The sequence below is a fragment of the Amia ocellicauda genome, chromosome 14 (genome assembly GCF_036373705.1).
Source record: "Amia ocellicauda isolate fAmiCal2 chromosome 14, fAmiCal2.hap1, whole genome shotgun sequence".
NCBI lineage: Eukaryota > Metazoa > Chordata > Actinopteri > Amiiformes > Amiidae > Amia > Amia ocellicauda.
Genome location: NC_089863.1, coordinates 5,917,897 through 6,148,324, shown reverse-complemented (window position 1 = coordinate 6,148,324; position 230,428 = coordinate 5,917,897). Strand labels below are relative to the sequence as shown.

General features: G+C 45.4%; 14 protein-coding genes, 2 long non-coding RNA genes and 12 other non-coding genes across 37 annotated transcripts; 10 read left to right on the top strand and 18 right to left on the bottom strand.

Annotated features, from left to right (window-relative positions):
* Nucleotides 1-11,818: 11,818 nt before the first annotated feature.
* Nucleotides 11,819-12,702, bottom strand: LOC136768171 (uncharacterized). The gene is made up of 3 exons (XR_010821950.1): nt 12,569-12,702; nt 12,196-12,267; nt 11,819-11,972 (listed from the first exon to the last, which is right to left on the bottom strand). It is a non-coding gene; the product is annotated as an uncharacterized LOC136768171 (long non-coding RNA).
* A 12,462-nt stretch (nt 12,703-25,164) lies between these two features.
* Nucleotides 25,165-48,337, bottom strand: LOC136768458 (mucin-2). The gene is made up of 11 exons (XM_066722684.1): nt 48,211-48,337; nt 33,296-36,601; nt 32,901-33,016; nt 32,141-32,202; nt 29,441-29,571; nt 29,211-29,282; nt 27,994-28,153; nt 27,578-27,739; nt 27,079-27,188; nt 26,554-26,750; nt 25,165-26,132 (listed from the first exon to the last, which is right to left on the bottom strand). The coding sequence occupies exons 1-11, from the start codon at nt 48,269-48,271 to the stop codon at nt 26,088-26,090; spliced, it is 4,422 nt and encodes a 1,473-aa protein (XP_066578781.1). The 5' UTR covers nt 48,272-48,337; the 3' UTR covers nt 25,165-26,087.
* Nucleotides 48,338-56,618: 8,281 nt separating this feature from the next.
* LOC136768153 (uncharacterized) lies at nt 56,619-62,238 on the top strand. The gene is made up of 3 exons (XR_010821943.1): nt 56,619-56,872; nt 61,922-62,054; nt 62,170-62,238. It is a non-coding gene; the product is annotated as an uncharacterized LOC136768153 (long non-coding RNA).
* A 12,676-nt stretch (nt 62,239-74,914) lies between these two features.
* Nucleotides 74,915-85,350, top strand: ache (acetylcholinesterase (Yt blood group)). Its single transcript, XM_066722683.1, has 5 exons — nt 74,915-75,289; nt 79,820-81,359; nt 81,661-81,853; nt 82,026-82,204; nt 82,619-85,350. Exons 2-5 carry the CDS (start codon nt 79,883-79,885, stop codon nt 82,738-82,740), a joined length of 1,971 nt encoding a protein of 656 aa, XP_066578780.1. The 5' UTR covers nt 74,915-75,289; nt 79,820-79,882; the 3' UTR covers nt 82,741-85,350.
* A 2,998-nt stretch (nt 85,351-88,348) lies between these two features.
* LOC136768456 (schwannomin-interacting protein 1) lies at nt 88,349-92,220 on the top strand. Of its 3 annotated transcripts, XM_066722682.1 has the most exons (8): nt 88,349-88,661; nt 88,844-88,923; nt 89,714-89,990; nt 90,094-90,218; nt 90,318-90,417; nt 90,559-90,726; nt 90,956-91,076; nt 91,195-92,220. In XM_066722682.1, the coding sequence occupies exons 3-8, from the start codon at nt 89,751-89,753 to the stop codon at nt 91,293-91,295; spliced, it is 855 nt and encodes a 284-aa protein (XP_066578779.1). In that variant the 5' UTR covers nt 88,349-88,661; nt 88,844-88,923; nt 89,714-89,750; the 3' UTR covers nt 91,296-92,220. The 3 variants fall into 3 exon arrangements, with proteins under 3 accessions (XP_066578779.1, XP_066578776.1, XP_066578778.1); XM_066722679.1 differs by lacking the exon at nt 88,844-88,923 and having other exon boundaries at nt 88,352-88,661; XM_066722681.1 differs by lacking the exons at nt 88,349-88,661; nt 88,844-88,923 and adding an exon at nt 88,940-89,445.
* A 20,694-nt stretch (nt 92,221-112,914) lies between these two features.
* LOC136768455 (P2Y purinoceptor 3-like) lies at nt 112,915-117,920 on the top strand. The gene is made up of 2 exons (XM_066722678.1): nt 112,915-113,179; nt 114,478-117,920. Exon 2 carries the CDS (start codon nt 114,610-114,612, stop codon nt 115,855-115,857), a length of 1,248 nt encoding a protein of 415 aa, XP_066578775.1. The 5' UTR covers nt 112,915-113,179; nt 114,478-114,609; the 3' UTR covers nt 115,858-117,920.
* A 2,377-nt stretch (nt 117,921-120,297) lies between these two features.
* On the top strand, nt 120,298-126,621 carry LOC136768454 (P2R1A-PPP2R2A-interacting phosphatase regulator 1). The gene is made up of 9 exons (XM_066722677.1): nt 120,298-121,223; nt 121,331-121,415; nt 121,573-121,629; nt 121,827-121,873; nt 122,451-122,499; nt 122,713-122,780; nt 122,963-123,021; nt 123,154-123,238; nt 123,760-126,621. The coding sequence occupies exons 1-9, from the start codon at nt 121,123-121,125 to the stop codon at nt 123,911-123,913; spliced, it is 705 nt and encodes a 234-aa protein (XP_066578774.1). The 5' UTR covers nt 120,298-121,122; the 3' UTR covers nt 123,914-126,621.
* An 18,057-nt stretch (nt 126,622-144,678) lies between these two features.
* On the bottom strand, nt 144,679-153,154 carry LOC136768452 (chromatin complexes subunit BAP18). 7 transcript variants are annotated; one of them, XM_066722670.1, is made up of 6 exons: nt 152,506-153,154; nt 151,198-151,292; nt 149,992-150,093; nt 147,183-147,400; nt 146,596-146,703; nt 144,679-146,430 (listed from the first exon to the last, which is right to left on the bottom strand). In XM_066722670.1, the coding sequence occupies exons 1-6, from the start codon at nt 152,524-152,526 to the stop codon at nt 146,366-146,368; spliced, it is 609 nt and encodes a 202-aa protein (XP_066578767.1). In that variant the 5' UTR covers nt 152,527-153,154; the 3' UTR covers nt 144,679-146,365. The 7 variants fall into 7 exon arrangements, with proteins under 7 accessions (XP_066578767.1, XP_066578769.1, XP_066578768.1 ...); XM_066722672.1 differs by having other exon boundaries at nt 146,596-146,700; XM_066722671.1 differs by having other exon boundaries at nt 147,183-147,397.
* A 1,443-nt stretch (nt 153,155-154,597) lies between these two features.
* LOC136768451 (ribonuclease kappa-B) lies at nt 154,598-158,167 on the top strand. Its single transcript, XM_066722669.1, has 3 exons — nt 154,598-154,842; nt 156,511-156,593; nt 156,704-158,167. Exons 1-3 carry the CDS (start codon nt 154,765-154,767, stop codon nt 156,846-156,848), a joined length of 306 nt encoding a protein of 101 aa, XP_066578766.1. The 5' UTR covers nt 154,598-154,764; the 3' UTR covers nt 156,849-158,167.
* A 408-nt stretch (nt 158,168-158,575) lies between these two features.
* alox12 (arachidonate 12-lipoxygenase) lies at nt 158,576-171,996 on the bottom strand. Of its 2 annotated transcripts, none has more exons than XM_066722666.1 (15): nt 171,566-171,996; nt 165,881-166,027; nt 163,794-163,995; nt 163,590-163,671; nt 163,284-163,406; nt 163,052-163,158; nt 162,775-162,947; nt 162,518-162,661; nt 161,755-161,958; nt 161,310-161,396; nt 160,891-161,060; nt 160,553-160,674; nt 160,317-160,417; nt 159,908-160,078; nt 158,576-159,094 (listed from the first exon to the last, which is right to left on the bottom strand). In XM_066722666.1, the coding sequence occupies exons 2-15, from the start codon at nt 166,025-166,027 to the stop codon at nt 158,915-158,917; spliced, it is 2,013 nt and encodes a 670-aa protein (XP_066578763.1). In that variant the 5' UTR covers nt 171,566-171,996; the 3' UTR covers nt 158,576-158,914. The 2 variants fall into 2 exon arrangements, with proteins under 2 accessions (XP_066578763.1, XP_066578765.1); XM_066722668.1 differs by lacking the exon at nt 171,566-171,996 and adding an exon at nt 166,166-166,600.
* Nucleotides 171,997-175,237: 3,241 nt separating this feature from the next.
* pelp1 (proline, glutamate and leucine rich protein 1) lies at nt 175,238-186,952 on the bottom strand. The gene is made up of 17 exons (XM_066722664.1): nt 186,774-186,952; nt 186,334-186,398; nt 186,090-186,195; nt 185,549-185,698; nt 185,390-185,461; nt 185,177-185,236; nt 184,329-184,482; nt 183,973-184,105; nt 181,744-181,831; nt 181,304-181,392; nt 180,840-180,953; nt 180,593-180,743; nt 178,905-179,073; nt 178,375-178,430; nt 178,079-178,282; nt 175,663-177,699; nt 175,238-175,566 (listed from the first exon to the last, which is right to left on the bottom strand). Exons 1-17 carry the CDS (start codon nt 186,912-186,914, stop codon nt 175,441-175,443), a joined length of 3,915 nt encoding a protein of 1,304 aa, XP_066578761.1. The 5' UTR covers nt 186,915-186,952; the 3' UTR covers nt 175,238-175,440.
* A 1,054-nt stretch (nt 186,953-188,006) lies between these two features.
* trnal-aag (transfer RNA leucine (anticodon AAG)) lies at nt 188,007-188,088 on the bottom strand. Its single transcript has one exon. It is a non-coding gene; the product is annotated as a tRNA-Leu (tRNA).
* A 342-nt stretch (nt 188,089-188,430) lies between these two features.
* Nucleotides 188,431-190,342, top strand: LOC136768449 (female protein). Its single transcript, XM_066722665.1, has 2 exons — nt 188,431-188,792; nt 189,457-190,342. The coding sequence occupies exons 1-2, from the start codon at nt 188,735-188,737 to the stop codon at nt 190,152-190,154; spliced, it is 756 nt and encodes a 251-aa protein (XP_066578762.1). The 5' UTR covers nt 188,431-188,734; the 3' UTR covers nt 190,155-190,342.
* Nucleotides 190,343-191,295: 953 nt separating this feature from the next.
* On the bottom strand, nt 191,296-191,377 carry trnal-aag (transfer RNA leucine (anticodon AAG)). The gene has a single exon. It is a non-coding gene; the product is annotated as a tRNA-Leu (tRNA).
* A 1,751-nt stretch (nt 191,378-193,128) lies between these two features.
* trnat-agu (transfer RNA threonine (anticodon AGU)) lies at nt 193,129-193,202 on the bottom strand. The gene has a single exon. It is a non-coding gene; the product is annotated as a tRNA-Thr (tRNA).
* Nucleotides 193,203-193,528: 326 nt separating this feature from the next.
* trnal-aag (transfer RNA leucine (anticodon AAG)) lies at nt 193,529-193,610 on the bottom strand. The gene has a single exon. It is a non-coding gene; the product is annotated as a tRNA-Leu (tRNA).
* Nucleotides 193,611-194,759: 1,149 nt separating this feature from the next.
* On the bottom strand, nt 194,760-198,061 carry LOC136768446 (serum amyloid P-component). The gene is made up of 2 exons (XM_066722662.1): nt 197,247-198,061; nt 194,760-196,723 (listed from the first exon to the last, which is right to left on the bottom strand). The coding sequence occupies exons 1-2, from the start codon at nt 197,332-197,334 to the stop codon at nt 195,993-195,995; spliced, it is 819 nt and encodes a 272-aa protein (XP_066578759.1). The 5' UTR covers nt 197,335-198,061; the 3' UTR covers nt 194,760-195,992.
* Nucleotides 198,062-198,200: 139 nt separating this feature from the next.
* On the bottom strand, nt 198,201-199,641 carry LOC136768447 (female protein-like). Its single transcript, XM_066722663.1, has 2 exons — nt 199,323-199,641; nt 198,201-198,658 (listed from the first exon to the last, which is right to left on the bottom strand). Exons 1-2 carry the CDS (start codon nt 199,378-199,380, stop codon nt 198,372-198,374), a joined length of 345 nt encoding a protein of 114 aa, XP_066578760.1. The 5' UTR covers nt 199,381-199,641; the 3' UTR covers nt 198,201-198,371.
* trnan-guu (transfer RNA asparagine (anticodon GUU)) lies at nt 198,337-198,411 on the bottom strand. The gene has a single exon. It is a non-coding gene; the product is annotated as a tRNA-Asn (tRNA).
* A 328-nt stretch (nt 199,642-199,969) lies between the features above and the next one.
* On the bottom strand, nt 199,970-200,044 carry trnan-guu (transfer RNA asparagine (anticodon GUU)). Its single transcript has one exon. It is a non-coding gene; the product is annotated as a tRNA-Asn (tRNA).
* A 212-nt stretch (nt 200,045-200,256) lies between these two features.
* Nucleotides 200,257-200,330, top strand: trnat-agu (transfer RNA threonine (anticodon AGU)). The gene has a single exon. It is a non-coding gene; the product is annotated as a tRNA-Thr (tRNA).
* A 955-nt stretch (nt 200,331-201,285) lies between these two features.
* On the bottom strand, nt 201,286-201,378 carry trnai-uau (transfer RNA isoleucine (anticodon UAU)). The gene is given in 2 exon segments: nt 201,286-201,321; nt 201,341-201,378. It is a non-coding gene; the product is annotated as a tRNA-Ile (tRNA).
* Nucleotides 201,379-203,033: 1,655 nt separating this feature from the next.
* trnan-guu (transfer RNA asparagine (anticodon GUU)) lies at nt 203,034-203,108 on the bottom strand. Its single transcript has one exon. It is a non-coding gene; the product is annotated as a tRNA-Asn (tRNA).
* A 212-nt stretch (nt 203,109-203,320) lies between these two features.
* On the top strand, nt 203,321-203,394 carry trnat-agu (transfer RNA threonine (anticodon AGU)). Its single transcript has one exon. It is a non-coding gene; the product is annotated as a tRNA-Thr (tRNA).
* A 955-nt stretch (nt 203,395-204,349) lies between these two features.
* Nucleotides 204,350-204,442, bottom strand: trnai-uau (transfer RNA isoleucine (anticodon UAU)). The gene is given in 2 exon segments: nt 204,350-204,385; nt 204,405-204,442. It is a non-coding gene; the product is annotated as a tRNA-Ile (tRNA).
* An 881-nt stretch (nt 204,443-205,323) lies between these two features.
* Nucleotides 205,324-208,774, bottom strand: her8a (hairy-related 8a). The gene is made up of 4 exons (XM_066722064.1): nt 208,526-208,774; nt 207,536-207,631; nt 206,899-206,977; nt 205,324-206,750 (listed from the first exon to the last, which is right to left on the bottom strand). Exons 1-4 carry the CDS (start codon nt 208,586-208,588, stop codon nt 206,254-206,256), a joined length of 735 nt encoding a protein of 244 aa, XP_066578161.1. The 5' UTR covers nt 208,589-208,774; the 3' UTR covers nt 205,324-206,253.
* On the top strand, nt 207,059-207,131 carry trnav-uac (transfer RNA valine (anticodon UAC)). Its single transcript has one exon. It is a non-coding gene; the product is annotated as a tRNA-Val (tRNA).
* A 12,208-nt stretch (nt 208,775-220,982) lies between the features above and the next one.
* Nucleotides 220,983-229,996, bottom strand: LOC136768445 (lysophosphatidic acid receptor 4). The gene is made up of 2 exons (XM_066722661.1): nt 229,754-229,996; nt 220,983-223,530 (listed from the first exon to the last, which is right to left on the bottom strand). The coding sequence occupies exon 2, from the start codon at nt 223,455-223,457 to the stop codon at nt 222,516-222,518; it is 942 nt and encodes a 313-aa protein (XP_066578758.1). The 5' UTR covers nt 223,458-223,530; nt 229,754-229,996; the 3' UTR covers nt 220,983-222,515.
* Between the last annotated feature and the right edge of the window lie 432 nt (nt 229,997-230,428).

Genomic DNA, 230,428 nt, shown 5'->3' with positions numbered 1-230,428 from the left:
AAATGTATTGCAACGACCGCCGCCCCCCCCCCCCCCCCCCCTGTATAACCAGTGACACACTGCTTTGGCAACGCTAACTGCAATACAATGTATTGGTAGAGCTTATTAATTTATATAGACTCCAGCCCTGGTCCTCCAAAGACACATTCCAGCCCAGCAGGGTCTCAGCCCTGGTCCTGCAGAGAGACAGTCCAGTCCAGCAGGGTCTCAGCCCTGGTCCTGCAGAGAGACAGTCCAGTCCAGCAGGGTCTCAGCCCTGGTCCTGCAGAGAGACAGTCCAGTCCAGCAGGGTCTCAGCCCTGGTCCTGCAGAGAGACAGTCCAGTCCAGCAGGGTCTCAGCCCTGGTCCTGCAGAGAGACAGTCCAGTCCAGCAAGGTCTCAGCCCTGGTCCTGCAGAGAGACAGTCCAGTCCAGCAGGGTCTCAGCCCTGGTCCTGCAGAGAGACAGTCCAGTCCTGTACAGCAGGGTCTCCAGCCCTGGTCCACTATAGCCAGTATAGTGTTTTTCTTTTTCTTCCATAAAATTAGTTAAAAAAAAAAAATCAGGTATGAAAACCCGTTGGCGATATCAGACAATGTGAAACGGCGTGGCCAAGGGGGTCCAGTACTTATTCTTGGGGTGGTACAGCGTTGTGGGGGGGCGATGACGAAGTGCCGGCTGAGGGAATATTGTGCCCCCCTTAGTCATTTCTGATGCCCCCCTGCCCAGTTCATCCTGCCGCCGGGACTGAGCTTAATCAGATTAGTGACAGTTAAGCCCATTTGTTGTTAGACCGTTTAAAAAAAATGGATTCCTCCCATCAGGACATTGACTGGTGTAAACCACTGGCGTTCAATGTCAGATTCATAATTATGCATCACTATAATGCACGTTAAACAATCCAATTAGATTAATAATAATGGATACAATATTACTTTGAATGTATTTCATTATTATTAATAATAATAATAATAATAATAATAATAATTATTAATTTGTTAATATGCAGACATTAATCATTTAACGTAATGTACTTTGTTTGTTAATACTATATTAAATTGACATAACATGCAATTTCTCTCTAGTCAGTAACTTTGCTCAGCGGCTCAGAGACAGGATCATCACAATGACTTGTTTATTACACAGTCATTCAGCAACCGGATTCATTTCAGCAAAGGTGTAGGGATAATTAACACGTGTATTTATTTCAATGTACCAGCTAATTTTAATTCCCGTTCTGGCTCACAATGTCCCGGATTGCGGCTCAGGTGCAGCCCTGCAAAGCAGCGCATCACAGAGCCGCGGGATTTACACCTATTTTCTGTCAATTTCCTACGAGCATAACTTTGGCTTGCTACGGGTGAAAAATACAGGATCACTTTTCAATATAGCCTAATTGTGTAGCTTTCCTTTGTAAGTTTAGAATCGGTCTTTAAAACACACCGTCAGTATTCATCAGTTGGTTTGATTTTAACCGCAAGCATATGCCAAGGAAATTAAATAAAATTTGCATGTATAGTTAGGAATGTAAGAATGTTCATATTTTATTACAGATTAAATCAATGGCCCTAGACCCAGCACTGTCCGCTTGCTAATGTCACTTGTCATGAAAAGTCAGATGCTGCTGTTGCTACTGTTGTAACTGAGTGGTCAAGCAGCCACTCTGGTCCGTTCTGGTCACGACCGTCACGCGTGTATCTCTCCCGGTACTATGGCAACAAGGTGCGTGGCATCCTCACCGAATGCGAGTCAGGCCGCGTCACGGAAATAAATGGTCCTCCATCTGTCGGTCCGATTGTGTCTTTGTGCGTCTGACGAGGAAAGGTCGTGCATCCCCGGCACCGAAAGCCACGCAGATGCCACCTTTTCCTGCCCCACTGTGCTCTCCACCCTTGTCCACATCCATTCAAGACTGTGCTCTACATGAGTACATGATAGGTACTCTGGCTTTTAACTAAAATGAGTCATATGAATTATATTTAAAAACAAACAAACGAATAGGTTCCAGAGCAAAATATTTGTAAACCGATAGTGGAAATTATTCCATAAATCCATCTACCACCCGACTTAGAAAGGGTAAAACAGTCTGAATGTCGTGCCCCATGAGTCTCTCCAAACATGTCCCATTCACGGCATCAATCTGACTTAATACATTTTATAATCATCATCATCATCTAAAGAAAAAGACCTGCACGCATGGCATATGTTTAAAACAAATTCAATCACAGTCCACAACTCATTGAGTGTCCTTGCTTGATTGTTACAAAGATTTTATTCCTCAAGAAAAACACAATAGAAATATAAGGCAGAGACACTTGAAGAAAAATCAGGCAGTTTGAGAAAGAACATTCAGCATATCAATCATCCAGAGCAGAGGTATTAAGGTACAAAGAATATCCGTAATCATAATAATGGCAATATTAATAATAATGATGATTATCACAAATATGATAATAATTGCACAGTGAGTGTTTCATTTTTCTGAGAAGCACCAGTGTCCTAGTCTATACAGCACCAGCACTTGGGGAGGCCTTACCTGCCGAAGTCCATAGGACCAGACAGCACCAACACAGGGCCAGGGTCTTGGAAGATGCCATGGTCTGGGTGGCAGGCGCTTGGCATCACTATTAGCACAGGTCTGGGCTCCGCATTGGGAAGGGTAGCGGCTTTGAATGCAGCTGCGTTAAACATTAACCCCCAGCCCAGAGCTGCTGTCGGTGACATAGCCTCCCTGTGTTTATGGGCACTGTATATATATTTGAATACCTTGGTAATGACTGACTGCCTGGATACCTGCTTTGTGTCCCAATATATACAGGGCTGATGGAGACAGGGAGAGTGGGACAGACCGAGGGAGAGAGACAGACAGACAGGGACTGAGAAAGACAGGGAGACAGGGAAAGAGAGACAGACATGGACTGGGATAGACAGGGAAAGAGAGAGAGAGAGATCAAGGGAGAGACAAGGAAATGAGAATTAAAGACTGAGGGAGACAGTGAGAGAGAGAGACAGACAGGGACTGAGAAAGACAGGGAGCGAGACTGAGAAAGACAGGGACAGAGAGACAGGGAGAGGAAGACAGCGAGAGAGAGATCCTAACACACCTTGACCCTGACACACACACTGCACCCAACACACATGAACACCCTGACCCTGACACAACCCACAAACATGCAGCAGACTGAACACAACACTGATCAGACCCCCCTAAGCAGGAAGGCATCAAGGCACAAAAACATGGAGGTAGCCCTGCTGATAGATTCAAATGACAAACTCATCAATGAGAAGCGGTTCTTCCCAGATGCCAAGGTACGTACCTGGCACACCACTCCACCCTTGGGGTCCACAGCCACTTTAATCACGTCCATCTCAACAAGCAAGGAGAGAACATCTTCACATAGACCCTCAGTGACATTGCCCTGGGCTGAAACCCAGCCAGCCCCCTCTCACGGCAACAGAAGGGTCCCCAGCATCCACATCACCTAGCTCAGCCCCCAAGCCAATCAGGAGAGCTGCCCCTGGGAGACCCTGCCTTCCACCTGCACCCCACCTTCCCCAGTCTGGAAACTGCAGACCCCAGCCTGGATTCCACAGACCCTGGCCCAGACACTGGGGAACTGCAGGAGATCTGCACCCGAGTGATGAGATGAGATGTGTTTGTTTTTAAGTGGAGAAACCTCCGTTAGGGAATACTTGATATCCCCCACAGGGCAGGAAAGAGCTGGGAGACATAGGGCCCTGACAAGTCTGTGAAAAGAAGCAAGTAGGAGACTACGTGGGGACTTGATTCAAGTCTTCAAAATCATGAAGGGCATTGACCACATCAAACCAGAGGAGCTTTTCCAGATCAGCAGGGACACACGCACCTGGGGACACAAGTGGAAATTGGGCCTCAAGGCATTCAAGACAGAAATCGGGAGGCACATCTTCACACAGAGAGGCGTCACAATCTGGAACAAACTCCCCAGCGATGTGGTTGAAGCTGAACAATTGTGAACATTTAAAAATAGACTGGATAGGATCCTTGCAATCACTCCGTTATTAATGGACACCAAACAAGCACGATGGGTCGAATGGCCTCCTCTCTTTTGTAAACTTTTTTATGTTCTTATGTTCTTACTACCGCATGTAAATCCAGGACAGCCAATGAATATTATCTGTGAGGATGCAAACAAATTCATAGCTTGTTATAGTCTTACTCTCAGAAATATTTGGATTGTGGTGTCAAGTACACAAGCACCTGCAATAATAGTCAAATTACACCCTGCTTTATAGATAAGCAATGTACGAAAAAGGGAAGAATGTTAAGTAATCACTTTTAAAAAGATGCCAGAGAAGCATATAGATGACAAAAGTAGAACAAGTGTCATAAATTAATATTACATTAGATTAGAGGAGAAAGCGAGATCTAGAAATGAGTGAACAGAAGAAAAATCTACATCAAATCCATATTTGGTGTGACCACCCTTTGCCTCAAAAAAATCTTCTAGTTACACTTGCACACAGTCAGGGATTTTGTAGGCATACAGTCAGCTGTATGATTAAACAGTTATACCAAACAGGTGCTAATGATCATCAATTCAATATGTAGGTTGAAACACAATCGTTAACTGAAACAGAAATGTGTAGGAGGAATAAAACTGAGTGAGGAACAGCCAAACTCAGCTAACAAGGTGAGATTGCTGAATACAATTTACTGTCAAAAGTCATACACCATGGCAAGACTGAGCACAACAAAAAGATACAAGGTAGTTATACTGCATCAGCAAGGTCTCTCCCAGGCAGACATTTCAAGGCAGACAGAGGTTTCCAGATGTGCTGGTCAAGCTCTTTTGGAGAAGCACAAAGAAATGGGCAACGTTGAGCACAGTAGATGCAGTGGTCGGCCAAGGAAACTTACTGTAGCAGATGAAAGACACATCATGCTTACTTCCACAATCGGAAGATGTCCAGCAGTGCCATGAGCTCAGAATTGGTCCACAGAAGTCTGGTCAGAAGTGGCCTTCATGGAAGACTTGTGGGCAAAAAGCCATACCTCCAATGTGGCAACAAAACCAAGCGACTCAATTATGCATGAATACACAGGAACTGGGGTGCAGAAAATGGCAGCAGGTGCTCTGGACTGATGAGTGAAACTTTGAAATTATGAAATATTTGGCTGTAGAAGGCAGTTTGTTTTCCGAAGGGCTGGAGAGTGGTACACGAATGAGTGGTGTCTGCAGGCAACCGTGAAGCATGGTAGAGGTTCCTTGCAAGTTTGGGGCTGCATTTCTGCAAATGGAGTTTGGGATTTGGTCAGAATGAATGGCCTCCTCAATGCTGAGAAGTACAGGCAGATACTTATCCATCATGGAATACCATCAGGGAGGCATCTGATTGGCCCCAAATTTATTCTGCAGTGCGACAATGACCCCAAACATACAGTGACAGTCATTAAGAACTATCTTCAGTGTAAAGAAGAACAAGGAGTCCTGGAAGTGATGGTATGCCCCCCACAGAGCCCTGATCTCAACATCATCGAGTCTGTCTGGGATTACATGAAGAGAGAGAAGCAGCTGAGGCTGCCTAAATCCAAAGAAGAACTGTGGTTAGTTCTCCAAGATGTTTGGGCCAACCTACCTGCCGAGTTCCTTCAAAAACTGTGTGCAAGTGTACCTAGAAGAATTGATGCTGTTTTGAAGGCAAAGGGTGGTCACACCAAATATTGATTTGATGTAGATTTTTCTTCTGTTCACTCACTTTGCATTTTGTTAATTGGTAAATATATTCTATTAACATTTTTGAAAGCATTCTTACTTTACAGCATTTTTTTACACCTGCCTAAAGCTTTTGCACAGTACTGTGTGTGTGTATATATACACTCACCTAAAGGATTATTAGGAACACCTGTTCAATTTCTCATTGATGCAATTATCTAACCAACCAATCACATGGCAGTTGCTTCAATGCATTTAGGGGTGCGGTCCTGGTCAAGACAATCTCCTGAACTCCAAACTGAATGTCTGAATGGGAAAGAAAGGTGATTTAAGCAATTTTGAGCGTGGCATGGTTGTTGGTGCCAGACGGGCCGGTCTGAGTATTTCACAATCTGCTCAGTTACTGGGATTTTCACGCACAACCATTTCTAGGGTTTACAAAGAATGGTGTGAAAAGGGAAAAACATCCAGTATGCGGCAGTCCTGTGGGCGAAAATGCCTTGTTGATGCTAGAGGTCAGAGGAGAATGGGCCGACTGATTCAAGCTGATAGAAGAGCAACTTTGACTGAAATAACCACTCGTTACAACCGAGGTATACAGCAAAGCATTTGTGAAGCCACAACACGTACAACCTTGAGGCGGATGGGCTACAACAGCAGAAGACCCCACCGGGTACCACTCATCTCCACTACAAATAGGAAAAAGAGGCTACAATTTGCACAAGCTCACCAAAATTGGACAGTTGAAGACTGGAAAAATGTTGCCTGGTCTGATGAGTCTCGATTTCTGTTGAGACATTCAGATGGTAGAGTCAGAATTTGGCGTAAACAGATTGAGAACATGGATCCATCATGCCTTGTTACCACTGTGCAGGCTGCTGGTGGTGGTGTAATGGTGTGGGGGATGTTTTCTTGGCACACTTTAGGCCCCTTAGTGCCAATTGGGCATCGTTTAAATGCCACGGCCTACCTGAGCATTGTTTCTGACCATGTCCATCCCTTTATGACCACCATGTACCCATCCTCTGATGGCTACTTCCAGCAGGATAATGCACCATGTCACAAAGGTCGAATCATTTCAAATTGGTTTCTTGAACATGACAATGAGTTCACTGTACTAAACTGGCCCCCACAGTCACCAGATCTCAACCCAATAGAGCATCTTTGGGATGTGGTGGAACGGGAGCTTCGTGCCCTGGATGTGCATCCCACAAATCTCCATCAACTGCAAGATGCTATCCTATCAATATGGGCCATCATTTCTAAAGAATGCTTTCAGCACCTTGTTGAATCAATGCCACGTAGAATTAAGGCAGTTCTGAAGGCGAAAGGGGGTCAAACACAGTATTAGTATGGTGTTCCTAATAATCCTTTAGGTGAGTGTATGTATGGTAAGATATAGTTTCCAAAGAGAAAGAGCAATAACAATTAAGAAATTTGTATAATTAGACTATGTAACATTATAAGTAAAATTATAAAAAAGTGATATTATGTAGGGTATAGGTCACCAATTTGTCCAGATCTGTTTGGAACTAATACTTAATAAATAATGTATTAAATAGAGTTACCCCCAGTCAATGATTTTCTAATATAATTACATACACAATCATTCACTATTAAAATAGCCTGCACAACTCTGATTTCCTATCCACTTGCTAATCAGTACGTCATAAAAAATACTGGCCCCTTTCAACACTCTTAATTTCTCTGTTTGCACATCTAGGCCTTGGCCACCAAGTCTCCTCCCTGTATTTATGCATGGGCAGTGGGTGTCATCTTCTATACCTGTTACATAAAGATTTATCTGTTTGCTGAGGATTGTTTGAAGAGGTTAGAGATTACTCCCTCCCTGGAAACACAAAGCTTGTGTAATATATATATATATATATATATATATATATATATATATATATATATATATATATATATATATATATTTGTGTTTTTATCATAAAAGTGTGATACTGCATTCCAGGTCAATGATGAAATATTTTATTTGTCAAAAGCGTTTTCCATATTTAGCAACTCCAGTCCTGCTCATAAAGTGACTCCTCCCATAGTAGCACTAACTGCTCTCCAATCAACCCCATTTTGACTCTCTATACCTTATGATCCTCTTGGTCAGATTGGTACCGTGATGCATGATGCATTTCACTTAGGAAAATCAAAAATCCTCACGGCATTCTGTGTTGGAATCCTTAGTAACAGCATCGTTTGCCATATCGTGACTTCACATTTAAGTGGAGATTACTTTTGCCAAAGTGTTGATTGCAGGTCTGCTAACTTGAAGACACTTGAAGGACTATAAATCCAGGCTGATTTATTAATTATGTCTTTGAAAAAACCTTCAGGCGTAAAACGTGGCATGATTCCAGGAACCAGGCGGAAATACTCTCCAAGGTGCTTGGAAACTGTGGGTCAGAGTTTTGCCCTGTCATTCCAAATGAGCCTTCAAGAACAATGGGCTCTTGTAGCAGTCAATAATGTAATATCTACCGTTAATGTAATAACTGCCAATAATGTAATATATGTTCCATTCTTAATGTAATAAAAGTCGATAATGCAATAACTTACCAATAATGTAATAACATTTCTGAACCAATAACGTAATAAGTTCTTACATTATTGGCTGGCTATTATATTTTTGGCTGAGTTAATAAGAGTAATTAAAAATGTAATAATTGGAGCCGATAATGTAATAATATACGTATATCACTGTGTTTAAGTTTTATTTATTAAGTGTCAGACTTCCATAGCACTTACCCTTACTGTTGCTTCTTTGAAATAGATGCTCAAAAACATGGCCAATTCTGACCCCTGAATCTTAGTCCTAACTCTGAGAAAACACACACACACATTCTCTCTCTCCAATTATTACAATTTTTTATTAACCCAGCCAATAATTGACACCCTCTGCTTCCTATACATCAACCAGTTCATAATCCATCTACTTACATCACCCTGAATGCCTACAGCTTCCAATTTGAGGATCAGTCTTTTGTGTGGAACCGTATCAAAAGCTTTTTGGAAATCTAAGTATATCATATCATATGCTTTCACATGATCTACAGCTGCAGTTGCATGTTCAAAAAATTCTAATAAATTAGTAAGACATGACCTGCCTCGTCTAAACCCATGTTGACTATCTCCAAGAATATGGTTTTCATTAAGATGCTCCTCTATTTTCTGTCTAATAATTTTTTCCATCATTAGATTTCAAAGGGCTTACTGTAGCAGAGAGCTCCGTTATACTTTAGGTAGTGTGCTGCATCTACATCAACTAATAAAAGTGGAAAACATCGCCACCCACTGTTGGAGGGGGAGGAGGACTGTCAGGGTTTCAGTCTTTCAGCGCACAGGAGGAAGGTCGGTTTGCAAATGAAAGGAAAGGAATGTAGAGTTGGTAACTTGACAATAACCGATTCTTATTTACATTTGTTTGACTTTGTGTTAACTATCCCTTTACTAGATCAGTGACGTGATTATATAAAACGGAATGAGATTTGCTATAGGAATTTGTCATGGTTTCCTTGTGGCTGTGCCCTAGTGTTACAGTGCTTGCATATGGGCTAAACATGCCTTCACTGTGCGTTCAGGACCGGGCTGGAGAGGACTGTACAACATGGATTTCGTTTTTTCCCGGGTTTATGGTGAGGACTAAGTTATTTTTTACAGTAGGTGTTTGATGTCCAAAAGTCCCTAATCAGGATATATCTGCAAACGATTTCTAATTCCTGCAGTTGTGACTTATTTGCATACTTAACTGTCCCCAAGAAAACCCCCCCCACACCCCCAACACACACACTTTTCCAGACAAAACACACAAAAAAGACTGTTTGCAAAGTAATAATAATATTAATTAACATTTATTTGTTCTTATACATTACACATTACACAACACTTAAATTATAAAATTATAAATTAAGTAACCAACCGAGCTCTCAATTACTTATACAATTTTATAACCAAAAGTATAACAAGCCAATTAAGTGATTTGGTGATAAGAGTTTATCTTGGTGCCAGGGGTCACCTCTGCCATGGGGGGGGGGCACTGTCTTCCTTCTCCATTTTCTGATTTTGTTTAATTGCGTTCCATTACAGCTCCTGATTCACACATTACTTTTTAGTTCAAAAAGACAGGGGGTGGAGGGTGAGTTGAAGGGGTAGGTTAGATCTCAAACGATGTTCTGATCTGGGGTCGGTTGATCCTGGACTGCAGAGAGAGACAGATAGACAGACAGGATGAGTCCACAAACTTTAATTTCGAGCTCAGCCTCCATTTCAGTTTACCGATACATAGCTTTAATGGGACTTGCCGATACTTAAAGCCTGTGTGACCAAGAGGCTAAAAATGCCACCGAAACTGAAGGCCAGTAGACACAATTCAGTGTCAGCTCTTCCGCTGTGGGATACAACAGTTCCCAGCATGCTAAAGGTTGACTTCTGGTTGTATTATATTTATTAAAATGAAAATGGGCTGATATCCATGTTGGCTGTGTGAATCCAGCTCTTCTTTATCTCTACCTGTAAAATGAAGGTGGTGGAAGTGTCTGAATGACGGCAAACACGCTCTCATCTGTTAACCATATTCAGATCTTCCTAAATCGACTATCTGGCAGTTGTTGATGACATCACTGTTGAGCTTGAGGTAAAGTGACTTTAAGAACTTGACATAATTTTTTACAGAGTTGTTCGGTATTCATCTTGTTAGATGACACCCCAGTCAACTGTGTGAAATTAGTCTTAATTAAAATGAAACCGGAAGTCAACCTGGGAAGTTTTATACACTGTGAACTATTGTATCCTGCACTGCCTCCCCCTGTTCTTGAATGGCAGTGCCCTCTGCTGGGAGACCTGTTAAAACAGCAATGTGTGGGAACAATGTAAAATGAAAAAATGAATTAAGAATTGATAGTTAGTTTCTTGCTCTGCTTTTCTCTTTTTGCTTACATCCAAAGGCACCTGTGTACCTCAGGCTGATGTTGTAGATACTGCAGGGGGCGTGTTGTACTCTTGTAACCTAATGAATACGCACTGAATTAACACATGCAGGAAGTGCAGAACAGTGGACAGGAAGTGGTCTGAACAGGGCTACATCGTGGTGGGGAAGCACTCACTGGAAAGTTATTGAGCTGGAGCTGCTGCTGGGAGGGCTGGCTCAGGTCCTTGTAGTAGCTGGAGTCTTGGGGGGCATAGTGGGCATAGGGAGGGGGCACGAGCGATCCATTAGTACTGCTGCCTGCAAACACAAAATGTTATAAAAGAATTACAGTGGTTATCATTGATCGGTTTTCAATACCTGCTTCGTCAGGTACAGGGTGAGCCCAATGGGCACCAAACGCATGATGGGGACACCCTGGATACCAGGCCATTTGCAGGGCAGCTCTATCATACACACCCACAAACGCATACTCACACACACACATGACTACAGGACAATTTAGAGTAGCCAATCAACCTAAGTATGGGATGTGACGGGGATTATTATTATTGCTATAAATCGACAATGTAATGAACTGCATACAATATACAAAACAGTTGTTGTACAAAACAATGATATTTTTCAAAAACATCACATTTTCAAAAAGATCATGTTGTAATGGGTTTCTTTATTATTATTGTGTGTACCAGCCATCATATTTCCCTTTCCCAGGCTGGACCTTCTCTTGTTGGTGTCGGGCCACTCAAAGTCGTCCTCCAGCCACGTGTTGACCAGCGCGTTCTTGTTGTCCCAGCTTCTGTCACTGCTGGAAGGACGGGGATAGGTCAAGACAGGGGGCACAGGACAGGCACAGACAAAAGACAGACACAGAGACGCACACAGAGGAACAGAAACAGACAGACACACACCTCTCACTGTGCTTCTTCCACAGCAGGTAGGTAGTCAGCCCCACCACAGTGACCAGCAGGGTGGCGCTCAGCACCCCCAGACCCGCAAACAACCCAGCTTTACTGACATTGCCAGTGCAGTCGCTGCCCATGAACCAGGTGCTGTCAGAGTGCGGGCAGCTGCAAATGGGGGGGACAGAACTGGGCGTCAGTGGGTCGGGGGCAGCACATTTCCTTGCTTCTGATCATAAGTGGGTGAGAATTAAATGTCTTCAAGTCAATTGAAGGCTCATAAAGGGTGTCTTACAGGCAATTGGGTCCGGCCCTGGTGACCTGGCACTGACCCCGGTTGCAGTTCTTGCTATCCGAGTGTCGGGCGTCACAGCGGGAGATGCAGTTGATCCGAGAATCAATGTAGACTATGAAGTGCTGCCTGTAGTCCTGGGGCACCTGGCTGTTACACACAGCTGTGGGGTCAAGCAGGAACAGTGTTGTTTCGGGATGGGGTGTCAAGCGTTCTCTCCCTCTGACTCTCTCTCTCTCCCTCCAAGTATTTCATACCTAACACATACATCACACAGCTTCTCTCTCTCTCCATTTCTTTGTCTCTCCCTCACTCCCCCCTCTCTCTCTCAGCACTAACCCCTGGCTGCCACCTGCCTCCCCACCTCTTCACCCCTGCATACAAACCATCTGCTTTAAAAGTGTCTGTGTCCTTCTTGACTTCAATAAATGTCACATTGAAATTGAGACAATTTTTATCTGAAACACAAAGAAACAATAATATGCATCATACAGGTGCATTACACAGTGGCAGTTTAGTTTAGCACAGTACTATTAAATTAATTGTAAAGACACATCAACTAGAGTCAGTACAGTAGAGTACCGTCATTTGTGTTCTATATACAGTCCGGTGAAATGGTACAGCACATTTCTGTAAGACTACCTGGTACAGACGCAGTGCCTAGTGTCAGTACAGTGCAATACAGTCCGTTAATAAGACTGCTTACAGTTGCATCAGCCCCAGTCTCTCTGTAGCGCAGGATCTAACAGAAGGTGTCACCTGTGCTGTCGACAGAGCAACTCTTGGTCTGGTTCAGGACCTCTGTGATGTTCACGACAGTCTTGTCATACACCTGGGCAGCATCCTCCTGGTTCTTGATGTTCAGTATGACTTCATGGTCCACTACGATACTGCCAGGCCTATGGGCGCACATACAGACATGGGGCATTGAGTGGGTCTTCTAGGGCTGGTGCCACCCACTGAGCACCCTATAAAATGAGAAAACCGTTAAATAGAACAATCACAAAAGCTCTGTGTTATTGTTGGGGTTGGGGGGGACTGGGGTGCCCAGCAGAAACAGTTTACCTAGGGCACTGAAAACCCATGCACTGGTCCTGGGTATAGTAGGATGAGAGGCACAATGCAGAACTGGGGATCCCCAAGACACACATAAAGCTGCAGGGTTCATAGTCACTGTCCTGCCGTGGCACTGTGTAGTGCTGAGTGGGAGGTATAATTGACTGAAGACGGCAGTGCTTTTGAAGGATCAGTAGGTGACCAGTTAGTGGAAACCAAGTTTTGTAGCAGAAGGGGCAGTATAGTAGTAGCACTGTGTTGTTACACCAATGGCCTGCCTTTGTGTGGAGACCAGCAGTACTGACATAAATATGACACTCTCATTGTACATACAGAAAGCCAGGGAAAGCCAGGCTTCTGTAAGGGTGGGTGCCTGTGAAGTGGGACATGTACTTGTGTCTGTTTGGCTGTGCTCTGTGTGGGGAAGGGAACACGGGGAGATACTGTACCTGAGCTGCAACACTTTCACTCCACGGTAACCTGAGATGTTGCAGTACACTTTACACATCTGCAAGAGACAAAGCAGTTTAAGCTCTATATGGGTTATAGTACAGGGCCCAGACTGTACCATAGGACCAAAGTTGATCCGAATCCAACATTTTATTAACCTTCTGTATAGTAGAGATAGAGCTGATTTTAACATGAATGTGTGTTTCCATCACTTGTGCTTTTTAAATCAAGTTTGAATTACCTTGGGCTCTATTTTGCAACTCAGCCTGAGGATTTGTGACACTGCTGTAATGTATTGACTATTGCAGAACCACTCTACAATTTTTTTTAAATGTGTAAAGGTGAATTTTGGGCCATGTCCTCTTCTACGAGTGATAATAGCGAGAGCAATCTGAGTCCAGTTTGTTCCAAGGAACCATTGAAAAGTTAAAGATAAAAGCAAACTGCCACAGTAATCCATTTATATACAGGCTTAACCCACACTGAGATGTTGGACTTTCCTAAAAGCACACTGTAATCTGTAAAATGTACAGTAATTTATTGTCAGCAGAGTTGACTTACAATACTACTCTACTGTACAGTTATTGAACTCTTAGTTTTGTTTGCATACAGGACTAGCTCTGGGCTAGCTTTGGGTGTTTTGTGAATAATTTCTGACTCCTTCTCCTTCTCTGAGTTAGAGGGTGTCAATTCCTTACCTCGGTACTGAACATGTTTGTAAAATCTTTGTATTGAGTCGATTTGGTGTTACTCAGTTCAGCAGTGAAATTGCTTTCAATCGTCAAATTCACTGATACCGTTCTGTTGTAGCTTTCTAGATGGAGGGGAAAACACATCGGTTTGGGGTCAGACAGCATTGTCAGAGTAAACACAGCACCCACAAAAAGCCTCTATAAAATTAGTCTGCCATTTACAGCAGATGGTTGAAAAGCCATGCACTGTAGAGGAATGGAGATGGGTACACATACACACAGGATTACGGGGGGATGGTGTTCCCAAGGACAGGAACAGCAAGTGCCAAATGGGCTTTGCAAGTGGGACTGCCATTTGTGTCCATAAAGGGTAGTATGGATGGAAGGACACCATACACAGCTCCAATAGGCTGTTCAGTGTTCAACATGGAATCATGGGATACAATGGAAATCGGATCCCAGATTAGCGATACGGGCTACTTTCAAACTGATACTGGACTTGAATAAAATGTGAAGTTTGGAGCAAAGAAATAATACATAGTTCAAAGGGCACCACTACCCCTGAGCTAATAATAATAGGGAGTACTGGCTAGTGCTTAATATGGCAGGTTTGGAACAATCATTATGTCATGACTGGAGGAAATCAAAAGGAACATGAAGCTCAAAAGGGAGCCTTCTCACTCACCAATAACAACAGACTCCATGACAGAGTCGCAGAACCTCCCCTGGAAATTGAGGGGACAGAGGCAATGATCCCCGTTTGGAGTCCCGCTATTTTCACAGAAGATAGCAGGAGTGGTAGTAGTTGCAGTGGAGTTCGGTGGGGTTTGGGTACTAGCAATTGGAGTGTCTGTATTTGTAGCTAATGATTCACTTGGAAGAGCTGTGGGTTCAGTTGTGGACTCAGAGGGAGGAGCTGGGGGTTCAGTTGTGGACTCTGCAGGAGGAGCTGTTGGTTCAGTTGTAGACTCTGCAGGAGGAGCTGCGGGTTCAGTTGTGGACTCAGAGGGAGGAGCTGGGGTTTCAGTTGTGGACTCTGCAGGAGGAGCTGTGGGTTCAGTTGTAGACTCTGCAGGAGGAGCTGCGGGTTCAGTTGTGGACTCAGAGGGAGGAGCTGGGGTTTCAGTTGTGGACTCTGCAGGAGGAGCTGTGGGTTCAGTTGTAGACTCTGCAGGAGGAGCTGCGGGTTCAGTTGTAGACTCAAAAGGAGGGGCTGTGGGTTCAGTTGTGGACTCTGCAGAAGGAGCTGGGGGTTCAGTTGTAGACTCTGCAGGAGGAGCTGCGGGTTCAGTTGTAGACTCAAAAGGAGGGGCTGTGGGTTCAGTTGTAGACCCTGCAGGAGGAGCTGGGGGTTCAGTTGTAGACTCTGCAGGAGGAACTACGGGTTCAGTTGTGGACTCAGAGGGAGGAGCTGGGGGTTCAGTTGTAGACTCAGTCGGAGGACCTGGGGGTTCAGATGTGGACTGAGAGGGAGGAGTTGGGGGTTCAGTTGAGGACTCAGAGGGAGGAGCTGGGGGTTCAGTTGTGGACTCTGCAGGAGGAGCTGCGGGTTCAGTTGTAGACTCAAAAGGAGGGGCTGTGGGTTCAGTTGTGGACTCTGCAGGAGGAGCTGTGGGTTCAGTTGTGGACTCTGCAGGAGGAGCTGGGGGTTCAGTTGTAGACTCTGCAGGAGGAGCTGCGGGTTCAGTTGTAGACTCAAAAGGAGGGGCTGTGGGTTCAGTTGTAGACTCTGCAGGAGGAGCTGGGGGTTCAGTTGTAGACTCTGCAGGAGGAACTACGGGTTCAGTTGTGGACTCAGAGGGAGGAGCTGGGGGTTCAGTTGTGGACTCTGCAGGAGGGACTGTGGGTTCAGTTGTAGACTCTGCAGGAGGAGCTGGGGGTTCAGTTGTGGACTCAGAGTGAGGAGCTGGGGGTTCAGTTGTGGACTCAGTGGGAGGACCTGGGGGTTCAGTTGTGGACTCAGAGGGAGGAGCTATGGGTTCAGTTGTGGACTCTGCAGGAGGGGCTGTGGATTCAGTTGTAGACTCTGCAGGAAGAGATGCAGGTCCAGTTGTAGACTCAGAGGGAGAAGCTGGGGGTTCAGTTGTCGACTCAGAGGGAGGAGCTGGAGGTTCAGTTGTAGACTCAGAGGGAGGAGCTGGGGGTTCAATTGTGGACTCAGAGGGAGGTGCTGGGGGTTCAGTTGTGGACTCAGAGGGAGGAGCTGGGGGTTCAGTTGTGGACTCAGAGGAAGGAGCTGGGGGTTCAGTTGTGGACTCAGAGGGAGGAGCTGGGGGTTCAGTTGTGGACTCAGTGGGAGGAGCTGGGGGTTCAGTTGTGGACTCAGAGGGAGCAGCTGGGGGTTCAGTTGTTGACTCAGAAGGAGCAGCTGGGGGTTCAGTTGTAGACTCAAAAGGAGGAGCTGGGGGTTCAGTTGTAGACTCTGCAGGAGGAGCTGGGGGTTCAGTTGTAGACTCTGCAGGAGGAACTACGGGTTCAGTTGTGGACTCAGAGGGAGGAGCTGGGGGTTCAGTTGTGGACTCTGCAGGAGGGACTGTGGGTTCAGTTGTAGACTCTGCAGGAGGAGCTGGGGGTTCAGTTGTGGACTCAGAGGGAGGAGCTGGGGGTTCAGTTGTGGACTCAGTGGGAGGACCTGGGGGTTCAGTTGTGGACTCAGAGGGAGGAGCTATGGGTTCAGTTGTGGACTCTGCAGGAAGAGATGCAGGTCCAGTTGTAGACTCAGAGGGAGAAGCTGGGGGTTCAGTTGTCGACTCAGAGGGAGGAGCTGGAGGTTCAGTTGTAGACTCAGAGGGAGGAGCTGGGGGTTCAATTGTGGACTCAGAGGGAGGTGCTGGGGTTTCAGTTGTGGACTCTGCAGGAGGAGCTGGGGGTTCAGTTGTAGACTCTGCAGGAGGAGCTGCGGGTTCAGTTGTAGACTCAAAAGGAGGAGCTGGGGGTTCAGTTGTGGACTCAGAGGGAGGAGCTGGGGGTTCAGTTGTGGACTCAGTGGGAGGACCTGGGGGTTCAGTTGTGGACTCAGAGGGAGGAGCTATGGGTTCAGTTGTGGACTCTGCAGGAAGAGATGCAGGTCCAGTTGTAGACTCAGAGGGAGAAGCTGGGGGTTCAGTTGTCGACTCAGAGGGAGGAGCTGGAGGTTCAGTTGTAGACTCAGAGGGAGGAGCTGGGGGTTCAATTGTGGACTCAGAGGGAGGTGCTGGGGGTTCAGATGTGGACTGAGAGGGAGGAGTTGGGGGTTCAGTTGAGGACTCAGAGGGAGGAGCTGGGGTTTCAGTTGTGGACTCTGCAGGAGGAGCTGTGGGTTCAGTTGTAGACTCTGCAGGAGGAGCTGCGGGTTCAGTTGTAGACTCAAAAGGAGGGGCTGTGGGTTCAGTTGTGGACTCTGCAGGAGGAGCTGGGGGTTCAGTTGTAGACTCTGCAGGAGGAGCTGCGGGTTCAGTTGTAGACTCAAAAGGAGGGGCTGTGGGTTCAGTTGTAGACCCTGCAGGAGGAGCTGGGGGTTCAGTTGTAGACTCTGCAGGAGGAACTACGGGTTCAGTTGTGGACTCAGAGGGAGGAGCTGGGGGTTCAGTTGTGGACTCTACAGGAGGGACTGTGGGTTCAGTTGTAGACTCTGCAGGAGGAGCTGTGGGTTCAGTTGTAGACTCAAAAGGACAAGCTGGGGGTTCAGTTGTGGACTCAGTCGGAGGACCTGGGGGTTCAGATGTGGACTGAGAGGGAGGAGTTGGGGGTTCAGTTGAGGACTCAGAGGGAGGAGCTGGGGGTTCAGTTGTGGACTCTGCAGGAGGAGCTGCGGGTTCAGTTGTAGACTCAAAAGGAGGGGCTGTGGGTTCAGTTGTGGACTCTGCAGGAGGAGCTGTGGGTTCAGTTGTGGACTCTGCAGGAGGAGCTGGGGGTTCAGTTGTAGACTCTGCAGGAGGAGCTGCGGGTTCAGTTGTAGACTCAAAAGGAGGGGCTGTGGGTTCAGTTGTAGACTCTGCAGGAGGAGCTGGGGGTTCAGTTGTAGACTCTGCAGGAGGAACTACGGGTTCAGTTGTGGACTCAGAGGGAGGAGCTGGGGGTTCAGTTGTGGACTCTGCAGGAGGGACTGTGGGTTCAGTTGTAGACTCTGCAGGAGGAGCTGGGGGTTCAGTTGTGGACTCAGAGGGAGGAGCTGGGGGTTCAGTTGTGGACTCAGAGGGAGGACCTGGGGGTTCAGATGTGGACTGAGAGGGAGGAGTTGGGGGTTCAGTTGAGGACTCAGAGGGAGGAGCTGGGGGTTCAGTTGTAGACTCAGAGGGAGGAGCTGGAGGTTCAGTTGTGGACTCAGAGGAAGGAGCTGGGGGTTCAGTTGTGGACTCAGAGGGAGGACCTGGGGGTTCAGATGTGGACTGAGAGGGAGGAGTTGGGGGTTCAGTTGAGGACTCAGAGGGAGGAGCTGGGGGTTCAGTTGTGGACTCTGCAGGAGGAGCTGCGGGTTCAGTTGTAGACTCAAAAGGAGGGGCTGTGGGTTCAGTTGTGGACTCTGCAGGAGGAGCTGGGGGTTCAGTTGTTGACTCAGAGGGAGCAGCTGGGGGTTCAGTTGTAGACTCTGCAGGAGGAGCTGCAGGTTCAGTTGTAGACTCAAAAGGAGGGGCTGTGGGTTCAGTTGTAGACTCTGCAGGAGGAGCTGGGGGTTCAGTTGTAGACTCTGCAGGAGGAACTACGGGTTCAGTTGTGGACTCAGAGGGAGGAGCTGGGGGTTCAGTTGTGGACTCTGCAGGAGCGACTGTGGGTTCAGTTGTAGACTCTGCAGAAGGAGCTGGGGGTTCAGTTGTGGACTCAGAGGGAGGAGCTGGGGGTTCAGTTGTGGACTCTGCAGGAGGGGCTGTGGATTCAGTTGTAGACTCTGCAGGAAGAGATGCAGGTCCAGTTGTAGACTCAGAGGGAGAAGCTGGGGGTTCAGTTGTCGACTCAGAGGGAGGAGCTGGAGGTTCAGTTGTAGACTCAGAGGGAGGAGCTGGGGGTTCAATTGTGGACTCAGAGGGAGGTGCTGGGGGTTCAGTTGTGGACTCAGAGGGAGGAGCTGGGGGTTCTGTTGTGGACTCAGAGGAAGGAGCTGGGGGTTCAGTTGTGGACTCAGAGGGAGGAGCTGGGGGTTCAGTTGTGGACTCAGTGGGAGGAGCTGGGGGTTCAGTTGTGGACTCTGCAGGAGGAGCTGGGGGTTCAGTTGTTGACTCAGAGGGAGCAGCTGGGGGTTCAGTTGTTGACTCAGAAGGAGCAGCTGGGGGTTCAGTTGTCCACTCAGAGGGAGGAGCTGGGGGTTCAGTTGTGGACTCTACAGGAGGGACTGTGGGTTCAGTTGTAGACTCAAAAGGAGGGGCTGTGGGTTCAGTTGAAGACTCAGAGGGAGGAGCTGGGGGTTCAATTGTGGACTCAGAGGGAGGTGCTGGGGGTTCAGTTGTGGACTCAGAGGGAGGAGCTGGGGGTTCAATTGTGGACTCTGCAGGAGGAGCTGTGGGTTCAGTTATGGACTCAGAGGGAGGAGCTTGGGATACAGTTGTGGACTCAGAGGGAGGAGCTGGGGGTTCAGTTGTGGACTCAGAGGGAGGAGCTGGGGGTTCAGTTGTGGACTCAGTGGGAGGAGCTGGGGGTTCAGTTGTGGACTCTGCAGGAGGAGCTGGGGGTTCAGTTGTTGACTCAGAGGGAGCAGCTGGGGGTTCAGTTGTTGACTCAGAAGGAGCAGCTGGGGGTTCAGTTGTCCACTCAGAAGGAGGAGCTGGGGGTTCAGTTGTAGACTCTGCAGGAGAAGCAGCTGGTTCAATTGTAGACTCAAAAGGAGGAGCTTGGGGTTCTGTTGTGGACTCTGCAGGAGGGGCTATGAGTTCAGTTGTGGACTCTGCAGGAGGAGCTGCAGGTCCAGTTGTAGACTCAACAGGAGGAGCTGGGGGTTCAGTTGTGGACTCAGAGGGAGGAGCTGGGGGTTCAATTGTGGACTCTGCAGGAGGAGCTGTGGGTTCAGTTATGGACTCAGAGGGAGGAGCTTGGGATACAGTTGTGGACTCAGAGGGAGGAGCTGGGGGTTCAGTTATCGATTTAGAGGGAGGAGCTGGGGATTCAGTTGTAGAATCTGCAGGAGGAGCTGGGGGTTCAGTTGAGGACTCAGAGGGAGGAGCTGGGGGTTCAGTTGTGGACTCTGCAGGAGGAGCTGCGGGTTCAGTTGTGGACTCAAAGGGAGGAGCTGGGGATTCAGTTGAAGACTCAGAGGGAGGAGCTCGGGATACAGTTGTGAACTCTGCAGGAGAAGCTGGGGATTAAATGGGCAATGGGGTTAAAATGAAAGTAGGGGAACTTTTATTTAGTAATTTGAAAAAATACTCTGTAGCCCAAAATTAAAATCAAAAGTTTGAAATATTAATCCTAGCTGTAAATCGTAACTCCTCAGGTTTTACTGCTACTTTTGTCAATTCCATATTTTCTTCTATCAGTGCCATTCTACTGGGCTTGAGTTTCATTCACATCGACATTTACTTTTTGCTATCAGTTGTAAAGAATCAGTGCCCTTTTAATGCACACTTGTAATTCTTTCTTAATTTACTTCTGTGTGCTGATATGGTAACAATAGATCAGCATGCAGATAAATAACTGCAGAAACCAAAACTCTAGAGAATCATATGTTTTCCGAAACAGTAACATTTTCATTCAATTTTGTTCTTAGTAGTACTAGTAGTATTAGTAGAAATGATTACGCAAGGACATACATACAATCACCATGATACAGTTGTGAAATCCAGTTTAACTGCAAACCATGGGAGTTCATGATTGATTAAACTAAAAGGGCTGTTAGCAACTCCTGGAGACTCTTATTTGGTCATGTTACTGTAGTATGTGTGGAGAGTCATAAACAAGTTAATAAAACACATTTAAATGATTAAAATAACCCCCAAATTATTGATTCATAATCTGAAGGTAATATAAGCCAATATTAATCATTTGATATTAATGAGCTCTGCATACTGGAGGAAACAAAAGATGTACTGTGTACTGAACTCTACCGAATCATATTCTTCCTGTTTTAGATCTAAATTGGGATCCCCGGTGCTTCTCCTTCGCCATATATATTATAGAAGGGATGAGCACTGCGAACCAAATTCAGTGAGAGGATTAAAGATACCACAGCGATCACGACACATCAGGCTGCATTTCAGGTTACCTCCAGCAGAGTCTTGCCATATGGTTAGGAATATGGCAGTGCAGTGTAGAGATTTGCTGTTGGTTTCTGTGAGGCAGTTTGAAATTGTGAGATTTCTAAACTTCGTGTATTACATTTTTAGTTGGGTTAGATTTCCTTTTTGCTGTTGTTGTTGTAAGATGCTTTTATGAGACTGACATATTGCTCTGTATTCAAGAATACAAAAGGTTTGGGTTCCTGAAGACAGAATTAAAGGATATATCACCAAGAAGTGTTTAAGCTTAAGTTTTGATTGTGTAGGAACATTTAATGTCTTGGGCTCTCTGCCAAAAGATAGCAGAGTGGCCCTGACCTTGGAAATGAGGCAATGAAACATGAACATTATTTGCACCCTTCCCTCTATCTTACAGGAAGATAAGATCCAAAACATACAGTTAGAATAATTTCAATTCATTTGCAAAAGAAAGAAGAAGATGGAGTCCTCAAAGTGGCCACCTCAAAGCCCAGTTCTCAGATTATTGAATCTGTATGGAAATATTGGGACCGAGAAAAGAATCAGAGCAAATTACATGATCAGTGGAAGGTCCTGGAAGAAGTGTGGAGATATTCGGTGTTCTTATCCAAAGTATTCTCCCACTTCAGAGTCATTCAAATGCTGTTCAATAATAATTACTGTCAATTATTTGCATTCCAGTAACGACCATGCCTCAGGCGCAACTCCAGTGTCCTCACACTGTGGTGTAATGCTCTGTCCCTGTCTGTCCATCCATCTGTGTCTCTAGTTTCTCTGTTTGCCTGTCAGTCTGTATTTGTAGGGCAAACAGTGAAGGAAATCCACTATTTGCAGCCCAGCACCAGGAACTGCTGTCATCTCTCCCGCAGCTCCCCCAGTTCCTATCAGCAGGGCCAATGGTGGCAAGGTAGGCATATGCAAAGATTTCAACTACTTTCCATGTATTATGAAGTAAATAATAAACTAATCAGTTCCCCCTGTTTAACATTTTCTTGGCTGCAGACCAAAATAATCTGAAATGCAACATGGTACACTAAAATGAAGCAAACATGAGTGTTTTGGGGGATCATGCTCTGAAAGCCATTAGAAACATGTCCCATTCTCAAAATAATAGTCCCAACAAAGTTCATTATTTACTATTATTAATGTGAATGATAATACATACATGCATGCATATACATTTGGCTAAATATATAGGCTACATTAACCTCTACAAGTGTTTAAAATGGAAGTGCTTCTCAATGCCAGGGCAAGCAGGGATTTTGAAAATAATAATACTGACACTAAATCCATCAATAGGACTCATTTCCGCAGTAATCGCTTGCTCCCTACCATCACCACTGCCTCTGCACACTATTAGTAGTGTTAGTATTTATTAGCAGTCACAAAATACACACAGTTGAAGAAATGTTCAACATATCACTTCAGTCCAAATGAGTGTTATATTGTCTAAGAAGCCCTGGTGTCCTAGTCTCTACAGCACCAGCACTTGGGGAGACCTTACCTGCTGAAGCCCATAGCACCAGACAGCACAGGGCCAGGCTGGGGACCAGGGTCTCGGAAGATGCCATCGTCTGGGAGGCAGCTGTTCGGCATCAGGGTTGGCACAGGACTGGGCTCTGCAGTGAGCAGAATGGTGGCTTTAATACTTTGGGGTTAAACATTAATCCCCAGCCCAGAGCTGCCACTGTCATTACTTGCTTGTGATTATGGCCATAGACATTGAAACACCTGGGTTATGGACTACCTGCATACCTCCTTTGCACATATATAGATAGATAAAGAGAGTGATAAACAGACAATTATTTACCTTCTCAGGTCCACTCTTCAAAAAACCAAGCTGTTTGTAGAGCAGGGTGGGTTAGACTCCAATCCTGGGAAGGGGAGCTCCTGGTTTTGGATCCAACAGGAGTTCTCAATCACTCAATTAATGTCACTATTCTCCCAGTTTAGGCTCAGTTATTTAGGATTTGCACATTTCAAGTTACGAATCTGAGAACTGGACCTGGTACAGAAATCAAGAAGACCCTAACCTCCCCCCCAGACTCAAGGGACGGGGCAGCGTAGTTGCCAAGCGGGGGTGTGTGTGCGAGGAGTTCTTGAGCAGGGGGGATGCCTCCTCATCATTCATATCGATGCTATCAATAGTCGGGGGATGCATCCACTATGCCTATGGAGCCAGGCATACATTATTGCAGGGGACAATTTCACATTCTCCTAATGATGATGGGTGGTACAGAACCCTTAAAGGGAAATCGAGCAAAAGAAGGCATACTCCTCTTTGACCACCAGATACTGATCTTTTTTGTTACATACAAATTTTGCACATTTTGCGTACTTTATTTCACAGCATTGTTACTGACAGTAACCAGTTCAAAGATAAACTTTTTTCTGCAGCATGCAAGATGTAACTATCACCTTTGCCCCTGCCTAACTGTGCACCAAGAGACTGCACACCCAAGACTCTGTTATTGATGGCTTTTTACATCCAGTGCGTAAAAACTTTAACACAGGACAGAGGGGCACTGCCTGAAAAGTAGCAGGCAAGCAGGGTGAATGTGTAACTAGGGTCAAAATAGACAGACACACGTAACAGAAAAGTTTGAGACACAAAAGGCAGCACGGCATGAGCCCATGAGCCCTTTCAAAATAAATGCAATTCCAGGCTCATCGTCACTGTGCTTAAAGTGGAGGTCCAGATCTCCAGAACTTCTTGACTGGACTGTGTCTCTGCAGGGCCAGGGTTGGTGACCCCAGTATTTTATGGTTTTATTCATTTCAACAGGAGCAATCTGATAGTGTTTCTGGTAAGCATAACAGTTTTATGGTTTGATAAACACATTTCAGAAAATGTAATAATGCTGTAAAACAATAAAGTGACTTTTGATCATATAAGCACTGACCAATTCAGGCACACACACAATGACACAGAGAGAGAGGAATAATCCTGTAAACGTTCATTGCCCCTGTATTGCTTTTGCAGCAGTTCTCCCAGCGCAATGCCAATAAAACACCTCTGAAGCTGAAGTGAACTGAACTAAGTTAGACTACAGTGCCCTGGAGGGTGGTACGGTGGTGCAGAGGTTGCTGCCACCCTGTGCTGGATGAAGCTGCCATTGAGAATTGGATCGATTGACCGGCGCCACCCTGTGCTGGATGAAGCCGCCATTGAGAATTGGATGGATTGACCCGAGAGAGGATGCCCTGCCGGTCTCATTAAACTCTCCTCAGGAACAGACACTGCGGCGCTGTACTGCTTGAAGACAGCAGGTCCCATCTTCATAGCAGAGCACAAGTACTGAGTACTGTCCCAGTTGCTAAGCAATGAAGGGCGAGATAGAAACACGTCTCCTTCAGCCCCAGGTATGGGAGGAAACCCTGAAATGGTGCCAAGTATCCCACAGCGAGGGAGGGAAACAATAATTGTGTAAATGTTCATTGCCCCTGTATTGCTCTTGCAACACTTCTAACAGTGCAATGCCAATAAAACACCTCCGAAGCTGAAGTGAAATGAACTGAACTGGATAAGACTGCAATGCACTGGTTGGTTGCAGTGGTTGGTGCCACCCCAGGCACCAGGTTTTGTTTCAGAACTGGGGGACACACCCCCAAGCACTCTTATTGGCTAATCCAGTACATTGTGTAGTTGCGGTTCCTGTGGGGTTCAGTTGTTTCTGTAGACGATTACAAAATTGAGTAACTGATGTGTATATATTGCAAATAACAGTACATTCTTTGACTCTTTCTTTCTTTCCAGTCAAACTCAGTCAAGCCATACTACACACGGTGTACTGGATTAGCCAATAAGCGCACTGGATACTGCCCACTAGCTGTGATTGACAGAAGGGGTTTTGTCACATAGGAAATAGAGAAGATGCTTTGAAATGTAAAAGCACACTGAAAATGTAAATGCAATCCCCCCCACATACACACACTTTTCCAGACAAAGTGAAAAAGATTATGGGATACAAAACACACATAGCTGTAGTTTGCAAAATAATAATAATAATAATAATTAACATTTATTTGTTCTTATTGCACATTAAAAAACACTTCCTATAACAATAGGGTTTGAAATTGGTCTTGCATACATTTCTTAACATTGCACTTCCATAAATACAGCATACAATTGTCATTAATTACATCTTAAATAGTAGTAATAATAATAAACAATAACATCAGAGACGTATGCATATGCAGTGATAAGTGCACTGTGGATTAAAACTGCAGACAGCCATTCTAGAGCCGGCAATGGCTTAGGTGATGCAGTCCTCTGGCTTGAATAGTGACAAGTGTGTTCTAGGTCAATGGTTCCCAATACTTCTCCCGGCATGCCTGGGACCCTTCTGTCACTGACACGTCTGCCCGTTCACACCCAAGTATCCTGAAAAACACAGATATCCCCTCACAAGGCCAGATTGGGGGCTTTATATGCGTGTCTGTTTGTTTGTTTTTACACACGGTTTATGTGGTACAATTACAATGTTGTCTGATCATGCTAAGAAAAGAAAGAAAACACACCCTTTGAACAGCGTAAAAAGAAACCAAAACACTCCAGATTTGTGTCTAAAACCTCTGAGGTGAGGAGGGTTGTCCAATTTCTGTAGAAAAACAGGACCGAACACTCCTAAAGCTACAGGAAAAACCTCTGATCTGGCAACACTGTAACCATTCTGTGTCACTGACTGTAGCAGAACGCCCTCTAGTGAATAAATGGCAGATGAGAATCATATAATGTGTTGAAAAGGGGGTTTGCCTGGTTTGCGATTCGGTGTTAACGATTCATATTGGTGCCGGGGGCCACTTTTGCCAAGGGGGGGCATTGTCTTCCATCTCTGTTTCTGATCTCATCAAATTTGCTCCATTGCGGCTCCTGATTCGCACATGAATTTTCAGTTCTAAAATCGAGGGGTGGGGGGGTTAGATCTCAAATGATGTTCTGATCTGGGGCCGGGTGATCCTTGACTGCAGAGACAGAGACAGAGAGACAGACATTAAGTCCACAAGCTTTCATTTCGAGCTCAGCCAGTTTCAATTTACCAGTGTGTCACTTTCAGTCCAGTGCTTGAATGGGACTTGCCGATACTTAAAGCCAAGAGGCTAAAAATGCCACAGATACTAAACCCCAGCAGACAGAATTTATCTCTTCTTATTCTGAGCCACCATGGCTGTTTCCCCCACATCTTAAATGGCAGCGCCCTCTGCTGGGGGACCCTTTTAAACAGGGGTGACACTTTACAATGTGTCTATTGACTTACTAACTAATATGTTACTTACCATGAACAAGTCAGTAACTAATGCATCAATAAGGCGAAGGGGTGAGCAGTTGGAGCAGGATAATGGTGTGAGTGTGCGTGTTTGTTTTGGGGAAGGGAGGGAAACTCACTGGGAACTGCGAAGGGAAGTTGTGGAGCCGGAGGTCCTGCTGCGGGTGCTGGTTGCGCTCCGGCCTGTAGAGATTGGAGGGGGGGGCGGCCCAGTGCGCAGAGCTGCTGCTTGTGTACGCAGGGGCTGGGTCCCTGTAGTAGCTGGAGGCTGGGGGGGCGTAGGTGGGGAGCTCCATCATTACATTAGTGTTGCCGCCTGTAAACAACCCACAGAGCAATCACGAATCACAGAAATGTCCACTGCTTTCTGTTGTCAGCATTAAGAGCAGAAGTAGTAATAGTAATAGAATAGAAATAATATTAGTAGACAAGTGTTAGTAGAAGAGGAGGTAGCACTAATAGTAAGTAGATGCATTATTTTTAGTAGTGGTTGTTTAAGAAGTATTAATATCAGAGAGAGTAGTGACAGTAAAGGTATTGGTGGTATTGTGCTAGTAATAGTTTAAGCGGAGAGTGAGGGAGTGAAAGGGGAGACAGAGTGGCATCAGTGACCGTGCCAGGCAGGGGGCACCAAGAGTCAGTACCTGCTAGCGTCGCGCCCTGGCTCAGGTTGGCAGCTCTTCTCTCGGGGGACGGCCACTCAAAGTCGTCGTCCAGCCACTCGTTCACCAGCTCCTGCTTGCAGTCCTTGTTGCTGGGCGGACAGAGAATAGCCGGGTGGGCCAGGTTAGCGCTGGGAGATGAGAGACCCTCCACACCCCGCCGCCAACGCAGCCCCAGTCTCTCGGCAGTCGGGAAAGCTTTCCCCCTTGTCTCTTACCGGTAGTCTCTAGGCCGACCCATCTTCCCTGTCTCTCTCTCTCTCTCTCTCTCTCTCTCTCACACACACACATCCATCCCACCTGCCATCCCTTACTCTTTATCCTTCTGCTTCAGTCTCCCTCACTCCTAATACTCCACACGCACCTCACACTCTTTCCCTCAGTTCGATATCTCCTACTCCCCCACTTTCTCGGCCACCTCTCCCTCCCTCTCTCCCATTCCCTCTCTCCCCCTCCCCCGAGTCAGACACACAGCAGATACCTGTTCTCTTTCTTCTTGTACTGCAGTAGGAAGGCACACAGGACGGTGAACCCGATCACCACCAGCATGCTGACAATACCGACCCCAGCATAGAAGCCGTCCTTGTTGACAGATAGGCTGCAGTCGCTGCCCAGGTACCACACAGAGTCACTGTGCTGGCAGCTGCGATGAGAAATTGGGAGAAAGAAGAGAGGAGAGAATCGGAGAGTGGCAGGGGAGAGAGGTCAGCGTTAATCAGTTTTACTTGGATACATCACCCTTCATAACAAGTTGTCTCCCTGTCCTAGACTGAAGATGCACCAGGACAGTTTACAACACAGCCGCTGTACCATACGAGTCACTGATTGAATCTTTCAGTCAGTGGGACTGTGGGACCAAGGATCCTCACATCTGAATTACACCCAAGAGCCACTTACTAACAGGTTGGTCCACTTTTCAGCAGTTGACAGGTGCCATAGTTACAGTTCTTGGAGTCTTCATGACGGCTGTCACACATCGACAAACACTGGATTTTAGAATCAGTTTTGAAAGCCGTGTAGTACTTCTTATATTCACTTGGCAAGCTGTTACAAACGCCTGAAGATGACAGAGGATACATGGTGTTAGACAGGCCTATGATCACAGGGCAGGGAAGCAGTTACAGTTAAGGCAGTTACTCCCCGGGTCTAATAAAAGTTAAAACTACACAACAGAAATTACATGCTCACATCACTTCTCCCAGGTATAAGCTAGCAGTCTTAAACATCCGCTCACTATCTAGCAAAACAGCCTTAATAACAGCCTTAATAAATGGCACCATAACTGACACACACATAGATGTGCTCACCTTGACTGAGACCTGGTTAAGACCAGATGACACTATGCCAGAAGGCCCATACAACAGGCTGTGGGGGGATGGGCTAAATTAATTACTAAAATGAAAACGACAACCTGCACACTAGACCCTATACCCACTAAACTACTAAAACAATCTTTGCCATAAATTATTCACCTAATATACAATATTATTAATGCCACCGGTTATTACTCGTTCGCCATACTTGGGCAGCGAGCACCAGGTTCTCAATGTAGGTGTGATGTTTAAAACCTCTCTTAACATCACAACATCCCTCCTTGTCTCTCTCATTTTTTCCTTTCCTCTCCTTCTCACTTTCTCCCTCGCCATTCTCTCTGCCTATTTCCCACTGTTCTGACCTGTCCCTCCGCACCTCCCAGCCTCTCTAAGTGCTGTGATCATTAGGTGCCACCGGGTCTATTAGTCTTTCTGAAACAGAGCCTTAGCTGTGTCTCTCAATCCCAGTAAAATCCCTCTGTGTCTTAAAGTTTCTGCATGGGTTACAATATCTAATATAAATATAGTAAACACCTCACTAAAGCAAGAGGAGAATTGTATAAATAACAACTGATGTAATTGAGGTAGTAAGCTGCTACTCCCCATTCTTCAAACTCATAAACCCATTTGACATTCAGAGATAGAATAATTCAAAACCTCAATTCAATATTTGAGAATACAGTGAATCCTCCCACTGTATAAACAAAAAAACAATAACCCCACCATGTATTACTACAGTAATACAGTATTACTCTCTCTCTCTCTCTCTCTCTCTCTCAATTTCTGTCACTGGGAGCTTACCTGTCATAAATGTATCAGAGTCGTTTTTCACTTCTAACAGAGACAATCCATAATCCGTGCAGGGTTTTATTCCTGAAAGAAAAAAATTATATATATATATATATATATATATATATATATATATATATATATATATATATATTATAGTAAATTGACAAGTCTATTTCACTGCTGCTGTGACTGAGTGTGGTTGCATTACTGCTGTTCTAACCCATGTTGTGCAGTGCTACCTGTTTCACAGTCCGTTTCCTCTTCCAAAACCATTGTGATGTTGACCAGAGATTGGTCGTACAGTTGCGAGCCATTCACATTATTTTTGATCTTCAGAATGGTCTCATGTTTCACCACAATACTTCCATTGCTGTGTGAGAGACAGAGGAGGTCAGTTCCATGGCTGAGAATTTGCTCCTCTGCTTCCGGGATGGTAATGGAAAGTGTTGCTTTAAAGCAGTGGTTCTCAGCACTGGTGTTGGAGGAACCCCTGTCCTGAGCTCTCAATTACTTAATTGAACCAGTAGCTCTTTACACTCCACCCCATTGTTTTCAACCTGCTGGTGGTTTGAGATATATCTATTAATAATGCTGGCATTTGTATAGCCAAACTAGAGACTTATGGCTTTCAATTGATACCAAGATTATTAAGATCAGATGTTGCTGTGTGGAGATATTGAGATGTAGGGGAAACATTTACTTGGGTTCTAGAATTCCTATTTTTTAATACATGAAATATAAATTATCATTACTCCTTCAGTTGTTATCAATTTGTCACCCAGTTTGTTTTAAAAGTTGTATTTTGACTGGTACTTTAAGGGAAAATTGTAAGAAAAATAAGTTTACATTGACCTTTTTTCATAATTATGCTATTATTTATCTTGGACAAAAGGTGGTAGTGTTGCAATATAGTGTTTCTAATCATGATCAACAAATGCATAAACTGATTCTGTAATTTGTGTGCTTTCATTTGAGTGGCCCCACTTGCTTGTGGCCCTTATAATAGAGAAATGGCCCTTTTGCAAGTATTTTGTGTTACAAATGTTCTTTAAACCTAGACTAGTTTTTTTTCCAAATTTACATTATTATTTAATTTCTTATGGTATTTTCACCCAGCAACTTCAACATATTTCAATAGGAGTGGTATTTCAACAAACAAAAATCACAAAAATATTTCCCATAGACTTTAATGAAGGAAAAGGTCAAAAATGTCAAAAGTTCAAAAAACACATTTGGTAGTACTGTAATATAGTTTGTCTAATAGTTTTGATACTAAAATAGGTGGCTCAGCAGATACAATCTCGGCAGCACAGGCTATTCAAAGGGACTTTGATAACAGATAACATTCAGTTGTGGGCCGACACCTGGCAGATGAAATTCAATGTGGACAAGTGCAAGGTATTAAATGCAGGTAACAAAAATGTCCACTATAATTACACTATGGGAGGAATAGAACTAGATGAAGTAACACATGAGAAAGACCTAGGAGTTTATGTGGACTCCTCACTTTCTCTATCCACACAATGTGGGGAAGCAATAAAAAAGGCAAAAAGAGTGTTAGGGTATATTGTCAAAAGTGTAGAATTGAGAACAAGGGCAGTGATGTTCAGACTGTACAATGCACTAGTTAGAGCTCATCTGGATACTGTGGACAGTTCTGGGTTCCACACTTCAAGAAGGATATCGCTACTCGACAATTTGGGAACATTAAAAATAGACTGGATAGGATCATTGATCAATTAGTTATTAATGGACACCAAACGAGCACGATGGGGCGAATTACCTCCTCTTGTTTGTACACTTTCTTATGTTCTTATGTTCTTAATCATGATCAACTATGCAGAATATTATAGTACAGGCTGTCTGGTTTCATTTCATAGGTGTCACATACCTGTACTCCTTATAATGTCCATATTACACACTTGCGCATCTAAGAAGTCCAATCAGACGAAAATGTAGAGAGTTACATTTGACTTTTTAAATTGTGAAACTGATTAAATTAGTTCCTTATTAAGATAATACATTCCGTTTATACAAATGTAATACTTGTTTAAAATAATGAAAACAAGCTCTGATTTAGAAACTTAAATTAAGGTTCAATAAAGTAATTGAGAGCTCAGCTGGAACAATAACCAGCAGGGTAGGGGCTCCTCCAGGACCAGGGGTCAGAACCACTGCTTTAAATAATCCAGGGAGGGGAATACAATGTTGAAAGAAAAGTATGGAATAAATATATATATTTGAATATGTGTTAGAAATCTGTTATCCTTAAATTTTCCCTATTACAGAATGCACCCCTTTCTGTATATTTTAAATACATTGGATGTATTTCAGTCTGCAATCCATATGTTTATTTTGTAGATTGACAATATGGTGTGAGTACAATTTTATAATATATTTTACAGACATTACAGACTAAATTCCCCTTCAAACTAAAATATATTTAAAGTTAATCTTTTAATTATACAAATTACAAATTAGGGGCCAATTTTGGTATATCATAAATATAAGGATGACATATTTCTAACAGATACTAAAAGTGCACATTTAGTCAATATGGGTATCTTAGTGCAAATAGGGAAATAAATGATTTCTTAATGATTGGCTATGTGAATACATTCACCTAAAAATGTGGGTTGAGCATCTAAAATAGTGAAAAGTATCAATCTGGAGCAGGTCTTCCTGTGTAACAAGCTGAATTTGTGATGCATGTTTAATTTTCCTTTGATTTACGCAACCTATTATACAGTGTCAATTTTTCTACAATTTCAGAATGTAACACAACAAAATGTGTAAAAGTCCCAGGGAGTGAATACTTCCTATAGTACAAACACACATATTTATACATACAGACACACAAAATCTCACACACACATACATAGATACGCACAGACACATACATATATACAAAAAAAAACATAATTCTTGTAATTCCGTACCTGAGATTTAAAACCTTCACCTCCTTAAAATTATTAACTGCAGTCTTGTATAATGGTGTCATCTGCAAGGCACAACAAAGCAACATTCGTAACAAAGACCAGACTGTGGGTGCACTACAGCCAGTGCGGCGCAGGGAGGTCCCACTCAATTCTGGGGAGGGGGGGGATACTTTCAGTGACTTGAGGATTGCCCTACAGTCTGGCAAATGTCAAGAAAATTAACAAAATGTATGACATAATTTAGGGATGCAAGTAAGCAAAGTATTTAACACTGTATTGCTAGGTTCATATCAACCCTTTAGTGCACCATCTCATCCTTACCCCTATTCAAAACCAGACTAAGGACTATGTCATTTGACAAGGCCTATAATTAGTGTAAAGCACTTTGAGACATTTTATTTGCCATATAAGGCACTTTATAGGTTTCAATCACTTGATTGGCTCTCGGCCCTGGCTGGGGGGGCCACACTGTCCGCTGGTTGTTGCTCAATCCAGCTACTCAATGACATCCATCGACCCCTTCACTGAACTCATCATTGTGCTTATCATGAATAGTTTTCAACAGTTGGAGGTTTCAAGTTAGGATCTAATGTTTTTGTCAGAAAAGGTCCAAATAAAACATTAAATGAAGGTACCAACTAAGTAATTGAGAGCTCAGCTACAACAACAACTAGCAGGTCGTGGGGGGGGGCTGAGTAGCACTGATGTAGAATGTGTGGTCAGCTGACAGGAAGTGAGAGCTCCCAGCACACCTCCTCACCTTATTCACAAACTCATTGACAAATTCTGTGTATTGCTTCGAAGTTGGGTCCTTCATCTCATCTGTGAAAACTTTATCTATCTTCACGGTCACGTCTACTTTCCTTTCATATGTTTCTGCAGGAAATAAGCAAGAAGACATAGTCACATGTTATTTTGTTGTTACACAAGTAAACACATTTGACTCAACGCTGCTCTGTTCACAAGCAAGTAGATCAGGAGAAATCCAAGGTGGCCTGAGGAAATTCTGTAATGTTTGATCATTACCATTCAACACAATTGTGGGGGGATTCTCAACTTGAAGAACAGCCTCGAATACAATCATGTACATGAAGTACGTGTTCAAATGCAGTTTTTATACACTATTCTGGAGAAGACTTGGATGTGAGGACTCACCGATCACGACAGTCTCCACCATTGACTCACAGAACCGGCCTTGGAAGTTGGGCCTGCAAACACAGGCGCCGTTCAAGTAGGTGCTGTTGTTCAGACAGGTGATGGGAGTAGTCGTGGGGGTCATGGTAGTTGTAGCTGTAGTTGTAGTTGTAGTCGTAGAGGAGGTGGTGGGAGTGCGAGCTGTAGTGACAGTGGTGGGAGTGGTGGGAGTGCGAGCTGTAGTACTGGTGGCACTAGTGGGAACTGTAGTGCTAGTGGTAGTAGAGGGATCTGTAGTACTGGTGGTGGTAGTGGGATCTGTAGTGCTGGTGGTAGTGGTAGAATCTGTAGTACTGGTGGTAGAATTAAAATCTGTAGTGCTGGTGGTAGAAGTAAAATCTGTAGTGCTGGTGGTAGTATCAGAATCTGTAGTACTGGTGGTGGTGGGAACTGTAGTGCTGGTGGTAGTGGTAGAATCTGTAGTACTGGTGGTGGTAGAATCTGTAGTGCTGGTGATAGTAGTGGGATCTGTAGTGCTGGTGGTAGTGGTAGAATCTGTAGTAATGGTGGTGGTGGTGGGAACTGTAGTACTAGTGGTGGTAGTGGGATCTGTAGTGCTGGTGGTAGTGGTAGAATCTGTAGTACTGGTGGTAGAATTAAAATCTGTAGTGCTGGTGGTAGAAGTAAAATCTGTAGTGCTGGTGGTAGTATCAGAATCTGTAGTACTGGTGGTGGTGGGAACTGTAGTGCTGGTGGTAGTGGTAGAATCTGTAGTACTGGTGGTGGTAGAATCTGTAGTGCTGGTGATAGTAGTGGGATCTGTAGTGCTGGTGGTAGTGGTAGAATCTGTAGTAATGGTGGTGGTGGTGGGAACTGTAGTGCTGGTGATAGTAGTGGGATCTGTAGTACTGATGGTAGTGGTAGAATCTGTAGTACTGGTGGTGGTGGGAACTGTAGTGCTGGTGATAGTGGTAGAATCTGTAGTACTGGTGGTAGAATTAAAATCTGTAGTGCTGGTGGTAGAAGTAAAATCTGTAGTGCTGGTGCTAGTATCAGAATCTGTAGTACTGGTGGTGGTGGGAACTGTAGTGCTGGTGGTAGTGGTAGAATCTGTAGTACTGGTGGTGGTAGAATCTGTAGTGCTGGTGATAGTAGTGGGATCTGTAGTGCTGGTGGTAGTGGTAGAATCTGTAGTAATGGTGGTGGTCGTGGGAACTGTAGTGCTGGTGATAGTAGTGGGATCTGTAGTACTGATGGTAGTGGTAGAATCTGTAGTACTGGTGGTGGTGGGAACTGTAGTGCTGGTGATAGTGGTAGAATCTGTAGTACTGGTGGTAGAATTAAAATCTGTAGTGCTGGTGGTAGAAGTAAAATCTGTAGTGCTGGTGGTAGTATCAGAATCTGTAGTACTGGTGGTGGTGGGAACTGTAGTGCTGGTGGTAGTGGTAGAATCTGTAGTACTGGTGGTGGTAGAATCTGTAGTGCTGGTGATAGTAGTGGGATCTGTAGTACTGATGGTAGTGGTAGAATCTGTAGTACTGGTGGTGGTGGGAACTGTAGTGCTGGTGATAGTAGTGGGATCTGTAGTACTGGTGGTGGTGGTGGGAACTGTAGTGCTGGTGGTAGTGGTAGAATCTGTAGTACTGGTGGTGGTGGGAACTGTAGTGCTGGTGGTAGTGGTAGAATCTGTAGTACTGATGGTAGTGGTAGAATCTGTAGTAATGGTGGTGGTGGTGGGATCTGTAGTGCTGGTGGTAGTAGTGGGATCTGTAGTACTGATGGTAGTGGTAGATTCTGTAGTACTGGTGGTGTTGGTGGGATCTGTAGTGCTGGTGGTAGTGGTAGAATCTGTAGTACTGGTGGTGGTGGGAACTGTAGTGCTGGTGGTAGTGGTAGAATCTGTAGTACTGATGGTAGTGGTAGAATCTGTAGTACTGGTGGTGGTGGTGGGAACTGTAGTGCTGGTGGTAGTGGTAGAATCTGTAGTACTGATGGTAGTGGTAGAATCTGTAGTACTGGTGGTGGTGGTGGGAACTGTAGTGCTGATGGTAGTGGTAGAATCTGTAGTACTGGTGGTGGTGGGAACTGTAGTGCTGGTGGTAGTGGTAGAATCTGTAGTACTGATGGTAGTGGTAGAATCTGTAGTACTGGTGGTGGTGGTGGGAACTGTAGTGCTGGTGATAGTAGTGGGATCTGTAGTACTGATGGTAGTGGTAGAATCTGTAGTACTGGTGGTGGTGGGAACTGTAGTGCTGGTGATAGTAGTGGGATCTGTAGTACTGGTGGTGGTGGGAACTGTAGTGCTGGTGGTAGTGGTAGAATCTGTAGTACTGGTGGTGGTGGGAACTGTAGTGCTGGTGGTAGTGGTAGAATCTGTAGTACTGATGGTAGTGGTAGAATCTGTAGTACTGGTGGTGGTGGTGGGAACTGTAGTGCTGGTGATAGTAGTGGGATCTGTAGTACTGATGGTAGTGGTAGAATCTGTAGTACTGGTGGTGGTGGGAACTGTAGTGCTGGTGATAGTAGTGGGATCTGTAGTACTGGTGGTGGTGGGAACTGTAGTGCTGGTGGTAGTGGTAGAATCTGTAGTACTGGTGGTGGTGGGAACTGTAGTGCTGGTGGTAGTGGTAGAATCTGTAGTACTGATGGTAGTGGTAGAATCTGTAGTACTGGTGGTGGTGGTGGGAACTGTAGTGCTGGTGGTAGTGGTAGAATCTGTAGTACTGGTGGTGGTGGGAACTGTAGTGCTGGTGGTAGTGGTAGAATCTGTAGTACTGATGGTGGTGGTGGGAACTGTAGTGCTGGTGATAGTAATGGGATCTGTAGTGCTGGTGGTGGTGGTTGGATATGTAGTACTGGTGGTAGTGGTGGGATCTTTAATGCTGGTGGTAGTAGTGGGATCTGTAGTACTGGTGGTGGTGGGAACTGTAGTGCTGGTGGTAGTGGTAGAATCTGTAGTACTGGTGGTGGTGGGAACTGTAGTGCTGGTGGTAGTGGTAGAATCTGTAGTACTGATGGTAGTGGTAGAATCTGTAGTACTGGTGGTGGTGGTGGGAACTGTAGTGCTGGTGGTAGTGGTAGAATCTGTAGTACTGGTGGTGGTGGGAACTGTAGTGCTGGTGGTAGTGGTAGAATCTGTAGTACTGATGGTAGTGGTAGAATCTGTAGTACTGGTGGTGGTGGTGGGAACTGTAGTGCTGGTGATAGTAATGGGATCTGTAGTGCTGGTGGTGGTGGTTGGATATGTAGTACTGGTGGTAGTGGTGGGATCTTTAATGCTGGTGGTAGTAGTGGGATCTGTAGTACTCGTGGTGGTGGTGGTAGTAGCTGAAAGAGGAAACAGAACACATATAAAATGGTAAGAGCAGGAACTTACTTTATGCACCATATTATGATTCTCTTGACCTAATTTAAACCACACCCTCTACTGTGCCTGGATTATACATGATGGCATCAAACATATTATACAACTAATTGCCAGTTACAGTTTTCTGAGAGATGGATATTCATTTACATAGTACTTTTCCTTCAGGCTGAAATTAGTACCTTTGTTATCCTAGAAATAGTCTCAGATGTTCCCCAATGTATGATTATTGTATAATTATAATCTACGTCCCAAAGAAAATTCTTCTATGTTATAAAAACACAAGACAACAATTTTTTTTAAATACTTTGTTCCTAACTATGTGTTTCAGTGTTATATTTGTACAGCTCTCTGATAGTGAAAAACTTAATGATAAAGTGAGGAAAAATAATTACTCTGGCTGCTTTGGCAAAAGGTGAACACTTTTATTTAGACGCATAGGAATAACCCACAATAGCGACACTTACTCACCAGCAGGTAAAGCCTTCAGAGGTCATTCCCCCCAATATCACCTGCAATGACTTTGTGGATCATTTCAATAGCAAAGTCAACGGCATTAGAAAACATAGAACTGGAAACACACACAAATACTACAGCCGGTGCATGTCGTCCTTAACAGACGACACACAATTATAATTGTCACCAAATCCTAACATTACCATGACACGAAACACGAATCTGCTGTCTGTCCGAGATTAAAACTTGAATGACAAGTAATGTTCTTATGCTTAATTCTGATAAGACAGAAGTCATCATTTTAGGGGACAAAAATCTAACTGTTGATACTACAATGACAATATTGAGTAATGATAACTTTAATTTCTCCCATAAGGAGATGGCACGAAACCTGGGTGTCATCTGTGATCATAATCTATCTTTTGAATCACACATTCAGAATGTGTCGAGATCTTCCTTCCTCCAGCTTAGAAACATTGCTAGACTAAGACAATTCCTCTTGTTACAGGACACAGAGAAATTGATACACGCATTTGTTACATCTAGATTGAATTACTGCAATGCCATTCTGTCAGGCAGCACAAACAGAGCTATTTCTGCACTTCAGTTAGTCCAAAATGCTGCTGCAAGAATCCTAACAAAAACAAAAAAACATGAACACATAACTCCAGTATTGGCTTCTCTTCACTGGCTGCCCGTGCGCTACAGGATAGATTTCAAATTTCTCTTACTAACATTTAAAGCACTAAAGAGACTGGCACCTCCCTACTAAAAGATCTCCTTATTGAATCCAGGTTGACTGCTGAGATCCCATGAAGCCAGATATTTCCTAAAATACACAAGAAAACCGCAGGTGGTAGAGCATTCAGTTATAGGGCCCCGAAACCGTGGAACGATCTTCCAGCCAACATAAGAGATTCCCCCCTCTGTCTTAACCTTTAAATCATAGCAGAAGACTCATCTTTTTAGTCTCTGATTTTCTAGCCCATAGTGCCGCCGGTGTGCCATGGACATGCAATGCATAATTGTTGTTGGAGATGTCCTGCATTGCATGACCAGTACCTGAGCACAATTTTTATTGTCTTCCAGCAATAGCCCCCTCTGAGGGTCCGATGAGGCACGTCGTCCCCCGCCGTGGAAGCCCGACGAAACACAACCCTCCTCAGAGGCACCCCACCACGGAAGGCTAAGGAGGCACCCACACCCCAAGGTCTGACAAGCCATCACCACCCAAGAGCTGTTGATGGTCCAACCCCCCCACCCCCGATGGCTGGCGAGAGGCCTCCTCCAGAGGGAAGACCACAGCCAGCAGCACCGATCAAGAACTTTCTGATCTCCTTGCTGCTGTAACAACTATACTTCCTGGAGGGAAGGCAACCATTAGGCCTGGGTCTTAAGCCATTGACCCTGTGGAAGTAAAGTTAGAAATTCCCCTCACAAATGGTTTACTTCATGTATACTTAAGAAAGATAAGGTCAAGTCAACAGCCAGGCCAGAAGGTAGTTCGACCCCTGTTTGTTATTTTCGATGAGCATCTTGGAGAAGATGACAAACAGTATGATTTCAGTGTCTGCTCCTTAATCCTTGTATTGACCCATGGACTCTGTCCTTTAATAATATATTCTGCTTAGCAAGCTTGTAAGATAACATAGTAATTACTTATTAATTGTATCCAAATCTTTGTTTTCTGTCTATAAAAAGCTCTGACTTTTTACATGAAAGCAGAGCAGCTTTGGGATCTTCTTGATTCACTGGTGTTCTCCATGTCACGTGTAATAAAGGCATTGCAACGAACGTTCCAACCTGATTGAAGATGATTGTTCTTCCACATTACATGGCGACGAGGATCGGGACCGCTAACCCTGACGGAGAGGACCGGAGTGGCCAGACCAGTGACTAGCAAAGCCACCCCGGCAAAATAATAAGGTAAGGGAACCTTTTAAATTCCCTACTGCGGTGCTTTGCTTTCACTTGTCTGCTCGTCTGGCCCTCTGACGATCAGGTAACGCGATCTATATTTTAATTAAACATTGTTGTTTGCCTTAAATCAAGTACTTGAGGCAGGAATTGTTTTCCTGTTTTATTTTTCCAAGCTTGACTGAGTTTTCTCGCTTGTAAAGATATAAGGTCTTTTTTTTAAGTTTTATAACTCCTAGAAATGAAAAAACTATAGAAGGGTCTTTTTTAGTAAAAGTTTTTTTATATCTCCTTTAAATGAAAAAAAAAAACTTAGGCCTGAAGAAATAGGACTGTGTTTTCCTATTTAACCTAGGTTGTCACAAACAGGACTGTGTTTTCCTGTTTGGGGTTCCCTCAGACAAAAGTGTGTTTGTAAAACTGCAGCGTAGGTTCGACCTACTATTAGAAAAAAAAAAAAAAAAAAAAGCACTAAATAATTGTTCAATATCTGATACACCGGTGATAATATAAAAGCACATGTTTATAGAACTATTAATACTATGGTAAATGAAGAAAAGTAATTAAGTTATATAGAAGTTATATAAATGCAAACATATTGAAAAACATGTTTGTTATTTATCCTATATAGGATTTATTATTTGTGGGGTTTTTTGTTTGTTTTTTTAGAGTTTTTTTCCCCCCTGTTGTTTTATTGTTATTATTTTTATGGGCTTGCACGCTTTGGTTGTTGTGCACAAAACGATAATAGTAAGACTAGTTAGACAGGCGACCCACCACCTAAAGGTACAAATATAAGGTAAATGTATGATTATTATGGAAGTGAAGCGGTGCGCGATGTGCACAAGTGATTTAAGTGGACAATAGGTAAGGAAAGTTAAGGTTTCCAGTAGATGGGACTTTGATTCAGATAGACTTGAGCACCTAAAAATGGTTTTGCAAAATAGGGATACAAAGCCAGGAAAAGTATACTAGAAAGTGTTTATGATGTGGAATGATGAAAGTAAATGAAGAAATGAGAAATCAAAACTTGCTAGCTTAAAACATTTGTTAGAAATGGAAAAAGACAAAGGCAAAATTCAATCTAGCTTAAGTCGAATGCCCCAAAAACAAATACATATAAAAAATGAAGTTTTCAGTATTAGTAAAAGTCCTCAAGATACTGAAGGAAAACTAATAGATAAGTAATAATACATAATGCTAGTTTGAGACAATGCAGGTCAATACAACATGCCAACCAAAAACATGGTATCCGAATTTACTTTGGATATACATTAGTATATATCTCTTTGTATGTTTGTAAGTTTAGAATTTGTGCATGGTAAATGTCTGTATTTTGTTTGTATTTTTCATTTACTGTATAGCCAGAATATGACTCAGAATATGAAAAGAGTCACAAGTAACAAATAGTTACAGAATGATACCTAAAAATGCTATACTATGTTAACACATAACAGACCTACAAGAAAGTAAGCATTCAGAATTCTATTATAAAAAAGAAATAATATAAAATACAGCTATTTAAAATAGGTCTTTATGAATACAGACATTTAAGTAACATGTTAGAAATTGCATTAGAGCAAAATGTGGTGAAGGTTTCCTAGATATGGATAAATAGATAACCAGATACTCCAGGAAATTAAAAATGTGGTCATTTGGTAGCTATGAGTTCCACAATGAACAGGAATCATTACTAAGCTCAAGGAGAGAGAGAGAGAGAGAGAGAGAGAGAGAGAGAGAGAGAGAGAGAGAGAGAGATGTGTAAGGGTTCAACACTTACTACAAACAGAGCAAGAGTGCAAGTAATTTACACTGCTTGTATTAATAATGCTAATAATATTGATGTTGATACAGAAGAATAAGGCACATACTAGATGAAAATCACTTAGTTTTTTTAGTTTTTTGTTTATTTCAATCTGAGTTGCACTGTAAAAGCTCCAGGAAATTGCAACTAGCCACTGCACCTTCCATAAGAGAGCTCAAATATTTGTTAAAGCATTGGTTGCCTCACAGGCACCCCTTCCCTTGTTTGCCCATCATGGGCAAAGGGGGGATGTGTGCATCAGTCTTTTAAATTGGTTTGCCCCAGGTTTTGAAGTAACAGTTCAGCAATATTGTAGAACTTGCCACATCTGTCAAGCTCATAATCCTGGGAAGGGAGCTAAACTCACAAAATCATGCCTTAAGATGCAAATAGATTCTGTTCAAATGCCTAAATGTTGTGGTTATGAATATATACTTGTAATAATGTATAGGTTTTCTAAATGGGTTGAAGCCTATCCCTGTAGGGAGGCTGAAGTAGTAGCAGATTTGGCATTCCAGGGAACTTTCCAGTGACAGGGGCACTCACTTCACTGGGAAAATAGTACAGGAACTATGCAAAGCCCTGCAAGTTAAGCAACATTTTCACTGCCCCATCACTCTCAGTCAGCTGGAGCAGTGGAGAGACAAAATGGGATATTCAAGAATAAGCTGACTAAAATATGTGAACAAACAGGGCTCAAACGTTCAGATGCCCTTCCTATAGCCAGCAAATCGAAAACACTGGTCTTTCTCCGCATGAGATTATTATGGGATGACTTATGAGACTCTCCGTCACTCCTCAAATGTTTGTAAGGGAGAAAGCCATCCAGTTGACGGATGATGCTATGTTGTCTTTTGTATGGGTCTAACACATGCATTCGAAGCTGTCCATTCACAGCCCAACAGGACTGTCATCCATTTCAACCAGGTACATCAAAGCACACAAGAGAAAGTCCTCCCAGCAGCCCAGGTGGACAGGGCCCTACCAGGTGCTCCAGACCGCCCACACCGCTGTGAAGTGCCAAGAGAAACGACATGGATCCACTTGCCAATCAAAGCAATCAAAACAACACTGGTGGAGACCAGAGAGATGCTCCCCCTTCGACTAGATCCTCTTCCTCATTGCCTGTGGGACCATCTTCTGCACCATAACAGCCAGGGAAAGAGAGCGCTTCAGTGCCTAGCCAATGGGATCATCACTGATTGAGACAATCAGTCCAGAAGCAGCTGACATCATCATCCACCTCCAGCTAATGAGGCCAGCACAGGGCCAGACGCATGGGTCCACAAATACCGGGTGATGTGCTAGTAACCTCTCACCTTTTGCATATTGACACACAGACACTATCACATTACACTGATCAAAAACGACTGAGGATTCGACAATGACGACAAAGCCACCTGATGAGAGAGAACACCCATCTCCAACTGTCCTACCAGTTTACTAAAAGACTTGAATATATCAGGGTGCTGAGTGTGCTCACATGTGCCCCACAGTGCTCTGTGAGGAATTCCCATGATCCCCATCCCTCTCACAGTTTGAAGACGTCTGTGCTGACCGGAACAGATACAATAGAAACATGATAAAACTGCTGATGTTGATAACGTAACAGCTGAAATGGTTCCCATATGGTGTTACAGAATTGCCAAGCCCTAGTTTTCTCTCTTGCAGCAAAAGGAGGGTGTGCACTCATTGGTAAAGAATGTTGTACCTATATACCTTATAACCTGAACAGATTCATGATCTTACAGATCACATTTGGAAAAAATTCACCAGACCCTGGAGTGGTCTCTGGGGAGCTGGATAAGTGGATTCCTAGGAAACCTTGGTGCTCTTATAAGCCCAAGAATTGACTTTTATTCTTGGAATATTCATATTTCTCTGTTTTGTGTTGTTTCAGTGTTGTTGTGTTTGCACTGCCAAAGAAATGCAGATAAGCCTCACTCCTTCTGAAATGAAAGAGTATGTTAAAATAATGAATGAAGAAATGCATGGTGGACAATATGTAACTTTACTGCTAGATGATATACACATGAATATATATGAATATGAATGTTATGTATGTGCTGCTGTTCCCCATTCTGCAGACTCCCCATGGCACTTAATTCCTAAGCCAGTGCAGGGGACCTCGCTTATATGTGCCTTGCTAGCGCTCCAGCAGCAACCTGGGGGCTTGAAATCCAACTAGGCCAGTCAGTGTTCAACAGTCCTCCCCATAACAGAAGCGGGTCTTAATGAGAGCAGCAATGTTCGGGAACGAAACCAGTTTCCTGACTTATTGTCTGCTGGAGCATTTAGTATTCACAACCACGTTAAGGAGTGTGGTCCCTGGTGTCACTCACAGACACGCCCAATGATTGTTTCTGCTCTGACTCCTTATGGCCATTACTGATTGTGTGGAGACCAAGCTTTTACTTACTTGCCCCGGAACTGGAATGGTTGTTGTGTTCTGGTGACTTTAAATGCATCTATGACTATTATAACCCAGTCTCCTCATTCCCCTCGAGCAGCCCAGACCCATTCTGTCCATAGGACAAAAAGGGAGCAGAAACCTCAAGAGGTTCCTATTGAATTTCACAGGTCCATGGAGCTATAAAATTTGGGGCTGCCATTCTCCCCATGTATGGTGTAGTTAAGACCTAATTGATGAAGTTGCTTTTGAATTTGAAACATTGATAAACACAAGTATCAAAGGTTTTGCAGCTTTCGGACCCACAGGTAAGGCTAATAGGTTAGTCACCCTCCAGAACCAAGCAGCTTTAGATTATCAATTAGCTAAAGAGGGTGGTGTTTGCACCCTTATTGTTGAAAATTGATTTATTTACCAGACACCAGCTCCAACATAACTCATGCCATTAGCCACCTCCATGATTTACAAACTAGAATAAATAAACAATATGTATCTGATAACTCAGCCGGATGGGACCCATTCGAATGGCTAAAATTTCTATTTGTTGCACAAAATGCTTGGATTTTGAATTGTCTTTTTATGGCTTGGTTATTAGACACATCTTATACCTACAAATGCAGTGAAAACTACATGGTGCCACAATCGAAATTGTGAAATGATACAAAAATCTTCTTCTCCAAAACCAACGGACATATGCATATGCCACTTCATACACATGCATACCTTATGGCCTACTGTTACGCTTGTTCATCAGAAGTTGCTCGGTCTCACGCTTTGTCCACCAGGCTGCATTATCTGAATCAAGCTTTGGTGCCTTCTACTCCAAGACACTTATTCCCACTGTGCCACAAATTGGTATGCATGACAGTACTACAGAGTACTACCAAGGTTGTTAAAGGCGAGTTGTCCCAGTAAAAAACATGGGTGCTGTGGGCCAATGAAAAAAGACGTACGCGCCGCTTCAGACAAGTTACACATTTCCTGGACACTGGAATGCAGTACGCACATGAAACTCAGCACCTGTGTTTATGTCCTGCATTGAACATAAAACTTGATAATTAAGATTGGATTTAACATGTGTCCGCGTGCAAAAATGACAACAGCTAGTACTCCTGAACCCTAAAGCCCAGTGCCCTGAAACTTTGCATGTATTACATAGACACTGCTATCTATCACGTCTGCAAGAGACAAGTGACTGTGTTCAACAACATGGCAGCCACAAGAAAATGACTGTGCATGAATCCAAAATACACATATTAACAAAAGCAGGATATTGACCCCAGAATAACCTATCAGCAAAATCCCAAAACTCACCAAATTCTGTTACATTATGTCACTTATGACAGCAAATATCTTCAGAACTATAGCCTAATGTACTTAAATTGTCAGTGATTGAACTAGTAGAAAGATATGTCAAAGTTGATGAAGCCAAGTTGATAGGACAGAAAATCTGGCTGCTGTACACCAACCAAAATGACAGCTTTACATGATAGCCACATGACATTCCTTATGTAGACCTCTACCTCCATCTTGTGGCCAAACATGGGAATTGCATTCTGCATCTTGAATGACTCAATGAAAACTTCACATAAATGCTAGAATTATGTGAAAAATACAATGGTACCTTACATAATTGATGCATGCACTCAATAAATTAATATTATATCTCACTGACATTGAAATACACACTTCAAGTGACAAAAGATTGAAAACCTCAAATCTATACTACATTGGATTAGAATTGAGAACTACACATTTAATAACACATGCATTAAAACTACATATGCCTGCTCAAATCTGAAACCTACTGATACAACATGGAAGCCTTAAAAGTTGCATGCAACGTCTAGTTATTTGTGTTATTATACTCTCTGTGCATTGTTTAAAGCACTTATGTACTACAGCAACTGCTGCCATTTTTATGCATGCTCCCATTAACCCTATTGAAGATGTGTTTTTAAAGGAACTTTTATTTGCTGCTGATAGTGCTAATATGTAATAGATTTTTCCTCCCAGCCTATTTCCCGATATTGATGGTTGCAGGAATCCAGGGCTCGACAGTAGCAGTGTACACACTGGGTAACATGGGAAATAGGGAATAGTTGTCACGTTGTGACAAAAGGAGGGAATGTGGAGGAAAAATATAGAAATCCTATTCTGCCTTTGTACTTGGTGTGCTGTTACTCCTCACTTGGTTATCAGCAGCTCACATTCCTTTCTTGCAACGTATTAACTACAAAGTACATTCTAATGCAATTGGCAATGTAGAGGTTAATGATTATTATTCATGAGTAATAATCATAATATTGATGAGATGGGAAGGCGTAGTTTAGAATGCCAATGAAATCACTGCTAGTTATTAGAAATGACCATTCAGGCACTGATTGTAAAATGTTAAGGCCCTTTGGACGTATGTCCCAGAGGGGGTATAAAAGCTTTGTTCTGTCTCAAAACTTTTGGGGAACAGTGTCATGCAAGCATAAAATCCGTTGAGTTCTGTGTTGTGCTGTTTCTCCCGTGCATGTAATAAATTCTGACTAGAACTCCCGACTCCAAATCTTTCTTCCACCACAAAAGCAAATCATTTAAGTTATGATAAGCAAAAGTCATACAGATCAAATTATAATATAAAAAAATAATGTAGTCAAGTACATGCTATAAAGTGATTTTTCCAAACTGTAATTTAAAGTAATTAAAAGTAGAAAATAGATGTTAAAAACATGAATTAAATGCTATTAAGTTAAAAATAGTTAATTGCACAAGAGAAAATTGTAGTTTTGAATGAGAATGTAAATAAAATGTTGTCAAAGAGAGTCTACTTAGTGAATATTTCAGTTTAATGGTCAGTTGTTTTAGATGTTGCTTATGCTAGGGCAGGGGTCGACAACTCCCAACAGCAATCTATTTTTTTGCCAGAATACATTTAGTTAGTAATTGTTGGGGTTATTTTTGTAGGGATTTTAATGTCTTTTCATGTGGACCTTTAATCAGGTCTAAAACTGCATCTGATTACAGGTCAAAATGAAAAGACAAAACACAAACAAAAACAAAAAATTTACTAACTAAATGTATTCTGGGAAAGAAATAGAACCACCAACATTTCAAATTAGACTGCCTAGTACAAGCACTAAAACCAGTCAAATATATTAAATATGTTAATTTTAAAACGCATAAATCACAAACTGCAAATTCCAACTTATTTTACATATAAATGTAAGTGCATTGACTGAAACAACCAAGCAATAATAATTATACTAAAACTACTTATTAGTAGAATAAGTATAAGAAAACAAACATTTGGATATGATCCAGTAAAGTTTTGCTGCTGAAATGAATGTATTCTGCTTGATTCAATGTTGTTGCTGGAATAAACGCATTCCCACACAAAGTTTGTGTTGTGCTGAGCTGCCAGGTGTTTGTCTGAGGAAATGCAGAGGAGAGACGTGCCACTGCAGCTGGAAGTAATTTCACATCACTCATTGTCAAGTAGGCTACACACTTTTTAGTTTTGTTTGATTTTAATTAATTAAGCACTGCATCTGTCTGTTTATCATTATTATTATTATTATTATTATTATTATTATTATTATTATTATTATTATTATTATTATTATTATTATTACTATTATTTCATTCAAATGGGCATTGTGGCTCCTTAGATGCCTTAATGTTCAGACTGTACAATGCACTAGTTAGAGCTCATCTGGATACTGTGGACAGTTCTGGGCTCCACACTTCAAGAAAGATATCGCTGCTCTAGAGGCAGTTCAGAGGAGAGCAACCAGACTTATTCCAGGTCTGAAGGGAATGTCCTACTGAGAGACTGAGGACCTGAACCTTTTCACCCTGGAACAGAGGAGACTACGTGGGGACTTGATCCAAGTCTTCAAAATCATGAAAGGCATCGACCGCATCAAACCAGAGGAGCTTTTCCAGATCAGCAGGGACACGCGCACCCGGGGACACAAATGGAAATTGGGCTTCAAGGCATTCAAAACGGAAAACAGGAGACACTTCTTCACACAGAGAGGCGTCACAATCTGGAATAAACTACCCAGCGATGTGGTAGAAGCTGAAAGTTTGGGAACATTTAAAAATAGACTGGATAGGATCCTTGGATCACTTAGATATTAATGAACACCAAACGAGCACGGTGGGTCGAATGGCCCCCTCTCGTTTGTAAACTTTCTTATGTTCTTATGTTCTTATTTGGAGAGGGAAATTGCACCTGCAAAACAGATCACAGATCCGCTCCTGCCCATACAGCACAGTATGCATTCTTCTCCCAGGCTGTGATTTATCTGCCAGTTTCTGACATGAGAGGTTGTATCCGTGCCCAGTTGCCAAGCACTCTTTCATTTGTTTCCACCCATCTCCACCCAGGGCACAATCTAGTTTACTGAATCAAGCCAAACAGCACCCATCTCTTCCCACTGTGGACTCCCGACCGGAGCTCCTTTACAATGCCCAGTATAAGCCAATGGACCCCTTCCCACTCCTACACTCATTCTAAACCCTGTGACACAGATATAGCTTCACAGTGGCCTTTGGGATCCAGTCTGGCGAGGTCTCTCTAATCCACAAAGCTGGTGTGGGGTCAAATGCATTTTCCCTGTTCTCCCAATACTCTTTCAGACTGTGTCCACCCCCTGTTCACCAAGGGGAGCTCCTTTTCAACCAGCTGGCCCCCCCAATCCAATACAACCGCACCTGCTCTTGACCCCCCACTCCCTATGACACAATGTTAACAGCATTTGAAGAGCAAGACAAAACATTCGATTCCAAGTCTACCAGAAAGAGAATTCTGTTGCCTTCAGTCACAGTTTGTTTGTTTGTTAATTTGATTGAGTTATGTACTTACTTTCTCATTATTTATTTATTTATTTATTTATTTATTTAATGTACATACTTAATTACTAATGTCTGTATTTATTGCCTCCCCAGGCAGGGAGAAAAGACAGAGACAGGTCACAGGAAAGACTTACCTGAGCTCAAAAGAAGCCAGGAGATTGCCAGGGTGGTGAGGAGAGCTGCGGGTGATGCCATGGCTGCTGTGTAGAGAGTGCAAGAGGGGAAGAGAGGGAGCGACTGGCACAGCTGGCACCTTTGTGGTTCAACGGCAGAGAAGAGCAGCAAGATGTAGCAATAGAGGTTAACTATTAAATTCTCCACACCCTCAGTGCTAATAGTATGGGCGGGGGGGATAGGTTTGAGTTTCGCATCAGTGTAGCTACCTGAGGGACAGTCGCATGGGGCGGGGCCTGTAAAAAAACATGTCAGCCAAAGGAGAAAGATAAGGATCTGTGGAGCTGTTGCTGCTTCATTGGCCACTTTGTTCCTCCAGCAGTGCCAAGACCCAATGGTTTCCTTGACCCTGAGTCCTGACTGAACACTGACTGTGTCCTCTGGGTGCTCACTGAACACTGCGTCCTTCTGACTTAACACTGAGTCCTTCTGAATCCTGACAGAACACTGTATCCTGACTGAATTCCATGTCCTTCTGTGTCCTGACTGAACACTGTGTCCTCACTGAATTTCCGTGTCCTTCTGTGTCCTGACTGAACACTGTGTCCTCACTGAATTTCTGTGTCCTTCTGTGTCCTGACTGAACACTGTGTCCTCACTGAACATCTATCTCGCCCTGCTACCAGAATTATATAACAGAGAAGGAATGAGCAGTGCTTGATAAGAACAGTGTTTACAGCCACTGGCAAGAAAAAGTCAATTTCACAATCATTCTCGCATGCAATAAAGATATTGTGGCATTGTTCATAGCAATATATATATTGACTGAACACTGTGTCCTCACTGAATTTCCGTGTCCTTCTGTGTCCTGACTGAACACTGTGTCCTCACTGAACATGGTGTCCTTCTGAATCCTGACTGAACACTGTATCCTTCTAAGTCCTGACTGAACACTATCCTTCTGAATCCAGACTGAACACTGTGTCCTGCTGTTTCCTGACTGAACTCTTGGTCCTGACTGAAAGCCATTTCTTCTGTGTCCTCTGTCCTGACTGAACACTGGGTCTTCTGTCTGGAATGAATACTGTGTTCAGTCAGGGGCCAGGGTTGAGACATCAAAGGGGTCTGACAAGCTAAGAGGGCATGTGACAGGTAACACATGCAGAGTTTAGACAGAGCGAGGGAAGGGAGAAGGGAAAGCCAAAGAACAGAGAGAAGAGGTGAGAAATAGACTATCCACCATCTACCAATCACCCATCACCGTTCTAATGATCACCTGACATGGGGTAATACATTTCTAGTTTATAATGAGATCCCATGCTAACTGTAAGCTTTCCGATAGTACTTTCTGAAAGGCATTCAAAACAGAAATTCGTCACAATTTTGAACAAACTCCCCAGTGATATGGTTGTAGCGATAATTTGGGAACATTTAAAAATAGACTGGATAGGATGCTTGGATCACTTATAAAGTGATAAAACATTTGAATTTCTCATGAGGTGTTATGTGGGCCAAACCACAGTATAACACAATATTACCATGACATATTGTGGTAATCACTATGATATACTACAGTTATCTATGGGATTATAATAATTTACTACAGTATACCACTATGGGACATTATCACCTGGTCCATCTCAACGGCAAGGAGGAGCTGCCCAGAATAGTTTCTCAGATCTCTATGTGATGACTAATTTGTATCTACGTCTTATGCCTGCTGGGCCCCTAGGTGTGGAACCAAGATCCTCCTCACAAGATCCCGCCCAGTTCCCCATAAACGGTCTTTCCTTAACTCCTGATTCCAAGTGTGGCAAAAGAGATACCAGCCTGTGCAATTGAAGAAAATACCAGGGCCGATTGCATAATGTCTTTTCCAAATCATGCGTTCGAAGGTCGACTCCATTGCCCCTGCCTAAATGTGCACCACGAGACTGCACACCCAAGACTCTGTCATCGATGGTAATTAATTATGAATTAATGTTTAACAGAGGAGAGGGGCACTGCCTGAAAGGGCTGGCAAGCAGGGTACATGGGTATCAAGGGTCAAAACAGACAGACACAAGAAACAGAAAAGTCTGACGACAGAGCTACAAAAGGCAACATGGCATGAGCTGGACTAGACGGTGTCTCTGCAGCAACAATGTTGTTGTTTTTTCCCCACTATGTGTTATAATAATCATATTTTTAATAATTACAGCTTGTAATACTATCAGTTTCTATATTTGAAACAATTGTCAGCATTTTTTCTCTTTAATGTTCTATATCCATATCCAACTAATAACTCTCACAGAGATAAGTGAGTTGTTTTGCAATAGCCTCCAATGCCAAGGCAGGAAAGTTCAACATTCGTTGTGCAGTGCTGTGCCGGCTGTGAATCAGATACACTGTTATTGTAGAAAGATTTCAAGGGCAGGTTTTTCTATAAGTTCTATACAGTGTCTGGGGTCTATGTAAGACCTGCATACAGAATCAGGGCTCTAAAATATAAGGGCTGTGTACAGAGTCAGGGCTCTAGCCTATAGGGGCTGTGTACAGAGTCAGGGCTGTATACTATAGGGGCTGTGTACAGAGTCAGGGCTCTAGCCTATAGGGGCTGTGCACAGAGTCAGGGCTGTATACTATAGGGGCTGTGTACAGAGTCAGGACAGTATGCTATACGGGCTGTGTACAGAGTCAGGGCTGTATACAATAGGGGCTGTGTACAGAGTCAGGGCTCTAGCCTATAGGGGCTGTGTACAGAGTCAGGGCTGTATACTATAGGGGCTGTGTACAGAGTCAGGACAGTATGCTATACGGGCTGTGTACAGAGTCAGGGCTGTATACAATAGGGGCTGTGTACAGAGTCAGGGCTCTAGCCTATAGGGGCTGTGTACAGAGTCAGGGCTGTATACTATAGGGGCTGTGTACAGAGTCAGGGCTCTAGCCTATAGGGGCTGTGTACAGAGTCAGGGCTCTAGCCTATAGGGGCTGTGTACAGAGTCAGGGCTGTATACTATAGGGGCTGTGTACAGAGTCAGGGCTCTAGCCTATAGGGGCTGTGTACAGAGTCAGGGCTCTAGCCTATAGGGGCTGTGTACAGAGTCAGGGCTCTAGCCTATAGGGGCTGTGTACAGAGTCAGGACAGTATGCTATACGGGCTGTGTACAGAGTCAGGGCTGTATACTATAGGGGCTGTGTACAGAGTCAGGGCTCTAGCCTATAGGGGCTGTGTACAGAGTCAGGGCTCTAGCCTATAGGGGCTGTGTACAGAGTCAGGGCTGTATACTATAGGGGCTGTGTACAGAGTCAGGGCTGTATACTATAGGGGCTGTGTACAGAGTCAGAGCTCTATACTATAGGTGCTGTGTACAGAGTCAGAGCTCTATACTATACGGGCTGTGTACAGAGTCAGAGCTCTATACTATAGGTGCTGTGTACAGAGTCAGAGCTCTATACTATACGGGCTGTGTACAGAGTCAGAGCTCTATACTATACGGGCTGTGTACAGAGTCAGAGCTCTATACTATACGGGCTGTGTACAGAGTCAGAGCTCTATACTATACGGGCTGTGTACAGAGTCAGAGCTCTATACTATAGGGGCTGTGTACAGAGTCAGAGCTCTATACTATACGGGCTGTGTACAGAGTCAGAGCTCTATACTATACGGGCTGTGTACAGAGTCAGAGCTCTATACTATAGGGGCTGTGTACAGAGTCAGGGCTCTAGCCTATAGGGGCTGTGTACAGAGTCAGGGCTCTAGCCTATAGGGGCTGTGTACAGAGTCAGGGCTGTATACTATAGGGGCTGTGTACAGAGTCAGGGCTGTATACTATAGGGGCTGTGTACAGAGTCAGAGCTCTATACTATAGGTGCTGTGTACAGAGTCAGAGCTCTATACTATACGGGCTGTGTACAGAGTCAGAGCTCTATACTATAGGTGCTGTGTACAGAGTCAGAGCTCTATACTATACGGGCTGTGTACAGAGTCAGAGCTCTATACTATAGGGGCTGTGTACAGAGTCAGAGCTCTATACTATACGGGCTGTGTACAGAGTCAGAGCTCTATACTATACGGGCTGTGTACAGAGTCAGAGCTCTATACTATACGGGCTGTGTACAGAGTCAGAGCTCTATACTATACGGGCTGTGTACAGAGTCAGAGCTCTATACTATAGGGGCTGTGTACAGAGTCAGAGCTCTATACTATACGGGCTGTGTACAGAGTCAGAGCTCTATACTATACGGGCTGTGTACAGAGTCAGAGCTCTATACTATACGGGCTGTGTACAGAGTCAGAGCTCTATACTATACGGGCTGTGTACAGAGTCAGAGCTCTATACTATACGGGCTGTGTACAGAGTCAGAGCTCTATACTATAGGGGCTGTGTACAGAGTCAGAGCTCTATACTATAGGGGCTGTGTACAGAGTCAGGGCTCTAGCCTATAGGGGCTGTGTACAGAGTCAGGGCTCTAGCCTATAGGGGCTGTGTACAGAGTCAGGGCTCTAGCCTATAGGGGCTGTGTACAGAGTCAGAGCTCTATACTATAGGTGCTGTGTACAGAGTCAGAGCTCTATACTATACGGGCTGTGTACAGAGTCAGAGCTCTATACTATAGGTGCTGTGTACAGAGTCAGAGCTCTATACTATACGGGCTGTGTACAGAGTCAGAGCTCTATACTATAGGGGCTGTGTACAGAGTCAGAGCTCTATACTATACGGGCTGTGTACAGAGTCAGAGCTCTATACTATACGGGCTGTGTACAGAGTCAGAGCTCTATACTATACGGGCTGTGTACAGAGTCAGAGCTCTATACTATACGGGCTGTGTACAGAGTCAGAGCTCTATACTATACGGGCTGTGTACAGAGTCAGAGCTCTATACTATAGGGGCTGTGTACAGAGTCAGAGCTCTATACTATACGGGCTGTGTACAGAGTCAGAGCTCTATACTATACGGGCTGTGTACAGAGTCAGAGCTCTATACTATACGGGCTGTGTACAGAGTCAGAGCTCTATACTATACGGGCTGTGTACAGAGTCAGAGCTCTATACTATACGGGCTGTGTACAGAGTCAGAGCTCTATACTATAGGGGCTGTGTACAGGGGGCCCCAGGCAAAATAAATCCTGGGGGGGGGTTTCCCATTTGGGGGCCCCACCTCAGCCCGGGGCCCCAGGCAATTGCCTAGGATGCCTACCCCCTTGCGACGCCCCTGGGGCTGTGTACAGAGTCATGGCTCTATTATTGTTGGTAACACAGTGTATATAATCTGACCACAGGGCCGAACATCAGCTGGAATATTGCATCCCTCTATCTCGCCCTGCTACCAGAATTATATAACAGAGAAGGAATGAGCAGTGCTTGATAAGAACAGTGTTTACAGCCACTGGCAAGAAAAAGTCAATTTCACAATCATTCTCGCATGCAATAAAGATATTGTGGCATTGTTCATAGCAATATATATATACTGTACATAGAAACAAATGTATTATAAATTGATGGTGTGATATGATGCCATTTTGTCATTCACTTGCAATCCATTTTCTTTGAACACACACCAGTTCAACATTTTTTGTTCTTAAATGACAGCTTAAAAATTATTATTAATAATAATAACAATAATAATAATAATAATAATAATAGCACTGAAATAGCAGGGTTAAAGCTACAGTTTGTTCCATGCACTACACAAAGCCCTGTAATTGTGCTAAGGGTGCTTTGCATATCACAGGTTTCATATTAACTGCGTTGACAGAGATAACGTGCCGTTTATGGCCTCGTCTGTCCCCTGCTTTCTGCCCTGTTTTTCACAACAGCTTCAGTTTTGTGTCGTGCAGCCCAGTGAGATTTGAAACTCCTGACCGTTAGGGCCTCAGTTGGTATGATATGGCTCAGTGGTTAACCTTTTAGCTGGCCCTTCTGGAGTACAACTGAATTAGACCTTCTTAAGATTACTCTTATTATCGTGTGTTTGCCTGGCTTCTGTAGGCGGCCATGGGTGTTTTTGTGAGTGACTGCAGTGTGACTGAGATATGAGCTACAGGTGTTTGTGAAGGAAATTAGTTACTGTGCCAATTAGATGTTGTGTGGACTGCGCCAAAGTAAACAAAACAAATTTGGTGACTGACTGGCCATCACTGTCTTCTGTCTCATCTATCTCCCACAGAGACACAGTCCAGTTCAGAAGGGTCTCCAGCCCTGGTCCTGCAGAGACACAGTCCAGTCCAGTAGGGTCTCCAGCCCTTGTCCTAGAAAGACACAGTCCGGTCCAGTACAGCAGGGTCTCCAGTCCTGGTCCTGCAGAGACACAGTTCTTGCTCTTCCAGCTCTTAACTGCTTTATTGGTCCAAATGTTGACTCACACAGTCCCATTGAGGGTGGACATCTTTAGCCACAAATTGAATGGAACTCATATCACGTCATTGGGAAACATGACAGCAGGGACACAGACAACTGTACTTTTATTTCATCCACCTTTGGCTTTTGCTGTGACGTAGTTCAGTTTTTTCCCACCATCCCTGTGGGATACTTGGCCCCATTTTAGCGTTTACTCCCATGCCTGAGGCCGAAGGAGATGTGTTTGTATCTCGACCTTCACTGATTAGCAACTGGGACAGGGCGCATCTCGTCTCAGTACTTGTGCTCTGCTATCAAGATGGGACCTGCTGTCTCCAAGCAGTACAGCGCTGCAGCGTCTGTTCCTGATGAGAGTTTAATGAGACGGGCAGGGCATCCTCTCTCAGGCCAATCCATCCAATTCTCAATGGCAGCTCCATCCAGCACAGGGTGGTGCCAACCCCTGTGCCACCGTACTGCCCTCAGTCCAGTCCAGGGCACTGCAGTCTAATTCAGTTCAGCTCAGTTCACTTCAGCTTCAGAAGTGTTTTATTGGCAGTGCATTGTGAGAAGTGCTGCAAATGCAATACAGGGGCAATGAATGTTCACAGGATTATGCCTGCCTTGTTCAGTGTCTACATGATCAAAGCTTACTGTTTTACAGCATTATTACTGCAATTTGTCTGTCAAAATATAAAACAGTTACACTTACCAGAAACAAACACGTATCTGTTAAAACAAATAAAACCATAAAATAATGGGGTCATGAGCCCTGGTCCAGCAGAGACAGAGTCCAGTTCAGTCCAGCAGGGTCTCCAGCTCTGGTCCTGCAGAGACACAGTCCAGTCCAGTCCAGTAATCTAGACAGTATGTTTTAGTTCCTGTGCGTGGGACAGCCAGGGACCCAGTCTGGTTGGTGTGTCCGATCAGTTCAGTAAAGCCTCTCACTTTCTTTGCTGCCATGTCAAAAGTGCAAGACGCCTATTGTAGATTTTCCTAGGTAAAGTGTCAGAAGGGACACAGCATACACCCGTCCCATCACCTCCAAAGCTCACAAGATCAAAGGTCAATCGTGTTGATTTGCTGAAACACTTGATTTTCTACACATCATATATTCATGCATTATTATCATGTATTTTTTTTAAGCAGATATGCACCTGATATACCTCTTGTTTGCCTGTGCTGATTGGCTCAGCAAGTTTCTAACTTTCCTGTGGAATTCAATCTTGATCACATTGCAAACCCAGGTCTCTGGATCAATGACTTAATCAGTCACCTGTTTGATCATGAATATTATTTTGTATTAGTGTAAGGCACTGTAGTGTTGAAAAGTGTGTTTTCTGCATTGATAAACAGCTGTAATAGATGGAGGCATTTGGAGGCAACTTTATATGTAAAACTATAAAGTTTTATCCAACTCTTTGTTTTTCATTTTCGTCACACAGCTGTCTTATAAAGGAGCCGCACATTTTGCGGTGTGGTGGTTGCATATTGCAGTAGGAAATGTTGGCGGTTCTGGTGTTAAGTGTTCTTTAATTAGAAAGGAACTATTGTGGATGTAGCATACAAGACAGCAGATCTAATACCTTATTGACTGTTAGCCTACACTGATGTGTTGGTGGTGGATTGCTTAACAGGTTTTTGTGTCTGTCATTCTCCTCTGCTCTGTCTCTTTTCAAATATTTACACATAAATTCCCTAGCACTTGAATTTTCATGGTTTCTTTTTATTTTGATGTCCTTTTAAATGGGTTAATTGCCAGCATTCCTTATGCCAGTGATTATCAAACCTGTCCTAGAGTACCCCTATCCAGCTGGTTTGTGTTCCAGCTGAGCTATCAATTACTAAATTGAACCCTTAATTGAAGTAATTTGATTACATTTGACTCATTTTGATTGCATTTTGTAACTGATAAAAATGTTGGTTCCTTAATAAGAATATAATTTCCTTATACAATTGTATACTTAACTTAAAACCCCTACTGTTAAAAAAAAAATTAAAAGCTATGACAAAAACCAGCAGGGTAGGTGGTCCTCCAGGACAGGATTGAAAACCACTGCCCTACGCCCTGCAAGTTACTTAACAAAAGGAATAAGGCGTGGCGACTCTATTACTACTCTCTTAGAAAAGGGGGTTCTTAAAGGGTTCTTTGCAACATTCTATGGTTTCATATAGAACCATTTTCATTCTCAATTGAAGAAATGATTCCTTATACAGCAAACGGTTCTTTATGGAACCTTTTCCATAAACCCAGCAACATACGGGGGGCCCCTCAACCAATCAGCTGCCAGGGCGCCCTAATCGCCTCGAGACAGGTGCCTCACCTTATTGAGACAGGAGACCTTCATCACAAGAAGAATAGGTGGGTCCATATTTTTACTTAATAACTTTATTAAAATAGATTGGTAAAATATGAATAATCTTAATCTGTTTTATTTGAGTTTGTTTTACAATTGTTAATGAAGAAAATATTCAATACATCAGACAACTCTACAAGAAACTAAACAGTATTCAAAAGTAAAATAGATACCATGATTTTAATAAAATAAAATGGAGCAAAAAAAGGGGTTGTTATATTATTATCATAATAATAAATGCTATGTATGGTTATTAAGTTCATAGTCAGTTCATAGTTTTAAAGTAACCAACAGTTTAATGTTTAACTAACAGTTTGCTAATGACTCATAATTGTATCCTATTTTAGTTACTTGGTGTTTGGTAATGAAGGGCCTACTTTGCATCAGCAACACTGACTCTTGTCTTTTGTCATTCATAAGAAGACAACTTTTATTCATAGAAACTAATTTCTAAGTAATTAATCATTTGATTGTTAATCATAAATATAATAATAAATTATGTGTCAGGCAGTCATTCATGGTATGCAAAATCATAATCCTACTAAACAGCTACTTCAATTAGGGTACAATCAATTAGCAATCAATTGTTTATTTAGCAATCATTGGACACCTATTTGGAAGTTGAAAACAAACATTTTAGCACTTTGTCAACAATTATTAAATGATCAATAGGTTTTGATTTTAAATGTAGCCAAAAACAGAATCAGAAAGTAGCAACAGAACTTGTCAAGGAGTATTAACACAACTCCAACCACTGAATCTATTGAGAGCCTCAGAATATAGGTGTAGAGGACACTTACACATTAATAGTGCAGTAAGAACATTTACTTAAACTCCAATAGAGAAACTACAGACCAGATATTCCAAAACAATTCAAACGTTCTACCAAAAACTGTCAAACTTATGTGTGAGTGTGGGTGAAACAGTAAGCGTGTGATTGCGTGAGTGTGTGGGTGTGTGTGAGAGAGGGAGTGTATTGAATGAGTGTGTGTGCCCTGTGGCCTACATTGCAGAGGTCTCTTTAGTTACTGATGCCTTTAAGCACAACTAACTTTTCAAAAAGTGTGGCATTTAGACATCATTGAAGGGGCCAGTTGATCAGTCCCGCAAAGGAAAATAAACACTCTACTGGAGATGAGGATGGGATTATTGTGTTAAACGATTTAGCCTAGGCTACTAAAATGAACAAATCAAGTTGTAGAAACATCTCAAGGATGATCAGTGGAAACAGGATGCACCTGAGCTCAATTTTGAGTGTCATGGCAAAGGCTGTGAATACTTATGTACACTTATGTGCTTTTTTTGTTTTTTATTTTTAATAAATTTGCAAAGATTTCAAACAAACTTCTTTCACGTTGTCATTATGGGGTATTGTTTGTAGAATTTTGAGGAAAATAATTAATTGAATCCATTTTGGAATAAGGCTGTAACATAACAAAATGTGGAAAAAGTGAAGCGCTGTGAATACTTTCCGGATGCACTGTACAGCGGAAGTCATTAAGAACTATTTTCAGCGTGAAGAAGAACAAGGAGTCCTGGAAGTGATGGTATGGCCCCCACAGAGCCCTGATCTCAACATTGAGTCTGTCTGGGATTACATGGAGAGAGAAGCAACTGAGGCTGCCTAAATCCAAAGAAGAACTGTGGTTAGTTCTCCAAGATGTTTGGGCCAACCTACCTGCCGAGTTCTTCAAAAACTGTGTGCAAGTGAACCTAGAAGAACTGATGCTGTTTTGAAGGCAAAGGGTGGTCACACCAAACATAGATTTGATGCAGATATTTCTTCTGTTCACTTACTTTGCATTTAGTCAAATGATAAATATAATCTATTAACAAGTCTATTGTTGAAGTCATTCTTACTTTACAGCATTTTTTCACACCTGCCTAAAACTTGTGCACAGTACTGTATTTCTTGGTGAGGCACTATGAATGGCATCACATTCTTATCAATGTCCATATTGTCCAGTGAAAATTTTCCTATGCCAAATATCTCACTCATTTACCATGAAAATGAACCCAATTTTAATGAGCTTGTGGACTCTCCCGCATATGGATATCCTATATGCCAGGAGATGAAGCAGACTATCACTCATTGGACTGCTACCATGATGCAGACTAGAATCTAGAAAAGGTAAGAATACCCCTTTAGTGCTTTAATACAATTTTGAGTATTCATTTTGTTTGTATATTTTCATTAAGGGGACAAAACTGAGCCAGGAAATTACAGACCAATCAGTCTCACCTGCATCACTTGTAAAATGTTGGAAAAAATGATTGGACAGAAAATAGAGGAGCATCTTAATGAAAACCATATTCTTGGAGATAGTCAACATGGATTTAGACGAGGCAGATCGTGTCTTACTAATTTATTTGAATTTTTTGAACATGCATCTGCAGCTGTAGATCACATGAAAGCATATTATATTATATAATTAGATTTTCAAAAAGCTTTTGATAAGGTTCCACACCAAAGATTGATCCTCAAATTGGAAGCTGTAGGCATTCAGGGTAAGCAGATGGATTATGAACTGGTTGATGTGTAGGAAACAAAGGGTGTTGATTAGAGGAGTTGCTTCTAACTGGAGTGAGGTTGTTAGTGGAGTTCCACAGGGATCAGTACTAGGGCCTTTGCTTTTTCTAATCTATATTAATGATCTGGACTCTGGGATAGTTCGCAAACTTGTCAAATTTGCAGATGATACTAAATTAGGTGGCTCAGCAGATACAATCTCGGCAGCACAGGCTATTCAGAGGGACTTAGATAATATTCAGTTGTGGGCCAACACCTGGCAGATTAAATTCAATGTGGACAAGTGCAAGGTAATACATGCAGGTAACAAAAATATCCACTATAATTACACTATGGGAGGAATAGATCTAGATGAAGTATCGCATGAGAAAGACCTAGGAGTCTATGTGGACTCCTCACTTTCTCCATCCAAACAATGTGGGGAAGCAATAAAAAAGACAAACAGGATGTTAGGGTATATTGTCAAAAGTGTAGAATTGAGAACAAGGGCAGTGATGTTCAGACTGTACAATGCACTAGTTAGAGCTCATCTGGATACTATGGACAGTTCTGGGCTCCACACTTCAAGAAAGAGGCAGTTCAGAGGAGAGCAACCAGACTTATTCCAGGTCTGAAGGGAATGTCCTACTGAGAGACTGAGGAACTGAACCTTTTCACCCTGGAACAGAGGAGACTATGTGGGGACTTGATCCAAGTCTTCAAAATTATGAAGAGCATCGACCACATCAAACCAGAGGAGCTTTTCCAGATCAGCAGGGACACACGCACCCGGGGACACAAATTAAAATTGGGCTTCAAGGCATTCAAGATGGAAAACAGGAGACACTTCTTCACACAGAGAGGCATCACAATCTGAACAAACTCCCCAGCGATGTGGAAGAAGCTGAAAATTTGGGAACATTTAAAAATAGGCTGGATAGGATCCTTGGATCTCTCAGTTATTAATGGACACCAAACAAGCACGATGGGTCGAATTGCCTCCCCTCATTTGTAAACTTTCTTATAACCACTAACCATCAGTCTGTGAAATGACCATTGCCTTGAACACAATTACCTGCATTGGTGACACTTGCCTTTAGCACAGTTAAAATAATCGATACATCCAAATTAATGTCTGTATGCACCCACTAGAAACAATGTATTGCAGTTTAAAACGGCCACCAAAAAGAGGTCATTTTACAAATAAGGATAATTTAACAAACTATTTTAATATGCCTTGGTCTTTTATGCAGAGCATGAAATAGATGGGCCTACATTAGAAGTCATCACAGAGAGCCTGACCGGATCAGGTCTGAAAGCATTTTCACAGTAAATTCACCAGTGTTGAAGTAACTCCAACACTTCAGAGTTAAAAGTTCTGCTCTCAGGGAGTTAAATAAGCAACTCTTATAAGTGCACTACTCTCACCAGTGTTAACGCTGTTACTCCATTAAATTGTTAAACCCCTGTTTACTCTGCCTCTATCAATCAAACGATAACTAGCAACATCACAAGATTTGCTTCTATACACTCTGGATGATCAGAAATATGTGCATGTGTATAATTGATATTGTGTATTAAAATCTAGCAGTCCTTTGTTAGAGAGAGAGAGAAAATATATATTGGTTTACAATTTACTTTTCAGTAAATAAATACCCAGACCCAATCAAACATGCAAACGGGTCAGGCATATACAGGTAATGCTTATGAGCACCACCACAAACAGGTAAATAGCCAAACATTCTGGTTTGAGGTTGACTCAAAGACATGAGTTCATTTTAGGGTTGAAAAATCTGACAACACAAATATAAATACATTGGTGGGTAAAGATACATTTTACCCTGAAACAATAATTAATGTACAATAATTGACATTTATAGAATTATTAAGGAAAAATAAAACCATAAAACAACAATTATTCACGAAACTACCACAATGTATTGTGGGTATGGTACATTCTTTGGTTTTACACCAGTACAGTGTAAAATCAACACTCTTTAATTTGATACCCAGTATTAACACTGACTCTCAAGATGGTTTAACTCTCAAAGTGTCAACTGAATCTTTTTAGTGTTGAAACAACACTGATTTTAACATTATATTATTAACACTGGGATTTCAACACTACAGATATTGCTGTGTTGGAAAGTGTGTGAAGTTGTGAATTAAATTGATTATTACAGTCTAGAGGAGAGGCCAGGGACTTGGGAGAGGATGAAAGGAGAGTTGCAGGCCATATCAGAGCAATGGCAACTGAGCCCCAATGTAGAATTACTCCAGGAGAAGATGAGGAGCAGCCAGGGACATCGCAGGGACTTCATAGCCAGGCACACCACCAGAGAAATTCCCTTGCCTAAGAATTCCAAAATTGAAAATTGATGTCATTTTATTCCATGTATGGAATGCTGTGCCACATGTACAATATTGTGTGCATGGTAACAACATTGTATATCCTTATTTATTATTGAGGTGGTAAAGACACATGGTGAATTCCAGAAAATGTTTTTCCTTGACGTTTGTGTGGGAGATGAAAACTGTCTTCCAGGTGGACACTGGCAGGATGGTAGTAACACAGCTGGACAAGATGGCACTTCAAAATCTGAACTGAACGCTGACATCCAAGTTAAAAGATCAGCGTCTTTACCTTCAAGACTGTCTGGATGAGCGCGAGCAGAAAGGTTAATGTTTCTGTTCAGTGAGCCTTACCTGTCTCAAATACATTCTGAATGCATAATAGAATATGCAACTAAACTGTCCAAGTGTTTTAAATATTTTCTGTATATTGCCTTTCAGGACTACAATTGGGGGCTGCCATTTTACTCTCACCATCCCTCTTCAGAGAAGATGAGTCTGTTTACAGTTTAAGAGATACGTATCAAACTGTAGATTTGCATGGTTTACTGCTTGGACAAAAAAATATAACGTATGAAAACTATCATATATTTTAAAAGTAAATAGATATAACTTTTTATGACATTTGTTTCTCTGAACATGTCCTTGTCACTACACATTATTTAAAATTATCTGTAATTCTGATCTGTATTTTGACTTCTTGACTTCTCTAAACATTAAACATTAACTCAAAATAACCAATATGTATCTCAACTTCATCTACTGACAGACATCATTCTTATCTTATTTATATTGTGTGTATTGTTTTATTGTAGAGCTGCTGGCTTTCTTGGTCAGGTTTTACTTTGGAAAAGTGATTTTAATCTCAATCTGAGTTCAAAGTCAAATAGTTTAACTAAAAAAACAATGTATTGAAATGAGAACATATTTTTTTGGTTTCTTAGGTGCCAGATGTGCCCACCACTATAATGAACCTGCGTAATTGTGCTGAACGACGTCCACTGAAGGCAGAGAGAATCTTGAGGACTATGGACAGCAGGCAGGACCCAAGCATAGACTTCTCCTTTGCCTTGAGTACAGACTTTGTGCTGTATTATGTGTTTTTGTTTTTGTGTTCCAAATTGAGTTGTTGCTGCATATAATTTGTGGAAATGTGTGTTCTGTGTTCCCATATATATATATATATATATATATATATATACAGTATATATTGTCGTTGCAATTCACCCACCCTGACTGAAACTATACTCTAAACAACAAGACACACAAGTGCGTTACAAGGCAGAGGAGAGCATTTAATTCCTCCGGTTTCAGGTGTGTCTGTGAAAAATTTTGTTTCGTTTCAGCAGTTCTGCGCCACTATTGAACAATATAGCGCTTTATCTTGCATCTTTATATGAGCAAAGTTGTAAAATAATGCTATTGCTATAAAGGGATGCAATATTCCTATAGAGTTAAACAATACCCCTGCTGTTGTTCTGCCCTGTCATTAGATTATATACACTGTGTTGTCAACAATAACGGGCAACGTGGCCGTAGGTCAGCAGTATGTCTGAGGACATTTTAGTTTATGGATTAATTTTGTATGAATTGTAAATACATATATGTGTATTGGCTCCTGCTATTCAAATAAATAAATAAATAAATAATGATACACAGCCCCTGAAGTATAGAGCCCGAACTCTACACAGACCCTATAGCAGTGGTTCTCAACCCCGGTCCTGGAGGAGCCCCTGCCCTGCTGTTTTTTGTTCCAGTCGAGCTCTCAATTACTTATTTGAACCCTTAATTGAACTAAATCAAAGCCTTTTAATAATTTGAAACAGTAGAGCTTTTAAGTTTAGTATACAATTTTATAAATAACTTAAATTATTCAGGAACCATCTTTTTATCACTTACTCAATTTTATGAGTCAAATGTAATCAGATTGTTACTTCAATTAAGTAATTGAAACAAAAACCAGCAGGGTGGGGGTTCCTACAAGACCAGGATTGAGAGCACTGGGTAAAACGCCGGAATGCCAGAACAGTGGAAAGATTTAATAATAATAATAATAATAATAATAATAATAATAATATATACACATACTCTACAATTTGTGAAACTGAACAGAATTTGTAAAAGTATTAGTGGCATTAAGGTACAATAGTGCTACAGTAGTTTCATGCTGGGGAACTATTTCTGGAACTGCACACAACCAAACTGGTGACCTCCATGCCACAATGTCATATTTTAAAGTGCATTGTGAGAGGTCCGAGGCTTTCTCTAATTGAAAAGAATGCCCCCAAAATAATTTCTTGCCCACTTCATAGTATTAAGGGTCCCCTTTGAACCTACAGTACTGTTGTGCTGGGGCACTGTATGTGGAACTGGGAATATACCCCCAAACCGGTGACCCCCATGCCACAATGTCGTATTTGTACATGCATTGTGAGCGTTCCAACGCTGGCTTTCTAATATTTAAGAGAATGGCCCCAAAATTATTTTAGGTCCAATTCAATAGCTGTATACATTTAGGTATACAATAGGAATTATCTGCTGGTTGTCAGTGTTCCAAGGGTTGCTTTCTCTCTTGAAAAATCATCTTTATAAGGTACAGTAGTTTTTTGCTGGGGAGCTATTTTTGGAACTGGAAACATACAACCAAAATAGTTTACTCTATTTGTCCATCTGTTTGATGAATAAGGCTTATTAGCTTTCCGAGGCATACTTGTCAGTAATTTAAACATCAATAATTCCCTTGTATACCTACATTTAAGTTCACTACAGATCTACACAGCCTCGGAACACTCACATTGCATGTACAAAAATGACATTTTGGCATGGGGGTCACCAGTTTGAGGGTCTAATCCCACTTCCACAAACAGTGTCCCAGGATGAAAATACTGTAGGTTCAAAGGGGACCCTTAATACTATCAATTGGACCAGACATTTACACTATGTAATACAATATTTTCAATTAAAACACAAGTTTCTGAAAGCCCAGTATTTTTCAGTTTTGGACAACTTTGTAAAGCTTTCCACTATTCCACACATTAGTCATAAATTTACGACTAATAAGAGAGATTTATCTTCGGAGAAAATAAATTATACTAATTCATTCTGCTCTGACTTATTTAACCAAGATATATAGTTTGGTGGAGAATCGGAATATAATAATGATTAACTAAATTAATGGAGCTGCTAAGAGGAATTGATTCTGGATTCTCATTTTATGAAAGGCTCGATGTTTTAAAGACCGTTGATGCTTACCTAATGTTTTAAGAAGCTATTAAGCAATGTGTGTTCAGGATATTCCTGTTGGCAATGCTGAAGCCGGCGTAGTATTGGCAGAGGGAACTCTATTTGGCGGCTACAGTGCCACCCACTGCCAGGAGACGGGTGCTTTGGCACTGCCACTATTTGGCATCCCACCAGCTTAAGTCTTTATTGGCATTGCGATTTGACTTGCACTGCAAAAAACGATCCGTGTAATAATATTCTGCGTTTTTTAATACTTCAGTGGCTTGCCTTGGGTTGTTTTAAACCGCGTCTTAGGGAGAGAATCAGTTTTAAACGGCCAGTTAATTCGTGTAGCCGTTTGTTTCACCTGCAGATCCTTGCGGTGGGCTGTTACACGGTGTAATACCACATGTGGCCGGCAGATGGGGGCGCTAGGCGGTTGTTGTTTGTTGTCATTGCTCATATTATAGACAGCAGCCCAGATGTTTCGGCTACACCTGGATCATGAGATAATGCAATATCATCTGTTACCAGTTTAAAGTAGGTCTTAATGTGGAAAAGACGCGAATTGCTGTAACATTACTGTGTGTGCTTTTGTGTAGCTCTGTACTGTACTGCAGTGTGTACTGTGGCTCAGTGCTGGGCTGCAGTGTGTTCAGTTTTTTCAGGGCTGTGCTGCAGTGTGTTCAGTGTGTCAGTGTACCACTGTTGGGATGATATAGTGTGTTCAGTAGCTCAGTATCACAGAGCTGCAGACAGACACACTCAGAGATGCAGGCAAAGAATGAAAAAAACACACACAGACTGACACACACACACACAGAATGAAAACAAAACACGCAGACTGACACAGGCCGACACATACACCTGCAGAGACACAGACAGAGACACACACACACTCAGAGACACAGACGGACAGAAACAGAGAGACACAGAAACACACACACCCACAGAGCCACAGAGATACACAGAGACACAGACAGACACACATAGAGAGAAACGCACACCCACAGAGTCACAGATGGGCAGAAACACACAGACACACACCCACAGAGACAGAGATCGACAGAAACACAGAGACACACACACACACAGAGACACACACACACAGGGCAGTACAGCGCAGTGCTGATGACGGGTCTGGCTGCAGAGATTGATTTGCTGAGCGATCAGTACCGGGGCAGCAATTAGATAACAGGCTGGATCAGCAGCCCACAGCACAGCACTGTAATGGGCCATTACTGATTAGCCTGAGGAGGCTCTTTCTCTCTCCCTCTCTCTGTGCTTCTCTCTCTCTCCCTGCCCCTCTCTCTCTCTCTCTCTCCTACTCTCTCTCTCTCCCACCCTGTTGATATACAGAGCTGTCTGTTTGTTTCCTTGCCTGCTGATGCAGCAAGATACAGGACTGCTCTCTCTGACAGCGCGACCCCCACTGACCCCGGTGACATCACGCCCAGCATCCTTCTTCCCTGGCAGTTTCTCCTCTCCTCTGCGCTCCTCTCATCTCTTCCCCCTCTCCTCTCCCGGCGTCTCTATAGCACAGCTGGCCGCCCCTGTGTCCCGAGAGCCACAGTGTGTTGTGGTTTCCTCACCTGTTGATTTACTTGATCGATTTCTTTACTGGGCTTTATTTGAATGCTGATGCAGATGATTATTATTGCAGAAGTCACAAAAGCAGCAAAAGGGGATAGAGATACATCAGCACTCTGAGGTCAGAGACTGAGACACAGATGGACAGACACATACAAACACACAGAGACACAGACACAGAGATACAGGGAGACAGAAAGACAGACACATACAGACACACAGAGATACAGACATAGACACACACAGAGACACAGACACAGAGACAGACACACAGAAAGACACACACAGACACAGGCAGACAGGTGTGTCTTGACCAGATGCCGGATACCTCAATCCCTCCACTCCACTATTATCACTCCTGTCTTAGCAGGGGCCCCTGACCCAGGGAGACTGATAGCTGCCCCCAGATACACACCTCCAAAGCATTGCAGAATACAGTCCATTTACAATCGGCGCAAAATACTATCAAACAGGCACAGGTCCCAGTAGCTGTGAGCGAAATGAAGCACAGAGTGCAGTGGAGGCAATCAGAACCCGGGTTACTAAAAAGTCGGTCAGAACCTGGGCTGGTGTGCCAGTGTGAATGGGGCTTAGTGTCCTCACAATGCATAGCGGTCCTCTCTCTCTCTCTCTCTCTCTCTCTCTCCTTCCTTGCACCTGGCAGGTTCCCTCTCCTTGTCAGTAATAGATAATTGTCCTGATTTAATTAAGGAGGATTAATTGGCAGTGGGAGGGGCCCATGCAGTTTAGTCTCGCTGCAGAGACAGATAATCGCTAGGAACAGCATTAACACCGGCCTGCCTGCCTGCCTGCCTACTGTACATGACCAACACACACACTGCAACACACACTAACACACAGAACACCACACACTGCAATATACACAATACATCACACACTGCAATACACACACCACAACATAAACTGCAATACACACAAAACACACACCACAACACACACAATGCAAAACACACACAACAACACACTGCACTACACACACACTGCAGTATAGACACACTAACACACACTGCAACACACACTGCAGTACAGACACACTAACACACACTACAACACACACACACTGAATTACACACACTGCTTGTGACCCAACTACCCAGCTCACACATTTTATTCCAGCACCGTTGTATGAGGTTGGGGTTTCGTTGTAGTTTGGTTGTATTTCTTTTCGGACAGAGACAAGGCGAGAAAAATGCTGCACAGCTGTGTCACCCCACCCCACGTGTGGCAGCTTGTTGCACAATGACGTCGTCTGCATGTCGTGTGTCACAAGTCCCTCTCTGGAACCGTACAGGCACATATACAGCGTACGGTGACAGGTCTTTGTTTTCACTCGACTCCCATGATTCGGTGTATTTTGACTTTATCGGTCGTGGGTACCTGTTCTCTGCAACTTAGGTTAAAATGTCAGGTTAGAATGTTATCTTGACCACGTTTCTCACCCCGGGGTCTGCGTGTGTCCGTTGCCACATGTCTGGGTTCTGTGGTCACTTTCTTGCAATGTGGCCACAAAGTTATTTAGTTGGCAGTAAAATCTCATGCCACACACTGGGCCAGAACATGATGTCATAGCAGTAAAGACTACACACACACAGCTGCTTTCACAGGCCTCAGGTCTCTTCACCCAAGAACAAGAGGCTGAATAGTCATGGTGTTGGCAAATAATGCGATTAGACTCCAAACAGAACATACACCGTGTTTCAATATCCACTATTGATCGTTTGCTGAGAAGGCACAAGATGAGCATGAAGCAAATATAGTGTGTACCATTTGAGAGGAACTCCGCTCGTGTGAAAGGTGTGCTACTTGTATGTGCAAGCGAGCTGTGTACAGTACTGTTGTGCACTTGGCAGAGACAGAGGTACAGGAAGTGCACTAATGCACCATGTTCTAATCTCTGCTCCTACATGGTCAGAGAATACTTGAGCTTGATACCACTGATGACCACATTGAGTTCATCTATGTGGACGAGGCAGGATTCAATCCGACCAAGAGGCGGCGCGGGGACAGAGCATCATTGGCCACCAAGCGAGGGTGGAGGTCCCTGGCCAAAGGGGTGAACACATAACCATGTGTGCTGCTATCAGTCAGCAGGGGGTTGTCCATCGCCATGGCCCACTTGGCCCTTACAGCACAGCACTCCTTCTGGTATTCCTTGATGCACTGTATGACCTTTTTTTCACCACCCCAGAGAGACAACATAGGGCCCCAGGCCACACCACTTATGGTGTCATATGGGACAATGTGAGCTTCCACCATGCAGCGCTAATCCAAGACTGGTTCACCAACCACCCCCAGATGCAAATGATTTTCCTTCCACCATATCCCCCCCTTCCTCAATCCAGTTGAGGAAATTTTCTCAGCTTGGCGATGTCTTCTCCAGGCGATGGAGGAGGCCTGTGGTGATATCACTGCGGAGGCGTGCCAAGGATGGATCCGCCTTGCTAGGCACTTTTCCCCTGCTGCTTGGCCAGGGAACACATCAGTTGTGATGTGGATGAAAACATGTGGCCAATTCAACATGACAGGCAGGACAGTGCCTGAGGTTTCAGTGTTTTCTTTTCTCTCCATTCATGTGTACTTGTTCTTGCTTATTGATACAAAGTGCATGTGTTATATATATTTACATTTGTAATTTGAATGGATCAAACTATATATAAAATAAAGTTCTTCTTTGCTGGCTGTGTTGGTGGATTCTTTTTGTTTTCCTACATGAATCTTCCATCTTCCATTTTCCATTTTCCATTCCATGAGAGAGTTTTATTTTTCTAAACACAGTGTTTTCTTAATGCTCAGTGTGAGCAACAGATATGATGTATGTGTGCATGATTCTGACCCGATTATTTGATTTTGAGGGCTGTGTATATAGTTTATAGTTAATTTTTCCCTATGTGTGTAAGGTTTTGCAGATGCGACTTTTTATAATGGGCATTGTGTTAACAGTTTAGGGGTATTGGGGTGTTATTCAGAGAATAGTGTGTACGCAATTGGGAAAAACTGTAAAAAAAAAAAAAAAAAGCCTCCCTCAAATTCGTATAGGCCTAAAGGTGTTGTAAAGGCAGTCTTCTCACGGTCACAGGGATCCACCTCAACTTGCCAGTACCCACTGGCGAGGTCCAATGTTGAGTACCACTCGGCACCAGTCAGAGTTGTGAATGATTCCTCAATACGGGGGAGAGGGTAGGCATCTTTGTGGGTCACGGCATTCAGTCTCCGATAATCCACGCAGAACCTCCAGGTACCATCTTTCTTTTTCACGAGGACAACCGGTGCGGCCCACAGGTTACTAGTCTTGGACTTCGCGTGAAACAATGTTGAGTTGTCTAAGACTGGTGCTAATCTGGAGCTGAGAGAGAGAGAGAGAGAGAGAGAGAGCCCTAAACAGAGAATACACCCTGGCAGAGTCTCTCTTCACTGTCAGAGATACGAAGCAGAGACGGATCCTGACCCAGTACAGGCTCAGTGCCCACAGCCTGGCCAGAGAGATGGGCCGACACAGGCAGAGCTGGCTGCCCAGAGAGGAGCGGCGCTGTGGTCACTGCGAGACAGGAGAGGTCGAGACAGAGATGCACTTCCTCCTCCACTGCAATAAATATGCCAAATTAAGGGACACATTCTTTAATAAATTCATAAATATTACAAAATCATTCTCTGAATTGATAAATGAAAAAAAAATAGCTATCCTCCTGGGGGAGGGACATACAGCCCCCCTGGCCGCCCAATATGTAGCCGCCTGCCACAGCCTGAGGGGCTCACTGTGAAAACATACATGAGCACCAGCTGTAACCTGATAACTATAAATAAAGTAAATGTACATGTCTATTAAGATTTTATTTATAAATTATAATGTTACTGTTTCATTTTTTTTTTCTTACCTTTTATTATTTTTCAATGTATGTATATAATATCAACTGCTTTGGCAACACTAAGAAACTGTTTGTCATGCCAGTAAAGCACCCTTGAATTGAATTGAATTGAATTGAGAGAGAGAGAGAGAGAGAGAGAGAGAGAGAGAGAGAGAGAGAGAGAGAGAGAGAGAGAGAGAGAGAGAGAGAGAGAGAGAGAGAGAGAGAGAGAGAGAGAGAGAGAGAATGTTTTTGCAATCCTGTATTTTTGGGGGCTGAGTCTGATATTATCTGCCCGGCGCTGTTAGATTAGATGAAATTAGTCGATGAGATTGGATTGTGGTAACAGTGTAGTGCTGGGGCAAGTAGCTCCTGTCCTTGAGGGCCAGTGTGGTCTATGTTTTTTCCTCCTCCTCCTCAGGGTCGCCCTGTTTTAGTCCAGCTCTGAGTTGGTGGCTGATCGACAGGAGCCTGGAAACCCTGAGTCGGTTAACCCCTCGAGCACTGAAGCAGCCCGGGCTGTGTACAACTGTATTGTAGTGTCATGTAGAGTAATATACTGTATTGTAGAGTTGTACAGTGAAGTACTGTAGTGTTGTGCAATATAGTGTAGTGTTGTACAGTTTAGTGTAGAATAGTGCAGTATAGCGAAGTGTAGGGCAGTATAGTGTAGTGTAGTGCAGTGTGGTGTATTGTAGTGCAGTGTAGTGTAGTATACTGTACTGTAGTATAGTATAGTGTAGTGCAGTATAGCAATGTGTAGTGCAGTGTAGGGTAGTATAGTGCACTGTAGTTTAGTATAGTGTCGTGCAGTATAGTATAGTGTAGTGCAGTGTAGCTTTGTGTAGTGCAGTGTAGTGCAGTATAGTGCAGTATACTGTAGTGAAGAGCAGTCACACACCATTGACCAGTCGAAGATGACAACTCAACTGAACGCACAACCTGCACTGCCAGTACATTAAATAATGTGCTCTGGACTTTGCCGAGTAAGGGAGGAGGGGGAATAAGGATGAAGCACTCTCTTTAATTAACAGAGATATATCAGAGCGCCCCTCGTTACACACACACACACACACAGACACGAACACACATGCACACACACACACCCCTCTCGTTCCTCTCTGTATCTATCAATCAGACTCTTGCCCTATCACTCTCCCCCTTTCCCTCTCTCTCTCTCTCACTCTGGTTCCCTCATTCTCAGGATTATTAGATGGGAGGCTGTTCATTACAGGAGAGTAGGGAGAGGAGGAGAGTGCTGACAGTGGGGAGAGAGAGACAGAGAGAGAGAGAGAGAGAGAGAGAGAGAGAGAGAGAGAGAGAGGGAGTAGGTTGTTTATTGCAAATAGACAGGGAGGCTGAGAATGCTGAGAGAGGGATGGAGGGAGGGGGAGAGAGAGAGAGAGAGAGAGAAGTGTGCAGATGTTTTATAAGATCAGGGATATTACTTTTTTGGTTCTGCCATTATAAAGCAATGAGGTTATATCAGTAATTGAGTTGAAAGTACATTTTGCGGCCTGTCCTTATTCTTGTCCACCGGCAGGTCCAGTCTTCAAGGGCCAATGGGGTCTCTGGTTGTCACTGCTCTCCTTCAGGGTCCTAGTGTCTGAAAGGACTGGCGTCGCTGTCAGGATTGGCGGTCAGGGCACCCTGTCTTTATTCCAGCTCTGAGTCAACGGCAGATTGACAAGGGCCTGGAAACCCTGCCGGAGCCCATTCGTGTCAGCACATGCTTCTCAGGAATTGGGGGAGCTGTACAAAGTTTGAGTTTATGGTACAAGGGTCAAAACTCTCCCCTTATCTCTCTGCCAAGTTGTTTTTTATAGCGGTGCCAACTGTTTGTACTGCACTCAGTGTGAGATAAGCTCCAGGTGCACAATAACAAGGACAGCCGCTAGGTTTCTAGTTTTGCTGCGTGGCTGGTATTGTTGGTGGGCTGATAACAGAGCCACTGCCGGCTCTAAAACACTTCATGACCAGCAGAGTAAATACGCCAGGGTGAGGGTGTTTTGTTAGGCATCCAAACCATTCCAGTCGCTGATATTTTCCTCCTCCTGGCCGCCACAGACTCCGAAGTGAGTCTCTAGACCACCTTCAACATCAAGTCTTCAACGCTAATCCATAGACACAATTCGAAAGTGGCGCTAGAGCAGGTGTATGCACTCTCCGCAGAAACCCCGCCCCCCTGTCTGTCACTGTGGGGTGGTAATACTTGACTGGTTGTTTTTCCAGTGCTCTCTGGTGCCGCTCAGCTGTAAGGCCATGCAGCTGGCATGACAGCCACAGCCCGGGGTCGGCGTCAGGGTCAAAGTCAGCGAGTGTCAGATTCATTGGTGCAAATCCAAGCTTGGAATCTCTTCCAATTACAGAGAAGATCCCCCAGAGATCAACTTTCATGGCACATGGAACAACACCTCCCCCCCCCAGCACCAACACACTCCCATCTCTCCAAGTCACGTTGTAACCATGAAGCAATGTGACGCGGTGGGAGAGTCCGGGGGACGCTCAGGGGACACGCGTCTTGGCAGCGTTCGTCTCCTGTCATAGTTGTCAGAACCGACACACAACCCAACTACAACCTCTCACAACAGGGCCATGGCGACACATGCACACTGAGGTGCCAGCAACAGTGTATCAGTGTCAGTGTGTTAGTGTGTCAGTCTCAGTGTGTTACTGTGACAGTGTGTCCATGTCAGTGTGTTACTGTGTCAGAGTATTACTGTGTCAGTGTGTCCGTGTCAGTGTGTTAGTGCGTCTGTGTGTCTGTGTTAGTGTGTTAGTGTGTCAGTGTGTTAGTGTGTTTGTGTCAGTGTCAGTGTCAGGGTGTCACTGGCCGTCAGAGCCATTTTTGTCCCGCACCTTGTGCTTAAAGATAGACATTTTCAGAGTGTTAGTGTGTCCATGTCAGTGTGTTAGTGTGTCAGTCTCACTGTGTCAGTGTGTTACTGTGACAGTGTGTCCATGTCAGTGTATTACTGTGTCAGTGTGTCTGTGTCAGTGTGTTAGTGTGTCAGTGTGTTAGTGTGTCAGGGTCAGTGTCAGGGTTTCACTGGCCGTCAGAGACATTTCTGTCCCCCACCTGGCGCTTAAAGATAGACATTTTCCATTCTAATTCAACACAACCGGCGGCAGGGCTGGTGGGGGGGGGTTGTTAGCCCCAGATCAGACTACAGTACTGCCCTACAGAACCCATTTCTGAATGGATGTGAGTAGCTTTTTTAATATCTGGTAGATATTTGAGATCTTTATATTTTTCATTCTCCACAATTCCCCCTTATTAGCTTGTATATTTAAAATACATGAGTCGTAAAACATATGTTTAGCCTGTAACCCATAGATTTACTTGATAGGTTGAAAAGATACTGTCAGAAATAACCCCACCCTTGATTGTCAGCCTAGAATGAAGGAAAGACAGGTGTTCTTCTTTTCCCTGTAAGAAGGGTTTACAATCAATCAATCAATCAATCAATCAATCCGTGTTGCTGATTTGGGCCCATCCAAAATGGAGGGCGGGGGGCCTTGATCAATTACCAGAGCCCACTTAACAGGAAAGCTTAATTAAAAGATGAGAAAGGGACAGAAGAAGCGTGGGTCTGTCAGAAAAAAAAATCAATGGAGGCTGCACCCCCCCACCCCCCCTGACCTCTGTCAGTCACACAGAGCAGTCACAACACATCACTCACTGAGTTAGGCTAGTGCAGATAAGTGTGAGAGTGTGAGTCTGAGTTTGTGTGTGATTGTGTGAGTGTTAGTGTGTGTGACTGTGTGTGAGTCTCTGCAAGTGTGTGTGTATCTGTGTCTGTGCGTGAGTGTTAGTGAGTCTCTGTGTGTGTGTTTGTATGTGTGTGTGTCCTTACTTTTGTCCCGCATCACTCACACACACATACACACCAGGAAAAAGGTGAATGGAGTGGATAAGTGGGGACTGTGACTCGCCCGGCCTCAGTCGATGCTTATGTCTGTAACTAGATTTGATTTGATTTGAGTAGATTTGATTTCTCTGCTTTTTGTTGTTCATGGTTGATCTGATTTGATCCAGGGATTGTATCGACCAGTTCCCGAAACAAGAGCACCTGAACAACAAGGGGGAGGAGGAGGAGGAGGAGGAAGAAGAAGCCATTAGACAGGCGAGGAAGGCGCTTAAATGAACATGTGCAGCTCTGCAGGAAACAGACCTCGGGCAATCCAGCGTGTGTTAGACCGGAACCCCCGCCCCCTCCCACGGCCACGGACCCCGGGCTGCCCCCATGTCGCAGCCACAGGCTCTCCGCTGCCCCGGCCGAGGTCCAGACCAACTCATTCATTTCATTAAACGCGGGGTTTATTTCTTTATTGATGTGTGTGTGTGTGTGTGTGTGAAAAGCCCGTAGTGAATGCCAGGGTAAGGTATACGTTGGAGCAGCTGCAGAATATTTATGACCAGACAGGGGAGGTGAGGGGGGGGGGTTGTGGTTCTCGCGAGAGTCGACCCAGCTGTGTGTGCGTGTTTTTTTTTATTCTACGGGGTTTATTATAAGCGAGCTGGCCGAGGCGACCGCAGTAACACACAATCAACCCGAGCTCAGCCGCCCACCTGCCCAGCGCGCCGCACCGCCGTCTCTGCACAGCGGGCGACAGACCAGCCTCCTGCCGCCGAAGCCGCCGCCAAAGCCGCCGTCACCCCCCAATCGCTCCCCCATCCCTGTCACCCTGCTCCCCCAGCCGTCCCGTCCCGTCCCGTCCCGTCCCGTACGCCCCGAGCCCCGCTGCCTGCCCCGCACACAGAGAGACCGAGCAGCCGGTCGGAGCGCCGCTCAGCCCGGTCACAGACGGGGAGAGGAAGCGGCGTCGGACATCAGACAAGTGTCCAAGACAGACAGAGGGACGGACGGGCGAGCAGTGGTACAGTAAGTACAGCTACTGGGGGTAACCCTGGTTATTTATGTATTTAAATTCATTATTTGTATTAATAATAATAATAATAATAATAATAATAATAATGGTATTATTATTATTATTATTATTATTATTATTATTTTAAAATATGTAGTATATGGCACTGCATGCATGTACTGTACTGGTCACGCTTGCATGTGTGTACGAATAGGCTACGCATCTATGTGTGTGTGTGAGAGAGAGAGAGAGAGAGAGAGAGAGAGAGAGAGAGAGAGAGAGAGAGAGAGAGAGAGAGAGAGAGAGAAAATGCCGCACATTCCGGACGTACACAGTTATAGACGACACTTCTATACATAGGAGTCTTTGGGGAAGGGGGCATAAATAAATACGGGCAGGGAAGGTGACGTTGTTGTTGATTAGATACCTTGGGCTGATTATTTTGGGTTGTCGTTGGCGCTGTTTGAGAGGATCCACACACTGATCAGCGTGTGTGTTTGGGTCTGTTGAGTAAGAAAGTGAAATATTGCGTTATGATTATTATTTGCAAGAAATTAAAACGTTACAATGACGAATATCTCGTGATTTCAGTTGTAATAGTAGTAGTAGGCTATTAATAACCAGCATCATCCTCATAACAATAATAAACATCATCTTTTAATTGCATCACAAATGGCCATCATTTACACGTGCGTGCGAGAGAGGTAGGTGAGCATTTGCATAAGAAGGAAACGAGAGAACATGGTAAGATTACATCATCATCATCATCATCATCAGTGAGTAAACGAAGCCGTGGACTTGGGTTTTCGAAGAAGAACAGACAAGTCTTCATCATGGCCGTTGCTGGGCTGCCGTGCGTGTCTGATGTTTTCAGAAATGATGGGTCTGGCCGAGTGTGCAGCGTGTTCAGTGGGGGACTGTGCACAATGTTCAGTCAAGCAGGACAGAGAGTCAGGCACACACACACACACACACAGTCTACCTTCCCAAATCATTACATTTTGAACATGTACATTCGTTTACTTTGTAAAGATCTTACAATGTGACTGGCACTCCTTTCTAACAAAATATATTAAAAAACGAATAATAATAATCATAATAATATGCTTCGAAATGGAGCTCCTAGATGTACACCAGTCCAAAGTCATTATGAATTTCTTTGCCTAGTCCTCTGTTAATCAGCAGTTTGTATTTTAGCTTTTTTGTTTTTGTGTATTTTTCTGTCTTGAAATCGAAATTAAGCAGGAATTAATTTAATTAGTACATTAATTGCTACACGTGTAAGTGCTGAAAAGCCTCACAAAATTTAGAGATGTGGTTATTCCAAGCTCTCCCTATTTCTTTTGGTCGAATTTATATACAAACCAAGCCTTGTTTATATGGGATTTATAGGCTATCTGTAAGCAGTGACAGGTCGAGTACGTCTTATGTTTTAAAAAAACCTGCTACATATAAATCAAAACCTCTCTTTCCTTCAGACTTTTGCACACAACATCAATTTGTGCTTATATAGCATATTAATAGTAGGCCTACAAGAGGCAATGGCATCGGATCTAAAGTTTAATTAGCTAAGTTAAGCAAGACTTGGCTTCGGGTTCCCTTTAATTGCTATGAAATGAAATGAAAACAGCAGCATGCCTATCGGGACTGTTTTTCTTTTGTTTTATCTTATTTTATGTAATCTATAACCGTAAATGTCGGATCCAGCCCAGGCTCTGTTTATTTTATCCATTTTAGACCTCATTATCTGTCAGTGATGTTTACAATCCATATCTGCAGAGCTGATGTTTTATTAGTGTACAGCCACTGGAAACGGGTTTTAAAGGGCCCGATCGGCTCCCAGTTACTGTGAACGCCTTTGGTGGCATTGACGGTTTATTTTTGTGTCCTCTTAGTTTGTGATGATGCAGGACTGTCAGGTTTTAATATAGCTGCTCATGGACTCTTGAAGGGGTTATACATCTATTTAACATTAATGTGTACTACAGATGATGATAAATATTAGTATTGATAATCTGCGCATGCTCTGTTCCGCAGTTATGTATTCTAGGCCAGGCGCACTCTAATAAATCATCTTTAACGTTTGTACCCGACGTGATCATATGGTCACGATCTTCCTAACAAGCCACTGTACAGTACCTGTCTGTCGGGAGACTATTATTATTATTATTATTATTATTATTATTATTATTATTATTATTATTATTATTATTATTATTCAGCAGCAGTAGTAGCGGTCTTGCTGGCAACAGCAGCAGGTGCAGAGCTCATGGAAAAACACGTGGTTACAGTATCTCTAGTTTTACGACACAGACAGTAACAGTAGCACTTGGTGATTAGTATTGGTGACACCGTTGTTCACATGAGCCCCACTGGCGCTTTTAAAGATGAAGGTGACCACCCCCCGTCTGCCGTCAGATCGGTATTATTATTATTATTATTATTATTATTATTATTATTATTATTATTATTAATAATAATAATAATAATAATAATAATAATAAAACAATAAAAGTAACACCTTTTCTAGTGGTCAAAATATACTTTTAAACAATAAATCCTTCGAAATAACTGTTTCGTCATATTAAGAAGATTCCATAATCATAATAATCAGCATCATCTCTATTAGCATTATCATCACCACCATAACGTCGACAACAGCTTGTGCCTATACTGAACAGTGGCGAGATCCGTGTTTTTTTCACGGCACTGCCTGCGAGTGTGATTTACGGTCGCCACTGGCCGCCGTGTGTAAACGCAGAAACCGTTCCTCTTCAACGTGCAGTTTACACTATACAGCTTAGATTTATAAAAGTAGGCTACAGACCATCCGGGACAGGTATACAGCGTTACGATTGTAAACTGTGTGTTTAACGTGTCACATCTACAGTATATTGATAAAATATACAGCGTGTTTATTTTATTTAAAGTATTTAAATACCAGGCCCAAAGTATAAACAGTTTATAGGGAATAAAAGCACTAGGATTAATTCTCCAGGTGTGCCCAGTATTGACACAAGGTGCGTTGTATAAACAGTGCTGTCAGGTGTACAGTATCAATCCATTCACGCAGATACAGACACACTCACACACACACACACACACACACACACACACACACACACACACACACACACAGACACCTACATACAAACAAACACACATATTCACGCATACACACACTCACACACACACCTGCATACAAACAAACAAACACACACACACATACATACAATCTCTCTAACACACACACACTCACACACAGAGAATCATTCACTCTCGCACACTCTCGCTCTCGCAGACACACACACACTCTCACACACACACACACACACACACACACGCATACTGACACAGACCTACACTCTCCCTAACATAAACACACACACACACACTCATGCACACTTTCTCTCACACACACATACTGACACAGACATACACTCTCTGTAACATAAACACACACACACTCTCATGCACAGACTCTCACACTCAAACACAGTTAGACACCTGGGAGAACATATACAGAGGCGAGATACAGGAATGGGAGGGACGAAGCGGGAAAGGGAGAAGGAAAAATAAAAAAGAGCTGGAGGAGGGTAGAGAGAAAGGAGAGAGGGGGACACAGGAGTGGGTGTGGTGGAGGGATAGTCTGGACCACAGATGCCATTGTTACGGGCCCAGAGTGAGGCTGGACATTGTGGGGCTGAACACACTGATACAGGGACTGGGAACGTATTTTGTGCAAAGGGTGTGCCGTGTGTGTGTGTCCGTAAATCGGAGGGGGATGCTGTGTGTGAGTGTGAGTGCCTGGCACCTCTCCCGATCCGAACCAGATCTCCCTGTGAACTCCACAGACACATTCCCGGGTTATTTCTGGCGGGAGCTCCTCACCCCCACTTCCTCTCCGCCAGCTGTTCATCCCCATGGATATTAATATCAGGAAGAGGGGGGCGGGCAGACAGACAGACACACACACACAGACAGCTTGCGTTGAAGACAGCCATTGAGAAACAATCTGACACACCCACCCTCGAATGCTGTGTGTGTGTGTGTGTGTGTGTGTGTGTGTGTGTGTGTGTGTGTGTGTGTGTGTGTGTGTGTGTGTGTGTGTGTGTAAAACCGTGTGAGTGTCAGTGAGTGCTTCTCTGTGAGCGTGTGTCGGCGTGTGTCGGCGTGTGTCGGCGTGTGTCGGCGTGTGTCGGCGTGTGTCGGCGTGTGTCGGCGTGTGTCGGCGTGTGTCGGCGTGCCCACCCAGGAGAGAGCGAGGGACAGTGGGGGGGTGAGGACAGAAATAGACGGAATCCTAGCCATGTGCATACACTAATCCCGTCAGCATGGCAACCCGCACAACACCGGAACAGGACAACAACAACAACAAGTGTGTGTGTGTAAGGTGCTTCTTCAAGGTATGGGTTCATAGTACATTTCCACTGAATCTGAGAGAAACAACCTATTGAACTTCATTTTCTTTCTTTCCCCTTCCTCTCTCTCTCTCCCTCTCTTTCCCTCTCCTCCTCCCCCCTCTCCCTCCGTCTCTCCACCAGCAAGCCACAGCAAACCTCCCTTCCAGCACTCCTCCCGCCCTCCCTGTCCAAGACTGTAACAAAATGACCCGGCAATCTCCTTCACCCTACTCCTCCTCCCTTCCCTTCCTCCCCCTCTCCCTCCTCTCCCTCCTCTCCCTCTTCCTCCTCCTGCACCCGCTGCCCTCCAGCCAGGCCCAGGACCCCGAGCTGAGCATCTCCACCCGGCTGGGACGCCTGCGGGGGGTGCGTCTCCCCCTGCCCGACCGGGGCCACGTCAGCGCCTTCCTGGGCATCCCCTTCGCCGAGCCGCCCGTGGGCAAGCAGCGCTTCCGCCCGGCCGAGCCCAAGAAGCCCTGGCAGGGCGTGCTGGACGCTATGACCTATCCCAAGGCCTGCTACCAGTATGTGGACACCTCCTACCCAGGGTTCCCCGGCACAGAGATGTGGAACCCCAACCAGGAGATGAGCGAGGACTGCCTGTACCTGAATGTGTGGGTGCCCTCCCCCCGTGGCCAGAACCTGACGGTGATGGTGTGGGTCTACGGGGGCGGCTTCTACAGCGGCTCCTCTTCGCTGGACGTGTACGACGGCCGCTACCTGGCCCACTCTGAGAAGGTGCTGGTGGTATCCATGAACTACCGCGTGGGTGCCTTCGGGTTCCTGGCCCTGCACGGCTCGCCGGAGGCCCCCGGCAACGTGGGCCTGCTGGATCAGCGGCTGGCGCTGCAGTGGGTCCAGGAGAACATCCACTCCTTCGGCGGCAACCCCAAGCTAGTGACCATCTTCGGGGAGAGCGCGGGCGGGGCCTCGGTGGGCATGCACCTGCTCTCCCCGGACAGCCGGCCCACCTTCACCCGTGCCATCATGCAGAGCGGCGTGCCCAACTGCCCCTGGGCCACCGTGAGCCCGGTTGAGGCCCGCCGGCGCGCCACCCTCCTGGCCAAGCTGGTAGGCTGTCAGGGCAGCAATGACACCGAGCTGGTGGACTGCCTCCGCTCCCGGCCGCCCCAGGAACTCATTGACCAGGAGTGGCTGGTCCTCCCGTACAACAGCCTCTTCCGTTTCTCCTTTGTGCCTGTGGTGGACGGAGTGGTCATCCCCGACACACCCGAGGCCATGATCAACTCGGGCAACTTCAAGGACACCCAGATCCTGTTGGGCGTCAACCAGGACGAGGGCTCCTACTTCCTGCTGTACGGCGCTCCGGGCTTCAGCAAGGACAACGAGAGCCTCATCTCCCGGGAGGACTTCCTGGAAGGGGTGAAGCTCAGTGTGCCCCACGCCAGCGACATCGGGCTGGAGGCCGTGGTTCTGCAGTACACCGACTGGATGGACGAGAACAACCCGGTCAAGAACAGGGATGCCATGGACGACATCGTGGGCGACCACAACGTCATCTGCCCGCTGCTGCACTTCGCCGGGGCCTATGCCCAGCGCGCAGCCCAGTCCTCCTCCTCCTCTGCTTCCTCCTATTCCCCTTCCTCCTCCTCTTTCTCCACCTCTGCATCTGGGGGGAGCGGGGGAGCCGTACCGTCAGGCCAGGCGGGGTCCACGCAAGGTGAGGAAGGGAGGGAATGGGAAGGAGAAGGGAGAGAGAGAAGGGGAGGGGAGAGGACGCTGGGACAGGGAGGGTCAGGGGGAGAGAGTAGGAAAAGGGAGAGAGAGAAGGGAAGGAGAGAGAGAGAGAAGAAGAGGGGAGAGGATGCTGAGACAGGGAGGGCCGAGGGGGGTGGAGAGGAGGGAAAGGGAGCGGTAAGGGAGAGACCCTGCATTCAGCTAGTATTGAGTTGTTTTTTGCATCTCCCTCTCTCTCTCTTCCTCTCCCTCCCTCTCTTCCTCCATCTCTCTCTCTCTCTCAGGGGGTGTGTACGCCTACTACTTCGACCACCGGGCATCCAACCTGGTGTGGCCGGAGTGGATGGGCGTGATCCACGGCTACGAGATCGAGTTCGTGTTCGGCCTGCCCCTTGAGGGACGCTTCAACTACACGGCAGAGGAGGAGAGGCTGAGCCGCAAGATCATGAGATACTGGGCCAACTTTGCCAGGACCGGGTGAGAGAGGGAGGGTGAGAGGGGGAGAGGAGGATGGGTGAGAGGAAGAGGTGTGTGTGTGTGTGTGTGTGTGTGTGTGTGTGTGTGTGTGTGTGTGTGTGTGTGTGTGTGTGTGTGTGTGTGTGTGTGTGTGTGTGCGTGCTAACCCCCTCTCTGCCCCCCCCCCCCCCAGTAACCCCAATATCAACCCTGATGGCACGGTGGAGTCCCGGCGGCGCTGGCCGGTGTTCACAGCCACAGAGCAGAAGTACGTGGAGCTGAACACCAAGACGCTGAGCGTGCACCGCGGCCTGCGCACCCAGCTCTGTGCCTTCTGGAACCGCTTCCTGCCACGCCTGCTCAACATCACAGGTACGCCACTGAGCACACGCTGAGCACTGAGCACACACTTAGCACGGAACACATACTGAGCATACACTGAGCACGCACTGAGCACAGAGCACGCACTGAGCACTGATCACACACTGAGCACTCGGAGAGAGAGAGGGGGGAGTAGAACAGAAAAACAGATCTGAGCAGCCAAGAGAGACGGATGAGAGGAGCAGGAGGAGAGTTATTGGAGGGGAGAGGATGAGAGGGAGAGGGAGAGGGAGAGGGAGGTGGGGGTGTTTTTTGTAGTTGTGATGTTTTGCAATGGAAAGTTATGCTCTACCGATGAAGCATCACCAAACAGCCCAGAAACACACTGTGCACCTACTCCACTGACTGTGTCTCTCTCTCTCTCGCTCTCTCCCTCTCTCTCTCCACACCTCCCTCTCTCTCCAGGGAACATTGACGAGGCCGAGAGACAGTGGAAGGTGGAGTTTCACCGCTGGAGCTCCTACATGATGCACTGGAAGAGCCAGTTTGACCACTACAGCAAACAGGAGCGCTGTGCCGACCTGTGACCTGTGACCCCTGACCCCTTTCCCTCTGAACCCTGAGAGAGAGAGAGATGACTGTGTCTGCTTCTGACTGGGTGTGAGTGAGCGAGCGAGCGAGAGTGTGTCAGTGTCTGCCAAGTGCGTGTGCGCGCCAGGCAGTGAGAGGGGCCGCTCGGTGCGTCGGTCAGTGCGTCAGTCAGTGTGTCGGTCAGTGCGCCTCAGACTGCAGGAACGGCCACTTTTTCACGCCCGAATCCCACGTACACTGACAACGCTGATGACACTGTTCCCTTCTTCTGTTTCCTGTCCTATCTTCGTCTGTTACTTACTCGGTCGGTCGGTCTGTCTGTGTGTGTCTGAGTGAGACTGTCTCTGTCAGTGTGTGTCTGTGCATCTGTGTGCGTTCCTGGATCTGCGTGTCTGTCTGTGTTTGTGCGTCTGTCTGTGGATGTGCGTCTCTGTGTATTTGTGCATCTTTGTGTCTGTCTGTGTGTGTTTATACATCTGTGTGTCCGTGCATCTTTATCAGTTTGTGTGTCTATGTACTTCTGTGCATCTGTGTGCGTCTGCGTGTTTGTGTGTCTGTCTGTGGGTCCAATATCAGTTCCACAGTGGTTAACAGTAACAGGAGCCACTGTGTCACATTCTGTGTCCACTACACAACTGCACTGACAATACAAGGCTGTCTGTGTGTGTGTACATCCTGGGTACCTTGTCACACACATTCACACTTTCACACACACACACACACACACACACACACACACACACACACACACAAAACCCACACATACACATGCAAGGTGATGGAGAAGGAGGGAGGGAGGCAGAGGGAGAAGGAGGAAGGAGAGGGAGCGCTAGGTAGGAGAGGGAGGAGAGCTAGAAGATGCCTTGACATGCACCGATCCTACACAATATATAAACAAACACACACACACACACACACACAGTATGCTTTGAAGCTGTAACGGGTTCGATTTTGTCTGTCTGACTGACCATCCAACCTCACTTATATTTATGGGTTTATCCTGTTCAAAATACTACCTGCTGTCTATCCAATCTCTTAATAGTTACGGGTTTCATTCTCATTCTATGGGTGTCTGTCTGTCTGTGTCTGTGTTCATATTGGTCTGTCTGTCTGTCCCTGTCCGGTAAAACCCTCCAGCGTGGTCGGGATCCCAGCATGTGTTTTGATTGGTCCAATGGTCTCCAAGGGCGCCGTTTGACTGGTTGCAGGTCCCAGGCAGGTCCCTCCCACTTTCCCTTGGAATTGGTTGAGAACTGTTCAACTTTAAGCATAAAAAAATAAAAAACGATCTTCTATCTATCTGTCATATATATATACATATATATATATGAGTGAGACAGATAGACAGCAACAATTTTATGACAGTATCGTCTATAAATACCACAAACCGGATTTTTATTTTCTTTCAGTGTGTGTGTGTGTGTGTGTGTGTGTGTGTGTGTGTGTGTGTGTCTGTCTGTGAATGACAGCCGCTCAAGCGCCTCTCGGCCAATAGGAGGCTCCCGCCGTTGCCCTCCTCCAATAGAAACCCTTCGTGCATGCCCCAGACCGCCCCCTTTATGTGACCCCGCCCCCTCCAATATCGTGACTGTTATCTACTTGTAATATAGCTGCGTGCCGCCGTGTAGACTTTCAGTAATGATTGATTATAGCAAACTCCGACATATAATTACGATTATGATGTTAGCAATAATAGAACATAATAATTATTGAAGATATTTAATATTTAAATACAACAATCTATTTATTACCTGTTATTATAATGATGTTCATAATTATTATGGCAATGTCTGGGAAATGTGAATTGTAAAGTGCCATATTTTATATTTTTAGTGCGTTTGCATTTAAAACTACCTGTTATATCCCCTATACGATTGATGATATCGATTTCAATGCTGTTTTGTTTTGTTTAGTTTTTTCCTTCTCAATCGCGATTTTCTTTTCTGGCGGGGGTCTGTGTGTGGGGAGGATAGTTGCCAAATACAGACCCGCACTGAAGCAGATTTGGTCTCTCGCTTCCTGTTGTGTTTTTGGCTCCGTCTGGCGGCGACACCGCGGAACTACAAGCTGCTTGTGGGGGAAACAACCCCAAAACGTGTCGACTAATGGTATGACCCAAACATCTGTTGGTCTAAAACGCATGGGACGGTCCATTGTGGTATTTTCTGACAGGGGAGTTCTTGCTCAAGTGGGCGGTGTCGGTTGGTGGCAGAGTGTCTATAAACAGCCATAGCTGGCACCAAACAGATATCGTTTTCTGTGCTGTCCTGGTCAGTATATCGTTGCCAATAAACATCTGTAATGGGCCATATTAACCCTGAGTTTGTGTAGCTGGTGTTCTTCAGTTCGCCACTAGATGGAACCGTTTCCCACCGCGTAGGCCCCTTTGCTTTGACTCCAGCCTGCCTTCTGTGCCCTTTGTTTCTTTATTCGTTTTTCGTTTTTCTATGGAGATTCCAGACATTGCTCTCTGTGCCAAACTGCCCCTGATTGACTGCTGTTGTACCAAATCCTCTGCATGGTGCTCTTTGTGTCCCCGCCCCCTCCACCTGCCACCAGCCCACCAACCGCCAAGCAAAATAAACCAACCTGATCAGAAAAATTCAGACAGCTGCCTGACTTTATTTCCCTCTGAGTCTTTCTCTGTGTGTCTGACTCTCTTTTGGCGTCTGTCTCTCTGTGTGTCTCTGACCCTCCCCGTGTTGCTATTTCTTTCAGTGTGTCTGTCTCTATTTCTCTCTGCCTCTCTCACTATTACTCTCTCTTCCTCCCTCTCCCTCTGACTGTCCCTTTTTCTCTATCTATGTTTCAGCTCATTCCATAGTCAGTGGAGGAGGTGCACAGTGTGTTACTGGGCTGTTTAGTGATGCTTCATCAGTAGAGCATAACTTTCCATTGCAAAACATCCAACTACAAAAAGCACCCCCACCTCCCTCTCCCTTTCCCTCTCCCTCTCTTGCGCTCTCTCTCTCTCAGGTTTAAGCTTATGGAAGTATTGCTACTTAACATGGCAAAGTACACACACACACAAAAACAGACCAATAATAGCACTGAGCACCTCTCTTTCTCTCTCTCCCTCTGTCATTCTTCCCTCTAGCTTCCTGTCACCTCTGCCTTCACACTTCTCTCCTTCTCCCTTTTACACTATCCAGCAAGTACTTTCAGACTCTCTCTCTACCTCTCTTTCTCTGTCTCTGTAGGGGGAAAAAATATGTTCTGTTACACCACACTATGGTTGTACAATCATTACTTATATAAAGTAAACATCTCTGTCTCCACACTGAGCTAAAAATTGAGAGAATAGTCCAGAGCATCTTGAGAATTATGACCAACCAGAATACAGCTCAACCTGAAACTGTTGAATATTTAATGTATCTGCACGAGCAGGAGGAATCTGTAATTCATGTTTTGTTTTGTTTTCTCCAGAAACTTTAGAAGATACAGCTCTGGAAAAAATTAAGAGACCACTGCAATTGTTTCTTAAATCAGCATCTCTACATGTATGGCAGCCATTCCATTCCATTCATATTTTTATTTGGAATTTGGGAGAAATGTTGTCAGTAGTTTATAGAATTTTATTTTATTATAAAATATTATTATTATTATTATTATTATTATTAATACAATGGTATCGTCAACAATATATACTATTTTAAATTCATAGCAGAATAATAAACTGAACAAAAATATCAATGCAAGATGTACAGAGTTGGTCCCATGTTTCATAAGCTGAAATGAAAGATCCCAGACATTTTCCAAACACTCAGAAAGCTAATTTCATTCATATTTTGTGCACATATTTGTCTACATCCTTGTTAGTCAGGTTAGTCGCCAAGATAATCCAGCCATCTGACAGGTGTTGCATCAAGAAGCTGATTAAACAGCTTGATCATTACACAGGTGTACCTTGTGCTGGGAACAATTAAAGGTCACTCTAAATTGTGTAGTTTTATCACACAACACAATGTCACAGATTTACATGTTCAGGAAAGCAAAGGGAAATATAAAGAAACATAGCTCTTGGAGCTAAAACGAATGCAAAGAGCTTTTTTCAATACTACAACAGCAAGAGGTCAATAAAGGAGGAAGTGAAACAAAGGGCAAAAATTGAAGTATCTTGGAAAACAAACAAGAGGTGGCAAATGTGGAAATTATTTCTAGGCCACTAACTCAATATTCCAAATGACAATTAGAACAGAGGATGTGCCAACTGACTGGAAGACACCAAATGTCATACCAATCCACAAGAAAGGGGACAAAACTGAGCCAGGAAATTACAGACCAATCAGTCTCACCTGCATCACTTGTAAAGCTTTTGATAAGGTTCCACACCAAAGACTGATCCTCAAATTGGAAGCTGTAGGCATTCAGGGTAATGTAAGTAGATGGATTATGAACTGGTTGATGTATAGGAAGCAGAGGGTGTTGATTAGAGGAGTCACTTCTAACTGGAGTGAGGTTGTTAGTGGAGTTCCACAGGGATCAGTACTAGGGCCTTTGCTTTTTCTAATCTATATTAATGATCTGGACTCTGAGATAGTTAGCAAACTTGTCAAATTTACAGATGATACTAAAATAGGTGGCTCAGCACAGGCTATTCAAAGGGACTTGGATAATATTCAGTTGTGGGCCGACACCTGGCAGATGAAATTCAATGTGGACAAGTGCAAGGTATTACATGCAGGTAACAAAAATGTCCACTATAATTACACTATGGGAGGAACAGAACTAGATGAAGTAACGCATGAGAAAGACCAAGGAGTCTATGTGGACTCCTCACTTTCTCCATCCACACAATGTGGGGAAGCAATAAAAAAGGCAAACAGAATGTTAGGGTATATTATCAAAAGTGTAGAATTGAGAACGAGGGCAGTGATGTTCAGACTGTACAATGCACTAGTTAGAGCTCATCTGGATACTGTGTGCAGTTCTGGGCTCCACACTTCAAGAAAGATATCGCTGCTCTAGAGGCAGTTCAGAGGAGAGCAACCAGACTTATTCCAGGTCTGAAGGGAATGTCCTACTGAGAGACTGAGGAACTGAACCTTTTCACCCTGGAACAGAGGAGACTACGTGGGGACTTGATCCAAGTCTTCAAAATCATGAAGGGCATTGACCACATCAAACCAGAGGAGCTTTTCCAGATCAGCAGGGACACACGCACCGGGGGACACAAATGGAAATTGGGCTTCAAGGCATTCAAAACGGAAAACGGGAGACACTTCTTTACACAGAGAGGCGTCACAATCTGAACAAACTCCCCAGTGATGTGGTAGAAGCTGAAAATTTGGGAACATTTAAAACGAGCATGATGGGGCAAATGGCCTCCTTATGTTCTTATGTGAATGGCATGCTGACTGCAGGAATGTCCACCAAAAATCCATAGATTAGGGCCTAATCAATTTATTTAAATTGAATTATTTTCTTATATGAACAGCAACTCAGTATAATCTTTGATGTCGCTTGTTGCTTTTGCATTCAGTGTAGTTTCAAATAAAGGAGTAGTACTTCGTTTGGCTGACTAGCGCCTCTAGCGGTGAAGACCGGAGATGCATTTGCGAAAAGAGTTGACAAGTTTCTTATTGTTTGTCTTCTCAGATATTGAACGTAAAAATAATAAACAAGATCAGTAACACATAAGAAAACAACCCACTAATGTATTCCTAACACGACCATTAAAGACGCAGTGCCAGTGACGCGGGACGGAGGTGTGTGAGAGAAGTGGGGGGAGTGAGAGACCCGGGGGCTCAGTTTACACCCAGGTGAGAGGAGACTACGTGGAGGTAGAGCTGAAGAAATAACCCCTTCCTCTCTATTACCAGCACCAATCCGGCACAACAAGGGGGGTTATTTGGTAACAGAAAGCAGACGGTGGGAATACAGGCACTGGTCTCTAAACGGAATGAAATAAGTGTCGGTAAGTTAGTTTGTGTGTGTAAGTGTGTTTACTCGACTGTAAATATGTAGTTAACTTTTTCTGCTAAATCTCCTAGCGACGTTTATTCTAGAAAAAAGAAAAGAAAAATGCACATTGCAAATCTAGCACTTTGTTAAAGAAAAGACGCACGGAAAATCAGTTGCCGTTTTTATTGTTTCCAGACGAAAAGACGCCATGCAATGCGTGAAAATGGACGGTGCACAAAATAAAGTCACGCCGGATTGACCCCCTCGTTAGTTTGGTGGGAGACGTTTAGAAATAGAAAACGCACATAGAAGTGGACTCGGACTTGGAATTCAATGCTGTCTGCCTCTCTGTTGTCATCTGGTTTGAATCAAGTCTGAAATTGGACACCTTGTTTATTCCCCTCCTCCTCCTCCTCCTCCTCTTCTCTCTCTCTCTCTCTCCGTCTTTACTTGGAGAAACTTGAAGTTTTCTTTTCCTTTTTTTGGGGGATAAACTTGATGAGTCAGGTTTTAAGGAAGGGGCATGTTTGCAACGTCGGGACACGTTAACAGCTAGTTACGCAAAGAGCAAAATACCCAGACAGAGAGACACACACACAAACCCACAGTTATTGCATGAGACACAAACTGAGGGAGGGAGGGAGGGAGAGAGAAAGAAAGTGGGTGGTAGAAACGGGTGTGAGTAAGTAAGGGAAGGGGGGAGAGCTTTTTATTTCCTGGTTCAGGAGGAAGACCTAAACGAGAGAAAGAAAGGGAAAGAAATAGGAAGAGATAGTACACAGTCTTGTGTGAGCCAGGTGAGCAATACCTGTCAGTCTGTCAGTTGGTCTGTCTGTCGAGCTTCCTGTCTGTTTATAAGTCTTAGTCTCGCTGTCTGTGTCAGTGATTGTTTGTGTGTGTTATTAGTTTGTCTGATTAATTATCTTTCTGTGTCGTTGTGTGTGTCTGTTTCTGGTACACTGACTGGCTGAAGAGCTGACTGAGTTAACTGATATACTGATTTACTGATTGATTGCACTGAAATGGTTGACTGACACACTGACTGACTGTCAATCAAACCCACAGGAACCCCACTCCCTTCCTGGACCTCCCGGCGTCCCCGATGATGGAGAAAAAGAGCGAGGGAGAGAAAGAGAGGCAGAGCGCGTGGGGAGAGGAGAAGGAGAGCGACGAGGCTGAGATTTGTGATCGGGCAGCCCCGACCTGGGGAAAGATGAAGGAGGAGGAGGAGGAAGAAGAGAGGTCCTCGGAGGATGACATGGGCCTACCCATCATGCACTGGGAGGCACTGAGTCTGCGCATCGCCGAGCTGGAGCGGCAGGAGGAAGAGAGGCGAGTCAAGGTGAGGAGGTGCTTGGAGAGCTACAGTCCAGTCCAGTCCAGCTGCTTTTATAGATCCTAAATCAATTATTCATCAGGATATTTGGAAACTCTCTGTCTCTTAGTCTACAGATGTTCCAGACCGGGGAAGTGTGGCGGGGGGCAAGATGGAGGAAAGGAGGGAGCGAGGGAGCGGGAAGGATATCTGGGAGGAGGAGGACAGCCTTCGTGTCAGTGCACTGACTTCAAGGTAAACCATCTCTCTCTCAAATTCAAATCGAGCTTTATTGACATGTTTACACAAGTATTGCCAAAGCATTTACAGATACTCTCTCTCTCCCCCACCCAGGCTCCAAAGTCAAAGGAACCTGCAGTTGTGTTTCATCAACAACAGTGAGAGTGAGGGAGAGGAGGAGGAGGAGGAGGAGGAGGAGGAAGAGGAGAGAGAGGTAAGGAGGGAGAATGAGTGGAGGAGGAGGGGAGAGTTGGGAATAGAAGAACTGGGAGAAGAGATATGGCTTGATAAAGGGGGTGAGAGAGAGACAGAGGAGTGGAGGAGTAATTACGTTAATTTTAATTTCTCCTGGCAGCCTGGCCTGCGGAGGGGCGGAGACGGTGGGCGTGGGTCTGCGCGGGAGGCCCCACCCCTGGCGTCTGTTGCCAGGGATGACTGGAGTGAGCGCCGGGCACAGCTGCGGAGGGAGGCGCAGGCGGCACTGAGCGCGCTCCAAGAGAGACGGACCTCTGCGCAGAGAGAGGTGAGGCGAGAGAGAGAGTGCTGGAGAAAGAGGGAGAGGAGGAGCAGGAGGAGGGCAAGTGTGATGAAGAAGAAAGGGTAGGGAGGTGGAGGGAGAGAGAGGGGGAAAGTGACAATTCTTCTGTGTGTGTGCCTGCGTGTCTCCCCTTGTCCGTCCCTACATCCCCCTGTCTCCCTGTCTGTTGCTGTCTCTGTGTCCACTTGTCCACCCTCTCGTGTCCGTGTGTCAGTCCAGCGCAGGCTCAGCGGCGGCGCTGAGGAAGAGGCAGCGGCTGGAGCGCTGTGAACTTCAACACCTGACCCCTGAGCAGCTGGGTACCCTGAGGGACACCCTGAGCCAGGCCACACAGGGTGAGCGCTGACCTCACTGACCCATATTGACCAAGCAAGGATTAAAGCCAACACCGTTAAACACCACCCCCCCATACCGTTTGATACTGACCTGCTGCTGTGCTGTGTGTCCAATCAGATCTGAGCTCGGAGCTGGTGCGGCTGCTGCTGATCCGGGACGCCCTGCGCAGCGAGCATGACGCCCTGCTGCTGGAGGTGGAGGATCTGACCTCGCCCTAATCTCTCACCCAGTGACCTCACACTCCAGACCCTTTCGGAGTCCTCACTCGTTGTGCGACATCACTACCACCTTCCCTATCAGCTGGAATGGCACCACCAGTGACATCACTCTCATCTCCTCCTTGCTGCTATGACGTAACTTTCATCTCCCTGCTGCCGTGATATCACTCTCAACACCTCCCTGCTGCAGCGACATCACTGTAACGTCTCACACTGCGGGGCTGTGATCCATTCCCTGCCGGACACATGCAGCCCGACTCTGACTAGACTATGGCGGTTCGTTTTGTGATTTTATTTGTGTTTTTTAGGTTTACATTTTTGCTTGATCTTATCTTTGGAGAAACCGAGGGAGTGGGGGGATAATGACTTCTTGACATTGATGATGCAATGACAGTACTGTGAGACCTCCCTTGCTGTGGTGGTGGAGAAGTCCAGACCGTCCAGTGTTACGGCCAATTGTTGCATTAAACCCTGCAGGGCTGATGGGCAGCTTGTCCTTCACTATCGGACTGACTCCAGTGACTCGAGTTACATCCCTGAGCACACGGCACTGGACCGTCCTGCACTGGCCACTCGAGGACCAGATGCGTAAACCACTTTCAGCATTGGAACAACCACCACTCCTGTCCCAGTGTGCAGCCCCATCACTGTGCGATCAATTTAAAGAGTGACACCGGGCTCAGCTCTCAGACAGGGGCAGCACAAGCTGAGTGGTAAATTGCTGTACTTCTCACCGTCTGGGTTTCTGGTTTAAAAAACGAAACAAACAGCAAGACTCATCTGTCAGCGAAGTGGAATCGGGAAGAATTGTGTGGGATCCCACTCTTGGACTTAAAGGGATTTATTTGGCGTGTGACTCTTTTAATAAATTCGCCTTTCCTCTGCATCGATCGCCTTTCAATAAACCTTTCATTAAAACAAAAAAGCTGTCAGATTTCTTAGAAAGAAATGAGCGGCATGAAATATAAGTAACTATATCTTAATAGTTTTTTTTACGAGGGAAGCATTTAAACAAATACGTATTTCAGGCTCTGATCTGTATATCTGGGTATGTGTAAAGACCCTGCAGAAAATAATCTTTCCATATATTTCAGCCAATCATCCTGTGTGTTTAAAATATACAGAAAGGGGGCAATTTTGGCCTGTGAAAAATATACAGAGTGCACGTTTCTACCATTTGTTAAAAATACGTATTTGTGTATGTATGGGTTGCACATACTGGATACATCTGACCTGCAGTGCACTCTCAACGGCACCCTGCTGCAGTGACATCACTGTGACTGTGGGGTGGGGTGGGGTGGGGTGGGGTGGGGTGAGGTTCGTTAGCTGGGCACACGCAGCCTGACTGGACTATGGCAAATATTTTTGTGGTTTTATTCGTTTTTGTTTTTACTTTTTAATTTGAGCTTTATCTTATGGAGAAAAGGGGGAGTGGGGGGCTTCCAAGGCACAGGAGTAGGGGACCACAAAATACAAACTCTAATTGTGGTTAATAAAATGGACCCGGCTGGATACTCCATTATCATTAGTAGAGTCATTAGTAGCTATTAGGTCCATTAGGAAGATATGGGGAAGAAATCTGCCCACAGGATATTAAGTTATAATCCTAAAATGTATCTAATCCAAATAGATAAGGATGGTGCTTAGGGTCTGTTTTCCTTCGTCCATTGGCATCCAGGATGTGTGACTCAGTCAGAGGACAGATGAGCAGGAGAGATAAACCCATCAAAGCATTATAATATTATTAACAGCATTATACAGGTGCATGTACATACAGTACAAAGCAAAGAAATGTTAGTGAATATCTTCAAGTGACAGTGTGTTCTCGACATCAGGCACAGGGTCTAAGGGCAGTTTATTTCAAATGTGATGTCAAAGGCAATAGGATTAGGAGTCTCTCAATGTTGCTCATCAGTGCAGGAGGAAGAGCACAGTGGAAGTTAGATTATTAATTTGTTTGCTTATTTGTGGTTATTTCATGTAAATACAATATGTAAATATAAAATATGTAAATAGTATATAGGTTTAAGAATATATAGTTATACAGAAAATATATATATACAGATGGGTGACAAATTAAAAGAAAAAACAACATCCCCTCTAAGGGGATAAGTGGACCCAAACCATGCCAGGAAAATGTCCCCCACAGCATAACAGAGCCTCCGGACCCCCTCACTGTAGGGGTCCAGCAGTCAGGCCTGTCCCGTTCTCTTGGTGTCCCACACATGCACTCGCCCACTTGTTGAGAATATGGTGAAGGATGACTCATCTGACCAGATCACTTTTTCCACATCTCTGTAGACCAGTGCCTATGGTTTTTGCACCACTGAACTCTCAGATGTGAATTTGTCTTTGTCATGAGGGTATAGGCACTGCAGCCCTACTATAATATCCTCTCTGTGTAGTTCTGGATGGAATGTTCTTGCTGACACAGACTGAACATGTCCTGCAACAGTCTCAGTCACCTGGGAAAGAGCTGCTCTTCTGTTTTTCCTTACATATTGCAGTAATGCAGGAGCGTCACGGTCATCGAATGTGTGATTTCGACCACAATTTCCAACCCTATTTACTGATGTCTTTCCCAGAGATCTCAATGCAGATTTAACTTTAGTCACTGTTCCTATTGAGTTGAGCGTCTTTGTGACTGAAGCTCCTGCCATTCGTGCCCCAATAATGACCCCTCTTTCAAAGTCACTTAGATCTTTTCCTCTTGGCATCTTGATCCAAAATCGAGGCATCTACATTCATCATGTTCCTCCACTCATTTACTCAGATTTTATCTTTGTCACCCGTCTGCATATATTTAATCAGAAACATAGATAACGCATTAATTAGCTTTGCTTAATGATACTGACCTGAAATAAATATTGTGGTGCTGTAAAGCAGTCCTGTCTCAAAGTGTCCAGGTGGCATCCCACCTTAATACATGAATGCCCACACACACACACATACACTCACCTAAAGGATTATTAGGAACACCTGTTCAATTTCTCATTAATGCAATTATCTAACCAACCAATCACATGGCAGTTGCTTCAATGCATTTAGGGGTGTGGTCCTGGTCAAGACAATCTCCTGAACTCCAAACTGAATGTCTGATTGGGAAAGAAAGGTGATTTAAGCAATTTTGAGCGTGGCATGGTTGTTGGTGCCAGACGGGCCGGTCTGAGTATTTCACAATCTGCTCAGTTACTGGGATTTTCACGCACAACCATTTCTAGGGTTTACAAAGAATGGTGTGAAAAGGGAAAAACATCCAGTCCTGTGGGCGAAAATGCCTTGTTGATGCTAGAGGTCAGAGGAGAATGGGCTGACTGATTCAAGCTGATAGAAGAGCAACTTTGACTGAAATAACCACTCGTTACAACCGAGGTATGCAGCAAAGCATTTGTGAATCCACAACACGTACAACCTTGAGGCGGATGGGCTACAACAGCAGAAGACCCCACCGGGTACCACTCATCTCCACTACAAATAGGAAAAAGAGTCTACAATTTGCACAAGCTCACCAAAATTGGACAGTTGAAGACTGGAAAAATGTTGCCTGGTCTGATGAGTCTCGATTTCTGTTGAGACATTCAGATGGTAGAGTCAGAATTTGGCGTAAACAGAATGAGAACATGGATCCATCATGCCTTCTGTGCAGGGTGGTGATGTAATGGTGTGGGGAATGTTTTCTTGGCACACTTTAGGCCCCTTAGTGCCAATTGGGCATCGTTTAAATGCCACGGCCTACCTGAGCATTGTTTCTGACCATGTCCATCCCTTTATGACCACCATGTACCCATCCTCTGATGGCTACTTCCAGCAGGATAATGCACCATGTCACAAAGATCGAATCATTTCAAATTGGTTTCTTGAACATGACAATGAGTTCACTGTACTAAACTGGCCCCCACAGTCACCAGATCTCAACCCAATAGAGCATCTTTGGGATGTGGTGGAACGGGAGCTTCGTGCCCTGGATGTGCATCCCACAAATCTCCATCAACTTCAAGATGCTATCCTATCAATATGGGCCAACATTTCTAAAGAATGCTTTCAGCACCTTGTTGAATCAATGCCACGTAGAATTAAGGCAGTTCTGAAGGCGAAAGGGGGTCAAACACAGTATTAGTATGGTGTTCCTAATAATCCTTTAGGTGAGTGTATATATATATATATATATATATATATATGCACACAAACTTTCACATATATACAGACAGATGCACACACTGTGGCAGAAGTCAACATAGTTTATACTTTGTTAATTAATGCAGGTAAATCAATATGCTCACTCTTTAAAGATGGCTTCAATGTTGTTTTTCTTCATTGTATTTTTCTTCTGTTACAGCTTGAGATTTGTAGTTGTAAATAATTATTTCTATTTAACTCCATCACTAAAGGTACACAACTGTGCAGTGGCCTTTGCTTCACACTATATACACATATACAGACACATTCCTTGATCCTTTCAATCCCTTTCTGGTGCAGCCCATTCAATGCACTTGATCTCACATTTTCATACTTCCTATGTACCCACAGTGCATACAGTAATCATACAGTGCTGTTATAATTGTAAACCAGTTTTTGTCTCCCCCTGGAGGTTGTCTGATGTATATTTATGTAAGTTGGTGAACCACCCGACAACGTCTCGGGACTTTTTTGTTGTTGTTGCCACAGAGAGTGAAAGGTGCTCTTTTCCAGTAATCTGCTCACAATCTTTATTCTTCTGTCCATTTTTCATGCCTCAGGAAGCTTTTTCAGGATGTATCATATTCCTTTTGCATATATCTCTGATTTTATATTATTATTTGAGGAATTTGGGTCATTTTGTTAACTGTGGCATAGATAAACAGTGTTAGCTTCGCTGCTATGTTAGCGTAGTCTTATGGTAGTTGTTATTGGGATAACTTGAGTCCTATTTCATGCTATCTTTCAGTATAGCTATATAAACAAGTCAATTAAGATTAAGAGGTTAGCGATGAGCAGGTTGACATGGATGGGCACAACCATGTTGGACCTGACCATGGGGTTCAGGACATAGATGGCCAGACAGATGACTGACACCTCAACACTCAGAATGAAAACATCCACTGCCATTACGAAGACTAACATGCAGCCACAGACATTTTCGATGTTGTGGCTGCCCGTTAAACTGCTGATCTTGTCATTTTGAGTTGTGCATCTTGTAACACGATAGCTTTATTCATCCTGGATGCTGATTTATCGTTCACAGCCCCAACCACCGCACCCACAGCAAGCAGACAATCCTCTAAGGACACTGCGCTGATGATCCCACACAGTCAGCTTCCCAGACTCTGCATCATCCAGAGAGAGAGATCCAAAGAGGGGAGCGGAGCTGACGATGGGAGCTTTATAACTTTATTATGAGCATTACATATACACATTTATTTTTAATACAAAGCAAAGTTTTGTAGACATAAATGACGATTGAGACACAACATAACTGTAATCAGTCTGTAATCACTGAAATTGAAAGGAGATGTACAGGATTGACACAGTAGCAGAATTAGCTCAAATAATTACATCACACCCCTCCCCCTCCATCTGCCAATCATACACATCCATCCCAGTACAGCACACTGTCTTTCCACTGAGGAGTCTCTGGCCAACAGGAAGTGAAGGTCCAGGAGTCCTGAACTGACTGAGGTGTGGGAGGTTCGACTCAATGTGGGATCTAGGAAGTGCTTATAGTTTCAGTGTCCAGAGATGGTTACATGTCAACATTCACAACTTTAAAAATCATAAAGCAAGCTTACTTTCCAAGTAAGCATAAATATGTCCCTGTGTTTTAATTCTCAAGTATTCAGATATATGCAACTTTAAATAAATGGTAATTAATGTCAGGTCATGAATAATGTTACATTGACAATTAATAACACATACAGAAGTTCTCAAGATTTTAACAATAATGGCATACAGTTTGACACAGATCATAATACTATGAATATGAAATACACATTTAAGCTTTAATTTTTCCTGAAACCAATATGATGTAAAAAGAATGAATGAGATGAGACTGAATGTCTGAGATCAAGTCCAGGGATTACAGTGCATTACCAAGCCCCTGTGTCTCTCTCTTAAGAGACTTGTCTACATGGCAGAGATAACAATTAGCTTTCTGCACCTTTCACAACTACATTGTCTTGGACTGACTTCCAGAGACAGCAGAGCTTTTAAACCCCTGTGTGTCTCATACACTGGTTTCAGCAGGAGACACAGTGGCTGTATTCTCCATCTCCTCCTGCTCAGCTCTGGGTGTCCAGCAGTTGGTCAGTGTAAACAGCCTCTGACAGCAGGGGAGAGAGCCCAGTGTGTGTCTGATGTTGGAATTGAGGAGCATATACAGCACAGGATCCATAAGAGGGTTTAGAAAAAAAAATGAAGAATGTGATTATGAATGAACTGCAAAGTTCCACAGTTTCAGTGTTTGAATAATACCAAATAAAATTAATTATCCCTAATGGGAGGAAGAGCACCGTGTAGGTGCCCAGGACAAGGGCCAGCGTGCGCAGAATCCACCTCTTCTTCGCATTTCATACAGAGGTGGTGCCGGAGATGGCTCTCCTGGTACCCACGTAGAAGAAAACAAGAAGGGGGAATGGCAGGAGGTAGAGGATAGTAATTTGAAGCAGAAAAATCATGTCAGGAAGAACATTTGTGAGATTGAAGATGATCAGGACAGCATTAACTGAAGAAAACACCCAACCTGCTGCAGAGATCAGTGTGGCATGCCTGACACTGCGGTGGTACCGGTACCACAGAGGATGGGCGACCACCAGGTATCTCTCAAGGGCAATGCACATCATGAACCACACACTGGCACTCAGGCCTAAAAATATCAGCACAAGATAAAATTCACCTAATATATTAGGAAAGGATAAAGACATTGCAACCAGCTGCAGGAGGTCGGCAATGAGCAGGTTGATGATGTAGATGGGCACCAGCATGTTGGACCTGATCATGCGGCACAGGCCACAGATGGCCAGGAGGTTGGCTGGCAGCTCGACGCACACAATTAACAAGTAAAATACAATTACAATGATTATAATAGGATCTTTAATGTCTGAATTTACAAGGAGGTTTGTACAGTTCATGGTGTAATTGTCAGTTGTGCCAGAAGAGTACATGATGGTCCCATTAGTACTGCTGGAGTAGTCCATGGTGTCCTGCTCTGGTCAGTGGGAGGCTAAGGTCTCTGACTTGTCCTGGTCAATGGGGAGGGGCCTGGTGTTTAGAGAACAGAAACCCATTAGAGATCAGAGAGTGTGTGGAGTGTCTGCCCCCCAGCTAACCCAGTAAGAGTCCAGACCAGTTGGCTTCAGCTCTTTGAAATCTCATGACCATTGAGATATAGTGTGAAGGAAGGTTTGTGTGGAAATATTTATTGAACCGGTGTCTCCAGGTGTGTACAAGAGCAGGTGTCAGGGACGCAGGTGGAGGTAATTAGCAGAGAGGTGCAGGTAAGGCCAGGTGAGTACGCATCTGAACAGCATGCGCCAGGCAAAGGAACAATAACTAAACACACCCATCTCATCCCATCAACCAATAAACCCAATAATCAAGGAAACCAATAACACAATCAATAAGAAAACAAGAATAATTTTAAAAATTAAAGAATCAAATGTGATAAATAAATCAGTGCAATTGTCAATCAAGAACAATATATAGTAAAACAATAATAATAATAGTGATATAATGAGTTTATAAGATGTTTCATTATTATTTATCTTGTCTTTCTTGGTTTCAAAGTGCTACCGATGTGTAAATGCTGCACACAAAACAGAAGTATCATTTATCTGTGTTTTATATGACCAAACTGCTGGTCTTACTTGTTCTGGAATCTTCTCAGCTCTATTTGTTTGCCCTGATTATTTAGCCACACAGATAACTAGAGATTCTGTCTGTGGAGTTGATCTTGTTTGTGTTTCATAAAGCTGCTCTTCAAGCCTGGGAGATACTGGATTTGCACTCGTTCACTTTGACTGCATGTTCTTATGACATATTGTGAGTTTTACAGTGATCATAGAACATCTGTAACACAATAATTAATATTTCTCTCCTTCTATCTGTCATGTCTGTCCTGTACATACAGGATTAAATCACTTCTCATAGGCATCTGAAACACACACATTACCTCTGAGCCTTCGATTAGTCAGTCTTATTAATTGGTTCTCAATTATATAAAGCACAGCAGCTGCCTTACCTGTGTCAGACTGGAGGATCTGTGGAGACAGAGCTGTAAGTGTGTCTGTGGGTCCCTGAATGTGGACTTGGATCCATTTTGTTGAAGACGATCTGAGTCTGTGATGGTGTTTGTGTGTGTCTCTGTGTATTTATATCTGAGTGTGTGTGTGTGTGCCGGTGTGTTTGTGAGTGTTGTGTCATTGCTGAAACTGACAGAGGAAGAAGAGGAAGTGTTGCTTTTCATTACTTAATGATGAGGAGGTTAACCAATGGCTTTCAATAGGAAGTAGTTGGTGACCACAAAATGCAATTTGTAAATTTACTCTCTGATTGTGGTTAACAAAATGGACCCGGCTAGATACTCTGAATCATTAGTAGCTACTAGGTCTGTAAGAAAATGAAACCTCCTGTAGAAGAGACTGGAACTAAGACAATTCAGGTTCAATTTGAATATGTCAAGGATAGTCATATATATAGTCAAGAATATGGAGCACAGTTTACAGGTATACTGGGTATAGCAAAGCAAAACTGATACAATGACTTGATGAACAGTCAACTTTTATGAGTTGAACACCTGTCCAGCGCCACCTTCCAAAGTGACCACTCCAACCACCAGTAGCCAATGGTAGCTTCCTATTAGCATACCAGGTGACAATGGAGCCCTCAGCCTCTCTCCCACCTTCCAGGGTTATGACTCTGTTTCCCACACTCATACCGCTCTGAGGTGATTAACTCACCCCTCCCAACAGCATATTAGACAGGCTGTCTCCTCACCTCATCTCTACCAATAGGTGTTGATGTGCTATTGATACAAGACTGGTAGACAAATAGTTCAAAGCTTTATCATCTCAACAGCATGATACATGTGGATCAGTACAAAGAAGAGCAAGGTTTAGTTTATATATAATTTTATTGCAGATCTAAAGTTTCTGACCCAGTAATTTGTTCTGCATGAAATAAGTCTTCATTTCACTGAGTTAAGGTAGCTTGAGGTTTATGCTCAGTCATCTGATCCAAGTAAGGCTTGAGTGTCTGTAGTGATCAGTGCCCGTCTGTGTCAGTGGGGGGGGTGGCTCTGTGTGTGTGCAGCCAGTGCAGCCACATGGTATCCCTGCAGCCCCTCAAACTGGTCCCTGGGCTTCAACAGACCAGCAGGGATATGAAGTGAAGCTGCTGTGCTGTAGGTGTGTTCGTGCGTCCCTGAAGGTGGACCTGAATCCAGTTTGTTGGAGAAGATCTGAGTGAGTCTCTGTGAGACAGAGAGAGTTTGTGTGAGAGTGTGTGTGCATTTGTGTGTACTGTATGTGAGCTGTGAGCTGGTGGAGGACATGCTGAATTTTGTATCTAATGGTGGCTTTCAAGAAGGTGTTGGTGACCAGAAGATTAAACTTTTAAATAAACTCTCTGATTGTGGTTATTTTTCCTGGAACAGACAGCTGATTAAATGGACCGCATTGGATATTCTGAATCATTAGTAGCTATTAGGTCCATTAGAAAAAATACGGGGAAGAAATCTGCCCACAGGATATGTAGTTAAAAGTCTAATATGTATCTAATCCAGATAGATGAGGGTGGTAGTCAGATCTGTTTTCCTCTGGGTAGCCTGTCCATTAGCATCCAGGTTGTGTGTCTCAGTCAGAGGACAGATGAACAGGAGAGACAAACCCATCAATGCTTCAAGCATCATTTTATTAACAGCATTATACAGGTGCATGTGTCACGGGTGGTACACAACGATGGAATCCAATATATACTCGACTATGCCACCCTTTTTATTATAGTGAGAAAAGGGCACCTCCACACCACCCAAACCCGCACTGCAGGTTGACAAGATCCTGGGATGCTCAACACAGACAACAAGTTAAAAATTCAATTATTTAATTATCTTCAACATTTTATTTATCGTGACACATAAACCCCACACAGACAGGTATACAGTTCATAATCACAACAGAAAGGAGAAGTATTTTACCAGGTACAACATACAGGCAACACAATTTAGTATCTCTAACACTGTCTGTCTCAGGATCCTGAAATCCACCTCCAAATCCACTCCAGGTTTATCCCGAGGGCGGAGGCTTCAGGACTCCTCCTGAGTATTCAACTCTTTTTTCTCCAGTAATCCAAGACACAGGCGAGTGCATCCACTGCAGCAGCACTTCCATCCATGATACGCATCTCCAGGGCTTCCTCACCTCTGTACGGTCCATTGGTCTTGCAGCTGGGCTGTAGGGGACGGGAACAACAGGCAGCCGGGGGTGCTCACCCCACCACACCTGTTCCCAGGCTCCTGGTAGGTGGTCAGGGGCACTGTATGCGTCGTGCCTACCATCTTCTACCTACCGTGCCCCAGGTGCAGAGCTGAGCCTCTCATCTCCTCCATCAGGTCATCTCATAGTTGCCTCTTCCCCCGCTGCCCACTCACCCTTCGGAGCCCACTGCCAGCACACTGCCATCTCCTGTCACTGTCCTCTCTCACTTCTCACTAATCTCTGGTAGGTCAAACCCCTTTTTAAATCACCTGTCAAATTCACAATAGAGTTCAGGTGCATCAAATAAGGTCTCCTGTCAGTATGGACTTAAAATTACAAACATACACATAGGTGTAGAGGGGGACTATGTTGAGAGAACACTAAATTGTCCCCCCCCCCAATAATGTACGCCCGATTATTGACAGTCCAATTCTGAAAAAAAACCTATGCCTCTGAACTAGAGGTTGACTGATTTATTAGTTCACCGATTAATCAGGGCTGATGAAAAGCTATTGGCAGGAATGAACGACGATAATGCATCGATCATTTCTCAAACTATTGGCTAAATATTTATTTTCAAATTACCATCAAATCCTTCTAACATAGCTTTAGTTTTCGCTGGAAGCTTCCATATCTACAGTGATTCTCAGCACAACAGTGCCGCGCACACACTACTGAGCGCCGTGATGAAACAAACACACACCCACTGAGAAAAATAGGGCTCATAAACGAATAAACATGTGTTTTACTAAAACCTTCATAACCAATAGAAAGTGTTTTTGAAAGCTGTGCTGCATTTGAGTATCCATGGTTTTGTTTAATGTTTATTCTTGTCATGACTGAAGATTGTCATATACTATGGCACTGATGCACATTTTTACTGAAAAGTAATACAATCGCTTTTCAAAATTAATAATAGTAACTAAAATAAAGCAATTACAACAATGTTTGCTGAAGATGTTAATTGGACATTATCGAGCACAAATTAAAATAAAAAGGAAGTAACGGTCAATATCAGAATTATATTTAAAATTATGCAGTTATTGATGTTTTAACAACAGATTCATGAGGATCTTAACATGTAACGTTATGCACATCAGTGCATAAGGCATCAGAAATAAGAAATAATATTTTAAGAATAATGTTAAAGTCATACAAAATATACACAAATAAATAGATTAATAATGATAATAAATAAATAGTGGTGTCCTCTAAGACTCAGAAGGACAAGGATTTGTTTGTTTAAAAACATATTATAGACAAATTCAAAGTCAAATTAAAGGAAACAAAAGGCTGGAATCCACATGAGCAGCACCAAGCAGAGAGATGGCAGCCCTGACAGCCTGTGAAAACAGGAAATATGAGACAGACAGCCTGATGTAAAATCCAGGCAGGAGAATGCAAACAGAATAGTGGCATATTATAGTCTTACTTTCAGAAAATGTTTGGTTATTAGTGCCTAGCATAAAATTTACCTGAAGTAAAAGTTAAAATTAGACCTTGGATTTAAGATGAGTGAAGTAGGGAAAGGGTTAGAATTTTAAGGATGCTATAGAAATATAAAATTACAAGCATTGAATAAGTGAGCTAAATTGATACTGAATAATTTAAAGGAGAAAAGGAAAAATAAAAAAACACTAATAGAATGGGTTTCACAAACAAGAAATAAAAAATAAAACATTGAAAATTGAATTTGAGCAAATTTTAGAAATTGGAATCCGAGGAAACAGCAACAATTTGGTAAAGGTTTCTTAGATATGAATAAATAGATAATCAGATACTCCAGGAATTTAAAAATGTGGTTATTTGGTAGCTATAAGTTCCACAGGGTGTTACAACTTGGCGTAGTCGGCTAGGATTGGGTTTGGTGTTGCATTTTCTTTCAGATTAAGCCTGTGGAAGGTTCTACATTAATGTTTCCTCCCTGGATGGGACCCCTGTGGGTAACATTTACTAGTAATGGAACAATAACAGTACAAGAGTGAGAAGAGAAGTTAAAATCTATGTTTCGTATGTATCAAGTGTCTGAAAGTGCACTGCTTTATTGGGTGTTGGGCTTTCTAGAAGGGGAGGCTAAGAGGGAGATTGCTATTCTCCCAGAGAGGGAATGCAGTAGTGCCAAATAAGTTTTTGTACATTTAAAAGAGCTTTACGGAAATTGTACCCCTGCCTCTGTTTATCGCTCTCTGTTTTTCAACTGCAGACAGAAGGCTGAAGAGAGTGTCCGAAGGTTTACCCTGCAACTGCAAGAGTGTTGTCAGCAGATGATGGCCCAAGATGCAAAACCATGTGCAATGAAGATCGGCTCATGCAGGACCAGTTTTTAGCAGGACTGCGAGAGGTGAGCTGGCGGCGAGAGATATTGGCTCGTGTTGCCCTGAACGATGACCTTACTTTTACTGAAGTAAAGAAGGAGGCTGTAATGAGGGCTGAACTGGAGGAGGGATCTGGATTTAGGTGTGCCTCTACTGATGTGGCAACTAGGAGCAGACCGTGGGATGAGGATCTGCAAACTCTTAAGCGAGAGTTGAGGACTGAGTTATCAAAAGAATTGGAGGACAAGGTTGGTGGTCTGTCACAAACTTTACTACAGGGGATTAGAGCTGAAATTCAACAATAAGGAGTTGGAAGGTGCTCTGGGAGTTCATCTTTACCTCCTGCTTACCCCTCCCCAACCCCTAGATATGCAGGATGTGATGTGGCTGGATGCCCCATTTGTCATGTATGTAATATTGCTTGCTATTGCCAACACCAATTATCCCAAACAGCTTTAAACTAGTGCGTCCTGCCATTGTGGATCAGGCGGGGGGTGGAGTGCTGCATTAGATCCCTCTAAAGACTCTTCTCCAGCTAATTTAGTAGGACAGTGCCGAATGATTGAGGTGTCTATGGATGGGGTGCGTGTGTCCTGTCTCCTTGATATGGGTTCCCAGGTCACGATGCCAGCAGAAGGATTCTTCTGCTTGGCTGACATTGCGGGCAGCAAATGGACTGGACATCCCCTACCTATGTGGAAATGGAGCTTGAAGTGGCTGGTGTAAGATTGATGAAAGTGGGGGTTCTTGTATTGAAAGATGTTTGCCTTACAGTCCCTGGACTCCTAAGCATAAATGTGCTCAAGCAGGTCTGGGAGTTAGTAGTGTGAGAAGGAACTCTTAATATGTCCCATAGCCTCTTGATGGCAAATGCGTCAGTGAAAGCATTGTGGAAGACCACTATGACGCTTTGCCAGCGTGAGCATGCCTTTGCCGCAGAGGATGCTCAGGTGGGGTTTGTCCGCATTACTGGCAGGAGGCCTGTGAAGATTGAGGGTGCACAAGATGTCCTCTTAAACTGTCGTGGGAGAAGTGGCCCTGTGGAAGAAGTTATGAAGCTCTGGTGGAGCCGATGGACTTGGACACTGGACTCTTGGTTGCTCACACCCTGGTCACAGTCCACAATGGGAAGATGCAGGTACGGGTTTAGAATCTAGGCGCAAACATCGGTTGTTTTTCAGCACTACCAAAAGTTAGGGATTGTGCACTTGACTAAAACTGGGGATGTGCTTGATGGCCCTGATCTATGCTCGATTAGTGATAATGTAGTGGAAGTTAGATTACAACAGGTTCTCCTAGTGGGACGAGAAGGTGGTCAGCAGCAGGTCCCAGCTGTGGATTTAGAGGGTGTGGAGATTAGAGGCCTTATTATTGAAGCACAAGTCTGTGTTCTCAGACCATGAAGAGGATTATGGATGTACGGAGACTGTCCTGCATCAAATTCCCACTGCACACGCTAGCCCAATAAGACAGCGATATCGCAGTATTCCACTGAGCCTACATGCAGAAGTTAAGTCCTTCCATCGGGGCATGATTCACGGAGGAGTTGTAGAACCTAGTACTATACCTTGAGCTTCCCCAGTTGTCCTTGTTCGCAAGAAGGATGGGACTAAATGCTTCTGTGTAGACTATAGACAATTAAACAAAGTTACTCGTAAAGATGCTTTTCTATTGCCTAGGATCGAGGAATCGCTGACTAGTCTTAAAAAGTCTAGCTGGTATACTACTTTAGATTTAGCCTGTGTGTATTGGCAGGTTAAAGTCGATCCACAAGACTGTGAAAAGACTGCTTTTTCAACCCCTATGGGTTTAGATGAATTTAAATGCATGCCTTTTGGGCTTTGTAATGCCCCAGCAACCTTCCAGCAGTTGATGGAGTGTTGCCTGGGCGGTCAGAATCTGGAGTCCTTGCTCATCTGTCTGGATGATGTTATTGTTTATTCTGCTGATTTTGATGCCCACTTATCTCATTTACATTGTTTTTTCTCGTCTTGGACAGCATGGTCTGAAACTGAAACCCGTCAAGTGCTGCCTGTTATGGAAACAAGTATAGTATCTGGCCCATGTTATTTCTGAACAAGGAGTTTTGCCAGATCCCGAGAACATCACAACCGTGCAGAAATGGAAAGTCCCCACCTCTTTAACTGAACTTCGCTCTTTCCTAGGTTTTGCAGGGTATTATAGGAGATTTATCCAGGGATTTTCTAAAATTGTAGTTCCTTTGCATAAGTTATTGGAGGGGACTTCACAAATAGGAATTTAGCCAAAGGTTTACATCTGGAACACCTTGGAAGTGGAATGAGGAATGTGATGTGGCTTTTCGACAGTTTAAAAGAGGTACTTTTAAAATCTCCTATATTGGCATTTGCTGATATTAACCTCCAATTTAATCTCTATACAGATGCCAGTCATCAAGGCCTGGGGGCTGTCCTAGCACAGGTCCAAGATGGCCAGGAAAGAGTCGTTACATATCCTAGCAGGAATCTTCAAGCTGCTGAGCGCAATGACACTAATTTTAGCTCTTTTAAGTTAGAATTGCTGGTTTTAAAGTGGGCTATAACTGTAAAATGTCATGAATATTTGTTGGGGGCCCAGTTTTTACGGATAATAATCCTCTTGCCCACTTGCAGACTGCCTGTTTAGGGGGAGTGGAACAACGTTGGGCAGCACGGTTAGCTGGGTACCAGTTTCAGGTGAAATATCGCCCTGGCCGGAGCAATGGAAATGCTGATGCCCTGTCACATGTGCCATTGGAAGATGCTGGCAGTGACGAGAACAGGGATGCGTTGGAGGTTCCCGGTTTTCAAGAGGTCTAAAGGGAGGTGGTATGCGCATGCCTGTCTGGTGCAGCAGGTTCTGGCAGAGAGAAATCTCCATCAGAGCCTAGGCTGGGTACAGGGTGGACCACTGAGAGGTGGGTAACTGTACAACAGGAAGACCCAGTGTTACAACATGTTGTGTTCTTCTATTATTATTATTATTATTATTATTATTTATTTATTGGCAGATGCCCTTATCCAGGGCGACTTACAAAATATAAGTGCAATACAAAAGTGCAACAATACAGTGCAGTTCAAGGCATATAACATTACAAATTCCAATTTACATAATACAGTGCAATTCAAAGCATAATACATTTTACAAATTCACAAGTGTATACAATATATGAGGTCTGTTAGGTCACAGTCAAGGGACTGGAGGCGAGGGAAACTGACGAAAAGGTATGACCCTTGACCCTTACCTGTGCACGTGCCTAGCCAGGAGAGCAGTCTCAGTGGAGTGAGCTGTGCGGAAGCCAGATTGCAGAGGATCAAGAAGTGAGTGATGGGAAAGAAATGCAGAAAGCCAGTGGTGGACAGCACGCTCGAGGGTCTTTGAGAGGAAGGGTAATAGGGAGACAGGAGAGGTAGGGTAAAGGGTAGGATTGATTCCTGAGGAGTGGGATGACAACAGCTTGTTTACATGCAGAGGGGAAACAGCCAGAGAGGAGTGAGGAGTTGAGGAGGGAGGAGATGAAGGGGAGTAGATCAGGAGCGGTCACTTGGAGGAGGTGAGTGGGGAGAGGAAATTTCAGAGTCTGAAAGAGCATCAGCAGAGAGAGAGGAAGGAGGAGGAGGAGCAGTAGGGGGGGGAGAAGGTGGAGTAGAGTTTGCAGGGTTTGTTGACAGTGGATTCAAAGAGTGATTGGAAGTAAGACTTCTTGGCTGAGGTGAGTGAGTAAGAGAATGTGGAGAGAGCGGTAGAGGTTGAGGACAGCTGGGAGTTTGGACCTCTTCCACTTCTGTTCAGCGGCATGCAGACTGGATTGGGTTGAGCAGAGAACAGAAGAGATCCAAGGCTGAGGAGCGGAGAGATGGACAGGACAAGACGTGAGAGGACAGAGATAGTCAGGTAGCACAGTTAACAGACAGATGGGAAAAACAATCAATGGAAGGTAAGAGTGAGAGCAGTGGTGGCAAGGGTGGAGATGGAGACGGAGCGGAGATTACGGCAGAAGGTGACAGAGGGAGTGGGTGGGGTAGAGAGGGAGGTGAGAGAAAGGGAGAAGGAGATGAAGTGGTGGTCTGAGATGTCCAGGGGTGTCACAGAGAGCGTTGAAGGGGAGCAGCCTCTGGAGAAGATGAGGTCCAGCTGGCAGCCTGCACTGTGAGTCGGGGGAGACGGGGAGAGAGATAAGTTAAAGCAGTGAAGATTGGGAGGGGTTGGAGAGGTGGATGTTGAAGTCTCCCAGGAGGATGGTAGGTGAGGACAGCGAGGGGATGGAGGTGAGAAGAAAGTCGAGTTCGTCCAGGATGGAGGCGAGTGGACCGGGAGGACAGTAGAGAACTAGAAGGAAGGTGAGAGGGAGAGGTGAGTTCCACAGCATGGAATTCAAAGCTGTTAGTCGTGATAATATATTTTAACTAGACCTTAGTTTGAGAAATTATTGGTGCATTATCAGCATTCATTCTTGTCGAATGCCAATAGTTTCAAAAACCTGTTATCGGACCCAATTAATCAGCCAACCAATAAATTGGTCGACCTCCAATACAGACGATTGATTAATTCACATCTCATAGTCATCTGAAACACACACATTACTCCCAAACCTTAAATTAGTAAGTAATGAATTGGTCATCAGTTATATAGAGCACAGCAGCTGCCTTGCCTGATTCAGACTGGAGGAGCTGTGGAGACAGTGCTGTAGGTGCGTCTGTGGGTCTCTGAAGGTGGACAGAGACGATCTGTGCATGCAAATTCAGAACAAAGATGAGCAAGGTTTAGTTAAAATATTTTTTTATTACAGATCTAAAGTTTCTGGCCCAGTGATTTGTTCTGCTGGAAACAAGTCTTCATTTCACTGAGTCACCTGATCAGAGTGAGGTTCAAGTGTCTGTGGTGATCAGGTCCTGTCTGTCCATTGCCTTCAGCAAGTGAAATGCTGCTCAATTGGATTCGGGTCAGGTGATTGACTTGGCCATTGCAGAACATTCCACTTCTTCGCCTTAAAGTCTTGGGATGCTTTCTCAGTATGCTTCGGGTGATTGTCCATCTGCACTGTGAAGCGCAGTCCAATGAGTTTTGAAGCATTTGGCTGAATCTGAGCAGATAATATAGCCCTAAACACTTCAGAGTTCATCCTGCTGCTTTTCAGCAGTCACATCGTCAATAAATACAAGGGAACCAGTTCCCTTGGCAGCCATACATGCCCATGCCATAACACTACCTCCACCATGCTTTACAGATGAGGTGGTATGCATCGGATCATGAGCAGTTCCTTCCCTTCTCCATACTCTTCTCTTCCCATCATTCTGATACAAAGATCAACTTGTTTCCTTTCAAATTCATTATGGTGGTTTACAGAGCCAAAATGATGACAATTGTGTCACTGTCCAAATATTTATGGACCTAACTGTATATGTGTGTGTCAGTGCTGCCTGTGTGGACCGTCCCAGTGTACAGTGACTGCAGGGTGAGCCGACGGTTAAAGGAAACTCAGAGCACTCAGAGCTTAAGATACCTGCCTGGTACCGCTGCCTGTCTCTCTGAGCTGTATTTGGGCATAATTTGTCCGTCCGTCTGTCTGTCTTTTGGTCATGTCTGAGTGTCTGTCTGCTCTGTATGTATGTCTTTTGTTCCCCATCTGATTGACTGTCTGTCTCTCTGTCCTGCCATGTGTGTAATGTCTTTGTATCTGTCTGCCTTTCTGTCCATCATTTGTCTGTCTGTACTCTTTGAATTTGTCTCACTCTGTCTGTCTCAGGGCAGTTAATGTACTAAAGTGCCCAGTAGATCAGTGTATTTGTGAACTGCATTAACCTATCTCTCCCTCTCCCTCTCTCTCTCTCCCTGTCTTGAGTGATGTTCAAAGTGGACACCCCCTCCGGGCCCTGCCCCTCGGCCATGGTGCTGGAGGTGGGCGGTGTCGAGGGGGGACTTGGGGAGGTGACACGGCACCACCTGTGAGTGGCTGGTGAGGGGGGACAGCAGCTCCACCTGCCCCCCTTACCAGCGTGGCGGGCCGTGGCGTGCCATGCCCATTAACCAGGCCTGCGCTCGCGTCAGCTTTTCATAACCTTAGTTTCCTGGCAGGATAGCCCTTGAAGCAGGAGTGTCTTCCCAAAACCTGGTGAACCGAGACGGCCAAAGGCGCAGGTCAGGAATGGAAAACATTGTGGATTGAAAGAGAATTGACAGTGCATTTAAACTGTACAATAAGTTGCTTGACCTATATATCGTCCCATATCTGGCCAATAAGGTGTAGTCTTACATAGCAGACATTTACAGAGAAGGTCTCCACTTACGACTGAAGAAAATCTGAGATCAGTGCGTGCCTTAAAATAAAAGGCGAGGACGATGCTTCTCGTTTGTCAATGTCTGTGTCACAGACAAGTCTTTCTCCATTTAAGTATTATCTGTAGGTAGATTATTTATTTTAAATTTTTTTAAAGGGATCACTCTCAACGCCTCCCTGCTGCAGTGACATCACTGTAACGTCTTGCACCGCGGGGCTGTGATCCATTCCCTGCCGGACACACGAAGCCTGACTGGACTATGGCACTTCATTTTGTGTTTTTATATGTTTTTGTTTTTACGTTTTAATTTCAGCTTTATCTACTCTTTGGAGGAAAGGGGGAGTGGTAATGCCATCTGGACATTGAAGATACAATGACAGTAATGTGTGACATAACTGCCACTCAGTGGCATCACCAGGTGACCTCGCTTGCTGTGGTGGTGGAGAAGTCCAGACTGTCCAGTGTTACAGCCAGCTGTTGCATTAAACCCTGCAGGGCTGATGGGCAGCATGTTCACTATCAGACTGACTCCACTGCGCTGTAGTGCAGAGTTACATCACTGAACACGCAGCACTGGACCATCCAGCACTGGACACTCGATGTCTAGACGCGTAAACCACTTTCAGCATTGGAACAACCATTCCTGTCCCAGTCTGCAGCCCCATCACTGTGCAATCAATTGAAAGAGCAATGCCGGGCCCAGCTCTTAGACAGGACCGGCACGAGCTGAGTGGTAAATCGCTGTACTTCTCACCATCTGGGTTTCCGCTTTAAACAACAAAACACATGGCAAGAATCATCTGTCAGTGAAGTGGAATCAGGAAGAATTGACCGGGATCCCACTCTCGGACTTAAAGGGATGTTTAAACGGATTTAGTTATTAATGGACACCAAAACGAGGATGATGGGTTGAATGGCCTCCTCTCAAACTAACATAATCATGAATTAAATTCTGAGTTTCAATACTTGGTTGCAAATCCTTTGCAGTCAATCACATCTGGCCAGTAAGACATAGTCTTATGAAGCAGACATCTACAGAGAAGGTCTCCACTTATGACTGAAGGAAAACGGATTTTTCAAGATCGGTAATTGGCCTGTTACTGAGATTAAAAACTTAAAATAAAAGGGCAGGGCAATGCCTCTTGTTTCTCAATGACCACGTCATGTACAAGTATTACCTCCCTTTAAGTATTATCTGTGCGTAGATATATATATATATATATATATATATATATATATATTATTATTATTATTTTTTTTTTTAAAGGGACGATCCCCTGAATCCAGGCTGCCTTATTTCTCGGGACACGCCACGGTCAACGGACACACCCTCTTGCAGACAGAGATGCCCACAATCACACTCCTGGACAGACACACTCACCAATGCATCGCAGAGAGTAGAATAGACTGATAATTTGCTTAATTTGACTCTCTAAAACCAAATCAGGACTTCAAATTTGAAAATCTCCGAACTGTTTTGTTGTTTGTGTGTGTGTGTGTGTGTTAATGTCCCTGTGTTGATTGGAGGGTCATTACAGCGCATTTCAAAGGGGTCAGTTAAAGTGTAGTGGCAGATACAGTTTGATGTAGTTGTCATGAAAATTACTACACCCGTGTATTCTGTTGCTGTGTGGGTGTGTCAGTGATTGTGTGTCTGTGTCAGTGTGTGTGTGGGTATTACATTACATTATTTGTCATTTAGCAGACGCTCTTATCCAGGTCGACTTACATTTGTATCCATTTATACAGCTGGGCATTTTACTGGAGCAATCTAAGTGAAGTAACTTGCTCAAGGATACAACAGCACTGTCCCTTCCTTCCGGTTATGAGTCCAGAGCCCTAATCACTACTCCACGGTGCTGCCTGGGTATCAGTGACTGTCGATGTAGCTGTGTGTGCCATTGATTGTATGTATGTATGTGTGTATTGTTTAGGTCAGTGACTGTGTATCAGTGTGTTTGTATGTCAGTAAGTGTTTGTGTCATTGTCCTGTCATTGCAAGGTTGTTATGATGTGGAGAGTTCGGTTTTGCTCCATTAGTGCTGAGCCAGCTGTTTCGTGTTGCATGCTATCGAGACCTTGGCTAATGAACACAAGACGACAACAGAACACTGAACACTGAGGCCAGAGGACCTGATGGACACACACAGTGACAGACTGACTAACCCACACACACACACACTGCCGCTGAGCAACTGACTCTGACACACACACTGACATATGGTGACAGACACACATTAACAAACTCACTGGCATACAATCACTGTTGCACAGAAAAACTTACTGACCCTGACACACAAACACACTAACAAACACACTAACATACACACCGTAACACAATGACACACTCACTGTGTTTATGAATAGGAGAGAGAGAGAAAGGTGAGGCATAATGTGTGTATATATATATAAATATATATATATATATATATATATGTATAGAGAGAGAGAGAAAGAAGGAGAAAGAGTCGCAGGAGGAGGGGAGGAAAGCGAGGTTGAAAGAGTAAAGGGAGGGGAGGAGGAGGAGAGTGAGAGGTAGAGGTGGAGTGAGGGAGGAGAAGAGAGAGCAAAAGTGGGAGAGCAAGGGCAGAAGAGAGAGAGAAAGAGAGAGAGAGCGATCGCAATGATTGATCCAGCTACACTACACAACATAGGGGTACGGCTGTCGCTGCACTAGATCTTTACACGGTTTGTGACTAACTGCCATCCTGGGAATATTGTCCAGAATATCGCCTACTTTTTTTCCCAGATCGACCTGCTTATCCCCCCACACCCACACCAGCTAGGAACTGGGACGGGGACAGAGGGACAGGGACGGAAAGAGACACCGTGGGGGACATCCAAAACAGGTGAGTGCCCGAAACTCTCACTCACACGCATGCACACACGCAAACACACTCACTGACTTGTACACACTCCCACACTGACAACCTCACACTGTTGCACACCCACACACAGATAAACTCTCACACTGACAGAGCCAGCACTGTCTACTATAGTACAGGACCCGAACTGGATCCGGCGCTGTGTGGACTATAGTACAGGGCCCGGACTGGAGCTGTGTGGACTATAGTACAGGGCTCGGACTGGAGCTGTGCGGACTATAGCACAGGGCCCGGACTGGAGCTGTGCGGACTATAGCACAGGGCCCGGACTGGAGCTGTGTGAACTGTAGCACAGGGCCCGGACTCTAGCCAGCGCTGTGTGGATGATACTGTAGGTCCTAGATTAGAGCTGGTGGTTGTCAGTGGTGGTGAGAGCCATGTGACCGAATCATTATTGTAGGTTAAACAGGGTGGAAGCAGTTTGCAGTTCAGTGGTCTGTGCTAATGTTGCCCTATGTGATCTGCACACACACACACACACACTGCTTACTGCACATTTGTGGCATATACTTTCTGCTTTATTATTACTTTTTCTCTCTCCTCAGTCCCTCTTTCCCCCTTCCCAGTTCTCTCTCCTCGTCTCTCGTTCTCCTTAGTCCCTCTTTCCCCCGATCCAGTTTACTCTCTCCATCCTCTCTCTCTCCTCAGTCCCTCTTTCCCCCTCTCTAGTTCTCTCTCTCCCTCCTCCCTCTTTGTCCTCAATCTGTCTATCCCCCTCCCCAGTTCTCTCTCACACTCACTCTCTCCCTAGAATGGTATCCTTATGTCCCTTAGGTGAAGAGAGGGAGAGAGAGAGAAACACGGTGGAGAACAGAGGCCGTAGGGGCTAGTGGAGGGTGCTGAGAGACGGAGGGAGGGAGGGATAGATCCTGAGACGGAGGGAGGGAGCATGGTAGGATGGAAGGATAGGTGTGGAGGGCAGTGGGGGAGGGTGGATGGCTGGTTACTGATTGAGGGGGTAATGGAGCAGGAGGCCCCTGAGTCAGCACTACAGACTTGCACACAAACAACACCGAGATTGAGTAACAGAGAGTGTGTGTGTGTGTGTGTGTGTGTGTGTGGTGTGTCTGTCTGTCTGTCTGTGTGTGTATGTCTGTGTGTGTGTGTGGTGTGTCTGTCTGTCCCCATTAGTGCGTGTGTGTGGGTTTGTCTGTCTGTCTGGTTCTGTCTCTGTCTGTCCCTCTCTCTGTATCTGTCTCTCCATGTCCATCCATCGTTTCTGCAAACCAAACAAAAACAAAAAAACTCATGTTTCCCTGCAGGCTCCCGGGAGCAGGCCCCAACACCTCAGGAGCTGCCCTGTCCACTCCCCATCCCTTGAGAGAGAGAGAGAGAGACATCACCCCCAACAGCCTTTGCTCTCAAGGAATGCTCGGGCTGCCATCACCAGTGTCATGGAGTCGGGCGCCGTGACGAGGACCGGGGCGCACCCCGCGTCAACCATGACCACCACCCTCGCCACCATGGAGACCAGGGCCGACAACTACAGCTGGACCTTCCCTTCCTCCTCCTCCTCCTCCTCCTCCTCGCCCCCTTCCTGCAACATCGACGAATCCTACAAGTACATCTTCCTCCCCATCTGCTACTCCTTCACCTGCGTTTTCAGCCTCTCGCTCAACGCCGTGGTCCTGTACCGGGCCGGCCGCCACACCAAGCGCTGGAACGCCTCGCTCATCTACATGGTGAACCTGGCGGCCACTGACTTCATGTACGGCCTGTCCCTGCCCTTCCTGGTGGCCAGCTACGTCATGCGGAACCGCTGGGTCTTCGGGGACCCCATGTGCCGCCTGGTGCGCTTCCTCTTCTACTTCAACCTCTACGGCAGCATCTTCTTCCTCACCTGCATCTCGGTGCACCGCTACCTGGGCATCTGCCACCCCATGCGCACCATCACCCTGGAGAGCAAGAGGGCCGTGCGGGGGGCCTGTGCCTTGGTCTGGGCCGTGGTCTTTGCCCTCACCTGCCCCATCTTCCGCTTCGCCCAGACTGGGGGTCTGCAGAGGGGAGGCGGTGGGGGAAAGGAGGAGGTGGCAGCAGGATACCTGAACTGCTGGGACGACGCCATTGACAAGGAACTGGCCGTGTATGTGCCCTACGCGGTGATGCTACACATCCTGGGCTTCTTCCTGCCCTTCTCCGTCATCGCCTGGTGTTACTCCCGGGTGGTGCTCACCATCGTGCGCTCCCTCCGCGCCCCACCCCTGCCCCCGGCCGGACGGGGAGGTGCAGCCAGTAGGGCCCTCTCGGCAATGGCCATGGCTCCCCAGTCGCCGTGCTTCCGCAAGCGGCGCAAGTCGGTCAAGACCATCGTCACCATCACCCTACTCTTCGCCCTCTGCTTCCTCCCCTTCCACGTGACGCGGACCCTCTTCCTGCTGCTCAAGCTGTCCCCGGGGCTGAGCTGCAGCTCCATGCGCCTGGTCTCCATCTGCTACAAGGTGACCCGCCCGCTGGCCTCCTTCAACGCCTGGCTCAACGCCCTGCTCTACTTCCTTACCAAGGACAAGGCCCCGGCCCACTGCCCCCCGCCCCTCCGCCTGCCCTGGCCCCTGCGCCTGATCCGACGCCCACGGGGAGGGGCGGGAGGGCCAGGGGGGGAGGAGTCCAAGTCTTCGGGGAATGTGTTTCACAGTCTGCCGTGAAGAACAGAGAGTGAGAGGAGGGGAGAGTATGAGAGAGGGGAGGGATGGGAAAGGATGAAGGAGAGAAGGAGATGACTACAGTGGAGACACAAGCCTCTCTCCATCAGCAGTGGGCTGCACTCAGGGTGCTGTGCTGTGCTGAGACTGCAGCTTTTGCGAAGTGGGGCCCATGAGCCGCCCAGTACAGCACTGGGATATTCTGAGTTACCAGAACTTGCCAGAATTATAAGTTAAAGAACTTATTCAAGAACTATTTTATTACACAATGATAAAACTCAAATCTAAACAGATTGTTACTTCAATTAAGGTACAATTATGTAATCGAGAGCTTGGTAGGAACAAAAACCAGCAGGGTAGGGAGTCCTCCAGCACCAGGGTTAAAAAACCCTGATCTAGATCACTGTACCAGACTTTAACTTATAATATCTTAACTGGATTTGTAATGTTAAAAAGGGAAGTTTGATTTGAACTTCCTGTCAATATTGTGGAAGAATGCTGTAGATGGATCGTTTAATTATACAGGGAATCTTACACGTGTTTGTGTAATATGGTGTCATTTACAAAACTGTGAAAAAGAAAAACGTCATTTGTGTGCTAGTGTGTTTCTGTCATGTATGTAACATATAGATTTTAAAATGATCTTGTATGTTTCGCTTTCTGTGTATCAGTATTTCGACTAAACTCGAAATAGGCGCAATAGGAGCCAAGTCGTGGTCCCCATCCTCTCTGATTTCAAAGCAAAGCTGCTCATCTGCGACAATCTCACTCACGACTTGTCAACACATTTAGCAAGGTGGCAAACAAAGGAGATCTTCTGAGAAAATTTGGGCAATAAGAAGAAGAAAATGTATGATGTGTTAAAATACTAACAAGGAATCAGATGCTTAATTTTTTTAATTGTGTATTTAAATTCTATGTTTTGTGAGGCAGCCATTTTTTGCCATCTCATAAGTAAGCAAGACGCTGTTTAAATGCAGTCAGAGTTTAGTACAGAGCAACCTGTGAGTGTGACGTTGTGTGGACTTGACTTCTTGGTACAATTAATAGTTCTGGAAATTTGTCATCAGACTCCAGTGATTAAACTGAGAAATGGACGTGGGTTCATGAATCCTAAATACAGTTTAAATGTGGGTAGAGGAGGAAGAAAATAATATGAGTTTAATGTGTTTTGTCTGCAAGATTTTAAAAACAGGAACCGTCATAACAGCTTTCCAGTGCCACGTCAAATTAATTGACGCAACCAATCATAGGCTGTTTATTTCTCTGCAGCCAATAGCATAAGGTGATGTAGCCCTCAGTTTCAATAAATTTAAGATATGTCCGTTACCAATTCCTTAATCAAAGCAAAATGATACTGTAAGTGCCATTTTACGTTTTTCCATTTTATATTTTTAATGCAAGTCGTAACACAACTGTTGTTTGTCATAGTAACTCGTAGAAAGTCTTTACAGTGCTGCTCAAGTCAAACAGAGAGTAATGTTTTCCATATAATTCAATAATAATGAAAGTAACCTGTTCAGTTTAAGTGACAAAACCCGTAAGTGGCGAACAGTCATGTTTGGAGTATTGAGTTGAGTTTGCACCTAGGCATTATTAAAACATATTTTAGTCGCTGCATGTGTTTATGTTAATCATTCCTTGTGTTTGTGTGTTGTTTTGTCAGTGAATGGAGGGATGGAGGAGAACTCGTTAATGATTCACACACCTTTCCGATCAGAACCCAAAGTTCAAGAGAACTGCTTTGGAACACTAGCAGTAATCCATTGCGATGACCGCTGTAGCATGAGGGAGAGTGTGGCCCGACACCATCACGTGACCTATTCTACTGATTTTTGTCGATCTTGTGCTTTAAGCGTGACTGTTCTTCGTGTTTGCTTGCTGGATGTAACCTGTCATACTTTTGTAAACTAGCCTATTTGTGTGAGTGAACAACTTGTCTCTCACAAAGTAGGTAGCTGATAGATTTTAATTAAGCTAATAAAACTGTAAATTGCAAGTATTTATATGTTAAATAAAACCATCAATTTCGTATCGTGTTTGAACAATAAAGACCATTTTAGGTATGGGTTGGTTTGTACTTGCCTTTTTTCCACTTTTAATGTCTTCTGTGCTAAAAAAAAGTTTATTTACACTGTGGGTGGAGGGGACAAAACTGTGTTTAAATAATTTATAGGAGGTGCAAAATAAGATGGGATGTACTCTCTTATAGGTACAGTCCATGTAAAGTGTCATGCGTGTGTTTTTTACAGCCCTAAGAGCAGCAGGGGAGCACGATCTCATGGGATACATTTTCTCACGCTACACCAGCCTTGTCAGTTGAATTACTTGAACCAATATTGCTTTAAACAAGTGGATTCGGGGCTTTTGAGTTTAGTTGAGCAGGACGGCAGCTGACCACATGCAACTGACGACTAAGACGTATCTGGGCAACTGCTTTGACTAAAAAAGCTAAGTAAAGACGAGGGAGATGGATGGCCTACTTCACAAACTCCAGTACATTTACTTAATAAACTTTTCATGTAATTGTATCTCTAAATTTGACTGTCTATAATTTAGAGAGATTAAATAACATTTTAGAGATTAGTTCTTTGCCAATAGTGGGTGGCCATTTTAAAAATGAGAACCAATCAGAAAAGGTTGTGATGTATTAATGTATGACTTATTGTGATGCAACTGGGTGCCAGTGTCTGCCTGTGGGCTCAATCTGGTGACCTGGTGTGGAATGTCAACCCAAATTATACCGTTAATCAAATTCCCAGCTGGCATTCCCAATAAGATTGTGGCAACAGTGTAACAAAGTGGGGGCAAAGACGGTATGGCAAGACAGCTTTGCAGACGCCGGGAGGATCTTGTCAAAACTTGGTAATAAACTGCCCATTCGCTGAACATTAGGACACATCCACTCTGAAGATTGGAACGCACAGCCCCCTCCCCGCAATCTGATTGGTGCAGCTCGGGCAGTGACATCACAATGCCAACAACAAATGAGCTTTCCCCGCCTCTCTCTTCCCTGGCCTTTGTAATGACTGATTGATTAATGGGGTGTGAAAGCTGCCTGCACGGATTATTAGTATTATTATGATGATAATGATGTTCCGGACGTATTTATCCTCGGTGCCTTACATGCTTCATCAAACCACCACACGATGTTCCATACATTCCAGTCAACACCGTGGAGTTGTGCAGGACTGAGGTCAAAGCTGGGCCACCGATAAGGGAGTTAAAGCAGGTGCACTACCATACAGCACAGAGGGTAAACGGCAAAGTGCAGGGAGAGGGAGGGAGACGAATGGAAATAGAGAGGGGGAGGAGAAATAGAGAGAGGGAGGGAAGGAGGAGAGAGAGAGAAGGTAGAGGTGAAGAGAAGTAGGGGAGGGGGGCAGATGTGTATGTCATATATTTTAAATAACTGTAAAGCTATTGGACTCTGTTTTATGTACTTTAACTTTTATTTGATACGTTATTGCTGTTGTTTGTGTGCCTCTGTACTGTATCTGTAAGTGCTTTTGCAACACTTGTGTGATCCTGCCGTGCCAATAAAGCTCATTTTGAATTTGAGAGAGAAGGCGGGGAGGAGAGCTGGAGAGAGAAAGGGGGAGGGGGGAGTTGAAGAGAAGGACAGAAAGAGGGGGGAGAGGGAGAGAGCGAGGGAGAGGGAGGGGAGCTGGTCTGCTGTCCACTTAATACGCTGGACTCTACAATCAGGGCCTTTATCATACATTTGTTCAGTGTTGCGCTGTTCAGCTCGGCAAGCTGCAAAATAACCTTAGATAAAATAATCTTTAAAAGGCAAGGATAGTATTACTTAGAAGCAAACAATATTAAAATAATGTACAGGGATTTGAAAAACATACAGAACTGCAGGACCCAAGTGGGTTAATTAGTTGTAGTTATTCCAATCCTATCCAGGACCTCCCATCGAACCTTTACCACAGATCATGTGATCTTCAGTAATCTGACATCCCCTATAGACACACCAGCTGGGTTCCCGCTTGAGCTGTCAGGAGCAGATGCCAATATAGTTGCACCTGAGTGCGTTAGAGACTGTCCAATCCAGGCGTGTTGCTTCCCTGTCCCACTGTAAGATCCCTAACGGTCTCTGTGATGTTTTTCTGTTGCAAAAAACACCCCATGGATACAACCAAATACATAATACTGCAATCCAACATTAAACAGAGTTTTATATAGACATACAACTGTGACTATTCACATCTTATACCCTAAACCCTATATGTGAGCTCCATGCCTGCACTCCAATCATCTGTTATAACCTTAAAACAAATTAATGTATTGAATTCTATACATGAAAAAAGTTAGTTATTATTATGGTGGTGAGGTTGTCGTTGATTTTTGGTTGATCTGCCCAATGCTTTCATCCAAGGCGACTCAAAGTCAATAATATTACATCACATAAACTGGACGTGATTGTGCACCCTTGCTTTTGTAACTTATTATTATGATCAGAGAGAGTGCAATGCAACAGCCCGGCACTGCGAGGCGCCGTTTCGCTGCCTATGCCACGGCAATGAATACATTTAGCTGCAGAGTATACGAAAAACAATTTAAATGTGTGATATTAAGAAGATTTGGGGATTGTGGCGAGTTTGCGGCTAGTTTCGGGACCAGGGCGCAGCGGGACGCAGGGACACGGTGAGCGGGGAGCCTCTGGACGGGCCGAGCATTGACAGGTGGTGGAGCTTTTTTTTGGTTGGGGAGACAAAACCGCCGATAATAACCGTTTACGGGGGAAATAGATGTCCGGGATTTAAACTTCGGCTCCTGCGGGGGGAAAAGTTTGCAAATGCGGCGTGGGATGACAACTTCCGCGGCGCAGGCGTAGATGGGCAGCGGCGGCGGCGCCACACCGTTATTCCAGCCCTTTTGCCCCGCTTGAACTTTCTGATTTCGCCTCCATGGAGGTATTTGCAATGGAAACCAACTAATCTGCCAACTTGCTCCACGTCTCACGTCGGCACCGCGGGCTTCTCCCCAACCCCCACCCCCTGCACGGCCGGCTCTCGCTTTACACGGCCCCCCGGCTCCAGCTTTTCCAGGAGCAAACATGCGATAGTGGGGGACCCGGGGAAAGAGGCGACAGTGTCCCGCCGTTCCCCGCGGTTTCGGCTCACTTTGGACCGAGCAGGTCGGCGGTGAGGCCTGCGGGTCGGGCTTTCACCGGGCTAGCGTGAGTGCGCCTCGCCGGCTTCGGGAGCGCAAAGGTCGGCGGCAGGGGCCTCAGCGAGCCCGCAGGCCCGGCCAGACGAGATGGAGCGGATGGAGGTGGACCAGTGCGCAGGCGCAGCGGCGGTCAGCGGGGGCGGGTCTCTGCGGCGGTCCAACAGCGCCCCCATGATCACCGGTGTCAGGTGAGGGAACTGCAGCTCCTGTAGAGAGACTTGTTTGAATCTTAAGACAAAACTTCAGCCAAATCAAAGTATATTAATTATACCCCCTCTCTCTCTCTCTCTCTCAGTGATGGGGCCGCAGTGTTCAGCTCCAGCTCCTCAGCTCGTTACAGGAGGAGCAGTGTGTCTGTCAACCTCAGCTGTCCAGGACTGGTCTGTCCATTTGTCTCCCCGTCTCTTACTACTTGCCTGTCTGCCTTACTCACTTATTGTCTGTCTGTCTATCATTCTGGGTGTCGCTCCGTGTCAGTCTGTCTGATGCCTGATTCAGCTAGAGTCCGAGAGCCAATCACATGTCTTCTTCTCCTAGGCCCTCCCCTTATCGCCATTCCCATTGGCCAGCGGACGCCTGGAGCACCCAAAACAGGTGAGTGAGTGAGAGCGAGAGAGAGAGAGAGAGAGAGAGTGTGGTTATAGTGCATGTATAAGCGATCATTGTGTAAGTGTTGTGGATATGTTGTGTTGGTGTGGATAGGGCAGACAGTGGTAGTGTGAAGAAAATGTCCCTTTCTCTTTCTCTCTCTCCATTTCTGTCTCTGTGCTGATGGTCTCTGTGTTTCTCAGGATGAAGGCATGGACCTGACCTGCAGAGGGAACACAAACAGACAGAGGTGAGTCCCTGACAGACTGACTGACTGATACACTGACTGACTGACTGATTGACTGACACATTGACTGACTGACAGACTGACTGATACACTGACTGACACACTAACTGACTGACTGACGCACTGACTGATACACTGACACACTGACTGACTGACTGACACACTGACTGATACACTGACTGATACATTGATACACTTACTGACACACTGACTGACTGACTGATACATTGATACACTGACTGACACACACACTGACTGACTGACACACTGACTGACTGACTGACACAGACTGACACAGACTGACTGACTGACACACTGACTGATACATTGATACACTGACTGACACACACACTGACTGACTGACACACTGACTGACTGACTGACACAGACTGACACAGACTGACTGACTGACACACTGACTGATACATTGATACACTGACTGACACACTGACTGACACTCACTGACTGACTGACTGATACACTGACTGACACACTGTCTGACTGACACAAAATATATATATGAAATTAAAAAAAAAAAAATTGTGTCTCTCTCTCTCTCTCTCTCTCTCTCTCCCCTCAGACTGGCCCCGGCCCCCCCTGACTGTCACTGGGACGACCACATCACACTGGTGAGCCCCCACACCCCATCACCCATGAGTTAAAAGCCTTTAATTAGTCACTAACGAGACACACTGATCACATTTCCAAGGGCAATCAGAGGGAATCAATGGACTTTTTCTATTGATGGGCTTTGTAGTCAGTCAGTGTGTCAGTCAGTTTGTCAGTGTGTCAGTCAGTCAGTCAAACCTTTTGTGTGTCACTCACTCTCTCTCCCCCTCTAGGATATCCACTCTCTGGACAGCGGTGTCACACCTAATTCCTCCCCCAGCCCAACGAGAAGATTCAGAAAGTAAGTTCCCACTGGCACAGTTTCACTTTGTTTTTCTTTTCAATAGTCCACACAGCACCGTCTCCGGTCCGGGCCCTGTAGTCCTATATAAGTAATAAATTCGAGGCTGTCTCGTGTTGCACTCTGCCTGTAATACACTGAACAGGACTTGACATTAATAGTGTGGTTCCTGTGTCATTCAGCAGGGGGAGTGTCAGTCCAGCCGTGCGGTGGCCAGCCCTCCCTCCACTGAAGAGGAAAGGTCTGTCTCCCTCTCCCTCTCCCTCTCTCTCTCTGTATTCTTCTCCCTCATTCCTAAATCTGTTTAAACTGTGTGTCTATACATTTCTTCTTCTCCTGATGATGATGATGATGTCGATGATATGTCTCTCAGGTGGAGTGGAGTCTGATGCCCCCCCAAAGAAGCTGTTTGTTGCTGGAGTAACTGACACCCCCCACCTTCCTGGCTACACTGTGAGGTAAGACACACACACACACACACACACACACTGTACTGACACACATAAACACTTCACACACACTGTACTGGTGTACTGACACACACACACACACAAACACACTACTGACACACACACACACACAAACACACTACTGACACACACACACACACAAACACACTACTGACACACACACACACTGTACTGACACACACACACACACACACACACTGTACTGACACACATAAACACTTCACACACACTGTACTGGTGTACTGACACACACACACACACAAACACACTACTGACACACACACACACACAAACACACTACTGACACACACAAACACTGTACTGACACACACACACACACACACACACACACACACACACACACACTGTACTGACACACATAAACACCTCACACACACTGTACTGGTGTACTGACACACACACACACAGACACCACTCAGTTTGCAGACAGACAGTGTGCTCGGGACTACATAACTAACATAACCTCTCTCTCTCTCTCTCTCGCTCAGTGTCTCTCCTGCAGACTCTCCTCCAGAGGGGGTGTCTGGCTGTGCCCCCCCCCAGGGCAGCCCCCTCTCTCTGGCTGTCAGCCTGCCCTCGCCCCCGCCCTTCACCTCCCAGCACCAATCACGGCTCGGGATGCCTCACCAGCCCAGCCAATGAGAGCCCGGGACGAGGAGGACACTAGCCCAGCCAATCAGGAGGGAGGAGCAGGCGGGTGGCTCTGGAGGGAAGGATGCCCGCCAAGCCAAGCCAAGCCAAGCCAATCACAAAGAAGCAGTTTGGGATCCTAAGCCAATCAGGGGGAAGGCAGCGAACCTTGAAACCCCACCCTCCCTCGTCCCTCAGCCAATCACAGACCTGGGTGTGTCGCCAAAACGGAGCGAGGAAGAGAAAGGGACTCAGCCAATCACAGACCAGGAAGGAAAAGCGTTCGGCCAATCAAATGGAGGACAGACCCAGGAGCTGCTCGATGGGGGCGGGAGGCAGGCGGGGAGAGGAGCCTATCGGAGGAAGGCTGATGGGACAGTTGTGTAATTCCAAAGAAGGAGCAGTGTGGGGTGTCACTTCGGGACTCTTGGTCAAGAAAAGAGCGAGCGAGAGAGAGTGAAAGAGGCAGGGAGGTAAAGATTGATGGAGGGAGAGAAAGAGGTACAGGGACTGTCTTCAATGTAGGACAGAGATGGACAGTCCCATTCCAACACACACACTCTTTAAGGCCGAAGCAAGTGACCCATTTGAGTTCTCTCACTCTCTCTCTCTCTCTCTCCTGTTCCGTACGCCGCGTCTCGAGCGGCCCCTGGCCCTGAACCGAGGGGATCGCGGGCGACATATCCGAGGATTACACTCACGGTGGTCCGGCCAGTGTTCCAGTCGCCTTCCCTTGCTGTATTACTCGAATTAGCTGATCCCTTCTATTATTCTCTTATTTTCATCGGGACGGACAGGCACCAGGGATCCCAGTTTGGATCTGAACTAGGATGGAGAGAGTTCGGTCCAGAGAACGTCTGACCTTTGGGTTTCTTTACCGCGGCACTCTGCACGTTGCTGGTACAGTACAGTACAGGATGGCACGGCCAGCCCGGTGAGCTGGGGCTGCGGGAAAATCGGGTCGGACCTTTGACTGTTACAATGCTATTTTAATAGCCATATGAAAACTGCCCACCCCACAGTACACTACAGTACATCGGTGTGCAGTTTCTACTGCGGGTGTCTTCGCTAATTGGCCCGGTCCAGTTCTTCCCGGGGATGTTCTGTCTCCGTGTCTGGGGTTGGGGACGCGGTGATGTAAGAGAAATTCCCCCTTATAATGGTGCCAATTTTAGCGACAGTTTTGTGGGGCAGTGGGACTGGGGAGGGAGATTATCAGACATGGGGGTGTGTGACAGTGAGTCAGATTCTCACTCCGGTTCTCTGACTGAGCTGGACTGGGCTGCTGCAGAGTCACTGACTGAACTGGACTGGACTGGACTGCTGCAGAGTCACTGACTGAACTGGACTGGAGTGGACTGCTGCAGAGTCACTGACTGAACTGGACTGGAGTGGACTGCTGCAGAGTCACTGACTGAACTGGACTGGACTGGGCTGCTGCAGAGTCACTGACTGAACTGGACTGGACTGGACTGCTGCAGAGTCACTGACTGAACTGGACTGGAGTGGACTGCTGCAGAGACACTGACTGGACTGGACTGCTGCAGAGTCACTGACTGGACTGGACTGGACTGCTGCAGAGTCACTGACTGGACTGGACTGGGCTGGACAGGACTGGACTGGACTGCTGCAGAGTCACTGACTAGACTACACTAGACTGCTGCATAGTCACTGACTGGACTGGACCAGACTGGACTGCTGCAGAATCCCTGACTGGACTGGACTAGACTGGACTGGACTGGACTGCTGCAGAGTCACTGACTGGACTAGACTAGACTGGACTGGACTGGACTGGACCAGACTGGACTGCTGCATAGTCACTGACTGGACTGGACTGGACTGGACTGCTGCATAGCCACTGACTGGACTGGACCAGACTGGACTGCTGCAGAGTCACTGACTGGACTAGACTAGACTGGACTGGACTGCTGCAGAATCACTGACTGGACTGGACTGAACTGGACCAGACTGGACTGCTGCAGAGTCACTGACTGGACTGGAGTGGACTGGACTGGACCAGACTGGACTGCTGCAGAGTCACTGACTGGATTGGACTGGACTGGACCAGACTGGACTGCTGCAGAGTCACTGACTGGACTAGACTAGACTGCTGCAGAGTCACTGAATGGCTCAGACTAGACTAGACTGGACTGGACTGGACTGCTGCAGAGTCACTGACTGGACTGGACTGCAGTGGACTGGACCAGACTGGGCTGCTGCAGAGTCACTGACTGGACAACAGGATCTAGAGTGGAAGTTGTTTGGCTTTCCATTGGCTAATCACTAGAATCCCTCCGAGGGACACAACCGCGTGGGATGATTTATTTTCTTCAATCAATGTTTTGTGGCAATTGGCAAGAGGGGTGGGGGGGGCAAGGTGGACGTTTGCCATTCCCTCCAACACGAGAAGGGCCGCCCACAGAGATGCAGGAAGTGATATCTCGGACCGGGCAGGGTCCAGTCAGATCCCAGCCTGCTTTGCTCTGCTAAGTATTTGGATTTTGTAAATAAAAAGATGGAGAGGAAAAGTAATGATTATAAAAATGAAACAAAGTAAGTATTTTTATGGATTTGTAAGATAAAAACACAACTATATTCATTCCTGCTTGTAAAATCGATACCGAGTGTCACGTTTTAGTGGAAAGCTAAAAAAAAATGTATACCTTTTAAATATATAAATATATATATAAAAAATAATAAAACTCACTGTATTGTATCCACTACTGACTACTGCCTATTATTGTTTGTTTTATTACATTTTGTGCAGAACATTCATAATTCATTATTATTATTTATTGTTATATTTATTTATTAGCAGCTGCCCTTACAATGACTGACAGACAATAAATATATTTCATAACACTCATTCAAATAATATATTACTGTGTCTGGCGTAGTTGGAGTAAATTATTAAGATCATCATCATAACACAATAAAATGTTATTACAGTTGTGCAGTCGTGCTGTACAGTGATACAAGCAGTGCACCATTGAAGGGGTCAAACGATGCAGCAACACAGCCTGGGAGACCACAGATTTCAATGGACAGTGCAAAGTTCACTCACACACACACACACACACACCTTGTCTACCCAGTTCAGGCAGCTAGGTTGAACAGTTTTCTCTCCCTGGGGCTGAATCAGGGTTTTAACCAACTCCTGACTGTGCATCACTGAGAAATGAGGATAGTTTAATACAAAATGTCAAATTAATACTGACTACAGTCGTGTGTATAAGAAGATTGACAATTGATAAAGTGACTAAATCACTCGGGGATTGGTCAGTTAGTAGAGAAATTCTCAGAATCAATAGGTTGTGATTATCTATCTTGTCATTAGTAGCAGTAGTAATTATCTTTATTTAAATGCTGCACTACATATTGTCGGTAAGAAATCCCTTCTCCAGTCTCACAGCAGCGCTGCAGTGCCGCGCAGTGTCCGCCAGGGTGCGCCCGTCCAGCCGCGGCTGCTCCGTCAGGAATTTGAAAAAAACAAAACAACAAGTTCCCTTCCCGTGCTGCACTGCGGCACAGATAACGGTCATTTTAATTAAACAAAAAATAAATAAAAATTCAGGAAGCGACGTTATGAGAAACGAGTGACCGGGTTAGCTGACCAGCCCGAAGACACGCTCGATGCCGCGGGCGAAAAAAATTTATGAGCCCTTTTATATTTTTTTTTTATTTTTTTTTGCGTGGCCAGTTCAGAGACTAGCCGGGGAGCCGCGCCTTTGGCGCCATTTTCAAACAGCAGCGCCTGGGAGCCCGAATGGTCTGAAAAACACAAAAAAGGGATTTAAATTATCTCCGCTTTCCTCCGGCCACAGCGTCTGGAAACCACGCCAGTATTTTTTATTATTTTATTCTGATTTTTTGAAGGCTGTGGGGAAGCTGTGGCTTAAAAAAAAAGGTAAGACATTAATTGCGCTTTTTATATAAAACAATTATAAAATGCATTTATTCTTTTTTAATGCATTGGATACATTTTGACATTATTTCAGTAACTGTAACAGACGGGGTTTGAGGGGCATTTCGTGAGACTGAAGCCCGTCTGTCCGTCGGCGCGTCTGTCCGTCCGGCTCCCCCGCCTGTCGTCCCTGGCCGGGTCCCGCAGACCCGCAGATAAACCGCCTCCACCTGATCTCGTCCCCGGCTGTGCGCCGGGCAGCCCCGGCTCTGCCTGCGTGTCTCCAGCCGCTGCGCCGTGTGTCGGCTGCTCAGTCCGGGCAGCTGCTGCTGACAGACCGGCACTCCTCCCGGACAGCGACCCTGCGCACCGCCCGCCCGGGGGCCACTCTGGGGCGCAGTCCGCCGCCGCCGCGCCGAGAGCGCCCCGCAGAAACACTGGACCCCCCGTCAGTGCATCCCTGCGCCCTCTGCCCCAGCCCAGTGCGACGTTTGAACTAAACGTTCAGCTGTATTTCTGTTCTTTACTACTAATATAAGTATTAGTTCTTAATCTTGGCAGACGCCTTTACCCGTCCAGGTACTGACAATTGGGAATCTGAAGAATAATGCTAAAAGTGTACTGGACAATCCACAAACAAAGTGACACATTTGAAGAATAAAAGTGCATATAGGCTATATATAAATATACACATACATAATATTTACTATATTATTTTATAGTTTGTAATACTTCATATGACTTGCTATACATATGTGTATATGTATAATATATGCTATTTTCTTGCGTGGAATTAAGCGAGATAATAGTATTAATAAACGTGTAATATGAATAACTGCTGCAATAATACATACCGCTCTATATGGATGTTTTGTGTCTATACATATACGCAATCACGGGCATATCTGTTAAATTTACGATTAAACAAAAGTCTGATAAATGTTAGTTCCGAGTCCCAAAGTTTGTATTTACAAACTTTACATTAAATAAACAGTGGGTGCTTTATTGCTCTGAACAGAAGCTCTCACGATTGAATTAAAATGATGTGCATTCTGCACTATTAAATTTATAACAACAAAAAATCAGACTACAAAAAAAGTATTTTTCGTTGCGTGTAAATGTAAGGCGTGGGAACGGCGCGCGTTACCTGCCTGCGCTCTCGCTTTTACGGCAGAAATCCTGACAAGTAATGTTGCAAGTTTAAAACATGAAGCTTCCTCGAATATTCAAATGATCAAATTATAAATAAATATAATAATGCGTAGCCTATTATTATATTGATAATTCGTATTAATATGTTCCGGTTATATATATATATATATATTATTAATACTACTACTGATAATAAAAACAACAGAGTATTAGTGACCACGTAGTTCCCTTTAGCAATAACGTTACTGTTTGTACTGTCTATATAGATTACATTATATCGATTAAATTATATAATTGATAGAACATAAGTATGCTAAATCACACAATCGAAATAGTTTAGGTACGAATACAATTATTATTATTATTATTATTATTATTATTATGTTTGTTGCTTGAGGAAATGTGGGATAGTTTGTATCTGAAAGTGTATAAATAAGATTTTACCTTTGAGCCAAAACGAAGATACCATAAAAACTTCCTTCCGTGATTTTCTTCAATTTATTTTGGTATAATTATAGTTAATTATCAAACGCAATCTTTACACATGATAATTCCTTTAAAATGTATGTAAATATAATAATATTAATATATTGTTGTTAATATCATTATCGTGTTATTAATAATTATGCAATATATTTATAATATAGCACTTTCACCACGGTGAAAGAAAACATTAATTTGTAAGCCGTAAAAACTGATGGCTTTAGATCAGTGAATTATTATGTTTGCCCTGGGCTTCCTAACTGCCCCAGTGCTATCTGCCCCTGACACAATTGCCCCACGGAGTCGGGCCGGCCGATCCCCTCACTCGCCGAATGCCCTCTGCGCTGTTATTAGCAGCACCGACCCTCTATGTTTAAACCTCCAGCTCTAGATCGGTCTTTGTAACATTGTTAGCTTAATATGTGCACTAAAAGGCCGAGTGTGGAAAGTGAACTTATATTCGCTGCATTTGCATGGCTCATTTGCAGTATTGCCGGCTCCCTGGTTCTGTTGTAACGCAGCAAGCTGGAGAGAAAGCGTTTTGAGATGAGCAGGGCCCGCGCCAGGGGGCGGCTATATGCGGTGTACGAAATGACTCGCCTGAGCTGAGGGGCGACCTGTCTGTCGTCTGCCACGAAGCTCTTGGTGAAAACTGTGGTGAGAGAAGAGAAGAGACGGGCTCCTTCGCTTAACTGTGCTCTCTGCAGCAGCAGAAACTGCCAACTCGAATAAAACCTAAACATAAAAAAACAGAACATCAATTATATACATATATATAGTGTCAAGTATATGTAGGACTTTTAAAATCGCCACATTAAAACAAGACATGCCTTCACTGATAGCTGTAGTGGCAGAAAAATAGTTGAAATTGTAACAATGATATAAATTATTTGGGAAGATACATAATTATTATTATTATGATATAGGGACCTGTTAAAACATGAGTATAATGTGACTTCTTATCATATTATTATGTGTCAGTCAGCGCGTTTCCTGCACCCCCCTTAGCTCACGAGTCCTGTATTTTAATGGGTTAGATTGGTCTAAATTGTGTGTGTGCTTTGCCCGGCCGCGACCCTCCTGACTGGGCGGAGATCTGTCTTCGCATTTCCTCGTCTATTCCTTTTCCATCCCGTTAATTCTAGGCGGTTTCCACTCAGTTGTTGTTTAGCATGGCATCTTACATGGCAGTTACCACAATCAGTTCACACAGGAAATAACAGAAACGGTCAAAGGAAGTACATTAGGCACAGTGGACATAAAAGCACAGACTCGTTGAGACAGAAGGAGAGAGATAATATCTGGGGGTCAGGCCTACTGGTTCCCCCTCTCCCGGCGGTGTAACGAACAGATAGTTTTAAAAATGAAGGTAACAAAGTCCCTTTATGGCAGGGGATATCGTTCAGGTTCTCTCTCCTTAAAAGTAAATTATATATATTTGCATTTAGATAAGGGACTGTGCGAGAGTTAAGAGGGAAGGTGTGGTGTGGTTTTTCTGTCTGTCACAAAACAAGTTAATTCACTAAAATAGTGAAGAGATGTATTTCACGGTAAGGTGTTCTATGATGTCAAATCGCTCACTAATTAATCGTCACAGTTCCTGCGCACCAGTGGCCCCGCTTAGCCGGTAACATTGTAACGATAAAGTGTACTGGGGACAATATGCTGTCAAAAACGCCATACATGCACACAATATTACATTTCTACAACCAGATTTTAAACGAAAAACAGTATTCCCAAATAAGCAACCTAGAGACAATTATATTTGTTTTAATGAACCGCATAACAACATGTACTGTATGCATGCAAAACCATCCAAATGCGCATTGATTTTAACTGAAACCCCAGGGATCTGCGTCACAATCAGAAGGCATTACTAACCTTTCTGCAAAGTTTTTATTCTCAGCATATTCTCGTAAAACGTAAACTTTATATATATATATATATATACACCAGCGAGTAACAGAATATTTTTAATTGACCTTTGTTAACGTAAAGCAGGACCGTGAAAGATTTTTGTGACACTTTCTGACTGGTCATGTTATCATGAGGAACAGCAGGTAGATGGTAAAAGTGTAATGAAAATAGCCTATTGAATGATTAATTATATTAAAATAGCCAACGGTCAAACACAAGTCATAAGTATAATTCTTATAATTGTAAGCTCGGTATTTGTGACGGTTAATTATTGCTTGTGCGCGTTGATACGTCACTGCCCTTAGAGTTCAAAGGTCAAAGAGACGTCAATCCAGAAGAGGTCAGTGCGATCATGCCGTTGTAGTGTTCAGTTAAGGCTACTGTACACTTACCTTATGATATACTGACAAAAATAATTTGAAACCTTCTTTTAAACTAAAGTTATATCAATGCTTTGTCAGCCTACTCCTTTTTTGGTGTTTGTCTTTCTGGTGGCGGTCGCTGACGTCACAGATTTGTCGATCGTCACAGTGTAGCGGGGATAAGACCTGCGTGGCACGTTAGAGCCCCGCCCGTTTCTAACGCACATGACGTCGCCCGTATGCGAATGACGTCATGGCAACGCAGTGAAACACACCTGAGCCTCGTTTCTTAGGCTTAAAACCTGCTTACAATTTAGCGTCAGAACCCCATCAGCCCAAATTATGTTATGATTAATTTGATTTAAACGCGGTAGGGGTCTTAACAATCATAGGCAAGAACACATGAACACTTTTATTTACACTAAAGACTCGTTATCAGGAAAGAAATGAAGGAGAGCAAAGAGTTTTGAGTGAGAGAGAAAAAGGTGGGGATTTTGATAATGTGCAACAACCAAACTGAGTAAAACTGAGTTAATAAAAGTTTTCCGTGGCATGCTCTGTACTACCTAATATGGGAATCGGACTTTTATAATGCAAGGTTATATATTTATATTGCATTTTGACTAGATGACAATATATGACTGTTTCCATTTGGACCCTTTACGCTTTGCGTCTGGTGTGTGTGGTGTTAGTTAGCAAGGGCCCCAGTACACTATGTGGTGTCAGGGTGTGGGGGCTCAATGCATTGGACAAATGCTATTACTGTGTCACCAGAAGACAATACGCCAGCCCTCTGTGTGATTTAAAATGAATGCTTAGTAATAGTAGTCATAATACCATTCAGTCAAATATCACTATTATGGCATTCTTTAATTTTTAGGATTTGGTCGTTTTTGGGGACAGTTGCCAGCATTTTAAATGTGTCAAATAAAAGTTTAATTGTAATAATAATAATGATTATAACTGTAGCTGCAAAATAGATAATAAAAATAATAATAAAAAAGTGTTTTCCTGTATTGGTCAGATAGTAACAAAAAAACTGTGAAGGCCACTAACTTTAAGTGGTTTTAAAGCAATTATTCATAAAAATAATAGAAATGTAAAAAAATGAAATGCTTTTGAATTTATGATCATGAGGATTATTGTTATACTTTTAATAGACAACCAAAGGCCTCACCCTCAGTGTATTGGTTTCCGAAACAACTTTTAAACACTACTGGGGTCCGGAGGCCTGTGAGGGCCAATGGGGGACTGAGCCCTCATTAATCTCGTTCACCAGAGACCCACAGTGCTGATCAGCACTTGCCACCGAAGTCACCTTTGTGGTGATGGTCACCCCGACGGGCACCAGCCTGGCGCCACTGTCCCTGAGCAACTGCACAGCCGCACAGAGCGTGAAAAAAAAGGCAGCAGGCGCTACAGGAGGAACTTGTGGAGTTGAGTTGCGCAGTCACCGACAGTGGCCATAGATCTGTGTGCGTGCGTGTGTGTGTGTGTGTGCCACTGCGCGTGCGTGCGTATGTCCGTATGTGTGTGTGTGTGTGTGTAAGCGAAAGTCTGCCCCCCCCCTCTCTCCCTCTCTCTCTCTCTCTCTCTCTCTCGGTAAACCTAACTGCCGAATGCTCTCAGCACATTCAACACTGCAGACGTCTGCCTGGGCCCGCTGGCCTCCCTGTGCAACGCCTATAAAAAACGCACCAGGCAGGGGGAAAAAAATGCAAGTGTAAAATAGTGTTAGAGGACAGCAGGGCTCGGCCCGGGCCCGGAGTGGGGCTGCGCGGATGACAAACACATGAAAGGGAGTTCAAAGCACTTTGAAGAGGCTGGGAGCAAGGGTATCCCCCTGCTACACCCCCCCACACCTCTTCCCCACCACCACCTCCACTGTTTTCACCCCCTTTCTTTCTGTCTTTCTCTTTCTTCTTTTTTCTTTTCTCCTCTTCTTCTAAGTGCTAATTGAATAGGAGCCAACACTAAGTCTCTCTCTCCCTCTCTCTCTCTCTGTGCAAGTGCTTCTGGATTTCCAGCGCACATCTGTGCGTGTATGTACGTGTGTCTGGAAATGAGAGAGAGGGAGAGAGAGACGTGAACTTTAGTTAATCTTTAGTTAATAAGAAACTTTACATTCTCTGCCTCCCCCCGCCACAAACGCACACACTCCACTTCCCCCCCAACTTCCCTCCCTCCCCCCCTCGCACAAACACAAACACTTCCACACAACAACAAACTCCCCTCACCCCCTTTTCTTCCCTCCTTCCCCCCCTCCTTTATTCTCCCTTTCCTTCTCTCTCTCTCCCTCTCCCTCCCTCCCTCGCCTCTCTCTCTCTCTCTCTCTCTCTCTCTCTCTCTCTCTCTCTCTCTCTCTCTCTCTCTCTCTCTCTCTCTCTCTCTCGCGCTGGCTGTTCGAGTGTGTTGGCAGGCGTACAAGAAAGCCGGAGAGTAAGGGCTATTAGTATTGGCGCAGCCCAGAAACACGAAGCCCCACTCATTAATTTTTTGCCCCCCGCAGGTGACAGCTGGAGCCCCCAAACTCCGCACCCATCTAAAGCGGGCCCGTGGGCAGCCCCCGATTTTTTTTCAGATTTTTTGGGCCCCCCGAAAAGGTGCAATTTAATTGTAGAAAGTGATACTGGGAGAATGAAGCTACAGCCCTCCCTGCATGCCTACCAAATACTTAAGTCAGCTTCGCTACCTCGGCAAAAGAGAGGCAGCACAGCACGGGATTCATATTTTCTGGAGGTGAATAGGGGGGGGGGGGGTCGGGGGGGCGGCTTGGGGGTGTCGAGAGAGGGTTTTGGGGGGTAAATCTGGGGGATCCGACCCCTCCTTAATCGGGGGGTAGGAGACACTACCAGATCGAGAGGGGACTCCCTTCTGATGAATTTAGGTTGGAAAGCCCCATTGTGTGGTGGTTTTAAGTCTGAAGAGAAAAAACTCCTTTTATTTTCTTTCTTGTTTGCATTTGTTCTTTTTTTTTTCCTTTCTTTTTTCTGGTTCCTCTGACTGAAATGTGCAGTTTAGTTGTGTGTTTTTTCTTTGGGTGCACTGTTTGTTTGACCTGACTTTTAAAATTGAATTTATTATTTTTCTGTTATTCATTTTGGTTGTGATTATCATGATATATTTTTTCAAATCGACCGAGGCATCTATTGTTGGGGTTTTCTCGCGGAGGGGTTTGGGGAACAGCAGTTGTGTGTGTGTGTGTGTGTGTGTTTTTTTGCTTTTGTTTGTTTGTTGTTTTCTTTCCCTTTTTTGTGGTCCTGCATTCGCCACTGTGTGTGTTTTTGTTTTAGTTGGGGTGTGCGAGGCAGAAGTAGGTGTGATCCTAGTTAATAATGTGCAATCCAAGGCCTTCCGAATTAAGGATTATTAATTATTATTTTTATTTTCCATTAACAAAAATATTTGTGCTTCTGTTTTTTTTTTTATGAGATGTTCTGCTGTTTGGGGGCTCTGTGTGTAGCTGGTTGTGGTTGTGTGGGACTGTTGGAGGATTCTCACAGTGTAGTAGTTCGCATTTCCAGTATTGTAGTATTATTTTATTGTTGTTATTAGTCTGCGAATGTGTGAGATTGTTATTCTGACTTGGAGGTAAGTGGGTCTGTCTTTTTGTTCGCAGTGAGCTTGGAGATGTCATACATGTGGAAGGCCAGTATATGTGGAGTTGATGCATCTACGTCTCTCCCTCTCTCTCTCTCTCTCTCTCTCTCACTCCCTCTCTTTTCGGTTTTTCTTTTTTGTGTGTGTGTGCGTTCCTGATTGAGGCTGGTTCTTGTGCTAATAAGCCCTGTTTGTACGTCGCCTGCCTACTGGGTTGCTGATGTAATCTTTAAGGCCAAATTATTTTAGCTGCAAACGTTATCAAGCTAATTTCGCCCCCGATCTGTGTGCTATCTTTATACGTGTGTGTGTGTGTATGTGTGTGTGTATGTGTGTGAAGGAGGAGGCTCTGTTTATTAATGTGCCTGTTTGTTGTGTGTTACAAATGCACAAATGATGTTGAATTCGATCTGTTTCTATTCTTCAGCTCGTTTGAAGCCTGTTATTTTATTGGCACTTTGTTTACAGACCTTTAGTGTGGGGATATTTGGGGATTTGATGTCGTTTCTGTGTGCTGTCGTATGTGGTGTGCAAATGCTTATTTCTATCACTACTGTTTGGAGGGAGGCGGGGGGGCGGTTTGTCTTTTAGAAAATACAATAATTTTCAAATCTTTCTCTTAAATTCGGTTCCTGTAAAAAAATCGTCAATACAAACCGTCCGATGGACTTATTTTGGTGGTGTGGTGTGTTAGATTGTGCCTGGTGAGAGGAAATTCTGTTTTTAGTTGTTGTTTACACCACGTCGGGTGTGGTGTCTTTAAGGGAACTATCTAAAAGCAGCTAGCTGGATTTATTTATGCTTTTACCCACTAAAAATCAAATAGAGTTAAATAAAAAATATGTAATTTGTAATATATTTATGTTTTGTTACCAGTTGAATTAACCCTTTCCCGTTTTGGCTCGAAATCAGGTTTTAAAAACAGCCCTGAAATTGTAGGCCTTGAATTTATTTATTTATCTGGTTATTTTTGCCACGTCACATATTTGTGTGTGTGTGTGTGTGTGTGTGTGTGTGTGGGTGTGTGTGTGTTACCTTGCGTGGTTGTGGCGTGGGTGCATGAGAGGAGCGGGGTGCTGTTCAGGGCCCAGCGTTGCGCAGTCGGTGAGTGTGACTGTTATTGTCCAGTCTAGCATTGTGGGCGAGTTGTGTACAGGGCTGTGTGTGTGTGTGTGTGTGTGTGTGAGTGTTGTCTGTGGCCTAGCTCTCGAGCTAGCACGCCATTTTATTAACTGCCTGCTCCTGGGAGCCCTTCCAGATTAGCACTCTCTCTCTCTCTGCCTCTCGGTGAGTGTCTGACAGGTCCCGTACGAACGAGGGCCAGCGTCCATTCCTGTTAGTTAACTGGTCCTCTTCCCAATCTGTCTGACCTACATGCCCCGTTTCGTATGCAGACGTGTACAGATCCGGTCTCTGCCATATAAGGCTTGTGTCAGGGGTGCGAATAAATACATTATCTCTCTTAATCCTCGTTTTCATATTTGTGTGGAGGTGTATAGTGTATTTTTATGAGAACTGTACCTGCCTATGAATGTATATATCAGTTATTGATTGTATTGTAATTTTTTAAGTTGTTATTGAGCCTTGTGGTGTATAAGTGACCTGGTGCTCAGTCATTGGTCAGGTCACCTACAGCAGGTCAGCAAAAATACAGCCACGGCAGCAAAAGGGTGCACCACCATTGGCTTTGAAACACAACAGGTTTGCCGTATCAATAATAGATAGGGGACGGTGTAATTAATCCGTGGCTTCTCACCGCCGCAGGGATGGACAGCTGTGGGGGTCCGGGCTGCTCTTCCTCAATGGACCCTCAGGTTAGACACTGCCTACTCACTCAGCCGGCCACACACCAGGCCTCAATTAGCTCAGTTCGTTTACTTTAATTGTGTGGGTTTTAAAAATGTATATTTAGTGTGTATGTGTGTGTGAATGAGTGTGTGTGTAATTTATAAATACAAATAGTAATAAAGTAAATGATATATAGATACATAGACTAGATTGTATTATTATTATCATTATTATTATTAATTGGTCTGAATCATTTAATTGGACTTGGTTGCCTTCACACATTTTTGTTACAATCTGACAAACCTAGGATAACATGTATATTGTGTTTGTGTGTGTAAAAATACAAGTAAAAAAATACATGTATATATATTGACACACACTGTACATATATTTATACACTGACATATTTATGGGTATGTGTGTGAAATAATAAATGTAAATGTATATTATATGTATGTATTTATATGCAGTGTGATTGTGTGTGGAATCAAACTCAAAGTAAGTGGGATATTTATTGATTAGCTTATGAAGTGACCTGTATTTTCAGTAGTGTGTGTTTGTGTATTAACCTACTTCACTAGTATGCTTCATAGGTATGTACTTAACATTTTTTTTTTTTTTTTAATATATATATATATATCATACTTTAAATCAGGGGTGTCTGTCTCGGGGTCCTTGGGGGCCGCAGTGTCTGCTGGTCCAGCAGGAGATCCCAATTACTTCATTAATATAATTATTTACTCAGGTAGGCTTATTTAAAACTTTCCTATTTTACTTTTATAGCTGATACCTTACAATGTGTTGATGACTCAAAACACTGAACCCACAGAACATTCCACAGTCTGGAGAGAATTCAATTATTCAACCTAATTGATTAATTAGACCAATTAAGGAGCCAAGAGTTTACATACAGATATACAGATTTATAAACGTGGTGTTGGTCCGGAGGGAAGCTGGATTACACAAATGCTAACGATGTATTATATCTTGGTGCCGATCTGGTAGGCTGGTGTGTGAGTGTTGTGTGGGTGGATTACTACTGGAACAGCCCCCCCCCCCCCAATCATAGTGAGGATTGTGCTTTGTATGAGAGAGTAGAGCTGTAGCAGTGGGGTACTGCATGTGTGTGTGTGAGAGAGAGGGAGTACTGGTGTATTTCTGGGGTCTGTGTAGTGATTTGTGTGCAAGAGTCTAGTGGTTTGTGTTTATGGTGATGGTGGTTGTGTGTATGTGCAGTGAGGTGAGTTTGTGGTGTGTGTATGTGTAGTGATGTGTGTTTCAGCTGTTCTGCACCTCACTTGTGAGCAGAACCGTGTGATTTCAGTGACCCAGGCATGTGTCCTGAAGAGGGGCTTGGGGACGTTTAATTCTGTCCAGGCGCAAGGGGTGTATATATATATATATATATATACTCTAATTAATATCTTGCGTTATGGTTATTTATGGATTTTCATAGATTCTAGAGTGGGAAGCAGACTCCTTAGGGCGAAATAATATTTTAACTGTGATTTATATGTAAGTCTGCTATTAAATAAATAATAAGCATGTGTGTGTATAACAAGCAGAAACCAAAGTGTATGTATGCAGTATTTTATTTATTATTATTATTATTATTATTATTATTATTATTATTATTTATAATAATAGGTAATTTCTTCCAGGCTATTCATATTCACCAGGGAACTGTAAAGAGTAACAGTGTTGTCTGCTTATTGTACAGCAGCCAAAATATAGCCTAGACTACACAATACAACTCTTGAGAATCACAGTCCGTAAGATCCAGCAGGACCGCCAGGCAGCTAACAGGACTGTAGTTACTCCACCCATAAAGACACAATATACAACACAGGTTTGTTGCAGGAATTCAAAATAAATAAATACAATCACTGGATTAAACTGCACTGAGATCATCAGAAGGATCTATATTGATAAGGAATCCAGTGAAACTATCAATTTTGAAGTTTAAGGAGGTCCAGTGTAGAGGGGGGTTGTTTTGTAGCTTTTGCAGACAGTGGAGCAACGTGGCTGCCGACAACTTTTATGAGTCAGAAGAAGACTGAGCAATAATAATGTCTGTCTGTTTATATAGCGCCTTGCACCGTCCAGGCATCCATCCCGAAGTGCTTTTTCGTTCAGAAGGGAACTCGCTTCGCACCCCCCAGTGAAATAGCTCCGCCCCCCCCCCATAATAATAATAATAATAATAATAGCTCAGGGAAGCAGGTAGATAATTTTACGACGGCACCCTGTAGATTAAATGGAGGGGGGGAGAGAAATGTGATAGACTAGTCAAACCACAGCAGGATTAGACCGATTGTTGTCTAATTAAGTGGGTTTTCTGGCTTGTGTTTTGCAGCATGGGGGTGGGGGGGTGGGGGTGTGCGGACAACCAGAAGACCCCAGAGTCTCTCCAGGACCAGGGCTGCCTGTCTGTCTGTCTCTGACTCGAGGAGATGCAGTTTGAAGGTGAATACTCAGCCGTGCTGTTCTGTGTTTGTCTGGGGCTGCGCCATATCCCTGTGCCCTGCTGTCCCTGCTGCCCTCCCCTCTCTCTTTTCACCTCCTATCAAATACCTAAATAACTCTCTTTCCATCCCCCTTATTGTTTCTGTTATTATACTACATTAAATTATATTATATTGTGATGTTATGTTCGTATGTATTTGTTTCGTATAATTATTTGTTTTTATTTATTTCTACAGGAACATAGAGGACCTTGACCCTCTGCCCCCTAAAACAAAACACACAGATATACACTCACACAGACTCACTCTCTCTATCTCTCCTATCCCCCCCATATCAGAGAGTAGACGTAGCGACCCCCCCACCCTCAAGCCTTTTGCATTTCGTACAAGTGCAGGAGTTGATGTCTGGCTGCTGTTCAGATCTCTCTCCCCACCTGCCTCCATTTTGTCCTCCCACTCCAGTCCTCCATTTTGTGGCAACCAGCTCAGACTATTCAGCAACAATGCTGGAAAATCATTTTAAAGAACTCAGACCAACCATCATCTCCCAAGCGAAGGCATTCACTCGACTGCCGCACCAATTCCCCGAAGTAACAATGGATTTATTTATTTATTTATTTATTTATTTATTTATTTACTGAATAACACATTGATTGGCAGTCATAGTGTTTGGTACTCTTGTAGTAAGACCAGCGACAACGCCAGCCTCACTCCCATTTCAACTGCATTTGACTGTTGTGGTTCTAGGATCGAGGTCATTAAATTCAAGAGAAAACTATGAATTATCCGAGAGTGAACATATTCAGAAAAAACTTAAATAGGTCTCCCAGATAAACATCCCAGCCAAGGTAAAAAAAAACAAGAAGGTTCACTTTGCTACGGTGATGAAAAACACTTTAAAAAACTTTTTCCCCCTCCCCAGTTAATTCATGTCTGCACTGGTACTAACCCAGTCGAGCCCGTAGCGCTGTGGCAGCGTTGCAGTCGAGCACACCGGACAGTGCCATGTTGTGGCAACACCGGCCATGTTGTCAAAACCGTGTAAAATAACCAGAGGGCGTTTATAACGACATTCATGAGAAGACAATATTCACAACTAACACAATCAATAGGATAGAAGGTTTAGGTAATATATATATATATATATATATGATTATAATTTTAAATGTACTGTATAAAGGCAAAATAATAGTCCTACTCTGTTATGGACTGAAGCTCCAGAGAGGGGCCAGTGGGATGCACCGCAGTCAGAGGACGTGATGGAGGTCACGCGGTTGTGCGGCGCTCGTCTCCAGTCGTATTTGTCAGAAAACAGAGACGCACAACTCAGCTACAACCTCACCGCCGCACATGTCGGCTGGGCAGCGGAGTGGGCACCGCAACCCCGGGAGACTGGAGGATCATGGCCCCTCTCCTGTGGCCCTTGGTGGAGGGGCCAACAGCGCAAAGGTAAGTCCTGAGATAGGAAAACCAAGCCTAAGAAAACCCGAGAGCAGGGGTTCGTGTAGACTAGGGCCTCCCTGGGTCGCTCGGATGGATGAGTCTCGGTGTGCGTGGACGGGGTGGGGCCTGGAGCCAAGGGGTCGAGCGCCGGAAGCGGGACGCCTCCAGTCCGCCCTGTAGCAGCACATCATGATTTGAAGGCTCCCAGAACAGGTCCAAACCATTGTGTGCTGTTACTGGGAGAACCGGGCAATCCACCATCGCCATGGATGTCAAACGGCAAACACGACTGACCCGGACCCGATGCGATGCAATGTCAAGCACGGTAAGGACCGAGGACGAGAAAAGCATGAGAAATGGAAAACAGAAAAGATATAGGATGGTTGTTTTGTCTTTTTTTTTTTTTCATTAATCGAACCATGTCAGTCTCTGATATTTTTCTAACGCCCTCCAACGAAAACTAAATGGAGGTACTTCCCATACAAACCACATTTAATAAATCTTTATCGTGTGGTGTGAAGGTGTGCTCCTTGTATGTTTCACAGCCTGAAATAGTTCCTTTTTATGTGTATTAAAACTATAAGGCAACTATTTTCAATATATTTCAGTCTAATCCATTGATTTATTTTATAGGTGGGAAATATATGGCAAGGTTTATTTCTACTGATGTATTAGTATTATAACAGACAAATATATTTAAATTATATCCCTTCAGTTTTAAATTGACCACAAAAAGTGAACAATTTCCACCCTAGATTAAAAACCTATAGGTCTTTGCCTATAGGGGTGAGGATGAAGTCTTCAATTATTACACTATTTCTTAGCAGACACCCTTATCCAGGGTGACTTACAATCGTTACAACATATCACATTATTTTTACCTCTGTACCTCTTTATACAGCTGGGCATTTACTGGAGCAATCTAGGTAAAGTACCAATGCTACCCACACTCTGTTTAGGATTTGATTTGATTTGGTAAAGAACAAGAGGTGTGCTCACTCCCCACAGCAACCCCACCGACTATCTCTGCGGAGATTTGCGATGAGTCATTGGAAATGGGTCGACGAGAAGAACATCCCCCTGTACATTCAAAACGAAACGAAAGCACAGTCTCCTTGTATATACCCGCTCCTACCCATTCCTCAAGATGTGCAGCTTTTTTGTAACCATCTCTTTAGATCCCGTGTTGTGTCGTAATCAATTTCAGCCAGTGCTGGTGTGCTGTGTGACCTTGGGGCGGCCCGTGTCATCCCCGTCGCTGTGTGTCTCGTGACGTTTGATGTCACCACTCTAGCTTCCTGTGGTGTGTGTGCACCCACACAGAACATACCTGTATTATTAGACGTGTCATCATTATATTGTTCGTATGGCGAAACTGCCTCCTTTTGTGTATATTTAGAATATAAGGGATATCTGTCAAATATTCAATCTGCCGTCCATTTTTTCATGTTATGAGTTGAAAATATATTGTAGTATATAATTAACCTCACAGTATATTTTCAGTACAGTGTGTGTGTGTGTGTGTTGGGGGGTTATCCCTGCCCCCTGTGGCCGTCTGTAGTCTGCAAGGCTGCAGCAGCACATCAATATTGGGAGCTGTCCCCTGTCCCCAGTATGGTTTGTGCTGCTCCAGTGAGGCAGACACTCACCCAGCCCAGCCAGACACCGGCAAGTCCGATTCTGGGTTCGGTTGTCAATAGTCCAACCCTCTACGATGATTTAAGGGTCAGTAACAGATGTGCATTCTGTGTCCATTTCACATGGGCAGCGGCTCTTTCAAAAGGTCTCGGCTTTCTCTGCATGATTTCTTTGCCATCCGCTCGACCGTCTTCTTTGCTGGTCAGCTGTGGCGGTTTCAGCTGTCTTCCCACCGAAGTCCCAGAGGACCAGGGTTGGCACTACGGCTCCAGGCCTTATCCTGTTAATATACAGTTTTGTGTACTGCTGTAATACTGATGAATCTCTTTCTGTACGAGTTGATGAATAAATAAAGGAATGAAAACCCATTGGGAGTTTTTATTGGTCTCAATGGGAGAGCAGGAGTGTGTCCGTGCGCCATAACACTAGACTGTCAGGGAGCTGGGACTAGGGTGACCAGGATGCCTTACACTTCTTTTAAATTATTAATTACCAGGAGATGAATAGATGACACCAAACCATAAACAAGACGGGGGAACTCAGCAATTCAAAAATATCCGCCTTTCCAATTAGTTTTTGTTCCCAGACTCCACTTAGCCGCCTGATTGAAACACGGATATCTTGCCCTTCTGAGGCAAAAGCAAAATCCTGCTCCTCTTCCCCTCTGTGTCCCAGAAAGATGCATGGTCACCCTCCCCATCATAACCCAACCTTTCCCCAGCCTTTGCAGCGAGCTGTCCAGGCTGCTGGGACGCCCCCTGTGTGGGTGGCTGTCAGAGCCTCATGGCAGCAGGTTTCAAGGTCCCCCTTCTGTCACCCATCCATACACAACTGGAAGTGTCACCCTGAGCCCCTTAGGAGGTGGTGGGATAAACACAGTCCTGTAGAAAGCATTGGGCGCCACCATGTGAACACCTGCAGCTTCTAAGGCAAGTTTCCTTTTGCCCAACTGGTTTAATTGATTAACGACCCACACGTGTTCCCAGCATTCACACACTGGGGATTGAGGGTGACCTGTCAGATTAAGTGCATTGGGGCCCTCCCGGACCACCACCACCAACCCCAGTGTTAATCACTCTGCCATGTGTTTCACAATCACACTTCTCAAACTTTATTGTCAAGATTCTGAGTTCAATTACAAGTTGCATTAAGGCACTGCTGCCTAAACCCAGTCCTTGAGTGCCTCTACCCAACAGGTTTTATAGGTAACCTTTAATTGTCACTTCCTTAACATCTGGAACAATCTGTCATCAATTAAGCAGGCGATTTATTAAATTGTTTAAGAGATTTGTTATAAAGAAAATGAACTACCCCTTTTCAGCCCTCAATGACCAGCGGTCCCTTAATTGAACATGTTATTTGCTTAATTGATCAATTACTTCCACATGTTCCCAGTCTTTTGAAATTGGCAAACGAGTGTGACGGACAAAACTTACTGAGTAGGGGATCTACGGGAATGTTCGGGCTCCACTGCATCACGGGTAGCTGTGGTCAACATGAACATGGGACCGAACCAATTAGGCACAGACATTTCATGAGCTGTCTGGGCATCAAAACAGATCACGCTCTTATAAACTATGTGCATATGTACAGTACAGGTTATCATACAAGTAAGCTAAGTTTCCAATCCTATGACAAAAACTAGAAAAACATTTTATAAAAGAAAAAGTTGATGTATTAGAAGGTTTCTGTACAACCTGCCACTGACCAGTCACAACTTGTTAAAGTTGCACATCATGCCACACTGCATCCCACTCGAGAGCGCTGACATATTTGCAAATATTCACTCAGGTCAAAAGTCATGCTGACATACAGGAATTTATTTACAGATTCCGACCTGGTTAATCAATGTCGGCATAAATATTCTCGACCAAACGTGGGGGGGAACTGCCTTCAGTGGTTGAGATGGATATCCTTTAGAGCATCATTAATTTGTAAGGCAGGTACCCTTTCGTCGGGGCCCAGGCTGGAACAGAAACCCCCCCTCCCGTGATGAGACGCAATGAAGACAGCAGCAGTGGGGCGTTGTTTAAAATGAGACGTTTACTACAGTCACATCACTCTGCTTTTTAAAAACTCACTCGTTATTACACGGTTGTACAAATGGATTACACAAGGCCGATAGCTATCAAACATTATCTACAAGTTACACCAAAACAATATTTATTAAAATGTTTTATAGACAAGGGGAAAAACTGCAACTGATATTATATAGCAAGATAAAAAACAAATTCAAATTCACCCTTAAAGCCATGATTTTACAAAGCTCTGCAAAGTATGGGATTCAGTGCGTCTGGTCAGAAGCGGCGCAGGACAACCTCAGACTGAGACATTGGCAGGGGAACGGGGCGTCATGGATTAAAAAAAAAACACATAAACATGGAAAAGTTCAGCTCATTATATGATTGCAATGCAATAGTCAAGAAAAAAAAAAAAATGCAGAGGTGGCCCCTCCCCTGTACTTCAGTGGCTCGAGGATGTTGCCGTGGATGAGACAGGAATGGCTGGAAAAAACACCACGATAGGAGGTGGTGTGCTTGATCTAGAACACCCCTGTAGTTTATTTGTCAGTTCTTGGAATTCCAACAACAATAGTTCTGACCCAACGTTCCAGAATATGGTGGGTGGCAAAAATGGGCCATGAATTTAGTTTGTTTTTCATATACTTTCTTGCACCTCTCAGCTTTGACTACGAGCCTTAAAACAAACAAAAAAATAAGATTACGAAAAAATGAAAGTACTAAACCGTGAACTGCCAGCAAAAGGTGTCTGAGAAATAAAAACCCCTTTGTGCCCCAAACCGCCACCTGGCCACAAAGCGCAGGATGTGGCTGTATCTCAATCAAGCACAAAAAAAAGTTTTAAAAAGCTTAAACAATTTGCAAACTGTCCCTTATCTCATGATCTACAGCGGAAGAGAGTGTGTCGCACTGAAGGCCTCAGCTGACCTGCATTTAAATCTAAAAACTATTTGCTTTAGAGATAACCACCGAGAAAAGACGTACAATTCAAACCGAAGAGGGAAAACCAACAATGCAGGGGCTACAACTCAGTTCAGCTCTTTGGGTTTGGGCTGATTCAGTTTGAACTCGGTTAAAAAAAAATATATATAGCTGCACGCTGTCCAGTCCAAAAGCCCGGGTTCTGCCGTTAGAGGTGTATGTAGTCCTTTGAAAAGTCCGATTGACGAGGAGGTTCGACCCAAACCGACCAAAACCCCGATCCTCAGGGAAGAAAAGATCCCGAAAACGTGGTAAAAAAACACAGCCCCTTGCTCTCCGACACCGAGAATGTCTTCACACTCCAGCTGTGTCCATGTGCCCCCACCCCACCACCCCCATATATAAAACTGGAGGGCAGTTTGTGTTCATTTTGTTTTTGTTAGAAAGTTGCATTTGATTTCAGAAGGTGAATTGAAGGCCGGAGTGGGAACGTCAGACATGCCTCTATCAGAGTCCGTCCTCGGCCTAGAAGAACAAGGGACGGGGACAAATATCCCTGTGTCCCTGTGCCTCGCCCCCCCACCCCAAACAGTGTGGGGAATGGGTGGTGGGGTGTATAGAGACTCGGCCCCCATTACTGTCCGGTCCAGTGTGATCCGGTGTCCTGGTGTTGGGGTGACAGCTCCTCACTGGGCGATGGTGCGGTGCGGTGAGGTGGTGGCGGGGGGAGGGTGGGGTTGGGGGAGAGCCATAGGGTCTGATGGGGGGGGTCAGCGTGAGAGGAGGGGGAGGTCACTGGAGTTCATGATCAGACTGGAGTCCAGATTGAGGCTGTCTGTGGAACACAAACACACAGCACAGTGTAAGGACGAGAGAGAGAGAGAGTGACAGAAACAGAGGGGATGAAAGAACACAGTTGGGGGGGAGAGCAACAGCACAGTCAGACAGCACACACAGAGAGAGAGAGAGAGAGAGAGAGGGAGAGAACAGGGGAGCTCACCTTGATCGAAGTTCAGTTTCTTGGAGGCAGACCCCTCCCCCAGCCCCTCGATGTCCACCAGGTCGCTGTTAACGTCCGAGTCGTTGAGGGCACTCAGGGTCACGTCTGCTGGAACAGACACGCAGGGACACGCACACACACACGGGACAGGGACACAGGGAGACGCACACAGTGAGCGACTCCTGCCAGCCCAGCACAGCCCCCTGCTCACCTGGCCAGACTGCCCTCTCAGCAGGAGACTCGCTCTGACACAGACAACAACCTCGAAAACAACCCTGACTAATTTTAAACTGATTTTTAGGGCTGTACTTTCCTATGGCCTACGATACAGGGGCTATTAGAACATAAGAAAGTTTACAAACGAGAGGAGGCCATTCGACCCATCGTGCTCGTTTGGTTTCCATTAATAACCAAGTGATCCAAGGATCCTATCCAGTCTATTTTTAAATGATCCCAAATTTTCAGCTTCTATCACATCGCTGGGGAGTTTGTTCAGATTGTGATGACTCTCTGTAAAGAAGCGTATTGTTGTGTTCAGTTTCCACTCTGCCCATCCCAGTGTTCATCAGTCAGTCGGCTGGTCTCACCTGCCGTCTTCTGTTTCTTAATGGCCGGGGGGGCGGGGGACGGGTCCTGCAGCGAGGTCGTCACGACCACCTGCGAGGTCGGCACGGTGATGACGGCCGGGGCGGGGGCCACGCTGACCTGCGACTTCTTGGGCGTCTTCTTGGGCGAGTCTGAGGAGAGGGGCACCCCACTGCCCTCATACAGCTTCCGCTTCACCGTGCTCTTTATCTGGGCGCTGCTTTGGAGCACAGAGCAAAACACACAGGGTTATACACACACACACTGACACAGCAAAACACACAGGGTTATACATGAACACACACACACACAGCAAAACACACAGGGTTATACACACACACACTGACACAAACACAGGGTTATATACACACACACACACACACACACACACACACACACACACACACACTGACACACAGCAAAACACACAGGGTTATACATGAACACACACACACACAGCAAAACACACAGGGTTATACACGCGCACACACACACACACACACAGAGCAAAACACACAGGGTTATACACACACACACACACACTGACACACAGCAAAACACACAGGGTTATACACGCACACACACACACAGAGCAAAACACACAGGGTTATACACACACACACTGACACAAACACAGGGTTATACACACACACACACACACACACACACACACACACTGACACACAGCAAAACACACAGGGTTATACACGAACACACACACACACAGCAAAACACACAGGGTTATACACGCGCACACACACACACACACACAGAGCAAAACACACAGGGTTATACACACACACACTGACACAAACACAGGGTTATACACACACACACACACTGACACACAGCAAAACACACAGGGTTATACACGAACACACACACACAGCAAAACACACAGGGTTATACACACACACACACACACACACACACACACACACACACACACACACACACACACACACAGCAAAACACACAGAGTTATACACGCACACACACACACACAGAGCAAAACACACAGGGTTATACACACACACACTGACACAAACACACAGGGTTATATATACACGCACACACACACACCAACAGAGCAAAACACACAGGGTTATACACACACACACTGACACAAACACAGGGTTATACACACACACACACACACACACACACACACTGACACACAGCAAAACACACAGGGTTATACACGAACACACACACACACAGCAAAACACACAGGGTTATACACGCGCACACACACACACACACAGAGCAAAACACACAGGGTTATACACACACACACTGACACAAACACAGGGTTATACACACACACACACACTGACACACAGCAAAACACACAGGGTTATACACGAACACACACACACAGCAAAACACACAGGGTTATACACACACACACACACACACACACACACACACACACACAGCAAAACACACAGAGTTATACACGCACACACACACACACAGAGCAAAACACACAGGGTTATACACACACACACTGACACAAACACACAGGGTTATATATACACGCACACACACACACCAACAGAGCAAAACACACAGGGTTATACACACCTATACACAGGGTTATGTACAGACTGACACACACACAGCAATGTGAGACCGTGTATAAATGTAAACACACGCCTGTCATTTTCGGAGGCTACGGAAATTCTCTCTTCCTGGAAGTGCCGGCGGCGCCACAGGAAGTGACCCACCGACCTCCAGCCCAGAACATCTTTAGACCAGAAGAGCCGAGTTCACGCTTCCTCCAGGTCAGAAGCAGAGTCCAGAAGGGGGGGGCTTTCTAAGGGGGTGGTATAATTTTTGCCACAAGAGGGATGCCGATGGGGCGGCAAAGGGGTTCAATATCACATCAATGGACTCTCTGGCTACTTCCCATCTCGCCCACATTTGGCACCACCACTGAACCATCGCTCTCCCGAGATGAGCTTCGCTGGCTGGACTCACGTAGGACATAACCTCCCCCATCCCTTCATTACACCAAACAGCCCCCTTTATCACAGATCGGCGGTTCCCAAACCTACCCTGCTTGTTTTTGTTCCAAACGAGCTCAATTACTTAATTGCACTAATGATTTCCTTTTAATTATTTTAAACCTTAGGGCTTAAGTATAAAATTGTATGAGGAATGCATTAAGGACCAACTTATTATCAGTTACACAATTTAAAAAGTCAAATGTAAGCAAATTAGTTCAATTAAGTTCAAATTTTGTTTTCATTACTACTTATGATCTATGTATATTATTCATTTATATTTTTAATTCATTATTTTTACTTTATTATCTATAAATATATCCATTCTCTTGTTTATTTTGTATATATTTTCACCTGAATCATACGTGCTTTGGCAATACTCATGTAAAGGGCAGAGAGAAAGAGAGAGAGACTTAGTTTATCCAAAGTTACTCATACAAACAACTACTCTGGTGAGGCAGTGGAGCGCAACGTTGCGATTACAGCGGTGTGAAGGTCGCAGTGAACGCCACATATTCTGTGCTGAGCAAAGAGTGGAAAAAAAAACGTAATACATCAGAAACCGGAGAGCCGGGCAGGAGACGACACTGACAGAGGGATGCATGGTCACTTGGGCACTCGCTCGCTTGGTTACTGTGGCGTTTGGGGGGAGAAACGGGACGCTTAGGGTTCGAACGGCCGCTCTGGGGTCGATTCCCGGGCTGGACGATTGAAACCCCCCGGGCCCTGGAGGCGGGGGCTGATGGCAGAGGTATAAGCCGGCCACGAGCGGCGAGGTGGGAGGGAGCGAGGGGGTCCTTACACAGTGCGGTCCTTGATGACGGAGCTGATTTTGTTGAGGTCGTCCCCGAAGCGCCGGACCGCCGTGCGCAGCATCTCGATCTCCGTGTCCGTCCACTTGGCCCTGCGGAGACACAGCACACTCAGGGCAATGGCACGCGGCGGCTCGCTAGCGCTGGGGGGGATTGTGGTGGATGAATGCCTTCACTCACCCCCTACCCCATCTAATCAAAATGTAGCTGCCTCCTGTAACCGATCATGCACCGCCCTGAAGTCACAGGCCACGTTGATGTCCCCCCCCTGCCTCCCTAATTCAGCTCATTCTGGGGCCTAATGGGAACCAGATCAAATGTCCTTCTGCTTGTCGAGTTGAGCAGCCCGCTTTCTTCGCCTCTCGCGAGATCTGGGCTACGGGGCAGGATTTAACAGGTCGAAGCCACCAAGATGGCCGCCCCCACAAACGTGGTGGATGAAAACAAATGAGTGAAAACGTTTATCTGACTTTCACTTGAATACATTTTCATATAATCGTTTCCCATCACTAGATTTGGCTTAGATTAGTGCTGCCGAATCGGACAGGCGCCGTGCCCCCCCCCCCACAATTCAAAATCAATCTTTTTAACCCTTTTTAAAAACTGACATCCGTTTCCTTCCAGGTGTGGCCGAATCCCACCTCCCCATTGCCCCCAAAAGGCACGTTTTCCATTGTCTTTTTATTTTATTCAAAAGAAGGTAACGCAGGAGGATAACAAGCAACTATCAGAGCATCAGTGGATCAGAAAACTACCACTGGCACCCCCTAATGCGATGTAAACAAATTCCCAATCGTCTCTAAAGTTGTCTTGATAGGATGGGGTGTGTTTTTGACAATTAACAGGTAAGCACGCCTTACCCGTGTCGATCCACCGACTGTTATCGCGCGGCGAGGGCCACACGTTGCAAGGGCCATCAGAATACTCGCCCACTTATCGCCACACGTTTCAAAGCCCTTAGGGGTCGCCTGTCTGGTCCCACAAAGCTCAGCTTAGCTCATCCCCGGAGAGGGACAGAGCCCCGTTTGGTTGGTTCAGTGCATGGCAGGGCATCTCACCCACCCTCTCTAGACTCATGCCCAGAAAGCCAGGGCGCTACAAATCAGGGCGCGTGTCATCAGACTGGTACTTGGTGTGGTGTGCCAGGTGCCAAGTGTGTGTGTGTGTGTGGAGTGCAGTGTGCTGGTCAGACTTACCCCGCAGGGCTGGAGTCGGCCACAGGGTGCAGCTGCATGGTCAGCTCGCCCAGCTTGGTGAAGGCAGCGCCCGCCGCCGAGAAGATCTCCCCTACCTGGAACATACACACAGTGAGGGAGAGAGATGGCCAAGGAGACAAGACAGGAGATGGGAAGAGAAAGACACGCACAATCAAGGAGAGAGTAAGCAAGACAGTGAGGGAGAGACAGGGAAAGACAGATGCACAGTGATGGAGCGGGAGAGACAGTGAGGGACAAAGTGGAGATGAACTGTGCTTGTGCAACCTAGTCACGGTCACAATCACACTGCCCACAGCACAAGATCGCATCTCTAATCCCCAGCTCAAGCCCAATGCTCCCCATTCAAAGACGGCAGCAGTGAAATGCTTTTACTCCTCTGTTACACAACTGCACTGCAATTGTGGTCCCCACCCCCTTCCCTACACTGTGTAACTTTTCAGTTAGATGCAAAGTTTAAAACGCAAATGCTACTAATTGTGAGTTGCCTGTGGGGGAGAGTCAAATCAGTCTCTTAAAAACAAACCAAGTTGTTTGCAGATCACCAGAAATAATACCAATTATGCGAATGAGGGGTTCATTTGTTGTATATGGGGGGATTGCTCGTTATTAAGCTGAAGCAGGAAAGTAACTTTCAGCTGGTTTAAGATATGAATAGGCATCTCAGAAGGTGATGAGCAGTGTGTCTGGAAATAAAGAGATGGGGATGGTGAGGCAAAACAAAAATCCCACAAACGTACAGCGCCACGAAGCGGCTCAGTTCCGAAGAGCCAATAAAGTTTATAAACTTTTTTTTTTTTTTTTAATCCACGCACAGATTTGTAATGACAAACAAATACACGCAAAAGTTGCCCGTTATTGTTTTTTTTCTTTTTTTCCTTTCTGGGGGTTATGTGTGTCCAACTATGCGATCAATGAAGAGGCGACCAAAAATAACAGCGCTGCCGTGTGTGCAACAGTGATGCGCCGATACATTGTATCTCTGCTCGGCGAAAACAGTTACTTTACAGCGATGTAAACACAAACACAAGGGCCGACCTATACCCGCAATGGAAACACTGATGTGGATACTGTGGTTGTCCCAAAGAACAACAAAAAGTGCGCACTCCATAAAACAGATCATTGCAAAAGTCAGTGTTTCAAAGTTATCCCTAGACAACTGCACAGAAAGTGGCATCAAATTATGCATTTCTAATTTATATGTATATATAGAGAGACAGAGACGGACTGTTTTTCTGTTTTTCACTGCATGCACAGTATAGATGACCGGTTTGAATGACCATTACCTACCTTTGTCGAGGCTGAAGTCATTTTCCCGCTGAATTCTTTCAAAAACAGAAAAGGAAACCCTGCGCACCTACAGCACCCGCAGTGGCACAGGCTGAGCGGCTGGTGCAAAACAAAAACCGGTCAAAATATAAAAACAAGCAACAATAATAAGTTCAGCCGGAAAAATGCATCCTACTACTAGTGTCACTTTGCAGCACTAAAAGGCTCCACGCAGCGAACAGCCGTTAACAATGTACAGCTTTAAGAAAAATACACATTACAAACTCTTTTCTGTCGCATCCCAGGCGAATGACACACTCGGGATCACGCAGTTAACGCTGTAAAAACCAGCTAAGCGCTTTGAAAAAGTAGCATCGCGTTTAGGGGGGAAACCGTGCGGCTCCATTCAATGGAAGACAATACACCCGGGCCTGCGACCACAGTGTTTCCCTTTATTAAGCTTTGCGCAAACATACACGATCCCGGGGGTTTGCATGCTTTGTAATATCCCACCCGTGCGGGTACGTTTTCATTCCCGGTGCTTTCCTAGAGGTTTCGGAGTTGGTAACCCTTCGCGGGCCTCCATTTTAGCCAATTTGGGCCAGAAATAATTAAATAAATAAATTTGCAGCCAACAACTTGCGCTCCGGCAGGGAAGTCCTAGGCCCTGCGCGGCCCACACGCCCATTGGTCCACAGCCAGGCGGCGAGGGCTGTGATTGGTCAGATTGAACGTCACTCATTGCTTCCCGCCGGCCGTGTGCGATTGGGCCGCAGCAGATGGGTGTTCTGTGTTTCTATTGGCCTAGGGCGTCGTCAATCAGAGTCAATCGCTTCTGAGCCCACCTCCGGCCTATTGTGATTGGTGAGGCTTCTCTCAGCCTGCTCTGTGATTGGTCTATTCGATATATGAGACTCTAGTCTCTGTATACACGGTATCCATTTTATAATTGTAGCGCATTCAAGTGATTTTGGAGTGCGTTTTGTTAAAAGAATGCATAAAATACTAGTTGACGATATACTTTTTTAAGATAACGTTTTAATGGCACACAATGTATTTGTATTAATATTGCAATCGCTTTATTTATATGTTCAATATTAAAAATGGTAGTTCATACATTGACTTAAAAAAAAAAAATCCATCCTATTTTTATAATAATCCATAACTGTAAAAATATAATGTATATTGGAATCACACAGTTCATCTGGAAAAGTAGTTATTTTCGTATACCAGTCTATTATGATTAGTAGTAGTAGTAGTAGTAGTAGTAGTAGTAGTAAAGTAGCACAAGTGCCTTTATTAGACAGTATCCATGATCTTTTCGGGTTGCTAAAAAAAAACTTAATTAGCGTGGGAATAGCGTGCAAATAGTTGCGTGGGGCGCTATATAAAAATATATAACATTATTAAGGTGTGTCAAAACTCTACATATGCAACGTTATAGTAATATTACAGTTAAGCTCTGTATAAGTATATGTACTTCAGAAGCAGTGAGACTACACTATGTACAAAAACGAAATAACAGTTGTGTATCTTGTGTGAACTAGAGAACAGTCCCTTCAGCCATTTCGCGTCCGTTCATACAATCGACCTTGGCGACGTCACACTGACGTCACCCCACCGCTCAGCTGACGAGTTCGGCTGTCACATGACTGCTCGCCGTGGAGTGTACCATGTGCTGGGAGGTGGAAGGGCGCAGGAGGATGTAAATTCCCTTGCTGTAGGCTGTATGGATTTTAACAACGGTACACACGGCGTCGAATACACAATTGCTGAACAGTAATATTCAATTTGTCATACCACAAATGTTACAATAAATAATGTCACATTATATATTCCGAGGAACGCTCCTGCTTTCTGAGTGGAGGAGTCCGGGTTTGGATCGATCCAAGTACAGAGGTGTTTCTGTTATCTTTGCAAACATCAACACAACCATATTCTTCAAGTGCATCTACGTGTATAACTATAGGTGGGTGATTACATTTTAATTAATTGTATTTTGGATGCTCAGATCAATTTGTCTGTCTGCGAGGGCTGCTTACTGCGTTTTCTATTCGCCTTCCCTCCCCCTCTTTTATGATGGCAGACACCCAACCGGTTCGAGCCGAGTGTGTACGGAAATAACCGAGGTCCGAGTCCGGAATCGGATCAGCTGAAATGCGGTAGAGAAGGGTCGGGTGTTGCAGCTTCTCTCTGACGGCACATCGGACACCTACAGATCCGCAGGAAAAGACAACTAACTGCACAAGAAGAGGGGACTCCACCCGTGCATCTGCAGCCATGGCGTCGCTTTTATTCTGCGGACCCAAGCTCGCCGCCTGCGGGATCGTCCTCAGTATTTGGGGGGTCATCATGCTGGTGAGATACGTACTATTATTAATAATTATAATAGCATTAATAATATAATAAGACAGTTCCTTCCTGGCAGCGAGATTGTTACAGTGTTTACATGCTGAACGTCACAGTGACAGATGACAATGGGCGTTCGATCGAACTCTGTCCATAAATCACATGATTTAAAACACAGTTTGTTTGTGTGTTATAATATGTTGTGCGGATAATTAGAGTGCGTTGTGTGTGTGTGTGTGTGTGTGTGTGTTCCCCATCAAGGGTCAGACAGTAACCCTGAATCTGCGGGTCACTCGGTCGGGGACTTCCTGTGAAGCACGGTCTTGTGATGTTGACACCGGTGCTGCGAATGGACACAATCAAGCTTTCCGTCAGTGTCAGTGTGATGTCACCATAATGTGACACTGCTGCGAGAATTATGCACCGTGCCCGGGTTATATTGCTTATAAACCCGGTTATATTGTTAAATTCCCACGTTGCACAACCTCTTTCGCTTCCTCTCTGGTTGTCGAGCCAGCCGCCGCGGCCTGATGTTTGTGGCGAGTCCCCGGAGTTGGAGTAGAGTTCTGCCCTGCAAAGAGAGACGGCACGGCGGGCTGGTGCGGGGAACAGAAGGCGTCACAAGGAGCCTTAGCCGTTGTGATTCTCTTTTCATTCACAGCAACACAGACACGGATTTAGTTTCTCTCTTGCAAATAATAATCAAATCAGTCAATCAATTATAATTTTGTATAGCGTCCTTCGCAGGGTAGCAACAGAGTGCTTTACACTTTGATAAACGGACAACATAATTAAAGCATAAACAATAAAATACAGCATCAGGCATGAGTTGTTTGTTTCTCAAAATATGTTTTGTTTACAGTATGGTCACATGCATGTGTGTGTATATATATATATATACACATATTTGCAGTCAGGAATAACTCAATTGTTTTCAATACAAAAATGCTTAGCTGTAATTCTGGTAATGACTGAGATAAGTGTGTTACTGTTGACAGTGTGTCACAGTCATGCTACTGGAACCATCACAGATCAGTGTGTAACTTAATAAGCAGAATGACACAGTTGGTGTGTAGCACAGAGGCTGGTATCGCACGTCAGTGTGCAACTGCGTGAAGGACAACAGGTAGCGAATCAGACAGTGTGTCCTATTGGGGACAGTGACATCGTCCGTGACGTGGACGTTGCGCACAGTGACCGCGCTGTGCTGTCGTTCACTTCCCTGTGTGCAGCTGTCAGTGGAAGCTGGTGCTGTAGTGAAGATGGTGCCATGGAGAGGCGGAGTGGTGCAGGCGAAGACCGGATCACAATCTACCCATGAATTTGCTAATTAGAGAATTGTCCACCATCGTGTTTCTGTTTATTTTCAGAAATCACTTTCTACTACTAACCATATGCCTTATGTGGGCTTGTAATCTGCCAAGGGTAGAGGTTTGATGTGGTCTAGAGAGCACAGTGTGCTTGTCAGTATTGTGGATTAGTGGTTAGGGCTCTGGATTGTGGAGTACAGGGTCGTGGGTTCAATCCCTGCTGTTGTACCCTTGAGCAAGGTCAGCTGTTAGCTATGGGTAAATGTAAAAAATAAAATAAACGTGATATCTTGTAACAATTGTAAATCAAGTAATAATAATGTCAGTCTGCCCAGTTCTTTGTATTTAATCTCTCTCTCACTCTCAGGTGATGCTGGGCATCTTCTTCAATGTCCACTCTGCAGTGCTGATCGAAGATGTGCCCTACACGGAGGCCGACATACTAAATGAGTGAGTCAGTTAACAGTTACACTGCTTTCTTGTTGATTTTCTGTTATAACCTGCTCCTTACCATCTTTCTGAAATCTCTCTTCCCCCCCTTCCCCCCTCCCCGCCTGCAGCTCAAACCCTCCTCAGACGGTGTACGGCCTGTATGACCAGGTCAGCTACAACTGCTTCATCGCGGCTGGCATCTACGTGCTGCTGGGCGGCCTGTCCCTTTGCCAGGTCCGGCTGAACAAGCGCAAGGAGTACATGGTGCACTAACGCCCCCTGGTGGCTCGGCACGGCTCGCAGGATCCGGACACACACACACACACACACACACACACACACACACACTCACTCACTCACTCCAATAAACATGCACACATGCACAGACAAACACTTTCGAATCCAGTGCTCTCCAGCCCAGTGGGTTTTTGTACCTCAGCCCTTCAAGTTCAGCCCGTTTGCTAAAGACTGGGTGTGCGGTGATCCGGTCAGGGTAGTTCCAAACCCTCGCCGTCGCCTACGACCGGACCAGACTGCTCCACTCCTGGCGTGTCAGCCGATCACGGTGACGGCGTTTTCCCCGTCTTTAGAAATCGAGGATTTTAAGGGGTGACTTACAAGACCTGACCTCCTTCCCCCCTGTAAATCGTATCCCTCCCTTTCATGTTACAAAGATTGGGAGCACACTGGACCAAATGGATATTAATTGGTTGTAAATGTATCGTTATAAAAGACCTATTAATACGGCAAAATTGTAGCTAGTGTCAGATTGGGCCAATAAACCCTATTATTATTATTGTTATTGTTATAAAAACCGAAGATAATTGGCATCTTGGAAGTTTTATATAAATACGTCAATCTGATTGGTACTTTAAATGACTTGTGTGTGATATGATTGGTTAACAGAAACCTTGCATTCTGGGTGGGCAGGTTTGGGGTGAGTCTCGAGTCTTGGGACATGACCTTGTGACCTCCAGGACATCTACCCAAACTGGGCATCCCTTTAGGAGAAATGCACCTCCAGCTATTGTTGTTGTTGTAGTTGTTGTTATTATTATAATAAGATCTCATGTGTTGCAGTGGTTGCGCTCAAGGTCTTCTCATTGGAAGTCACCAGGAAGGTCAGTTTCTATAAACCCAGATTCTCACGTATTACCCAGGATGCTCTCTGCCTAGTCCACCATTTTTATATATAAATAAAAATGGGACTTGAGGTTGAACCATGGAGTCAGTGTGGAAAGAGAGAGATCAGGGAGGTAGTGGGGGGGGGGGGGTGACGCCATGATAAACACACCGCGCATGAGGGAGACTATAGGTTCTGTTAATATTATGGTTATTGTTGAAGTCAGTTTGAACAAGGATATTTATTATTCGTGAAGTTGAAAGAAAATTAAGCCCACACAAGTCTAGTCCATTGTCGAGACTCTTCCCCCACCACCGATGTGTAATACTGAAGATTTTCTGTAAAATGTTGTGCTGCAAATCCAATGTGGTGTTTGTGTTCAGTGACTGTTCTCTCTCTCTATATATATATATATATATATATATATATATATAGGTATATTGTAAAATAAACTGTTCAATTGACCGAAGTGGGAGTGTATTTTGAGCCATGTCTCTCTCTCTCTCTCTCTTCCTCTTCACATTAAAAAACTACACTGTGCTGGGGGAGGAGTGGCCTTTAAAAAGCATCCGTTTGCAATGCGTATCTCTAGTCAATGGTGCACCGCTGGTTTGTGGTAGTTCTTGCCTGAATGTTGTGTAGAACAGTGTGCAATGTCAACTGCTGTCCAAAATGCAGCAAACAGGGTGTTGACACAAACTAGCATCGTCACTGACGCATCTTCTTACGCTGGCTGACTCTATATCCCTGAAGTAAAATATATACGAAAAGTGCTGAAGCAGCCTTTTGTTTTTATGCATCTGAGATCTGGAACTCACTTCCTTTAGATATTCACCAGGCAACCTCTATATCTAGTTTTAAAAAGCAATTAAAGACATACTTTTATCATTGATCTTTTATTTATATATATGTGAAACACTTTGAGTGGCATGTTAAGTTATAAAAGGTGTTATATACATAAAGTTTATTATTATTATTACTCCCCTCCCTCCTAAATTTGAGATGCTGTTGTTTGTGCTACCCAGCCCTCCTTCTCTCCCTCTCTCTCTCTGATTCAAATTCACATTCCAGGGTTTAATATACATAAGCAAATCAGCTCTTTAGTCAAAACATTTACAAATTACACTCCTACACTCTAGTTTCTCTCCTCTCTCTCTCTCTCTCTCTCTCTCTCTCTCCCTTTCTTCCTCTTCCCTTCCTCTCTCCCGCTCTGTCCCTATATGGTGATGCTGTTCTCCACGCGGCTGGGGCACAGGTACAGGTACTGCGGCTCCAGGCCCTGGTTGCGCTTCACAATCGTGTCCTCAATGTCGTGCAGCTCCTGCCTGAAACCCTTGATCAGCTCCTGGGCTGGCAGCTCACTGAAGTACTGCTCTGTGTACTGACCCAGGGGGATCTGAGAGAGGGAGAGAGAGAGAAAGAGTTATACTAGTCTGTTATAAGAAACATAAGAAATTTTACAAATGAGAGGAGGCCATTCAACCCATCGTGCTTGTTTGGTGTCCATTAATAACTAAGTGATCCAAGGATCCTATCCAGTCTGTTTATAAATGTTCCCAAAGTGTCGCTTCAACCACATCGCTGGGGAGTTTGTTCCAGATTGTGACAACTCCTGTCTCCTGTTTTCAGTTTTGAATGCCTTGAAGCCCAATTTCCATTTGTGTCCCCGGGTGCGTGTGTCCCTGCTGATCTGGAAAAGCTCCTATGGTTTGATGTGGTCGAGGCCTTTCATGATTTGAAGACTTGGATCAAGTCCCCACGTAGTCTCTTCTGTTCCAGGGTGAAAAGTCTGGTTGATAACACACAGACCCGGGGACACAAATGGAAATTGGGCTTCAAGGCATTCAAAACGGAAAACAGGAGACACTTCTTCACACACAGAGGCGTCACAATCTGAACAAACTCCCCAGCGATGTGGCTGAAGCGACAATTTGGGAACATTCACAAATAGACTGGATAGGATCCAGTTATTAATGGACACCAAACGAGCGCAATGAGTCGAATGGCCTCCTCTCATAAGTTTTCTTATGTTCTAATGTTATAGATGGAGGGAAAGAGAGAAGAGAGATTGTAGTTCACTTTTGCAGGATTTCTGCTGTATAGTGTACTCCACTGCCCATTTTGTACAACTATATATGAGTCTTTTAGTGATTATTGTAATGATGACAACTGAGTCAGCTGTGAGTCAGCTTGCACGTGATTGGCTCACCGCGTTGGGCTGGGCCCGCCCCAGGTGCCATGTGATGGCCATCTGTACACACGATTGGCTGATGTCGGGCAGCGTCTCCATGATGGTGTCCATGGTGATGGAGTCCTTACAGGTTGGCGGCGGCCGGCGCATGGTGCAGGGCGTGTTCGGAACCCAGGCGCACCAATCAAACTGCGGCACAGGGAGACGGACAGTGAGGCAGAGCCAATGAGATGAAGTGTATGCGGCAGGATTACAGTCGGTGTGTATCAGTGTCTGCGTGTGTGTCAGAGTATGTTGGTGTATCTCTGTGTCTGTATGTGAGTATGTGAGCATGTGTCTGTGTGAGAGTGCGTGTTGATTGTGTGCGAGTGTGTGTCATTATGTGTTTGAGTGCATGTCGGTGTGTGTGAGTGCGTTGCTGTGTTACCTGGCCATTGTTGGTGGCTGCATGCTGCGCAGAGCAGGTGAAAATCACCACACTAAGCAGAGTGCTGAGCTCCTTCCTGGTCTTCAGTTCACTGGACAGACCTGTGGGCCGAGAGAGAGAGAGAGAGACAGTTTGAGTTTTACAAAACACTTAGTTCTGTGGTCACTTTTTCACATCATTTCCACAGCGCTGTGTGGTTGGCTGGCACCGGGGCACAAGGAGGGGGGGGAACTCACCGAAACTGGGGACTTCCACAAAGCCCTGCTGAACGACTTCCTGAATCCAGGCCTGCAGCTCAGTGTCTTTGTGCACCTCCTTGTCACTGGAGTAATACAGATCCACCATCCCTGACACAAAACTGAGGGAAGGGGGGGATGACATAGAGAGAGAGAGAGAGGGAACGTTAACTCACACGAACCCAGACTTCAGATGGGGAACATGTTTCACTACATAGCCACTCCCAACAGGCACCTATCTGTCAACATGCACCCGTAACAGATGTGTGTGTGTGTGTGTGAGTTTCTCTGTCTATGTGTCTCTGTTTATGTGTCTCTGTGAGTGTGTGTGTCAGTACCTGTGAATGGCGTCCCAGAGCATCAGGCTGTCCTCCTTGTAGAAGTAGTCCCGGAGTTGGTTCACCCCGCGCTGCTGGAAGTCCTTGATCGGCTGCAGGGACTCGTAGGTCAGGACCTTGTACTCCCTCTGAGCCAGAATAAGAAGCCCGGCCCCCCCTGTTGACACCACCTGACAGACGGAGAGAGAGAGAGAGAGAGAGAGAGCTAGAGAGATGGTCACACACACACAGACAGATAGAGAGACAGATAGAGATGGGACAGACAGATAGACAGATAAACGATGGTGATATGGGCAGAGAGACAAACAGACAGACACACATCTATAGACAGATGGACAGACAGACAGGGAGAGATGGGCAGAGACTAACAGATACCGGCAGACTCGTGGACAGACAGATAGACACACGGACAGACGGACCCTCTTGAAGATGCCGTCCGCAGAGATGAGCTGGGTCCGGCCGCGACAGTTGATCTCCAGGGTGTAGCGCAGGTGTGGCGCCAGCAGCTGGGCAGACGCACGCAGAGACACAAAGACACACACACACACGCACACACACACGGACACGGACACAGACACATAATGAATTAGACAGTGAGGTTTGTACAGTAAGTGTATTTGTATTATTATTATTATGGTTATTTACTGGCAGGTACCCTTATCCAGTTTACACAAGCATTACAGAAGTGCACTAGTACAATGAATACAAAATACAGAGCATGCATCCTTGTTCAAGGAGATAACAAGTGAGTACATGATACAGTGTGTGTGTTTGTGTGTATGTGATACAGTGAGTGTGTGTGTGTGATACAGTGTGTGTATTGTAAAGTGACAGTATTATACAGTGTGCGTTAAGCTGGGTTACCTTGTAGATGGGGTGCACGGCGGGCAGCTGCCTCAGCGTGGCCACGCAGAACACCTCCACCACCAAGTGTGTGCGCAGCAGGTGGGACAGCACCTGGAAGATCTGGAACTCTGCGTGACGCACCCATATCTTGGCCAGCAGCCAGGCCAGTGGGGGGTCACTGGGCAGGAACACTGGGCAGTCCAACCCCGCGGTCTGACCCAGCTGAGACAGAGGGAGAGGGAGAGAGAGAAAGAGGGAGAGGGGTGAAGTGGGGCGATAGAGAGAGAGGAAACAGGGAGAGGGGGAGAGGGAATGAGGAGAGAGAGTGAAATTGGGGGGGTAGAGAGTGGAAGGTGGGAAAGGAAGGGTAGAGGGTGAAAGATATTGGTGAGAGAAAAAAGTAGAGAGAGGGAGAGAGAGAGAGAGAAGGAGAGAGGTTTAATACAGACCCTGGACACTACTGTACATTTGCAGAGGGAGATGGGCCAGGCGAGGTCAAACGGTCATGACAGATATGGGGTCACGGGGTCATGGGGGTTAGTATCACGGGTCACAGGGTCAATGATTTTCCTCTCCCCTAATACTCTCTCCTGAGTATTGGCTGCTGCACTACAATATCTAATAGACTACTGCCTCCCAGTGGCCTATTCCAGTCAGAATACTGTCCACTCTCCCCAGGCTGCCCCTGGGCTGGTAGTGCATGGTCCCCAGTTGCGTAGCAGGCCCTGCTCTCGTAGGGCTCTGTCACGCAGTTCCACTGTAACTCCATGCCACCCTGTACCTGGATGGCCACGGGGATGAGGCCCTGGTCGGGGTGGGCGTACAGCAGGCACAGGGGCGCGGCCAGGTGCTGCTGGCGCCCCCGGATCACGTTGGCCGGGATGCCATCCATGACGGCGTAGTCCACCAGGTAGATATTGCCTGCCTGCAGGGTGGGAAGGGAGGAGACAATTCTGTAGTGTATAATGTTCTGTATTGTATAATACTGTATTGTCTTGTCTAGTGTGGGACCAGCACAGAACCCCAGGTTGGCAGTACCTTCATCTCCTTGGCGAGGGTTTTCCTGGGCCCCAGTGAAGCCTGCACCATGCCCCCCTCCACAGGGAAGTTCTTGGGCAGCGTCTGGCAGCGCTTGATCATGCGCGGGTTCGAGCCATTAAGGAACTGGTAGCCAAAAAACCAGTCCTCTCGCCAGTGCTCCATCACGTACTCTGAGAGGGAGAGGGGCGATCGATGTTAATGAAATGTCTTTCTCTCACACACACACACACACACACACACACACACACGCACACGCACACACACACAGACACACCTGCTGTGGGGCTCCTTAGTTTCCAGAAGATGCGTCTGAAGTCGTCCAGGTCACTCCAAGACTTCCCAAAAACGATTGCCAGCTTCTTCAGAGACAACTCCAACAGTCTGGGAGAGAGAGGGGAGCTGTAGCTTTGACACACTGGATATTATTGTGCAACAGATTCCCTCTGAATCGCGGTGTAAGTCAGTGTGTGGGTGCGCGGGTGTGTGGGGGTGTCAGTGAGACTCACGCGTAGTGCAGCGATCCCTCGAAGTCGCTCCGTTTCTCGTTGTCGAAGCGCGCGTCCTGCGGCAGGTCCTTCTCCGACTCCGCAGCCACGCACTGAGGGATCCCTGGAGCCCAGGCCTGCCACCTGCACACACAATGACACAGTGACACACACTGACACACATTGACACACATACTGACTCCAGCAATACACTGACACACAGACTAATAAAATACACTGACAGTTACACCGACACACAGTCACGATGAAACACAGGCAGACAGACAGGCAGACAGAGGAAACAGAGGGATGAAGGGACCTGCTTACCGGTACACTTTCTGTCTCTCCTCCAGCTCTTTCTTTCTGTGACTCAACAGGAGGGGCAGAGAGTCATCACAGAGTCTTTTAGCTGCACAGAGAGAGAGAGAGAGAGAGATATGGTGTGTATGTTAGTGTGTGTTTGCGTTTGTGTGTGTGTGTGTGTGTGTATGTGTGTGTGTGTATGTGTGTGTGTGCGTCTCTCTCCCTGACCTGTGCCCTCTCTCAGCTCCACGAATACGTCTCCCACCAGCCAGCGGTAGCAGGGGAAGGTGAGAGGGGCAGTGCCCCCCGGTGGCTGTACCACCACATAGCGGCAGAACCAGTTGTCCTCCACCCAGTAACGCTTCTTCTCCAGCCGCACCAGCAACACCTGGCCCAGTGGCACCGGGCTCGACACCTTGTAATCGTCCACCTGGGGCAGGAGCGAGAGAGAGATCACACGACAATGTTAATTTCTTCAATGAAGACTATGACGAAAAATATTCGTCAACGTCCTATTTTCAGTGACGATAACTATGACTATGAAAAACGAAATGCTGTGAAAAGACAATAACTAAAAATAAATGTCTTCTAATTTTAGTTGACTAAAATGTGACGAAACGAAAAGTTCAACACAAGACGAATGGACAGGAATGACAGTATTTTGCGAGGCGGCCGGTTAAAGAGCTGTTTGATGGTCTAATCATAATCATGCCTTGACTCGGTCATTGGGTTCCTGTAGCACAGTTAATCATACTTCTGCGCAGATCTGCGCTGCTCCACCAATGGGATCGGTGGGATTCTGCAGATCTGCGCAGAACCGCAAAAATCTGCGCAACAGAATGGGACCCGATTGTACCCAAGCGCTTGCTGTGGTTCACTGTATTAGGCTCAACGTGAAGTTGATCCAGATTATGTGCAGTTATCAGTCTGTTCTTTTGTGTACAGGACAGGTAATGTGGGTCTTGTAATTAGTACAGCTGGGATCTAAGGGTTATGGGTACAGTAAGACACGTTATGCGCTCACAGCATGAAGCACAATTCACACTTGGCTACAGTAGAGTTTAACAATATGCTTATGCTTTGAAGATCACTTTAAATATCCAATATTTTGTGTATCTGCGGGGGAAAATTAAATGTTAAAGCAAAAGCCATTAGAAATGTTAATATTGAATGTGCGTACTGGAATATAAAAATACAATTGGCATGATAATATGGTATTTTTACCTAAATAACGTGTGCATACATGGAAATTGAAAATGAACCTGTGGGATTACATAGACTTATTATATAGACTAAAACTAGACTAAAATGACAGGAGTTTTCATTGACTAATATTACCTGAAACTAATGAAAGATTAAATGACTAAAATGTGACTAAAACCAATAAGTATTGTAGTCAAAAGAGTAAGACTAAAACTAAATCTAAAATAGCTACCAAAATTAACACTGCAAACCGCAGGTAAACTGTAACTAGAAAAAAGAAAGAGAGGGAGGGAGAGAGAGAGACCTACATACACACACAGACAGACACACAGAGAGAATGAAACACACACACACAGGAAGAGAGAGAGAGATGGAGAGTGATGAGAGAGGGAAGGGACAATGTAAGAGAGAAAATACAGGAAAGGATCAACAGACAGATCAGAGTCAGTGCTCCCAGGCAGACAGTGAGAATACACTAGTTATAACAAGATAACAACTGTGTAACAGACAGAGGTGCCAGACAGGGAACAGACAGACATGGTAATAACAGTAATTAACACCAGGAATGACAGTCAGTAACACCAGAATAATATGACACAGTGAGACTGTAGTTAATACAACAAACGCAATCAATGAGTGTAATAATAACCACATAATAGACAGAGATGACAGAGTAATAACAGAGGCAGACAGACTGTAATAACAGTGGTTATAAACAGAGAGGATGGTCAGTGACAATAGAGGGATATTAGATAGTTGAATTAGGCAGATTTCAGATAGAGACGGGGGTGGGGAGCAGTGGTTAGAGCAGATCTGACACAACACTGCTGGGTGAGGAAAGAGACGCACCACCCCAGCATGCACGCACACACGCACACACACACACATGCACACTGCACACATAGAGTACACAAACACATACACACACAAACAGACAGACTGACTAATGTGCAGACAACAGACAGACACACAGACAAGCACAGATAGACATCAATAAATGTTAAGTAAACACACACAGACTGATTCAGAGACAGACAGACAGACAGACAGGCCGATAGAGAAGTGCACAGACAGAGTAAGGCACACACTGACAGACAGACAGTCAGTCTCACCGCCCCCCTGCAGAAGTCCAGCCCAGGGTTGTCCAGCAGTGTTTTCTCCGTCTCACCCTTCTCCCCAATCAGTGTCACGTACACATAGTTGTTGGTGCCCGAGTACTCGGATGTCCCGGTTGCCACAGTTATCTTGTACTCCGGCATCTGTGCGCACAGGGAGAGAGAGAGAGAGAGAGAGAGAGAGAGAGAGAGAGAGAGAGAGATGCATTGAGACACACAAAGACACTCTCATACACACACACATATACACACAGAGACAGACAGAAACAAACACACACAAACCTGAAAATATATGAAGGGAATCTCCTTTCACGTCAGAGTACTTAGTCTCTTAAGCTGATCCAAGAGCGCAAATACTGCCGAGGACCGGGGGGTCTGTCTTGGCATCAAGGAAATCAAATCCAGTCACTTAAAACCCAAACAAAAGAGCACTGACCGCAGCAATAACATGGCCGATGAAAGCACTGGATTAAACCTGACAAACGACGTCTGATTCAAAGCCTGAGGTGAACTTTATATTGTTATTACGATTTACAACCAGAGACGCCCAGACCACGAGTTGGGCTTGTTGGAACAGGACTGCTGTCCAATGTGCATTCCCAGAATTCCTCATTCTCCGGGTCTGTGTTCCTCACTGCACTCCCTTCAGGACTAGCACTCGTGTAATGCTTCTCGTGTAAACATCTGCTTAATAAATTATGAATACAGACACTCCTATCCAGGACAACTAACAGCGGTTACAGAAAACAGACCCCCACTGAAACAGGACATATTACAGTGCAGCCAGCAACCCACTTAAAGGGAACTAAAGGCTTTTCAAAAGGTGTCAGGAAGTGCAATACGCAGCATGATTCCTGACCTATAGTAACTCAAATCAGAGCCACTCACAGCGCAACAGCTATAATAATATTGTGTACAGCAGGGTCATGTGGGGGCAAATGACAGCCTATACAAAAAAGGAGTGACCGTAACACCATACAAGTGCCAAAAAGTGTGGCAATAATAAAACAGGCTGCTCTGCCTGTAAGAATCTTGAAGTTCACCAACCCTGTGTCACTGTACATTGCCGTGGATTAAAAAGAACATTCTAAATGGGGTTTTATGTTTGAGTGTCGCAACATAGCGTTTCCTCTGGTTGACTACGCCACAATGATTAATTTCACAACACCCAGTCGCTTGAAATCTGGTCCTACCCGGTCGACGCCGGCAGTTTCCTTTGGTTCAACTATATTTGATTGATGTGTTTTATCTCACACATTTAGTCCAGTGGAAGTTCACAAAATGTGCAGAACAATTGCCTGTTTACCATGAACTGTTCTCAAGGGTGAAGGCTGGTTAACTGTGCCTGTGTGAAATGTCTGAAAATAAGAATAGACAGATGACGCAAACAGCCGTGCTGGGAAAGGTGACAAAATAAGAGCATTTGTCTGCAAGGTGTATTTTGTTGCAGATTCGTAATTAAAACCCTTTGGATGAAATTATTTGTCGTAACTCCAATCTGCTCAAGTTACTTGATTTTTTGGCTGATTTTCCAACACAAGACTAATAATAATACAAATGAATGACCACAAGTGCTGGTGAACTACACAATCTAAAAGCATGTAACTGAAAAGCTGACTTTGCAGGAAAACCCTACAGGACAAATATCTGCCAGGAGAACGTGCATTTCAGAAGAAATCACAAATTAATACTCTGTCAGGTGCCTTTTTACTATCATTTCTGTTCTACCTCATTTCAGCACCCACCTCCTTTCCTAAGAACAAGAGCTGCTGACCGTGTGAACAGTTTCTGGTGGAAAGTTACATATCAGGTACAGATGCGCACAAAACCTTCTCATTCAGAAAACCCATTTTCCCACACTCGTTTTCAGGAAAATTATATTTGATTTGGGGGTGGCCTACATCGCTTAACAACGCCCTCAATGAAGGTTCAGTGTGATTTCCAAATGTAGCACAAGGCAGCGTGTGCAGGTGGAGGGGCAGGAGGGGTGGGTGTGACTCACAAAATGTGAAAGTCGATCGGTGGGCCTCGAGCGTAAAGGCATGGGAAACATTGAGTTGGCGGAACATGAGACGTATATCTATTATTTACTTATGTATTAAAATATCACGGTTTGTAGCCCAAGGATACGACTCACCTAATTAATGTGCCGTTTTAACCAATTAAGATGCTCTGATTGTGTTAGGCTTACAGTCATTTAATTGTGTTGTCGATGTATCGGTGTGTGTGTCTGTGTTTGACAGGGAGATTGGCCTGTACTGAGCTGCATGTCGATGTACGATTGAGTGTCTCTGTGTTTGAGACAGAGAGAGACCTGTATTGAGCTGTATATCGATGCTTTGGCAACACTGATACAATTGAGTCTTGCCAATTATTGAGTCACTGAGAGCAGAAGTGGAGGTGGGGGGGAGCCGTAGAGAGCTTCAGTCCTTGCCAGAAATTAGTAATTCTCGGAACTATACCACAGATATGCAATCTTACACAGAGATCACTTATATTTTAATTGGCATCTAACTTCTTCGTTTTTTTGTTTGTCTTTTCACACATCCTGTGGTGAAATAAATGGTTGTAGAGTTGAGAAACCTATTTTGCTTGGCAAACGTTTGACTGACACATGCACACAGACTAGTGTGCAAACCTTATGTTCCTGATTCCTTATTTCATTGCATTTCACTTAATGGATTAACTGTCAATATTTCAGATGTCAGTCCTAACCATTACAGCAGACTGTAGAGAAGTTTGGTAGAATGACATTTCAAACCGATCATCAGAAATAAGTTTAATGGTGATTGACATTACTAATCCCTATTAAGTCTGCAAAGCTGATGTCTGTCCTGGATACAGAATGACTCATTGACTCAATTATAAACTCAGGGTGATCAAAAACAGTAATATGTGATCATTTCTCTGTTTAAGTCCACTGTGTTTGCATGTTCTTTCTATGGAGTTGTTGTTACAAAAAAAGCAGTTTAGTGTAGAACATGTCCAACCCCACGTGGTCTCACAATATACATATATACATATGCATGAGAGATTCAGAATCGCAATACTTTTGGCGATGCACTGTACCCACTGTCAATAGTGATGACATGAAAATAATCCATTAAAAAATAACATTGGACAAATAACATTTTTAACATGTGTGCCTGTGCATGTGTGTGTGTGTGTGTGTGTGCGCATGTGTGGGGTGCAATGTCAGTCATTTCCTCAGTTGGACGTCATTGATACCTCTACCTCTATCCCCCTCCCCCCACCTTTCCCTGAAATGTTGTCACAGCGCCCACGCACTGCACCAGAGGCAACTGGGTCAAACTCCGCCTCACCTGCTCCTTCACCGACAATGTTCTGGAGAGACACAGTCCAGTTTACTGTCTTCTGGTTTGCATTACAAGCCTGCTGGACTGGACTGGACTGTGTCTCTGCAGGACCAGGGTTGGAGAGCCTGCTGGACTGGACTGGACTGGACTGTAGCATCAGTCGAGTCGAGTGCGAATGGTGCCTGGCAACACATGTAAATATTGATGCACTGCTGCCACAAAATGAATGCCCCTTTCTTTTTGCCAGGCATCTGTTAATGATAGACTTTCCCTGACACACCCCTGCCCTGACATGCCCCTGTTGCTCCCCATTACTTCCATCCCCGTGGCATCTGTACTATTTGGCACAGAGGTCCGATTTGACACCACTTCACACAGTGTTGACGCTGCACCTACGTCACCACGCTGCTGCTTCATTACTTCCAAGTCCAATCACTCACCCTATGCTTATAGTTCACTGTTCGTACTTATGATACTATGGACTAACAGGAGAAGTTGAAAATAATGCCATTTGCACAGCAATTAGTATTAAAGTTGTGCTTTCGGTTTTCCTGCTGCTACTGTGGTAAAAGGAGAGTGAATTTGTGTTGCTATTGGTACAATACTGCTAAATAAACCAACAAACAAATAAATACAAATTATTATAATACAGTGCCTTGGTGGGACCAGTGGCAGGCGGACGGATGACACAGGCGGAGAACGTCCTCTTAACCTCACACAAGCGGAACGCTGACTCCCACGGTGACTGAAAACCGTTTTGGGGTCCCAACATGGGAGAAATCACTTCTGAAATGTCACTGCTGTTTAGCCGTTGACGCTTTCAGCTTCTCCCGCTAATCCGGGTACGACTGCTGCTCCCATCAGCTGCTGTGGGTCCCGCTGGATTCACTGCAGCTGCTTCACAACTGCTCTCCACACAGGGCTGCATCTCTATGTATATAGCCCTATGTTGAGAGAGAATGTTGTATATTCCTATATGCCAATACAATAAAATGGAGTTTAGGGTTGATGTATCATGAAATACCATGGGCAGGCTGTGGATATTGCTCTCTCCCCCTATTTCCTCCCAAGGGTTCAATTGCTGCAATGGAGGAGCCTGCAGGTGGTATTTGATTACAGTGTTAGCCTCTGTGTATGTGTGTTTGTGTGCGTGTGTTTCGCTTAGGGGGGTTAAAGAGTTAAAAAAAAAAAAGACCTGTGATATAGTTCGATGAATAAAAATAAAATAATATTGAAAGCCCGCCTTCACACATTCCTCAGGTAGAAGTCACAGCTGTGCAGGAGCGGCATTATTACACATTAACGCCATTGTTTACTGGGAGCACAACCCTCCCTTTGTCGAGAGGAGAGATTACATTAGATTAGATTACATTACATTACATTAATTTGATTATGCCCGAGGTCAAATTACTCGTGCAGCAACTGTGCATTGATAAAAACACATCAAACCATAATGACAGTGCACACACGGGAGGTACTACTACAATAAATTAATTAATAAATTAGTGACGTGCGAGTCATAAAATCTATGACAATAATATAAAATACAGTCCTACTTCTCCTCATATTTTAATACATAAGTAAATGAATAGATATGTCGTGCAGTTGGATCATAGTTTGTGATTGTGCGCTAAAAAGAGCCACGGCGAATAAAGACGTGTCTTGCCCTGTTGCTCTTTGTACGACGTCCTGGAGGATGAACATGAATTTAATTATAGAGGAGGTTATAGAGATATAGTCTATGTTTTGTGGCACCAGAACTTGACTGACAGTATTTATCTCTTATTTCTATGGGAGAGCGAGCAGCGCTATACGGGTTGTGATGTAATTGCAGTGCCCGTGAAGTTTCCACGCAGAAGAATGCATGTAGAGCCATTGTACTGTAGCCTGTTTATCACACCGGACCATCTGTGAAAGGGCACATCTACACTTACTGTAGTAACAGTAGCAGTATAGTATCTCTACTACTTAGATACTGTTCATGTTATACTATTTGTAGTATCTCCTCCACCATTGCCGCAGTATCAGTAAAAATAACAACAAAAACAACAACAACAACAATACATCACTTCATCACAGCGCAGATAACACTAACACTGTCTGGCCAGTATAAATAACCGCAAACAGCACGACCCAGTGCGGACCTAGCAAGTCATTACAATATGATTGCGCTGTAGCTGGACGCTTCAACACCCGTTTGAAAGGTCAGCGTCTTTCCCTTGAACATCCCCAAAGTGTGCATCAGGTGGTCACTGTACCCTGGACAGGTGGACTCCCCAGCGGCGGAGACAATTCCGTGAACAGAACGCATTGTCCAATTAAGGCAATTAAGAAGTAAACCAGCAAACTAAATGTTGTCACTTACCTGCAGCGTCTTCTGGCTTCCTTGTTTAAATCTCTCTCTCTCTCTGTCAGTGGACGCGCTGTTCCCCTCCTCCGTTCTTCTTTTATCCGTTCTTCTCTTTCCCTCCGCCGGGGCAGGCAAGATGCACGTATGCTATCCTCCTCTTCGCCTTACCCTCTTTCCTTCTCTCCCTCCCTCTTTCTTTCTCTCTCTCGCACACACACACACTGATGAGATTTCAAACCCTGTCCGTGCAGAACTGTCCAGGCAGTAACCGTCTTCCTCGTCGCTTCTCTACAAAACTGACTCTCTCTCTCGGATGTCACCCCTCTCTTTATTTTCTTTCCTGTTCTCCACCCTCCTCTCTCTCCCTCGCTCTTTTTGCTGAAACTTTCCCTGTCTCTCTCTCTCTCCCTCTCCCTCGCTCTGTCCTCTTGCTAGTCACACTATATATGCATTTCTTCATCCTCTCTCTCTCTCTCTCTCTCTCTCTCTCTCTCTCTCTGGGCCCCAACCACCTCCCCCGCCCCCCAAATCTTTCACTCCTACAAGGAAGTAAATATTGTACTCGATCTCTCGTGATAGATTTCAATCAAAAGTTGCATGCAAACGATAGGGACCAAAATAGCCACAGGCACATACACACACACACACACAAACACACAAATACATGCACACACATGGCTGTGGTCATATTCTACAAAATGCAAATCCACTTGCATGCTATTACCAGTCTTATAATCACTCCCCCACCTTCACACAGACTGCAGTATAAACATCTAGTGCATGTGTTAAACTGAATTTGCTGGTTTTGGTCACAGGGTCTGTGTTTCTCTCTGGGCTGCAGTTGGGGTCAAGCACGGTGAAACAGCCAAATTTCACCACACCACAGAGAAAATACTGTTTTATTTGGTATAGTATTTTACATTTTCATTAAATAAAAACAATTCAATTTTTTAATACTTATGATTAAAATCTTTAAAAATCAATTCTTAAAATCACTTAAAATTTTTAAAATCTTTGTGATTTTTAACAAAAAACAAAACAATTAACTTCAAAATAAACGTGCCCAAAACAACAAAACAAACGTGATTAATGCAAAAACTGCACACCAACATAAAAGTCAAATACATTGAAAATAACTGAAAATGCATTGGACAAAATAAAGAAACAATTAAAAAGGTAAAAAATAAAAAACAAACAAAAAAGGTCCAATGCATTTAAAATTAAATCCAAAACGGTCAATGTATTTGACAAAAGAATATAACAAAACTAAACCAAAAAAACCCTAAACAATTAGTGGTTTAAAAACAACTAAATCTTTAAAAACAATTAAGATTCCTTATAAAATCTTTTAAAAACAATTATCCATAAAATGTTTAAAAGATCTTGGTCTCGGGCTCCAGCAGGGGGAACTGACCGTCCCCGGAGGTGGGTCCCATCATGGGATCCTGAGCTCCCCCAGATCTTGTATGTGCCAGTTCTTATAGGCTTCCTCCTTGCCCCTCTGATGGACCTCCAGATTGACGTAGTCCCTTACGAGCACCATGCCCCTCCGTGCGATGACGATCGGGTCCAGCTCCTGCTTGTTGAACAGACAGATGTTCCGTCCCTCCCACAGTGCCTTCTTCACTGCGCAGACGACACGCCACCAGCACCTAAGGGTGGATGATGATATTCCCCTGGCAGGACCGTACAGGATCTGCTGGGCGGTCGCCCGCGCAGGAACGGCAAACCTGTGGAGGAACGGAGAAAACAGGAGCCAGACCCTGTGGGCGGAGGGGCACTCACTAAAGATGTGAGCCTCCGTCTCCTTCCCCAGGCAACCCTTATAGGGGCAGGCGTCATAAGGAGCTATGCCCCTTCTGTGCATGAACACTCGGGTGGGGAGACACCGACTCACAGCCATCCAGGAGACATCTTTCTGCGTATTCGTGAGGCAAACGTGCGTAGCGTTAGCCCAGATAAACCGGCAGGTTTCGGGAGGGAAATCTTCTATCACCACAGAAAAAAGCCGTGAACCCAGGGTGTCGGTTCACATTGTCCAGTTCCTTCTTTCCCACACCCGAACCAGTCTGACCAGTCAGAACATGCCAGGCGGGGGGATTGGGGAGGGCACACTTTCAGAATATTGGCCTCTTCTTCCAGGGCGAATGAAGAAGTGCGTGAATGATGGGTAGGGGTCTCAGAGATTGATTCAAGTCACATATTTTGTTTTATTGTGGGGTGGAGGTTCCTATTGAGCAGGATTGATAAGGCTTCTGTATTGAAAAATTTGATATTCAGCGGATGGGTGGGTGGGCGGAAGTGGCTTCCACGACCATAACCAAATGCACTCTTGTGTCAGTTCAGACACACAGAGGAGTGACGCCACAGCCTTCTGCCAGCGGAGTGAACAGCGACGAATACGGCACCCAAGAGCAGACGTGACTGATGTCAGCCACTCCACAGAGACCGAAAGAGAGAGATTATGAGATATGAGCTATGAGATAACCACTGACTGACTGCTGCAGAGTCACTGACTGGACTGGACACACACACACACACACACACACACAGTCAACAGCAGCACGAAACCGAGACAGACCAGAGACAGGCTTTGAGCCAGCGATACCGGAGGCTCACTTCCTCCTGTTGCAAAAGCCAGGACAGCCCCCAGCCCATCTCTGTTCCCCAGCCCAGCAATCGCTGGCCCATGTGTTGCGCTGCTCGCTGGGGGAAGAGGACAAAAAGTATTGTCATTGGGCGTTATTTTCACACTTACCCATTATCAGAGCTGGGTTTGCACTGGAGCATTCTGGGTACAGTGCCTTGCTCAAGGGTACGACAGCAGGGTCCCCCAGCTGGAGATGAATCCACAACCCTTTGCTCAGGAGTCCAGATCACTGACTGCTCCTCCACACTGCTAGTATAAGCTTTTAACTTACTATTATTACTATTCTTCCTTTTCTTTATTTCCTGGGCACATCTAAGTCTCTCATTAATTTGTCTACCAGGTCTATGTCCAAGCCAGCCAGGGGAAGTGGGGGAGGGGCTGCTAAACTGAATCGCAGCTTCTGCATTGAAACCCCAGACAGAATTCTTCTACAGAGGAAAAAAAGACAAATTGTAATTGCATTACTTAACAGCAAACCGACCCTTTTCCTTCCTTCCACTCCCCCCCACCAAGTCTCTACTTCTGCTTTCACTGCACTGAACACACCCGGGTCCGCAAGAAGCCGTGTCCCCAGACCCCATGTGTGTGTGGAGTGGGCATGGGAGTGGCATGCAGTCAAGTGTCCGCTGTAGACCACATCAGCCTGTTGCAGCTTTGTGTGCATCTGTGCATGCACGAGTGTGTGCGTGTCTGTCATCTGTGCGTGTGTGTGGTGTGAGAGTGGGAGTGGGTTTGGGATGCAGTCAAGTGTCAGCTGTAGACCACATTAGCCTCCATCTCCCAGAGCGAGGGTCGGAGCTGGAGACACACACTGATGCGTGTGTGTGCCTGCTTGCATCTTAGTGCGTCTGCAAGTGCTTGTGTGTGCAGGAATGTGCCTGTGTGTTTGTCGCTTATGTGTGTGTGTGGTGTGAGAGTGAGTGTATGTGTGGTATGAGAGTGCATGTGTGTGTGTGTGGTATGAGAGAGAGTGAGTGTGTGAGAGACGTTCGTCGGGCTCCGCTGTGGCGAAAGACCAGAAACGCAGGGTCAGGATGTTTATATTTTTCTCCTCTTCACTTTATTGGTTAAGAGAGACGAGTCAAAACCATGGCAACCATTTTGGTAAATTAACAAAAAAGGTCAACAAGAGAAAAGCACGAATACAAAAACAAAAACATCAGATGTGAAAAGTTCGGGGCGGTCTGCAGGGTGTGCGGTCAGGCTTGGTCTGGTCCGTGTCCGGTTTGGTCCGGGGGGTCTAGGGGTCTAGTTTCATTGGGGCTGCTTCCACCTCCTCTTCCTCCTCCTCCTCCTCCTCCTCCTCCTCGTCAGGGGGACAGTCCACGAAGTCAGCCAGCATAGTGGCCATGGTGTCCTCATCCGGCTGCGGAGAGACAGAGAGACGCTTGAGACATGCGGAGAAACAGATGGAGATCGACAGACAGACACAGAGACAGAGACACAGACAGAGGACGCTCACCTTTTTCTTCTCCGCGTGTTGCTCAGCCAGGCTCCCCTCCTCTTCCTGTCGTTTCCTCTTTATCCCTCGATCGTCCGCCCCTTCCTCCGCCTCGCTCTCCCCCTCAGGCCTCCCTGCCTCCCCTTCCTGCTCGGCCCCTTCCGACCTCACTTCCTGTCCCGGGGGCTCCACTTCCTGCTCCTTCCCCTTTTGCACCTCAGTCACTTTCTCCTCCTGCCCCGCCCCCGACTCCTCCTGGACCGGCTGCTCCGCGACCAACTCCGGCGCGCACCTCCCTTCCTGTTCGGGCTCCACTTCCTGTCCCTGGAAGGGGGCGGCCGGCTCCTCCAGCTGGGGGGGCAGGACTTCCTGCGTGGGCCCGGCTTCCTGCAGGGGCCCTTGCTCCTGTGAGGTCACTTCCGGTCCCGCCTCCTCTCCTGCCTCTTCCCTCTCGGGCCCATCCCCTCCCTGCATCTCTGGGCCCACAATCCCCTGGGGCGAGGCCACTTCCTGTTTATCCTGCAGGGCCAGAACAGCCCTCGCTGCCTCATTGTCACCCTCCTCCCTCATCCCTCCTTCCCCCTCTCCCTCCTCTTTTAACTCATCTTCAAATTCTAGGGGCTGTCCGTACACGGCAATGGCCGCGATCCCACTCGCCGCCGCCGCCCCCTCCTCCTCCTCCTCCTCCTCCTCCTCCTCCTCCCCTTCCCGGACACTCTCCACTCTGTACTCTCCCACTATCCCCTCCTCCTCCTCCTCCTCCTCCTCCTCATCCTCCTCATCCTCCTCCTCGTCGTCCTCATCCTCCTCCCTCCTCCCTGGCCCCATTCTCACCTCCCCTTCCTCCCGGCCCATGATCCGTCTCCCCTCCCCTTCCTCCTCTTCCTCCTCCATCACCCCTTCCTCCTCCTCCTCCTCCTCCTCTTCCTCGTACTCCTCCTCTTCATACTCGCCGTAGAACTCGTCCTCCTCGTCCTCGGGGTACTCGCTGCCCTCTTCCTCTTCCTCCAGCTCCTCCAGCTCCTCCAGCCCCTCTTCCTCCTCCTCCTCCTCTCCCAGCTCGTCCTCCATGTCCTCTTCCTCCTCCTCCTCATCGGAGCTGTTGATGTTGATGACCGTCAGGTCCTCCTCGGCCGGCGCCCCCGGCTGCAACCGGTTCGACGCCCCCCCTGGCTGCGTCTGGAGCTGCAGCTGCATGGACACAGCCAGCGCCGGCGGCTGCGGGGGCTGCATGAGCATCTGCTGCAGCTGCGCCGGCGGCAGGGCATCTCCTAGACCGACGGCCGCCACGGGAGGAGCGGAGGGGATGGGAAGGGCGGGGGGCGCCATGTGTGAGGAAGGCGGGGCGTTGGCCGCCACGTTCAGCCCCGACACCGCAGCCTGGCCGGGGAAGGCATTCAGCGCCAAGGAAGTGGGCGGCAGGGTCTGGTGCGCGGGCAGCTCGTTGGCTAGTGGGCTGGTGGCCAACGCCGCCACGGCCGCCGCCACCTCACCTTCCTCCCCCGGCCTCCGCACCGCCCCCACTCCTTCCGGCTTATTCTGCAGCATCCCCTCGGGCACGATGACCACGCTGTCGTCTGAGTCGCTCTCCAGGGAGATCTCCACGTCCTCCGCCTCCTCCTTGTCGTAGCGGACAAACACCGGCCGATGCCCCTCGGGCGCCCCCGGGCCCCCCAGCTCTCCAGGCTGAGAGGAGAGGAGATCCCCAGGGGGAAGGGACTGGAGCTGCGGCGGCTGCGGGGGGGGCGGAGCGGCCGCCGGGGGCAAGAGGGGCATCTGTAAGGGCAGGTGGTTTTCCAGGGGCCCCCCCAGCAGGCCCGGCGGCAGGCCCATGGGGTGGCGGCCGGGGAAAGGGGGCGGGGCCTGGGCTGGGGAGCCCAGGAGGGAGGGCAGGGTGAGAGGTCCGGTGGGAGGGGCGCCGGAGGAGGCGCTGGTGGGTGGCGGGGCGGAGGGGGTGGGTTTGAGGAGCAGGGGGGGCAGGGGGAGGGACAGGGCAGGGCCCCGGGGGTGCAGGAGGCAGTTGCACACGGCCAGCGCTTCAGTACAGAATGAAGACACCTGGGGGGGGGGGGGGGGGGAGGGTGCAGTGTGAGTTGTGATGTCAGAGCAGACAGACGCTAATAATATCAACACATCCAGTAGTAAACACACACATTCCCTCGCTCGCTCTCTCTCTCACAGCACAGCCACATCCCCCCCACCAAAATGTCAACAAATTTGTATAAAGAAGCCGCCAACGCAAAGGCACAGACAAAACCCCACTGTCTGAGTTTCTCTCGCACAATACACTGTAGCACATAGACTGGCTGGACTCATTCTGGTGCGATGAAGGGGAGGGGTATTTGCACAGGTGCAGAAAGAGAGAGCGAGAGTTTACACAACAATGTCTCTGTGTCAAAAGCACACGGTGTCCCTCGGTGTCTCTGGCGCGTCTCACCTGTATGTTGGCGTCGGCGAGGCCCTGGCTGAAGATCCGCAGGGTGCAGGCCAGCGTGGGGGGCCAGCGGGGGGAGGGCACCAGGACCAGGGCGAGCAGTAGGCGGTAGAGCTCCCGGCGCACAAGGGGGGAGCCCAGCACCCCGCTGCCCCCCGCACACTGCAGCATCCGCACACACAGCGGCACCACCAGCTCCTGCAATCTCTGAGAGGGGGAGAGAGGGAGAGTGTGAGAGAAGGAGAGAGTGGGCTGTGGGGGGGCTGCATCAGTGGACACGGGGGGGGGGGGGGTCTCACCTTGTGCGTCTCCTCCTTCAGCAGGGTCCCGCTGGTCAACACAATCTGCCTCAGAGCTGCAACAACATCAATAACAACATGAACAACTTCCGATATCATTTTCACAAGCGCGACATCACCCACACAGGTGTAACATCATCCACACCTCTCTCTCTTTCTGTTGCGCTCTCACACTAGTGGCCCTTCTCATTTCTCACACCATTGCCCTCTCAAACTCATATTCAAAACCAGCTTTATTGGCATGACAAGTTTACACAAGTGTTGCCAAAGTGTCTACGGACTCAGAACAGAGGAAAAATAAATACAATATTGAATATAGAAATGCATAAATAGCTCTTTCTTGGTAGCTATTGCCCCTTTCCTTCTGAATCCCTTCCCATCAATGCACCTCCTCTCTCTCTCTCTCTCTCTCTCTCTCTCTCTCTCTCTCTCTCTCTCTCTCTCTCTCTCTCTCTCTCTCTCTCTCTCTCTCTCTCTCTCTCTCTCTCTCTCTCTCTCTCTCTCTCTCTCTCTCTCTCTCTCTCTCTCACCCCTCAGTGCAGAGAGACAGGTCTCCTGATTGGCCAGTGCGTCACCCTTCCTCTGCAGCAACGTCCCACCCACTGCCGCCTCGCCCAGGTCCAGCTCCTTCCCCCGTTTCCCTCCCGCCTTCCCAGCATGCCCCGCCAGCTCTGCCATCGCCCACCGGCCCGCACGCAGCTGAGAGGGAGAGAGAGAGGGTCAGAAACAAAGAGAGAAATGGATTTTGCTTGTTTACTTCACTCGCCCTCCCATGTAGCACAGCTGTCTAAACACACTCTTCCCATGTGACCCGAGGATTATATACACAGCGTCCAGCCCACCCAGTCTAAACACAGATAGAGGTGTTTGTGCGCTCAGTGGCTGCTTTGACACGCATTGAATGAGTGGAGCTGAATTAAGGCCGATTTACACTTCTGCGTAGGTACGTGTATGCATCTCTGCGTAGCGACGTAGAGCAGGGGTTTCTGAGTAAGTGTAGCCTGCAGAGGAGCTGACACACACTCCTCCGAAATCTCAACAGCGCGTTGCACGTCTCTGCGTCAATCGCTCAGTGCTGGGGCGACCGGTGTACGATGTCTGTCTGTAGGTGCTGCAGCAGGGCAGAGAAACGATGTGGTGACACACGAAAGTATTTAAAATGCATCTCCTCATCCATGAAACGCATTTGTGCACATAATGAGTATTCTGTCCCTCGAACTGCACATTTCGTGAACATAATTCACATTTTATCCCACAAAATGCCCACGTATTTCGTGATTGGCAATTTTGGTCGAAAGGTAAAATGTTCTTTGCTTTACGTGGACGGAATGAACAATTAGCATTCATGATCAAACAGTGATGATCAAGGCATTGATCCAGAGACCCGGGTTTGCAACGAGATCAGGATTGAATTACAAAGGAAAGATAGAAACTTGAGTCGATCAGACGAGCGCTATATCAGGTGCAAATCTAATACAATAAATAATGATGATAATATGATGTGTAGAAAATTGCATGTTTATCCAATCAACATGATTTAGAAATCTTTCACAATTACTAATTTGATTACAAAGCCCATATTGTCGGCTATATTTATTATATTATTCAGTGAGCTATAGCTGCTATATCACATGAACTGCGGGTCTGGCGGTTGGAGAAGAACGTATTCTCATTAATTTTGAGTTTAACAGCCGAAACGCCATATATGTATTTAATTCAAATATTTAGTAACATACAAGAACAGATATGCAGGAGAAATTCACATACGCAGAGATGTGTGTATGTATGTTCTAGTGTTAAGTCTCTAGCCAACTATAGCAAGACAATAGAGATCTGCACATACAGGATGCAATATGAGTGTGTGTGTAGTTTCTGTAACATGTCATTAACAGTATGTGTTCATTTACATCCATAACATCGTAGGTGCACCATAGAAATCAGTTGACAATGATAAGAAATAGGGATGCACGAAACCCCTATTTTTAGGTTCCGGGATGAATCCAGAAACCTACAAGAGATCCAGAAAATCCACAGCACATTATTCATATTTAAATATATATTCACATGTCAAAATTATACAGTAAGCAAATTATTTCCACATAGTCATTGTAGACAAATATTAACTAACTGCCTTTAAACAAATTAGCCCCATCCTGCCAGACGAGCACAAAGTCACAGTGTGTGAAAGCTGCAGAAGTGTCAACTGCCACCAACTCACCTTGACAGACTCCGCCCCCGGGGTGATGTCACCCAGCATGTGGGCCAATAGGAGCTCGCCATGTGTGGGGCTACCCTGGAGCACGTTGGCTGCGGCCCCGCCCACCCGCACCCAGAGTTCCAGAGTGCGATACAGGGCCACCCGCACGGCACTGTGGGTAAAAACAGACCAGGAGGGAGACGTCAGGGGGCGCTGGAGCAGTACTTCGAGGTAACAGTGAGAGGCCTGTACACGATCGGAGGGCTACCTGTAGGCCCTCTGCTGCCCAGGGCTGGCCTCGGGCTGGGGGGTCCAGGCCGACAGGGTCTGGGAGAAGAGCCGGGTCAGGACGTTGCCGTACTGGGCCAAGCGACTGCCCACACTGGGAGAGAGAAGGCGAAATGGTCTGTAAATGGAGGTTACAAACTAAAAGGGGAGAGAGAAAGAGAAAGAGAGAATTTTGATTTTGAGACAGAGAGGGAAGGAAGGAAAGGAGTAAGTGAGAGAGAAGGAAGAGTGAGTCCCCAGGGAGAAGAAAAGTGGAGATAGAGAGAAAGAGAGAGAGAGTGCATCTGTAAGTGCTTTGGCAACACTTGTGTCAACTTGTCCTGCCAATAAAGCTCATTTTGAATTTGAAGGAGAGACAGAGAGAAAGCGAGACATACAAAGTGAAAGAAAGATACACAGAGGGAGGGAGGGAGAGAGAGAGAGGTAGCAGGGGCTGAGACTCACGCAGTGATGAGGGCTGACAGGAGCTCCAGGGTGTCACTGTGCAACGAGGGCAGCACCAGCAGCTTCAGACAGCCGTCCCCTGACACACTCTGTAACACACTGGCTGTGTCAGAACAGCCTAAGCAGCAGCGTGCAAAACTTTCACTGTCAGTTCAGTGCCCTGTCTCAATGCCAAGTATATTATATCTGCACCATTGTTGCAGCAAAGGTTGTATAATGCATGTATGAATTTAAACTTTGCATATCGCTCTGGAGAGGCCAGGGGCAAGAGTTCTGTGTAGCTGATTTAAAAAAAAACACTCATCCAAGACCATCGAGAGAACAGAAGACAACAGACAAGTGTGAGATCAAGCTTGGGGTTCCTCACGAATGTTCCTCACAGACATATTTGCCTGGCAACCAAAGGGAGCCATCTTCTATGACTTTAGCAAAATACTCACAATGCTCTTGCAGGTGACGGCCAGAGCCCTGCAGACCAGATTCAACACACTCTGTACTGGCAGCCTTACTGGAGAGGAGAGCTCAACACTGAGAGAGAGGGAGAGAGATCCCGTACAGCGTCAGTACCTCAGTGTGTGTGTGTGTGTGAGGTACACAGTGTCAGTACCTCAGTGTGTGTGTGTGGTACACAGCGTCAGTACCTCAGTGTGTGTGTGTGTGTGTGTGTGAGGTACACAGTGTCAGTACCTCAGTGTGTGTGTGTGGTACACAGCGTCAGTACCTCAGTGTGTGTGTGTGTGTGTCTGTGTGTGAGGTACACAGTGTCAGTACCTCAGTGTGTGTGTGTGTGTGTGTGTGTGTGTGGTACACAGCGTCAGTACCTCAGTGTGTGTGTGTGGTACACAGCGTCAGTACCTCAGTGTGTGTGTGTGGTACACAGCGTCAGTACCTCAGTGTGTGTGTGTGTGTGTGTGTGTCTGTGTGCGAGGTACACAGTGTCAGTACCTCAGTGTGTGTCTGTGTGTGAGGTACACAGTATCAGTACCTCAGTGTGTGTGTGTGGTACACAGCGTCAGTACCTCAGTGTGTGTGTGTGGTACACAGCGTCAGTACCTCAGTGTGTGTGTGTGTGTGTGTGTGTGTGTGTGTGAGGTACACAGTGTCAGTACCTCAGTGTGTGTGTGTGTGTGTGTGTGTGTGTGAGGTACACAGTGTCAGTACCTCAGTGTGTGTGTGTGAGGTACACAGTGTCAGTACCTCAGTGTGTGTGTGTGTGTGTGTGTGTGTGGTACACAGCGTCAGTACCTCAGTGTGTGTGTGTGTGTGTGTGTGTGTGTGTGTGGTACACAGCGTCAGTACCTCAGTGTGTGTGTGTGAGGTACACAGCGTCAGTACCTCAGTGTGTGTGTGAGGTACACAGCGTCAGTACCTCAGCGTGCGTCTGTGTGTGAGGTACACAGTGTCAGTACCTCAGTGTGTGTGTGTGTGTGTGAGGTACACAGCGTCAGTACCTCAGTGTGTGTGTGTGGTACACAGCGTCAGTACCTCAGTGTGTGTGTGTGTGTGTGTGTCTGTGTGTGAGGTACACAGTGTCAGTACCTCAGTGTGTGTCTGTGTGTGAGGTACACAGTATCAGTACCTCAGTGTGTGTGTGTGGTACACAGCGTCAGTACCTCAGTGTGTGTGTGTGGTACACAGCGTCAGTACCTCAGTGTGTGTGTGTGGTACACAGCGTCAGTACCTCAGTGTGTGTGTGAGGTACACAGCGTCAGTACCTCAGTGTGTGTGTGTGTGTGTGTGTGTGTGTGAGGTACACAGTGTCAGTACCTCAGTGTGTGTGTGTGTGTGTGTGTGTGTGTGTGTGTGTGAGGTACACAGTGTCAGTACCTCAGTGTGTGTGTGTGTGTGTGTGTGTGTGTGTGTGTGAGGTACACAGTGTCAGTACCTCAGTGTGTGTGTGTGGTACACAGCGTCAGTACCTCAGTGTGTGTGTGTGTGTGTGTGAGGTACACAGTGTCAGTACCTCAGTGTGTGTGTGTGGTACACAGCGTCAGTACCTCAGTGTGTGTGTGTGAGGTACACAGTGTCAGTACCTCAGTGTGTGTGTGAGGTACACAGCGTCAGTACCTCAGTGTGTGTGTGTGTGTGTGTGAGGTACACAGCGTCAGTACCTCAGTGTGTGTGTGTGTGAGGTACACAGCGTCAGTACCTCAGTGTGTGTGTGTGTGAGGTACACAGCGTCAGTACCTCAGTGTGTGTGTGTGTGTGTGTGTGTGTGGTACACAGCGTCAGTACCTCAGTGTGTGTGTGTGTGTGTGTGTGTGTGGTACACAGCGTCAGTACCTCAGTGTGTGTGTGTGTGTGTGAGGTACACAGCGTCAGTACCTCAGTGTGTGTGTGAGGTACACAGCGTCAGTACCTCAATGTGTGTGTGTGTGTGTGTGTGTGTGGTACACAGCGTCAGTACCTCAGTGTGTGTGTGTGTGTGTGTGTGTGTGTGTGTGTGTGTGGTACACAGCGTCAGTACCTCAGTGTGTGTGTGTGTGTGAGGTACACAGCGTCAGTACCTCAGTGTGTGTGTGAGGTACACAGCGTCAGTACCTCAGCGTGCGTCTGTGTGTGTGTGTGTGTGTGTGTGAGGTACACAGCGTCAGTACTTCAGTGTGTGTGTGGTACACAGTGTCAGTACCTCAGTGCGTATGTGTGTGTGTGGTACACAGTGTCAGTACCTCAGTGTGTGTGCGAGGGTGAGGCTCAGGGCCCGGTATCGGTGTCGGAGCTGCAGCACCAGTAGGGGGTCACTGTCATCAAGGAGGGGCAGCGGTAGCTCCACCCCCGGGCCCTCGTATAACACCCCTCCCTCTGAGAGAGAGAGAGAGAGAGATTGCATTATTTAAACTGCTTAAGTGACCCTATTTATAGTACAGTGCTTCCTGTTTCTCCTTCCTCCTCCTCCTCCTCAGGGTCCTAGTGCCTGTCTGAAGTCGTCGTCTGGTCGCTGATCGACAGGGGCCCGGGAACCTCCGTTAATCCCTTTAGCGCCGCAGCGGCCCACTGTACCCGGCTCATCCAGCAGAGGGCTCACCTGTCTCCACGCCCTCGTACAGCTGTCCCAGGATGCTGTGCGCCGAGGCCAGGAGGCACTGGAGTTGCTGCACCCAGCCCTCCGCCTGCCGGGAACCCCCCCGCTCGAAGCCCCCTCGCAGGGAGCACAGTCGGCTGTAGCACGCACACGCCACCTGGGGGGGACGGACAGAGAGAGCGACGAGACACAGAAACCGAATTATTGATTAAATATTGATTATTTCTGTTCGGTTAGCAGTTTTGCTTTAATCACGTTTGTTTTGTTGTTTTGTGCACATGTTTATTTAAAGTTAAGGTTTTTTTTTGGTTTTGTTAAATCACAAGGTTTTAAAAATTTTAAGTGATTTTAAGAATTGATTTTAAAAAAAGTTTTTAATCATAAGTATTAAAAATTTGAATTGTTTTTATATGTAATGTAAAATACTACAAACAATAAAACAGTATTTCTGTTCTTTTCCATATATGGGACTAATGGGTAAAAGCACATGCTGGTGTCCTACTGTACGTGTGCTCTACTCCAGTATGTATCTGTCACAATAACAGTAAACACACAGGCTGACCGGGGCTTCCAGGCCCCAGGGGACAGATCCCGAGCAGAACCGGCATCCTGTCCCAGATAACCATCTTCTAAGGTAAACTAATCTGGTGGAACGCACCCAGCTGGATATTTCTCAGTGTCACTAAGTGTGATTGGCCATGATTATCGTCTGTAAACCTGTCTGCTCCAATGGGAAGGGAGAGGACCGCCCCCTGACACTGAGTAACACCCCTTTGGATGGAGAGAGACGGAGAGAGAGAGAGAGTGAGACACGCACAGACAGACAGACACCCATGGTGCCCAAGTCTCACCTCCTGTACTTTGGGATTCTCAGAGTCCATCTTGGACAGGAAGTAGGCGCCCAGCTTGTCCTGCGGAGACAGGAAGTGGCCAGTCAGACCCCCAGGGCAGTGTGGCGCTCACCCAGAACTGGACTGCACAATATAATTCAACCACACAGGTTTTGCGTGACACCAATAATGCACTGTATCGAATCGCACTGGTCTACAGTCACTCGCTCTCACCCGCAGGGACCCGCAGGCTCGTGGGTAGAAGGTCATACAGGCGGTCATCCCCTCCATCGCCGCTAGGTGGCACTGTGACACAGACACACAGAGGGGTAAGTCAGTACAGAGAGCATTCCCCACTTCCTTCTCCTCTCCTTCCATCATCGATCCCCTCACCTCGGGTTTGAGGCCCAGCAGGGAGGTGAGGATCCCCAGAATGGAGTTGAGGCCGATCTCCCGGGAGAGCTCTGGCAGCTGGGCCGAGTACCGCAGCAGGTCCTGGAGCACACTGACCGCCAGCTGCACTGAGGGCAGAGGGGCCTGGGACTGAGAGAGAGAGAGAGAGAGAGAGAGAGGAGACAAAATAATTAGATATACGGGTTGAACACTTTATTTAATGTTTGAAGTCATCTAGGTAAAAAACTTAACCAGGCAGAGGGAGAGGATGAGAAATTTCATACACTGAGCCACAGTCAGAGAGAGAGACACACACAGACACATTCCCATTCAAAACAAGCTTTTTGGGCATGACACTTTCACCCACATGTTCTTAAAGCATTTACAGACACAGTGAAGAGAACAGGATCAATACACTCACGGAGACACAAATAGACACAGTGGGGTGAAAGGCGTATGGAGAGAGAGAGATGTATGAGCCCATTATGGACAGAAAGAGGGAGGAAGAGGAGGATAGGAGGACACGGGGCCAGAGACGAACCTGTATGACCTGCTGAACAGAGCGCAGCCAGGAGAGACAGTGCTGCTGGAACACATCGCTGGAGCTGTCCCTGACCAGCACGGACAGCAGGCACAGCCCTTCGAACCTGCAACACGCACAGCACTCCGATTAATACACACTGACAAATCTACACACTTTGATTGTTACACACACACACTGATCACTCAAACCACACACACTGGATTCACTGAAGTACGACTGCCTCTGACAGAGAGGGGCTCACCTGGTTTTCGAGGAGTTCAGACGGGCATTGCTGATTCCAACCAGACCCCCCACCGCTCCGGAGCTCTGGACACAGAGACAGACAGACAGACAGACAGATTCAGACCCAACAACCGTGCCCATCCACACAGGCTACCGTCATTAAGATACACAGCAGCACATGATAGGTTTGTAAAGCGGGGACAGGGACGGGCAGATTGTGCAGAATTAAAACCCTCGTTGGACTGTGGACTGAAAACTAATTAACTAGCAAATGCATGATTGCACGGGGGTAACAGTGGCTTTTGTGCGATTGCCCGACACACACACCTCCGCTCAAAACACCCCAAAACAGCCACGCCGAGGTAAACAACAACACAATGCGCCTCGAGCTGCGTGCTGCCCGGGGACCGACGTGGAGCACAGGGGGCTGCTGCGCATGCGGGCTGCCGGGTCTCGTACCTGTGTCGCGACGCCGCCGTGCTCCCGATAACTCGCCAGCAGCCCCGGCAGGAACTCGGGCCGCTCCTCCCTGAGCACGGACACCAGCCCCTCGGTCAGCCGCATACTCGCCGAGCCATGCAACCAAGCCGCGGTCGCCATCTTTCCCCGTCCGCAGTGACGCTCCACGCCGGCGACGACAACATGGTCTTTCGTGGGGAGGAGAAAGAGGCGTTCTGACGTCATCACGGCGCGTCGGCCTACACTACACTAGTTCGCCTGCTAAAGCAGAGGGGGGTAGTTTGAGCAATGCACGGCAGCCTGCTATTTCTGTAAATAAAGGCATGTCAGATTTTATGTCTTAGATTTATTTGTGGTCCTAAAAACCCTATTTGCGGATTAAAAAGCAATACTTTTGAAACACTGATTGATACACAGTGACTGATCATACCCACACACTAACGCACAGAGATTCATTAACACACACATACTGATTTACAGACTGATCAACACACTCACACATACTGATTAACACACAGAGACTGATCAACACACACACACACACACTAACACACACATACTAACATGCAGATACTGATCAACACACACTGATCAACAATTTCCTAAACAAATATATGATTAAAAAGAAAATGCAGCACCATATAGACACGTAACAAAACCCACACACCTCTCTCCTCTGTGTCACCAGGTAACATCTGAACTGAGAGGTTGCAGAACAGGCATTGTAGTAATAATAATAGTAAATAATAAAAATAAATATAATAATAAATATTTAACTGTATTTGGAAATGACTCAACGTAGTGCGGAACATGCCAATTCAAATGCATTTGCTGTAGTAGCAAATGCAAATATGTATTGGCACCGTTATGTGATGATGTCACCATTGTCTATGACAAACCCAGCGCAATGATCCACATATACAAAATATTACAACAGCACCATGATAACACACGCATTACAGTCAGTGGCATTAAAAAGCAGAGAGGTCTGCAGTTAACGGAAACAGACTAGGAAGCTGGTTTTGACATTTTGTGGATATTTTGGCTGAATATTCCCTGTTCTACTATTTGTCAGCACTGGAGTCGTTTGTTTATGGAGGATATTCCATGCCAAAATTAAAAGGAAATACATGTGGACATGAAAGAATAACCAAAACCACCACATTTATGTATCCTTAACATTGGTTATCGCTTTTAGTTCTTTTACGAGTGAATTTAAAGTCAAAAACGTGTTGGCAGCGGTGGGATTCGAACCCACGCCCCCGAAGAGACTGGAGCCTTAATCCAGCGCCTTGGACCGCTCGGCCACGCTACCTGCGTACAGCTGCACTTTCACTTTCAAAGGTTGGTGGTTCGAGCCCACCCAGGGACGGGTCCTTTTGTCTTCAACTCGCTTCCAGCAGGCTGCTCTGAAGGCGTGAAACCAAAGGAGATATCGCTTTTTCAAAGAAGGGATACAGATACAATTAAGTTACTGTGCCCAGATATACGAATTGATTGGAAACACTTCCTCAATAACAGTTAATCAGTTTTCAAAACAATTTAATAACGTTAAAAACGCCACCTTCTAAAACAGCCCATTTCGCCACCAAAGTACTTGTGGAGTAAATATTGTTTTTGCACTGAGTCATCATTTATGTCTATTGTATTCAATAAACAGCTGGGCTATGTGTCAAAAATGTGTAGACCTACACTGCGGCGAGACAAAGCTTCCATTGTTGGACAATTTGCGAACTGTCACATGATGAAACAATCAATAATATGGTAAACCGGGAAACACTGATAACTAAGTTAGTGCTTTTAAACTATAAATTCTCAGCTATAGGTGTGATTACTGCGCTGGCTTACTAATCAGTGGTTTACAACCTTGTTTGTGTCCCAGTGTGGCAGACACTATAGGCTGTCCTGGGGCGCTATAAAGTCCTCAGTTCCGTACCGGTGATCAGTAATTGAAATCCAACATGAAGCCTGCAGTGTTGGTGGTGACTCTGCTGCTTGGACAGCTGGTGTCATGTGAAGGTCAGTGGTCAGATTTATCCCTATCTCCATTTCCCTTTTCATTTTGTACCCCCTGCTTTTCGCCCGCCTCTGTCTGCCGTTTCCCTCCTTTTTCTCTTGTCTCTCAGTGATGCTGATGCAACTGTTACTCTATTATTTCTACTGTTAGTACTGTTACTTATTCAGGCTCTTATTGTAACTCTGTCTCGGTAGCTCTTGCTTCTTGTATTTGATATTGCTACTTCTGTTACTACAGCTACTGCTGGTAGTGCTATTCTAGTGTAACTGCTATGGTCGCTTGTATTGCTCTTGCTACTGTTACTGCTACACTCTAGAAATTAAAGGTTCTTTAGCAGTTCTGTTTAGAACCTTTGGGTTCTTCATTAGTTTATTTTCATTAAAGGGTTCGTTTAAGAACTGCGAGGTCCATCGTAAACACAATGGATCATGTATGAACCCTTTTCATCATGATCTCGGTTGATTTAAGATCCATTTAAAGTTCTTTAAGGATCTTTGTTAGCAAAGTACATTGGTAAAGCTTCTAATAACCCTAAAAGATTCTCATTAGAACCATTTAATTCTTAGAGTGTAGACGGTGACTACTGTCAGAGTTGAAGGTCCCAGATTGAATCTCAAATCCGTCTCGGATGGTCTCACATTCCTATCTCCTCTCCTCCTCTCGCAGACCTGTTGGGCAAAGTCTTCAGCTTCCCCGTGTTTTCCGACACGGCGCATGTCAAGCTGTTTCCCCTGAAAGAAGCCCCGCTGTACGCATTCACCGCCTGCCTGCGCTTCCTTTCCGACACCCCAGGGCGGTCGCTGTTCTCTCTCGCCACCCGCAACGCCTTCAACGCCCTCCATTTGGTGAAATATAGCCCTGGGGTGTACCGGGTCTTCATCCAGGACCAAGTGGTTAACTTCATGGTGGCGGGGGACAAGCCGGTGACAGAGTGGAACCACCTGTGCGCCACATGGGAGTCGGCCAGCGGCCAGGCGCAGGTGTGGGTGAACAGCGTGGGTAGCATGTGGAAGGGGATAAGCCGCGGCGGTTCCGTGGGGCCCCTGCCCAGCGTCGTCCTCGGGCAGGATCAGGACAACTACGGAGGTGGCTTCAACATCGACGACAGCTTCCAGGGACAGATCTCGGACGTGCACCTGTGGGATCACGTCCTGCAGCCTTGCCAGATCCACGGCATCAGCCAGGGCTTCCCATACCTGCAGGGAAACGTGCTGAACTGGCGGGCGATGAGTTACAGCGTGGGCGGCTACGTCATCGTCGGGCAGAAGTTGGACCTGCGGCCCCATAGCTCCTGCGCCGCCGAAAAGCAGTGGGCCCGGGAAGCGGTGAACACCACTGAAACGTCCATGTCAAATGAAATATAATTTTTTTTTGCATTTTAAATTTAAATCTAGAGAGACAGGAGACAGATTTGAACCGAGATGATGCCCGGTGGTTGGATACTGTTCATGATTTGTGATCTCTTAATCAACGTCAGGCAATGTCATTTGTCTGTATCATAGCTCATTCATTACTTAATTAATAAAAAGGACACCTGGTCAAATTCCCTTAATGTGTGTTTATGTATTTGTTTGTTTAGAATTGCTAGACTCTAAGTGTGTGTGTTGAAGTCTACCTATGCGCTTGGACATATTATTCAGACACTTATATCGATCACATGCACTATTTCTGAGCAGCTGTCTGTCAGAGAGACACGCAGAGTTGTCGCACTGAGCTCCTGGCGGGGGAGCGGTCACCCTGTGACTGGAAACAAGGGCATCACATTGAGCTGCAGGTACACAGTGGAAGCAATTGTCCAGCTGATGGACTCTCCAGTATTATACCTCCTCCAGTCGGATACCCAGAATAAGTATATACAAAAACATGACAGGTGTGACAACAGCACCACACACATGCGCACTTAAAAGTCAAGGGCATGACGCTAAAGCAGAAGATCGAGACGTTTACAGCTGACTGCTAACCCAATCAAACGCGTCATTGTCATTGCCTAGTGTAGGGGATATTCTGGTTGAATACTCGCTGTAATACAGAATGCAAAATAAAATAATGTGATAAATATATGTAAAATAAAACCGCTGCTGTGCTGTGAATATGCTAATAATAAATGCGTCGGCTGAATATGCAGTGCATTCTGGAATACACTGCCAGAATCAAATGCTACCGATGCAATTGATCCGGATCAGAAATGGCAGTGTAAACGCGCCTATTAACCCAGTCAATCTGTGGGTTCTGTCAGCAGAGATCCGAGAAACAGCTTCGTTTCTACTGAATAAACAGTGCAGGGTCCAAACTAAGGGAGCGATTCGGAGCTTCCCCTGAACGGAAAAGTCGGGATCTCTGCCCTACAGTACTCTCATACAAAAGGTCGTTTGTATTTTGCTGTCCGAACAGTAGAATCATTGAAGTGTCTTATCTACAATGTCGACACACACCATTCCATCTCTCTAAGCCAAATTCATGTTGCAGACTCTTGTTTCTATATGAGTTTTAAATCACAAAACATACTGGCAGCGGTGGGATTCGAACCCACGCCCCCGAAGAGACTGGAGCCTTAATCCAGCGCCTTAGACCGCTCGGCCACGCTAACTCTATACCTCACTTTTTTCCGGTTCACAACTCTGGCTGAAGAGCATTGAGATCATCCTCCGTGTCTTGAGTCTGGAGAGCCGCGCTGTACTCTTCTGAACTATAGCTCTGCAGGACCAGGCTGCTGTATCTAACTGCAGTCCAGTTGTCCCCTAGCAGTCACTGTGGCGTGACCGGTTAGTGATGGTGGAGCCTCCCCTAGCCAGCAGTTGGATGGTAAGTCATCGGGACTAGAGCTGACAATCAATCGACATATATAGCACATTCATATTAAAATCTTGATGTCCTTGTTATCCTAGTATCTGTGGTGTAATTGTTAAGTCCCTTCAGCAAATAACTAATAGGTTGGTGGTACCAGCCCATCTAGGGATGCATCATTCTTTCAAAATTAATCCTGACCCAGACCCTATCCCTAACCATTACACTAACCCCAACCCTATTGCACAGGTAGATTTCGGTAGAAAGCAATGGCTGATGACAGGAGGTGTAGGATACGAAAGTTCCCGGCTATACAAAATGTAATTTCCGCTTTCGTCTCTTCGGTTTCTTTATTATATATTTTTAAGACCCTTATGAGTAAACTTCAATTCCCAGTGGCAATTGCGTCTTGGACTCAAAACTCCGAGAATTATGGATTAAATTGGATTGTTATTAGACTCAAAATTATTTGTAAAAGTTATACGTGATGTTATACGTTTGTAAAGGAGTGATATATATTGAGGGGTTTGTCAGTGCAAATCAAATTATGAATGTATGCATACAATGTGACCTTTTACATTAATACAATACAGGATCTAATGAACTGAATCTCCATGAGGTTCCTTACACAAGTTTTCCTACATGGAATCCTGGGTGAGCAGGTCTATTCATCCCAGGCGACGGTTTTGTAAAGAACATGCCGGCTAAAAACACAGAAAGAAAAGGCCCCTTTCCAGCAGGTTTGTGCGTCACCCTTCTATCCCCAATCTATAAACACCAGTATTTTATTCTGAACAATGAAGCAGGTGCTTTGGAAAATCCAGTCCTTTAGAAAACATTTCAGCCATCATCTGAATACTCTCTGCCTGTCTAGTCAGGAATTCCCTTAATTTAATTGCTTAATTGATTAATACCTCCCATGTGTTCCCAGGGTTTAGAAATTGGTGATTTAAGGTGACCTGTGATGAAGGGGCTCTCCAGGACCAGGGTGAGAGATCACTGCTATAGACAGCACTGCTATAGATCGTGGAGCAATTTTGATTAGATTGGCTTTTCGTAGGGAACGGCAAACGAAGAGATCGCCAGGATCCTTTGCATCATTCAAATGTTTTTTTTTTACCAAAGGCAGATTTTGTGAACATGACGTCATGTGTGTAACGTCATCAATGACATACAATTTAAAATGAGCTACAATCCAGCAACTGATGGCAATAACCCAACATTGTAATGACAATTACACAATGGCAGTGCGAGACAACAGGGTGTCAGACTTTGCTGTAGATCATCCATGACGTGACCTCAGTTAATCCCACATGATCTGTGAATCCGCCGGGCTCCTTCCAAATACTGATGCCAAGAGACCAGGCTCTGGTCCACGTTCGTTCAGGCGGGTCAGGGTGCTTTTGTCTTGTGTTCTCTGTGCTTAAATCGGTCTTTTCAGTTATCCCCCGCATGAAAGACAAGGCTGACTAAGCATGGGCGCCGGGCCGAGTTCAGTCACCACAGGCAATGGTTTTAAAAAGACCTGGGCTGGTTAATGAGGCGGTAAAGAAAAGGCGCCGCTGGGATTCGAACCCAGGATCTCCTGTTTACTAGACAGGCGCTTTAACCATCTAAGCCACGGCGCCGCAGACACACAGTCAATGGTCAGCACTGTCGCTGATACGAGTACTGGTGGTCAACCCATTCCCTACGCGTTGCGCTCCTGTGGGATACCCTGCTGGACTAGACTGTGTATTTGGAGGACCGGGGCTGAGACCCGGCTGCAGTGGACGTAACTGGATGATTACCAAATGCTCTCCTATGTATGTCTAAATATCCGCCAGAAATGTAATCTGCAAAAACATTGTTCTTATTATTTACTATTAGGATTTTTATGACTTCAAATTGTACACACCGACTACCTTAATCTGGTTGTAGTTTTATAAAGGGGGGTAATACACGAAAATATTAATGGCAGCGGTGGGATTCGAACCCACGCCCCCGAAGAGACTGGAGCCTTAATCCAGCGCCTTAGACCGCTCGGCCACGCTACCTCTATACGCGATGTACTCTTCTGAACTATAGCTCTGCAGGACCAGGGTGGCAGAACTTCCTGTATCTAACCGGACCTTGATGTTTCGCACAATTGACAGCTGCAGCCGCACATTGAACAGGCAGCCCTTCAAAAAGCATGTGGGAATGTAATGAGTGTCGCCATCTAGCGCACACACACAACATGCCTTGAAGATTGATGCGTGTGCAGAGGCTGATTTCCAATGCCGGCCGTCTAGCGCTCTCTCCCTGCGGTCTGCGGTCTTTGCTTCTCGGCTGGGCTTCTCCCCGTGTTGCCAGATCCCAGTATAGATCCCAGACTGTTTCGCTCTTGTCTTTTGTGTAGCTCAGTGCTCCCCTATTTCGCTTCCCGGTGTGCAACTTCTTCCAGCTAACATTGATTCATGATTCATTAGTGGCTTCAGCTGCGTTTCTCTAACCTAACCAGAGCTGTGCTCAATTATTCAATTACAGGAGGCAATTTCCTCCTTTGGGAAGGGAATACACCCTACTTCCAATGCAGAAGCCGTGAATAAATTATGCAAGCTTAGCAATACATATGAATAAAGTGATATGTGCACGCAATACTAATTAAAATAAAAGTGCTGAAAAGGAAACAAAGGCTTCTGCATGGACTCATTAGTCACTCCCTGCGACATATACACGTTTAGCTCTTCCTAATATCTCTGAACAGAAACGTGTATTTATTACGCGGTTTACAATCATGTAAAGCACAAATAATAAAATAGACACACAAGTCCCCTCCACGTCAGGCTGTATCGCTCGCAGTGTTACTTTCTGTCTTCGTTTTTAAAACGAAACACAAACCAAACCCACAGTCGCTCTGCTCCGCCCATAAGAGGGACGGAATTCACAGCGGCCTGGTTTAACAAAAAAAGCTCTGGGACGCGTCCGGCATGGCATAGCACGACGCTTAAACCAGTGGAACCGAGGCAAAAGGTGGCCGATACAATTAAGCATTAATTGGATGACCCAGGAACAACGGGGCGGGGCGATTCCCACACCTTTTCCACATCAAACGCAAATCCAGTCACTGGAGATCAATGTGGGGGCCTTCCTTCATGCGACATGATGTAACTACAACAACCTCAACGGAATCAACATTGTAGTCTTACAATGCACAACATAAGTGCAAAAAAAGGGCAAAAATACATTTAAGTAAAAGGCATCAATCATTACAAATTCAATTTAACTAAAACATAGCAATTCAAAATATAATACATTTTACAAATTCCAATTTACACAAGTACAGTAAGTGAGGTCCTACATCCTGGACGGTAAAAGCTAAGGCTGTCAAGATGTAGGGTTACAGTCAAGGGCTACGGGAAAGGGAGCAAGGAGGAAAACAAATCGAAAACACAAGAAGCATAATAATTATTGATCGATATGGAGGGATTTTCTAAACATGCAATATGTTAGACTTTACTCGAACGTCAGCTAATAAACACATTCTCATAATAACCATAATGAATATCATATCTTGGGGTTGGGCGGTGTGTGCGGGTCAGAGATAACTCATATTCAGATCTCCAGGTGTGGACAGTTGCGGGGGATTTTGCACACAATATAGGCCCATGGATATGTGTTTTGGATGTGTGACCTAATTAAAACGTTTTTTGAATGATAAAGGTGTTCTTAATGTATCTCTGTCTTCCATGTGTGTGTGTGTTCAAGTGTCTATAATTTTTAGAAACATCCACGAAATGTGAGGAAGCTCATGGCGAATCAGTGCATTACTGGATCATGAAATCCTGTGTGAAGGAGGTACTACTGGAGTATCGTTTTCACTGTGCACCTGCAGCTCAATGCAATGCCCTTGTTTCCATTAACAAGAGGTCCTGTGTAATGTCACGAACCAGATGTCCCCGTCATATCATTTTCTCTCCCCTCTGCCTGGCTTTCTGTCCCGCACCTGATTTGCATTCCTGTTCAATTAACACACACCTGTCCCCAGTTACCCATCTCTGGTAATTCTGTATATATTGTCCCCTGTCAGCAGACTTCTTTGCATATTTGTGCCTGTTCTCCTCTCAGCATTTCCAAGCATTTTTGTTATTAGCAGTCTAGCTACTGACCTTAGCTTTCCCTTCCTCGACCTTGCATGTTAAACATACAAATAAACACAAATCAAAGGAATCCGACTAGGTGTTATTTGTATTAATTAAGTAATGAATGTGGTAATATTTGCCTGGCATTGATTAAGACATAATAAATCATAAACAGTATCCAAACAGAGTGCATCCTGTCAGTTCAGATATCTATATCATATCTTGGGGGGGCTGTGGGGAAGCACTGCGTCAGCTCCTGGCTGGTCCAGTTAATCGATTACCTGAGCTGAGGGCTGGGCTGTGCTGGGACACAAACTAGAACACACTTGGGCCATTCACGGTACTGGAGTTTGACACGCCGGACTGGGACGTTTCAATGGCGTTCACCTCGGCTCCCCTGGTCCACTGCTCCTCTCTGGTGCAGGAGCAATCGGGCCGCAGGTTCGGCTCCTGCCTGAGGATGACGTAGCCGGCCATGCTGTAGCGCATCGCTCGCCAATTCAGCACGTTCCCCTGCGTGGAGGTGGAACCCCGGCTGACGTCGAAGATCTCGCAGGGCGGCAGAACGTGATCCCACAGGTGTACGTCCGAAATCTGCCCCTGGAAGCTTTGATGGATTTGGAAGCCACCCCCGTAGTTGTCTTGGTCCTGCCCGAGGACAATGCTGGGCAGGGGCCCCACGGAACCGCCGCGGTTCAGCCCCTGAAATACGCTGCCCACTCCGTTCACCCACAGCTGGACGAGGCCGGTGCCCGACTCCCACGTGGCGCAGACGTGGTTCCATTCGGGTGGGCGCTTTTCCACGGCCACGAAGTCAACCATTTGGTTTTGGATGTAGACCTGATAGAATCCAGAGCGTTCTTTTAGTAGCAGAATGCCGTTGTGCATCTCTCGGGTGGCGATGGAAAACAGCGCCCCCAACGGCCTGTCGGAGATGAAGCGCAGGCAGGCGGTGAAGGCGTACAGGGGGGCTTCTTTGTAGGGAAACAGCTTTACGTGCGCCGTGTCGGAGTACTCGGGAAAGATGAAGACTTTGCCCGACAGGTCTGCGGGAGGAAGAGGAGACAAGAATGCAACCATTCGGCAGAATTTGAAGCAACATAAGTAACAGCAATTGAGGGGGAGCGGCGACCCTCTTGTAAACAGACATGTACAAATCATTTCCCTTGTATGCCAGGGCTCAAACTGAGGGTGGAAGGGCGCCATTTCCAAAATACATATAATTCAAATCATTGCAATATAGCTTTGTAAGATGTTCTAACTTTTTTTAAATAGCCCAAAATCTGGGCAAATTTATGTTTAATAGTAACAATTGTACTAGCAATGTCAGTAATAGTAACAATAGCAGTAACAGTAGCAGAGAAGAGGGAGAAGGAGGTGGCTGGAATGGTGGGTGAAGAGCAGAGAAAAAGAAGAGCGAGGGGGAGAGAGGAGGAAGAGATGGTGGCAAGAAAACAGGTGGGACAATAAGAATAGGGACAGAGCGAGAGAGAGGGAACAAGAAAAATGCGACAGAGAGAGAGGGAGATTGAGATCACAATAAGAGCATGTATAAATCCGACCACTGACCTTCACACAATCCCAGCTGTCCAAACAGCAGAGCCACCACCAAAACTGCAGTCTTCATGTTGGCATTCAGGAACTGATCCCAGCACATGGAACTCAGGACTTTATTGCGCCCCAGCACCGCCTATACTGTCTGCCACAAACAAGCCTGTAAACTACTGATAAGCCAGTCACTGACCTTGACACTTCTGAGAGAAGTAATCAGTGATTGAGAATAGCTTGGTTTTGATTCCGGGTCCTTATCGCTCTTGACAGTCAACAAAGTGACAAACTTTGAGCTTTGTTTTTTTTGGTTTGTTTATCAACTTGTAACACAAACAGCGACCTAACATACAGCAACGCTAGGATATGGGTGGCCGGGGTGCACGTCTCCTGCCACTCTTTGTGTAAAGTGGGGTAAACTATAAAACAGTTCCATATAAGGAACATGTTTGAACATCAGCATCAGGTTTGAACAGACAGGGTGACAACATACTTCCGGTTGGGATTACCCTGAATTTCTTATTGGGGTCAAAAGACATATGGCACTTGGACACAAAACAAAGCTGAGAACATATCCTTCTTTTGACATGATTGTGGATTAATCCTCAGGTTCCCAAATTGAGGTCCACGACCTCCCATGGGTCCTTGAGGGGGATTCTACCCCCCCCCAAAGAAAAAATATTTTCATTTTGTTTTTAAATACATATTTGAGTTGATCAATTATTAAATAACGTCCACCCATTTCATTACGAGTGAGTTGAACTCTTATTTGAATCTGAACTTGTCAGCTAAGAATAAAGTTCAATGTTCTCAATTTTTTATTTTATTAACGTAGTATAATAAGGCATTTTTTGTAGGTGGGGGTGCTCAGCCAGAATCTGGTTAACAAAGGGGTCCTTGGGCAGAATAAGTGTGGGAACCCCTGGTTTAATCTGTTTAAGACAATCTACAGTATATAAAACACACACACACACACACATACATATCGTTTATTATTTTTTGCTAACCTAGTTTCTAAACAGAAAAGTCAGGCCAGCTCGGGAAGTAAGCATCACATTGACACAGTGTGATGGAAAAATACAGCGGAGGTTGTTTCAGAGACGAAAAGGTACGTCCCTGGGTGGGCTCGAACCACCAACCTTTCGGTTAACAGCCGAACGCGCTAGCCAGATTGCGCCACAGAGACCCCGCCACCATGAAGTTAACCACTTGGTCCTGGATGAAGACCCGGTACACCCCAGGGCTATATTTCACCAAATGGAGGGCGTTGAAGGCGTTGCGGGTGGCGAGAGAGAACAGCGACCGCCCTGGGGTGTCGGAAAGGAAGCGCAGGCAGGCGGTGAATGCGTACAGCGGGGCTTCTTTCAGGGGAAACAGCTTGACATGCGCCGTGTCGGAAAACACGGGGAAGCTGAAGACTTTGCCCAACAGGTCTGCGAGAGGAGGAGAGGAGATAGGAATGTGAGACCATCCGAGACGGATTTGAGATTCAATCTGGGACCTTCAACTCTGACAGTAGTCACCGTCTACACTCTAAGAATTAAATGGTTCTAATGAGAATCTTTTAGGGTTATTAGAAGCTTTACCAATGTACTTTGCTAACAAAGATCCTTAAAGAACTTTAAATGGATCTTAAATCAACCGAGATCATGATGAAAAGGGTTCATACATGATCCATTGTGTTTACGATGGACCTCGCAGTTCTTAAACGAACCCTTTAATGAAAATAAACTAATGAAGAACCCAAAGGTTCTAAACAGAACTGCTAAAGAACCTTTAATTTCTAGAGTGTAGCAGTAACAGTAGCAAGAGCAATACAAGCGACCATAGCAGTTACACTAGAATAGCACTACCAGCAGTAGCTGTAGTAACAGAAGTAGCAATATCAAATACAAGAAGCAAGAGCTACCGAGACAGAGTTACAATAAGAGCCTGAATAAGTAACAGTACTAACAGTAGAAATAATAGAGTAACAGTTGCATCAGCATCACTGAGAGACAAGAGAAAAAGGAGGGAAACGGCAGACAGAGGCGGGCGAAAAGCAGGGGGTACAAAATGAAAAGGGAAATGGAGATAGGGATAAATCTGACCACTGACCTTCACATGACACCAGCTGTCCAAGCAGCAGAGTCACCACCAACACTGCAGGCTTCATGTTGGATTTCAATTACTGATCACCGGTACGGAACTGAGGACTTTATAGCGCCCCAGGACAGCCTATAGTGTCTGCCACACTGGGACACAAACAAGGTTGTAAACCACTGATTAGTAAGCCAGCGCAGTAATCACACCTATAGCTGAGAATTTATAGTTTAAAAGCACTAACTTAGTTATCAGTGTTTCCCGGTTTACCATATTATTGATTGTTTCATCATGTGACAGTTCGCAAATTGTCCAACAATGGAAGCTTTGTCTCGCCGCAGTGTAGGTCTACACATTTTTGACACATAGCCCAGCTGTTTATTGAATACAATAGACATAAATGATGACTCAGTGCAAAAACAATATTTACTCCACAAGTACTTTGGTTGCGAAATGGGCTGTTTTAGAAGGTGGCGTTTTTAACGTTATTAAATTGTTTTGAAAACTGATTAACTGTTATTGAGGAAGTGTTTCCAATCAATTCGTATATCTGGGCACAGTAACTTAATTGTATCTGTATCCCTTCTTTGAAAAAGCGATATCTCCTTTGGTTTCACGCCTTCAGAGCAGCCTGCTGGAAGCGAGTTGAAGACAAAAGGACCCGTCCCTGGGTGGGCTCGAACCACCAACCTTTCGGTTAACAGCCGAACGCGCTAGCCAGATTGCGCCACAGAGACTTGGACAATAAGGACCTCTGGACACCAGCCTTCAACCCTCTCATTGTACTGCGAATGTGCTGGAACATTGATCTTCAACCCTCATCCTCAATCCCTCCACTGGACCCAGTTGTGTGTTTGTTCAATACCAGTGAAACACTGTCCCGGCTGCCGAGCGGACCTACAGGAGCGCAGCGTGCGGCGACAGTGCTGACCATTGACCGTGTGTCTGCGGCGCCGTGGCTTAGATGGTTAAAGCGCCTGTCTAGTAAACAGGAGATCCTGGGTTCGAATCCCAGCGGGGCCTTTTCTTTACCGCCTCATTAACCAGCCCAGGTCTTTTTAAAACCATTGCCTGTGGTGACTGAACTCGGCCCGGCGCCCATGCTTAGTCAGCCTTGTCTTTCATGCGGGGGATAACTGAAAAGACCGATTTAAGCACAGAGAACACAAGACAAAAGCACCCTGACCCGCCTGAACGAACGTGGACGAGAGCCTGGTCTCTTGGCATCAGTATTTGGAAGGAGCCCGGCGGATTCACAGATCATGTGGGATTAACTGAGGTCACGTCATGGATGATCTACAGCAAAGTCTGACACCCTGTTGTCTCGCACTGCCATTGTGTAATTGTCATTACAATGTTGGGTTATTGCCATCAGTTGCTGGATTGTAGCTCATTTTAAATTGTATGTCATTGATGACGTTACACACATGACGTCCTGTTCACAAAATCTGCCTTTGGTAAAAAAAAACATTTGAATGATGCAAAGGATCCTGGCGATCTCTTCGTTCGCCGTTCCCTACGAAAAGCCAATCAAATCAAAATTGCTCCTCGATCTATAGCAGTGCTGTCTATAGCAGTGCTCTCTCACCCTGGTCCTGGAGAGCCCCTTCATCACAGGTTACCTTAAATCACCAATTTCTAAACACTGGGAACACATGGGAGGTATTAATCAATTAAGCAATTAAATTAAAGGAATTCCTGACTAGACAGGCAGAGAGTATTCAGATGATGGCTGCAATGTTTTCTAAAGGACTGGATTTTCCAAAGCACCTGCTTCATTGTTCAGAATAAAATACTGGTGTTTATAGATTGGGGATAGAAGGGTGACGCACAAACCTGCTGGAAAGGGTTTGTCCAGGACCAGGGTTGGAGACCAACGAATCTATGGGGGTGGTGCCATTTTAGACGGGGGTATCAAGGTCTTTCATGGAGTAGCTGTAAAGCTGCAGGTGTACTTTAAAAAAGCACCAAAACACAATGCTCCAGGTGAGGCTCGAACTCACAACCTCGGCATGGCTCGCCCTGCACTGTCGTATAAGTACCGCGCGCTAACCGATTGCGCCACTGGAGCTCATGTGCGCCTGCGCTAATTAGGCCAGTTTAATTAGCAAACCAGCGTCGTCCAGTGTGTCCTGTAGGGGGCGACGGAGAACTGAGACACAAAACAAACAAACCAACAGAAACAATGGTATTACTTGCTCGTTAGAAAGGCCTTACACACACAGGTCAGTTAAGAGTCCGTTGAGCACTTACCTGGACTTGCCTGTATTCTGTCTGCACTCGTTCTGCTCCTGCTAAGACATAAATACAGCCATAAGCGATCAAATGTGGATCGTCCTAACAATTCTGGTGATATGAATGTTTGGAGTTGTATTTCGGTGGTAATTTCATTATTTATTTCGCAGGACATTTTGCAAAATGTTGACAAGGATTTTTGATGGAGGACTTTCCATGCCAAAATAAAAATACAAAATACACAGTACACAGTACTCTGACAGTAGTCACCGTCTACACTCTAAGAATTAAATGGTTCTAATGAGAATCTTTTAGGGTTATTAGAAGCTTTACCAATGTACTTTGCTAACAAAGATCCTTAAAGAACTTTAAATGGATCTTAAATCAACCGAGATCATGATGAAAAGGGTTCATACATGATCCATTGTGTTTACGATGGACCTCGCAGTTCTTAAACGAACCCTTTAATGAAAATAAACTAATGAAGAACCCAAAGGTTCTAAACAGAACTGCTAAAGAACCTTTAATTTCTAGAGTGTAGCAGTAACAGTAGCAAGAGCAATACAAGCGACCATAGCAGTTACACTAGAATAGCACTACCAGCAGTAGCTGTAGTAACAGAAGTAGCAATATCAAATACAAGAAGCAAGAGCTACCGAGACAGAGTTACAATAAGAGCCTGAATAAGTAACAGTACTAACAGTAGAAATAATAGAGTAACAGTTGCATCAGCATCACTGAGAGACAAGAGAAAAAGGAGGGAAACGGCAGACAGAGGCGGGCGAAAAGCAGGGGGTACAAAATGAAAAGGGAAATGGAGATAGGGATAAATCTGACCACTGACCTTCACATGACACCAGCTGTCCAAGCAGCAGAGTCACCACCAACACTGCAGGCTTCATGTTGGATTTCAATTACTGATCACCGGTACGGAACTGAGGACTTTATAGCGCCCCAGGACAGCCTATAGTGTCTGCCACACTGGGACACAAACAAGGTTGTAAACCACTGATTAGTAAGCCAGCGCAGTAATCACACCTATAGCTGAGAATTTATAGTTTAAAAGCACTAACTTAGTTATCAGTGTTTCCCGGTTTACCATATTATTGATTGTTTCATCATGTGACAGTTCGCAAATTGTCCAACAATGGAAGCTTTGTCTCGCCGCAGTGTAGGTCTACACATTTTTGACACATAGCCCAGCTGTTTATTGAATACAATAGACATAAATGATGACTCAGTGCAAAAACAATATTTACTCCACAAGTACTTTGGTTGCGAAATGGGCTGTTTTAGAAGGTGGCGTTTTTAACGTTATTAAATTGTTTTGAAAACTGATTAACTGTTATTGAGGAAGTGTTTCCAATCAATTCGTATATCTGGGCACAGTAACTTAATTGTATCTGTATCCCTTCTTTGAAAAAGCGATATCTCCTTTGGTTTCACGCCTTCAGAGCAGCCTGCTGGAAGCGAGTTGAAGACAAAAGGACCCGTCCCTGGGTGGGCTCGAACCACCAACCTTTCGGTTAACAGCCGAACGCGCTAGCCAGATTGCGCCACAGAGACTTGGACAATAAGGACCTCTGGACACCAGCCTTCAACCCTCTCATTGTACTGCGAATGTGCTGGAACATTGATCTTCAACCCTCATCCTCAATCCCTCCACTGGACCCAGTTGTGTGTTTGTTCAATACCAGTGAAACACTGTCCCGGCTGCCGAGCGGACCTACAGGAGCGCAGCGTGCGGCGACAGTGCTGACCATTGACCGTGTGTCTGCGGCGCCGTGGCTTAGATGGTTAAAGCGCCTGTCTAGTAAACAGGAGATCCTGGGTTCGAATCCCAGCGGGGCCTTTTCTTTACCGCCTCATTAACCAGCCCAGGTCTTTTTAAAACCATTGCCTGTGGTGACTGAACTCGGCCCGGCGCCCATGCTTAGTCAGCCTTGTCTTTCATGCGGGGGATAACTGAAAAGACCGATTTAAGCACAGAGAACACAAGACAAAAGCACCCTGACCCGCCTGAACGAACGTGGACGAGAGCCTGGTCTCTTGGCATCAGTATTTGGAAGGAGCCCGGCGGATTCACAGATCATGTGGGATTAACTGAGGTCACGTCATGGATGATCTACAGCAAAGTCTGACACCCTGTTGTCTCGCACTGCCATTGTGTAATTGTCATTACAATGTTGGGTTATTGCCATCAGTTGCTGGATTGTAGCTCATTTTAAATTGTATGTCATTGATGACGTTACACACATGACGTCCTGTTCACAAAATCTGCCTTTGGTAAAAAAAAACATTTGAATGATGCAAAGGATCCTGGCGATCTCTTCGTTCGCCGTTCCCTACGAAAAGCCAATCAAATCAAAATTGCTCCTCGATCTATAGCAGTGCTGTCTATAGCAGTGCTCTCTCACCCTGGTCCTGGAGAGCCCCTTCATCACAGGTTACCTTAAATCACCAATTTCTAAACACTGGGAACACATGGGAGGTATTAATCAATTAAGCAATTAAATTAAAGGAATTCCTGACTAGACAGGCAGAGAGTATTCAGATGATGGCTGCAATGTTTTCTAAAGGACTGGATTTTCCAAAGCACCTGCTTCATTGTTCAGAATAAAATACTGGTGTTTATAGATTGGGGATAGAAGGGTGACGCACAAACCTGCTGGAAAGGGTTTGTCCAGGACCAGGGTTGGAGACCAACGAATCTATGGGGGTGGTGCCATTTTAGACGGGGGTATCAAGGTCTTTCATGGAGTAGCTGTAAAGCTGCAGGTGTACTTTAAAAAAGCACCAAAACACAATGCTCCAGGTGAGGCTCGAACTCACAACCTCGGCATGGCTCGCCCTGCACTGTCGTATAAGTACCGCGCGCTAACCGATTGCGCCACTGGAGCTCATGTGCGCCTGCGCTAATTAGGCCAGTTTAATTAGCAAACCAGCGTCGTCCAGTGTGTCCTGTAGGGGGCGACGGAGAACTGAGACACAAAACAAACAAACCAACAGAAACAATGGTATTACTTGCTCGTTAGAAAGGCCTTACACACACAGGTCAGTTAAGAGTCCGTTGAGCACTTACCTGGACTTGCCTGTATTCTGTCTGCACTCGTTCTGCTCCTGCTAAGACATAAATACAGCCATAAGCGATCAAATGTGGATCGTCCTAACAATTCTGGTGATATGAATGTTTGGAGTTGTATTTCGGTGGTAATTTCATTATTTATTTCGCAGGACATTTTGCAAAATGTTGACAAGGATTTTTGATGGAGGACTTTCCATGCCAAAATAAAAATACAAAATACACAGATAAAAGAATAAATAGATAAAGACATTAAAAAATTAATGTTGAAATAAATAAATGAATAGTCTTCCATATTTCTCCCTGTACATAAAGCAAAAAGACTGCATGTATTTACACAAATCAATCAATAGAGGGCACTAGGAACGAGGCCAGATCAATTAATTTACAGAAATCACTAAAGCCAACCACAAAACAACCAATACTAATAATTTTGTTATTAGAAACATTTAGGTTTTAAGGGTTATAATTATTAGACTCCTATACAGTGTTGAAATGTAATTAAAAATTAGCATCAGAAAAGGAATTGTGTATGATTGGTGTAGCTAGCAGACTATCATCAGAACCTTTTGATCATGAATTGGACTTGCAGGCGTTTCTACACATCAAGTCTCCAAGTATATTTTGCAAGATTCTTTCTGGTGATGCAGAGTAAGGAGAAAAATAAAAAAACATGCACTCGTATGGAATCTACTCACTTTTATTAATTTAAATACACAAGACAGAGAGAGAGAGAGAGAGAGAGAGAGAGAGAGAGAGAGAATAGAAACAATAACATACATTTTGAAAGCAAACCACAATATTAACGATATTACTCATCATTGAAGACCCAATCATCAGATATCTTAGTTTCTTTCCAACCCTCCTTGTATCAGCCACTTCAATATGAAGGCCCAGATACACGCTTTCAGTTCTTTTTGGACTATAATATACATGGGGTGGGTAAGTCAATGTGTGAAACTCTGTGGCATTTCAACTACATCTAACAGCATCTATATTCCACATGAAAATACAGTAAAAAATACACATATTGTAAAGCGTAAACAAGGTCAATATTCATTTAAACACATCTAGAAAGTATACTTCATTAGAAGCAAAACAACCACAAATATAGTTTACTGGGACATGTCCCATCAGGAACAACATATGGCAGACATGGAGGTTACAGTGGTCTGTGTGTGCTGGTAATACAGCAAGGTCTCCAGCCCTGGTCCTGCAGAGACACCACAGTCCAGTACAGGAGGGTCTCCAGCCCTGGTCCTGCATAGACACCACAGTCCAGTAAAGGAGGGTCTCCAGCCCTGGTCCTGCATAGACACCACAGTCCAGTACAGGAGGGTCTCCACCCCTGGTCCTGCAGAGACACTGTCCAGTCCAGTCCAGTAGGGTCTCTAGGACCAGGGCTGACCAGTTTGCTTGCTGCTCTCCCCCCAGTCAGGTGAAGTCTGCTGTAATGGGGATGTGTTGTACAAAACTGGGAGCTACATTCGGCAGTTTTCCATGTCTTACTGGGAGGGTAGGAATACAGTCTTCGATTGACAGCCAGTGCCACCAAAACCGCAGTCGTTTTTTGGTTGCTGTCTCGTCGTTGAACAATCGCTGATGATGCCTTGCTAGACTTGGGGGGGCTCACCAAGGTCTCCACATGGAGGGGTCGACCCCAGGGTACAGCTGCAGCCCAGGGGAGGGCGCTCCCTGGGGGCTGATGGAGGGTGAGCTGGGTGGTGGGGGGGAAGGGCTACTGCTACTGCTGCCCTCATCCGAAGAGCGATAGAGGGCGATGGGGGAGATTTGGGGGCTGGGGGAGCGGGCGCAGGAGGCCGGGAGGTGGACGCTGAGGGGCTGGTAGACAGGGGTGGCAGCCGGGACAGGGGATGGGGCAGCAGGCAGGGGTAGGCTGGAGTTCAGGCCGCTGCTGGGGCCGGGGCCGGGGTGAGTAGGGCCAGCCGCAGCCCCAGGCTCGCCCACGGTCTGCGGCAGGGACTTGAGCAGGTGGTTGAGGAGGCGGGCCCCCATGTTCTTGTCCAGGCCGGGGCAGCTGAGCAGCAGGTTGTGGACCTCGTGCATGCACTGGATGTAGCCGCTACTGTAGCGCTGGCGTGACTCCAGGCCTTGCTTACCGCCACCTGTGACACCACACAGGGTAGAAACAAAGATACCAAGTCAGCTCCAGCTTCTTTTGCTTTCTTTTTTGCCTCTTTTTTGCCAACTGCTGTATGTATTTATATCTATGACTCTGTTTTTTTTTAGGGGGTGTCAAATATTGTGTCTTACCTGTCGAGTGGCTCTTGGTCAGAGCTTCCATGTGTTGCACTGTGATCTCCAGCACATCTGCCTTCTCCAGCTTGGATTGCTAAGAAAGACACAAAGAAAACACAAGAAACCGTTATGTAACAGTTTAACCCAAGAAAAAAATATAAGTTATCAAATATATGGTTCCATAGTGTAGCGGTTATCACGTCTGCTTTACACGCAGAAGGTCCTGGGTTCGAGCCCCAGTGGAACCAGTCACGTTTGCTTTTTACTCTGTGATATTGTATATATACATTATATTCTATACTGTAGTTAAGTCCGGTATGTGTTCGGTTATTACCTGTCAATCAAACTTGTATAATATGTTCTTCTGTCTACTGAAGTATCATAAGAAACCCTAAATTGTTGGCGGTAAACCGTGTGTTGACTTTCGGACGTTCTTTATGTTTAGCATTCCATTAGTAGGTGCGAGGGACAGGTCTGTATTGTGGTATATTGTGATGTCACTGAACAGTAGCAACCACACGTGCTGGACTGCAGCCGTACTAATCAGTCAACATGCGTGTCCTTTTAAGGCTCTGAGGTGGCTCTGTGGACAGAAATACAACTGCTGCAGTCTTTTCTTTCTTGTCTTTTCGTCCCCGTCCCCCCAACTCACATCCAGGTTGTACGCGTCCACCATGATGCCCTTCAGCTGCTCGAGGCTGCTGTTGATGCGCTCCCGCCGTCTCTTCTCGATCAGCGGCTTCCGCAGCTGCGAAGGCGCAACACACACACACACACACACACACACACACACACACACACACAGATAGAGGGGAAGGAGGAAGGGACGGGCGATACACAGCGTTAATCAAATCACTCTTTCAATATGATTTGTTTTGGCAACAAATCGATTAAACTTTCTATTTAACCCGCCCTTAAAAACAACATTTATATGCATGAGTATTCATGTTAGTAATAGTAGGATTGCACTTGTACTACTTCTATTCGTAAAAGTACTTAGCATCCATTGCACTTCTAGTAGTAGATATTACACTTAAACTGATGTTGATTGTTTACAGCTGCAGTTGAATTGACCGAACGGGTCATAAAGCATTCACTACACTGGAGTGCGGCACATGAACACAAAAGGTACAGTCAAGTCAGGCTCGGGTCCGTGGACCCAGTGAAGACCTAATGGGTCAGGCGGGTTTGGTCCCTGTTTCTGTGATATAGCCAGTGCTCGGTGTAGTTGAGTGATTGACTCAACTGATAAACGTATAACTTGGACACAACTCCCTCCCTCTCGCTCAGATTGTATTCAGCTAATTAACAATTACAAAAAGTGGTACCAGACTACACCAAACTTTACACAACCACTGTAAAATCTGGTCTATTCTTGTCTATCCATCAGAGGTCTGTGGTGCGGATAGGATGCACAACATCTCCCCCTTCCCTCCAAAATACTTGAGCTCACGATTCCCCTTCTCTCCATTCACCCCCCCCAAACGCTCTGTCCCCTCTTTTTATCCCCCCTCTCTCTACCGATCTCTCCCTCCCACTCCTTCTCCCTCTCCATCTCCTTCTGTTCCTTCCGTTTCTCTGCCCCCCTCTCCCTTTCCACCACTCCCTCTCTTTCTGGTGATTCATACTATCCTCGCCTTACCTTCCGCTCTTCCTTGGCGCTGTAATTCCGCTCAGAGGTGTTTTCCAAATGGGACGCCGTCATTGTCACTCTCCCTGCCCGTGTCTATCGACCACACAGCCCTGATTGAACGTCTCAAAAACAACCCCCTGTGAAGGTTTTGCTTTGGTTCGGCAACTTGACCGCACTTCTCTCCAATCCACTTCCTCTCTCCTAACTGCGCCGTAAATGCTCCCGTTTGTACTCCTTCCAGGGAGACACTGTGCCTGAGATCCGTTCAGCGGCCCAATGGTCCATATATATACATATATACACAGCACCCTCCCACCCCCTCCCACCACCACTCTTCCCTCTCCCCCCAGGCCGGGATTTACATGACAATGCGGGCTTTCTTCCCCGCACTTTCCCACAGTCCGGTGCGGGCCGCTGCGGGCGGAGAGGCGAGAGCTCCATCACCGCTGTCAGGCCGTCAAACCTGGGGGGCAGGGAGGGGGTGCTGCCAAAAAATGATGTAGAAGCAGACAGGTGCCCCCCTGGAGAAAGCAGGTTCACTTCTATGCGACCACTGAGGGTCCCGAAGGCGTTAGATTTGGGTCGCCTTACAGCTCTTGTAGTGATACTGTCTTACGCGTCCTTTTAACACTAAAACATACCTTATAAAACATTTCTCTCTCACTCCATCTCCCGAAATCGTGATCAACAATTCTCTTTTTTTGCAACACTTCTTTGTCCGTGAATAACGTTCAGCTGATCGTTTCCTTCGACTGGTGTCTGAAAGGATATCACGTTTTTTAATTGCACAGTTTGTAGACATGCGTTGTATTAATACCACCAGTAGTAGTAGTAAGCGTATAGTAGTAGCAATGCTAAGAGTGGAAGTGATTTTATTTGCAGCCTAGTAGTAGCAGTAATAGCACTATAGCGGTAGTGGTCGCAGTGCTGGTAGTAGTAAGCTATATAGTAAACTATAGTAGTAAACTTGTAGTAGCATTCGTAGTAGTATGGATGTCTTTTGGTTTGGTGAAATTAACTTTCAAATATACATTCCTTTTAATCTTCTCATTAAAACGACGTGTTAAAGTCTGCGGACCAGTTCATACCTCTGAGGAATACACATTAGTTTTCTGACACAATAAACTGGCAGAAAGGGGGCAAGGTGTTAGAAGTGACACATGCGCTGTGCCACACACACTGTGGGCTGTGTATTGTACCAAACAACGCTTGTTTATTGAGATTTGTGTTTATTATATATGTCTTTTCCTCCTGCGTGGAAATGCAAATGTATCGTGTTTTCTGAAATTGGTTTTTCTAATTGTTCGTGAAGCGATTTGGAGGGAGATAGAGAGGGAGGGAGGGAGGGAGAGAGAGAGAGAGGAGGGAGGTCATACAGCGATTGACAAAAGCTTCCACCCCTCCCATCTCTTCGCAGCTGAAAGACCACTTTGAAAGATGTAGACGACAGATAACATTTTGTAGTCCGTTTTGTTGTTTCCAAAATCATTTGTCTTCTTCCCCGCGTCAAATGTATTGTTATAATCATAATTATTATAAGGAAACAAAACTGTCGATAACCGAATTTGTTGTTTCTGTCCCCCAAAGGGTCAACAATATGGAGCATAATTTGTGCCAACATAAAAACGTACATAAATAATTACAATACCAAATAAATTAATATTGTATTGTAATATTCCGAAAAAATGTCCTCCACTAGGAAACTTGCCGTTGAGAGTTATCTTAAACTTTAATTAAAGAAAGTGTCTGAGAAATAGGCGGTATATCATAACAAAACTGAAGCAACACACACACATCAGCAATCTATACCAGGAACTTCCCCTCTGATCAACACACACACGCCCCCTTGCCCTTTAAAGAGATAATATTCACAACAATAGCGTCTCCTCCTCTCTCGCTGTGGGAACCGTGCAGCGCTATCTCCCGCATTGTCCCCTCGGACACACTCCAGCGAAGCGGCTCAAGGGCCGCATTGTCCGTCTCCGGCCGGCCGTGACGCGCCATCGCCGCAACAATGGCCGAGGTGCTAAAGCTTTAATGGGGATCTAAAGTGCTTAAATCCGAATTAGCTTCTTTTCTTTATTGCTTTTTTTTGGGAGGAGGGGGAGGGGACCCTCCTACTGACGTACTCCTGTAAGCAAACCGTTTTTATTTTAGGCGTTCAACCGTCCACATGGTTCCTGCGTTGGAATTCTGCTGTGGGTGTCCAGAAGCGTTTTGTATAGTACGAGGACATCGTGTCGCATTGTATTTGCATTGCATTGTATTTCCAAAAAACAAAAAACAAAACTTGGAATCAAAAACTGGTTGTAATTGTGTAAAATTATTATTATTATTGGAAAGTGTTAATTATTATTATTATTATTATTATTATTATAATAATAATAATAATAATAATAATAATAATAATAATAATAATAATAATAATAATAATTAACACTTTCCAATAATGGGCACCGATTAATGGATTCATGTTGGACTCCCACGGGAATAACGCTTGACTGCCTCCTGCACCCCCCCAACCTCATCTCTCACCCTGAGGTATGCATGTGTTTTCCTGTGGGATTCATACTTTTAACAATTGGTGTCCATTATAGTAAAGTGTGACCAATTAATTAAAATGTATATCCTGTTAATATTATTCATATTTTTAAAGCGCGATTCAGTTTGTTTGAAGAATTGTATCGGTACAGGACTTCTCCTTGTTGACGGTGAAGACAATTACTACTAGTAGTAGCATGCTTGAGAAGTAGTAGTTCTGGTAGTGGTAATCGTAGGATTGGTAGCCTACTATAATCAGTCTAAGTTAATGTTGCTTATGGGAAAGGATTAATCTCTCTCTCTCTCTCTCTCTCTCTCTCTCTGTGGGCAGTGGCATTATTACTTTTTAACCTGTTAGCAGCGGAGGAGTGCGGTCATAAATGGTCATCATCGCCGGGGTCAGCGATCCCTCCATCAAATACCAATTGAGATGCAAATTCACACGCAGACAGACTCTCTTTCACCGCCCCTTCTTCTCTCTCTCCCTCCCTCCCTCTCTCTCCACGCACACACTTTCAAACTTTTCAAACTCCAATTGAGGTTCGGTCCACACACGCGATTAACCCCTTCACACTCTGGAAATAAATTGTAATCCGCGCACACGCTTAACCCTTCAACTGAAAAGTCTGCAGGGAAACCGACAACTGCGCAGTTGCGTGGCTGAAAGGGACGTATAGCTTTGGTGCCATTAAGAAAGAAAAACACACACTTTCAAACTTAGCCTTTGCCCATCAGTGTGTACTGCCTTTATTTCAAGGACAGACATTCACTGTGCGTATAAATGTATCCTGTGCTAATTTACTGCAGGTATAGTCAAATATTTAAACACCTATTTACAAAATCATTAAAGTCGATCTGCACGTCAACTCCCCAAACAAAAGCGTCCGGCGCAGCAGGGACCTGTCAATCATTGATCTAGGCGGCGGTGACCCCGCCCCCTCCCCCATCCACCTGTTGCATTGTCCCCCCCTGACCCCGCGCAGGTCAGCTGACCCGTGAGGGGGGGGGGGGGGATGTGAAAATTACTTTGATAATGCAGTGGAGCTGTGTCTGATGAATGGGGGGGGGGGGCATGTAGAGATGGCAATCCGTGGCCTGCTGACAACAGTTTTTACTACTACTAAGGTCACAAAACGACACAACTGCTAAATATGGTCATTTTGCAAGTACTTGGCTACAAATGTGTTTTTCTATCACACGAATGTTTCTCGTTTGAGCACTGTATTGTGCAGGACCTATATTATTCATATCCGTAGCTGTTAGTGAGGTAGGCGTTTAAGGCGTGGGTGGATTTTAATAGATGTGAAGATTGTCTTTCTTGTGAAAAAAACTATGGAATTCGCCTCGAGTTTGCAGTCGGGAACGGAAGTGATGCTTTTCCTGGAAAATCGCGAAGGAGATCAGAAAGAATGATCCGAGAAAGTTCCGTTATGCAGTAGGCTGGGGCTGCTGAGGGGATTTCCACCCCCCATACTGTAATGCAGCCCTGCGCCACAGTGCCTGGATACCACAGCTGCATAAAAGGCGCGCATGCAGTCAGAGTCGCTCGCATGAACCGCACTGGCTCAGTCCAAAACGCGAGCGTGCAAACAGATGTGCAGATCTTGCATGCTTTAGTCCCACCTACAGATCCACACGACTATGCAGGGGCACACTGGCAGATACCGCTGCACAGAAAGACACACATATGTATATTTGCACTTATGTATATTTGCACTTATGTTGTAAGTCGCCCTGGATAAGGGCGTCTGCCAAGAAATAATAATAATAATAATAATAATAATAATAATAATAATAATAATAATAATAATATGCACATATAGATACTCACACACCCAGACACACACGCAGAGACAGACACACACTAGACATAGCAGAATAAAACCCTTATTATAATGTCTTTCGGTTGCTCTGATCTCAGTGCTGGTTGAACTATTGCTACTGTATTATTATTATTATTATTATTATTATTATTATTATTATTATTATTATTATTATTATTTATTGGCAGATGCCCTTATCCAGGGCGACTAACAAAATATAAGCGCAATACAAAGTGCAAAAATACAATGCAGTACAAGGCATAACATATTACAAATTCCAATTCACAGAATACAGTGCAATTCAAAGCATAATACATTTTAGAAATTCTGATTTACACAATATATGAGGTCTGTAGCTAGTAGTGTAGCCACACAAGACAACAAATCAGGGGAGAGGGCGAGACAGGGGTTTGGTCTACAGGTTTGCTTTTCTCTGTGACCCCGGGAGGTACCACAATTCCCCTAACTCAGATCCCCAAATTATCTACCCTTACACCCCCACCCCCTCACACACACAGACAGGAACAACACAGAGACCCTGCAGTCCCCCCAATTAGCATGACCGCATCGAAGGGTCCCAGATCTCTTCAGTTCCTTTCCTCTGTCTCCAACAACAGGCGACACAATACTTGAATGTTTTCAAATGTTGCCTTCAAAATACAGAAAAGATCGCATTCACAAACTTGACCTCAAAGCCACAGTAATTGTCCCACGTCTGACACCAAAACACACACACTTTTTTCCATCAGTCTGTTGCCTCAGTAATAACTAGGTCACAGGAGATACACAACCGCAACAGTTCTCAATTACCCAGGCTTTGATTCAGTGCTTTGTGTGTGTCTCCTTGTGTCCGTCTGTCTCTGTGTGTGTGTGTCTGTGTCTCTGTGTGTCTCAGTGTGTGGTTCCCAGTGTGCTTCAGTGTGTCTCAGTGTGTGGTTCTCTGTGTGCTTCTCTGTGTGCGTCTGTGTGTCTCAGTGTGTTTGTATGTCTGTGTGTCTCTGTGTACTTCAGTGTGTCTCAGTGTGTTTCTCTGTGTACTTCTGTGTACGTCTGTGTATCTTAGTGTGTTTCTCTGTATCTCAGTGTGTCTCAGTGTGTGGTTCTCTGTGTGTGTCTGTGTGTCTCAGTGTGTTTCTCTGTGTCTCAGTGTGTGTTTCTCCGTGTGTGTATCTGTGTGCTTCTGTTTGCCTCAGTGTGTGTTTCTCTGTGTGCTTCTGCGTGTCTCAGTGTGTCTCAGTGTTTCTCTCTGTGTTTCTCTGTATCTCAGTGTGTCTCAGTGTGTGGTTTTCTGTGTGTCTGTGTCTCAGTGTGTCTCAGTGTGTGGTTCTCTGTGTTTCTCTGTATCTCAGTGTGTTTCTCTGTGTGTGTCTGTGTGTCTCTGTGTGCTTCAGTGTGTCTCAGTGTGTTTCTCTGTGTGCGTCTGTGTGTCTCAGTGTGTTTCTCTGTGTGTGTCTGTGTGTCTCTGTGTGCTTCAGTGTGTCTCAGTGTGTTTCTCTGTGTGCGTCTGTGTGTCTCAGTGTGTTTCTCTGTGTGTGTCTGTGTGTCTCTGTGTGCTTCAGTGTGTCTCAGTGTGTTTCTCTGTGTGCGTCTGTGTGTCTCAGTGTGTGTCAGCATTGTAGTTGTTCAAGTGTGTGTGAGTCTCAGTAAAGATGTGTTCTCACCCAGTTGTGTGGTGCAGGGCGGTAGGCACCGGAGTGACAGCGGTGCTGTGGGTGTGTGGGGGTGCCATGTGTGTCACTTGGTTCTCATGACCTTTATTGATGAGATTTGTCTTTTGTTTTAAAAAAAAAATAGCGAAGGAGTCACAACCTAGTTTCCTTACCGAACTAAACTTCTGCAAAATCACACACTCGCACACACACACACATGCGACACAGCCCGAACAAAAAGTTGTCTTCGTATTTGTGGACGTTGCTGTTTTGTTCGTTGGGGGGGGAAGGTTGTGTTTGTTTCCAGGTTTACCACTGCCGAATCACACAAGGGCATGGTGCCTCACACTTCCTCCCTCCCCTGGCACACATCCGCCCGCCGTCTCTCTCTCCCACACACACGCCCCTGTCACACGCGGGGGTACAGGCACAGACACCAGACAGACAGCAGTAGACCTTGGATGGAAGATACAGATCACAGGGGGTGGGGGGCAGGGTGTGATCTTTGTGTAGGCAGGGGGATGGACTGAATTAATGGGAGGTGGTGGGAGGGCAGGCAGTCCACAGATCAGTCACTGTCATATCAATCAGTGTACAGGGCTTCTGTTGTGTGTGTATATACAGACGGGTGACAAATTAAAGGAAAAACCTGAATAAATGAGTGGAGGAACATAACAAATGCAGATGCCTCCAAACAGGTGTACTGCATGATACAATTAAGCAATTAACATCCTATCATGCTCTGTGGCATGTATACAAATGCTGAGCAGACCCAGTTGACCACGATTTTGGATCAAGATGGCAAGAGGAAAGGATCTAAGTGACTTTGAAAGAGGGGTCATTATTGGGGCACGAATGGCAGGAGTTTCAGTCACAAAGACTGCTCAACTGGCTAGTGTTTCAATAGGAACAGTGACTAAAGTTACATCTGCATTTAGATCTATGAGAAAGACATCAGTAAACAGGGTTGGAAATTGTGGTCGAAACCACACATTCGATGGCTGTGATGTAAGGAAAAACAGAAGAGCGATTCTTTCCCAGGTGACTGAGGATGTCAATCCAGGATGTGACCAGACTGTGTCAGCAAGAACAGTCCATCCAGAACTACATAGAGAGGGATGTTATATTAGGGCTGCAGTGCATAAAGCCCTCATTACAAAGACAAATGCACAATCTGAGAGTTCAGTGGTGCAAAATCCATAGGCACCACACAGGGAAAAAATGATATGTTCAGATGAGTCATCCTTCACCATATTCTTGACAAGTGGGCGAGTGCATGTGTGGCGACACCAAGAGAACGGGACAGGCCTGACTGCTGGACCCCTACAGTGAGGGGGTCTGGAGGCTCTGTTATGCTGTGGGGGGCATTTTCCTGGCATGGTTTGGGTCCACTTGTCCCCTTAGAGGGAAGGGTCACTGCAAATCATTACAAAGTTATTCTGAGTGATCACCTTTATCCTATGGTGACACATTTCTATCCTGAAGGAAGTGGTCCCTTCCAGGATGACAATGCCCCATGGTGTGATGAGTATGAAAATGATGTGAATCATATGCTATGGCCTTCACAGTCACCAGATCTCAACCCAATTGAACACCTATGGGAGATCTTGGACCGACGTGTTAGACAGCACTTTCCACCACCATCATCAAAACCCCAAATGAGGGAATATATTTTGGAAGAATGGTGTTCATCCCTCCAGCAGAGTCCAGAGACTCATAGAATCTGTGCCAAGAGCATTGAAGCTGTTCTGGCGGCTCGTGGTGCCCAACACCTCACTGAGACACTTTATGTTGGTTTTTCCTTTAATTTGTCACCTGTCTGTATATGTGTGTGTGTTTATGTTTTTATGGGCTTGGGGAGGTAGTATTTTTGGGAAGCTCCGACGTTTCTCCTTCTCCCCGACTTTTTCCAGTGCCGGACAGGGAATAATCCATGACCAGAACAGAGTAGAAACCGTACTGTGGCCTATGAACTCATGGGAGACGATTCTCTCTCTCTCTAGTTTGACGCTGTGATCGGTTTGGGACCCATCTCCCTCTGGTGGCCGAGGACAGTATTGTCATTGGCCGTTGGTTTAGGCTGCTGTTTTGACTGAGTTTCTCCTTTTAGACTCTCAGACAGACTCGCCTCCCTGTCTCTCTGTCTTTCTCGGACACATGGTAAACTCACACACACACATGCACACACACACAGATACAGACACACACACACAAACACACACTTTCTATCTCACACACACACACACCCACACGCACACACACAAACTCACAAATACTCCCCCCTCCCCCCCTCCCCCCCCCAGACACACACATTGTAACACCAAAGAAACTGATTAAAGGAGAAGTGCTGCATTCGTGCTTCAAAACAGGAAAGATCCTGCATATAAAACCAACCAAGACATTGTGCCACCTTCCTGAGATTGAAATACTACAGACCATGGAGATGGAGAAAAGGAAATGGTGGTGCAACAGCCCTTGGGTGTTGTAATGACCCTGTTTCACAACCGTGTGGTTTGCCATCTCCCCTTTCCCCGTAGACATACACTGAGCTTCTCTCAAACCTTGTGGTGAACTTGCTCCATCCCCCTGCAGCCCTTAGTGAAAAGTTGAGCAGTGCCTCCCCTTGATTCCGGCCCCTTGGGTGTGTCTGTTGTCCCCCGTGGCCCCCGTGGGTTTTCTCTCCAGGGGCTCCGGTGTCCTCCCACAGTCCCCTGGCAGGCGGCTGAGGCTGAATGGCAGCTCTGTATTGCTCTGTAGTCGTGTGTGTGTGTGTGTGTGTGTATGTTAGTGCTGCTCTGCGGTGGCCTGGTGCCCTGTGCAATTGGCAAAGGACGGGCGGATTAATTTTGTTTGTTGTCTGAAGAGTGACATATGATGAAAAGGTTTGCAACGGTGACCCCTTCACTCATACAGAGATAAGCTGTTGCTATGCCAAGCGGTCAGAAGACACAGGCGGAGGTTGGGTAGCTTCTTTGTTGACAAATTTGGCGGAGAGGGCGGAGGGGAGCTGTGCGGTTCCCAATACAGAAGCTGAGGGAAAACTACCTGATATCATGAGGTCACACCTCGTTGGGAAGCTGGCTGTGGTCGGAGATTGTCCCTGCCGACACTTTGCCTTTGTGGTATCACCGCAGCTGCAGACATAGCGTTGCCCTTGTGTACACTTACCTCTCTGTAAAAAAACACTCCTCTGGTCTTCTCTGGACTCCGCTCGGGGGACCCTACTTTGCGTTGGTCAATAGCCAGCACTAAGGGAACAGAAATGCGCATGAGGCGGGTTGGTGCCAAGCGAGGCGTCTCTGCGGAAGTGAGCTCCAGTGAGCGCTCATCAGCCCCATGACTAATACTAAGAAGTGTCTGCAGAGTGGTGCTGAAGTGGCCTCCTATCTGCAGGGATATCTCTAATTATGACAAGATGACAACAAACACATGAATACACTCCCACATATAATGTGTACAGACCTATCTATATCTACATCTATATTTATACTTATCTATGTGCATGACAGCAGGGAAGCAATACCGAGAAAACAATATCTTCAGATGCGGTTTTTCTGTTCGTCAGTGTTTCAGAAGGTCCAAATCTCGCCTTCCTCCTCCTTTTCCTCCTCCTCCACCCTCTCTTAACCTCTCCCCACTCCCCTGTCTCTCCCTCTCCCCCATCTCTCTACTTACTCTCTTCTCTCCCTCTCCCCTCTTTCTCTCCCCTCTCTCTCCCCTCTCCCCTCTCTACCCTCTCCTCCCCTCCCCTCTCTTCCCCTCTCCCCTCTCCCATCTTCCCCTCTCCCCTCTCTCTCTCTCCCCTCTGTCTCTCTTTCTCTCCCCTCTCCCTCTCTCCCCTCACTCTCCTCTCTTCTCACTCTCCTCTCTCCCTCCCTCTCCTCTCCCTCTCCCCTCTCCCCTCTCCCCTTTCTCCCTCTCTCTCTCCTCTCTCCTTTCTCCCCAATCACAGTGTATTTTGCCCTACACATATATAACATCACTTCAAATGAACACAAGGCAGTTTTAAAGCACTAGGTTGCAGTAGGGTGTGGGAGTGGGGGCGTGGGGGGTAGATACAGGTCTCCCCAGTGTTGAGTGAGTGCAGCTTCTCACTTCACAATCCAATACACACTAAAACAACACACCAACACCTTACAAAAAGATTCAAAACGCTGTGTTGATCCTGCACGTGATATTGTCTCTCAATAGGACACCAGTGGGTCCCAGGCTGGGGTCTCCGCTACTGAACTGCAACGCTCAGCTGAAGTGAATCGCAATGTCGACACACTCAGAGACAGACACACACACACACACAGACACAGAGACGCACACAAACTCACAGACACCCCCCCCCCCACACACACACACATATACACGTACTAACACACTTGCACAGGCGAACACACACACACTTACAGACTCACACAGACACACACAGACACACTCACACACACAAACAGAAATGCAAATCACACATAAGTAGCATACACACAGGCATACAAAACCACATACAGCCTACCCAACACAAGCACAAAAACACCTTTTGTAAAATATATATATGTTTTATTAATGCGACAATGACAACAGGATGTTTCCTTTCAATATGACTGAAGATTTTAGTCATTTAAATATGCTACATACCAGCAAACAAGCCCATATACTCAAACAACATTACATTACAACGCAGCCTTCCTGAACTCCGAGCTACCAAAGAGACACTCGGCCAGCTGGTTATTCTGACTCTGATGATGCTTTTTTCAGTCGGGAGCTGAGCTGAGGTGCGAAAACCTCAATCTCAGATGGTTCACACCTTCTAACTGCTAATGCAGATAAACCTACATGACCCTATGCAATAAACACAGCACTATAATGTCCTCTGACGCCCTGCACGGGTCCCCAGGGAGTCATTGTTTCTACCAGCAGCCACACAAAACAAAATTGACTCATAAAAGCAATGAGTCCATTGATGCCCAGTATCTAATCTCTCCCTCTGAAGCGATTCATCCACTGGTTGTGTCCCTCCTTCTGTGTGGGTCAGGTGCAATGTTTTAGATGTATTTTGACACCCACAGATGAGGAAGACTAAGCCCGTTCCCCTGAGGAACGTTTCTCATATAGAAATGGGAGATCCTTCAATTCTCCCAATACTGAACATATGAAAACATATTTTAATAACATGGTGCTTCAGATACAGATAGGAAGGCCTTCTAGCTTTTCCCAGAAGTACTTATAATTACTGTATAGCGCTACATATATATATATATATATATATATATTTTTTTTTTTTTTCTAAGATTAACTGGTATTCTCTGTCATGCTGATGTGTGAATCTGAGGTTAAATCTTCAAGGGGAATGCATTATTTTTAACTCTTGAATCGGTTTTAACGCTCTCTTTCTGACTCTATCTCTCTTGATCAAAGCACCTCTTGTAAACCTCTTCCTGGAGGAGTTGGGGTGTTAGGAGGTGTCAACATCTGTCTCAGGATATGTAGCAATGGTGAAAATGTCTTTCCCGTATACGACGTGTCCCAGAGCACAGTGCTTGTGCAATGGCGGACATGTAAGCTGTTATAAACAGGTTTCAGAATGAGGAAGGAGCCACAGCCAGCCCTCATCTCAAGCCAGTGGGGTGTCTGTCCTTGATGGAAGCCAGGAGGGACACGCAGGAGAGCCTTAATTGACCCCTTGAAAATAATGAGTAAATAAACACATCAGTATGCTTTTTAACTCCTCTGGCAGTGCAGATTCTTTTAGTCTCACTGAACAGGTTATTGAGTATTGGCCCCTGTCCAGCTGGACTCCTACTGAGGCTGAACTTCGAGGCTGAACACAGGGAACAGGAGCTGCCCGACGCGAACGGGTTGGCAAAGGTCTTAAGTGTGAAACTAGATAAATAAATAAGTTAATTTAATAAATATCAATGCTCTCTACTCCCTACATTTTTCAGCACTGGCTCTGGCAGCAGGAGTAGTCAACAAGTTTGGATTCCACGACTGTGTGTGTACTGACTCTGTATTTTTGGTGCCTGACTGCTTGAAACTGCCTCTCTTATCTCTTACTTTTACTTGACTTCCTGTGTCTCTCGCTGCACTGTGTATAGATGTCACTAAGAGACACAATCGGAGGCACATTTTTGATCTAAACGAGTGCAAAACCTATATTTTTTCAAGCGTCTCTGTGACCCAAAACACCAGGGACCACACCGCTCTGCCCTATCTCTCAGAGGCATCGAGGACTGGTGCAGGAGTTGAGTAACAAGTTGCCCTGGCTTTCTGTATTTGATGTCATTCTGTCACTCCACCTCTCTCAGACCACTGAAACACTTTCAAAGACCACCAAAGCCCCGGGGCTCGTTCTGCATGCACAGCACAGAACATGCCCTGCGCCTTTGCTTCAGTTTTGGTTTTCTCGTTTGTTTGTTTGTTTATCCATCTTTACCCTTCTTCTTCTTTCTTGTGTGTGTGTGTGTGTGTGTGTGTGTGTGTGTGTGTGTGTGTGTGTGTGAGTGTGTACACTATGGGTTCACAAATAAAGGGGGCCAGACGGGGGGAAAACAGACTTCGCTCCGACAGACATTGATTTCAACAGAGCAGGGGTGTCAGACTCCAATATCTTACAATAGGTTGACGACTCAAAACACTGAACCCACAGAACATTTCAGAGTCTGGAGAGAAGTGTGCTTCAGTTTTGGTTTTCTCGTTTGTTTGTTTGTTTGTTTGTTTATCCATCTTTACCCTTCTTCTTCTTTCTTGTGTGTGTGTGTGTGTGTGTGTGTGTGTGTGTGTGTATGTGTGTGTACGTGTAACTGTGGTATTGAAGCGCGACGGTTGAATGGCTCTGAGCTGTATGTGAAGAACAAACAACCAAAAAAACACCCAAATAAGTAAATTTTCCATTGGTCTCTCTGAAGTGCAAGCTATGTTTGTATCTTGCACCCATCTCGACAGGCAGATGGACTTGCAGTGCCAGATTTAGGCGGAAACCGAGTAAACAACATCTTAGGTGCCGCCTGTAGCCTGTAACTATGAAAACGAAAAGAATAAATTAATAAAGTTGTACACTATGGGTTCACAAATAAAGGGGGCCAGACGGGGGAAAACAGACTTCGCTCCGACAGACATTGATTTCAACAGAGCAGGGGTGTCAGCCTACAATATCTTACAATAGGTTGACGACTCAAAACACTGAACCCACAGAACATTTCAGAGTCCGGAGAGAAGTGTTCAATTCATCCAGTTAATGGTTTCATTAAACGGACTAAGGAGTCAGGAGCTGGGCTGAAACCAAACCCAGCAGACACTGTGGACCCCCAGGACTGGAGTCTGACACCCCTGCCACAAGCGTACTGCAAGGGCTACATGCTCAGTTCACACACTCACGCAGGAATGCCAGGGGGGGGTGGGGGCTTTTGCGCTAGAGGTCGCTGCAGTCAGAAACGCCACAGTGCTGGTGACGGAGGGCTGACCGGACAGAATCGCTGAGAATCCGTTGCACATCTGAAGAAGCTGAGAATCCATTGTGGTTTTTAAAGTCTTGTTGTTCTTTTGTTTTTTGGCTTTTCGCATCTTTCGAGAGACGTATGCACGCTGCGGGCTGCCACACTGGCCCTGACAGGAGATGCAACGCTGGCCGAGAAGAGAGGCTGCAGAAGTTTGCACCTTTGCAAGACAGCTGTGGTTTCAACTTCGATAGATTTGACGGTGATTAAAAAAGTGTGAAAAAGGTCCTATTGCACTAGCTGTCTCTCTCTCATGCTGTCTCTCTCATCAACTGAATGTTGGTGTTATTACTGACAGCAGCTGCTACTCAGAAAGCAAACGTGGCCTTGACACCCCTGCTCAAGTTCAAGTAGAAAATGTTCTTGTCCTCCCCCACCCTGCGATCACACTCTGGCCAGAATACCCCTTCTCTCAAGCTCGTGAGTGAGTGAGTGAGGTGAGTGTGTGTGGGGGGGGAGTAGTACAGTATGTTATATGTTACGTTGCCGTGGTGGGTCCAGGGCACTAGGCGTTGAGGGGCACGCGGGAGCGGTTTTGCCCGTCCGAGCTGTTGCTGTTGATGGCCCATGCCCGGCCCAGGGTCTCCATGCCTTGCACGCGGTTGCGGAAGGTCTCCGTGGTGAAGTAGTAGACCAGTGGGTCCAGCATGGCGTTGAGGCAGGCCACCATCAGGCTGTACTGGTAGGCCAGGAGCAAGCTGGAGCTGTCTTCTTTCTTGTCGAAGTGCAGGAGCAACAGCATCAGGTGGTAGGGGAAGAAGCACAGCAGGAAGATGACCAGGTTGGCGGTGACCATGCGCTTGATCTTCTTGCTGTCCACCAGCTCCATCTGCACGGCGGCGCTGCGGTTGATGGCGCGCACCAACCCCCAGGAGCACACCAGCATGGACAACAGCGGGATGCCGAAGCCGATGGTGAGGGCGCTGGCCACAGCGGCGGGCTTTGTCGCGTAAACAGGGCGGCTGTTGAAGCAGTTGACTTCTGAGTTGTTCCGGCGCAGGTAATTGGGCAGGCTGGCGCCGATTGTCAGCACCCACACGCCCAGGCACACCAGCGGTGCCCGTTTGCGCCAGTCCTTGACGCACTGCGAGAGCGGGAAGCAGACGGCCACGCAGCGGTCGAAGTTCATGCAGGCCAGGAGGAAGATGCTGCCGTACATGTTGATGAGCAGCACCAGGCCCATCATCTCGCACAGCCACTGACTCAGCTTCAAGGCCCCGGTGTGGTAGTAAATGCGGATGGGCAGGGTGCACACCAGCAGCAGGTCGGCCAGGGCCAGGTTGGTCATGTAGACAGTGGTGTGCGAGCGGGCCTTGTTGTGCCGGGTGAAGACCACCAGGGCGATGAGGTTGAGTGTCAGCCCGGACACAAACACCAGGCTGTAGGTGCCCACAAAGACCCAGTTCTGGGAGTTAGTTTGGTTCTGGTCACTGTTGTTTGCGGACATTTTGTCCTTTTGCTTTTCTCCCTTTCTCCCTCTTCTGTTCCTCCTCCCTTCAAGGGACTAATCCACACAAGAACTGCAAAAAACGACAACACAATCATCAGAAGACAGTGAGTCGAGACATCGGTTTATACATCTTTCGCTGTGTGCTCAGATACCCCCTCTCCTCGGCCAGTGATTTTGATTGTGGTTGTGTGAGATTATCAAAAGCGGAGGGGGGAGGTAAACATACAACCTGATGTTCCTCATTTTTCATTTCCTGTTCAAGGTGTCTTTTCTGCTGACGCCTGCTATAAACAGCAACAAGTTCACCAAGAGTAACTGGCCTGTCCCGCCTCTTCAGCATAAAACCAACACAACGTGCAAGACTAGCCTCTCTGAAAATAGTCAGAGCAATGCAGCGCATGTGTAAATAGCAGGTTCAGATAAGTTAAAACAAACCTCCCTTCACGGCACTACAGTCAAAGCAAAATCAGACCATTTGGCATTTCCCCCCCCCCATAAATTAAGCAATACCGCTTTGTTGCATTAGCATATTGACACTCCGGTCCGCACACACAAACACATACCAACACACGTACACGTACACACACACGCACACTTCCCTTTCAAAATAACACTGATTATCTAAAAAAAAAAACATCCTCGCTTATCAGTTCGATGAAAGAAGAACGACAGGATATTCCACGGTGCAACGAATGCATTTTCAGATTTAACTGCATGTAAAAAAAGATTACATTCGGTCATGACTCCAACACAAAAAGATTAGTGCAAAGCCAACAAAATCTAATATTACCAATGGCTGCGGTGACGTCACATTTGTTCACCACACAGATAAGACGCCCGATTTGTCTCGCACGATCTCTGATCCCAACTCTTCAGGAAAATAAGATGCAAGATGTACACATTTTTTAAAATAATATAATACAAATATAATATTTATTTGTAGGGGCGTGTTGGTCTTACTGAGGTGGACACTACAAGTATCTGAACGTTAACTAGCACTGATACCTATCGAGACCTAATTGTAGTAGTAGTAGTAGAAGTAGAACTAATAATAATAATGTGGCACGCAAAATGTATACAAAGTTAGATATTAGATATTAAAACTCTCACAGTAGAATTATTTTCTTGACAGCTGAGTTCATTTGGCTGGTACGAAGAAGTAGAAGAGTAAGAAGAAACACTCAATGTTTCTCTTCATCTGGGGGGGGGGGTGTCATCCCAACAACACTCGCTGCAAAGAAGGGGCTTGAAATACATAGTTGAAACCCACTCGACTTGCATTGCAGGTGCTGTTATATCACGGACTAACCCACAGAGGAAAACCTACGCAGGGGATTTTGTATAGAGTTTGTGGTGGCCGTCTGCAGCAGAGCGCTACTGAGAAAACAAGTCACCACAACAAAAACAGAACCATATATTTGTGTGTGTAAGCATATATTTGTGTATGTACTTTCAGTTATTTTTTTAAAAGCGTACATCTGGTCACATATTCCACGTCCAACTGCCTCCTATATTCAGAAGAACAGAACAAAAAACATCGTCATGGTTATATTTTTTTAATTAAAGACATGAAACGCCGTCCCATTTTTTTTTCGGTTTCCCCTGAAGCGCAGCTGTTCGCGGAGAGAGGGAACTGAGGGCGTTCAAACGCGCCAAACTCAGCCTGCTGGCGAGCGAGCGAGTACCGTTCACTGTTTCCGCTGTAAACGCAGCCTTCAGCATCTCACGCCCTGCCAGGCGCAGCGTTCGTGGGAGGGTTTCGTTCATGCGTGTGTGTATGGAGGTGGGGGGTGTGGGGAGTTGCCAGGTGATCCCCTGGACAGAAATCCCATCATCAACCACAATCCAGGACGTGGTCGCTAGCGATTCATTTCAAAAAACAGATTCTGGGACCACCAGATTGTATCACGAAATGTGGGGTTGATTTTCCATCAGCAAAAAAGACGAGGGTGATAACGGGCCCAGTGCAGCAAGGCTTGATTTAATCTGAATCCTGCCATTATTGATTATGATTATTATTAAATATATGGATGCCGCGTTCACAAGCATAGTTTACTGCAGCCAGTGTCTGGTGGCGATGAAGACCATACAACACAACATTGTGTGGACTTTCTGTGGAAGCAGCTGGGGGGGTTGCACAGTGCTGTAACTACTTAAAAAGAATTCTGCATCACTTGAATTCCCCACTGATGGTTTTGATTAATCTTCATGACAGGAACAGAGGCAAGAGAGATGGTCTTTGCCTGCCACTCATGGACTCGTTCAGCTCCTTCCATTGCCGGTTGTGGTACATCTGAAGTAGTCCAGCCACACATGTTTTGCCTGTGCATTGCTTTTTAATATCCTTTTGGTCATGTTGCTTGATGTTCACTTAGCTTTGCTTTGGGTCTATGACTACAGGTGGCCTCCATTATTACTGACCTGTATCAGTGGGATTGCCTTCTCTGTGGTCTTTACTGCGGTCACGTCCATGACTAACACTCACTGCAACCAGTACATAGAAAATGCCTACAGCTGTCCGTTTTCCCTTTATGCTGTGTGGGCGTCAACTCTAAGCAGATTGTTACTTCAATTAAGGGTTCAATTTAGTAATTGAGAGCTCGGTTGGAACAAAAACCAGCAGGGTAGGGGCTCCACCAGGACCAGGGTTGGGCATCACTAGTATATCATATTATGAAAGTCTCTATATGCATGCATGGGGATATTTTGGGGGCACGGGCTTTGTACCTTGACTGGGTGTTTTAACAGAGTCTTGTACCTTAACAGAGCCCCACCCTGCCCTACTGCCATGACCCTGTATTCCCTTTTCTTCTCAGCTCAGTGTCAAATCGCGGAATCCATAGGCGTAGAACATTAAATTGTCCCCCCCAATAATGTATGCCGAGCTGGGGGGGATACAGGCTGAAAGTGCATGTCCCCCCCAATTAGGAAACGAAATCCACGACCCTGGCGGTGTGTGTGTCAGCCTGCGCAGCTGTTTGTTTTCTTGCAGGCGAGATCAAACCTGCAGTGGATTTCCCACGCACAAAGAAACTGACTCAGCAACCCACACCCCCGCACACAAAACAGTACAACAAATTACCAGAATAGAAACACACCACACACACACACACACACACACACACACACACACACACACACACACACACACACACACACACACACACACACACACACACACACACACACACACACACACACACCCTTGAGCAACAACAGCAGCGGCAGCAGTTTGACTTACGTAGTGGCAGAGAACCACAGAGATGCGGTACAGAGCTGAGCGCAGCAAAAAACGAGACGAGATCAGGCCTGATTTGATCTCTCTTTCCCGTCTGACACACCCAGTATATACTGCTGTGGGGTATGGAGGACTACAATTAAATGCCCCAATTGTGCCACAATGCCACGATTAAAAACAAAGTCACAGTGAAATAAATGAATTAATACATAAATAAATGTAGAAATACATGGTCATTTATTGATTTCTGTATTTATATAAACATTGATTGATTATTTTCTCTGTGTATTTATTTAAAATTTTGGCATAAGAACATCAGAACATAAGAAAGTTGACAATCGAGAGGAGGCCATTCGACCTATCGTGCTTATTTGGTGTACATCAACTCTGTAGTTATTATTATTATTATTATTACGCTCTATGTACTGACCAAGTCCCCGCAATAATCTCTGTCAAACTTTCGTGGATTTATGCACGCACACACATACAAACTCCTTAAGATTATACTTTTGGCCATTTTGCCAGTCAATATTATATCTGCAAATACTGTAAAGTCATGTTTGTAACTCCCTAACTGACTGGATCAAATAGCAATATGTTTTACACTATATATAATGGAGTGAATGCCTTGAAACGAAGACAAAAATCCCTCAACGTTGTCTCCTGCATTTGCTTAAAGTAAAGGGTCGGCCCATAAGTCAATTTTGTCGGCCTTACTGTATGTTGGCAACACGCTATTAATTTGTGCATGATCAAAACTGAAAGGCTGCGTTTCCTCTGACAAATCATAACGGTCGCTCTCAAAATAGCCTGCAAATGGCAGCAAAAAAAGAAAAAGAAAGAACGAAAGAATGAACACGACCAAACACGATGCAGTAATCTTCATGACGCACAAGCAGTGGTGACATCAAAGGCAGTGTTTTGTAGCCGTCCGCTCCCGGTGCTGCCTGCTCGTGTCTCTTTCATGTTTTACATCTTGCTTCTGCCCTCATGTCAGAACACCGGATGAAAACATGAGACCGAAAAGTTGTCTTACTCGGTCAACACATACATAAAATGAAAACCCGCAGGACAGGAAGTAAAAGGAAGTAACAAAGGCAACATATAAACCATATATTATAGTGATATTCTTCATGAAGCTCATCTGTTTTAATGCCTGGTATTTTAAACCTGTATCATGTAGACCAATCGAATAGGAATAGACTATGGGTACTCATGTGTGCCAGTTTTTTGCATTTAATTTCCAAGTGCGTTCGTCTCCAGGCCAGACTGTTGTTGGTGCTCAGACACAGTCACCTGGACTAGCTTTATTTGACTATATTGTATATGTATTCTTCTTTACTGTTTTATTACTGTTTATTACTCATTTGCAGCTCTATATTATATAGTATATTATATAGATGTTTCCACTTGCTTTGATCTACATCATGTATTTTCCACGTCACGCCTGTAACGTTTATGATTTCATCTTCCTGTCTTCTGTGTGGTCGTCTTCTCTCATCTCTTAGGATCCAGTCAATAGCTTCCTTGGTCCATCTTTCATCTTTTCTTCTTGCAACGTGTCCGGCCCATTGTCACTCTTGTATATATGATCCGTAAAACACCTGGAAACACCTGACAGCAGTGGGAGGAGCTGCACAGAAAGAGATCTCACCTTCTCTTCTCGTCAGCTGCAAATACGGCCAGTGCCTTGCTGTGAGCCGGTGCCCCGCCCTCATTGAACATCCTGAGACGCACGCTTCAGCACCTGCTGGCTTTCCCATAACGAGGAAAACGAGGAGCACCCCAGCCATGATGCCAAGTTCACGACTGTGTCTCTCCTGTCCACTGTGTTCTGAGTCTGGGGACACACGACGCCAGGGCAGGGCTCAAAGGCCCCTAAGTGTGTGCCAACATCCCGGAGAGGTCCCTGAAACATTCCTTGGCATGACGGGGATGATGAACGAGCTCGTGGAGAGTTTGATAGGACAGCCAGCCACGCTGGCTCCAGGAGATGAGAGAAGCAGGAAGAGGGACGGAGTGTTCCTCGTCTCTGCTCAGGTCTGATGTCCGCCTCTGGTAGCCTCCCACATGTGTGACACAATGTCTCAATAACGACGAATGTTTGACTCTTTTAGAGAACCAGATTACCTTTTTTCATTATTATTATCAATGTATTCTTCGAACCCTTTCAGTTACACCAAAAATGAGAGCAATCAGCAAGTATCAATTTGGATATTTATGATTACAGAAATTCTGCAAAGGAATCCAGGTAAACTTCACAACTGCCCAATAAACATTGGGTCAGTGCTGGGGAAAGCAGCTGGTCTGGGTCAGCTCGGGTCAACGAGCACGGAACAGAAACTGAAATGTGGCGCTTCTCGCTTTTTGGTTTTTGTCTTCCCCTGGGCTCATCCGCGAGAAACTGTATGGGTCTAAAATCATGACCCTGATTTCCACTGAGAGACGAAACTGAATCCACCAAGAGTGCCGGGCGAACCGGAGACCCAAAGGTGCATCGCGGTGCGTCACTGTTTACCCCCTCTGTCCTGTGTTTAGTAAATTATTAATCTACTTAGATGGACAGTTCATTGGCTTTCCGATTATGATGTGTTGTATGATTATTATGATTAGCATTATGAAAACGTTAATAATACCCGTCGTTATAATATGGGCTAAAGTCTAATTGCATACCGTAGTGGCTACAGGTGAAGAGAGTGCAGAGCGACGTATTCACTTTCATGCACGATATATGTGTATATCACTGAAAAATAAACAATTAAAAAACTTCCAAACAATGAACACATGCATGTTAATAAACTGAGCTTTAGACACATCAGCTACATCATGATGATCATAATTGCAGTAGTAGTAGGCAAGTAGTAGTAGTAGTAGTAGTAGTAGTAGTAGTAGTAATAGTAAACGAGTAGTTATATTACAATTCACAGCGCTTGTTTCAGTATCAGACACCTTGTCAATAAACACTAGCACCTCCAATCGCCAGCGGCCAGCTAGTGTATGGTTTTCGGCGACATTAGCGTGACTGAGAGCTCTGATGCGCGGACGGCAGCTGTACCTGTTAGCGGGTTTGGCGACTCGGACCCGGTCCCTCGGTGCGCACCTCCAACAGTTAGTGTAGTCTCAGTTGTGCCGCGTTTCCTTTTGGGCGATTCATTTTGCGACTCTCTCTCTCGCTCTCTCGCTCGCTCTCTCTGTCTCTGTATTCTCTCCACACCACATTTGTTTTCTGTTCTTTCTGGCTTTTCTCTGTAGCTATCTCATCTGTTACCCCTGTTTCTCCTCCCCCCTCCCACCCTCTCTGATTTTTCACTGCATCGACCGCAGATAAACACCATCGTTTTCAGCAACAAGGGTGACAATGAAAAAAATTATTTCCCAAATGTAAGGTGTCTGAAAGTCAGACAAAGATAACGCAACGGCCATGTTAGCACACAATCTCCACGGAAAAAAACGTTTCAGTAGCTTTTGTTGAGCCATCTCTTCAGTCTCTTCTGAGCACGGTACACTATCTGTTTATTATTATTATTATTATTATTATTATTATTATTATTATTATTATTATTATTATAAACGTTATTTTATATAGCCCCTTGAAAAGCGCTTTGTAGTAAAAACAAACGTGGTTACACAGAGGGCTACAGCACGCTAACAAATATAAATACAAACAAACCAGAAATGATAAATGAAAATGTTTACAACTTTTAACACTAGAAGCGCCCACATTTCGAAC

Excerpts from the sequence above, each read along its gene's own strand:
- LOC136768458 (XM_066722684.1), bottom strand. The coding sequence starts at position 48,271 with ATGGCATCACCCGCAGCTCTCCTCACCACCCTGGCAATCTCCTGGCTT. Across the intron at positions 29,572-32,140 it reads GTGAAGGTTTTAAATCTCAG|CAATGGAAGTATTGTGGTGA; the intron begins GTACGGAATTAC and ends TCTCTCACACAG. Across the intron at positions 27,189-27,577 it reads TACAAGAAGAAAGAGAACAG|CAACAAGGACTGCAAGCAGG; the intron begins GTATCTGCTGTG and ends CTGTCCGCCCAG.
- ache (XM_066722683.1), top strand. The coding sequence starts at position 79,883 with ATGACCCGGCAATCTCCTTCACCCTACTCCTCCTCCCTTCCCTTCCTC. Across the intron at positions 81,360-81,660 it reads CCAGGCGGGGTCCACGCAAG|GGGGTGTGTACGCCTACTAC; the intron begins GTGAGGAAGGGA and ends TCTCTCTCTCAG. Across the intron at positions 81,854-82,025 it reads GCCAACTTTGCCAGGACCGG|TAACCCCAATATCAACCCTG; the intron begins GTGAGAGAGGGA and ends CCCCCCCCCCAG.
- LOC136768456 (XM_066722682.1), top strand. The coding sequence starts at position 89,751 with ATGATGGAGAAAAAGAGCGAGGGAGAGAAAGAGAGGCAGAGCGCGTGG. Across the intron at positions 89,991-90,093 it reads AGGAAGAGAGGCGAGTCAAG|TCTACAGATGTTCCAGACCG; the intron begins GTGAGGAGGTGC and ends TCTGTCTCTTAG. Across the intron at positions 90,418-90,558 it reads AGGAGGAAGAGGAGAGAGAG|CCTGGCCTGCGGAGGGGCGG; the intron begins GTAAGGAGGGAG and ends TTCTCCTGGCAG.
- LOC136768455 (XM_066722678.1), top strand. The coding sequence starts at position 114,610 with ATGGAGTCGGGCGCCGTGACGAGGACCGGGGCGCACCCCGCGTCAACC.
- LOC136768454 (XM_066722677.1), top strand. The coding sequence starts at position 121,123 with ATGGAGCGGATGGAGGTGGACCAGTGCGCAGGCGCAGCGGCGGTCAGC. Across the intron at positions 122,500-122,712 it reads GGGACGACCACATCACACTG|GATATCCACTCTCTGGACAG; the intron begins GTGAGCCCCCAC and ends CTCCCCCTCTAG. Across the intron at positions 123,022-123,153 it reads CCCTCCACTGAAGAGGAAAG|GTGGAGTGGAGTCTGATGCC; the intron begins GTCTGTCTCCCT and ends TATGTCTCTCAG.
- LOC136768452 (XM_066722670.1), bottom strand. The coding sequence starts at position 152,526 with ATGACTTCAGCCTCGACAAAG. Across the intron at positions 150,094-151,197 it reads GCCGACTCCAGCCCTGCGGG|GGCCAAGTGGACGGACACGG; the intron begins GTAAGTCTGACC and ends GTGTCTCCGCAG. Across the intron at positions 146,431-146,595 it reads GAAACTGAACTTCGATCAAG|ACAGCCTCAATCTGGACTCC; the intron begins GTGAGCTCCCCT and ends TGTGTTCCACAG.
- LOC136768451 (XM_066722669.1), top strand. The coding sequence starts at position 154,765 with ATGGCGTCGCTTTTATTCTGCGGACCCAAGCTCGCCGCCTGCGGGATC. Across the intron at positions 154,843-156,510 it reads TTTGGGGGGTCATCATGCTG|GTGATGCTGGGCATCTTCTT; the intron begins GTGAGATACGTA and ends TCTCACTCTCAG. Across the intron at positions 156,594-156,703 it reads GAGGCCGACATACTAAATGA|CTCAAACCCTCCTCAGACGG; the intron begins GTGAGTCAGTTA and ends CCCCGCCTGCAG.
- alox12 (XM_066722666.1), bottom strand. The coding sequence starts at position 166,027 with ATGCCGGAGTACAAGATAACTGTGGCAACCGGGACATCCGAGTACTCG. Across the intron at positions 161,061-161,309 it reads CGGACGGCATCTTCAAGAGG|GTGGTGTCAACAGGGGGGGC; the intron begins GTCCGTCTGTCC and ends TCCGTCTGTCAG. Across the intron at positions 160,079-160,316 it reads CAGCCACCAACAATGGCCAG|TTTGATTGGTGCGCCTGGGT; the intron begins GTAACACAGCAA and ends CCTGTGCCGCAG.
- pelp1 (XM_066722664.1), bottom strand. The coding sequence starts at position 186,914 with ATGGCGACCGCGGCTTGGTTGCATGGCTCGGCGAGTATGCGGCTGACC. Across the intron at positions 181,393-181,743 it reads CCGTCACCTGCAAGAGCATT|AGTGTGTCAGGGGACGGCTG; the intron begins GTGAGTATTTTG and ends AGTGTGTTACAG. Across the intron at positions 175,567-175,662 it reads AACACGCGGAGAAGAAAAAG|CCGGATGAGGACACCATGGC; the intron begins GTGAGCGTCCTC and ends GTCTCTCCGCAG.
- LOC136768449 (XM_066722665.1), top strand. The coding sequence starts at position 188,735 with ATGAAGCCTGCAGTGTTGGTGGTGACTCTGCTGCTTGGACAGCTGGTG. Across the intron at positions 188,793-189,456 it reads ACAGCTGGTGTCATGTGAAG|ACCTGTTGGGCAAAGTCTTC; the intron begins GTCAGTGGTCAG and ends CTCCTCTCGCAG.
- LOC136768446 (XM_066722662.1), bottom strand. The coding sequence starts at position 197,334 with ATGTGCTGGGATCAGTTCCTGAATGCCAACATGAAGACTGCAGTTTTG. Across the intron at positions 196,724-197,246 it reads ACAGCTGGGATTGTGTGAAG|ACCTGTCGGGCAAAGTCTTC; the intron begins GTCAGTGGTCGG and ends TTCCTCCCGCAG.
- LOC136768447 (XM_066722663.1), bottom strand. The coding sequence starts at position 199,380 with ATGAAGCCTGCAGTGTTGGTGGTGACTCTGCTGCTTGGACAGCTGGTG. Across the intron at positions 198,659-199,322 it reads ACAGCTGGTGTCATGTGAAG|ACCTGTTGGGCAAAGTCTTC; the intron begins GTCAGTGGTCAG and ends CTCCTCTCGCAG.
- her8a (XM_066722064.1), bottom strand. The coding sequence starts at position 208,588 with ATGACGGCGTCCCATTTGGAAAACACCTCTGAGCGGAATTACAGCGCC. Across the intron at positions 206,978-207,535 it reads TGGACGCGTACAACCTGGAT|CAATCCAAGCTGGAGAAGGC; the intron begins GTGAGTTGGGGG and ends TGTCTTTCTTAG. Across the intron at positions 206,751-206,898 it reads GACCAAGAGCCACTCGACAG|GTGGCGGTAAGCAAGGCCTG; the intron begins GTAAGACACAAT and ends GTGGTGTCACAG.
- LOC136768445 (XM_066722661.1), bottom strand. The coding sequence starts at position 223,457 with ATGTCCGCAAACAACAGTGACCAGAACCAAACTAACTCCCAGAACTGG.